A 288,358-nucleotide genomic window follows, 5' to 3' on the forward strand; every position below is an offset into this window, starting at 1 on the left:
CAACCCAAAGAGGACCACAGCAAGGCACACTAATTAAAATATCAAAAATTAAAGATGAAGAGAGAATATTGAAAGCAGCAAGGGATATACAAGTTATGTACAAGGGAACTTCCCATTAGGCAATCAGCTAACTTTTCAGCAGAAATTCTGCAGGCCAGAGGCAGAGGCACAATATATTTGGTGTGATGAAAAGGAAAATCCTACAACCAACAATACTCTACCCAGCAAGGCAATGATTCAAATTTGAAGGAAATATCAAAAGTTTTACAGACAAGTAAAAGCTAAAAAAGTTCAGCCCTACAAAAAGAGTTTTACAAGAAATGTTAAGGGGACTTCTCTAAGTGGAAAAAAAAAGACCATAATTAAAAATATAAAAATCACGAAAGGAAAAATATCATTGGTGAAAAGCAAATATACAATAAAGGTAGTAAGTTAACCACTTTTAAATCTAGAATGAAGGTTAAAGGAAAATAGTAAAATCATTTACATTTACAATAAGTTAATAAGAGATATACAAAGCAAAAGAATGTAAAACATGATGTCTGAAAGAGTAAATGTGTGTGTGGGGAGTAAAAAGGCAGGGTGGTTAAAATGCATTCAAACTCAAAGAGATCATCAACATAAAATTATCACATATATATGTACATTGTTTATATATATATATATATATATATATATATATATATACACCTGAGAGTAGCCATAAATCAAAAATCTATAACAGATACACACACACAAAACAGAAAGGAATCCAAACATAACACTAAAGATAATCATCAAATCACCAGGGAGGAGAGCAAAAGTTAAAAACAAAAACTACCAAAAGATATCTCAAAACAACTAACAAAATGGCAATAAGTAGATAATAATCAATAATTGCCTTAAATGTAAATGGAATCAATGCTCCAGTCAAAAGATATAAAATGGCTGGATGAATGCAAAAACCTATATATGCTGCCTACCAAAGCTAAAAACACACACAAACTAAAAGTCAGTGGATAGGACCATGTATTCCATGCTAACGGAAATCAAAAGAAAGCTGGGGTAGCAACACACATATCAGACGAAATAAACTTTAAACTTTAAAACAAAGACTCTTACAAGAGATGAGGAAGGACATTACTTAATGATCAAGGGATCAATCCAAGAAAAAGGTATAACAATTGTAAGTATACATGCACCCAATGTAGGAGCACCTAAATACATAAAGTAAATATTAACAGATATAAAGAGAGAATTTGACAGTTACACAATAATAGTAGAGGACGTTAACACCCCATTTACCTCAATGAACAGCTCATTCCAATAGAAAATCAATAAGGAAGCACTGGCCACAAACAACACATTAGACCGTACAGACTATGTATGTGTGTGTATATATACATATGTATTTAGACAAAGAGAAAGAGAGAGAGAGAAAGATCCAGATTTCTCATATCTCGTACTGAAGACTAGAAGATGGCATAATAATGCTTTCAAACATTTGAAAAAAAATAGAACTAGAATATAATAAACATCATCAGCTAAGGTGTTCAAATAGACAGAAGAAGGGCAGTTTAGACAATCTAGGATTCAGAAAGCATGGAACTCATATATCCTTTCTTTAAAAAAATTATTCATGAATGCACTCTGAAATCCATTTTCTTAACCTTTATTTTATACTAGTTCTCAGTTGAGTTCATATTATGTCCCTCTTGATGCTAAAGGAACAAAAATATTCTTTGTGGTTTCTGCTCCAAGAACACCTCGTTAGTTTAATGCCATTTTTTTATTTGTGCATCAGAGGATAAGCCTCCTAGAGATGGCTGGTTCTGAGGTGAACAGACTTCATTCTTACCTTGGAGGAAGAGATCAAAATGCAGTAGAAAGAAATAATACCACCTTACCCCACAGGCCCTTTTCACTGCTGCCATGCTGTGTGCTCATATACATGAATAAAAACTTACTAACTGAGAAAAACAAAAGGGTTTAAAAGGATTTCTTTCACTGCATGAGAATAAGGAAAAATGGAAAATGAGGAATGTGAGAAAACAGTGGGTGGCAGTTATCACCCTGCACAATTATGAATAATGTTCCTTGATAAAAGATTTTTCAAAAATGCACAGGGCTCTCAAAGAAAGATTATGACTTCATAACCACAAATGTTCTTTTATGTTAGATGCAACATGGTACATGCCCATAGAATTGACTTTGGTTTCATAGAGGATTCTACAGTAGCTTCCATTTAAAAGGATATGTAAAAACGAGGGTTCATAGAACAAGATGTTATATATTTGTAATGAGCAGTGCAAAGAGGACTAAAACTTCAAGAGAAAAGAGACTAAAATTATCAATAATCCTAAAGATGATAACAAATTATGTACAAAAGCAAAAACCAACAAACAAATAACAGCTCTTTTAGTGATTTGTTATTAAACAAATGACAAAATAAAAACATTGAACCAATATTTGAGGTAAATGGTGCAATGTTAAAGGTTAAGAACCCTTAATTTCCTCAACAAAAGTTTTGCTTTTGTCACATTCATGAAATAAAATACCCATTAGTTTGCCATGGGTCAAATAAGCCTCCATAAGAGGAATTTCTCAGTATATAAGGAAATGTCTTCTCAACTTTTAGAGGCATTTAAGCACATTCAAACTACTTGCCTGAGTTATAGGGCAGAGAAGTGAATAAACTACCTGGTTGAACTGAATTACCTCTAAATGTCTTTCAAACAATTAGATTAAAATATCTTCTAAAGATAAAAATCTCATCAACTTTTTTCTTCCCTTACACTAAAGGCTATTAAGAAATACAAATATTTATTGGTATTCATGTGGGACTCAATGAAGGAAACATTTAGTTCTTAAGTACTGTCAGTGAATAAAATAAAAATACTTCAAATTGCTGACACTTTCTTTTTCTAGCTCATAAGAACAAATATGACAGAAGATATCCTACTATTTTCCAGGGAAATTATAACTAAAGTATATCATTACTGTCATCTGATGCACTTATAGGAGACACATGTATCTCTGGAGAATTACACTTGGTGGAACCAGATTGAAATGAGTGTGACTAGTGTTTATAAATGGGCTTGATATGCTAGACATATGGAAGAAAATCATATTTGATTCATTCCAAAATGTATCAAATATAATGTGAATGACAACTAAACTTCCTTAAAGAAAAAGCCATCTGTGTAATTGCAGACCTATTTCCAGTGGAAAAAAATGATGGCAAACTATTTCTGTCATCATGCTTGCAACCACCCTGAGTTAGTATCCACATTTATTTATTGTGTTAGTTTTTAAAAGTCCCCCCCTCTTATTTTTACCAAGGTATTGTTTCTGCTCTCCCCTCTTGCAAATACAATGTAAACTTGTTATAATTCTGGACAAAAAGAGTGTAATCTTTTGTAATGGTTCTATTGTAAACAATATACTCCAGTGTATATGTTTGAATCTATGTCCTTTGTGCAACTTAATGTCATTTTCCTTAAATCATATTTAAATCATTACTATAAACCCAAAGCTGTAATTAAAAGAGATGTTTCATATTCAATAAGTCTGCTCATTTCCAAAATGAAAGGAATTTAGGTTTCTAGATGAAAATAGGAAACCAATATATGCACATTTTTATTTTTACATATTTAAAGTAAGGGCAGCATGTGCTATTTAAAAAGTTTCCATTTTTATATATATTTAAAGTTTATAGGCAATTCATTATTTTAGACTAGACCACACAGATGCCAAATTTTCCCTAAACATTTAGAATAACTACAAACAGCCATTAATGCAGCGTGATACTTCGAACTGATCATACCACTGAAAACAACTGAGGAAGCTGAACACAAATTTTTAAAAAATGGAAAACATGAGATCATGAAGACAGAGCAGCATTATGGAAAACGTAAAAAAAAAGAATATGCGATGAGCTGAGTCCAATATTTTGAGCCACTTTCTCCCAAAAGATGCTATGTCCACATAGGTGACTGAGAAAATAAGCAGAGATTTCAATAGTCTCTCCAGCCGAGAGAAATCAACATTTCAGTACAAAACCGTCTAAGGATATGGGGGAATGGAAACCCTCCAGAAAGCCCATACACAAGAAGTTAGAGTGAAACCTATATGAACCAGCCCTCATAAAAGTGAAAACCCATCTTTGAATCAGGTTGATCCCTGACTGGATTAATGTGAAATAGGGTTGCTAGTGCTCTCAGGTAAATACTTACCAAAAGCAAATAAATTCTTTCTGAGGAAAGTTATATCAGCCTTAGCCTTAGATTATCTCTATAATATTTAACATTTAATTTTGAGTAGTCAAAAAAAGTCAGATATATGATCAGACAAGCTGATATAACTACAAAGCAAAGAAAAAATAGAAGTGAAAACAGATATACACAAGATCTGGAAAAGAAGATTGTTGGGCAGTGGTAATATCCAGGTATAAATCCAACTGGCTACAGTATTTCTTTCATTTTTACCTGAACTTATTTATAAACCATTGCAATAATACACACAAAAATAGCTTTCCTATTTCCTCACTCTATTCAAAAGCATAAAGATGTGAATACAACAGCACTGTATTTTTTTCTGTTGCTGTTATAGCAAATTACCACAAGCTTAGTGGCCTAAAACAACACAAGCCTGACACAGAATCTTCCTGGACTAAGATCAAGGTGTCAGCATGGCTGTGTGACTTTCTGGAAGCAGTGGAAAAAAATCTCTTTCCTTGTATTTTTCAGCTTTATAAGCTGCCACATACCTTGGCTTGTGGCCAATCTTGATCTTCAAAGTCAGCAACAGAGAGTGAAATCTTTTTCAGATCACAACTCCCTGACACTTTTCTTCTGCTCTTCTTCATCCATTTTTAAGGAATGTAATTAGATTGGGTGCACCCAGATAACCTTGGATAATCTTCCCCATTTAAAAGAATGAGTTGATTAGCCAACTAATTGCCTCTGAAACCTTAATTTCTTGTTGCCATTAAGGTAACGTATTTATAGGTTATGGGGAATAAGACATGGACATTTCTTGGTGGGGAAGGGGCATTATTATTCTTCCTCCCATAGACACCAGTATAAATTTTCTTTTTGTATTATCCATTTTTTAATGCTAATTAAATTAGAATATTCTCTATATATTTTTGTATTTGGGAAACACTATATAGAAAAATCAAGACATCATGATGATTGTTGATATTGAAGCTGAATGTTGAGACAGTCAAAAATGATGGGCTATGATTTAATGATGCCATTTCTCTCAGTACATTTTCTTCAGCTTCTCACACAGGTAACTCATCCCTGTTCATTTATACCGCATCCCCATTCATGATGATTCATGGGTTAGTGACCTGAAGAATAATGTATCATGCTGTGCTGAGAGACAACCCTGAATGTTCTGACCTCTCTAACTCTTTGTCAGATATGCAAGACTTTGAGAGTGGTTTAAGGCAACCCATTTCCTCTATTTTTTTTTTTTTTTTTTTTTGCGGTACGCGGGTCTCTCACTGTTGTGACCTCTCCCGTTGCGGAACACAGGCTCCGGACGCACAGGCTCACGGGACCAGCCGCTCTGCTGCATGTGGGATCTTCCCGGACCGGGGCACGAACCCATTTCCCCTGCATTGGCAGGCGGACTCTCAACCACTGCACCACCAGGGAAGCCCTTCCTCTACTATTTTATTCTTTGACTGCTGTGAGAAAACATCTCTTAAACTCAACACATATATTAGGTAAGATACTTCAAGGCCTTGAAATTTAGATAACTTTGGTTAAAAGCCCTATTCCATGCTCCTGAGAAATCTAAAAACCTACCAAAATTTGGACCAGATGCAAGGTTGTTTGTGTCCTTAGTCATCTCTCCCTCTGGGTTCCTATAGGGTTGGCCAAAAAGTTCGTTTGGGTTTTTCCATAAGATGTTGCAGAAAACCCCAAATGACTTTTTGGCCAACCTAGTATTTCTTCATCTCTTGTCTCTGCCGTATTTGCAGTAAATATAAAAGAGAAATTTACCCAAACTGTTTTTATGAGATAAATAAACAAACAAATAAATAAGGCCCAGTCACAGGAAAAAATGACTGGGTTAGAGAAAAAAACCTATTATGTTCATGCAAGTGTGTGTGTGTGTGTGTGTGTGCATGTGTGTGAGGGTGGTAGAAAGAATGCAGGTTTTATATTTTTAATTAATTTTTATTAGTGTATAGTTGATTTATAATATTGTATTAATTTCTGCTGTACAGCAAAGTGAATCAATTATACATATACATGTATCCACTCCTTTTTTAGATTCCATTCCCATATAGGTCATTACAGAGTATTTAATAGAGTTCCCTGTGCTGTACAATAGGTTCTTATTAGTTATCTATTTTATATATAATAGTGTGTATATGTCAATCCCATTCTCCCAATTTATCCCTCCTCCTCTTTCTCCCTTGGTAATCATAAGTTTGTTTTCCACATTTGTGACTCTATTTCTATTTGTAAATAGGTTCATGATGGAGGTTTTAGCCAGTAAACTTGGGGAACTTGGAAAATACTAATTAGACTTGGGAATTCATTAACTGTTCTAAACTTTATTCTCTTCATCTATAAAATTTTAATAAAACCATTCATTTTTGAGGAGTTGTTTCAAGGAATAAATCGGAATCAGTATATACATTTTAACAATTAATAGGCATTCAAAAAATAATACCCATTATTAGGGAATAGTAATTTCCATGAGTTGATGAGAGAATCTGTTTCAACCTTACAGTTGTAGAGAGAATAATTTTCTATTAAGTTAAAATCAAATGGCTTCCAAAAATACTTTATGGTTGTGTCACCTATAACTATGGATTTTTTAGGTCACATAAAATTAGTGAAGGAAGTTGCTGTACATAATGGAAATTAAAAACTTATTTTTCTGTAAAATGTAGTTACTTTGTTTCATATATGAACAGACTTTCAACTATTTCCAACATTCACTCTCAAAGGATACCCTGAATATTGACAACGCGGTTCAATATTTTTTTCTTTGTGCTTCCCTAACACTGGCACCCAGTTGTACTCCACACACTTACGTATACCTGTGGCTGAAGCCAAAAATGCAGTCTTGACCTTGGCATGCAAATACTTTTTTTTCCCTACTGTAGGTAAGATAGATATATTTGAAAAGTTAATGAATGAAATAATTATGTCTATTAGCCACAGAACAAGTTCATTATCATGAGTGTGATAAATGATTTGAGTAATATGATATTATTTTTATGAAAACATGCCTGCTCCTCTATACAAAGTCAATGCTTTATTAGATCACCCACTCTGATCTTTTCTTATTTTTCTGTTAAATATTTCTTTAATCATCAAACAGCACATGCTGCTACAATATGTACATAATTCATCCTTATCAAGATTATTTACTTAAGTTACTATTTTACTTTACCATTTTAATATTATATATTCTTGAATCTCAATCTCACATGTACAAAACTGAGGTCACTATACATCTCAAAACAGAATTGGAAAATGTTTCGGTTTCATTAAAGATTTTTTTTTCATGTAATGCTGTTTGCCTTGTAATTTATGTTACAATAACTTTATACAGTCTCTCAAAATTCCCATTAAAGGCCCTAACAATGTAAGAATTAACTTAATATTTTCCAAAAATAGAGGAATTGATTGAATTATATGGGTGAAACATAGATATGGATAGAAAAACTTTCCATTTTTTGACTATTAAATACTTTTCATACATGTGAAAATTTTAGTGTTAAAGATTATTTTCCTTGTATATTTTAGTTCAGCACTGAAGGAGGAATATTTTAATGATTTTATATTTTATAAAGGAGCTCTAATAATGATGAGAGGAGAAAGCACTTTGATCTTCTAAAACTACTATAACATAAATGGTGCTAACTAGTAAAGAGTGAAGAGAAAAGGATGGAGATAAAATCCCAGGACCAGGTTTATTTAGACTTGCCAGAATCTTATGACAATTTAATTATAATATAAAATGGACGTTAAGTATTAACCATTGCAACCCATACATTTTATAGATTAGGAAACTGAAGGTATGAAAATGGCTTTCTTTGTAGACGATCACATATATAAATATCATATATAATTGTTGAGTTTGGACTACTACCAAATCGTCCCCAAACTGTAAATATCCTTTATCATATATTTTCAAAAGGATATTTATTAAAATACTAACCTCAAATTTATCTCAATTATGTGAATAAATGAGACAGACACATATTGGTATATTTCTTATAATTGTAAATTTTAAATTTGAATTTCTGGTATAAATAAAAGTTTTAAATATAAATTTTATAGTGTTGTTATTTTACAACCTAAATACTCTAAAAGGCATAATATCTAATATTGAAGGACTGGTCCAAGAAAGAGGGTATAATTTTGTTAGTGAAAAGTCAATAAGGAAGAGCAGAAAGTTTAGAAGGAAAGACTGAATTTAATTTCTAACATATTTTGATTATTTATATCATATGGGAAACCCATAAATTATGTGTTAAATTAAAATTTTGTTGAAAAATATAACATATGGAATTGCTGTGATCTTCTGCAGGACTTCTCTTCACTGGTATTTATCAATATATGTCAAGAAGCACATCATTTCAAAAACCTCTTGTTCCTAACAGTCCAAAATAGCATTTTTTTACAGGTTTATACCATCAGAATAGACTTACATAAATTGTAACACAAATAATGATTCCATGATTATAGAAAACATAAATAATATAATTTAAAAATTCAATGGCATAATCCATATTTCTATTTAGAAAAAGAAAATTCTTGCTCCAATGTCATTTGACAAAAACTTCAAAGTCTTGTAGGTGTCTATAACTTCAAAATAATTCATAAAACTGGTTGGTCTCTGGTGGCTATATTAGAATTAATCAGGTTGATAAAGACAAAAAACATCTTTCCTTGCCAGTGAAAAGATGAATTGAAGTCATAACTTACATACTCATCCTTGATTCAAAGTAGTGAAAAATATGTCAAAATGGATAATTATTTAAATTTCCCAGCATCTTTTGCTACTTGAAGATATACAACAATGGTGTCAGTATAAGGACTTGCGTGTACATGTTTCTCATCATTGGAATATTTAAAATCTTATTTAGATTTACTGCATTTTTCAAAGCACTATTTTAAACTGATTATTTTCACTGCCTATTTTATGCTGATTCATAGATCTTAATCTTGAGTAAAATATCTCTTTGATAACTTTATGTATATACTTTCCCTCAAATGCAAAGATTTTTTGTTCTTATGGTCCTTATTATATATCTCCTTTGATGAACTTAAGGCAATAGAACAAGCAGTGACAGAAATAATGAAGATATCATATCATGTGACCAAATTTTCTAATTTTCAGTAACAAAGTGGTGATAAAGTTTCCTGTGATTTGAGAAAATATACTTATTAAGATCTATGTATAAATTAATTTAAAAACTGCATTATCCAAAAGTTTTTGAGCCTCCAAAGTAGAGCAATACTTGCACAATTTTAAAATATATATCTCTTGTTTTTAAAAACCTTTAAGAGAACCACTATATGTGTGTGTGTGTGTGTATACACACACACACATACCTACTATTATACTATTTAATTCAATTTGGAAAATGTTTAAAAAGCATAGGGTGCTAATGGAGTATGTGGGTATATAAAGTAATTGGAGTTACATTTTAATTGAGGGATGCATCCTAAAATCAACACTTATTTTGGAGCAGTATAAAGTCAAAATCACTATTAAAATCTCTTAACTCACTCATAAAATACTTTATACATGGCTCTGTGTAAACTCTGGTGCATGCATGAGGGAATATGTGGAACACTTGAGATGGAATAAAGGAAGGAGCATAAGAAATACATTGCAGCAGATCTGGATATTTGATCCATTTTCACTTTCACCAGAGATAACTGTGAATGTAGGTGAAGATTCTAAATTTCTTGCTGGGATTTAGTGTTTACAACATTCAATTATAATATTAAGCTTTATTAAACTGAACATAACAATATTTTTTGTTTGTTTTTATAGGGTCTGCACAAGTTGGTGAAGTTGGCTTTTAAGATAAGTTCAAAAGTCTTGAGGAAATTTTAATGTGTATGTAGTACGATTGTAATCTATATCTATGTCTATGTCTATATCTATCTATGTATATCTGTATCTATCTTCTCTATGCTACAGTCAAGTGAGAAATATCCCTAGTCAATGTTTGAACTGAGTTTTGAGAGATTAGTAGGATTTAGCCAAGCAGGGAAATGAACAGAAGCACTCACTAGGCAGAACAAGCAACGGCACACAGGCATGAGAAAACACAGCATTGCCATGGCACAGGAAATGGTCCAGTGTGCCTGGAGCACAGGCATGAGGGGAGACTGCCAAATGGTGACGTTGGAGAAATAATCACAGGGCAGATTAAAAAGGGTCTGGTATGCCAAATGAAGGGGTTTGGTTTTGATCCTGAAGGTAGCAGAGAAGATGTGGGATCTTGAATATTTAGCACTAAGGAACTCAGAAATTCTAGGTATAGGTCCTTATCTTAGAAAACAACTAGTTAATTTCCTCATTTATAATGTGATCACTGTTTCATTAATTAATTAATTTAACTTCAAGGTAGTCATTCTTTCCTAAAATAAATCTTTATTTTGAGCCTACTATGTTACAAAAATTAGGCTAATTTTGAAGCACTCAGGGGCGAACAAGATATCTTAATTGCCCTAAAAATGCTTATAATCCATTAAAACAGTAGATCTTAAATTTTTAAATTATAAATTCCATATCTATATTTTATTTACAATCCATCCTCTTACCTGTATATAATGATTAATATTACAAACAGTAATATTATAGTAATTTCACTTAATTTTTCAAAAGTTTTAAACTTATAAACAGTTAAGATAATTATTAAATGAATAATATTTCAAACAGCTTATCATTGTTTTTTTCTAATATATATATATTTTTATTAGTTTCTGCTTTATAACAAAGTGAATCAGTCATACATATACATCTGTTCCCACATCCCTTCCCTCATGCATCTCCCTTCCTCCCACCCTCCCCATCCTACCCCTCCAGGCGGTCACAAAGCACCGAGCTGATCTACCTGTGATCTGCGGCTGCTTCCCACTATCTACCTTACGTTTGGTAGTGTATATATGTCCATGCCTCTCTTTTGCTTTGTCACAGCTTACCCTTCCCCCTCCCCATATCCTCAAATCCATTCTCAAGTAGGTCTGTGTCTTTATTCCCGTTTTACCCCTAGGTTCTTCATGACATTTTTTTTAATTCCATATATATATGTGTTAGCATACAGTATTTGTCTTTCTCTTTCTGACTTACTTCACTCTGTATGACAGACTCTAGGTCTATCCACCTCATTACAAATAGCTCAGTTTCGTTTCTTTTTATGGCTGAGTAATATTCCATTGTATATATGTGCCACATCTTCTTTATCCATTCATCCGATGATGGACACTTGCGTTGTTTCCAGCTCCAGGCTATTGTGAATAGAGCTGCAATGAACATTTTGGTACATGTCTCTTTTTGAATTATGGTTTTCTCAGGGTATATGCCTAGTAGTGGGATTGCTGGGTCATATGGTAGTTCTATTTTTAGTTTTTTAAGGACCCTCTATACTGTTCTCCATAGCGGCTGTACCAATTCACATTCCCACCAGCAGTGCAAGAGTGTTCCCTTTTCTCCACACCCTCTCCAGCATTTATTGTTTCTAGATTTCTTGATGATGGCCATTCTGACTGGTGTGAGATGATATCTCATTGTAGTTTTGATTTGCATTTCTCTAATGATTAATGATGTTGAGCATTCTTTCATGTGTTTGTTGGCAGTCTGTATATCTTCTTTGGAGAAATGCCTATTTAAGTCTTCTGCCTATTTTTGGATTGGGTTGTTTGTTTCTTTGCTATTGAGCTGCATGAGCTGTTTATAAATTTTGGAGATTAATCCTTTGTCAGTTGCTTCATTTGCAAATATTTTCTCCCATTCTGAGCAATCTACAGATTCAATGCAATCCCTATCAAACTACCACTGGCATTTTTCACAGAACTAGAACAAAAAATTTCAAAATTTGTTTGGAAAAACAAAAGACCCTGAATAGCCAAAGCAATCTTGAGAACGAAAAACGGAGCTGGAGGAATCAGGTTCCCTGACTTCAGACTATACTACAAAGCTACAGTAATCAAGACAGTGTGGTACTGGCACAAAAACAGAAAGATAGATCAATGGAACAGGACAGAAAGCCCAGAGATAAACCCACGCACATATGGTCAACTTATCTTTGATAAAGGAGGCAGGAATGTACAGTGGGGAAAGGACAGCCTCTTCAATAAGTGGTGCTGGGAAAACTGGACAGGGACATGTAAAAGTATGAGATTAGATCATTCCCTAACACCATACACAAAAATAAGCTCAAAATGGATTAAAGACCTAAATGTAAGGCCAGAAACTATCAAACTCTTAGAGGAAAACATAGGCAGAACACTCTATGACATAAATCACAGCAAGATCCTTTTGGACCCACCTCCTACAGAAATGGAAATAAAAACAAGCTTTCTTTTGAATAGTGTTAGTTGGTATATATTTTCCCATCCTTTTATTTTTTCATCTATTTTGTCTTTGTATTTAAAGTAGATTTTTTGTAGGCAGCATATATTAGTAAGAGGCTCCATTCAATTTGACAATCTCTGCCTTTTAATTGTTGTTTTTAGACTATTTATATTCAATGTGAATATAATTTGGTTTGAGTTTATAATATTGCTATTTGTTTTCTACTTGTCTCATCTCCTCTTCCCCCCATCCTTTCTCTATTTCTCTCTTATGGTTGATTGAATGGAATGTATTTTTATGTTTGTTTTGTATAGGATTTATTTGTTTCTTATCCATATCTCTTTGTTTTCTTTTTATAGAATTTACAATCATTGCTCTAGGGTTTACAGAATAAAACATTAATATAATCACAGTTTACCTTCTAACAATATTATACCACTTTACCTACAGTATAAGAACCTTAAAATAACATAATTCCAATTTTTGCTGCAGTTTTGTGCTATTGTATGTGCTATTTTATTGTACTGTATGAACTCCACAATCAATTTTTATTATTTTGCCTTACTCGTCTTTTACAGATATATAAACAATAAGAAAAAAGTGTTCAAATTTTTTGCCCAAATATTTTCATTGCTTTTTCTTTTTTAAGTTAATCCTAATACCATCCATATTATTTTTTAACCTGCCTGAAGAGCTTTCTTTATTCTTGTTTATAGTGTTGTCCAGCTGGTGATGCATTATTTCAGCTTTTTATGTATCAAATGCTTTTTATTTCAAACATTTTGAGTAAATTTTGTTGGAAACATAATTCAAATTTATTGCTTATTTTCCATTAAATTTTTTGAGATATTGTCTGACAGTCTTCTGTTTTGAATTGTTAGCTGTTACTCTAATTTTGTTTCTCCATATATGTGTATGTTTCCTCTGAATGCTTTCAAGATTTTCTCCACATACCTGGCTTTCAGAAACATATGATGTGCATTTATGTGGTTCTTCAATGTCTTCTGCTTGGAGTTCATAGAGATTCTTAACTCTGTGGATTGATACTTTTCACCAAATTTTGAAAACATTCTCAGCCATTATTTCTTCTTTCCTTTTGGGACCCCAATTACACTTATTTTAAACCACTTGATATTGTTCGAACATTCACTAATAATCTGTTTTATTTTGATCATTTGTTTTTTTCTTCTTTTTTTCTCTGTGTTTCATTTTGCATAGTTTCTATTTCCAGAGTTTTGGTTCCTTAATCTTTGATTCCACTGTGTCTAATTTGCTGGGTACATTCTGTCTCAAACATATATTCACTCTAAATTCAGTATGACTCTTAGTTATATCATGCATTTCTTTTATCATTTCACAATTTTCTCTATCTTTTTGAACAAATGAAGCAATGCATATTATATGTGCTTGCCTACTATTTCTAACATGTGTCTCATTTCTGGAATTGTTTCTACTGACTGATATTTTTGCCATAGTATGTGTTGTATTTCCCTGCTACTTTGTATTGCTGATTTTGTTTTGAATCAGATGACAGGTGTGGTGAATTTTGTCTTTATTTTTAAGATCGTCATTATTTTCAGAGGCACTTAAACAAGATGAATTTGAAAGGAGACGGAGGGCTTCCCTGGTGGTGCAGTGGTTGGGAGTCTGCCTGCCAATACAGGGGACACGGGTTCATGCCCCAGTCCAGGAAGATCCCACATGCCATGGAGCAGCTAGGCCCGTGAGCTATGGCCACTGAGCCTACGTGTCCAGAGCCTGTGCTCTGCAATGGGAGAGGCCACAACAGTGAGAGGCACGTGTACCACAAAAAAAAAAAAAAAAAAAAAAAAAAAAGAGACAGAGATGGAGCAGCTGGTGTAATGAAGTGAAATAAAGGGAGTACAGAGTTCCAGAATCCAAAGTAATTAAGCTATAATTTTTCTAGACCAGGAGTCATCAAATTACAGGCTACAAAAACTGATTTGTTTTTGTCTATAAATTTTTTCACAGTTGCCACAGAGAATGTATGTATGTCTAGGAAAGACTAAAATACTTACTATATGCAACTCTAAGGAAAAGTCTGCAACCCCTTTTCTAGAGACTGGAATATATTTGGAAACAAGACATAGTTTCTAATCACAAAGAGATATTGTCCTCTTTCATAATACCTATATAATTTTAATAAAGTAAACCAAAAGATTTTCTTGACTGATTGCTTAAATAGAATGTTAACTAGATGGATATAGGAAATATTACCAATCATCTGTGTATCCTTACATATCTAGCTTAAAGCTTGTTAAATACTTGTCTTTCTGTTTGTCAAAGAAAGGAAGGAAAGAAGGAAAGAAGAAAAGATGAAAAGTGGAAGAGAAGAACTAGGAGAGAGAAGGAGAAGGATGGAATAGGAAGATGGAAAGAAATATATATTTGATAATATAAAAAAACAATTTTTTCATATATATATTCATGAATTTGACATTGATCATGCAATTTTCTTAGTAGCATATATATTTGTTGACCAAAATATGAATTGTTACAGTTGTGAGTGCTTCTAAATCCCTTATGACCTTTGGAGCATTATTGCACTAATTTCTAAGTTATGTGAATTTGCCAATAAAAATTCTCTCATTTCTAATATTAATCAGTTACTTCATGCCTTTTTGAAAAAAGTTTTTGGCACTGTATATATTGTTTTCCTATAGATTGTTTGAAGGTAAATAATTTATTCTTTTTAAAATTATAGTTTATGGCATATTTATCCTTTGGGTTAATTTTGTTTCCAGCACAATATTCTTAAGAATTTTAATATAAATTATTTGAGGCCTTGCCAGAGATAAGTATCATGTAATATTAATTATATCATTAAAAAGCCAATAAATTAGTAAAAATAATCCAGTGAGTGGAAATAAAATCAGTAAAACTACATATTTTTAAAAATCCTTAATATGGAATATAAGACACCCATAAAGTTATAGGTTCTTATGCAAAATGTTGATGATAGTGTTTCAGGGTCAATTCTCTAATTATTGTTTAGTAAGATTAAATTAAAATTAGGTTACATTACAAGAGAATTTACCAACTAGTAGTGAAAAGAGTCCTTGAAGCAGAGAATTGCCTAAGGAATGTCAAACTGGGACAATAATTTGCTGAGTACAATTAATGAAAGATCAAGAGTTGAGGGAATCTTGCAAATTATTGGAAAAAGTTAAACTCACTACTGTAATTTCCAGGCAGTGTATGTATTGTTATTTAATTTACTTATATTCTTACACTTAACTATTTTTTTGAAAACATGAAATCATTCTTTAAATTTCATTAGTGTTACATTTTATTTTTGTTAAATTATGACATTCAAGTTTTTCAAACAGTTTTAAAGTCCTAAAAATATTATGACATCAATAACAATAACAAAAGTTCCTCTTTCATCATTTTTTCAACACTTCTTGCCCAGAGTAAACCACCACTCTCAATAGTTAGATATATTCATGTGTGTGTGTTTTTTGAAATGTATCAACATATGTTGAAACCAATAACATTATTACATCTCCTAATTCTTTGCTTTTAAACATTTTAATGGCTTCCTTTACTGGAGATAAGATTTTAGCTCACTTTCAAGCTCACACATTTTTTTTCATTCATCCTCCCCATAAATTTCTTCAATTCTGGTTAAATTAATATTTAGTATTTTGCTCACTGTAACTACATGAAAATAATTTAATACAGATTCAAATAGTTTTGTATGGTTATATTTTCCTTCTTGAACTTTTATTCTTACTGGAGTTAGCCACTGATACATTGAGAACTGTTTTCTTTTTTCACTTTTTTCAGTTCCTGTAATGTATCTTATTTTGTTACAAATTGTGTACTGTTCTAAACTGTGCAATATTCATTATGTGAAACATTCTAAAATCAGACAATTATGTGCATTGGTGCTATATTTTTTAATTCCCTGTGCAAAGTATATAGATGGCATTTTCATTCTGGGGATGCAGAAACATCTGATCTAGAAAACATTCCTGAAACTTTCAAGATGATCTTCTTTGCATCTTCTAAATTCATATTCTTGTTTTCTTAATATCCTCTTCTTATTAACTTTCATTTATTTTATTCTATTTTTAAGAGAATACCTCATCTTCATCTTACATTCTATGAACATCTACATTTGCACCAAACTATTTTAATTTCCAACATCTATTTTCTATTTTCTGATGGTTAATTTTTAATAGAATTTTGTATTTGTGCCATAAAATACAACACTTCATCTCTCCAAAAAAATAATTATTATTATTATAATGTATTTAACTTGTCCTTTTACCTCTTCATTAATTTTGTTCTTTCTGGGATCCCTTTCCCTATTCATTTGCATTCGTCTCTGGCTTTCATTTTGGAAGTTTTCCTTGATTATCTGGTAATCCTTGGCTGTCCATTCTTATTTAAGAGTGTTAACACTAGTTTATTTCTGGGCTCTCTATTCTGTTCCATTGATCGATGTGTTTGTACTTATTCTAATACCATAATGTTTTGATTACTATAGCTTTATAATGTAGTATGAAATCAGAAAGTGTGATGTTTTCAGTTTTGTTCTTCATTCTTAAGATAGTTTTGGTTATTTGTGGGGTTTTTTGGTTCCATAAGGATTTTAGGATTTTTTTTTCGATTTCTGTAAATAATTTCTTTGGAATTTTGATAGGGACTGCACTGAATACATATTGATAAATTGTCTTGGGTAATATGAACATTTTAACAATATTAACTATTCATATCCATGAGCGTAGAATATATTTCCATTTATTTGTGTTTTCTTCAATTTCTTTACTGAATATCTTATAAATTTCAGGGTACATATCACCCCCTTGATTAAAACATATTCTTGGTATTTTATCCTTTTTTAATGCAGTTGTAAATGGGTTTGTTTTCATAATTTCTCTGACAGTTCATCATTAATATATAGAAATACAACTGATTTTTGTATGTTGATTTTGTATCCTGCAACTTTCCTGTTAATCGAAATCTGCTGAGTGTAAAACATAAATATTATCACAAATAAATAAATAAATAATTTAATTAATTTCTTTATTTAATAAATTAACTAGAGGAGAGTAATTCTTTCAATGTATATATATATATATATATATATATATATATATGTATATATTAAATGACTACGATGGAGAGAGAGGGGGAAGATGGCAGAAGAGTAAGACACGGAGATCACCTTCCTCCCCACAAATACATCAGAAATACATCTACATGTGGAACAACTCCTACAGAACACCTACTGAATGCTGGAAGAAGACCTCAGACCTCCCAAAAGGCAAGAACCTCCCCACGTACCTGGGTAGGGCAAAAGAAAAAAGAAAAAACAGAGACAAAAGAACAGGGACGGGAGCTGCACCAGTTGGAGGGAGCCGTGAAGGAGGAAAGGTTTCCACACACTAGGAAGCCCTTTCACGGGCAGAAACTGCAGGTGTCAGAAGGGGGGGGATTAGGGGCCATGGAGGAGAGCACAGCAACAGAGGTGCAGAGAGCAAAGGGGAGAGATTTCTGCACAGAGGATCAGTGCCGACCAGCACTCACCAGCACATGAGTCTTGTCTGCTCACCTGCCGGGGCGGGTGGTGCTGGGAACTGAGGTTCTAGCTTTGGTCAGAGCGCAGGGAGAGGACTGGTGGCTAGGAACACAGAGGAACAGAGCCTGAAGGGGTTAGTGAACCACGGCTAGACAGGAGGGAGTCCGGGAAAAAGTCTGGAACTGAGGAAGAGGCAAGAGACTTTTTCTTCCCTCTTTGTTTCCTGGTGCACGAGGAGACGGGATTAAGAGTGCAGCTTAAAGGAGCTCCAGAGATGGTCATGAGCTGCAGCTAATAGGACAGACCCCAGAGAGGGGCATGAGATGCTAAGGCTGCTGCTGCTGCCACCAAAAAGCCTGTGTTCGAACACAGGTCACTCTCCACACCTCGCTTCTGGGAAGACTATGCAGCCCGCCACTGCCAGGGTCCTGGGATCTGGGTACAACTTCCCTGGAAGAACACACGGTGTGCCTCAGGCTGGTGCAATATCATGCCTGCCTCTGCCACTGCATGCTCGCCCTACACTCTGTACACCTCCCTCCCCATGGCCTGAGTGAGCCAGAGCTCCCAAATCAGCAGCTCCTTTAACCCTGTCCTGTCTGAGCGAAGAACATTCACCCTCCAGTGACCTACATGCAAAGGTGGGGCCAAATCCAAAGCTGAAACTGGAGAGTGTGAGAACAAAGAAGAGAAAGGGAAATCTCTCCCAGCAGCCTCAGGAGCAGCGGATTAAAGGTCCACAATCAACTTGATGTACCCTGCATCTGTGGGATGCCTGAAAAGACAAAGAATCATCCCAAATTGAGGAGGTGGACTTTGAGAGCAAGATTTATGATTTTTTCCCCTTTTCCTCTTTTTGTGAGTGTGTACGTGTATGCTTCTTTGTGAGATTTTGTCTGTATAGCTTTGCTTTCACCATTTGTCCTAGGGTTCTATCTGTCTTTTTTTTTTTTTTTTGCAGTACACAGGCCTCTCACTGTTCTGGCTTCTCCCAGTGCTGAGCACAGGCTCTGGACACACAGGCCCAGTGGCCATGGCTCACGGGCCTAGCAGCTCCATGGCATGTGGAACCTTCCCGGACCGGGGGATGAACCCGTGTCCCCTGCATCGACAGGTGGACTCTCAACCACTGCGCAACCAGGGAAGCCCCTTTATTTATTTATTTTGTTTTTTACTTAAAAAAGTTTTTTCTCTTAATAATTATTATTATTTTTTATTTGCATAACTTTATGTTATTTTACCTTACTTTGTTTTATTTTCTTTTATCCTCTTTCTTTCTTTCTTTCTTTCTTCCTTTCTACATTTTCTTCCTTTTATTCTGAGCCGTGTGAATGAAAGGCTCTTGATGCTCCAGTCAGGAGTCAGTGCTGTGCCTCTGAGATGGGAGAGACAAGTTCAGGACACTGGTCCACAAGAGACCTCCCAGCTCCATGTAGTATCAAATGGCGAAAATCTCCCAGAGATCTCCATCTCAATACCAACATCCAGCTTCACTCAATGACCAGCAAGCTACAGTGCTGGACACCATATGACAAACAACTAGCAAGACAGGAACACAACCCCACTAATTAGAAGACAGGCTGCCTAAAATCATAATAAGTCCACAGACACTCCAAAACAGACGACCAGATTTGGACGTGCCCACCAGAAAGACAAGATCCAGCCTCATCCACCAGAACATAGGCACTAGTCCCTTCCAGCAGGAAGCCTACACAACCCACTGAACCAATTTTAGCCACTGCGGACAGACACCTAAAAACAATGGGAATTATGAAACTGAAGCCTGCACAAAGGAGACCCCAAATACAGTAAGAGAAGCAAAATGAAAAGACAGAAAAACACACAGCAGATGAAGGAGCAAGATACAAACCCACCAGACCTAACAAATGAAGAGGAAATAGGCAGTCTACCTGAAAAAAAATTCAGAATAATGATAGTAAAGATGATCCAAAATCTTGGAAATAGAATAAAGAAAATATGAGAAACATTTAACAAGGACCTAAAAGAACTAAAGATGAAACAAGCAATGATGAACAACATAATAAATGAAATTAAAAATACTCTAGAAGGGATCAATAGCAGAATAACTGAGGCAGAAGAATGGATAAGTGACCAGGAAGATAAAATATTGGAAATAACTACTGCCAAGCAGAATAAAGAAAAAAAGAATGAACAGAACTACGGACAGTCTCAGAGATCTCTGGGACAACATTAAATGCACCAACATTTGAATTATAAGGGTTCCAGAAGAAGAAGAGAAAAAGAAAGGGACTTAGAAAATATTTGAAGAGATTATAGTTGAAAGCTTCCCTAATATGGGAAAGGAAATATTTAATCAAGTCCAGGAAGCATAGAGAGTCCCATACAAGATAAATCCAAGGAGAAACACACCAAGACACATACTAAGCAAACTGTCAAAAATTACGTACAAAGAATACATATTGGGCCTCCCTGGTGGCGCAGTGGTTGAGAGTCCGCCTGCCGATGCAGGGGATACGGGTTCGTGCCCCGGTCTGGGAGGATCCCATATGCCGCGGAGCGGCTGGGCCCGTGAGCCATGGCCGCTGGGCCTGTGCGTCCGGGGCCTGTGCTCTGCAACGGGAGAGGCCACAACAGTGAGAGGCCCGCGTACAGCAAAAAAAAAAAAAAAAAAAGAATACATATTAAAAGCAGCAAGGGAAAATAATGAATAACACACAAGGGAATCCCCATAAGGAAAACAGCTGATCTTTCAGCAGAAACTCTGCAAGCCAGAAAGGATTGGCAGGACATATTTAAAGTGATGAAGGAGAAAAACCTACAACCAAGATTACTCTACCCAGCAAGGATCTCATCCAGATTTGATGGAGAGGTTAAAACCTTTACAGAAAAGCAAAAGCTGAGAGAGTTCATCACCACCAAACCAGCTTTAAAACAAATGCTAAAGGAACTTCTCTAGGCAAGAAACACAAGAGAAGGAAAATACCTATAATAACAAACCAAAACAATTAAGAAAATGGGAATAGGAACATACATATTGATAATTACCTGAAATGGAAATGGATTAAATGCTCCCACAAAAATACACAGAATGGCTGAATGGATACAAAAACAAGACCCATATATATGCTGTCTACAAGAGACCCACTTCAGACCTAGGGACACATGCAGACTGAAAGTGAGGGGATGGAAAAAGATATTCCATGCAAATGGAAACAAAAAGTAAGCTGGAGTAGCAATTCTCATATCAGACAAAATAGACTTTAAAATAAAGACTATTAGAAGAGACAAGGAAGGACACTACATAATGATCAAGGGATCAATCCAAGAAGAAGATATAACAATTGTAAATATTTATGCACCCAACAGAGGAGCACCTTAGTACATAAGGCAAACACTAACAGGCATAAAAGGTGAAATTGACAGTAACACATTCATAGTAGGGGTCTTTAACACCCCACTTTCACCAATAGTCAGATCATCCACAATGAAAATAAATATGGAAACACAAGCTTTAAATGATACATTAAACAAGATGGACATAATGGATATTTAGAGAACATTCCATCCAAAAACAACAGAATACACATTTCTCTCAAGGTCTCATGGAACATTCTCCAGGGTAGATCATATCTGGGGTCACAAATCAAGCCCTGGTAAATTTATGAAAATTGAAATTGTATCAAGTATCTTTTCCAACCACAACTCTATGAGACTAGATATCAATTACATGAAAAGATCTGTAAAAAATACAAACACTTGGAGGCTAAGGAATACACTACTTAAAGCAAAGTGATCACTGAACAAATGAAACAGGAAGTCGAAAACGACCTACAAACAAATGACAATGATATCACGATGACCTAAACCCTATGGGATGCAACAAAAGCAGTTCTAAGAGGGAAGTTTATAGAAATGCAATCCTACCTTAACAAACAAGAAATATCTCAATAAATAACCTAACTTTTCACATAAAGCAATTAGAGAAAGAAGAAAACAAAAACAAAAAACAAAACAAAAAAACTAAAACAAAAATAAAGTTAGCCGAAGGAAAGAAATCATAGAGATGAGATCAGAAATAAATGAAAAAGAAATGAAGGAAACTAGAGCAAAGATCAGTAAAACTAAAAGCTGGTTATTTGAGAAGATAAACAAAATTGATAAACCATTAGCCAGACTTATGAAGAAAAAAGGGAGAATAATCAAATCAATAGAATTAGAAAAGAAATCGAGAAGTAACAACTGACATTGCAGAAATACAAAGGATCATGAGAGATTACTACAAGCAACTATACACCAATAAAATGGACAACCTGGAAGAAATGGACAAGTTCTTAGAAATGCCAAACCTTCTCAGACTGAACCAGGAAGAAATAGAAAATATGAGAAGAAAAAACATATGCACTGAAATTAAAACTATGATTTAAAAGCTCCCAACAAACAAAAGCCCAGGACCAGATGGCTTCACAGGCGAATTCTATCAAACATTGACACAAGAGCTAACAGCTATCCTTCTCAAACTCTTCCAAAATATAGCAGAGGGAAGAACACTCCCAAACTCATTCTTCAAGGTCACCATCACCCTGATACCAACACCAGATAATGATGTCACAAAGAAAGAAAACTACAGGCCCATATCACGGATGAACATAGACGTAAAAATCCTCAACAAAATACTAGCAAACAGAATCCAACAGCACATTAAAAGGATCATACACCATGTTCAGGTAGGGTTTATCCCAGGAATGCAAGGATTTTTCAATATATGCAAATCAATCAATGTGATACACCATATTAACAAGTTGAAGGAGAAAAACCATATCATCATCTCAATAGATGCCGAGAAAGCTTTTGACAAATTTCAACACCAGGTTATGATAAAAAACCCTACAGAAAGTAAGCACAGAGGGAACTTACCTTAACATAGTAAAGGTCATATATGACAAACCCAGAGCCAACATCATCCACAATGGTGAAAAACTGAAACTATTTCCACTAAGATCAGGAAGAAGACAAGGTTGACCACTCTCACCAATATTATTCAACATAGTTTTGGAAGTTTTAGCCATAGCCATCAGATAAGAAGAACAAATAAAAGGAATCCAAATCGGAAAAGAAGAAGTAAAGCTGTCACTGTTTGCAGATTACATGATACTATACATAGGGAATCCTAACGATGCTACCAGAAAACTACTATAGCTAATCAATGAATTTGATAAAGTAGAAGGATACAAAATTAACGCTCAGAAATCTCTTGCATTCATATACACTATGAAGATAAATCTGAAAATGAAATTAAGAGAGCACTCCCATTGACCACTGCAACAGAAAGAAAAAAATATCTAGGAATAAACCTACTTAAGGAGACAAAACACCTGTATAAAGAAAATTATGACACTGATGAAAGAAATTAAAAATGATACAAACAGGGCCTCCCTGGTGGCGCAGTGGTTGGGAGTCCGCCTGCCGATGCAGGGGATACGGGTTCGTGCCCCGGTCCGGGAGGATCCCATATGCCGCGGAGCGGCTGGGCCCGTGGGCCATGGCCCCTGAGCCTGCGCGTCCGGAGCCTGTGCTCCGCAGCGGGAGAGGCCACAACAGTGAGAGGCCCGCGTACCGCAAAAAAAAAAAAAAAAAAAAAAAAAAAAAAAAAAAAAAAAGATACAAACAGATTAGAGATATACCATATTATTGGATTGGAAGAATCAACATTGTGAAAATGCCTATACTACCCAAAGCAGTCTACAGATTCAGTGCAATCCGTATCAAACTACCAATGGCATTTTTCACAGAACTAAAACAAACAAACAAAAAAACGCACATTTTGTATGGAAACAACAAAGACCCAGAATAGCCAAAGCAATCTTGAGGAAAAAAACAAACAAACAAAAAAAAAAACGGAGCTGGAGGAATCAGGATCTCTGACTTCAGACTATACTACAAAGCTACAGTAATCAAGACAGTGTGGTACTTGTACAAAAACAGAAATATACATCAATGGAACAGGATAGAAAGCCCAGAGATAAACCCATGCACATATGGTCACCTTATCTTTGATAAAGGAGGCAAGAATATACAATGGAGAAAAGACAGCCTCTTCAATAAGTGGTGCTGGGAAAACTGGACAGCTACATGTAAAAGAATTAAATTAGAACACTCCCTAAAACCATAGACAAAAATAAACCCCAAATGGATTAAAGACCTAAATATAAGGCCAGACACTATAAACTCTTAGAGGAAAACATAGGCAGAACACTCTATGACATGAATCATAGCAAGATTCTTTTTGACCCACCTCTTAGAGAATTTGAATAAAAACAAAAATAAACAAATGGACATAATTAAAGTTAAAAGCTTTTGCACAGCCAAGGAAACTGTAAAGAAGAGGAAAAGACAACCCTCAGAATTGGAGAAAATATTTGCAAATGAAGCACCTGACAAAGGATTAATTTCCAAAATTTCAAGCAGCTCATGCAGCTCAATATCAAAAAACCAAAAAATCCAATACAAAAATGGGCAGAAGACCTAAATAGACATTTCTCTAAAGAAGATATACAGATTGCCAACAAACACATGAAATAATGCTCAACATCATTAATCATTGGAGAAATGCAAATCAAAGCTACAATGAGATATCATCTCACACCAGTCAGGATGGCCATCCACAAAAAATCTACAAACAATAAATACTGGAGAGGGTGTGGAGAAAAGGGAACCCTATTACACTGTTGGTGGGAATGTAAATTGATATAGCCACTATGGAGAACAGTATGGAGGTTCCTTAAAAAACTAAAAATAGAGCTACCATACGACCCAGCAATCCCTCTACTTGGCATATACCCTGAGAAAACCATAATTCAAAAAGGGTCATGTACCACAATGTTCATTGCAGCTCTATTTACAATAGCCAGGACATGGAATCAACCTAAGTGTCCATCAATAAATGAATGGATAAAGAAGATGTGGCACATATATACCATGGAATTTTACTCAACCATAAAAATAAACGAAATTGAGTTATTTGTAGCGAGGTAGATGGACCTAGAGACTGTCATACAGAGTGAAGTAAGTCAGAAGGAGAAAAACAAATACCATATGCTAACACATATATATATGGAATCCAGAAAAAAAAAAAAAGGTTCATGAAGATCCTAGTGGCAAGACGGGAATAAAGCTGCAGACCTACTAGAGAATTCACTTGAGGATATGGGAGGGGGAAGGGTAAACTGGGATAAAGTGAGAGAGTGGCATGGACGTATATACACTACCAGATGTAATATAGATAGCTAGTGGGAAACAGCTGCATAGCACAGGGAGATCAGCTCAGTGCTTTGTGACAACCTAGAGGGGTGGGATAAGGAGAGTGGGAGGGAGGGAGATGCAAGAGGGAAGAGATATGGGGATATATGTATATGTATAACTGATTCACTTTGTTATTAAGCAGAAACTAACACACCATTTTAAAGCAATTATACTCCAATAAAGATGTTAAAAAGAAATTTAAAATGTTTAAATAAAAAAAATTTAAAAAAACAATAAAAGGCTATTTGGAAGGAACATTCCTTTCCTTCAGATACACAAATAAGCCTTTCATTGTTCGTGAGGTATTATCTAGAATCTCTGACATGTTTTGTATTTGCAGATTGTTTAAATCCAGGACTTTTTAAAAGTACATGATTATAGATGATTCACAGTTTTTCATTAGTTTCTACTGTACTGCAAAGTGTATTAGTTATACATATACATTTAGCCACTCTGTTTTAGTTTCTTTCCCCTTATAGGTCATTACAGACTCTTGAGAAGAGTTCACTGTGCTATGCATTATATTGTTATTAGTTATCTATTTTATATATAGTAGTGTGTATTTGTCAATTCTAGTCTCCCAATTTATTCCTCCCCCCTCCCCACTTTCCTTCCATGGTAACCATAAGTTTGTTTTCTACATCTGTGAGTCTATTTCTGTTTTGTAAATAAATTCATTTGTACCATTTTTTTTAGATTCCACATATAAGTAATAACACATGATATTTGTCTTTCTCTGTCTTACTTCACTCAGTATAAGAATCTGTAGGTCCATCCATGTTGCTTCAAATGGTATTATTTTGTTCTTTTTATGGCTGAATAATATTCCATTGTATATAGATACTACAACTTCTTTAGCCATTCCTCTTTTGATGGACATTTAGGTTGCTTCCATGTCCTGGCTATTGTAAATAGTGCTGCAATGAACACTGAGGTGCATGTATCTTTTCGAATTATGGTTTTCTCTGGATATATGCCCAGGAGTGGGATTGCAGGGTCATAGGGTAGGTCTATTTTTAGTTTTTTAAAAGAAGCTCCATACTGTTCTCCATAGTGGCTGTACCAATTTACATTCCCATCAACAGTGTAGGAGGGCTACCTTTTCTACCCACCCTCTCTAGCATGTATTGTTTATAGATTTTTATGATGCCCATTCTGACTGGTGTGAGGTGATACCGCATTGTAGTTTTGATTTTCATTTCTCTAATAATTAGTGATGTTGAGCATCTTTTCATATGCTTTTTAGCCATATGTATGTCTTCTTCGGAGAAATGTCTATTTAGACCTTACACCCAGTTGTTGAATTGGGTTGTTTGTTTTTTTTCATTTTGAGCTGCATGAGCTGTTTGTATATTTTGGGGATTAATCTCTTGTTAGTTGCTTCATTTGCAAATATATCCTCCCATTCTGTGGGATGTCTTTTCAGTTTGTTTATGGTTTCCTTTGCTGTGTGAAAGCTTTTAAGTTTAATTAGGTCCCATTTGTTTATTTTTGTTTTTATTTTCATTACTATTGGAGGTGGATCAAAAAAGATCTTGCTGCGATTTATGTCATAGAGTGTTTTGCCTATGTTTTCCTGTAAGGATTTTATAGTATCTGGCCTTACATTTATGTTTTTAATCCATTTTGAGTTTATTTTTGTGTATAGTGTTAGGGAGTGTTCTCATTTCATTAAAATCCAGAACTTTTTAAACTGAATGTTTGAGATCACTGTCACCCCAGACATGTAAGCATGCTAGAGGATTTGGGATTTTTGTTTGTCCTCAGGATTTTCCTACCCTTGAACTTCAGATATCTTCTGATTTGATTTGCCCTCATTGATCACACTCTTTTCTTTTAGCATTCATCTTATCTGACAATACTTAGTGTGGTGTCTTTTAGTGTGTTTTTAAGGAATAATCTAGTATCCACTAGTTTATCTCTATTCCCTGCCTCTCTATGTGCAAACTTCTTCCCCAATACGTTTATTTCTGTGTCCTTTTTCACTGCTTTTTAAGCTATTTATCCAAGTTTGTTTGTTAATTATTTGTTTGGTATCCAGCACTGTCGGTTTTATTCTTTATTCCTTCAGTGTTTTTAAATTTAGCTATTTTGTTTAATTCTATATTTTTTGAAAATCTTATTTTATCCGTGTTCCTTCTTATTTTGGACATTTTCATTCCAGGTTATGTGTCTTCTAATGGTATTATGCTCCTTTTTATAAAAAGTATGTCTTCTTGTGGTACTGAGGTACCACAAGAGTACATAATATTTTCCTTTGCATCCTTAAGTATAGATTTTTTTTCAATATAATTTTTAGAGTTTTTGAGTCCTTAAGTTTCTGTTCTCCTTCCCTTGCCCTGCTGGGTATTTCATAGAATACAAGTTGTTGTATTTGTTAATATTTTTCATTTAATTATCTTTCACCAAAGCAAATCTCATATAATTTTTTTTTGACAGGACATATTTTTTGTGTGTAAACATATGTGTAACTCTGCATTGGGCTTGGGCCTTTGTGGTGTGAAATAAGTTTCTCAAATCTATAGATGCATTTTGTCGTGAACAGAAATAAGTTCCTTTCTAAGTTTCAGATGTGTTTACCCTTTTCAGTTTCTTTTTTTCCCCTCATTCCTCTGGTATCCAGGAAACATTGCTACTATAATTTATTTTTCCAACTTTGAATCCTGAAACCAAAATTTTATTTATTCTTTTTATGTTTCACTGTATATAGTGAAAACTTCTGTTCTTCCTCCTCTCAAACCTCTATCTTCTTTCTAGTAGTATTCCTGTATTAATATAGAAAGACTTTGGGAAAAATACTTTGGCAACATCTGAAGTAAGGTTCACATGGAAAATTTGTGCATATTAATGTTTCGAGTTTTTAGGAATGATTGTTCTCAAGTAGAGGTCAGAGAATTAGAAATGTACAGACAAATTTGCAACTAATTTTCATAATTTTTTTCTAGTGTAAAACACATCTATCTGTGCTTTTATATTTTAATATAGCACAAGTAATTTTACAGTTAATGGACAGTCTACGTTTGCTACCTCCTTTTCAATTCTAGAAGCTTTATCCATTATATTTATTATTTATTAATTTTATGGTTCCTTTATTTTTCTAGGTATTTTGGTGACAGTTTGAGAGCAGCTAGTGTTAAGATGTCATATTTATCCAGATGTTTACATTTGACATTTACTTCACTGAAAAGTTATTTGATAAGCCAATAAATTTGTTCTGTTTTGCCACTATCTCATTATTTGCAATAACTAGACATCTTTGAATGCTAAGTTTTAACCTTTACCACATAAAAGAGTCTTTAAAACTCAAAAATAACTCCTCTTGGTTTATTACACCGTGTAACATAGTAGCAAAAATAATTATTATAAATATATCAATTTATATTTTTAATCAACAACTGAATAGTGGGCTGCTGTGCTAATTATTTTGGGGACAAGAAGACTGATTGCATTTTCCAAATCAAACATTTTTTCTTAGCATTCTTTACATTTACATATTCACTGAATCATAACTATTATTATTAGAATTTGCTTTGATGTTTCTAAAACTTATATTTAAAAGTAAAATATGTGTATAGTTCCCTGTGCTATATAGTAAGTTCTCATTTGTTATCTATTTTATACATAGTATCAGTAGTGTACATATGTCAACCCCAATCTCCCAATTCATCCCACCACCCCCCTTTCCCTGGTATCCATACGTTTGTTCTCTATGTCTGTGTCTCTATTTCAGCTTTGTAAATAAGATCACCTATACCAATTTTTTTTCAGATTCCACATATATGGGTTAATATACAATATTTGTTTTTCTCTTTCTGACTTATTTCACTCTGTATGACAGTCTCTAGGTCCATCCACATCTCTACAAATGATCCAATTTTGTTCCTTTTTATGGCTGAGTAATATTCCACTGAATATATGTACCACATCATCTTTATTCATTCCTCTATTAATGGACATTTAGGTTGTTTCCATGTCCTGGCTATTGTAAATAGTGCTGCAATGAACATTGGGTACATGTGTCTTTTTGAATTATGGTTTTCTCTGGGTATATGCCCAGCAGTGGGATTGCTGGGCCACAAGATAGTTCTATTTTTAGTTTTTTAAGGAACCTCCAGACTGTTTTCCATAGTGGCTGCATCAATTTACATTCCCACCAATCAGTGCAAGAGGGTTATATTTTCTCCACAGTCTCTCCAGCATTTATTGTTTGTAGATTTTGTGATAATGGCCATTCTGGTTGGTGCTCTGTGGTGACCTAAATGGTAAGGAAATCCAAAAAAGTGGGGATATATGTATATGTATATCTAATACAATTTACTGTACAGTAGAAACTTACACAACATTGTAAAACAATTATACTCCAATAAAAAATGTTTAAAAAGGAAAGAAAATAAAGTAAAATATATAATTTTTCGTTCTACAAAAACCAGAAATAAATTATACCAGAAAATATAAGTACTGGATACCTCAGATGATATATAGATCTGGGTCAGATTAAGGTGATTATAAAGTCATGTTAAATTTTACATGGTTCCTAATTCTAAGAGGTGACAAAATAGCATACAATTCCAAGATATAATATATGAAAATATTTGTTTTTATTCTCAATTTAACAAATATTTTTGAAAATATAATTTGTGTAAGAGTTGAGCAATGTATTCAATCAACAAGGTATTCAACAATGAAATACTATCTCATGTAGCCCTACTACATAGAATGTAAGGTAAGAGGAGCCTAAATTTGCATGAGAGAGAAAGAAAAGAGTTTCAAAATATATACCTTAAGGATGGAGGCTTGATATAGACATAGGACTTCACTGTGATAAAAGATGGTGGATTGAGAAAGGTCATTTTACAATAGATCAGATTTTGAACTAACATGCAAAGAAATAAGTAATTACAGAATATTTTTGACAACTAGGGTATTTCAGTTTGACTGAAAAATTAATCAGGCTAAGAAATAGGAGTTGTGAGAGGCAGGGAGATATAGTAAGATTCAAGGTCAATATATTTTCATGTCAATTAAAGAATTTAAACCTTATTATCTAAAACATAATTTAAAAAAGGGGCACTATTGAAAAACTTTAATTTGGTGATTATCATTATAAGAAAATTTTCACTACTTGCAATGTGCAGGAAATATGGAAAGGAAAGGAAGAGCTTGTGGGAAAAAAACAGATAAGAGCAAAGAAACTAGCAGACATGTCTTTGTAAGATTATTGGAGGTACTATATTTTCCCCTTTGTGTGTTATTGCTACCATTGTTGAAAATTAAGAGACTGTATATGCTTTGGTTTATTTCTGGGCTTTCTATTCTGTTCCATTAGTCTATATGCCTGCTTTTATTTCAGTGTGATACTGTTTTGATTATTATAACTTTGTAATATAATTTGAAATTGAGACTTGAGACATGCTGCCTCAACCTCCATTCTTCTTTCTCAAGATCACTTTGGCTACTAGAGCTCTTTTGTGGTTCAATACAAACATTTGGATTGTTTGTTCTATTTCTGTAAAAATATCTTTGTAAGTTTGATAGAGAAATGTTCAATCTGTATATCACTTTGGGTAGTATGGATATTTTAACAGTATTACTTCTTCCAATCCATGAACATGGACAATCTTCTCATTTATTTGTACCTTCTATTGCTTTCATCAATGTTTTATAGTTTCCAGTGTAAGATCTTTTACCTCCTTTGTTAAATTTATTCCTAAGCATTTTCTTCATTTTGATACTTTCATAAGTTGAATTTTTTTTAAATTTCATTTTCAGATTGATTGTTTTTGATGTAAATAAATGCAACTGATTTTTTATGCTGATTTTGTATTTATTTATTAGTTATAACATTTTTTTTAAGTTCATGGTATCTTTCGGATTTTCTACATAGAAGATCATGTCATCTGAAGAGGTAAATTCACTTCTTCAAATTTGGGTGTCTTTTATTTCTTTTTCTTTTTTGATTGTTCTTGCTAGTAATTTCAGTACTGTGTTTGATGGAAATGGAGAGAGTGGATATCTTTGCCTTGGAATAGATCTTATAAAGAAAACTTTCAGTTTTCCCTATTGATTAAGATTTTAGCTGTGGGCTTTTCATAAGTTGGTCTTTATCATGTTGAGAAAATTTCCTTTTATATCTATTTTCTTCAGATTGCTTATCATGAATACATGTTGAACTTTGTCAAATGCTTTTTTTTTCTTTGTCTGCATCTATTGAGATAATCATGTGGTTTTTATATTTCATTCTGTTAGTGTGTTGTATCACATTGGTTCATGTGCATGTCTTAATCCAACCTTGCATCTCAGAGATATGTCCCACCTGGTCTTGGTGTATAATCTTTTTGATGTGCTGTTGAATTTAGTTTGCTAGTATTTTACTGAGGAATTTGCATATCTGTGCATCAGAGATATTGGCCTGTAGTTTTCCATTATTGTGATCTCTTTGTCTGGTTAGGGTACAAAGGAGTTGATATCCTCATAAAATGAGTTTGGAAGTATTCAGTCTACTTTAATTTTTTTGGAAGAGTTTAAGAAGGATTGTCATTAATTCTTCTTCCAACACTTGAGAGAATTCAATCATGAAGTCATCTGGCTTTTCTTTCTTGGGAAATTTTTAATTACTACTTCAATCTCCTTAATTGTTATTGCTCTGTTCAGGTGTTATTTTCCTATATAATTCAGTCTTGTTAGGTTGTATGTTACTAAGAATCTATCCATTTTTTCTACATTATCCTATTTGCATAAAATTATTCATAATAATTTCTTATATCCTTTTTATTTCTGAGGCATCATTGTAATGCCTTCTCTTTCACTTCTGATTTTGAGTCTTCTCTCTTTTTTCTTTAGTTAGTCTAACAAAGGGTTTGTCCATTATGTTTATTTTTTCATAACACCAACTCTTTGGGGAAAACTGGATATCCACATGCAAAAGAATTAAACAGGGCCCTTATATTATACTACACATAAAAATCAAATCAAAATGGATTAGAGACTTAAATGTAAGACCTGAAACCATAAAACTCCAAAAAGAAAACATAAAAAATGCTCCTTGATATTGGCCTTTCCATGATTTTTTGGATATGACACTCAGGCAATGAAAGCAGAAATAAACAACTGGGGATATATCAAATTAAAAAGCTTCTGCATACCAAAGAAAATAATCTACAAAATGAGAGGCAACCTGTGAAAATGAAAGAACGTATTTGCAAATTATCTACTTGATAAGGGGTTAATATCTGAAATATACAAAATTTATGCAACTCAATAACAAACAAAAAAAACATGATGGAAAAGGATCTGAATAAACATTTTTTTAAAAGAAGACATACAGATGGGCAAAAAAATACATGAAAAGGAGATCAATATCATTAGGTATATACAAATCAAACCACAATGAAGTATCACCCACACCTGTTAGGATATCTATTACCAAAAATAAAAAAAATATATATAAGTTGGTGTGCCAGGCTGTAGAGAAAAGGGAACCTTTGTATATGGTCAGGAGAGATATTTTACTCCAGTCTTCATTACAGCAGTATGGAAACAACTTTATTCATTTCCCCCACTTTACCACCCCTGTTAAACACTGTTTAACTCTCTGCTTCTATGAATCCAACTTTTTATGATTCCATATAGAAGTTAGATCATGCAGAGTTTTTATTTTACTTAGCACAATGACCTCAAAGTCCATCTATTATATCACAAGTGTCATGATTCCCTTCTTTTTATGGCTACATAATATTCCTGTGTATGTGTGTATATACAGTTTACCCTTAAAGAATGTGGGAGTTGGGGAGCTGATCCCCAACTCCAACATTCTAAAAACTACATATAACTTTATATTCAGCACTCCATACCTGCAGTTCTGCATCTGTGGATTCAACCAACCTCAGATCATGTAGTACTGGAGTATGTATTTACTGAAGAAAATCTTTGTGTAAATGGACCCACACAGTTCAAACCCGTGTTGTTCAAGGGTCAATTCTATATGCATGAGTTAATGTCTGGGCTATCTATTCTATTCCATTGATTAATATAGCTCTTTTTATGCCAATGCCATACTATTTTGATTACTATGGCTTTGTAGTATAGTTTGAAATCAGGAACTGTGATGCCTCTAGCTTTGTTCTTCTTTCTTAAGATTGCTTTGGGTACTTGAGGTATTTTGTAGTTTCATAAAATTTTTAGGATTGCTTTTTTATTTCTGTGTAAATTTCATTGGGATTTTGATAAAGATTGTTTTGAATCTACAGATTATTCAGGTAACATGGACATTTTAACAATATTAATTATTCCTATCTATATTCTTCCATTTGCTTGTGTCTTCAATTTTGTTTATCAGTGTCTTAGAGTTTGCAGTGTACAGATCCTTCACCTTCTTGTTTAAGTTTACTCCTAGGTATATTATTATTCTGATACAAATATAAATAATATTGTTTCCTTAATTTCTTTTTCTGACAGCTTGTAGTATATAAAAATGCAATTTATTTTTTTTAATGTGGACCTTGTATCTGCAACTTTACTAAATTTGTTGATTAGTTCTAACAGTTTTTGATGGAATCTTTAGAATTTTCTATATATACTATAAGGTTATCTGCAAATGAAGGCAAGTTTACTTTTCCCTTCTGACTTAGATGACTTTTATTTCTTTTTCATGCTTAATGGCCTGGCTAGGACTTTCAGTACTATGTTAAATAAAATTACTGAAAGGTGGCATCCTTTCCTTAGAGAAAAATCTTTCAGATTTTACTACTGAGTATATATTATCAGTGACCTTTTCACATATGAACTCTATTATGTTGAGGTACATTCCATCTACAAAGATTTTATATATATAATGTACATATATAATTTCATATATAAAGGTTAGGTTTTGTCTACAAGGTTATAGATGTCTATATATTTATATATAACATATATAATTGAATATATTTATATATAACATATGATATATAATATTAATATTATATTAATTAATTAATTAATATTGATGTTAATATGCAATATAGTATATATCAATATAGTAATTGTAATATAATATTAATATATTATGTATATTATTATGCATATATCATTATATACATAATTATATTAAATGCATATATATTTAATTTATTAATATGTATATTAATATATATAGTATATATTAATATAATAGATTATAATAATATAATATACAATAACATGATATAATTCATAATATATTGTTATATTGTATTATAGCAATATATATTATATAATATATAAATACCATATTTTATAATATATAAAATGTAAATATATTATAGTATTACATTTATTATATATTGTATTATACAGTATATAATTATAATTATTATAATATATAAATATATAAATATAAATATATATTATACATTCTATATAATATATATATACTTTTATGGATATTTTGTATACACTATATATATAATTTTATGTTGGAGTATAGTTGATTAACAATGTTGTGTTAGTTTCAGGTGTAAGGAAAGTGATTCAGTTATACACATACCTGTAGCTATGCTTTTTCAAATTATTTTCCCATTTAGGTTATTACAGAATTTGAGTAGAGGTCCCTGTGTTATAGAGGGTTTTCATCATGACTGAAAGTTGAAAAATTTTAAAGGCTTTTCTCTCATCTATCAAGATAACCATATTACTTTTATCCTCCATTTTATTAATGTTGTGCATCACATTTTCACAAATATTCAACCATCCTTGCATCCCTGGATATATCTCATTGGATCATGGTGTATGATCTTTTTAAGGTACTGCTGAATTTTGTTTGCTATTATTTTGCTGACAGTATTTGCATCTATGTTCATCAGAGATATTATGTTCGTTCCTGTAACGTTCTTTTCTTGTGGTGCCCTTGTCTGGTTTTTGTATCTCCGCAATGTTGACCTTGTAAAATGAGTTTGAAAGGATTTCCTCCTCATCTTTTTTGTAAGATTTTGAGAAGAATTGGTATCAATTCTTCTTTAAATGTCTGGTAAATGAATATTTTGTTAATTCTATCACTTTGGGAAGCTGTAGCCTCATGAATATTACCTTTACTTGACCCTATTCAATACACATCATTTTGGAAATAACATGGCTTCAAATTTTCTTCTCTAATTACAAAAATTTCCTCCTACTTAAAGGAAAAATATGCACACATAAACAATTAACATGGTTGTTCAGTGAGGTCTATTGCATTTTTTCCAATTTGTGTTCTGCCCATGATGATTTCTTCTAGAAATTTGATACCTTCAGATCGGCTTCCAGAGATGCCAAAAGTATTTATTTTTCCTTATTCATCAAAACTGTCTTACTGAATTGCATGTCACTTTGCTGTATAGTTCCAAACCTTTGAAGTCTACACTTTTCAAATTCAACTTGTTTATTTATCAAAATCTCTAGAAACAATGAAGAAATTAACTGTAACTTAGGATTTTATAGAGGCACAGAAAGTGTAAACATAAAGAAGGTATCACTTTTTGGATATATCTACATTATGGAGAGCATGTGTATTAGTAAGAGCACTGACTTTGGAGCATAGATCTTTGTTCTTTTTCTGTCCCTATTGACAAGTCCCTGTATATTCTGAACAAAATCACATAATAAAACTAAAGATCAATTTCCTTTCTTATAAAATGAGCACATCAGATATACTTGCCTTCAAGACAGTACGGGACATTATTCTTTTTCATAGGCTTTGAGTAGATAGAAACTATAAGAACAAAGATGTTATTTTAAGTGTAATGTACTAAGCTTTTCACAATTATTGAATAAATATAATAACATTATTTGTTTTAATATGTGATTCTCCTTTAATCCTAGAGTATTAATGTTTGACTTTTCAACAGAACATCTTCAAAAAATAACATGTCCAGGTGAATTTTGCAGTCTTTATTAGGTAAAAAAATAGTGTGTATTCATAAGAATGGACCAAAAAGAAAAGCAGATACTTTTTAGCTCAAAGTAAACAGTTAGGTAAACACATCACAAAAGAACATCAACTAACAACTTTAAAGGCTAAAGGCCCCGTCATATTTTCTTTCAATCATTCATCTCCTTGGCAAAAATACTCCTGATCTTAATTTGTATTGTTATTGTTTTTTTTTTCTTTCCTTATGATTTTATCATGTAAGGTGTATTCGATATATTTCTCTTTCTTTTAAAGACATTTGTACAGTGTGCATTGTTTTCATCTGTCTTTTGCCATTATATTTTCCCAAATTTTTAGTTATGTGTAGTATTCTATTTTAAGAGGACACTACACTTTTTTAAGCGTTTTGCTGGTTATGAAAACTTAGGTTGTTTCCAGTTTGTGTCTATTAGTATGTGTCTATTAGTACTACTGAAATATTTTCTTGGTTGCATTTTTATACAAATTTTTTAGTATATACCTAAGAATAGAATTGCTAAGTTTGGGGATTATATATTTCTATAGAAAATCGCTGTTGTACAAGTAATTAAACCAATATATATTATATATAGCTGTATATGAGTATTCCTTTTGTATTACATTCTGTCTAACACTTAGTAATCTCTATCTTTTTTCCTTCCTTCCTTTCTTCCTTAGCCATTAAGGATGGTAAATAGTTTGGTATCACATTGGGGCTTTTAATTTGCACTTGCTTAATGAATAATTATGATTAGCACATTTAGATATCTTCTTTTTCTACATGCCTGTTTAAGGCTTTCATTTGTTATTCTATTTTGGTATTTGTCTTTTTATTAGATTTGTAGAGATTTTCAAAGATATTATTTAGATTTGAGATATTTCTATTAATTTGGTTCAGATATTCTCCCATTATGTGACTTTGTAATTTTCATTATATACTCTTTTTTATTTAATTCATTTTTATTGGAGTATAGTTGATTTACAATGTTATGTTAGTTTCTGCTGTACAAAAACAAATATATGTATAACTCATTAGATACTTCTTTAATGATATTATTTGATGAACTGGAGTTCTTCCTTTAATTGTATTCAATTTGGCTAATTTTTTCTGTAATGATGTTTTTGTGACCTCTTTAAAAACTTTTCTGATCCAGATATTTTCCTCTATTTTTTCTAAAATTACATATATATATATATATATATATATATATATATATTCAGAACTACAAATATTCTTGGGAATGACATTTGTATACGGTGTGAGGTAGAGGACCTTTTATTTTTTTCCCATCCTCCCACTGGCAATGAGCTTGTAGTCAGTTACTGAAAAGACTGTATTTTTCCCACCATTCTTTTGATCCAAACTTGTTCCCATCATATCTCCATATATTCTAATGAATATTATTATTATTGACATTGTTATTTTTTTCATTTTGTGGAAGTACCATTGTTTATTCCATCACTCTCAACTTTATAAATGTCTGTATTAACTTATAGTCATTTTGATCTGTAGACACCATCAAAAATAACATTATTGTAAATATACAGCAACCTATTGAGGCAGGAGATAAATGGGCTCCAGCTTAGGCATTTACAACTAACCTTCTGTTTACATTTCACAGGGCAGGAAAAAATGTGGGCTTTGGGCTGGACACTTAGAACTAGCCTCCTGTTTGAGACAGGAGACAGGAGGGCTTCAGGAGAGACATTTAAAATGAGCTTCCTATTTGCTCTCCGAAATGGAAGCAATAACAGAGATGGGGTAAATAGCCAAGTTTTGTCTCTTGTGGATACCTTAAGATAGCAGTCATGGTGATAACCAAGGGGGAAAAAACTGTTTGAGTAAAGGATCAAAGGATCTCTGCTTCCCCCCTCCTTGGGGCAAGGGAGACACTACATAGGTGCAGAAAGGCTCCTTGGGTGTCAAAAGTCAGGGGACAACTCCAGGCCATGTTGACTCTTGCTTCTCCCAGACGCCTTCGTGTCAGGGTCCAACTTGGTTGAGAGGTGCGTATGCACATAAGAGGAGGGTCCTGAGACAGATTAGTCAGGGGTGACAAAGCAAGATGATTGGCCAGAAGGGAGACAAAGACCCAGAAAACTGCTCCTTTATAAAGTATTTAAACTTCCCAAAGGCAAGACTCTCTCTCTCTCTGAGTTCGCCTGTGCATCTTTCCACATGTACTCTGGTTTTCCAATAAACTTTTTACTTTTCTCTTTACCTCTTCCTCCTCACCTGAATTATTTCCCAACAAGGCAGGCAAGAACTGGGGATTTAAGCCTTTGCCTCTGGTCTCTGTGGTCTAGCAGTTAGGATTCCCAGGCAGGGATTTTTTTTCATGAAATTCACCTAACTGTCTAGAGCAGGAGTCAGACAATTTAGACCAGGATCTTGACAACCATAAACTTTAAAATCGAGTGCACATAGAGAAATGGATATGGAATAGGCCCTTGATGGAATGCTAGAAAAAGGAACTGTATTTGAAACAGAAATAAGTCATCCCTCCATTAACATGGTGATATATCGCCATCTGAGCCTGAGTAAAGGGAAAATATGATTGTGTTTTAAATTAATTCCACCTTAAATGGGAATAGGATGACCTGGCTAGATCAATGGACATGAGAGTTGATTCAGGATAGAATTCTTCACAGGTTGTGTTAGAGCATAGATTTTTGCTTGGGATATTACAAATCTTCCATAAGGGTAGCCAAACCAGATCCCATTAAGGAAATAAAAATGACTTAAAATATCAGTAGACCAAATACAAATACCTGAAACCAAAGGATGAGTTTCAGGTTTAAAATTCTAATTTATAAGTTTATTCAACATATATTTATTTTATTAAGTGCATAACATGTCAGGAATTATGAAAGCTGTCCTACATTCTGGTGAGAGTATACAGATGGTAAAACACTTACATACACACATAAACATTATATACATAAGAATTTCAAAGGCCAGGGCACAGAATATGCTTGGAATGTTAAAGAAACATAAGCAGACTAATGTACCTGGAGAAGAAAAAAGCAGACTGAGTTGATAGATAATGAGGTCAAAGTAGTAGATGAAATCAAATTCTGTAGGCTGTCTAATCCTTTATACTGATTTTGCCTTTCACTCTATTAGCAAGGGAATTCATTTAAATAGGCAGAGCACAGAAATTTTATAATCTAATTTAAATATTGAGAAGATCACCTTGGCTGGCAGAGGAGAATAGACTACAAGGATAAGAATGAGAGAAGAAAGAACAATCAAGAAACTATTAGAATAATTATATTATTAAATGATGATATTTCAGAATGGAAAGGTAGAAATGTATACTCTGAAAAGTGATAAGATTCTCAGTATACTTTGAAGATAAATTTGGCAGAATTTACCAACTTTTTTTTCGTGTTGGTATGCAAGACAGGAACTAGAGAATGACTCAAACTTTTGAAGCTGAATAAAGAGATTTTGTTGATTGAAGAGATGGGGGAAGAGCAAGTTTGTGTGGAGAGGAGAACTTGGTTTTAGAGATATTAAGTTTAAAAATTAGACATACAAGTGATGATACATAGGGAGTTGTACAGATGTGTCAGGATTTCAGGGTAAATATCTGGCTAGAGGTACATGTTTGGGAGTTGCTAGCACATCATTGGTGTATCAAGCCATAATCATGGATAATAAAGTATGTGAAGACGGGGATGGCTCTAATGATAGAGTCCTGTGGTAGTCCAATATGAGTACATCAGAGACAGGAAATAAAACTGAGAGAGATGAGTCATTGAATTACAGTAGAACCAATTGAAAATAGTGTTTTGGAAGCCAAGGAAGTAAAGTATTCCATGAAGGAGAATGTTATCAGTTGTCACATGCTTCTGATAGTTCAAGTAAAATGAGGACTGAGAAGTGACCAATGAACTTGGAAACTTGGAAGTCACCTGTAACTTTAATAAGAACACATTTTCTGAATACTTAACTGCAGTGGTTTCAAGAATGACTAAAGAAGGGATATGGTGAAAAGTAGGGAGAAGTATAAAAGAGTTATTGAGAATAGATGGAGAGTGAATGGAATAGGGAACTATACAGAATTCCTGAGAAATACTTAAGGTTAGTTAAAGTTTTCTTTTTTTTTTTTTTTTTTTTTTAGTGTTGTTAAGCTACTTATCTACAGGGGCAGAGTAGGCCAAGAGTTGAATTGAACAAGGGTTGGTATTTTTTGCCATTTAAAAGACAGAGGAAGTGAGGGACAAAGAGATGTAAGAGGTCTACCAGGGAACAATTATGATCATGGACAATGGACCATGTCCTGCATAAAGAGGGAAAGGAAGATGTGCACTGGAGAGTGAGTGTGGAGGATAAGCACCTAAAATGACATTTGCAACAATATGGATGGACCTAGAGATTATCATATTAAGTGAAGTAAGCCAGCAGAGACAAATACCATATGATATCATTTATATGTAGAATATAAAAAATATATATACAAATCAACTTATATACAAAACAGAGATAGACCCACAGATGTAGAAAACTTATGTTTATCAAAGGGGAAAGGGGGAAGAGGGATAAATTAGGAGTTTGGGATTTACGTATACACACTACTATATATAAAATAGGTAACCAACAAGGACCTACTGCATAGCACACAGAATTATACTCAATATTTTGTAATACCCTATAAAGGAAAAGAACCTGAAAAAGAAAAAATATATATATATATATATATATATACTGAATCTCTTTGCTGTACACCTGAAATTAACACTACATTGTATGTCAACTATATTTCAATAAAAAATTAATAAAAAAGAAAAGCCATCGTCTAGTTAACCTTAGGAAAAAAAAGGAAACAGTGGGCATTTGGTGCTGGTAGCAGATATGATAACTTTTAAAAAATTGCAGCAATTAGGTTAATAGAAGGGGCAAGAAGGTAAAGAGATGATGGAATGCCATAGGGTTCTTTGCAATTCCAAATTTATTGATGTGGGCTAAGATGATTGAAGTGGGTGGCTAAAATAGGTTCTGGGACAAGAGCTTTGGAGGAGAAGACTTTGAAGTCCAGGGTGTTGGAAAATCACATAATAGAGAGATGTATAGTGAACTGAATGCAAAATCTTTAAGAAATAATTGTAGATAATCTCCGACTTTGTAGATGATTAGAACGAGGAGGCATATTTCATAACAAACCCCAAATATTGAGATACACTACTGGTATACACATTGGGAAAAGAAATAAAATAACAAATTTTGAAAAATATCATCCATATTCAAGGGATCTTGAAATGACAATCAGTAACTATCCTAAAGAAATACACTTGTATTCTAGCAGATGAAAGGTAAGTAGACTTAGGAATATATACTATACATAGATTTTCAAGTCAAGAAAGAAATTATCTCAATAAGAAATTAAGAGTGTAGGAAAAATTTCAGTGTATGAAAGAGAATTTTTTTGATTAGAATGTGGAAACTGATTTGCTGTTTAGGACCACATTGCAGGTCTTCATGACTAAATATCTTTTGATTCTTAGCAAAATTCTAAGATTCTTCTGTTGTTTTTGGCTGACTCAAGAAAAATGAAAGGACATACATGACCACAAAGTTTCTTCAAAGTGTTCAAATGTATTTTCTGGGTTCTGTATAAAGTTTTGTTAAATACATACAATTATTTTAAGAACTCTAATCAATCTAACTATCTAATCAATGTAAATTGTTAATGAAATTTCTACAAAGCCTAATAATAGAAAAACAATAAATAGCTAGTTATATATGTCATTGTTGTAGTTGCTGCTTAATTTTTTTCTGCTAGTTGTTGACACTGTATAACTTCTTCAAAATTTATCTAATGGCTTCCATTCCTCACTTTAAGTTTATAAAAATTTCTGCTCTTAAAGTGTTTCTGAACAGCCATAGCATTCATAATATATTATGGATAGCTTTATAGAAAGAATAGCAACAGGAATTTGTTATGAAGAATTTATATACAGTGATTTCCAAAGCAAAGTCATAAAATATATACTAAAAATAAAATGGTTTTGTTCGGCCTGAGTTAAGACAAAAAAAAAAAGTTTAAACAGAAAACTTGTAAGCTACTTAAATTTATGTAAAACAGTAAAAATACACACTTCCTTTATGCTGTTTATATGTCTTTACCATAACAACATGAGTACAGATTTTCATCTTATTTTCTGATAATTCAATATTATTGAAATTTGTACCAGTTTTACATTAAGCATATTAAAAATAATGGAAAATAGATGAATTGATTGGGGGAAATTTCTTCTGCCCACAGTCTTTAAATCACCAGGGGACTCAAAATACCTGAAGTTCCATGCTGTTAGCAAAATGAAATCAGTATGTATGACTGTAAAAATAATCAGGAATAACTGAAGACTCTTACTCTAATAAACATACTCAAGGAAGCTACCCCTGAAAAATAAAGTTTTCTGCTTAAAGCAACTGCACTGTGGGAAATGGAACTCTTAATCTCCCACTGTTTCATACTTGAGCAGAGGCCCAGGGCTGCAATAGATAAATTGTAAAATTTCTCATTTTATATTTGCTCCTTCGTGTTGGGGAGACCCAGAGGCAGTGGGAGTTACATATATGATCATTCTACTGTAATCTTTTAAAATTTCTAAATGATAATAATTATAATAAACTACAAATAAGTGAGTTTATTTAACTCAAGTATGATACCATCCCTTAGCTATTGAACAGAAGACAAGATATTTGATATGATTTTATGATGATTCATTATAATAAAACCAATAACAACAATAATAGGAAAAAGATTTTTTCAGTATCGAGCATACACTAGGCACAGATTTTTATATATTTTAACATGGATAATTTTATGTCATCCTTCATCATAACCCCATGAGATAGGTACTGTTATTGGCTAAATTTTACTAATCTGGACACTGAGGTTTATATTTGGAGAAATTAAATAAATTGTTAACTATAATATAGTTAGTAATTTCTGGATATTACAACTAAAATATGCTAATTCAACAAACCAAACTATGATCTTAATCAGTACACCTACTTCACTCTACTTAATAAGCTTGTCAAATTATTTCTTCTTTTTTTAAATTTTATTTATTTAATTTATTTATTTTTGGCTGCATAGGGTCTTTGTTGCTGTGCAAGGGCTTTTTCTAGTTGTGGTGAGCGGGGCCTACTCCTCGTTGTGGTACATGGGCTTCTTATTGTGGTGGCTTCTCTTGTTGTGGAGCATGGGCTCTAGGTGTGTGGGCTTCAGTAGTTGTGGCATGCAGGCTCAGTAGTTGTGGCTCATGAGCTTAGTTGCTCCATGGCATGTGGGATCTTCCCAGACCAGGGCTCAAACCCGTGTCCCCTGCATTGGCAGTCAGATTCTTAACCACTGTGCCACCTGGGAGACCCTATCAGATTGTTTTTCAAAAACTTTTCCCATAAGATTTCTAACTGCATGATGATAACACTCATCTTTCCTTGATGTAGTTAGTATGAGTAAGCTATTCCATATTGATCCAGAAATAGAAAACTGTTTCTTACAATAAAAATTTTAATCGTTATCTTCAGTAACGAAGAAGATATAGCTTCCTAAGCTTCTCTGCTTAGCTTATGTAAATTTTTATCTCTAACTCAGAAGAACATTTAAGTACTTTATAAAATCTATTCCTGTTTTTGGCCTGTTTAACTGGTTTGGAAAATAGGACATGGATTCATTACTTACTGTATAAATGCTCTTTACCACTTCCTTAAATTTCTTTTAAGGAATACTTTCTTGAAATGTGATAGTTTAACTATAGGTCTTATATTCTAAAATTTGGTAAGAAGTTCATGTTTTTGCATTCTTTCATGAATATTCAGTATTTGCTGTTTTAAAGCTAGTTACTGTGGGTTTAGTACTAAGAATGCTACTACCATAATTATTTTTTACTACTGCCCTCAGATTCTCTAATAGTGGATTTATCACCTTAATGAGCAAACAATTTAATGGCTAAATCCACTGCATACTTTTCATCTTATACTCTTCCCCATAACCTATGACACTGTTAATAACTACTCATTCCTTACAAGAATTTTCGTCATAAGGATCCATGTCACTATACTCATTTTCCCTTTGCCTATTTGATGCTTCAAAATATCCTTTCTGAACTTCTCTTTCTCTGTCTAGGTAACATATTATCGAGACAATCCTATAAAGAAGATGTGGTATATATATATATACAATAGAATACAGCTCAGCCATAAAAAGGAGTGAAATAATGCCATTTGCAGCAGTACGGATGGACCTAGAGTTTATCATACTAAGTGAAGTAAGTCAGAAAGAGAAACACAAGCATCTTATGATATTACTTATACGTGGAACCTAAACTAAGACACACATGAACTTATCTACAAAAGAGAACAAGACTCACTGACATAGAGAACAGACTTATGGTTGCAAAGGGGGAGGGGGAGTGGGGGAAGGATGAACTGGGAGTTTGGGATTAGCAGATGTAAACTATTATGTATAGAATGGATAAACAACAAGGTAGGTCCTACTGTATAACACAGGGAACTATATTCAATATCCTGTGATAAACCATAATCAAAAAGAATATGACAAAGAATTTAGATAATTGAATCACTTTGCTGTACAGCAGAAAATAACAAAATATTGTAAATCAACTATATTTCAATAAAATCGACAGAAAAAGAAGACAATACTAGGCCCTCTTCCATTCTCACTAGACTCGCACTCAATGAGAGATGTGATTGACTACCTGGGAGATAAATTACTAATATATGGTGATGTGCTAAATCTATGTCTCCTTCCTAGAACTCTCTGTTGTGCTCCAGGTCCAGTTCCTCTTGGACATTTTCACTTGATATACAAAAAGCCAATCAAATTCAATGTGCTAAAAAGTGAGCTAATCAATGTCTTCTCTCCCCAAAATAATTCCCTCCTTTCAGAACATGACTTCAGCCCCTACCCAAACAAATCCTGCATCCGTTTTTCTTGTTCCATCACCATGTCCAGTTAGATCTAGCACCAAAAACATCACCAGTCCCTTTACTGATTTTTATTTCCCTAAAAATGAAAATAAACCCACTTATTATTTGTTTCCTACTTCTTTATCTATATGGCCACCCATATATCTTGCTTTTGGCATTTTTACCATGCTGTACTACTTGTGGTTCTTCCAATGATTCCCATTTGTCACTCTGTCTAAGCTTCTCACTTGGCAAAGAGCATTCATTCTTCTTCCTCATCAACACTTCCCACACCTGTCTTCCTTTATCTCTGTAACTTTTATTCATCATCTTTAATTTAGGCCACAGATTAGAAGGTCTTACCACAGAAAACATTCCTTGATATTTAAATACTTAATTAGGTGACTCTCTTGTTCTCTGATGAAAATTATTGCCTATCAGATACATTATAATTGCCTTTTTAGTTATTATTATTCCTTGGAAATCCCATGTCTTTTAAAGCAAATAGAATAGTTTGCCATTGCATTTTCAGGATCTAGCATAGTAAAATTTACAAAACAAGTTTATAAAACTGATAGATAAATTACAAGAATAAATGAATCTCTTTCTTCAAACAATTCACAGATGCATAGATTCTGATTAAAATAAACTTACAGATGTGAGGATTTAATTTTTCTCCACTGAATATTAACTGGGAAGTAGGTAAATAATTAACCCTACCTCAGAGGTCTTTCTTTATAAAAGTACCAGATTATAAAATCCTTGTTTCCTTATTGCTGAAGCCTTTATCTGAACTTTTAAAGATTCTATTATTATAGACTTTGTATTTCAGGAAAGCATGTCTATTTCCAGTACTACACAATTAACCAGTTTGCTTACTATCAACTTAATCCTTAAATATTCTTTTCAGGAATGAATATTTACTCCTATCTTGATTACTTATATTATTTTACACTTATTTTTATGACTTTTTGATGACTTGATAGTAGAAATTTTAGATAAGATTGTAGACAAAATAGATGTATTTGAAACTTTTAAGAAAAATACTCACAAAAGGAAGTTTTGTGTCAAATATTTTGAAAAAATATTTTTTTTTCTTTCTGAGTAAAATAAAGCCTCAGTCTTTTATTTTTTCATGTAAAACAAACACAAATATATGTGAATAACACATTAAACAAAAAGTTTCTTTTCACTGTGGATTCAAATATTTCCAGGTAATTAAAAATAAAAACATTGTTATAAATGTTCTTATAACATTTCACAAATACTTATGCTTATTTATAGTATTTGGATTTAATAGAACATGGCATAGAATAAATAGTAAAATTGATAGCAATAAAAATGAGTATATTATTTTCTGATATATGAAAACAGGGGTAATATAAATTCTCTCTTAAGGACACACTGTTTTTAATATCTCTTATCTAAAAACCAGCATGTAACAAACACTTATGTAGTCAAATGTTAGCAGTACCTGTGCAGTTGGAGATATTGTGGTTTTTTCTTGAACAAGCGTACAGAAAAGGAAGATTCATAATTGCTTGGACATAAAATTCCAACCTCACTTGGAAAATTATAAGTGGCTACTCCTATAATATATCAATATTTTTTCTTTTGATAATTTTTAATACTTTATAAACAATTTTTACTCAAGAAAGAAAAAGGTTTTCACAAGGGTCAATGAAAAGGAAGCAAATATAGTGCATTAAAAAGGGTGATTTTGTAAAGTCTGACAGATATGGATTTCTGTGTGTGCTTTTCCACAAACTAGTTGTGTGAACTAGGCCAAATTAGACAACTTTTCCAAGCCTCCATGTCCTCCAATATAAAATGAGAGCATATTGCCTACCTCCTTGTAATGTGAGAATTCAACTATATAATATATATATATATATATATATATATATATATATATATATATATATATATATATTAGGAGTCTTGTACAAAATGGGCACTTAATGAAACATTTTCTGTTTCTTCTTACCCTCTTAATTTCCTGGATTTTAAATTTTAAATGGGTGAATAGATTTATTTTGATCTTAACTTTTGGAGAAACAATTGTAATTTATCTTTTATTAAAGATAGAATTATACTAGTCATCAGATAAGATACCTGATAAAATAATGGGTAATTACTTAAGTGATCAGTGACTACTTTTTACTTATATCCATTTACATCTTAATTTTTATTGTTATCATTATTTTTGATACATACTTCTTAATTCATCACAAACTATTATCATCTTATTCGTAAGGGCACTGTATCATTTTATTCTTCCCCTTCCTCCTTAGTACTTAACAGCAAATTCTAAGGAATAATAAGTAACATCAGTAGATCAGCTCAGTGCTTTGTGACCGCCCAGAGGGGTGGGATAGGGAGGATGGGAGGGAGATGCAAGAGGGAGGAAATATGGGGATACATGTATATGTATAGCTGATTCACTTTTTTATAAAGCAGAAACTAACACACCATTTTAAAGAAATTATACTCCAATAAAGAAGTTAAAAAATAATAAAAAAGAAAAAGAAATAGTGGTGCACCTGCTGCACAGGGCTAGAAAAAGACTGGCAACACTTGGTCCTTGTGTGTCTGCTGCCAGGTGCAAAAAAAAAAAAAAATAGGCCTTCACTAAGGCCATATCTTTTGCTCCTGTGGCCGCCAGCTTCTCTGCACAATTGGCACTGCTGGGGCTCCAATTATACATACCACATCTGCACCCTGTCTTCACAGGGTCATACGCAAGTGCTCCAAGGCAGCCCCAGGAGAAGAATCCTGTGGATAGCCCACACTCAGAGGTGGGGATAAAACCAAAGCTGAACCCCAGGAGTGGGGAGATAAAGGAAGAGGATTGAAAATCTTTCCATCAGCGGCACAAGCTGCAGATTCAATCCCTGCAATCAGATAGGTAGACCCTGTGTCTATGGAATATTTGAGTAGACAGAGTTCCCAGAAATGAAAACGGTCTAGCTCTGGCAGCTGTGGACTTTGGGAGCAAGCACACATGGAAGTTGGGCCAGTTCAGAGACTGAGTGGTCCCCACAGAGCCAACAACAAGTTCAGAGACCAACCCAGAGGCAGTGGAGGGCCTCTTGGGGAGGTGGACGTGGGCTGTGGCTCACAGTGGGAGGAAGGACACTGACAGCTGACACACCAGGATAACATTATTATTACTACTATTCTACTATTTTTTGTATATTTTGATTCATCCTGTTGTTGGTTCTTTTTTTTTCAATTTTTATTTTTGTTGTTGTTCTTGTTGTAATTGTTTTGTTGTTATTATTCTTATTTAACCTTTTGGCTAACTAAGCCTTGTTTTTTAACATACTTTTTACCTTTCATTTTTCATTTTTATTTTTTAAATATATTTCTATTTTTACTTTGTTTTTTGGTTGTCCTGTGTTCTCCCCCCCTTTTTCTCTTACAACTTTTTCTTTAATGTATTTTTTAAAATATGTTTCTATTTCCACTTTGCTTTTCTGTTGTTCTATGTTTTTTCCCCTTTAAAAAAATCATTTATGTCAGTTTGTTTTGTTTCTTTGCTTTATTCTTCAGCTGGCAATCTGCTCTGGTTTTGCTTTTTGGCTTTGTGTTTTTGTTAGTTTTGTTTTTAACTGTTTGATTACATTTTTGGGTTCTTTTTCTTTTCTGGTTGTTCTCTTGCTTTTTGTTTTATTTGATTCTGTTTTTACTTCTTTTGTGTGTGCATGTGTTTCCTTCTTTCTGTTTTTGTTTGTGTGATTTTGCTTTTACCATTTGTCTAGAATTTGTTTATCTTTTTTTTTCAATCCCTTTATTGCTGTAATGAGCAACTGTAGGGTCTTCGTTCCCCTACCGGAAGTCAGGCATGAGCCTCTGGGGATAGAGTGCCAAATCCAGGACTCTAGACCACCAGAGAATTCCCATCCCCAAGGAATATTATTTGGTGAGAGCTATCAAGTGGGCCTCTATCTGAATACAAGACCCAGCTCTACCCAACTGCCTGCAGCTTCCAACTCTGGACACATCACACTAAACACAAAGCAAGACAAGAACACAACCCACCCATCAGCAGAGAGGCCACTGAAACTCATACAAAGCTTACAGACACCCCAAAACACACCACCTGACATGGCCCTGCCCATCAGAGAGAAAAGACTCAGCTCCACCCACCAGAAAACAAGCACCAGTCCCTCCAATCAGGAAACCTACAGAAGCTACTGGACCAACATCAACACTGGGGGCAGAGAACAGAAGCAAGAGGAGCTATGACCCTGCAGCATGGGGAACGGAGACCTAAAACACAGTAAACTAGACAAAATGAGACAACAGAGAAATATCCTGAAGACAAAGGAGCAAGATAAAAACCTCAAGACCGAATAAATAAAGAGAAAATAGGCAAACTACCAGAAAAATAATTTAAAGTAATGATAGTAAAGGTGATTCAAAATTTCAATAATAGAATGGAGGCACAGATAGAGAAGATACAAGAAATGTTTAATGGGGAATTAGAAGAACTAAAGAACAGACAATCAGTGGTGAACAACAAAAAACCCAAATTAAAAATACACTAGAGTGAATCAATAGAATAAATGAGGCAAAGAACAGATAAGTGAGCTGGAAGATAGAATGATGGAAATAACTGCAGCAGAGCAGAATAAAGAAAAAAGAATGAAAATAAATTAGGGCATTCTCAGAGACCTCTGGGACATTAAGCACACCAACATTTTAATTGTAGTAGTCACAGAAGAAAAAGAGAAAAAGAAAGGGTCTGAGAAAACATTTGAAGAGATTATAGTCAAAAACTTTGCTAACATGGGAAAGGAAATAGTCAATCAAGTCCAGGAAGTGCAAGAGAGTCTCATAACAGATAAACCCAAGGAGAAACATGCAAGACACATATTAATCAAACTAACAAAAACTAAGCACAAAGAAAAAATATTAAAGGGAAAAGCAACAAATAACATACAAGGGAGTCCCCATTAGGTTAACAGCTGCTCTTTCAGCAGAAATTCTTCAGGCCAGAAGGGAGTGGCAGGATATATTTAAAGTGATGAAAGGGAAAGACCTACAACCAAGATTAATATACCCAGCAAAGATCTTATTCAGATTCAACATAGAAAGCAAAAGCTTTCAAACAAGCAAAAGCTAAGAAAATTCAACACCACTAAATCATCTTTATAACAAATGCTAAAGGAACTTCTCTAGGCAGGAAACACAAGAGAAGGAAAAGACCTACAGTAACAAACCCAAAATAATTAAGAAAATGGTAATAGGAAAGTACCTATCAATAATCACCTTATGGATTAAATGCTTCAACCAAAAGACACCGATTGGCTGAATGGATACAAAAACAAGACCCATATATGTGCTGTCTACAGGAGACCCACTTCAGACTTAGGGATACATACAGACTGAAAGTGAGAGGATGGAAAAAGTTATTCCATGCAAATGGAAATCAAAAGAAAGCTGGAGTAGCAATTCTCATATAAGACAAAATAGACTTTAAAATAAAGATTGTTACTAGAGACAAGGAAGGACACTACATAATGATCAAGGGAACAATCCAAGAACTAGATAAAACAATTGTAAATATTTATGCAGCCAGGATAGGAGCACCTCAATACATAAGGCAAATGCTAACAGCCATAAAAGTGGAAATCGACAGTGACACAATAATAGTGGGGGAATTTAACACCCCACTTACACTAATGGACAGATCATCCAGATAGAAAAATAAAAAGGAAACACGTCTTAAATAACAGTTTAGAACAGATGGACTTAATTATATTTACAAGACATTCCATTCAAAAACAACAGAATATGCTTTCTTCTCCAGTGCACATGGGACATTCTTCAGGATAGATCACATCTTGGGTCACAATTCAAGCCTCCGTAAATTTAAGAAAATTGAAAATGTAACAAGCATCTTTTCTGACCACAACATTACAAGATTAGATATCAATTTCAGGTTAAAAAAACCTGTAAAAACCACAATCACATGGAGGCTAAACAATATGCTACTAAATAACCAAGAGGTAACTGAACAAATTAAACAGGAAATCAAAAAATACCTACAGACAATTGACAATGAAAACACGACAACCAGAAACCTATGGGATGCAGCTAAACCATTCTAAGAGGGAGCTTATAGCAATACAATACTACCTCAAGAAACAAGAAAAATCTCAAATAAACAATGTAACCTTATACCTAAAGCATTTAGAGAAAGAAGAAAAAAAATACTAAAGTTAGTAGAAGGGAGGAAATCATAAAATCAGAGCAGAAATAAATGAAAAAGAAATGAAGGAAACAATAGCAAAGATCAATAAAATAAAAAGCTCGTTCTTTGAAAGATAAACAAAATTGATGAACCATTAGCCAGACTATCAGGAAAAAAAGGGAGATGACTCAAATCAATACAATTAGGAATGAAAAAGGAGCAATAACAACTGATGCTGCAGAAATACAAAGGATCAGAAGAGACTACTACAAGCAACTATATGCCAATAAAATGGACAACCTGGAAGAAATGGAAAAATTCTTAGAAAAATACAACCTTCCAAGACTGAACCAGGAGAAAAAGAAATATGAACTGACCAATCACAAGCACTGAAAGTGAAACTGTGATTAAAAATCTTCCAACAGGGCTTCCCTGGTGGCGCAGTGGTTGAGAGTCTGCCTGCCGATGCAGGGGATGTGGGTTCGTGCCCCGGTCTGGGAAGATCCCACATGCCACGGAGTGGCTGGGCCATGAGTCATGGCCACTGAGCCTGCACGTCTAGAGCCTGTGCTCTGCAATGGGAGAGGCCACAACAGTGAGAGGCCCGCATACTGCAAAAAAAAAAAAAAAAAAATATATATATATATATATATATATATATATATATATATATATATATATATATATATATATATATATCTTCCAACAAACAAAAGCCCAGGGCCAGATGGCTTCACAGGCAAATTCTATCAAATATTTAGAGAAGAGCTAACACCTACCCTTCTCTAACTCTTCCAAAAAATTTCAGAGAGAGGAACACTCCAAAACTCATTCTACAAGGCCACCATCATCCTGATAACAAAGCCAGACAAAGATAACACAGAAAAAGAGTATTACAGGCCAATATCACTGATGAACATAGATGCAAAAATCCTCAACAAAGTACTAACACACAGAATCCAACAACATATTAAACAGATCATGCACCATGATCTTGTGGGTTTAATACCAGTAATGCAAGCATCCTTCAATATACACAAATTAATTGATGTGATATATCATATTAACAAATAGAAGGATAAAAACCATATGATAATCTCAATAGATGTAGAAAAAACTTTCAACCAAGTTCAAAACCCATTTATGATAAAAACTCTCCAGAAAGTGGGAATAGAAGGAATCAACCTCAACATAATAAAGGCCATATATGACAAACCCATAGCCAACATCATTCTCAATGGTGAAAAATTGGAAGCCTTTCCTCTAAGATCAGGAAGAAGGCAAGGGTGCTGATTCTCTCCACTATTTTTCAACATAGTTTTGGAAGTCTTATCCACTGCAATCAGAGAAGAAAAAGAAAGAAAAAGAATCGAAATTGGAAAAGAAGAAGTAGAACTTGCACTGTTTTCAGATGACATGATACTATGCATAGAAAATCCTAAAGATGCCACCAGAAAACTACTAGAGCTAATCAATGAATTTAGTAAAGTCGCAGGATACAAAATTAATAGACAGAAATCTCTTGCATTCCTATACACTAACAATGAAAAATCAGAAAGAGAAATTAAGGAAACAATCCCATTTACCATTGCAACAAAAAGAATAAAATACCTAGCAATAAATCTACCTAAGGAGACAAAAGATCTGTATACAGAAAACTATGAGACACTGATGAAAGAAATCAAAGATGATATAAAGAGATATGGAGAGATATACTATATTCTTGGATTGGAAGAGTCAATGTTGTGAAACTGACTACACTACCCAAAGCAATCTACAGATTGAATGCAAGCCCTATTAAATCACCAATGGCATTTTTCACAGAACTAGAACAAAATATTTTACAATTTGTTTGGAAACACAAAAGACCCTGAAAACCCAAAGCAGCCCTGAGAAAGAAATATGGAGCTGGAGGAATCAGCCTCCCTGACTCCCTGGATCAGACCATACTGCAAAACTACAGTAATCATGACAGTAGGGTAGTGGCACTAAAACAGAAATATAGATCAATGGAACAGGATAGAAAGCCAAGAGATAAACTCATGTGCCTATGGTCACCTTATCTTTGACAAAGGAGGCAGGAATATACAATGGAGAAAAGACAGCCTCTTCAATAAGAGGTGCTGGAAAAACTGGACAACTACATGTAAAAGAATGAAATTAGAACACTTCCTAACACCATACACAAAAATAAACTCAAAATGGATTAAAGATCTAAATGTAAGGCCAGACACTATAAAACTCTTGGAGAAAAACACAGGAAGAAATAACAGCAAGACCCCTTTTGACCCACCTCCTAGTGTAATGGAAATAAAAACAAAAATAAATAAATTGGACCTAATTAAACTTACAAGCTTTGGCACAGCAAAGGAAACCATAAATAAGATGAAAAGACAACCTTCAGAATGAGAGAAAATATTTGCAAACAAAGGAACTGACAAAGAATTAATCTCCAAAATATACAAATAGCTCATGGAGCTCAAGATCAAAAAAACAAACAACCCAATAAAAAAATGGGCAGAAGACCTAAACAGACGTTTCTCCAAAGACGATATACAGATGGCCAACAAAGACATGCTAAAAGCTCAGCATCACTAATAATTAGAGAAATGCAAATCAAAAGTACAATGAGGGCTTCCCTGTTGGCACAGTGGTTGAGAGTCCGCCTGCCGATGCAGGGGACACGGGTTCATGCCCCGGTCCAGGAAGATCCCATGTGCCACGGAGCGTCTGGGCCCGTGATCCATGGCCACTGAGCCTGCGTTCTGCAACGGGAGAGGCCACAACAGTGAGAGGCCCGCATACCGCAAAAAAAAAAAAAAAGTACAATGAGATATCACCTCACACTGGTCAGAATGGCCATCATCACAAAATCTACAAACAGTAAATAGAGGGTGTGGTTAAAAGTGAACCCTCTTGCAATGTTGGTGGGAATGTAAATGTATACAGCCACTATGGAGAACTGTCTGGAGGTTTCTTAAAAAACTAAAAATAGAACTACCATATGACCCAGAAATCCCACTACTGGACATATACACTGAGAAAACCATAATGCAGAAAGATACATGTGGGCTTCCCTGGTGGCGCAGTGGTTGAGAGTCTGCCTGCCGATGCAGGGGACATGGGTTCAAGCCCTGGTCTGGGAAGATCCCACATGCTGCAGAGTGGCTGAGTCCGTGAGCCATGGCCTCTGAGCCTGCATGTCTGGAGCCTGTGCTCTGCAATGGGAGATGCCTCAACAGTGAGAGGCCCACGTACCACACACACAAAAAAAATACATATACCCCAATGAATGTTCTTTGCAGCACTATTTCCAGTAGCCAGGACATGGAAGCAACCTAAATGTCTAAAGACAGATGAAGGGTTAAAGATGATGTGGTACTTATATACAATGGAATTTTACTCAGCCATAAAAAGAAATGAAATTGAGTCATTTATAGTGATGTTGATGGACCTAGAGTCTGTCATACAGAGTGGAGTAAGTCAGGAAAAAATAACAAATACCGTATATTAACACATATATGTGGAATCTGGAAAAATGGTACTGATGAACCTAGTGGCAGGGCAGGAGGAAAAAATAACAAATACCGTATATTAACACATATATGTGGAATCTGGAAAAATGGTACTGATGAACCTAGTGGCAGGGCAGGAATAGAGATGCAGATGTAGAGAAAGGACTTGTGCACAAGGGAGATGAAGGGGAGTGTGGGTCGAATTGAGAGAGTAGCATTGACATATATACACTATCATGTGTAAAAAATATAACTAGTGGAAGCTGACTTATAGCACAGGGAGATCAACTATGTGCTTTGTGACAACCTACAGGGGAGGGATGGAGAGGGTGGAAGGGAGGCCCCAGAGGGAGGGGATATAGGTACACATATAGCTGATTCACTTTGTTGTACAGCAGAAACTAACTCAAAATTGTAAAGCAATTATAATCTTATAAAATAATAAGGAATATTAAGAGCAATAGTAAACATCCATTTTACTGTGAATTTATATATATATATATATATAAATTATATATATAGTGTATATACATTGTGTATATGACTGCTTAAGATATATAATGCATAGGGCCTCCCTGGTGGCGCAGTGGTTGAGAGTCCGCCTGCCGATGCAGGGGATACGGGTCGTGCCCCGGTCTGGGAGGATCCCATATGCCGCGGAGCGGCTGGGCCCGTGAGCCATGGCCGCTGGGCCTGCGCGTCCGGAGCCTGTGCTCCGCAGCGGGAGAGGCCACAACAGTGAGAGGCCCGCATACCGCAAAAAGAAAAAAAAAAAAAAAGATATATAATGCATATGCATATATATAACAGATATATGCATATATATGTATGCATACATATACATATATATATACATATATATACACACATATATACACACACACACACACACACATATATCTAAAACACCCAAATATAAACATTCATGATTGTAGGGTGTATGTGTTTAATATACATAAATGCTTGGCTCTGTGTTGTGTAAGTCAAATTAATGGCTTCTTCTATGCCTCTTCACTGTTTATTCACCCATTAGATTATCACCTATTTTTATCAGTATATATTTATAGTATATATAGTATATATCAGTATATACTATATATTTTACCAGTATATCACCTATTTTTATCAGATACTTGCAGATATTCATTTTATTCCTTGGATTATAATCTAATACTATTGCCATTAATTTTGTTACAAATTTGGCCATTAGGAACTCACTATAGTTGGCTCCTATGTCCTTGTGACATGACCCGTGCCTTATTTTTATTTATTTATTTATTTTTCTCTTGCTTTCTGGTATTACAAGATGCTCTAGGCTCATTTTGTAATTTCTCTGCCTCAGCCCTTAAATTATACATTTCTCTAAGTGGACCCATTTCCTTTTATTAGAGAACTGACTGTATAAAAACCAAAGATCTAGGTGCTGGCATGTTTGCGACCATCAAGAGGCTGCTATCTCTAGGTTCTTTCAGCAGATGCACCTAGGGAATCTATATGTATATATACTAACCCACCTATACACACAACTCAATATTTATTTCTCTATCTATCCATATGCATGTATACTAAAGTCAATATGAATTTGTACAGATATGACTGACTCTAATTCATCATCACACAGTTCATTCAAGTCTTCTATCCTTTCTTATATTCTATTTATTTCTCTGACAGTGTAAAACCTTCTGTCTTCTGTCATTTAAATTTTATTAAGTTATTTGTTATTTTTATAATTTGAATATATGTGGATTGTAGGGTAGAACAAATAAAAGAATATATTTGCATTTTAAATGGTGGTTTTTAAAATTTTTAATATTAAATAATTTCATATATATATATATATATATATACACACACATACACACACACGCACACACAGTTTATTTTTTATCTATAGGTCTTATTCTGCAAACTTGCTATACTCAGTTAATATCTCAAGTAGATATTTTGTAGATTCCATAGTATTTTCTCCAACCATCAGATCACCTGAGAACAAAAACAGTGCAAACAAAGAGAGTTGAATTATTTCTTTTGAGCCTGAATGATTTTTTTTTTACCTTAATTGCCCTGGTTGTGTCTCCAGTGCAATGATGAATAGAAGTGGGGAGATCTAGCATCCTAGTCCTCTCCCTGAGTTTAGTGAGAAATATTAGCTCTTTCACTATTAAGAAGGGTGATAATTATGATTTTTTTGTAAATGCTCTTTTTCAGGTTGAGGGATAGTCCTATTTGCTGGGAAATTTCATTAGAAATAGATATTAGATTTTGTCAAATGTTTTTCCTGCATCTATATAAGTAAACATATTTTTCTTCTTTAGTCTGTTAATGTGATAAATCACACTGTTTTTCAAATGTCAGTATAACTCTGAATTCTATTATTTATTTTTTTAAAGTTTGGTAAAATTTATCAGTGAAGCCATCTGGATATGGAATTTTATTTGTAAGAATGTCTTTAAATAATCCAATTTCTTTATAAGCTACAGGACTATGAAGTTATCTATTTCTTTTTTAAATAGGTTTATTAATAAATGACATACAATCAACTGTACATGTTATTATCATTCACTTTTAAAATTTACACACGTTTGTATGTATATATGTATACACATAATTAAGACCACACAATAATGAAGATATTATCACCCCCCAAATTTTTTGTACTGACAATGTTTTTAAGCTTGCATCTTCTCTAGAAAGTAACCCAAATCTTTCCTGAAGTGTGATTCACAGCTCTTGTTCCTACCTGTATCAGTTTACTCAGACCTTTTATTACAGTTTACAATGAAACTATTGAAATAGTGGGAAACACCCTTAGAGAGTTCTCTAGATGGCATGTATTCTTTTCCCTCTTCCCATTGTGCAGCAGCAACCTTATTTTCTCTTGATAGTCTTTAATCACCCCAATCAACACTTAATCTTCAGTCTATTGGTCCAGAATCCAGTCAACAAAATATTATCAAATGTCAGACTCAAATTCCAGCTCAAGGTGCCTCTTTCTACTCTTTCTTGTTTCAAGTTCAGTAATCAAAAAGGTGAGAAATAGGTAATTAGACACAATGATCAGAGACATCTCTCCACCTATAGATTCCTCTGACTACAAAAGAAACAACATCATGTTCTGTTTACTGATTCAGAATATATATCTCCTGCTATAAAAGAGAAATCTAAGATAATACATTTTTGTCTCCTAGCTGTTACCATAACTGAGTCCTATATAAGTTATTATATCTTTCTTTGTGATCAACTCTTTATCAATAATGGGGTATATTTTCTGCTATTAAATGACTTACTTGCTCAAAAACAATGCTGTAAGAAATGACATAGCTTAGAAGGAGTTTTTTTGTTTGTTTCCTTTCTTTTTTTTTTAATAATTCTGTGGTTAGTATTGCATGTGAAGCATGGCAAGTAAAGAAAGGCAAGTCCATACCCCAAATAAATATCCACTCTAAGGTGAACAAATTATTGTTTCCTCCATGATAGAAGACATTAAATACAATCAAAATATAGTCAAGCGGCCAGCTGGCCCCTACCTTTTCCCTCCACCCTGAATATGATGTCATTTTGGTACTCATATTGGTTTCTGCTGCTGGCAGAGTGGCCAAGCAGTTTTGATGGTAACGGGAATAGTTGTGGCAAAGATGGTCCACATGTTTGATTGCATGCATTGCCTAAATGTCTGTGACCAACACATAATGGGTTCATGGAATCACCATGCCACTGTGGACAGAAACAGGCTAAATTCCATTTACCACCTAAACCCTGCAACTCCCCACTATGCGATCCAGGGAATAACATTTTCAAAAGTCAGCGTCCAATAGTCTCTGGAATTGTTGACAATTACTTGTTGACATGGAAAGAAACTTGGGTTAATGGTCGTATATCCTCTGAAGAAAAGCAGTAAGATTTTGGTGATATTTCAGGGTGTTTCTACAAGAAGATCAAAGGGCTTCATTCAAGGAGATCTGTGTTTATTAACTGATTCAAATGCGGGAATGTTGATAAGGTACTAAAGCAATCAAACTGCTCAAAGATTATTTTTCTTTAGCAAGAACTAAAGGTTTTTATTTGTGCTATTGTTTGTTTTTTGAACATTTGAAGGTTGTCCACAAAATTGGGGACATAATGAGCAATTTGTCATCTTCAAAGATTCCTCCACGCCAAGCATTCTCATTATTGCATTAGCCCTGCTGTCTATGACAATGCTCATTACTCCTGGTACTAAGGGACTAAAACTTTGCCTGTGCAGCCAGATCTTATTCTCACTAAAATTGGAGTCCCTTTTAATAACAGTATCTCCCATATTTACCTCAGGACTTCAGAGAAAATTAACTATAGTACCTCTTTTGTTAAATTTTTTAGTTTAGATAGTTTTAGATTTACAGGAAAATTGGGGACAAGAGTCCTCAAATACTCCACACAGTTTCTGCTGTTATTATTATTGTACTTTATAATTGTACATTTTCACAGTCAGTGAACAAATATTGATACATTATTATTAACCAAAGTCCACACTTTATTCAGATTTTCTTAGTTTTGTGTAATGTGTTTTCTCCTGTTCCAGGACCCCATCAAAGATATCCCATTATACTTAATCATCATGTGTCCTTAGGTTCCTATGGCTCTGAGAGTTAATAAAGTGTTTTTCAAGGTTACTGAAACTTCCAAAATATTAATCAACATCACTATTAAGGGAGATTCTTTTGACCTCTGTAATGGACATAGTTAATGAATAGTTTAATGAATTGGCTTTCAATCTACCTTAGTTCAATATAGACCAAGGCTGAGTTTATGATTTAATCAACCAACCAAGTAAACAATTTGAACCATTCCCCATTAATCAAGTTAGCACAATACATTGAAATTCATCTTTAAGAGCATCCATATTGATAAATCCAATCTGGTCTTAAATTCTGTTCCTCTCTGTTTTCTGCAATATGCATGGAGTCTACTCTTACACATATTCCCTAGATTTTTTTGCCAATATAAGTGGGAAATTTGAAGTTGTTTTGACATTCAAAAATTCCCATCTGACATTGACTTTATATGGTTCATGGGGTAATACTAGAATCTGGATTGGTAATGAGAGTTTGTTGTGATGAGACCTAAGGAAAGTTGACATTCGCTTTCAAGATACATCAGTGAAGGTTCAGTCAAGGAAGCAAAATCAGTATGAATATGATAGAGTAAGGAGTTTTTGTAGGAACAATATCTTGTACTAATGTGGAAGAAGCTGGGGAAGTAAAGGTCCACAAGGGAAGATAAAGGATGAAGGAGTATTTACTCACCAGTCCTCCTGTTGCCAGGTATGTCAGAGAGGGACTCTGGAGGAGAAATAATGGACTTGTGTGTGGAAGCCTAGTGCCCTGAGTCTTACAGTGGAGTTACTATTGATCAGCAGGGACAGCAGTAAAGGAGGATAATTAGACCTAGAGTGTTTTAGAGTGAGGACAAATGCCAATCTACTGGAATTTATGCATCTGTCTGTCTTCAAGGAGAGAACAAATACCAGCTGGAATCCGGTAGCCTCTCTACATCTGTCTCTCATTACCCCTATCTATGATGGCATTCAGGGAGTAATAGCTACTTTTACTCACTTCTGCTTTCAAAGTCTCTTCCAAATTTCTGTTTTGATCAACTCTAATCTAGAAGTAGGCAATAAAGGGTATTCTGGAAATTTTAGTTTCATCGTAGAAAAGTTGACACAGTATTAAACCACCACAAATTCCACTTCAACACATCACATGAACTCGAGCTGTATCTGAATTTCAGGTATGGAAGTTCTGTAACAACAAGAATAAGAGGATATTTTAGGACATAATTAGATGTCTATGGTTTTCCGACTTTGAATTGAGCCCAAAATTAACACTTTGAGTCTAACATCTTTACTTTAAATTCTCTATCATAGCTGTAAGCGAGCAGCCCACTCCACAGTTCTTATATTCCTCTGCTCCATTGCACTGACCACTTCACCTAGAAAAGCTTGTCTTCAATATAGTTTATGCAGGAAACCACAGGAGTTAATTTAACTGTTGTTTCGCTGAATGTCCTAGACTTCCAGGGTCCCTTTTTCTAGGGTTCATGGATTTTCACAGCCTTCAAACAACCCAGGAAAAATAACATATTTTAAAGTATGTTTCTTGAAGTCTGTTACAGGGAACCACTTCCAGGTTCTAGTTATGTTATAGGCATTCTTGATTTATAGGCAACAAAACTAAATGTAGCAGTTTTAAGCATGAGGAAATGTTCTGAGGCATATATGACTCAAAGCATTATTAGAAGCATTGAAAAAGGAGACTCTAAGTGGAGCTTCTATAGATGACTCACAAAATCACACCATAAAGATGAAGAGAGAAGAGAGCTTCTGCCTCTCACCACTTCAGGACACTGCTTAGTGAAGCGGCTACCTTCCAGAATCACACCACCACTACAAGATCTGTACCATCAATGAGGATGCTTCACATCCTCAAGCCACTCAGCTCTGAGTCAGAAGTCTTGCAGAATTGGATTAATTGTCGGAATTAAACCCTTTTTGCAGAAAGGGTAAATTAAATTACCCTTTCTGCAAAGGAGAGATCAGAAAGGCAGGATTTGTTTTTCAAGTCTCTACAGTTCAGAAGGTCATACCAGAAGGTAGTTTAGGGTTGATGTGAGCAATCCAAACCCAGTAGTTGCTAAACTAGGCTTAGCCAACCAAAGACACCAGCTGTCTGCTTAGAGTTGTGATCCAGTGATGCAAATAAGCAGAGCTATCAGTGATTCCATTTTGGATGTAGCAGTAGCAATATGCTTTCTTTCTTTTCTTTTCTTTTTTTTTTCTTTTTCTTTTTTTGGCCCAGCACTGCTGGCAAGCTGGCAATTCAGAGCCAAGAGTCCCAGTGCAAGCTATAGATTTCAGGACTTAGCTGCAGCTTCAGTCAGCAGTGTTCTCACTACCCTAATGTTCATCCTAATTTGGCTGTAACTCTGGATCCTAACCTCCTTGTTGAGATTCTTATTTTCCAAAATTTGTTCTTAAGGCTTTCTTAAAATTGTTTAAGCTATCCAGTACTCTTTCATTAAACAGCTTTTACTCTTTAAATCAGATAACGTTTCTATTGCTTGCAAGTAAGTGACCTGAATGTTACAAACTGAATGATTTTATCCTTTCTAAACTGCTATAGAAAACATTATCAATAGAAAAAAATGATAGTTAATATTTCTGCACACAGATTATTGTCAGGAGAACAGGTTAGTAAAGCCATCAAATGCAAACCCTTTAAACACATAACTGTTATTTGTAGATACTTCTTTGACACATGTTATATATATATCATGTAGATTTTAGATCATATTTATGATTCTCTTAAGTTGCAATTGCATGAACATTTTGGATGGAGATTGTTATAATCTCACATGTAAAGAATTTTGTATCTTTTACATAAAGTAGACACATATTTTCTCAGAACTTTTAAAAGGAAATAGCAGTGTCATAGACACAATGCATGACTTCAAGTAAAAGATGAGGATCTGGTAAGTCACTTACACTGTGCTGGTTTCAGATGTCTCATCCATTAAATGGGGAATTGGATGATATTTAAAACACTGTCTCTAAAATTCTATGATAATATATAATTTTAACAATTTAAATGATCATACATTAAAGCTTCAAAAACTATAAAATTGTATATATGAATCATATTGTGTATGTATTATTGATCAGGAAAGATACCTCTATATCATTATTTTATAGGCAATATTTTGTTTAAAATATGAATTAACTGATTTCCTGAAAGCAATTGGCTAAAAGCTGATTTGTCATTTGTTCCAAGCTTGGCCTGTTTACTCTAAAATCCATTTCTTGCCTTTGCTTGGTCTGCTTGGTATCACAAACTGACTGATTCCTACTGGCTGTCATTCCCAGGCTGTTCTGTCAGCAGGCTTGCATCTGAACTCAGCCAGTGACTTCCAAATTATAGAGGAGGAGAAAAATCAAAATGAGTATCTCTTCCTTTCTCTGTTTTCTACGTGTCTCTGTCTCTCTCTAATTGTGTGTCTCTGTCTCCATCTTTCTCTATCTCTTTCTCTTTCTCTCTCTCCTCTACTTTGAGCAGCCTCCCTGGCAGCTGCCAGATTTCCTCCCTGGCAGTTGCCAGATTTCCTCCCTGTCAGCTGCCAGATTTTCTCCTTTGATTCTGGGCTAATTTCATATTTTGTAAATCTCTCAATAACAATGTTATGACCACTTTTCACAAAAAATCAATTCATCCGGTAATGACTTTGGAGTCATTCTACAGTTTAAGTTTACTGTACTATCCTTATTTAATTTAAAATTCACTTCTCTATTATTTTATTATTATTAAAATTCACTTCACTATTATATAAACTATATTACATACAGTATGATTTCTATTTCTGTCCTAATAAATTACCACAAATGTAACAATTTAAAACAGCACCCATTTATTATTTCACAGTTACAACTGTTGGAAGTCTAGAAGGACTCAACTGGATACTCTGCTTAGGGTCTCACCAGGTTGGAATCAAAATGCAGGCCAGTCTGGATTCCTTATTTTTTTTTTTACATCTTTATTGGAGTATAATTCCTTTACAATGGTGTGTTAGTTTCTGCTTTATAACAAAGTGAATCCGTTATACATATACCAGGAGGCTTTAAGAGAGAATCCACATACAGTGTTTCCGGGTTTTTAGTAGCATTAATTCCACGTAATCGTAGGATTGAGGTCCTACTTTCTTTGGTCAGAGAACAATTGACCAAAGGTCACTCTCAGTTTCTTGAGACCCCCTGCATCCCTTCATTTGTAACTCTTTCCATTGTCATAACCAACTGGGGGTGCATTGCATCTCTCTGGCTTCTACTTTTCTCCATTATTTTAACTTCCTCTCTCCTCAGAGACAAGGGAAAGCTCTGTTTCTAAGAGCTCCCTTGAATACATTGGACCTATCAGAATAATCCAGCATAATTTCCCCATATTAAAGTCAACTAACTGGTAAATTTAATTATATTTACAAAGCAACTTTTGCCATGTAATGTAATGTATTCACAGGTATGACACTAGGGGACAAAAGTCATGGGGGCCAAAATTCTGCCTACCACAAAATATCTTAGAGAAAAGATGTGTTAAAATAATAAGCTAGATAAATATCAGGAAAATATTAAAAAACAAACAAAATAAGTGAATTATTTGATCGGGGATTTGATGGAAGAGTCTTGAAGGATTTAATATGTGAGTATACAGTAAATTCTGAGAGGTATTTGATAAAGAAAGATTTGCAATGTCTATTTAACTTCATAAACTTGTTTTTGACAAGTACCTTTAAGAACAATAATTCTATGGCATTCCATTTTAAAACACTGGTTTCTAAATCTCATATGTGAATGTATGTGCTAAATTCCTAAATAAAATGTAAGTGTGTAAAATAGAAAAATCCCTTAAAGAAAGCATTGAGCATATTTAAATATTATTTATTTAGCTCAAGAAGCAAAAGATAATTAGTTTTGGTATAAATATCAATATATTAGAAGATATCAATGAAGCATAATTTTGACAGATGCAAAAAAGACTTTCAATAAAATCCATTACCCTCACTTAATAAAGAAATTCACTTAAAATACTACAGCATAAACTTATGTAACTGAGTGAAGACTACATATCTCATACTAATAGCCAAAATGATATTTAAGGTTCAAAAGGTGGAGATGTATGATACTAATATTAAGAAAAAGAGATTAATGAGGTTGGCTATAACTATTATTAATTATTATTGTTTAGAATGTGTTCACAAATGCAAAAAAAAAGTGAAAGATAAGGAATAAAAAAACTTTCATCAAATTTTACAACCCCAGTGATTCAAAAAGGATAAACACACTTCTTTCATGTGCTCTCATTATTCCCCTACTCTCTTCAAATAGAATGTTTGTACAACCAACCTAGCTTCCTTAATTACGTTTCTACCATTTATTTCACTTTATTTTGAATTCGGACTTTTTGCTCTCTGAATATCTTCCTCTTTCAAGTAGGATTCCTCACAGAGTGAGATAAGAAGACAATAATTTCTGGGTCTGAAAAAAAATCTATTGTTGAAACAGACCCTGTCCGTCTTCACCTACCTGAGTACAATTATTACACATAGTTGGTTCCATTCTATGATACCAAAATCAAACACATGCTAGGATTATATTTGCTGTTGTCTTGCCTGTCTCCCCTTTTGTTTTTCTCTTCTTATCTATAACTATCCTTAGAGGCCTAACTCAATAAATTTCCCAGACATGTTCCCTTAGGGAATATGTCATGTTTTCCCTCCTTACTGCTGCAATAACTATGACATCTCAAATCTCATCTAACCCCGTTTAAAGTATTTTATGTGATATAACAGGCAATCTTTTCCCACTCTTGTCTATTGTGTGACCACCCAGTATAGATTTCTCAAACATCAGAGGGTGAGTTATCTTTTGTTTCCTATATATTGTATGAGGGTGTCTCAATAATTTATTGAATCCAAGGTTCCTCAGAGATCCATGAACAATCCTTTTCTTTGCTATAGGTTTAATTGGGACCCTAGTCAACTTGCATGTTTTTGTAATAGTGAAAATTGCCCTCTTTCCTACTCTAACCATTTAAAATATTTAGATATGTTATTATTTCAATTTTCCTTTGCTTTCTGTTTATCCTGGCCACCAAGATCTATATCTGTTCCTTTCTTTCTCCAGCTTCTGAGTTAAAAATCAAAACACATTTATATAAGTATCATTCTTGCTTTTTGGTTTGTGTTTATTTGATTTTATAGTTCTGTTTCCCCTTGAGTTTTATTTTTTGTATAATATCTAATTGCTAGGGTTAGAGTACATCAAATGGAAGACCTCTTTTAAAGTTTCAAAAAATGCATTAAATTTACATTGTCCAAAAATGTGACTTTCCCTCCTAAAACAGTACTTCTCCAATCAGCTTTGTGCTTTCATAAAATTTATCACACATCTACTGAGTTTTTGAAATCACAGTAATGGTATTAATTGGAATTTGACTGGGAGAGTGTGCTGTGCTCTATCTTAGTTCAAATTGTTCGAAATTCTTCATCATGTATATTAAAAAAACAAGGTAGTGAGGAGCTAATAAACCTAAAATGTCTATTTTTAACAATACACAACCAAAATTTCATAACATATTAGTGTGACCCAAAATCAAAACACAACAAATTTTATATTTCTGAATAACGAATACAATAAAGGGGGAATGCAGGTAAAAACTCTACCTAGTTTAAGCTCACCATTGTCCATTTAATCTCACATTTTATGTCAGCTACAGTGTGTTCACTTTTCTGGCTTTCCATGTAAAATTTTTTAAAACCCTGGAGATGTGAAAGGCAGCCCTTACTTCAAATACACAAGTAAGTTACAACTTATCCAAAGAAAGACCCTTTCATCTGCTTCCAAGAGCAAATCCTTACTTCTTTTGATATCTCCAGCAAATTGGTCATGATCTGTTTTCAAAGACATCAGACAAAGCCATATTTCATTTGTAAAAATCTTCTTCCCATCAAGCACACTGAGAGATACTGTCACTTCTCTAAAAGGTGTAGAGTCTACAGTATGTTGGGTACGATATGTTTTTGTGCCACCTGGCTTATGACATCAGCTCAGCTCTGATTTCACTTGTGGGTGTGGTATACAATTTCTTCAAAGCTCAAAATCTCTCTGATAGCTTACACCACATTACTTTGATAAGGGGCACCATTTTTCTCCGTCTCTTCAACTGTGAGAAACTGCTCTGCTCACAGGGAAGCTAAGTTGGAATTAGAGGGAGTAAGCCCTCCCCACAGCAAAAACTAGCAAAAAGGGGCATGCATTGATTGACAAATGTCCCAGTCTCATTTTTATACATGGCTCTATGGACTAAATTTTATCCCCTCAAAATTCATATGTTGAAGCCCTCAACATAATGTAATTGGAAAGGGGCTTCCAAGGTGCCAATTAAGAGTAAATGAGGTTGTAAGGACCCAATCAGATAGGATTGGTGGCCTTATAAGGAGAGGAAGAGAGAGAGAGATTTCTCTCATTTGGCACACATTCAAAGAAGAGATCTCAGAATGAATCCTATTTTACTGGTAACTTGGTCTTAGACTTCCCAGCCTCACGAATCATGAGAAAATAAATTTCTGTTGTCTAAGCCATCCTTTCTATAGTATCTTTATGGTAGTTATGGCAGCCTGATATAACTAATGCAGTTGGGGAACTTTGAGAGACTCCTAAGGAGGGTTTGGTAGCTACTATAATTTTGAGGTAGTGCTAAGTATAAATTATATTTTGACATGCCTGTGGTTTCTGTTGGTGAAAAACTCACAGATACTGTTAATACTACTATGGCTTGTCTACATCTATAATTAACAAATCCTAGTGTTCTTTGTTCTTGAAAAGTTGTGTGAAAATAAATGTGAGAATTTTTTCCATTCAATTTCATGGAACTCATATTCTAACCAAGGACCTTTTGTGAGTTTATGTACAACAGACTAAAAAATAGAGTAACTCTATTTGTTCATGGTTGAAAATGTATTCTGACTCCACATTTATTTATTTTTGGGTTTGAGAGAATAATAAATAATTATCTAAGTACACTCATCTTTAAAATGGGAGAGTAATAGCACCTACTCAATACAGTTATTGTATAAGATCAATATAAAGTGCTTAGGATGGAGCTGTGCAGAGTAAATTCTCAGTAAATGTTGGTTATTGTTATTATTCTTCTTAGTAGATGAGATGGATGAGAAATATGAGGCTTGGAGTGTTTGGATAATTCACCTGTTTTGTGTGTCAGTAATGGCAAAGTCAAAATCTGTACATGGGCAGTCTGCCTTGCTCTTAATCCTGATTCTCTTCGCATGCACAAAATGGGGATTTTTGAATCCCAGACTAAAAACTGAGCATAACACTTCAACTTAGATGATGCTTATTTGGTACCATAGGATCAATAACTCTGTCTTGTTTATACTTTAATCAAAAGGAAATCCCAACATCACCTTTACTTTTATTCTCCACATCCTTGAAAAGCAACACTGTGATATCTGGTGGGCAGCACAGCAGAGCAGAGCCCCATGGCCTCTGGGTTCTCTGATTGAAGAAGTGTCAGAGTACACATTGTCTTGCAGGGAAAATCAGCAGCAGCAGCAGCAACAGCAGCCTCAGGATACCAGGGTTAATAATCTACACAGATCACCACCATATTAAGTATATGTTATGAACTAATGGCTTAATCTACTTCTAGGGTAAAGGAGTTTGAATCATTTTTTCTCATTTTTAGAAATTCTTATAGAATAAAAATCACCTGTAAATTCCAATAAGAAAGGAAGAATAGACAATTCCTTGGAGTTCCAGTGGTTAGGACTCAGCACTTTCACTGCTGAGGGCATGGGTTCAATCACTCTTTGGGGAACTTAGATACCACAAGCCACATGGCATAGCTAAAAAAATAAAGTAATTAAAATAAAATAAAATCACACAAAAACGACAGGAAGAATAACCTAGAAAATAGGGCTAGAATCCTTAATCTCTCACCACCATGGCCTCCATGGAGCAACTATGGTAGAGTTACTGTCCTTTTGGACTTTTTTTTTGCCTCAATCAGAAACTGTTCAATGTAAGCTGACAACAGTTATGAAGGAATTATTCAAATTTGGTTTTCCTGAAGGGGCAGGCAATCTTAATTCTTGAACTTGGTTCCTTAAGTACAAAAGTTGGGAATTCTTTAATGAGAATTGAGCCACATTCTCTTCTGGAGTCACAGGCCAGTTTCACTTAAATCCAACAAAGACTCCTACATATTTGAATATAATTCCCTAAGAGATTTCTAGTATGTGTTACAATCAGACAAATCTCAGGAATGTCATTTGACAGTAGAACTGCCATGTTGCACAGCTCTGGGGAACCCCCTTTGGGTTGTAATCTCTGTGAATAAAATCACCTGCATTTGTGCAGTGGAAAACCTTCATGACCATAGGCGGAGTCCCTGCTTGGAAGCCCCTTTACAGTAAGGATATCATGGTTGCTATGAATTCTAGTTCAAAGGACAATAAATGGCAGAGCACACAGGGGCAATCTAATGCCACCACCTGATGAATTATTTAAGGAATAGATACTGTTAGTTGCAGCACTCACATTAATTAACTTTTCAAAATGATATGAAAAATGATCCAGTATCATAGGTTATTATTAATAATATAATTAATATTAGTATCTTTATTAACAGTAATTATAAGGGTGTTTATAAGCACATCAAATGTTTTTTAGGTACAATAATTTAATTTTCAATAAAATATCAGTGTGTGACTTATTTTTTAAAAAAGCATCTCTTTGCTATCACCATTTCTCAAAAGGAAACAACACAGAAAGATATAATGGAGAGAAATAATCAGAAAAAATACTTTCATCATTGTTATTTTTGGGTGAACATACTTTCAGATACTTATACATAAATAGATATTCAAACAAATGAATACATATGTATTTAATTGTATATAGGTACCTTCATAAATACCATCAGTTGGATAACCTATAGTTTTTACAATACTGAATGCATGACACCTATCCATTTTAATAAATATCATTATTTTGACTTGTTGCATAGTATTGCATTTTCTAGTATTTCATACTGTGGTCATCTACTCTTCTATTACTGAAAATATAACATGTTTCACATTTTCCTTCTAAATCAATTATATTGTAATGAGCATTTCTTATTTTTTAATGAATAGTCTTTATTTTTAAAAGCAGTTTTAAGTTTCCAGGAAAACTGAGCAAAAATTAATAGAGTTTCCATTACCTCATCTCTGTCCACCCACGTATTTTCCCCTAATTTGAACATCTTGCATTAGTGTGGTACATTTTTACAATACATGAACTAATATTGGTATATGATTATTAACTAAAGCCCATAGTTTACATCAGTTTTCACCCCTTGTGTTATCCTGTTCTGTGGATTTTGATGAACGCATGATGTCATGTATTCAACAATTACAGTAACATAGGGAACAGCTTTATTACTCTAAAAACTCTTGTGCTATATCTATTTACCCCTCCTTCCTTCCCTTAAACTGCTCAATGATTTAATTTTATGAAAAGTAGAATAATATTCTTCTAATAGAATAATGCCAAAAACTAAAGGGACATGTATAATATTTTGTTCTTGTTCTAGTATTATTCTTTTCATCTTCTTATTACTCCAAGCTCTGCTTTTGAACAATGCATTGACATGTATGGTTTTAATGAATTTCTCAGAAGGCTTGTCAATTAATTATTTTCATCTATTTTTGTCTCTAATGTTGCACACTCCCCCAACCGCCCCCCAAAAAGAAAAATGTCTGGAATAAGAATAGAAATATTCTTCCTTCCTTCTCTCTTTAAATGAAGGTGAGAGGCAATAAATTGTCAACCATGGTTCATTTACCTCTCATCCTCAAATTGCCAAAATTATCACAAATCCCCATCAGTAATACCATTTTCAGAATCAACAAAACATCATCAATAATTTTTTACTAAGCACCTACATGAGCATAAAGTTGTTAGTCTTGACCTATCAGAAGGAACATTTTTTTTTTTTTTTTTGTGGTACGTGGGCCTCTCACTGTTGTGGCCTCTCCCATTGCGGAGCACAGGCTCCGGACGCACAGGCTCAGTGGCCATGGCTTACGGGCCCAGCCACTCCGCGGCATGTGGGATCTTCCCGGACTGGGGCACGAACTCGTGTCACCTGCATCGGCAGGAGGACTCTCAACCACTTCGCCACCAGGGAAGCCCAGAAGGAACTTTTTAACAGTCTGTAATGAACACTCCTAATACATGCACATATTTTGGAATTTTTTTTATTTTATGTTTTTATACATATTGCCAAAGTGGACTTCAAAAAGTTTAAATCAATTTATAAGTAAACCAAAGGAAAATAAAGTGTCCATTTCTAATTTAACCAACACTTGATTATTACTAAACTTCTAAAATTTTATTTTGCTACCCAGATGTTTCAGCTGAGGCCCAAACATGAAATCAAGAAGTCCTAAAGAAAAGTAGTGTACTACCTTTGCTAGACATGTTAATAGCATGTTAACATGTTAATAGCATGTCAACATTAACATGCTAGCATGTTAATAGCAGCTCAAAACAGGTTTGGCAAACCCTTATAGCCCATCACCCAATTTTATCTTAAATATAAGAGTTTGCAAAATGATTAAATAGAAATGACCAATGGAATGTTAATTTTTTTGAGGACAGTACTTGGAAGACTTATCACACCAGGTAGGGCTGTCTGTCATGTCAGAATAAAAAAGTGAGGAAGGCTGAGTTGAATGCACCTTGCATTTTCAGATTCTGGTTTTGCAAAGATGCAAACTTTTTTCTCAAGGGCAAAATGGGCACCACAGAAGGCTGTCATGCATGAGGTATTTTGAGAAACAATCTAGAAGAGACATGCCTTCCAACAAGAGTCAGAAAGGCTGATTTCCTCTCCCATGAGAAAGACTGTTTATGGTGTCCAAGAGAAGCATGGGGAAAATTTAAGATGTTAGAGCTGGCAACGCTAACCCTAACCCTAACACTGGATGCACAAGTACAACAGGACCAGCCATGTAAAATTGTGCACTTTTCTACTCACCTCTGTTGCCCTCTGAGACAGATTCCACAGGAGAACTGAAATAGTACCTAGTGAGAAAGGGAGTATGTGGAATAGAAAAGAGGAGAAAACTATCCATGCTAACATTTTCTCCTACAAATACCTGAGCCTGGATCAGAGCTGAGCTTGGGGAGAGACTGAGGATCAGATAGGAATCTGAGAAGGTGGGGATCACTTTAAACTGAATGAGAGATTGAAATTTTGGTATTGGGTTATATTTGACTTCTTAGAATCTGAAAATGTTTGTTTATTAATGAATGAAATTGACCATAAACATTTATACCTCTGACAAAACTATCATATTACAGAAGGTTGAAATGTGATGATAAACAATATCTGATAATTTCCCTCATAATTTGAAGACCTTGTCCTTTGTCAATCAGCAGGCAGCACAGCTATTTGACTTCTGATATAATATTCTGTTTCTAATTTTCTTGTAAGGGGCTTATTATTTTCCTCCTCTCTCGAAACGTTTAAAACTTTTCTTCACTCATATTTGTTGCTTAAGTTTTAGCATCATTGATTCTGTGAGCAAATCTTTCTATTTTGTCTTTATTGTTCTAAATTTCTTTTCTTTTTTTTCAACAGTACAACCACATTTATTTTTCGATGTTAAATTTGTTTTTTTTTTCTTCCTTTTGTCATCAGCATAAAATGAGACCAGTTATAAACTACAAAGAAATTTAATTTTTGTGGAGAGTTTAATATAGGAGTGAAGTGAGTTACATATTTAAATTTCAAATTATACAAATAAAATATTAATGCTACATTAATTGAGGATAAATATTCAGTTCCAATCATTGTGAATGTACTAATTTAAAGCTTTCATTAGCTGTCCTACTGGGAGTCAAATGCATGCATTTAGCCATCCATCAATCTAAAATATGTCAGTGTCTAAAGACATACTTGGATGTATGTTGGCAAAATTAAATTAATCTGAGATGGTTGATCTGGCACTATCATGAACCAAGAAGAGAGAAGGATAGTTGTCCTCTTGTTTATAAACCCATTATTCAATTCTGTCTCATAAGTGCACAATTACATATCTGCTTTCTGCTACCATGTATCAATTTATTAACTGTTTCTGTCAATAATTTCAGAGGAGTTTCACAAGGCAATTACAATAAAAATTGTTTTCATGTTGTAGTTTTTTATGTATCAATATATATTACATCTTAATTAGGAACCATTTTAACCATTTTCAGTAAGATATAAGTATATATATAGAAAAGTGTCTAATCTGAAGTTTTAATATGATGAGTTTTGACATGTACACACCTGTGTAACCAACACTCTCCAGCAAATATAGAGCACTGCTATCACCAAAATTATCTTCTGTCCTTTTCCAGTCATTCCTCACTTTCCCAAGAAAATGCTATTCTAATTTCCATTATCAAAAATTACTTTTTTCTTTCTGTTAACTGCAAACATATGGATTCATACAGTATACACTTTTCTGTCTTTGATGAACTTACTGTAGTGGAGGCTCATCCTTGTGTATATCAGCAGTTTGGTCCTTCTTATTGCTGTAAATTGTTTACCCTAAATTTATTTTCTTAATTCTGTTCATTTATTAATTTTGATTACTTATTTTTATATAGACTAGCCCCCAAATTTTCTAACTTCTTAGAAAATGTGTACAGATATTTTAATTTTTCCTTCTTTTCTGATAGTAAGCATTCCATAATACTTATTTCTTGTTCTTGTGTGCTATATTACTTGCCTTGCTTTTTGCTATAGATTTTTAAAATAGATATCCAATGATATTTTCTGTTTTTCTTTTTGCCCCAAGGGAGAAACATTTTCTAAGGCTGGTCATTTTTCCAAAATGAGTGTGGATATAGCCTCATAATCTAACTACCTTTCCTATTTGTCTTGTATGTACTTAATTTGCATTTATTTTTTGAGCTGGACAGTGATTTTTACATCCAGTTGCCTGCAAGAGATACAAAGAGAACTAGAAAAAAAAAATGAAAATCAAGAAAGCTATCAGCTAGTGTTACACCTCCAGTATTTTCTCTAAAATGAGGCTACTGAACCTGAAACTCACCATATCGGAAGATTGTGCTCTTCAAATGGAGACAGACTTTGACTGGTTAGTGGAGAATTAGATGTAGCCATCAGGTAGGTTTATTAAAATCTCATCTTGCCCACACAGGAAATTAAGACAAAGAAAAAGAGTATGCATTGAGGTTGGGCTCTTTTTTTTTTTTCTTTTTTTTGCCCCCACCTTCTTTGCTGCTGCTGACTATTTCCACAGCTACCTCAGCTGCAACGGCTGATTAGATCTGAGTGACATCCCCCAAGGTGAGATCACATGGCCACATGTCTCCCTAATTCCAAGTTTAAGAGCATGATATTTGTGTATTCATCATGACATATTTTATTGAATCTGTGCAGATTGTAGTATATCTGGTCAATATTTGCCAGGTTGTGGTATGAGATCTGGTACTTTCCTAAATGTAAATGAAATTTTAATCAATGTTTTTAATCACTGATTTCATTCCACTGAATATAAGGAATTTACATTTTTGAAACATACATTAATTTACCTATATTTGTTAAACATGTAGTCATCTAGAAATTAAAACATATATTTTTCAGTCACTATCTAGGAAAATTTATCACATTTATGCTGCTTTTATATTATTTTATTTCCTTTTTTACATTTGAAGAAGTGCAGAATAAAAATTCAAAGACTATTAGATGGAACTGGTGGACTATTCTGAGAATTTACCCCCAAATTTGGGTAGTATCTAAATAAATAATTTTTCCCATCTAGGTTGTATATTTAGTTCTAAGGATGATTTTCATATTTAGTAGTGAAATACTTTAGATATATTTCCAGCTGGATTCTTCAAAAATTCTTGATATTTTTAAAATGATTCAAAATACGAGTATACGTGCATGGGTAATAAAGATTTTTACATTCTGTAATAAATTCTGAGATACCTTGAGGACAATTCTAAATGAAAAGGTAAAGGAAAATAAGAGTTCTTCAGTGATGTATAATTTCCTGGAGAAATTGAACTAAACAATTTCTCAAGGTCTCTTTCAGTTCTACGATCATTCAAAATTCCCAGTGTTAGAATGTTTATACTGCAGAAGTCACCACCAATGTCAGATATGGTCAAGTTACAAATACTGTTTTTACTTTGATTTGGGTTAAGTGAATTGAATTATTACATCACTTAGCATCTGGTCTTTTTTATCCAGGTAGAATTTCTCATGTGCTCTATTGTTCTTTAACACAAGTTAACATTTTGGAATTTAGGCCTATATAAAATATGTAGAACTTGTCTTTAAATATTAAGCATACTCAAAAAATCATTTTGAACAATTTTCACTAAATTATAATAATCCAAAACTGTCATTTAAAAAAATTATTTTCTTGTATGTATAATTAAATGAGACCAACATTACCTGGCATTATTTATAGTCTATATATTATAAATACTTACAAACATGAGACATATCACCCAAGTATGTATATATATAAATGTATATACACAGAGGTATACATATATGTATGTGTGTGTGTGTGTATATATACTCTCTCTCTCTCTCTCTCTCTCTCTCTATATATATATATATATATATATATATATATATATATATCCTAGCAATAAAGTTATTTGTTAACAATTTATATTTTTGTAGTCAAATAGTGCATGTTAGATCACGTTAGGCACAGTTTACTGCCAGTATGCATACAAATTAAATGTATCACTTTTGCCTTTGAAAGAATGATTCTTAAGAATATTCTGAGGACAATAAAATTTAGTATCAAGTTTAATGTTTTCCTAATTACTCAAATCAATTTAAAATAATCATACCTTTCCAACTATGTCTAATCAGTACCTATTTTCTGTCTATCAATGTATCTATCTATTCTGCTAGCTAGCTGTATGTACTCTACGATTTTCAGGTAAAACTTGATTCACGGACCTAAGTAGAAAATGGAGGATCTCAATCACACTCAAGCTGTGTTGCACTCACATATATTCACTCGACACAAACATTTTACCTGAATATGTATCCCTAATATTCTATTAATAATATTTATTGAAAATTTTCAACCAAGGTAAACAGAATTTATTCTTCCAAGTACATTTTGTTTGAAGGACATTAGCAATGCATAATTTGTAGAGACTCTGGTCTTCATGACTGTTTTATAAGCTAGTAGATACGCTGAGGTACTAATTTATAACCCCAAATCATGAACCTCATGCAACTGAGAGGAAAGATATTTATTCACTCACCCATAATATTATGGCAATTTCTGGGGAATCAAAGTGTGAATAAATTCAATAACTTAAGTTTTTGCACTTTCTATTATAGCATTGGAGAATTAAAAGGCAACGTGAGCTGCATTGTGTTCCTGGAAGGTTTAGTAAGGATCAAAGCAGAAGGGAAAATATATGTCTATACATATACTTAATACATATATATATATATATATATATATATATATACATTTATATTTACTATGGTAATATAAAATATTGCTCTACTAATTGTAATCAAGACGAGTTCTGTAAGAAGACTGGGGAATGCATGTGATTGGTTTTATATATGATGCTTTCTCTAGAACAGTTACTGCCTTGCTTCCATAACTGTTCAGCATTTCTGATTAATTTATGAGCTCCATATCTAGTGCTTTGATGTGTCATGCAAGAAATTATGTAACATGTATATTTAATGCACTGTCTTTTGGCACCAAACACTCCCCATATTATGCAATCATTATGTTGATTTAATACTATATGCATTGTGTATTATTTAGAAACATGTTGAAATTTCTACATATGTTGAATGTAAATTTAGCCATTGTAGAACAAATAGGTTCTCATTATTTGTAAGGATTAAACAAAAAAATCTAGTGTAAGAACACTTAGTATCTTATTGAGAGAAAATTATGTTTATGATAGTAAAAATCCTGACTTTAAACAGGTGCCAGTTTTGTGCTATCAAGAATTATAGTGAAATATGAAGTCTAATAGTGTATTTTAAAGCATAATCTACATACATTCACTAAAGTGTCATCTGTATATTTCAAAGAAGTTAGATGGATTTTTTTTCATGTCCCTAATTGCAAGTTCTTTAGGATAACTTTCTAGAAAATTAAAGATCAAATTAGAGAGAAAGGGATATTACAGCATTTACTACAGTACAAATGAGGAGGTGGAAATTTAAAGTAATGTGACTTTCTCTGAGTCACGAAACCAGGCAATCACAGAACTAGTGATGCCATACAGTTCTCTGGCAGCAGAGTAGTATTCATGGACCATAGACTTGGCAGTCTTTTCTAATCTAAACTCCATATCTTACAGGTTTTTGACCCTCAGCAAATCATTTAACCTCTGTCAGTCTTAGTTTTCCTATTCAAAAAGGGAAGAAAAAAAAACTAAAACAAAGAATAAAAGCAATGATAATGCATCATGAGAGTCTGTGAAAATGATACAAGATAAACAAGTTTGGGAGCTTAGTAGGTTAAGGACTTAATATAATGCTTTTCACATAGAAGTGTAACTGTTAGCTATTACTTTTTAATTATATTTGCTTCTATTATTATTATAACTCCCAGTACAGTACATTTTCCAGTAGACCTGATTGCCAATATCAGACATCACTGTAGAAGTTCTCGAATCACTGTATACATATCCATCATCAAATAACTCAAAGAGAGGGACACCTGTCTCTCAGTGTCATGGCTATGGGCCCTCATTGGGACCTTGAATATATTGACTCTGCACCATTATTATAATTAACCCACCACAAGCTCCCTTAAAATCTTGTTCCTTCTTATCCACCTCTATATCTAAAGTAGCAAAATTCCAAACTTGTTACCAAACAAATGTTAACTATTTGGTGCCTGTACCAGGTTGAAGAGTTGAATACTGCCTGAAAAAAAATCAAACAGTCACCCTGTTTTTCTCTCAATTTGCATAGGCCTTCAATACTACCTGAAAATTCTCCCATACTTTGTTGGCATGTTCTTTCTCTCCATCTCCAAAGTAACTATTTCATACATTCCTCCCATACCTCAAAATTCCAGTTCTACTATTTGTGACTCCTCACCTGAAAGAGCTGAAGACATTGACTCAAATTCCCTCATGAAAATCAAAGCAATCAGGCATGAGCTTCTTCATTTTTCTCACCAATAAATCTGTATGCTTACCTGACCTGGACCCACACTCTCTGCATTTCCTCCAGTCACAGTAGTCAAAGTGGCTTCTTTTCCTTTAAAAGCCAGCTCCTCTACCTACACTGAGTTCTATCACTTGCACTTCTCAAGAATCTGCTGCTGTAACATTCCCTTCTTGTAAATTATTACTTTATTCCTCTCAACTAAATATAACTATACTCTTTTGTTTGCCCATTACAAACAAATAAATACAACAAAACAAAGCAGGGTTACAACTTCCATTCACCCCACAATCCCCTCTATGCAACACTCTTTTTATAAAACTTTTCACAGAAAAACTCTTATTAGATTTATACATTATCTATAGTCACTAAATTCACTTCTTTAAGTTCCAATTTCCTCATCCTAATCAAATTTATTTTGTCTGAATGCATCTACTGATAGTAATCTCATCAGTGTTATCTATGGCCATTTGTCTGTTTTCATTTTAATTGATGTCTAGGCTGAATTTTTCACATTTATACACTCCCTCCCTTTTAAAAAATATTGTTTTTTTTGTTGTTGTTGATGATACCATATGCATTTGTTTTTTTCTTCTACTTAACAGTTGTTCCTCATTAATCTCCTTGTTTGTTCAAATATAAATTTTACAGTTGCCCAGATTAGATCAGATAACTTCTTTTTTTATCTTTATTTTGGCCCAAGATTATATAATTGGACCCATAGATTTAAAACAAATTCTTTGGTTGGTATATGGTATTGACTCCCAATTTTTCATTTCTAGTACTGACTTTTTCATTGACTCTGCCATCAGATTTATATAGAGAAACATTTATTTTATTTTAATATAAATTTGATTTAGTAAAATTTAGCTACCTGGTCATTATCTCAATACCATGTGACCAAAACAGAATTCTTATTTCTATTCTTAGAAAAGAAACAGATAAACAGATCACCTGACCCCACCCAAGCCATCTCAGAACAAGACTTAACTGATCTCTTTCTCCCATAATCTATCCTCTCCACACAAAGATCTTTCAAACATAAAATACACAAGTCATTTTTCTGCCTAAGATGCAAAAAATGATATAAAATAAAATCATGTAAATACTGAATCCAAAAGAAGATGGAAAAAAGGAAATGAGGAAGAAAGAACACAAGACAATAATTAGAAAAAACACATTTAAGCCTAAGAATATTAACAATTATATTAAATTTTGAATTATAAACATTCAAATTGAAAGGCAGAGATTATCACACTGCATTAGAAAATTAAAACAAATCCATACTTTCTACATGAAACTCACATTTTTAAGTAAAGACACAAAAGAGATTGAAAGTTAATGGATAGAGATAAAAAGTGAAATAATGCTTGCCAGAGGCTGGGTGAAGGGAGAAATGGGGAACTATTTTTTAATGGATACAGAATTTCAGTATGGGATGATGAAAAACTCTGAAGATGGATTTTGCTGATGATTATGTGACATTGTGAATGTACTTAGTGCTGCTGGATTTTACAATTAAAATTATTAAAATGATAAATTTTTATGTTATATATATTTTACCAAAATAAAAATTAATGTATAAGGAAAAAAGCATTCCATGTTAAGACTAAATAAAAGAATGTTGAAGTGATTATATGAATGCTAGAAAAAATAATATTTGAAACAAATATTATCATAGAAAAATATAGTAATTTTATCAAAATACACCAGAGAATAAATACATCAAACTGCATCATTAAGAGAACAAAACCATCTTAAAAATAACAACTGAGCACCAAAATACATGAAGCAGGCAGGATCTGTTGGACTACAAGAAGAAGCAGACAAATCTAAAATTATAATTGGGGATTTCAATATACCTCTCTCAATAATTGACTGAAAAAGTAGATAGAAAATCTGTATAGCTATATCAGATTTAAACAACACTATCAAACAACTTGACCTAACTTACTTTCTAGAACATTCTCCCTAACAACAACAGAATTAATATTATTTTGAATTGTATGTGGAAAAAAAAAGATAGACCATTTTCTGGGTCATAAAACATGTTTCATAATATTGAAAGGGTTCAAGTGAAACAAAGTGTGTTTTCTAACTAAAATGGGATTAAATTAGAAGTCAGTTATGGGGAAGATGCTTGAGAAATTTCCAAATAGTTGAAAACTAAACACTTTAATATAAAAATTAGGTGAAAGAAAGAAAGAAATGAAAGTTAGAAAGCCCTTTGAATTAAATGAATGTGTAACTTCAGTATATCAAAAGTATTGCCATGCAGATAAAAATAGTTCTTAGAAGAAAATTGATAGAATAGAAAAAATGAAAGATGTCACATCAGTGACCTCAGTTGGCATTTTAAGATATTAGAAAAAGAATAATATTAATTCACAAAAGTCAAATTCAGTGATGAAAATCAAAGAGGAAAACAAGAGAAGAAAAAAACAAAACAATAAAGAGAAAAAATTAAATTAAATGCTATTTTTGAGATCAATGAATTTTATAAAACTCTTCCCAAACTAAGGAGAAAAATGATGAGACTACACAAATTACCAATATAAAAGTAATATAGGGCATCTCTACTGATTATCATATATTACTTAGCTAATTAGGGCATATTACCAATAAGCTTAAGTCAAAAAAATTGACAACTTAGAAGATGTAGACAAATTTCTTGTGAGACAGAAACAACCAAAGATCATCTCTAAGAAATAGATAATCTAAATAGGTCTATATCTATTAAAGAAATTGAATTTGTGGCTAAAAGCCTTCATAGGAAGAAAAGGCCAGGCCTCACTGGTAAAATCTACCAAAATTTTAAGGAAGAAATAATATCAGTTTTACCTAAATTTTTCAACAAATTTAAGAGGAAGGAAAATTCACCGATTATTTTATGAAATCAGCATCACTCTGACACAAAAACCTGACAAAGATGTTACAAGAATAGAAACAAACAACATATCTCTCATAAATAGAAGCAAAATTTCTTAATAAAAATTTAGCAAATCAAATTCAACAGTACATAAAATTATAATATAGCATGACTAAATAGAGTTTATATCAGAATAATAAGGTTGTTTTAACATTAAAAAATCAACCAATGTAATACACCAAAGTAACAAATACATAAGAAAAACAAAATGCTGATCTGGGTACACACAAAAAAGCATTTGGCAAAATGTACTATACATTCCTGATAAGAACTTTCAGAAAACTAGGAATGAAAGTGTATTTCATCTTGATAAAGGACATCTATGAAAAACCTACAGCTAATATCATACATAATTGTGAAGATTGGATGTTCTCCTTCCATGATCAGGCATGATGATCGCTTTCATCACTTCTATTTGACACTGTATTGAGGAACTCATAGAAAGTACTTTTCAAAATTTAAGGTAAATGAAGATAATGTAAATTTATATGATTAATAGATTGTATTTATAGTAGTTCAACATAAGTTCTAAACCAAGCATGTCCATATGGTTTATTTACTTCTCAATTTCAGTTACTGCATTCAGTAGTCTAGTGAATAAAATAAAGGCATAATGTAAGAATTAAGTATGTTCACCTAACAATTTTAATCAAGAAACTTAGATGGAGATAGCAGAACACCTGTATAACTCCTAGGTTTAACCTGACTTTCTCTTAAGAAAATCTTTAAAAAGCAAACAAGCAAAAAAAAAAAAAAACCCACTTTCATTATTTTACAGGAAATCCTTGGTACAGTTTTCATTTGAGTAAGTAAACTTTATCTGACATATTACTGTAACCATATTCCAATTGAGTGAGTCCACCAAAGCAAATTCCAGATCATCTCAAATCTCTATTCTGCCTTCATTAAGGCTCCAGGCCCTTTTACAGTCTATATCTATACACAGCCTTTTTGAAATCAAAGGAAACTCCCTGTTCAAATCAACAATATAAGGGTATGAAACGGAATGGAGAAAGTGACCCTTGAGATAGTATTACTCTTGAAATTGAAAACTTATCTTTGTTATTACAGAACCCAGTGCAACATATTTCCTATTTCAAGGGCAGTAGAGTTATGTGTTAAAAAGTGTTTCTAAAACAGCTTTCATATTCAGCTACACACTGGTGTATTAAGACTGAATTTAGATCTTAGGAATAAAGATAATGGAAAAAAATAGAGTAGCTTTAAAATAGTTATATGACCTGGTTATTAAGAGCAGTAATGATTTTGAAACTACTGAAATGCAAAGAAAAGGGAAAAAGCTACCATTTTTATATAACTTGAGAAAACTAACAGTTAAAAGTTAAATGGAGTAACTATTTTACATATACTGATTAAATATCTATAACATTTAAATTTGACATTTTAATCATTTTTATGTAAAATACAGTGGCATTAATTGTACAGTCATCACCACTATCTACTTCCAAAATGTTTTCATCACCCATGCAGAAATCTGTACCCATTAAGCAATAACTCCAATTCCCTCTACCCCAGATGCTGATACCCTCTGATCTACTTTCTGTCTCTTTGAATTTGCCTATTCTATATATTTTAAATAAGTGTATCATGCAATATCTGCCCTTTTAACCTGGATTATTTCACTTAGCATAATATTTTTCAAAGTCCATCCATGTAGTAGCATGTATCATAATTTCATTCATTTTTATGACTAATAATCCACATATTATATACCACATTTTGTTTATCCATTCATTGTTGATAGACTCCTGGTTGTTTCTACCTTTTGGCTATTGTAAGCAATGCTACTATGATCATTTGTGTACAAGTATGAGTTTGAGTCACTATTTTCAATTATTTTGGGTATATACCTAAGAAGTGAAATTGTTGGGTCAAGTGGTAATTCTAGGTTTAATTATTTGAGGAACTGTCAAACTGTCTTCCACAGTGGCTACACCATTTTATTTTCCTACCAGTAATATATAATGGTTCCAGTTTCTCTACATTGTGGTTTGAATTTACATTTCCCTAATTATTAATGATGTTGAATATCTTTTCCTATGCTCACTGTTAACTTTTATATAATCTTTACATAAATGTCTATTTGGGTCCTTTGCCTATTTGTAATTGTGCTATTTTGTTGCTGAGTCATAGGAGTCCTTATATATCTTGGATATTAAATCCTTATCTCATATATTTTTTTCCAATTCTGTGTGTTGTCTTTTCACTCTGTTGATAATGCACTGACCTGTGCTTTTGAACTCATATTTAAGAAGCCATTGGCAAGTTCAAGGCAATAAAGACTTTCCCCTATGCTTTTTTTCTAGGGGTTTTACAGTTTTAGTATTCCCATTGTGGTCAGAAAGCTACTTTATATGATTTCAATCTTTGTAAATTTATTACGACTTAATGTGTGACCTAACATATGGTCTATCTTGGAGAATATTCCATGTGCACTTAAGAAGAATGTGCATTGTGCTGTTGTTTTCTCTCTCTATATGTCTCTTAGATTTAATTGATTTAGAGTGTTGTTCAATTCCTGTGTTTTCTTGCTGATGTTCTGTTGGGTTTTTCTATCTTTTATTGAAAGTAAGGTACTGGTGTCTCCAACTATTACTGTAAAACAGTCTATTTCCATTTTCAATTATGCCAATTTTTGCTTTATATATTTTGGGGCCATCCTGTTAGATGTGCATATGTTCATAACTATTAGATCTTATGGCTAGATTATTTTATTAATATATAATGCCCTTTGTTTTTGTACACATTTTTTTACTTAAAATTTCTTTTTTTTCTGATAATAATAAAGCCACTATTACTGTATTTATTTAATATTTGCATGGGATGTCTCTTTCCATCCTTTGCTTTCAATCTTTTTTTTTTTGTCTTTGTACCTAAAATAAATCTCTTGTATACAGCATATATATATATAATCTGTTCTATCTCTTTCTTTTTTTTTTTTTTTTTTTTTTTTTTTTGCTGTACGCGGGCCTCTCACTGCTGTGGCCTCTCCCGTTGCGGAGCACAGGCTCCGGACACACAGGCTCCGCGGCCATGGCTCGCGGGCCCAGCCGCTCCGCGGCATGTGGGATCTTCCAGGATCGGGGCACGAACCCGTGTCCCCTGCATCGGCAGGCGGACTCTCAACCACTGCGCCACCAGGGAAGCCCTATCTCTTTCTTTTAATTAGCTAGTTAATCCATTTACATTTGAAGTAATTAGTGATAATGAAAGGCTTATTTATGCCATTTAGTTATTTGTTTTCTGTGCATCTTATGATTTGTTTCTCAATTCTTTATTACTGAGTTTTTGTATTTAGTCAGTTATTTTTGTAGTATACCATTTTCTTTCCCTTTTTATTTCCTTTCTGTATATATTTTTAGCTGTTTTCTTAGTGGTTACCTTGGGTATTCTAATTATCTTAAATGTATAATAAGTTAGATTGAATAAGCCCAACTTTGTTTCAATACTATACAAACACTCTGCTCTTACAGCTCTCTCTTCTTCATGCTTTATGTTGGTTTTGTCAGAGTTTATGTCTTTATATATTGCACCAATTAACATAGATTTGTAATTATTGTTTTATACATTTGTCTTTTAAATTATAGAAAAATGAGGAGTTACAGATGAAAAGTACAATAATTAAAGCATTTATATTTGCCTATGTTATGATTTTCACAGTATTATTCATTTCTTCATATGCTTTTAGTTACCGTGTAGTGTCATTTCATTTCAGTTTGAAGGACTCCATTAAGCATTTCTTGTAGGGCAGGTCTATTACTAATAAACTCTGTTAGCTTTTGTTTATCTGAGAATATCTTAATTATTTCTTCATTCTTGAACACTAGTGTTGCCAGATATAGAATTCTTAGATGATAGATGTTTTTTTTTTCCTTTCAGCTTTTTAAATAGGTCATATCACTGCCTTATGTCTTCCATGTTTTCTGATGAGAAACAGCTGTCAATCTCTTTAAGGATTCTTGCACATGACATGTGGCTTCTTTCTTACTGCTTCAAGATTTTATTATTTTTTTCTGTCTTTGGCTTTTGAAAATTTGATTATAATGTGTCTCAATTTGGAGTTCTTTCAATTTATCTTCTTGGAGTTTGTTGAACTTCTTAGGTTTGTAGATTTATATATTTTATCAAATTTCAGAAGCTTTTGGTCATAACTTCTTCATTTTTTTTTTGTTCCTTTCTCTCTTTTCTCCTTGTTTTTCCCATGTTGGTGTGCTTGATGGTGCCCTGCAGGTCCCTCAGTTTTCTTCCATTTCTATTCATTTTTTTCTTTCTGTTTCTCAAACTGGATAATTTTAATTGCCTTATCTTCAAGTTGGTGATTCATGTGTCTACTCAAATCTTTTGTTGAACTATATATATATATATATATATATATATATATATATATATATATATATATATATATATATATATGTATGTATACACACACACACACACATATATACCTCCTTTATAAAATGTCTGTCTCTATTTTACATTGCCTATTTTTTGATACACTATTCTTCTGATGTCCTTTAGTTCTTTGTCTGTGGTTTCCCTTAGTTTGTTAAAACAGTTGATTTAATGTCTTTAGCTAGTAATTCTAATGTCTGGGCTTTCTCGTGATACCTGTTTAAATTATTTTTTCTTGTGAATGAGTCATACTTTTCTGTTTCACTGTCATTTTTTGTTTTTGTTTTTGTTGAGAATGAATCATTTTAAGTATTAAAATGTAACTATGGAAATCAGATTCTCTTACTTTGGAGGGATAGCATTTGTTTCTTATTTAGACTTGCATTCATCCATTTTTAGAGTAGATTTTATAAACCATTTTGGCCAAATTTGTATTCCTTTTTGTGTGTGGTCAGCCTGTTACCAGATACAGATTTCCTTAAATTTCGAGATCAAAAAACCAAAAAAGGTACTTCCAGTAGGTGCTGCTGGGAAAGTCATACCTATAAACTAGTCAAAGGCAACTATCTGTGTCAGTCCCTCAGGGACCCACCAGAGTAACCAAAACACACAAATACAAATTATTGGAAGACAAAATCCTTACTGTACACCCTAACGCCAGCCACATGCTCTAGGAATGCTGGTTTTCGTCCCCATAGACACAACAAGGGTGTAAAATGGGGAAGAGAAACATGCACTCTGGACTCACCCTGGTGGCACAGTGGTTGAGAATCCGTCTGCCAATGCAGGGGACACGGGTTTGATTCCTGGTCTGGGAAGATTCTACATTCTGCATAGCAACTAAACCCATGCACCACAACTACTGGGCCCGCATGCCACAACTACTGAAGCCCACACACCTAGAGCCTGTGCTCTGCAACAAGAGAAGCCATCACAGTGAGAACCTGTGCACCAAAAAGAAGAGTAGCCCCTGCTTTCCACAATTAGAGAAAGCCCACATGCAGCAACAAAGACCAAATGCAGCCCCCCAAAAATAATTAATTAATTAAAACAAACAAAAAATGCCCTCTGCTCTCTCACCAAAGTTCAGCAATCTCTCTCTTCATCAAGCACTTCTCTTGGTTGTTATAAGTGAGTGATCAGGTTCCAGATTTTCAAAACTGTTGATTTTTACAGGTTTTTTTATTTTTCCATCTTAGTGATTGTTACAATGGTGTAGGTGATACCAGGAATTTCCCACTCTGCCATTTTCCATGATGTTACTCCTAGACTATCTTTTAATCTATTAAAAGTTATATCATCAGTTGCACCATCTTGTTCTAAAAGATTTTTTTTCTTGAGTTTAGAATTTTGCCAATAAATACAGTATGAATTTTATGAAACATGTTTAAGGCATAATAAATAACCTAGTCCATTATAGTCTATACCCATTTTTTCACTAACAATATCTCATTTTATTCTCACAACACCTTGCACAGGAATTATTATTCACATTTCAGAGATGACAAAAGAAAGATTATTAAAATTAAATGATAAATTTATAACTTGTGAATGGGAGAAACAGAAGGTAAAGCCAGGTTTGTTGAATCTGAATCCCACACTCATTCAACAGTACAATTTATATATTATTGTCTGGTGATTTGAGTAAACTATGAATGTAAAACTGTGTCAACTGAAAATTAGTAGAATTTTCAAAACTATTGCATCCTGTTACCAAAGTTGTCATTGTTGCTTCAAATAAGAGAACGAATACTTTTACACTGTTTTACATAATAAAACTGAATATCTCAGGGGATACACTTTCACTTTTGCTAGACTGTACTATTTTAAAGATTGAGAGATATGTTAAAACATTCATCTCTATAAATAAGAATAAAATGGCAAAAAAATTACTTCCAAGCTTCGATTTGACTTGCAGAACTTCTCATTAGTTTAAAATCTAGTTATTGAAACGATTGTGTATTTTGTTTTTCTTTACTAGGTCAGCATTACATTATTATTAGTACCACCTATGTAAATAATAGCAAGCTGCATGCTCCCTAGCCTACCTGATCAGTTCTCTGAACCTCAGGGGAAAAATATGTCTTTATATCTTTTCATTAACTATCTTCTTGTTTGCAATCAGAATGCTGTTTACTTTGTAGAATATAGAATTTTTATTGTTTGGCTTCCTGGAATATGTAAAGTAGGAAATTTGAAGAAAGTACACAGAGAAGATAGCTTATTAGAGGTGGGCCCAATGATAAAAAGAAATGTGATAACTTAAAATGATCAAAGGAATGAACAGATTCCCAACTTGTTGTAAAAAATGAAGGCTACAAAAAGTGATCAGCCAGAGTCAATTTATTATAACAGGTTATTAAACTACTCCAGTATTACATAATAAAGAAAAGAATACACATTCTTCTTTGGAATTTTTCTATACATATTTTATTTTATTTTATTTTATTTATTTATTTATTTTGCGGTACGCGGGCCTCTCACTGTTGTGACCTCTCCCGTTGCGGAGCACAGGCTCCGGATGCACAAGCTCAGTGGCCATGGCTCATGGGCCTAACCGCTCTGCTGCATGTGGGATCTTCCCGGACCAGGGCACGAACCCATGTCCCCTGCATCGGCAGGCGGACTCTCAACCACTGCACCACCAGAGAAGCCCTATACATATTTTAAAAGTTAATTGTATTTCCTTTGGAAAAATTATAATGATATGGCAATCTAGTGCATAGTTTTAATATGTGCTAACTTATTTCAGTACACAGAGGAAGGTGGTTAAAAATAAGTAACTAATTATATAGTAGAGCTTACTTAATAAGTTCCCCATTTTAAATCTCGTTGTGTGAAATACATATTGCAGCAGAAAAGTAGTATGGCTCTATCCAATTAAATTAATGACATGTAAATTAATGCTTATTTTGAGTACGTTGTTAATTAAAAAGAACAAATAATCAGTGTCTATCAGCAGAAGAATGGGTGGATACTCATCTTCATACTAACCCTGTCAACTTTTAATTATATATCCAGGAATGGGTTACATTTCCCATACACCCTTACAGACAGGATTCTCATTTACATTTATGAAAGGTATCTGTGTAATATTTAAAGGCAAAGAGAAGGGAAAATCACTATTCTCTGCTGGAAGAGACAGACACCTCAGCTGATGTGATGCACAAAGCAGTTTCTATGTGACCTTTTGATAAGCATCTGCAGTTGAGATCACTGATAGGCAATTCCTGTGTTTTGGGGATTTACTAATATCTTGTAAGTCATAAGGGGTGATTATTCTTCCTTGCATTCCCTCCACCATAATACTACCAACTGTTTTTTGTTTTTGTTTTTGTATTGTTTTTGCGGTACGTGGGCCTCTCAGTGTTGTGGCCTCTCTCGTTGCGGATCACAGGCTCCAGACATGCAGGCTCAGTGGCCATGGCTCACGGGCCCAGCCGCTCCATGGCATGTGGTATCCTCCTGGACTGGGGCACGAACCCATGTCCCCTGCATCGGCAGGTGGACTCTCAACCACTGCACCACCAGGGAAGCCCCCAACTGTTTTTTAAACACCTGTTTTCCTTTATCATGTACTCCCTCTAAAATATGTACTTCCGGCCATTGAGGCAAAAATACAATTATATATCTTTTAAAATTAATGACAAATCTCTGTGCACTGACATGGAGAAAGGTTCACAAAATATCATTCCATGAGAACAAAAGAATACTACAGATTGATAAATATTTTATTTTGTGAAATTATGAAACTCTGTTTTAGTAAACTCTATTCTCACAAAATCTGTTTATATTATGAAACATATGTGTATATGAGAAGAGATATGAGCATAAGATGGTACAGGGGCAAAAGAATAACCTCTATGCATCTCAAAATTACTGAACTTGATAAAGCATACACATTTTTGATTTTTAATAAATAATAATTTTAGTAAAATATTAGCGTAACTCAAATTTTGAAAAGATTAGCTTAAATTTATCAAAATTATAATCGTTTATAAAAGATTAAATTGTTTTAATTACATCAGAGTACAATCTTTCTAGTTTGTGAAAATGTTTGCTATTTTTGTTTTCCACATCTATTTACCCTTCCTTTTTGTCATCTTACCCTGACTGTGAATTCTGTATTTACCACTCTTACAAAGCTCATATACTTTGATAAAAGTAGACATCAGTACTAACTTCAAGATTAGTCTCTAGTTGGCTTAGTTTAGGATGATGTAAGAAGCCCAATTCAAGCGAAATACATAATATATATTTTGGCATACCAAAACACTGTGTCTCACTCTTGAACTGTTTCCTGAAGATGCTTTCCCTTTCTGTGTGATGTGAAACAGGAAACTTGGAGATCTTGGAAATTTCTGGAAACCATTTTATGAGTTTGAGCACACAAAAAGCAAGAAAGAAAAAATACATGCCCTTTTTATGACCTCGTCTTGGGATTCATAAAACATCACTTACACCATATTCTATTAGTTATGGTAACTTCAAAGTTCTAACAGTTTGAAGGAGAGGGAACATATATCATACATTGGTGGGTAAGTTGTAATGTTTTCCAGGACCATGTATAGTGGGAGATATTGTTTCAAAAATGCATTTCAAATTACTTCAAAAAATCCAATCTGCCCTGTTATATTATAATATCTAAGGTCTGTGACTTAGCATTGTCAGAGGTAGACATATATTCCTTATTTTTTATTTCAAAAGGAAAGTGTGTAATATTTTAATTTTAAATATGATATTTTGCTCTAGGAATATTTGCTGTTATAAGCAGATTTAGAAATATTCTAATAAATTTTCAGTCATCAGATTTTTATCATTGAAAGGAGGAGGTTTTATCCTTTTAAGGTGCTGTATTCATTTTACTTATATATTATTTATAATATTTGATTATGTATCTGTGTTGGAGATTACACTTTCCCTTTCTTTTGATGTCCTTTTTATACCTAAGTATCAAGTTTTTGACAGTCTTATGAAATGTCAGGACATGAACCCTTCTTTTTCTATTCTCTATAAATTATTTTTATAAGAATGATATTATATTTTCACTAATAAAGATGTTGTGAAGTCATTTGAGCATGGATTTAGTAGTTTTATCATGGATTTGGATTCATTTAATAACAATAAGACATTTCAATTTTTCTCTTTCACATTGTGTCAGTTCTGGTTAGTTTTTTTTTTTTTTAGGAATTTTTCCATTTCCTCTACATTTTCATGAGTAGTAGTATAAAGATGTTAATAATATATTCTAGTTTTTCAATATCTCTAGATCCTGTATTGATATCTACTTTTTAATTTTTGGCATTGGTTATTTGTACTTACTCTTTTATTTCTATGTTTTCTTGAGTTTTTTTTAAATGTATTGTATTTTTCAAAGCACCAAATTGTTTGTTGATTATCTGTATTATATTTTTATTTTATTACTCCCTGATATTCCTGTTATTATGCCTTTCTTTCTATGCTTGGTACATATAATTTATTGTTCTTGCTTTCCTTGAAGATCTCTATGATTTCTTTGCAGATCTCTCTTTGTAATATATTGTCAGAAAACATAAATGTGTTCATTCAGATTGAGACCCATTATATTATCCTGGAGGATGGAACCATTTGTTATCATGAAATATTCCTCTTTAGTTATAACATTGCTTTTGGTTTTAGATTTACTCTTCTTAACATTAACATAGCTACACAAACCACATTTTGTTTAGTGATTGCAATGTTAATACAAAGAATTCCATATGACCAGATTAAAAAAAATGACATCTTTTATAACCATGGTGCAATTACCAAATTAAGAATTTAACAATGGTACAATCCTGTAAACTAACTTACAAATTTTACCTTATATTTCTTCATTTTTTTCCACTATGGCTTTTTTTTTTTCTGTTCTAGGATCAAATCCAAGAGACCACTGTGAAATTAGTTGCTATTTCTCATTATTTTCCTTCCAAGTAGACAAGCAACAGTTTACTTCCACTTTATCTTGATTTCTAGTTGCTGTATATTATGGTTCCAAACTAAAATGTGAATGCTTTACTAGGGCAACCCTTCCCTTCTTGCACCCCATCAAGCCCTGAACTCTAATTTTATACTCCCATTCCTGCAAAGCTCTCAACAGTATCTAGTCTGTTAAGCTTTCTGTTTTGGCTCATCTTTATACTTCCATCTTCTGGATATTGGCTAGGTGATATTTTACAACACTGGTACTTCTTCCATGTGTTCTAGGTATTCTGCGTGGGAGAGTTTGTGCAAAGCATCTTGTCCACCTTTAATCAAAGTTCAAATCTTTAATATTTTTGTAATTATTCAAGACTGAAATGGTGCAGTTATTCTACAGTCAACATCCCTTTCATCTGTAAAGCAGTTAGACCTATTAAACAACATATGTGCATTCTTTCATTTGCTAAATATTTATTGAAATTCTACAGTGTATGATTAAGTTGTAGCATGCTAAAATCAAGACAGTTTATTTTCCCTCTGTGTTACATCTCATACAGACATATTATATATATATATATATATATATATATATATATATATATATATATAGCACATATTTTTCTGTGCTAAAAGTATCCTTTTCATATACAATGAAAGAGTCAACAAATATTCATCATTCAACAGATTTTTTAGTGCCTACCTTTCTACCATGCATTGGACATAATTTTGGAATTGGGAATTTCAGAAAAAAATTTCATAGACAATTAGCAATAATAACACAGCTATGGGCAAGAGTAGAATTATACAATATATTCAAAATGAGTGGCTGTTAATAAAATTAATAGAATTCTGGCATTTTTCCTAGTTTCTATCCAGGATCAAAGTATGCCACTGATCCATCTGGAGTATTTAGCAACATATATTTGAGTACTTTGATAAAGATGGCATGTGAAAAAGAGAAACTAGGACAAAACCATAAAGCAAAAGAAGTAAATGTCAAACAGACAAGACTTTTATGTACCAAAATTTCCAGAGAGGAAAAATGTCTTGTCTTACTAAATCTTCTTCTTTCACTACACCATATATCTTTCTGGAACATGCATTGCCAAGTTAGACTAGCAAGAGAATTCAACTCTAACTGTACTATATAGTTGAAAAAACTCAGTGCAGATAAATATTACACAGATCATAAAGAATGATAGGTGTGATATCACATGATCGAATGTAACTTGATATTCTCCTCATTAGCATTGGCTTCCTCTGAAGTAAGTTAATAAAGGTGGGCTTAGACTTGACTCTCATTTTCAACTTAGAACTCAATTACTTATATTTATTGTTATAAATGTTGTGTTTTAAGATTCCCTGTCAGATTAGAGACAAACAAGTGTGATTACCAAAAATAAAATGTGATATAATAAAAGATCACTTGAAGCACAACCTAATAAGTAAACAATTCTAAAGGTTAAATAATGTATATTATTGAAAAATGTAGTATATATAACACAGCCCATCACTTTTGATCTATAAATTCAAATTAAACACTAAGCACATTTTTAAATTTCAATGACATCAAATTTTATCATTTCGTGGAGACTCACAATCTTTGAAAACCTGTCTTGCAATTAACTATTATCTACATCTATCAGAAAGGGTGTCTTTATTCTTACTGATATATTTAGTTACATTGTTTCATCATTAATGTTTTCAGTGTTATTAACTACAAAATAGTACTAACTTATGGAAATGAGCCAGTATCCCAGTAAACAACATAGTTGCAAAAGACATGGCACATTCATTTGTGCCACAAAAACTGTTCAAAGTGTCTTAATATTATTTCCTTTATCAAACCAGCACAAATCAGTGAGTTTGAAATTTTAGAAATGTCTTTGGTTTTTGAAATAATAATATTAGTAATAGTAGTAGTGAAAAAAATAATAATAGTTTCTTTAAAAATCAATCTTAGGGCCTCCCTGGTGGCGCAGTGGTTGAGAGTCCGCCTGCCGATGCAGGGGATACGGGTTCGTGCCCCGGTCTGGGAGGATCCCATATGCCGCGGAGCGGCTGGGCCCGTGAGCCATGGCCGCTGGGCCTGCGCGTCCGGAGCCTGTGCTCCGCAACGGGGGAGGCCACAACAGTGAGAGGCCCGCATACCGCAAAAAAAAAAAAAAAAAAAAAAAAAAAAAAAAAAAAAAAAAAAAAAAAAAAAAATCAATCTTAAGTGATATGAAATAGGAAGCATAGTTTTGTAGGTTCTCAGAGTCTTTTTATATTTAATAAACTGGTTTTACTAATTTTTCTAAGTAAAAACTAAAATAAAAAAGCTTATTGAGAGAAAAATAAAGCATACATGATTTTAGTGGAAAGACTTAATCTGTGTTCCAGTGCCATCCACAAAATGACTCAGCAGTACTCTTCAAGGGTCAAGTAAGACATCTGACTCTCAAGTACTTCTGGGACTGAAACGACTTTGAAAAAAAAAAAAAGAAAATGACATATTTTGAAAACACCATGTTTACTCAAATCACAATAACCCTAAGTCACCAAAAGAATGTTTTCTTGTACCCTCAACTCTTATGTAAGTTTTTTGCCCTCATCCTACTACTACTCTTCAGAAGAATTGGCAAGCTATATTTCCAAACATAGTCTTCAACCCCATCTCAATTAATTTCATTGAGCCCTGCATGTGTACCCCCACATTAACACTATCTCCTGGATACCTATACACACAGATAACACTCTATTCTCCTCAAGACTGCTCCCTCACTTGTCTCTTACACACTGAGCAGGTGATATTGACTTCTGTTGCACAGAGAAAAAAATAGGAGCTATGACACTTGAAACCATACTTTCCGTCACCTATTTACAAATAATAGCACGTGTTTGCTAAGTTGAAAGGAAAATAGCATCCAAGAGACACCCACCTTCTTATCCCCATAAGGTGTGAATATGTTACCTTACGTGGCAAGAAAGACTCTGCAGATGAGATTAAGGTATGAAATATGAGAAGGAGAGATTATCCAAGTGGGCCCAATCTAACACATGAGTCTTAAGAGTGGAGAATCTTCCATCTGGGGTTAGAGGCAGATGCGACTGCTGGAGAATGGTCAGAGAGATGTAATGTTGCTGGTTTTTAAGATGCAGGAAGGGGACCACGAGGCAAGAAATGTGGGCAGTCTCTAGAAGCTGAAGAAAGCAAGACCGTGGATTCTCCCTTAGAGTCTCTATGAAAGAAGGCAGTCCTGCAGACACATTGATTTTAGCCCAGTTAGACCCAGTCCAGATTTCTGACTTAAAAAGCTATAAAATAATAAAATTGTGCTCTCTGAAGCCATTAAGTTTGTGGTAATTTATTATGGCAGTGTTACAAAACTAATATAGTGGATATACACATTACCTATATATATATTCCAATACCTATATATATGTGTGTTAAATTCCAATACCTATATATACGTGTGTCAAATAAATATATGTAAGAAGTATAATAAGAAATTTTGAAATGATAGTCACTTCATGTTAGTGGTTATTTGTGACAGACAAGTTCACTGAGGTTGAAAGTAGAAATAAAGGGACACACATTTGTCAGCAACTATTTTCAATTCTTTCTAAATTGTTTATTTTTTTTTAAGAATAATATTTTTTTGGATAATGAGTGTAACAAATACATTAAATTTTTAAAGAGATATTTAAACTTTTAAAGAGAGCAAGAGAATGAAATCAATGTAATTCAGAAAATTTATTTGCAAAAATGTTGCACACATCTTCCTCTCTACTTATTTCTACTCTTCTGGATGTTCAGGAGTGGTTTTGGCCCCCGAGGTGAATATGGGTTCAAACTTACTAAATTAACTGTCTGTGTAGATGAGGCCATCACTCCCATCATAAAAGTACTTAAATTAAAAGATATTGTGGGGCTTCCCTGGTGGCGCAGTGGTTGAGAGTCCACCTGCCGATGCAGGGGATACGGGTTCGTGCCCCAGTCCGGGAGGATCCCGCGTGCCGTGGAGCAGCTGGGCCCGTGAGCCATGGCCGCTGAGCCTGCGCGTCCGGAGCCTGTGCTCCACAACGGGAGAGTCCACAACAGTGAGAGGCCCGCGTACCGCAAAAAAAAAAAAAAAAAAAAAAAATTGTGACAGTTAAATGAGTTAATGTCATGCCTGACATATAGTATATACTATAGAAGTTTATTAAATAGCTATTAATAATAATTATTAATATTATTTTTCTGCACTACACACAATCTTGCTTGGAATGTCCTCACTTGTTTGCACTCTGATCTCTTATTTGTATTAAAACTCTAACTCTTGTGTCTTTGATCATAAGAAACTTTATCTTAGTTTTAGCAAGTCTGTCCCACCACTACTTTTGCCACTAGTCTCAAATTGAACATTCTCCACTAGTGGTAGCATCTATCCATAATTATGTAAAACTGAATTCTATTTGCTTTTCATTTTGCTGCCAAATTTGTCTTTCTTTTTGGAAGACATTAAGATCTGCCAGGAATTGAACCTACTTCTGGAATTTAACCTTCCCTTTAGAAGGGGTTAGCAGGCTCTCAAGAGTCTTGCCTCTTAGTTCTTGAATAATTGGAGTCTGAATATTATGACTGAGCAGGTCTTATTCAATGCTGAGCAAAGGATAATTTGCTTCCCTCATTCCCTCATCCTAACTGAAATGGCTCTCTGTTCCAACTGTAAAAGTAGAATAAACGTACGTGGAAATATTGTTTTCCACCTTCCATTTAACTTGAAATCTGAAACTCAGAAGTCTTTATATCTATGTTTTATTTAAATATTCAAAGACTTTTCTTATAAGTCAGGTCAGGGAAAGACTTTCATAAAATGGGTGTGCTTAAAGTGCTCTGACCTAAAGAATTTCTCTGCTTGAGAGACAAGAAACCTGACTATCTGATTAAACATACAAATTCAATTGACTATAAGCACACCTAACCCAGTGTTTCTCTGTTTTAAAATGATAATTGTTATTTAAAACTCACTCAATATTCTTAGCAAATCTAGGAAGTAGGAGTTTTCTCTCCACCTCACTTCTTTACTTTTAAAGATGTCATGAACATACCAGACTTCATGTAAGAAGTAATTTTTTAAAAGACATATATATATATATATATATATATATGAAATTTACAAATGCTATAGTAATATGGTCAAATCTCAATGAAAGTAATAATGAAGCAACTTTGTCTAACTAGAGAAAATAAGGAAAGAACAAATGATTCTAATTGGAAGGAAGGAAGAAAGGAAAAATGTTGCTAAGCTTCAATAAAAGTGATTACTTATAAAGTGGACACTAAATATTACTGCCATTATGACTATGACTACAACTATGGCATTTAATGAGCATGTATTATGAACCAGGAATTTTTCTAAATGCATAGCAACTAAATGTATAGCATTACTTAACTCACCTAATCCGAATTGTAGTAATGCTTTCCCAAGGGAAGCAAGTTATAAATACATTCCAGAGTAATAAACATCACTGTCAAAGGACTAAAAGTTTTGGGTACACAAAAGTGAGTCAAAACATGGGGTATGACTGAAAAACAGTAGAAAAGAAAGTTGGATTGGAATAACATTGTACACAACTTGAATGTCACAGCAAGACATTTGATTTTGATGACTTTGTGATAAGATGCCATCAAAATAATGTAAGTAAATAAAGTTTTCAAGGATGACCTATCTTTTGAAAATATAACATTTTCAGCAATGTGGAGGTTAAATTCAGTAGTCTGGGCAAGACGATGAAGAAATAAAGATAGGGTGAGAATAGATAGTAAAATAGAATTAAAGAGATTTTCAGTGGTACAGAATTTGATCTTTAAATGCTGAGATTGAACTGCCAATGGCATACCTTGCAGAGAAGGCTAGAAATAGAAATTTATAATCATAAAGATGAGCAATGCCTGAAGCTGATAAGCATATAACATCAAAAAGAGACAAATAAATAATGTCAGATGCCAGAGATATAGTCATTCTAACAAATGAGGCTGGGAAGAGTAATAAGAGAAGTAGATGAGAAGAATATTATGTGGAAAACAAAATCAGGAGAGATTTTCCAATAAAAGAATTCATAGTGTCAAGGGGCAGATGTTAGCTGATATAATTACAGTTGGATTTTGAAAATAACAAGACTCTGATGAGGTTAGAAAGAGCAAGTTAAATGGAGCGGTGGGAATGAAAATTAGGTCATAGAGGATTAAGGAACTGAATGGTTAATTAAAAAAATTAATATACTTAAAATTTCCAAATAAAGAGAGGGCAAGAGATGATTGCAATTGTTTTGATGAGGGAGGTGGAGTTAAATTGGAAACATTGTAATGAAAGTAATTGAAGTAATTTCTAATAGGCTACAAACTACCTAGGATCAGAGAATAGCCAGTCCTCAATAAACACACGTCTGAATTATATTGAATTATCAATAGCTCTTAGGAGAAAACATATTTTTAATATTTTGGATTGCCTATATAGAAATTTTTATATTTTTCAAAGCTAGGAAGAGATAGAGACAAGAGAAATATGACTAAACAAGATTTTTTTAAATGTTTTTAAATGAAAAGAAGAACTATTTACCATGGAAATCTTGTAATTAGTCTCCAAACAGCAAAGCCCATGAAATGCTCATTGTGTTTGGACATTTAATGAAACTAATAATAAATGTAATGAAACTAATAATAAATGTAAGAATATCACTGGATTATTTGTTGTTCCTGGCAATATAGCTAAAAATATAGCCTAAGGGCTAAAATTCAATAAAATATAGCATTTCAAATACTTAAGCAATTTAGCTATAAATAGATATATTTCAAGTATTTATGTTGTATTTTGTTCAACAGTAATAAACAGCATTGTGTGAGGTATTAATGTATGCAATAATCTGTGTGAAAGACAATGCTTATTTAATGTTAATGCTTATTTTACTATGTATCTTATGTTAATATTTATGTATTTATCTTATTAACTATTCTCTATTAATGTATCTGTTTATCTATTAATGTTATTAGTTTATGTTACTACTTATTTAGTAAATATTTATTTACTTGTTTATGTTACCTTTAAGTCAGATTACTTATGAGGAAAAGAGATGTGCAGATATGGGAGGGGAGCACATCAGACAAAATGACAACCTATGATTTCTCATTTCATCTCATTTAAAATGAATCTACATAATGTTTTCTGAAAACTGTGTTTCTCCATGTTTTCTCCACAGTTTTTCAGGCTCATTGCTTTAGCAATAGTCTTGTGACTTAAATGGAGTCAGGAAAGCAAAAGAGAAGTAAGTTTTCTGGAAAAATGTACATACCCTCTTGCGATTTACAGGTAACTTTAAACAGCCATCGTGTTCACTGTCCCCAATTCATAAGCCCTCAGTAATACTCTGGAGGCAAGATAGGTATTGTAGCCCCCGAGTTTTGGGGGTAAGTGAGGAAGTTGTACTTTGGCAGATATTCTTTCAAATTTTCTATCTAACAGGCCTGAGAAATTACACACACACACACACACACACACACACACAGACTCTGATTTCTCTCAGAGTAAAGATTAAATTCCTTACAATGACCTGTAAAGTTCTAGGTGATCTGTCCCATCCTTTATTTCCCTAAATTTCTCTCTTACCTCTCCTCCTCTCCTTAGAGCTTTTAGTCAACTCTGACCATTCTTGCATCCTTAACATTCTTAGGACTCTAGGCTGACTTCCCCATTACGGCCTCTGCATTGGCCATTTCTTCTGCTTAGGCCACTGTGCAGATACGCACATGACTAATTCACTTGCCTACCTCACACATCTACTCAAATTCTTCTTCACAATATACTTACCTTGCTCTCTCTTTTCAACACTACAGACCACTTCCATGTGCAAGCCTGATCCTCTTCCTCTGTTCTTTATTTTAAAAAAATTCACTCGTCTTGTTTAATGTATAATACACTCATTTATTTTGTTTACTTTTACTATAAGGTAAACTCACAAAAGGTAGGAGTTTGTTTTCTAGTTTATCTCTGATAGACCTAAATTAAAGAAAGAAAGAAAGAAAATAATAAAATAAAAGAAGGAATAGGTTAGTGAATGCTGAAAGTAATGGAAGAAAAGGGAAGAGTAAGAAAGATGAGAGGAGAAAAGATTGAAAGGAACAGGTAAAGGTGAGTGGAGAGAGCTGGGGAAAGAGGTAGGAGCAGAGATGAAAAGAGTTTGCTCTCTTCATCAGCATCTTCAGTTTCCTTATCACAACTGCAGTCATGAAGCACCCATCCTGTGGATGGCTAAGCCAGAGAAGAGTGATCAAAGTCTTTCTCTCACCCCTTCATCCAAAAGACTCTAGCCCGGGATGTCAAAATTGCAGACATTATCAACTTTAGACTTGTGTATTAGCTCAGGCAGCTGTTGCTTCTCCTGTCATTTTTGTATTTCTGTCAAAAAAAAATCATGCTGACATGTCTATTTTAGAATTCCTTTGAATCTCAGAAAGATCTTTTTCTTCCATAAGTTTTACTTAATATAGGCTGGTTAGAAAAAGTATATATCCCTTAAAGGATGAAGCTGATGCTTCTAACGTTCCAGTTCTCTAGGTACCAACATTACCTCTTTTTACCATAAAGACAGACACAGAGCTAATGTCTAAAAGGAAACAGGAGTTAGATGATATCTGTACACATCATCTTTTAGGGGGTTTAGTCTCATAAGAAACTATAAGTATATCATGACTGATATTTCTAAAGTGAAATATTTAACAGCTATAATTTTTAAAGTATTAAAAATGTAGTTGAATTTGAAAAATAATCATTTGTATGATAAATACCTTTTTTTAAATACAGACTAACTTCATTATTTATTTAAATAATCAGTCTTCCAAAGTATTTAAATATAATATAGCTTATAAAAATTGATTTTGCATACTTATTATGATAGGTATTGTGAAATGTCACTTGATATCCTTAAAGAGCATAAACGGTTAATATAATTGATAAACTTTATTTTGAATGTAAACATAATATGAAAATAGACAAGTATTTGTTTTTTTAAAATAATTTTATTTGTTTATTTTATTTTTGTCTGCAATGGGTTTTCATTGCTGTGTGTGGGCTTTCTCTAGTTGCAGTGAGCAAGGGTTACTCTTTGTTGTAGTGCATGGGCTTCTCATTGAGGTGGCTTCTCTTGTTGCAGAGCACCAGCTATAGGGGTGTAGGCTTCAGTAGTTGTGGCATGTGGGCTCAGTAGTTGTGGCACACAGGCTTAGTTGCTCTGCGGCATATGGGATCTTCCTGGAGCAGGGATTGAACCAGTGTACCCTGCATTGTAGGGCGGATTCTTAACCACTGTGCCACCAGGGAAATCCCAAGCATTTATTGATTTATCTAAATAACTGTTATTGACATGCATGCCATATTCAATTCTAATGTGACCTTAACAAACTAATCTGAGATAAATAACATTTAAAATTATACTTTGTGTATTTTGTAAGCAAAATGAAAATCATTACCTTGGATTTTTACCCCTAAATGAGACAGATTTCGTTTTGTAGTTTCATCGATCATTTAAAAATGAAATGTTATCCAAAACTTTCTCACTCAACTTCTTTATGATATTCAAATTAAAGACTCAAGGTTAAAAAGAAAATAATAGTTGGATCAATGACTCAAAATAAAAATAAATTATAGACTAAAGAAAAATCTACCTTCTTATTCCTAACTGGAGCCTCCCAGATAAATTTTTTTTTTCTTTCTTTTAGAAAAATCTGTGACTGTAAGCCAATTACCATTGGCTTTCTAATTCATTATTTTTCTATAATTATGTCGCAGTTCTGGGTGTGTATGAGATGAAGAAAGAAAAGAATAACTAATTCCCTTTTAAGGAAGGGAAGTTTCTAACAAAGGTAGTGGTTGGGTAAAAACAAACAGATATGGATGTCCACTATAAAAAACCTTTTTTCCCCCTCTGTCTTCATCTCTCTCTCTCTCTCTCAACAGCCAGATATGTCCTGCAAGTGTTCTTTTTTTGACCAAGCATTTAATTTTTCTCCAAAATTAAGATGTGAGGTCAGGTTCAAGCATACACAGATTATATTTTAATCTCTTAAGTAAAAGAGGAAGATGTGAGGTAGAAATAAAAGGGAACACAATTTTTTAACTTTTACTCTTTAAAATATAATTATTCATAAACTGAGGAAAGAAAGATTTCCTGAAATTTTCCACAGGCTTCTTAGCATGACTTTTGTTGTTTTTGTTGTTATTGCTATACAGAAAGTGCCTGTGAATCATTTGACTAAAATGTTTAGAAAAAGAATAGCAAGGGGGACAAATTTTTCAGAAATAGTTTGAATTGAAATGTTAGTCATTTTTCAACCTAGAAAAGATAGGAAAGCAAATTTCATGGGTACCCTATTTTGCACATTGCCACAACACAAGAAAAGTATGTAGATGGTTAAGTAGATAGATATATATGTGTGTGTATATATATATATATATATATATATATATGTAATATATGTTTAACATGTATAATATATACATGTTAATACAAGCCATGCACTTAACTATTAAAAATTTAGAAGTATCAAAGTTTTTTTTCAATGTTTACATTTGATTCTATCTTTGTTAAACAAATGTAGCTTTATTTATGAAATCTCCCTACTGGAGAAATGTTTTTCATGGTACTAAACTGATGTATTGCAAGTCTGTTATACTTATTAGCTTTATAAGGCTTCAGTGCATATGTATATAGATCTTTTTAGTAGCATGTTACATAAAACAAATAACATTTGACCTCACAAAATTCTAATGACTTAAGTTGTCAAGTATCATTGTTTTTCTCATGTAGTTGAGGGAATTTACCTTGAGAAAGGCTAAGTAACAGGTCAGAGGTCAGACTGAAGCTCAATATCAGTGCTAAGTCCCAATTCCAGGTGTCTTTAATTTTTGCAACTCTTTAAAATTTTAATTCATTAACAAATTGTTAAATGCATATTTGATTAAAAACTAATGCATATGTTTATTCATTAGATGGTGGGTTTTAAGCAATTATTGTGTTGATGTAATAAAATTTTGAAAAATATTATGGTTTTATTTTAATTTATTATGATATAGTTTGGGGAATGTGAAAGCAATGAATTAAAGACCCTCTCACTGCTATTGATAGAGATGTTATAATGCCCAGTATTTGGAAAATGTAATGCACTTTCCCACTTGCTCAACTTGGTGCTAAGGAGCTACTTAATTCTTTAAGAAATTCTGATCCATTTATTAAATGCTATTGTTTCTTAGGGTTGACATGTATTAATATCCTTTTATTGCAAGATTTCTTGAGGAGTAGGAGAAGTTTGAAAGATAGTGAATTAAGTCATTTATTCCAAGATGCAAGATGCTCATACTAGGGTTACAACAGACGACCATTCTTACTTCTTAAACCAAATAACATTCTCATATTAGGATTGTGCTTGATCTAGTCCAATAAAAATATAATTTTTCTCAAGAAATAAATCAGTATACACCCGTGAAATAGCATGATGCTGGCCTTATTTGTATTATCTGTATAATTAATAGCTCTTGAAACATACAGCTTGTTGATTAAGTTTGCATTGCTTTCTCTTTAATCCAGTAAATAGAATAGAATTGCTATTTTCCAATGTTTTGTATTCTGCTAGCTTGATGATTTACTACATTTTTAGGCAGCATAAGCAAGCAACAAATTAACTTCTATCCACAAGAGAGAGGACTTAAAATTTAATTAGACCAGTTTCATAAAGCAAGAAGGTGATTCTAGTCTGTCTATCCATACACAGACTTTGATCATATAAAAATTAATCCCTTTCCATGTCTTTTAGAAAGAAATATGGAGCCAGATTTATTTGTCTTAGTCAATCGGTTCTCTTGAAGTTTGTGATGGATTGGCCAATTATATTTTACAATCTCAAGGGGGAAATTAGGCAAAACTTGTGCTTCATGTGATTTTAAGTCTGACGATTTCTATTGGAAATCTTGTAGTAGCCTCTGTGCAGCCTATAGGCTATATTCAATGTGCTTTTAATGGATTTTTGTATTGATGAGAAACAATAACGTAAACTGTTGTAAGACCTTTTGCAAACTATGTGTTTAAGTTGGTCATTTTCCAGTTCTCAATGGCTTTCTGATTCTTTTCCAAGTAAGTGCTGTTCTGAGCTTTAATATAAATAATTACACGCAAAAATATATGCCATCATTTGCTTTCTTATTGATATTGCCAAAGAAACATTCAGTTAATTCTTATTTTCATCTATCCCAAAACTTTATGGAAGAAATTTGTTTTAGCTGAGGTCAGCTTAGAATGCATTGTCATATCAGAGATCATAATCTTTAACTCAATTTAGAATTCCTGGTACTTTGTAGAAACATCTAGGTAATCCATTTAGCCTATTCGCTGATTCCTGTAGATACAGTGTAGATAAAAACAACAACACATTGTACTAACAATACTAAGATAATTATTTTATAAAGCTCTAACATTTAATATTTATATAATTCATAAAGTAGAAAATATTATCCTTATTTAATGGCATAGGTAACTGTGTATCTGATATGTGAAATTACTTCAATAAAGTCACCAAATTTCTAAGACATACATTTGAGTGTCCAGTCTGGGTATGCAAGACTAATGTTCTCCAATTGTTGTCCCTAGACTAGAATCACTATCATCTGCAAACTTGTCAGAATCATTAGGAACATCCAGAAACTGGAAATGAAAATTCTCAAACATCTCTCCAGAACAACGTATCAAAATCAGAAACGTTGGGAGTAGGGTGCAACAGTATGCATTTTAACAAGCCCTCCAGGTGGTTCTGATGCACACTAAAATTTTAGAACTGTTTCAAACTATCAAACCTGTACTTGTTAAATGACTCCCTCCAGGGAAGGTTTTGTGATTCAACAGACATTAGTTAACAAACATTAACAACAAGTTACATAAGGAATGAAAAATAGAAAATGAAACTGTAATTATTAGTAGTTAATATGATTATTTCCACAGAACATCAAATGAATTTATTGACAAATGAATAAAACTAATTTGAAACTTTAGTAAAGTGGTTGTAAAAAGGTCAGTATATATATGTTGTCTGTATTTCTACATATAATCAGGAAACAATTAGTTTCTTGATTATAAATATAAAATTATAAAATATATTACTTAAAAATTTAAACAAAGATTCAAATTAATGGAGAAAAAGCCAACAAAAAATTGCATGAAACTTAAAGAACTACAATGTAGGACACTAAAGAAGACATAAATAATCAATTTAGTATTTAAATTTTGTGCATAGAAAGATTTACTGCCATAAGGATATTGCCTTCTCAAAGTTGTTCTAGAAATTTAATGGCATTCTAATAAAATTCCAAATGGAGTTTTTATGGCTTTTCCTGGTTAATTTTAACTTGCACATAGGAGAACAAAGATCAAAGAATATCCAAGACTGTCTGAAGAAAAGAGGGAGGACATTACTCTAAAATACATGAAGACTTATTATAAAATCTGCAATAAACACAACAGTTTTGCTCAGGAGCAGAAAAGACAAATTGGCTGAAGGCAATAAAATAAAATTTTTGAAACAAACATTCATAGAGAGGAAATTTTGATATCCTACAAAGATAGCATAGCAGATAGTCAAGAATAAAATAGACTGAACAATTAGACAGATAGAAAAGACATGTTTATCTTTATAAAATAGAAAAGAGGAAATAAGACTGAGATGAGGGAGGGAAAGAAGAAAGGAAGGGAGGGAGGAAGAAAGAAAAGTGGTTTTCCAAACCTCTTAGAAAAAAATTCAGGTAAACCTGCATTTTACAAACCTGATGTAGGGAAGAATTTCTTTTCTCAATATAATATAATCAATATATACATGTATGTATACATGTATAAGAATTCATATACATTAAAGTTGAGAAACTGCTTATCAAAAGATATCTTAAGTGAAAGAAAAGCTATAAACTGGAAGAGGATAATAGTATATTCTAAGGTTAATATTCAAAAATTTTAGTAACCAATAAAGTTAGAAAAAATGCAAGTAAACATTTTACAATCCTAATGTAGGGAAGAATTTCTTAACTCCTCTCCCCCCACCAGTATCAATATAATATAATCAGCATATTCATGTATGTAATATGTATATCAAAAGACATCTTAAGTGAAAGAAAATCTATAAACTAGAAGAGGATAATCGTATATACTATGATGAAAATTAAAAAAAAAATTAGTAATCAATAAAGCCTGGATATGGATCTATAAGAATGGAAATCAGTTGTAAATAATATATACATACTTGTTCACATCAACTGCAATTAGTCAACAAAGGAGTAGTATCAAGAATATATAAATAACTTCAACCAATTAATAAATTAAAATGAACCATGTATAGAAAAATTACAAATGACAGGATCTGACAATTCATAGAAAATAATGCACCTATGTCTTTGAACACACACACACACACACACACACACACACACACACAGAAACAAAAACCCAAACAAACCATTAACAAGAAAAATACAAATTTAGATCAAAATGAGACTTTTTATCCCTACACCTCTACAGGATTAAAACCTATGATAATAATCAAATGACAGAAAGAATATGAATCGAGGTTTTTTCTAGTGGCCATGCAAATTGTTAAACCCACGTTGGACAAACATTGGTATTATTTTAAAAATTCAAAAGTCTATTAAATTTATAATGACTCTATTAGGAGTCAATCTACTTCTAGCCATACAAGCAAGAGAAAATGTTATGCATTCAAAACAAGAAACAGGTACAAAAAAATAGCACAGCATTTTTACTAGTAGTGAAAAATGGGAAACAACCCAAATATCATAAAGTAGTGAAAAAATGGGAAACAACCCAAATATCACTGAGAAATTAATTGTGATATATACATACAATAGAACATTAGAGAATAGTGAAGACTAAATATAGTTATATAAAATGACATAGATGAATTTTAAATGACAAGCTTCAAGTGATTTAAGCAATTGTCAGAAGAATATGATCATTTTTATACAGGTCAAAAGTAGACAAAAATAACTGTACACACACACACATATATGCATTATGTAGCAGTCAGAAGACATTAAGGGGATGATCCGCGGTATGCTGGCAAAATTTAATAATAGACTCCCCCCGGTAAAGCACAAAAAGCTTTCATAGCATTGGAGCATTTATGTGATGTAAATCCTACTGCCATGATGGTGATAACAAACCATTCATGTGAAGAAAGAATCAGGCATAGAAAAACAAGAACATCCTGACATTTTATTGTCTGCATTGGTTATCCTAACGAGAAACTGAAAGTAATTATTTTCCTGCTAACTAACTCCACTTCCTTACAGCCAACAACTGTCCCTGTCCTTCAAATTATTTGCTAAAACATAAACTCCAAAATTATGTGGGACCATATATTTACATAATCCAAGGAATTTATTTTCTCCTTTTGCTTCACCTCTATGTAATTGAAACTATCAACCAACCTCAGGAACTCCCTTTCTTTGACTTCGTGGATGTTTCAATTTATGGTGACTGCATTTCCTTTTAAATTCACATCAGGCCATTTGCCCTAAATTTCATGTAGGTTTTGGCCTTGTTAGCTACATTTGATGTAATACATAAATGTGACCCTTTCAAGGATTAAAATTCAGAAAAAGTGAGGTGCATATTCAAACGTACCTTTAAAATATGTATTATTTTATAATTTTAATTATAATAATTAATGTTAATTATAAAGCAGATTCTTGAGTCCCAGCACAGACCTGTAGAAATCAGCACAGTGCCTTTCCCAAAATAGATACTCATTTAAAGTTTATTGATCAAACATGAAAATCTGCATCTCCAAAGGACCTCATTTATCTGCTATGTTCAAAAAGTTTTATTGAGGTATAATTAACATACCAAGAACCGCAATATGCAAACACCTATGAAAACCTCACCACAATCAAGGTAATAGACATATCCAACGTCTTCCAAAGTTTCTTTTTGTCCATTTGTGGTTGCGGTGAGGTTCTTGTTGTGGTTTTGTTCTGTTTTGTCTGTAGTAAGAAGACTTAACATGAGATCTTCAGTGGAGATTATCTCAGTCCTAGACATTTTGAAGTTCTTTTGAATTCTCACTCAATCTTTGAAAATCTAATTGAATAATTTGCATTGCAAATTGGCACATCTATAGTAAACTATTCATATGCTAAAGCATCTCTTACATTTGTGGTGTTTATTCAAATATTAGAATGTTTTATTACTTGACTGTGTTTTCTGGGAGGAATACAATGAGGAATATTATTTCCTAGGGGTCAACAGAGCAAATGCATAACTTTGATATAGATTTATTTCTATTTGTGTTTAGTTTCTTTCTGCTTACCATGCTATCTCCATATCGTATTTTATCACTGACAATTTACTTTGGTAAGTTAAATGCCAAGTTGTGTGATTTTTGTCAACTAGACATCACCCTTAAATTTTATAAGCATAGATAGAAATATTGAGAGGAAGTATATCACCCAGATGCCTTAACCAGGTAATGTAGTTTTTAATTAGCTTCTTGAATGTCAGGTAGAGTTTCCTTTCCACAGAGATTTCCTGTTCTGTGCATTTTACCTGTTTTATTTTTCTTTTCTACCTATCATAGGTTTAGTTACAGTATGCAAATGCAGACCTAAAACACTGTAAAATTAATAATTATATAGAAAAAATTAAAAGTGAAACAGATACTGTATTTAAGCAGATGTGATCACATAAAATGAATTGCAATTTTTAACAACTCCTGTATATAATTCACAGGTAATTATAACAAAATTTAAAAAATTGGCTCCCCCATGAAAATAAATTTGTGAAATGTTGACATGAAAGTCATTGTCTCACATTGGAAATAATGTTTATTCTAACAGTAGCTACTACTTGAGATTTTAAGAAGATGCAATTCTGAAATGCCTTTTAGAATGATCTCTTTTAAAGATGATATAGCGATAGGATATATGAGCAGAATATAATTTAGAGGCCTTGAATTTTCTCATTCATTCACCTAGCTATGTATTTTACTGTACTCAAAATACTCAGTTGCTTAAGTATGTAAAGTGTTCTACACTGAAAAATTAGTGGGGGAATATAAGGAAGCCTGGAGATAGAATAAGATAAATTTCCTTAGTATTTAACATAAAATAACCTGAAAGATCTTCTGATTTTGTCACTTATCAGCTCTCTAATTTCTGTGTATTATGCAAACCCTCTAAACTCCTATTTATCTATAAAAATAACAAAATAAAGAATTTAATGTCAATGAGTTGTAATAGACAGAATATACATGATGTCAAATTATATGTAAACTTTCATGTAAGGATTTAATGATTTAAAATACTGGATGCAATGTACAAAATGGTAGCCAGTATTAGTGGATGAAACTACACCATATTGTTTACTAACAGGTATTAAGAATTTTTAATACTCTAGGGAAAGGAACAACATAGAATTCAGTCATTGAAAGAGTTAACATCATAAGAAAAAGGAAAAAACCTGAAAGATGAAAATATAACTACAATATAAGACATATATCATATATGAGATACTATATTTAAACTTTCCAAGGGAATCTGACTCATTTTTGGAGATACAACAAAACTGCTACCTAGAAAAGCTATTGATATACAAAGACGCAGTATTAATAAGATGAAAATATGAATCTTTCATGGAGAGAGAACAACAGGTACAAAGGTCCAAAGTCAAGAGTCTAGTTATTTGGACAACTGCAAAAAATTCATCACAGCTGGAAGGTGGAGTGTAAGAAGGGTTTGATAACAGATGAGTCTAGACATCTAGGAGGGAGCACGTGAATATTTGCTTATGTGTTTCCCTAGGGACTTCTGATTTTATCTTGATGTTGAATGTGGAGTCAAAGATTTTTATTTAGTATAGGAATATTCTCATGTTTGTGCTTTATAAAGATGACTTTGGCTAGATATTAAAATCAGACAAACTATTTAGTAGGCCATTTCAGCCACCTATGGGAGAAATGATGAGTCAATGGCCTGAACTAAACTGGATATAGTGTCTATGAAGAGAAGTGGGCAATGGACAAGTTAAAGGAACAATGAGATGATTTGAATGGGAAGACCATATATGGTAAGCTGAAGTAGTAGGCTTTTCTCACTTGGGGAAGTGAATGATGATTTCTGAGACAGAAGGAAGGCAGACAAAGTGGAAATATTTAATTGCAATGGGAGAAGCGTAATGGTGTATTCTTTTTTTTTTTTTTTGATGTATTGACTTTAAGAGGAAATGAAAATTTTGGAAAATCAGACAACTTCTTGGCTACGTTGAGCTTCCTTCCTCCTGTGAAACAGAATCATGGTGCAATCACATTCCTTACTCTTTGTGAAACCTACAATAATTTATATGAGACTTTTGAAATCACAACTAAGACTACATCTCTTCTCAGTTTGCTCTTATCAAGTATGACACACAGTCTGTCAACCTCAGGAAAGTGTAAAGTAATTAGACAAAGTTTTGAGAAACCAGACTTCAGTAGTTTCATTTCACTAAATATAAAGATAAATCATCTTTAAACAATTGAATGTGTCAGTATACTTTCTAATTAAATTCAAAGAATTTAAGAAAATTTCTTAACATTATGAAATGCTTTCCTCATTAAAATCAGTGTGATAAGTTTTATTGAAATTTTAAAGTCTAATTTTTTACTTACTAGCTCTCTCATAGTACAACACTATGCAAGGATCCTGATGTTGTCCTGTTTTGCACTTAATAATTGAACCACATAGAAATGCACACTATTAATTCTCTATTTGTTTTTTCACTTTCACACGGTAATATATTCAAGTCAGAAGTTTTAGAAAATATCAAAAATGCCAACCACATATTGGAGTGAATATTATTATTTTTTAATAGTACTTGGGAAATAAGTGAAAATTTTGCCCAAGTACCCACAGTGTTCCCTCACTGACCTCTCAAAGTTTTGAGTATATTTATTAAATTCTGAATCACATGGTTATTTATTGTTTGAAATGCATGGCATCCAAATTGTAGTTCTGGTAATACTGCATTAATGTATTTATATGGCAGTACCAAATCTTACATTATTTCCATTATAATATTTTTACATAAGCCTTTATTTTATTAGTAGACATTTTCAAATCTCTTCTCTTTAGATTATGTATTGAGAAATAACTTAGTGAAGAAGGGTCATGAAATTCTACTTCTGGTGGAGGGCTCAGATTTATCCTAATAGAAAGTACTAGAGCTATTATCTCTGAATGAATGAACAATGAACACAATGATCTTTTTTCTTATGTTAGTTTACCACTATCTTCCACTCATGTTTACCTACTCTTTGCTTCACAACTTTAGTATTTTTATGACAATCTTTCAAGCATTATTAGATATGCAATTCAGAACTGAAAACTGAATTTTGAGCAACATCAAAAGCAAAGCTCTTAGGTTGAAATTTTCTTGTTTATATTTCTAACTAATGGTTCTGAACTGTACTATGATCATTCAAACAGAAGTGATGGTTATGAATGTATTACCTTTTCTTGTTTGCCTCCATTGGGTATGTCTAAGAACCTTGTTTTGAAATATTAGCTAGAGTCAACATTAGACTGCATACTGACTGCATACTTAATGCTCTAGTTATTATGAGAATGTCTAACTGAAGATATAAATGGTAAAGCTTCCACTTTGTAGTGAGTTATTGAAACACCACATGATGGAACAGGCAGGAAAGATAAACCTATTGCAGCATATAATAATGTCCCATCTGCCAACACTGACAGTCTTTGTTATCTGGTCTTTTCCTCACACAAGTGTCTCTCAATAACTTTGATAACATTATTATTATTCTATCCTAGATACATTTTTCATAAGCAATTATTAACAGCTTTGTTTTTAACAAGAGTACCATGAGTATCACGGTCTTTTTGCACACATTTGCTGGTGCATTTACATATGTGTGGCTTAATGACATTGCAAGCCATACTGAACATAATTCTTGAAAGATGTGATTAGAATTTATGCCCTAATTTCCTAGACCTCTTACTTCTACCGAAATAAGTAAACATCTTATCACTTTAAGTCATTCATTATAAATTCATGTATGTTAAATTAATTTTCAAACTGAATTCAGGAATCACCCAACTGATGAGCATAGTAAATTACTGCACAATGAAGCAGGTTGTCAACCACAGTAGGAGTTGTTTACTGAGATTTTTCTGCACAGATCTTAGCACATATAAACAGAGTTAGTTTACCCACTTATCACTTTAACTGCTAAGGCACTATACTGTAAGTGCTATATGTCATGTCTACACTGTGCACATTGGAAGAAGGTGCTTGGTTAGGCAATTGTTATAGTTTCTCTGTTTTCTCCCTAAAGCAAATGTAATACACTACCTTAAAAGCCAGATGGAAGACTAATTATCTCCAAAACAAACACAGCTGTAGCTAAAATAGTACTTCACAACCAGTGTGTCTTAGTCTGGCCTGAAGGAGTATACCTAGAGACAAAAAAGCATAATATTTCCACATCTAGTTTGTCATCTGAGACTGCAAATAAGAAAGTTTATTGTAGGAAAGATAAAAGGAGTTTATTCCTGGTTAGTTTGTAGGGGAGGCTTGAGGTTCAAATGTCATGTCCATGACCAAGAATTATAGATCCCAGGGTAGCTTTTATTTTAGGCTATATTAGAATTAGAATGTAGATATTAAAGTTTCTTATCCTATTTCAGGAGAATCTAAAAGGTGAGGTTTTCTAAAGACTAAGTGAATTTTGGCTGATTTTTTATATTGACTACAGATATTTTAAATATACAAATTAATAAATTTACCTTTTAATTTAACATATATTTACTGAAAACCTCCTATATGCCAATCATCATATTAATTACTAAGAACTCGTTGGTAAACAAAAGGAAAAACAAATCTCTGCTTTCCTAGAGTTTGCACTCCAGTTAATGAAGATGGACAGTATAAAAACAAATAAAATATAGGCTATATAGGTGGCATTGACTGCTATGGGGAAAAATTAAGCAGAAAAAGGGATATTAAATATTACAGAGTAGAGGATGCAGTTTTAAGGAAGAATGCAAGCAAGGCCTCCTTGTAAGTAACATATATGTAAAGACCTGAAGGATGTAAGAAAGTGAACTAAGGGATTTATAGAAAGAGGAAAGAACATATTAAAAGCCCATGAGGTGAAAACATTCTTGGTATGTTTCAGGAGCACCAGAGAGGGTAATGATTCTGGAAAAAAATATGAGGAGAATATGAATAATAGGATAAGAGTTTTGAGCATTTACAAGGAAACAAATAATGTGAGACATTATCAGCCACTGTGATGATTCTGACTTTGAATGGGTTAGAAAAGCATTAAAGGATTTGGCCAAAAGTTTAAACATGGTCTGACTTACATTTTGAGAGAATCATTCTGGCTGCTGTTATGAGATTAGACTGATGAGGGTTACAGGAGGGGTACAAGTAAAGTGTGTGTTTTGATCTGTCAGATAAGAGATGATGGTGGCCTTCACCAGTGTGCAGGTCATGGTATTAGTGAGCAAAGGCTGAATTTTGGATGTAAGCTGAATGTATATTTGCATAGAATTTGCAAGTAAATGTGCCAATGAGAAAAAGAAATGATTCAAGAAGGATGCAGGGGAGATAGAGAAGGATTGTTGGAGTAGAATTTGTGAGTAGACGAGAGTAGACAAACTCTAACACACAAAAGGTTGGTCTTGGATAGGAGCCAAAGACATTTATGTAGCAGTGAGTGAAAGGGAGAGTATACATCACAAATGCTGCTCATGGAGTAACTTTTTTTCTTGCTTCTATTTTGACCAGAGAAAGAGAAAAGAAAATAAACAGATATGACTGACTAAATGGTTTCTGGGTATATTTAGAAGCTCACTCTCATTTAAGATTAGTGGGCATGAGTTTAAAAATCATGTAGTTAACACATTCTTTTCCAGCCACATTTAGCTGTGCACCTGTGGCATGAAATAGGTTTACAGCTGCCTTTAACCTGGGTTGTGTATTAGTCAAAATATTAGTGCCAGAGCTCACAAGCCTAAGGATCAGATCTAGATCTAATGGGCTCACCTTGCTTGGTGTAGCTTCCAACACCTCTTGGAAATGGAAAACTGTCTTCTATCAAGACTACATTTTCCAGTCATTTTTCAGGTTTTAGCATAGTTTGATTAAGGCTCAAGACATAAATTTAGAACTTTTTAAAGAAGAGTTAATTTATTATTTCACTTTCAGTATGTAATTAATGTTACATTATAAATATACAGTTTATTATTTCATTTCAGCACAATAATATTATTACTTAATAACTTTAAATGCAATATTTAAAGCATCAATTTTCTTTTCTTTTTTTTTTCTTTTTTTCTTTTTTCTTTTTTTTTTTTTTTTTGTGGTACACGGGCCTCTCACTGTTGTGGCCTCTCCAGTTGCAGAGCATAGGCTCCGGAAGCGCAGGCCCAATGGCCATGGCTCATGGGCCCAGCCGCTCCACAGCATGTGGGGTCTTCCTGGACTGGGGCACGAACCCGTGTCCCCTGCATCGGCAGGCGGACTCTCAACCACTGCGCCACCAGGGAAGCCCCAATTTTCTTTTTAAAATATTTTTTGTTTGTTTTTTTAACATCTATATTGGAGTATTATTGCTTTACATTGTTATGTTAGTTGCCGCTGTATAACAAAGTGAATCAGCTATACTTACACATACATCCCCATATCTCCTCCCTGTCACGTCTCCCTCCCAGCCTCCCTATCCCACCCCTCTAGGTGGTCACAAAGCACCAAACTGATTTCCCTGTGTCATGTGGCTTCTTCCCACTAGCTATCTCTTTTACATTTGGTAGTGTATATTTGTCCATGCCACTCTCTCACTTCATCTCAGCTTACCCCTTCCCCCAACATGTCTTCAAGTCCATTTTCTACATCTACATCTTTATTCCTATCTTGCCCCTAGGTTTTTCAAAAACATTTTTTTTAGATTCCATATATATGTGTTAGCATACAGTATTTGTTTTTCTTTTTCTGACTTACTTCACTCTGTATGACAGAATCTATGTTCATCCACATCACTACAAATATCTCAGTTTTGTTTCTTTTTACGGCTGAGTAATATTCCATTGCATATATGTGCCACATCTTCCTTATCCATTCTTCTGTCGATGGACACCTAGGCTGCTTCCATGTCCTGGCTATTGTAAATAGTGCTGCAATGAAAATTGTGGTACATGACTGTCTTTGAATTATGGTTTTCTCAGGGTATATGCCCAGTAGTGGGATTGATGGATCATATGATAGTTCTAATTTTAGTTTTTTAATGAAGCTCAATACTGTTCTCCACCATGGCTGTATCAATTTACATTCCCACCAACAGTACAAGAGGGTCCCTTTTCTCCAAACCCACTCTAGAATTTATTGTTTGTAGATTTTTTGATGATGACCATTCTGACTGGTGTGAGGTGATACCTCACTCTAGTTTTGACTTGCATTTCTCTAATGGTTAGTAAAGTTGAGCAACCTTTCATGTGTTTGTTGGCAATCTGTATATCTTCTTTGGAGAAATGCCTATTTAGGTCTTCTGCCCATTTTTGGATTGGGTTGTTTGTTTTTTGATATTGAGCTGCATGAGTTGCTTGTATATTTTGAAGATTAATCCTTTGTCAGTTCCTACATTTGCAAATATTTTCTCGCATTCTGAGGGTTGTCTTTTCATCTTGTTTATGGTTTCCTTGGCTGTACAAAATCTTTTAAGTTTCATTAGGTCCCATTTGTTTATTTTTGTTTTTATTATCATTTTGCTAGGAGGTGGATCCAAAAGGATCTTGCTGTGATCTATGTCACAGAGTGTTCTGCCTAAGTTTTCCTCTAAGAGTTTGATAGTTTCTGGCCTTACATTTAGGTCTTTAATCCACATTTCCTCTAGAACAAGATTCAAAATGGTTTATATACTTTGTTTAAAAGCTTGACAGTATAAAGTAACCCTAGCTAGGTAACTAACAGCCAAATTCTGCAACTTGTAGGTGATTTTAAATATTTGAGTCACTTATAGCCACTTGAAACCACTGAATGCTAAAAAACAGGTAACATAATCAGATTTACAATATCAAAGTTAGTCTGAATGCTTCTTGACAAAAGGTTGAAGGAAACATACCTTAACATAGGAAGACGGATAAGATGCTATTGAATCTACAGGGAAAAATAGTAATGTCATTTCCAAAAAAGGGCATGTCAGAGAAAATACAAAGAAAAATCAGAGGTAGAACTGTCAGAGATTGAAAATGGAGGGTAGTGAGGCTGGAGGTATCAACAGTGACTTTTTACTCTTTGGCTTGTGTGATTGGATGGATGGTACTGACATTCATAAAACTGGAAAACACAAACAAAAATTATGTTTGAGAAGAAATGTTAATTTTTCTGAGCCTGATAGATAACAGGGTGTAGTTCAGTCATCCATTTCAAAAATGTTACTTGAGAAGCTAATTGTAAAGGTCTATAACTCAGAAAGGATTTTAGGCTAAAAATGTAAGCATGGGGCTTCCCTGGTGGCACAGTGGTTGAGAGTCCGCCTGCCTATGCAGGGGACACGGGTTAGTGCCCCAGTCCAGGAAGATCCCACATGCCATGGAGTGGCTAGGCCCGTGAGCCATGGCCACTGAGCCTGCATGTCTGGAGCCTGTGCTCTGCAATGGGAAAGGCCACAACAGTGAGAGGCCCACGTACCACAAAAAACAAACAAACAAAAAAATAACATGAAAGTCATCCTCATATGGCAATATGTGACATAATTTACATGGGTCAAAGACGTTGTGGAGAAGATACGGATGGAGAACTGAGATGAAAAAAGGCCACAAGAATGTTACATGCCAGGTTACACAAATATTAGAGGAAAATGCTGCTAAAAGGAGATTGAGAGGAATAAAGTTTTAGGCTGAAAACCGAGGGGCTATGTCATGGACACGAAGGTAAAGGAATGTAAAATACAGTAAGCAAACAAGAATGTGGAATCATTTTCAGAGGCTAAGTACATTTGAGAATTAAAAAAAAAAAGTCAAATTAACTCTGATGGAGGACTTTTTGTTGCTAGCCATGATTGTCTAGATAGGGAAATGGAAGTGGAAGTGTATTTAGAATGGCTTGAAGACCAAGTGGGAGATGAGGATATGAAGGCTGTCTATTTTGAAATGAAGCTGTTGGTTTTGATATGGTTTACTTGACATAGTATCTAATAGATTTGGAAGCAGCTGAAGGAGAATATGTATGGGACAATAAGGAGAGATAAAGAAAAATAGATCCTTTAGGTTGCTCTAAAGGCTGGAGGAGATGAAATTCAAAATATTGTTAAAAGGAGGAAAGGCAGGGAAAATTACACCATTTTAAGATGGATATAAATAGGCTGGGTGCAGATATAATTAAGTTTGTGTATTTGCTGCAGGAAGTTGAAAAAGAATCTATTTATCAAATAGGAAGTCAATATAAGGATTGGATTGAGATTGCTAGAAAAAATTGTAAGAGTATTTATCCATACTTATGATGTGATCTGAGGTTCGTCCCTTCTATCCTGCTGTGGAGTGTGCTATGGTACTTAAGTATAGGCATATAGAAAGAAAATAGAAAGTTTTCCTAGGTTTATACTCTGCTTAAATGGTAGGGTCAAATGGCAGAGGAATAAGGGATTTTAGGTAATGGCAAGAGTGTTATTAAAATAATGGTACTTGCAGTCTTATAATGAGGTAAATGAAAGAGAATGCTGATGAATTGGAAGAAATATAGAAAAGTCAGTATACTGGAGAATCCTATGAGATCAAAGAGTAATTATCATAGAGGTAGTTGCACAATCTAACTGAAAAGATAACACACTGTGGGGTGCTAGAATTCACACTGTAGGAAGAAGTTCTAGGTGGTAACAAGATCAACATTGTAAGAGAGCACCAAGGGACTTCAAGAAAGTGACAGTGAAAGGAAGAGATCATAGGAATGAGAAAACAGGGAACGTAATCCTTAATCTCAGTGTCTTCCTGAATGAACACAGGGTTTGACATGAAGCCTGAGAACAAAAAACAAAGAAACAAAAAATGTTCTCAAAAAAGGCTATGCAATCTATCTTTTTTTTTCTATAACATAAGGAAAATAGATTAGCCTCATTCGTTGAAAGAAATGGGGGTACGTGACAAAAATTCCATTTTTTGATCCTGAAATTCATTGTGTGTAAAGTAAAAATAAACAATTGAGAGAAAGGAAGTGAGAGAAGATTGGGAGTTTGGGACTGACATGTGCACACTGCTATATTTAAAATAGATAACCAACAAGGGCCTACTGTATAGCACAGGAAATTCTGCTCAATATTCTGTGATAACCTAAATGGGAAAATAATTTGAAAAGAATAAACACATGCATATGTGTAATTGAGTCACTTTGTTGTTCACCTGAAACTAACACAGCATTGTTAATCAACTATACTCCAATAAAAAATAAAATTAAAAAAAATGTAGGAAAGTAGCTAGCCATGGAACTACAATTTTAGAAGGTACTTTGTAAAGCTTTGAAAGGAAAGGGTATATTTCTTGGTCAGAAACTAGAAGTCATCGGCTATTGTGGAGGCAACGGTTTGGTATATGTTTGGCCAAGTAGAGGGTCCTATATTTTAAGGGGAGATTGAAAAGAAGAGTGAATGAAAAACCCAGTTCATCCTTAATGGTCACTTTGAGGTTTTAAACATGCAATCAAGTTTCTGTAGGTCTTATGTGTCTCAGCTTGGCTGCTGATGAAGCAAAATTCCAGCACCCCACAAACTCTACTGCCTCAAATATGGCTATGCTAATCTCAAGATTGACATTTTAATTTTTAGTGGTATAAAAGGAAAAATAATTATAAACAGCAAATAATCTTCACCAATTCATGAAGATTATTATGGACACTACAGTTGCTTAGTAATATATTTTTACATAAAATTGTCTGCTATGTGTAGATTTCATATATACATATAAAAATATTTTAGCAGGAAAATAATCATTTCAACTTTTTCTTTGGTTATTAATAGAAATTCTTGCAACATTAGTGAATATTTAAAGGGCTGAAACTGTGTTTATCCAACAACTGTGGAGATTCCTAATCTTTCTGTTGGATGTATATGCGAACAGTAACAGCTGTTGTTTTTCCAGTATTATTAATGATTTCCCTCTCATTTCTAATTCATGCAGAAGTCGCTGCCAAAATGTCAACATAGATATTCTGAAAAACTGTGTCCTGGTGGTCATCAAATTAAGAGAAAAATCCTAATAGAGCAAAAATAAATGCAAAGCTCTATGCTAGTGTGCAGGAACAAAAATAAGTTCAGAAAACATCAATTTCCTAAAAAAAAATGAAGTTGGCTCAAAATGGATATATGCATGATTATTTAAATAATTATATCTTTATTTCATGTGTAACAAATAATTATATGAAATCTCTAATTTAGAAAAACTAAAAGTCAATACCTAATTAAATACCAAATTGTAGTATGCATAATCAAATATATGAATTCAGGCAAGTCAAATTTTAGGTTCTATGGAGTCAAAATGAATACAACCTCTATGACGAATTAATTTATATGTCAATTCCTCTCAATTCACATGGATATACAACTTTATAAATAGTTTTCTTGCAGCAATTTCCATTAATTACTTCAAGTGTATAGATACCAAAGATGAGCAGTCAGTACTTAATACAATCATTCAATATGTTTATTGAGCACCTACTATGTGCTAGACAAATATTGGGAGTTGGTGCTTGCTGAGATTTTTCTAGTAATGACTGGGAACTTCAAGTCAGATGCAAAGACTATGTTTTATTTATTTTTTTCTGCAAAACTATATAATGATATTTTAATAGAGTCTGAGTAAAAAATAAATATGGTTTCGTATTGAAGCTTGAAGTCAGTGGAGGCTGACATGGATTCAATGAATGTCATTATAATTTTCAGTTTTCCTTCATAATTATAAACTTACTATTTTCAATAAAATAAAAATTATTTTCAAATTAAATATTTTGACCAAGTAGGCACTGGTTACATAGGTGGGGGAGAGGGGCAAAACATGAAGGTTTTGGGACTTTTGACTGCAATTTTCTCATGTCAAAAATATATGTCCTCCAATTAATCATTTTTACTAAGAAATTTTGCAGTAAAAAGTGATCCTCAAATATACCACAACAGTAAGCTTATTTTCCATTTAACGTCCAATAACATCAACGTATTATCTCATACTTTGGGAAATACTTATTTAACAAACTCTACGAGGCTTGTCTACTGATATTTTAAAAGATAAAGAATAACACCAGATCTGCTGTTTAGATTGGTATCTCATGCAGACCTACATTGAGTGTGATAAGGGACAGGACCAACCAATCTGATAGGAAACTTCTGGGGATTCTTTGGTTCCCCAGTGCCTTGGTGTTTCCCATTGCAGCAGAAATGTGTCAGCTATATTGTGTACATTGTGTAGTTTACCTGTCATTTGTTTCTGAGATTAGATAGACAACTTACTTTCATAATGTGGCTATTTCCAATGAGTAAGAGATACCTTTAATCCAGCCAGCTTCCAGAGACATAGGCTCAATAAGTAAATCAAAGCAGCTTAAAGTCACTATTAATAAAATGCTAATGAGTTCCAGGATCTTTTATTTATTCTTCCAGAGTAATTTTTTCTCCAAGGGGGAAAAAAAAATGTCTTCCCTTTAGTAGCAATTCAGTCATATCTTTCTCCCAAAAGTCTGTCTAAGGGAAAATTGCCTTATCATGTCAAAACAAGTTTTCATCAAATCCAGTGAAATAAAGAATAATATTGAGAAAACAAAGTCCTGGGTGTGAATATTTGTGATCACTGTCTCAGGTGATGTTTTCAAATTTTAATTTATACAGGTCAACTGCAGTTAGCAGAATTAAACATAAGCAAACATTTCTTGTAATGAGTATTGCACTTTGGTCAATCAACAAAAGTGCTTAAATCTATTGCAAAAATCAAATTACAAATTTTCACTTCCTTTTAATCTCACTAGTTTGAAGAGTATTTTGGAGTTAAAAAGACACAACATATGTCTAATGTGTTAGTGATATTCCAGCTTTGGAAACACCTCCTATTTCTGCTTTGTATATAGGACTTCTGATTTACACAATTGTACTAGAACACAGGCATTATTTTGAACTTGGTTAAAAAAAAAAAAAAGAACTCTGCCTCAGTGTCCCGGTACCATGAGTAAAACAGGAAAAGCAGGAAATTTATTTGCTTAGATGCAGTTAGCTTAACGTTTCTAATTAAACAAGTATGCAGTTCAAGACAATTTTTTTCTGTCTTGTGTGAGCAGTGTCTTTTTTTCCCTCTTTTTATCTCCTTCCATTCAATGTGCAATCAGTCTGGGAACCAACTTATATTTTCTTTTTTCAAAATTGCTTCTATAATGTTCTTTCACGTATAATGTCCTTTTTCCTAATGATACTAAGGAGTTTGACAAGCTATTACTGTTTTGCTCTTAACTGTGCTAAAAATGTTAATTAATTTTGAATGATATATTAAAGATATTCACTCTCTATCTCTTCCATTTACTCTGATTTTATTTTATGTTCATCATTTTATCTAATTAAGGATAGAAGTAATTTAATTTTTGACAAAGGAGTAAGCAAGTGGAGGAAATTTTCTAGGTCTATTCTGAGCCAGCACACCTAAAGTAATTAATATTCACATAAGGTTGACCTTTATGAAAAGAAAGTTTGGGTTTTATACATAGTATTTAGAGGAAGAGAGCAGGTCAAATTTGATTCCTCACCGAAATTTAACCATATCTATTATTCTCTCTATTATTCTATTGTGGTGGATTGCAAAATTAGCACAAAACATTCTCCTCTATATATCCACACTAGCAATTACTTTCCTCTCATTAAAAGGTGGAATCTTTTTTCATTCTTTGAATTCAGGCTGACTTCACATCTTGCTTTGGTGAAAGGTATAGTAACAAACATGACAAAGCATAATCTTGGAAAGTGATTGCACACCAGGGCTTGTCTTCTCTTGCTGCTTTTGACATGTTGCCACTGTATAAACAAGCCTGGGTTACCTTTCTGGAGGATGAGGGACAACATGGTGAGAAGCCCTGATCTACAGCCACCCAAGACAAATCCTTCATAAACCAGAACCAGCTGATTGCAGATTCATGACCCAACTGGCCCAGATTAGAGACATGCATGTGACCCCAAGTGGCTCATCTACTTGTTGTAGACTAAATCCATGGTTTGGATGATAACTTATACTGTAAAATCTAACTGATACTTGAGTGAATTCTGGTTATGGCAGATAGATTCTGATTCTTTTAAAGCCACTGATTCTGTTGTAATATATCTTAATTAAGAATGGTGGAAATTCAGAGGAAATAAAACAAACAAAGCAAAAAATGTAGTGTGATTTTTTGTCTTAGTAAGCCCCAACTCTGTCCCTCTCTGTATTTCTGAATGTAATAATCTCCTGCTTATCCATTTGTCAGCAAAATCCAGATGCCTGATATTCAGAATATTTTCACCTGCTTTTGTCTCATTTGATCAGCCATTAGTGACCTGGATCTTCTCACTCCCATTCATTCTTTCTATGCAGAAATGTCTGATCCTTACAGTGACCAGGTCTCCATCTCGCCTCCAGCCCTCAGTATTGCCAAAACACACAGGGAAATTATACATAATTATATGCCCAGCATATTTCAACTGCCTCAAAAGACACATTGGGAACCTAGGAAAGTGAAGAGCAAACAGTAACTCTCAAAAAAATTTATATCTACACCTCCCCAAATAAGTAGCCATAGGAAGTGAGGGGATATCAGAAAGAGTAGATTTAAAAGAGGATTACACAGACAATGAACTATTACATAATGTCCAGGAATCCTTAAGCTATAAGGCAAGAAGAACCTGACTAGGTAAACATAGCCGTTAGAAATCTAAATTTACCGTTTGAAGTTTTTCAGAAAATACTCCTCTAAGGAGAGAAAACTTAGCATTCGAGCTGATTAAAGATACAGGGAGCTAACAAGTTAAAGCCAGAGAAATTAAGATAACGTTAAACTGTATGACAGTAATAATTATTGCTGTTATTTTATGATCCACTTACATATTGAGGGCTAATTGCCAAGCAATATAATAGCAATTGCATTTATCACTAGTTATGATTCAAAATTAGTATCTGCTTTATTTGTTGATAACACATTGCATATATATTCAAGTGTGACTGTAAGGTAATAGATTTGAATCTATGAGTCACGTATTCAAGTTATCCACATTATTGTGTAGTTAGTTCCTTCTGTCTCCTGTCTCCAGAGTTTTGTTCAAATAGCATGATAACACTTAGCATGTTAGTGAAATAATTTAAGTGAGTATTACTTTATGGGAGTGGAAGAAAAAAATCAGATCCTTGGTTAATTTTTAAAATCAGATTATTTTAAATTATTCCATCAAAGTTGCCCTTTGGCTTTACCAGTTTGTTGGGTTAAAATAATTTTGGTTACAAGTGACCACATTTTACTTCAAAATAATATGAGAAAAATAAGGGATTGTATTAGAGAGACACAGGGAGCTCAGGAATAAATTTTAGAACAAAACTTTCCTAGGACCTAAAATAACACCTGCATAAACTGCAGCTACATGCAGCTCAGTGTACCTTTAACTCTGTCTTTCTCCTCATTCTTTTGCTTTCTTCACTCATCTCTCCATTTTTGTCAGGTTCAGCTGTCTTTCAGCCTGATTTAACCATCTTATACTGGCAACCTGAGATTGTTTTAAATATTCTTTAGACTCTGGAATATTTTAACAGAAGTAAAACATGGGTTATGTGTATCTTGTTTTATGAAACATTCCCTAATAAGCACATATAAAATAGATTTCACTATTGCTATTTTAATGTACAAAATATGATTTCAAGGGGCTTGCCCTTGTTAGTGTCTGGGTCAATTATTAAATAGACATATTGTTTAAGAAAATATGTCTATTTAATAAAAATAAAAATAAACAAATGGGACCTAATTAAACTTAAAAGCATTTGCACAGCAAAGAAAACCATAAATAAGACAAAAAGACAACCTTCAGAATGGGAGAAAATATTTGCAAATGAAGGAATGGACAGAGGATTGAACTCCAAAATATACAAACAGCTCATGGAGCTCAATATCAATAAACAAACAAACGAATTAAAAGTGGGCTGAAAACCTAAATAGACATTTCACCAAAGAAGACATACAAATGGCCAAGAGGTACATGAAAAGATACTCAACATCACTAATCATTAGAGAAATGCAAATCAAAACCACAATGAGGTATCACCTGACACCGTCAGAATGACCATCATCAAAAATACTACAAATAATAAATCCTGGAGAGGGTTTGGTGAAAAGGGAACCTTCTTTCACTCTTGGTGGGAATGTAAACTGGTACAGCCACTATGGAGAACAGTATGGAGGTTCCTTAAAAAACTAAAAATAGAACTACCATACGACCTAGCAATCCCACTACTGGGTATATACCCTGAGAAAACCATAATTCAAAAGGAAACATGTACCCCAATGTTCATTGCAGCACTATTTACAATAGCCAGGACATGGAAACAACCTAAATGTCCAAAGATAGATGAATGGATAAAGAAGATGTTGTACATTTCTACAATGGAATATTATTCAACCATAAAAAGGACCCAAATTGGGTCAGTTGTAGAGATGTGGATAAGCCTAGGGTCTGTCATACAGAGTGAAGTAAGCCAGGAACAGAAAAACAAGTATCGTGTATTAGCACATATATGTGAAATCTAGAAAAATGGTATAAATGAACCTATTTAGACATAGAGAATGGACATATGGACACGGCGGGGGAAGGAGAGGGTAGGACAACTTGGAAGTTTCGGTTTGCCATAAATACACTACCATGTGTAAAATATATAGCTAGTGGGAACTTGCTATATAGCACAGGGAGCTCAGCTTGGTTCTCTGTGACTACCTAGATGGGTGGGATGTGGGTGGTGGGAGGGAGGTCCAAGAGGGAGGAGATATAGACATACATACAGCTGATTCACTTCATTGTACAGCAGAAACTAACACAACATTGTGTAACATTTTTTTCTCCAATAATAAAATAATAAAATAAAATAAGTAAATATTTCAAACAATATTCAGTCCATAGTTAAACAACGGCAGCCATAGCTTTACTTAAGTAAGGCTTTTTGTCAAGGATAAGGAAAAGTATGTTGGTTGAAAAGACTTAGTATATTTTTATCATTAGTGATACCTTGGGAAACTAATGTATATCTTGTTTTGAGTTAAACTCAGAGAGAGAAACTCTTACAAGAATTTTTTAATTGCTTGTCTGATACACTTTATCAGAAAAAGAAAACCTTGCTTTCTAATTCTCTTCAACTCTTACTCCCATTACAATTCCATAATAATTGATGGATTAGAGGTTTCTAAGTTTTCATTTCTATAGTCCAGTCCGTCCAAGGATGGGTAGAACTTAGAACATGGAAAGCCTAGAATTTAGAAAAGTACATTAATACAATAGAAAGATAAATATAATAAGATGTTATAAGTGGAAAGTACAATGATCAGATTTTGGTTTTGAAGTAGATTTCATCTTTGCTTTGTCATTAATGGCATTAATGGTAATAGATGATTATATAACACTCTTTAAAGAATAAATTTAGTGCCCTCTTAGGAGTGTTCAAGGACAAACCTGGTGTCATGAAAGAGTCATATAACATTCTAAATGAAATTTCACACATATTACATTCATATATAGTAAGTGAAGAAAACAGGGTAAAGCTCTTATTAAATGAGTATTTCAGAGACAGAAATAAATATTGGATGGGGAGTTCACAGTCCTAAAAATTAATTTTTCAAATGTATTATTATTGTTTGTATATTGCAACAGTAGTATTCCAAAAACATGTATTTTAGTTGAATATATATATGATACATATAACAATATTGTTGTGTGTATTTCTCCTGAGGTTTATTGTGTGTGTGTGATAATACTTTATATCTTTACATTCCCAATAGTTTTAATTTTTTTTACAACTTTATTGGAGTATAATTGCTTTACAATGCTGTGTTACTTTCTGCTTTATAACACAGTGAATCAGCTATCCATATACATATATCCCCACATATCTTCCCTCTTGCATCTTCCTCCAATCCTCCCTATTTCACCCCTCTAGTTGTTCACAAAGCACCAAGCTGATCTCCCTGTGCTATGAAACTGTTTGGCACTAGGTATCCATTTTACATTTGGTAGTGTATATATGTCCCTGTCACTCTCTCACTTCATCCCAGCTTATCCTTCCCACTTCCCATGTCCAAAAATCCATTTTCTACGTCTGTGTCTTTATACCTGTCCTACCCCTAGGTTCTTCAGAAGCATTCCTTTTTTTTTCTTTTTTTTTTAGATTCCATATATATATGTGTTAGAATACAGTATTTGTTTTTTTCTTTCTGACTTACTTCACTCTGTATGACAGTTCCTAGGTCCATCCACCTCACCACAAATAACACAATTTAGTTTCTTTTTATGGAAGAATAATATTCCATTGTATATATGTGCCACATCTTCTTTATCCATTGATCTCTCGATGTACACTTAGGTTGCTTTCCTGTCCTGACTATTGTAAATAGAGATGTAATGAACACTGTGGTACATGAGTCTTTTTGAATTATGGTTTTCTCAGGGTATATGCCCAGTAGTGGGATTGATGGGTCTTAAGGTAGTTCTATTTTTAGATTTTAATGAAGCTCAATACTGTTCTCCACAGTGACTGTATCAATATACATTCCCACCAACAGTGCAAGAGGGTCCCTTTTTCTCAACACCCTCTCCAGGATTTATTATTTGTAGATTTTTTAATGATGGCCATTCTGACTGGTATGAGGTGATACCTCAATGTAGTTTTGATTTGCATTACTCTAATGATTAGTGATGTCAAGCACCCTTTCATGTGTTTGTTGGCAATCTGTTTATCTTCTTTGGAGAAATGTCTATTTAGGTCTTCTGCCCATTTTTGGATTAGGTTTTTGGATTTTTGATATTGAGTTGCATGAACTGCTTGTAAATTTTGGAGATTAAACCTTTGTCAGTTGCTACATTTGCAAATTTTTTTCCCATTCTGATAGTTGTCTTTTTGTCTTCTTTATGGTTTCCTTGGCCATGCAAAGCTTTTAAGTTTCCTTAGGTCTCATTTGTTTATTTTTGTTTTTATTTCAATTTCTCTAGGAGGGAAGTCAAAAAGGATCTTGCTGTTATTTATGTCATAGAGTGGTCTGTCTATGTTTTCCTCTAAGAGTTTGATAGTGTCTGGCCTTACATTTAGGTCTTTAATCCATTTTGAGTTTATTTTTGTGTATGGTGTTAGGGAGTGTTCTAATTTCATTCTTCTACTTGTAGCTGTCCAGTTTTCCCAGCACCACTTATTGAAGTGGCTGTCTTTTCTCAATTGTATATTCTTGTCTCCTTTAACAATAATAAGGTGACCCTATGTGTGTGGGTTTATCTCTGGATGTATTAGTCTGTTCCATTGATCTATATTTCTGTTTTTGTGCCAGTACTATACAGTCTTGATTACTGTAGCTTTGTAGTATAGTCAAAGTCCAGGAGCCCGATTCCTTGGGCACCGTTTTTCTTTCTCAAGATTGCTTTGGCTATTTGAGGTCTTTTGTGATTCCATACAAATTGTGAAACTTTTTTATTGTCCTGTGAAAAATGCCATTGTTAATTTGATAGGGATTGCATTGAATATGTAGATTGCTTTGGGTAGTATAGTCATTTTCACAATGTTGAGTCTTCCAATCCAAGAACATGGTATGTCTCTCCATCTGTTTGTATCATCTCTAATTTCTTTCTTATAGTTTTCTGCATACAGGTCTTTTGTCTCCTTAGGTAGGTTTATTCCTAGATATTTTATTCTTTTTGTTGCAATGGTAAATGTGAGTGTTTCCTTAATTTCTCTTGCAGATTTTTCATCATTAGTGTATAGCACTGCAAGAGATTTCTATGCATTAATTTTGCATCCTGATACTTTACCAAATTCATTGATTAGCTCTAGCAGTTTGCTGGTAGCATCTTTAGGATTCTCTATGGATAGCATCATGTCATCTGCAAACAGTGACAGCTTTTCTTCTTCTTTTCCAATTTCGTTTCCTTTTCTTTTTCTTCTCCGATTGTTGCGGCTAAAACTTCCAAAATTATGTTGAATAATAGTGGTGAGACTGGATAACTTTGTCTTGTTCCTTGCCTTAGAGGAAATGCTTTCAATATTTTGCCATTGAGAATGATGTTGGCTGTGGGTTTTTTATATATGGTCTTTACTATGTTGAGGTAAGTTCCCTCTATGCCTACTTTCTGAAGGATTTTTATGATAAATGGGTGTTGAATTTTTTGAAAGCATTTTCTGCAACTATTCAGTTGATTGTATGTTTTTCTTCTTTAATTTGTTAATATGTTTTATCACATTGATTGATTTGCATATATTGGAGAACCCTTGCATTCCTAGGATAAACCCCACGGTTCATGGTGTATGATCCGTTTAATGTGTTGTTGGATTCTGTTTGCTAGTATTTAGCTGAGGATTTTTGCATCTATGTTCATCAGTGATATTGGCCTGTAGTTTTCTTTCTCTGTGACATCTTTCTCTGGTTTTGTTATCAGGGTGATGATGGCATCATAGAGTGAGTTTGGAAGTGATCCTCACTCTGCTCTATTTTGGAAGATTTCAAGAAGGGTAGATTTTAGCTCTTCTCTAAATGTTTGAGAGAATTCACCTGTGTAGCTATCTGCTCCTGGGCTTTTGTTTGTTGGAAGACTTTTAATCACAGTCTCAATTTCAGTGCTTGTGATTTAGTGCTCTGTTTATATATATATATATATATATATATATATATATATATATATATATATATATATATATATTTATATTTATATTTATATATTTATATTTCTTCCTGGTTCAGTCTCTGAAGGCTGTGCTTTTCTAATAATTTGTCCATTTTTTCGAGGTTGTCCATTTTCTTGGCATATAGTTGCTTGTAGTAATCTCTCATGGTCCTTTTTATTTCTGTAGTGTCAGCTGTTACTTCTCCATTTTCATTTCTAATTCTATTGATTTGAGTCTTCTGCTTTTTTTTCTTGATCAGTCTGGCTAATAATTTATTAATTTTGTTTATCTTCTCAAGGAACCAGATTTTAGTTCATTGATCTTTGCTATTGTTTCCTTCATTTTTTTTTCATTTATTTCTTATCTGATCTTTATGATTTCTATCCTTCTGCTAACTTTGGGGGTTTCTTGTTCTTACTCTAATTGCTTTAGGTGTAAAGTTATGTTGTTTAATTGAGATGTTTCCTGTTTCTTGAGGTAGGAGTGTATTGTTATAAACTTCCCTCTTAGAACTGCTTTTGGGACATCTGATAGGTTTGGGGTCACCGTGTTTTCATTGTCATTTTTTCTAGGTATTTTTTGATTTCTTATTTGATTTCTTCAGTGATCTCTTAGTTATTAAGTAATGTATTGTTTATCCTCCATGTTTTTGTATTTTTTACAGTTTTATTTTCCTGTAATTGATATCTAGTTTCCTAGCTTTGTGGTTGGAAAAGATACTTGATATGATTTCAATTTTCTTAAATTTAACAAGGCTTGATTTCTGAACCAAGATATTATGTATCCTGGAGAATGTTACATGATCACTTGAGAAGGAAGTGTATTCTGCTGTTTTTGGATGGAATGTCCTATAAATATCAATTAAGTCCATCTTGTTTAATGTATCATTTAAAGCTTGTGTTTTCTTATTTATTTTCATTTTGGATGATCTGTCCATTGGTGAGAGTGGGGTGTTAAAATCCTCTACTATTATTGTGTTACTGTTGATTTCCCCTTTTATGGCTGTTAGTATTTGCCTTATATATTGATGTGCTCCTATATTGGGTGCATAAATATTTACAATTGTTATATTTTCTTCTTGGAATCATCCCTTATCATTATGTAGTGTCCTTCTTTGTCTCTTGTAATAATCTCTATTTTAAAGTCTATATTGTCTGATATGAGAATTGCTACTCTAGTTTTCTTTTAATTTCCATTTGCATGAAATATCTTTTTCCATCCTCTCACTTTCAGTCTGTATGTGTCCCTAAGTTTGAAGTGGGTGTATTTTAGACAGCATATATACAGTCTTGTTTTTATATCCATTCAGCCAATCTATGTCTTTTGGTTGGAGCATTTAATCCATTTACATTTAGGGTAGTAATCGATATATATGTTCCTATTACCATTTTCTTAATTGATTTGGGTTTGTTATTGAAGGTCTTTTCTTTCTCTTGTGCTTCCTTCCTAGAGAAGTTCCTTTAATATTTGCTGTAAAGCTGGTACTCTGTTGCTGGATTCTGTTAGCTTTTGCTTGTCTGTAAAAGTCATATTTCTCTGTCAAATCTGAACGAGGTCTTTGCTGGGTAGGGTAATCTTGGTTTTAGGATTTTCCCTTTCATCACTCTTAAAAATGTTCTGCCACTCCCTTCTGGCTTGCCGAGTTTCTGCTGAAAGATCATCTGTTAACCTTATGGGGATTCCCTTGTATGTAATTTATTGTTTTTCCCTTACTGCTTTTAATATTTTCTTTTCTTTTCTCTTCTTTTCTTTTCTTTTCTTTTCTTTTATTTTTGATAGATTGGTTAATATGTGTATTGGCATGTTTCTCCTTGGATTTATCTTGTATGAGGCTCTGTGCTTCCTGGACTTTATTTACTATTTCCTTCCTCATATTAGGGAAGTTTTCAACTATAATCTCTTCAAATATTTTCTCAGTCCCTTTCTTTTTCTCTTCTTCTTCTGCGACACTTATAATGAGAATGTTGGTGCATTTATTGTTGTCCTAGAAGTCTCTGAGACTGTTCTCAATTCTTTTCATTCTTTTTTCTTTATTCTGCTTTATGATACTTATTTCCACTCTTTTACCTCTAGGTCACTTATCTGTTCTTCTGCCTCAGTTATTCTGCTATTGACTCCTTATAGAGAATGTTTAATTTCATTTTTGTATTGTTCATCGTTTCTTTGCTCTTTAGTTCTTGTAGGTCCTTGTTAACGTTTCTTGTATTTTCTCCATTCTATTTCCAAGATTTTAGATCATCTTTACTATCATTACTCTGAATTCTTTTTCAGGTAGACTGCCTATTTCTTCTTCATTTGTTTGGTCTGATGTGTTTTTATCTTGCTCCTTCATCTGTTGTGTGTTTCTCTGTCTTCTCGTTTTGCTTAACTTACTGTGTTTGGGGTCTCCTTTTTGCAGGCTACTGGTTTGTAGTTTCTGTTGTTTTTGATGTCTGCCCTCAGTGGCTGAGATTGCTTCAGTGGGTTGTGTAGGCTTCCTGGTGGAGGGGACTAGTGTCTGTTTTCTGGAGGATGAGGCTGTGTCTTTCATTTCTGGTGGTCAGAACCATGTTCCTGGGAGTGTTTGGGGGTGTTTTTGACCTTATTATGATTTTAGGCAGCCTTTCTGCTAGTGAGTGGAGTTGTGTCCCTGTCTTGTTTGTTGTTTGGCATGGGGTGTCCAGCACTGTAGCTGCTGGCCGTTGAGTGGAGCTGGGTCTTGGCATGCAAATGGAGATCTCTGGGAGATTTTCACCATTTGATATTATGTGGAACTGGCAGGTCTCTGGTAGACCAATGTCCTGAACTCACTGAGCTCTCCCACATCAGAGGCACATGCCTGACACCCGGCCAGAGCACCACCACCCTGTCAACCACATGGCTCAGAATAAAAGGGAGAAAAAAAAGGAAGAAAAGAAGAAAAGAAGAAAATAAAATAGTGTTGTTTAAGAAAAAATAAAAAAAATATTCAAAATAAAAAAATTAAAAAGTAATAAAAAAAGAAAAAAGAAAGAAAGAAAGAAGAGAGCAACCAAACAAAAAAACCAATCCACCAATGATAACAGGTCCTAAAAACTACACAAAAAACAAAAACAAACAAACAAGCAAACAACAACAACAAAAGAAAAACAGACAGAACCCTAGGACAACTGGTAAAAGCAAAGCCATACAGACAAAATCACAGAAAGAAGCATACACATATACACTCACAAAAAGAGAAAGAAAAAATCTATCTATCTATCTATCTATCTAACTAACTAACTAACTATATATATATATATATATATATATATATATATATATATACACAAAGGAAGAGAGCAACCAAATCAATAAACATATCTACCAATGATAATAAACTCTAAATACTAAAATAACATAAACATAAGACCAGAAACAAATTAAATGCAGAAAGCAAACCCCAAATCTACAGTTGCTTCCAAACTCCACCACCTCAATTTTGGGATGATTCATTGTCTATTCAGGTATTCCAGAGCTGCTGGGTACATCAAGTTGATTGTGGATATTTAATCCACTGATCCTTAGGCTGCTGAGAGAAATTTCCCTTTCTCCTCTTTCTTTGCACAGCTCTTGTGCTTCGGATTTGGATTTGGCCCTACCTCTGTGTGTAGGTCACCTGAGGGCATCTGTTTTTGACTCTGACATGACAGGGTTAAAGGAGCAGTTGAATAGGGGGTTCTGGCTCAGTCAGGCCAGGCAGAGGGAGGGGTATAGAATGCAGGGCTAACCTGTGATGGCAGAGGCCAGTGTGACGTTGCAACAACCTGAGGTGTGCTGTGTGTCCTCCGGGGGAGGTTGCCCCTGAATCATAAGACCCTGGCAGTAGTGGGAAGCACAGACTCCTAGGAGGGGAGGTATAGATAGTGACCTGTGCTTGCACACAGGCTTCTTGGTGGCTGCAGCAGCAGCCTTAACATTTCATGCCCATCTCTGGTGTCTGCACTGATAGCTGTGGCTTGCACTCATCTCTGAAGTTCATTTAGGTGGTGCTCTGAATCGCCTCTCCTTGTGCACTCCAAAACAATGCTTTCTTGCCTCTTAGGCAGTTCCAGACTTTTTGCCAGAGTTTCTCTCAGCTAACTGTAGCACACTAGCCTCCTTCAGGCTGTGTGCACGCAGCCAGCCCCAGTCCTCTCCCTAGGATCTGACCTATGAAGCCAGAGCCTCAGCTCCCAGCCCCCACCCTCCCTGGCAGGTGAGCAGACCAACCTCTCAGGCTGGTGAGTGCTTTTCAGCACTAATTCTCTGTGCAGGAATCTCTCTGCTTTGCCCTCTGCACTCCTGTTGCTGCACTCTCCTCTTTGGCTCTGAAGCTTCCCCTCTGCCAACCCCCATCTCCGCCACTGAAGGGGTTTCCTAGTGTATGGGAACGTTTCCTCCTTCACAGCTCCCTTCTGCTGGTGCAGGTCCTGTTCCTATTCTTTTGTTTCTGTTTATTCTTTTTTCTTTTTCCCTACCCAGGTAAATGGGGAGTTTCTTGCCTTTTGGGAACTCTGAGTTCTTCTGCCAGTGTTCAGTAGGTGTTCTGTAGGAGTTGTTCCACATGTACATGAATTTCTGATGTATTTGTGGGGAGGAAGGTGATCTCCACGTCCTACTCCTCTGCCAACCTGAAGGTCTCACTCCTGAGGTTTTTGATGGAGTAAAATAACATAATCAAAATATTCTGCAATTGGACTGACTAATGCTATAATGGTGTCTCTTTCTTTTAAATTGATACAAATGGCAGGACAAGATGCATGTATATATTACAAGGAAAGCAGTCACTGCCCATACCTTATTTCTAAATTAAATATAAAACATTTTTTGTTCTTCTCTTTCCATTTAATGAATTAGAGATTATAACTGGAAATGTTCCAAATGTACAATCTTATGTGAGAATCCATTAAAAAGCATTATCCAAGTCAAAATTTGGAAGGACTTCTTTTCTCCTGGGAGAACTTCAAAAGTACCTTTCCTTTAGAAATAATGTCAATTGCTATAACATTTTAATTCTAATAAATATCACTTTTGTCAGCAATCAGTTATTCACACGTGTGGAGCTATATCTGGGTTCTTTATTTTACTTCACTGATTTATAAGTCTATCACTTGGCTATAAACATTAATAAAAAATGATAAAAATTAAATAATTCTTAAAGTTTTCTTGGAAATTCCACAGAAATGTTATAGAAAACTACATAGATTTTTTTAAATAATTTGATTTATCTGTCATCTTCAAAATGTCAAATTGTCACATTCATCTAATGGTATGTTTATCCATTGATTTATGTTTTAAATAATTTAAAATGTTTCTACAGATTTTTTTGTACATATTTTCATGTCACTCCTTTGACACATATGATTCCTACTGAAACTGTGAAGGGTCTAATAAATTTAATGATTCTCCAGGTGTGTCCCCAACCCAGAAGCAATTCCCTTGTTTAATGGTATAGTGTCAAAGTAAATGAATACAACTTATTTCTCTAGAATGATCTTAAGCTGACACATTTTCTGAAGTCTGTTGTCAGTTCTAATATCTACCTGTTTATTGTGTTATGATTTCCATTAATGGCACTATTTTATTTGCAAATATAACTAATTTATCTTTTATATTTTTTACTCCTTAAATCACTTTTTTCACTTGTTTTTGTTATTGGCCAGGAGGCACAGTGAGCAGGTATCACTCTGATCTTATCTTCTATACATCTATATTTTCTTCATAAAGTTGAATTGTAATTCAGGAGACAACCCTAACCAATTTTTCATACTTCATTTTTTAAATTTTATTTTAGTTACAATGAACTATTAAGCTTTAACCAGCGGTCCCCAACCTTTTTGTCACCAGAGACCAGTTTCATGGAAAACAATTTTTCCATGGATCAGGGGCAAGGGGGAGTTGAGGCAGTAATATGAGCAATGCTTCAGGCAATAACATGAGCGATGGGGAGCGGCAGATGAGGCTTCACCGTCTCATCTGCTGCTCATCTCCTGTTGTGCAGCCTGGTTCCTAACAGCACAGACCAGTATCTGTCTGAGGCCCGGGAGTTGGGGACCCCTGCTTTATACAATGTTTTGTTTCTTTATCTAGTAAGTTAAAAAATAATATATCTCTTTTAGATTACTAATGTTGTGGTGTATTTTAGATTTGATATTGAGCCTTCTAACATTGTTGAGATAATTCATTCGATCATTATACTTTTTTTGTGGAGACGTCATTGAAATCAGTAGGCCAATATTTCATATTGATTTTTCACATTTAAATTTAATAACTAACTGCGTTAGGCCTATAATTTTATTATCGTGCATTTTTTTATTTTTATTTTTTTATTAGTTTCTGCTTTATAACAAAGTGAATCAGTCATACATATACATCTGTTCCCACATCCCTTCCCTCATGCATCACCCTCCCTCCCACCCTCCCCATCCCACCCGTCCAGGCAGTCACAAAGCACCGAGCTGATCTCCCGGGTGCTTCCCACTAGCTATCTACCTTACATTTGGTAGTGTATATATGTCCATGCCTCTCTTTTGTTTTGTCACAGCTTACACTTCCCCCTCCCCATATCCTCAGGTCCATTCTCAAGTAGGTCTGTGTCTTTATTCCCGTTTTACCCCTAGGTTCTTCATGACATTTTTTTTTTAATTCCATATATATGTGTTAGCATACAGTATTTGTCTTTCTCTTTCTGACTTACTTCACTCTGTATGACAGACTCTAGGTCTATCCACCTCATTACAAATAGCTCAGTTTCGTTTCTTTTTATGGCTGAGTAATATTCCATTGTATATATGTGCCACATCTTCTTTATCCATTCATCCGATGATGGACACTTAGGTTGTTTCCATCTCCGGGCTATTGTGAATAGAGCTGCAATGAACATTTTGGTACATGTCTCTTTTTGAATTATGGTTTTCTCAGGGTATATGCCTAGTAGTGGGATTGCTGTGTCATATGGTAGTTCTATTTTTAGTTTTTAAAGGAACCTCCATACTGTTCTCCATAGTGGCTGTACCAATTCACATTCCCACCAGCAGTGCAAGACTGTTCCCTTTTCTCCACACCCTCTCCAGCATTTATTGTTTCTAGATTTCTTGATGGCCATTCTGACTGGTGTGAGATGATATCTCATTGTAGTTTTGATTTGCATTTATCTAATGATTAATGATGTTGAGCATTCTTTCATGTGTTTGTTGGCAGTCTGTATATCTTCTTTGGAGAAATGCCTATTTAAGTCTTCTGCCCATTTTTGGATTGGGTTGTTTGTTTTTTTGCTATTGAGCTGCATGAGCTGTTTATAAATTTTGGAGATTAATCCTTTGTCCATTGCTTCATTTGCAAATATTTTCTCCCATTCTAAGGGTTGTCTTTTGGTCTTGTTTATGGTTTCCTTGGCTGTGCAAAAGCTTTGAAGTTTCATTAGGTCCCATTTGTTTATCTTTGTTTTTATTTCCATTTCTCTAGGAGGTGGGTCCAAAAGGATCTTGCTGTGATTTATGTCATAGAGTGTTCTGCCTATGTTTTCCTCTAAGAGTTTGATAGTGTCTGGCCTTACATTTAGGTCTTTAATCCATTTTGAGCTTATTTTTGTGTATGGTGTTAGGGAATGATCTAATCTCATACTTTTACATGTCCCTGTCCAGTTTTCCCAGCACCACTTATTGAGGAGGCTGTCCTTTCTCCACTGTACATTCCTGCCTCCTTTATCAAAGATAAGTTGACCATATGTGCGTGGGTTTATCTCTGGGCTTTCTATCCTGTTCCATTGATCTATCTTTCTGTTTTTGTGCCAGTACCACACTGTCTTGATTACTGTAGCTTTGTAGTATAGTGTGAAGTCAGGGAGCCTGATTCCTCCAGCTCCGTTTATCGTTCTCAAGATTGCTTTGGCTATTCGGGGTCTTTTTTTTCTCGAAACAAATCTTGAAATTTTTTGTTCTAGTTCTGTGAAAAATGCCAGTGGTAGTTTGATAGGGATTAAATTGAATCTGTAGATTGCTTTGGGTAGTAGAATCATTTTCACAATATTGATTCTTCCAATCCAGGAGCATGGTATATCTCTCCATCTATTTGTATCATCTTAATTTCTTTCATCAGTGTCTTATAATTTTCTGCATAAAGGTCTTTTGTCTCCTTAGGTAGGTTTATTCCTAGATATTTTATTCTTTTTGTTGCAATGGTAAATGGGAGTGTTTTCTTGATTTCATTTTCAGATTTTTCATCATTAGTGTACAGGAATGCAAGAGATTTCTGTGCATTAATTTTGAATCCTGCTACTTTACCAAATTCATTGATTAGCTCTAGTAGTTTTCTAGTAGCATCTTTAGGATTCTCTATGTATAGTATCATGTCATCTTCAAACAGTGACAGCTTTACTTCTTCTTTTCCAATTTGGATTCCTTTTATTTCCTTTTCTTCTCTGATTGCTGTGGCTAACACTTCCAAAATTTAGTTGAATAAGAGTGGTGAGAGTGGGCAGCCTTGTCTTGTTCCTGATCTTAGTGGAAATGGTTTCAGTTTTTCACCATTGAGGACAATGTTGGCTGTGGGTTTGTCATATATGGCCTTTATTATGTTGAGGAAAGTTCCCTCTACGCCTACTTTCTGCAGGGTTTTTATCATAAATGGGTGTTGAATTTTGTAGAAAGCTTTCTCTGTATCTATTGAAATGATCATATGGTTTTTCTACTTTAACTTGTTAACATGGTGTATCACATTGATTAATATGCATATATTGAAGAATCCTGGCATTCTTGGAATAAACCCCACTTGATCATGGTGTATGATCCTTTTAATGTGCTGTTGGATTCTGTTTGCTAGTATTTTGTTGAGCATTTTTGCATCTATGTTCATCAGTGATATTGGCCTGTAGTTTTCTTTCTTTGTGAAATCCTTGCCTGGTTTTGGTATCAAGGTGATGGTGGCCTCATAGAATGAGTTTGCGAGTGTTCCTTCCTCTGAAATTGTTTGCAAGAGTTTGAGAAGGATGGGTGTTAGCTTTTCTCTAAATGTTTGATAGAATTCGCCTGTGAAGCCATCTGGTCCTGGGCTTTTGTTTGTTGGAAGATTTTTAATCACAGTTTCAATTTCAGTGCTTGTGATTGGTCTATTCATATTTTCTATTTCTTCCTGATTCAGTCTTGGCAGGTTGTGCATTTCTAAGAATTTGTCCATTTCTTCCAGGTTGTCCAATTTATTGGCATAGAGTTGCTTATAGTAATCTCTCATGATCTTTTGTATTTCTGCAGTGTCAGTTGTTACTTCTCCTTTTTCATTTCTAATTCTATTGATTTGAGTCTTCTACCTTTTTTCCTTGATGAGTCTGGCTAATGGTTTGTCAATTTTGTTCATCTTCTCAAAGAACCAGCTTTTAGTTTTATTGATCTTTGCTATTGTTTCCTTCATTTCTTTTTCATTTATTTCTGATCTGATCTTTATGGTTTCTTTCCTTCTGCTAGCTTTAGGGGTTTTTTGTTCTTCTTTCTCTCATTGCTTTAGGTGCAGGGTCAGGTTGTTTGCTCGAGATGTTTCCTGTTTCTTAAAGTGGGATTGTATTGCTATAAACCTCCCCCTTAGAACTGCTTTTGCTGTGTCCCATAGGTTTTGGGTCGTCGTGTATCCATTGTCATTTGTTTCTAGGTATTTTTTAATTTCCTCTTTGAGTTCTTCAGTGATCACTTCGTTATTGAGTAGTGTATTGTTTAGCCTGCATGTGTTTGTATTTTTTACAGATCTTTTCCTGTAATTGATGTCTAGTCTCATAGCATTGTTGTCGGAAAAGATACTTGATACAATTTCAATTTTCTTAAATTTTCCAAGGCTTGATTTGTGACCCAAGATATGATCTATCCTGGAGAATGTTCCATGAGCACTTGAGAAAAATGTGTATTCTGTTGTTTTTGGTTGGAATGTCCTATAAATATCAACTAAGTCCATCTTGTTTAATGTATCATTTAAAGCTTGTGTTTCCTTATTTATTTTCATTTTGGATGATCTGTTCATTGGTGAAAGTGGGGTGTTAAAGTCCCCTACTATGATTGTGTTACTGTCGATTTCCCCTTTTATGGCTGTTAGTATTTGCCTTATGTATTGAGGTGCTCCTATGTTGGGTGCATAAATATTTACAATTGTTATATCTTCTTCTTGGATCGATCCCTTTATCATTATGTTGTGTCCTTCTTCGTCCCTTCTAATAGTCTTTATTTTAAAGTCTATTTTGTCTGATATAAGAATTGCTACTCCAGCTTTCTTTTGATTTCCATTTGCATGGAATATCTTTTTCCATCCCCTTACTTTCAATCTGTATGTGTCTCTAGGTCTGAAGTTGGTCTCTTGTAGACAGCATATATATGGGTCTTGTTTTTGTATCCATTCAGCCACTCTGTGTCTCTTGGTGGGAGCATTTAGTCCATTTACATTTAAGGTAATTATTGATATGTATGTTCCTATTCCCATTTCCTTAATTGCTTTGGGTTCGTTACTGTAGGTATATTCCTTCTGTTGTGTTTCTTGCCTAGAGAAGTTCCTTTAGCATTTGTTGTAAAGCCGGTTTGGTGGTGCTGAACTCTCTCAGCTTTTGCTTGTCTGTAAAGGTTTTTATTTCTCCATCAAATCTGAATGAGATCCTTGCTGGGTAGAGTAATCTTGGTTGCAGTTTTCTCTCCTTCATCACTTTAATTATGTCCTGCCACTCCCTTCTGGCTTGTAGAGTTTCTGCTGAGAGATCAGCTGTTAACCTGATGGGGATTCCCTTGTGTGTTATTTTTTTTTCCCCTTGCTGCTTTTAATATGATTTCTTTGTGTTTAATTTTTGACAGTTTGATTAATATGTGTCTTGGCATATTTCTCCTTGGATTTATTCTGTATGGGACTCTCTGTGCTTCCTGGACGTGATTAACTATTTCCTTTCCCATATTAGGGAAGTTTTCAACTATAATCTCTTCAAATATTTTCTCAGTCCCTTTCTTTTTCTCTTCTTCTTCTGGAACCCCTATAATTCGAATGTTGGTGCGTTTAATGTTGTCCCAGAGGTCTCTGAGACTGTCCTCTGTTCTTTTCATTCTTTTTTCTTTATTTTGCTCTGCATCACTTATTTCCACTATTTTATCTTCCACCTCACTTATCCGTTCTTCTGCCTCAGTTATTCTGCCATTGATCCCATCTAGAGTATTTTTCATTTCATTTATTGTGTTTTTAATCGATGCTTGATACATCTTTAGTTCTTCTAGGTCCTTGTTAACTGTTTCTTGCATTTTGTCTATTCTATTTCCAAGATTTTGGATCTTGGAAATAGAATCTTGGATCATCTTTACCATCATTATTCTGAATTCTTTTTCAGGCAGACTGCCTATTACCTCTTCATTTGTTAGGTCTGGTAGGTTTTTATCTTGCTCCTTCACCTGCTGTGTGATTTTCTGTCTTCTCATTTTGCTTATGTTACTGTGTTTGGGGTCTCCTTTTTGCAGGCTACAGATTTGTAGTTCCCATTGTTTTTGGTGTCTGTCCCCAGTGGCTAAGTTTGTTTCAGTAGATTGTGTAGGCTTCCTGGTTGGGGGGACTAGTGCCTGTGTTCTGGTGTTTGAGGCTCGATCTTGTCTTTCTGGTGGACAGGTCCACGTCTGGTGGTGTGTTTTGGGGTGCCTGTGGCCTTATTATGTTTTTAGGCAGCCTCTCTGTTAACGGGTGGGGTTGTGTTCCTGCCTTGCTAGTTGCTTGGCATAGGGTGACCAGCACTGTAGTTTGCTGGTCGTTGACTGAAGCTGGATGTTGGTGATGAGATTGAGATCTCTGGGAGATTTTCGCTGCTTGATATTATGTGGAGCTGGGAGGTCTCTTGTGGACCCGTGTCCTGAAGTTGGCTCTCCCACTTCAGAGGCACAGCACAGACTACTGGCTGCAGCACCAAGAGCCTTTCATCTACCCGGCTCAGAATAAAAGGGAGAAAAAGTAGAAAGAAAGAATTAGTAGAAGAAAGAATGAGAGAGAGAAAGAAGGGAAGAAGGAAAGAAAGGAAGGAAGGAAGGAAGGAAGGAAGGAAGAAAGAAAGGAGGGAGGGAGGGAGGAAGGAAAGAAAAAGAAAGTGCAAGGTAGAGGGGTGGGAGGGAGAGAGGAAGGAAAGAAAGACAGGAGGGAGGGAGGGAGGAAGGAAGGAAAGAAAGAGAGAAAGAAGGAAAGGAGGGGTGGGGGGAGGGAGGGAGGGAGGAAGGGAAGGTAGGAAAAAAAGAAAGAGCAGGTAAAGTAAAATAGAATAAAGTATGAAATATAGTAGCGTTATTAAAATGTTAAAGTAATTATTGAAAAAAAAAAACTGACCGATAGAACCCTGGGACATATGGTGGAAGCAAAGCTATACAGACAGAATCTTACACAGAAGAATACACATACACATTCACAAAAAGAGAGCAGGGGAAATAATCAAAAATCTTGCTCTCCAAGTCCACCTCCTCAATTTGGGTTACTTCGTTTTAAAAAGAGGAAAAGGGCGAGAAGTCTGAAATCTTGCTAAGTCCACCTCCTTAATTTGGGATAATTCGTTGTAAAAAGAGGAGGCGGGGGGAAGTCTTAAATCTTGTCCTCAAAGTCCACTTCCTCAATTTGGGATGGTTCGCTGCCCATTCATGCACTCCACAGACGCAGGGCCCATCAAGTGGACTGTGGAGCTTTAATCCGCTGCCTCTGAGGCTGCACAGAGAGATTTCCCTGTCTCTGCTCTCACAGCTCCCAGGTCTCAGCCTTGGACCTGGCCCCGCCTCTGCGCGTAGGTCGCCAGCGGGCGTCCGTTCTTCGCTCAGACAGGACGGGTTTAAAGGAGCCGCTGATGTGGGGGCTCTGGCTCACTCAGGCAGAGGGGAGGGAGGGGCGCGGAGAGTGGGGCGGGCCTTTGGCGGCAGAGGCTGGCGTGACGTTGCACCAGACCAAGGCGGTCTGTGTGCTTTCCCGGGAAAGCCGTCCCCGGGTTCCGGGACCCCAGCAGTGGCGGGGTGCACAGGCCCCCCACAAGGCGGGGCGGACAGTACCCCGCGCTCGCACGCATGTCTTGCAGTGGCGGCAGCAGCAGCAGCCCCAGCGTCCCACGCCCGTCTCCGGGGTCCACGCCTTTAGCCGCAGCTCGTGCCCGTCTCCGGCGCTTCCCAAAGCCTCTTGCCTCTTCGGCAGCTCCAGACCCTTTCCCCAGACTCCCTCTGGGCTAGCCGTGGTGCACTAACCCCCTCAGGCTCTCTTCCTGCCGCCAGCCCCAGTCCTCTCCCTGCGCTCCAACTGTAAGCCGATACCCGAGCCTCAGCTCCCAGCCCCGCCCCCCCGGCGGCCAAGCAGACAAGCCTCTCGGGCTGGTGTGTGCCTGAGGGCACCGATCCTCTGTGTCGGAATCTCTCCCCTTTGCCCTCCACACCCCTGTTGCTGTGCTCTCCTCCGCTACTCTAAAGTTTCCCCCTCCGCCACCTGCAGTCTTCGCCCGCGAAGGGGCTTGTAGTGTGTGGAAACCTTTCCTCCTTCACAGCTCCCTCCCACTGGTGCAGGTCCCGTCCCTATCCTTTTGTCTCTGTTTTTTCTTTTTTCTTTTGCCCTATCCAGGTATGTGGGGAGTTTCTTGCCTTTTGGGGGGTCTGAGGTCTTCTGTTAGCGTTCAGTAAGTGTTCTGTAGGAGTTGTTCCACGTGTAGATGAATTTCTGATGTATCTGTGGGGAGGAAGGTGATCTCCGCATCTTACTCTTCCGCCATCTTCCCAGGGTCCCCTGCCATCTTCCTATCGTGCATTTTTAAATGTTTGGTTAATTTAGCTTCAATTAGTCAGTTGGACAATGTTCAATTATTTTTCTTTTGTTTCTTTATTTTGTATTTTATGGAAATATTGTACCTTGAATTTTTGGTACAAGTAAGTTATTTTTTTTTTAACTTGGAGAGTTTTGAGAATGAGGAACATTGATAATAAAGGAGAATTGATAACTCATGTTTATACACATTGGGCTGTGATGTAACACTAAGATCTAGTAGGCTGCATGTGTGCAAGACATCTTGACTAGATGTTTAAAACATAGGATTTAAAGGAAAAGAAAATCAACAATAAATTTTGTATAGTTTTAAATTATATGTGCCGAATAGCATCAGTATTTAGATTTTCAAGTATTCAATAATACCTTGAGAATATATACCAAATATACTAGAAAGTTGTTTTAATGAAGGATGAAAAATGGGTGTGGAGATTGGATATGAAAAGGAAAAAAAATCTAAAATAAAGAATGAACAAGGTTATGCGTTAATACAGAATATGATTGTGCCATGTACTGGAAAGAATAATTTACTCCACTCTGCCCTGACATTAAAAGCAAAAAACAATAAATGCAACCAAAACTAGAAAAAAATAGAAAGATTTCCTTTGTTTTGTTTTTAAGAAAATAAATTTATTTGAAACTCTTTTAACTGACAAAGAAATTATCTTTTAAAATGTTTTCTCTTGTCAGCTAGTTAATCTAGGATTTTAGTGTAAAGAAAAAGAACAATTTTCAACAGCCAAAAGTGCTCTATTCACTAAATACCACATACATAAAAAGAAGTAACAAGTGGATTTTATCTAGTCAAAACATCATTAAATACAGAATTTTATTAAAACATTTGACTAAATTATTAGTTTTACCTTAACTACTGGTTTGCCCACATCATGCAAGTAAATTAGTATATGCATTAAATAAGCATCACATATTCAGAGGACTGGTAGACATTCTTTTCAGATGTTAATATCTATCCATAAAGTGTTTTTTTTTATTATGATAGAACAAATATAAGAAAACTTTGATCATTAGAAGTGTTAACCCTAAATATTTTAATAATTGTTTTACCTTCTTCTGGTATACCTTATTTGATGTCACAGTCTACTGAAAGAAAACTAACTATGCCACAAATACAGTTTCAGATAATCAATAATGGATATAAGACCTCATTGCCTATCTTATAATAGCTACAACAGAGCTTCTTTATCCTAACATTGTCCCTAACCTATTTTCTTAGTGAAGGATGATTTGTATGATGCTGGTAAAGTCCAACCCCAAGGAACAATAAATACAATATAAACAATACTTATTCTCTACACATCTATATTGTCAAAGTTCTTTCATTAAGTATGAGGTATTTCTAAGTCAGTGTACACTTTGCTCCCTTTGGTATAGTCACATCAGAAGTGACAACATAGTTTATCCAAATTATGAGATGTCTCTGTAAAAGATCCTGCCCTCTGAGACTTCTTCAGGGACCCAGAGAAGTAAAAGTTTTAGCCTTGTTTGTCCTATGTGACTTCACCTATCTTTGGCCAAAAATAATTGTACAGTTTTAATATAAAGAAAGACTCTACAGAGTATAAGTCAATCTATAGATTCAATGAAGCAATAAGATCATTCCATATAGAAGGTTAAGGCTTGTATTAATAGGTCAATTATCAGTGAGTGATATATGTTCACTTAGAAGGTCATATAAATTTGGGACTGGGGCAGCCATGATGGGGCCCTGTTCAATAAAACAAAGACAGTGAGTTTGCTAAGAAGAGAGTTAAATATAAAACCAAAATATTTTCTTTAATGAATCTGCTCTAGACTTCAACTTTAACAAGGCATACCTGGTTGTTGCAAACAAACCCCTTTGATATTAAAGTCACTTTGAAAAAAATTTTCATTAAATCCTTTTCTTTATTTTGAAATAATTTTAGACTATAGATGCATTGTGGAAATAGTGCAGAAGCTTCATGTACCCTTCAGCCCAATTTCTTTAAAGTTATCTTCTTACATAGCAAATGATATGTCTACCAAAAATAATTTTTTAAGAAGATGTTGGGAGTAGGAGTTTATTAATTAATTTATTTATTTTTGCTGTGTTGCATCTTCATTTCTGTGCGAAGGCTTTCTCTAGTTGTGGCAAGCAGGAGCCACTCTTCATCATGGTACGTGGCCTCTCACTATCGCGGCCTCTCTTGTTGTGGAACATAGGCTCCAGACGTGCAGGCTCAGTAGTTGTGGCTCATGGGCCTAGTTGCTCCACGACTTGTGGGATCCTCCCAGACCAGGGCTTGAACCCATGGTCCCTGAATTAGCAGTCAGATTCTCAACCACTGTGCCACCAGGGAAGCCCCTAAAATGAAAATTTAACATTGGTACAATATTGCAGACTTTATTTAAATTTCAATTTTAAAATACTAAGAGATTGAAAAACACATTAAAAAAAAGAAAATTTTATTTGGACAGCAGTATATTTTGAAAGTTTAGTAACCCAATGAACATTTAATGACTGTTGTTAGAAGTCTTGGAGTTTTGTTTTGTTTTATTTTCAGAGTTCTGTTAGGAACTTTATTACCTCCTAATTAATGTCTTTGGGACAGTATTAACAGAACCTAATTCAGCACCAGATACAGTACCTGGCACATAGTAAGTTCTCATTAAAGATTTCTTGAATTAATTGTTGTTATTATTCACTTCTGTTAAACCTGGATGATAAATGTCTTATTCTGAAGACACAGAAAAGGGACTTACAAAATGTGTTCCATTTTCCTAGTGACCTAAGAAGAGTATGACTCAGGTCCACTGAACAATGCACTAACCTCCTCACAATAAAACAGTGAAGACATGTCGAGGAAGTAGCAGAAAACATTTTTGTCTCACTTTCTAACACACTCATCATAAGCCTTAGTGACATAAGTTAGTTTTACATAAAACTACAGGTTTTATCTATACTCAAATGTGCCAATCTACATTATGGATTAACATCCAAACATTCAATTCTTCACAACAGATCTTACAAAATGTGCTTTAAAGCAGAATTTTTAAATTTTATTTCTGCTTCCTTACCTGGAAAATCATAAAGTATTCTGTTTTTTGTTTACACATAGTGAATATATGTTACTATATTACCTTTCAAACTAGGATGAACTATTAAAGACAAGTGAGAAGTTACTAGGGGAAAAAATGGGTGCTTGTTGGTGTGTGTCTGTGTACATGTGTGTGTGAAAAAGCTGATTCTGCGAGAAAAACATCATTCCAATTAAATGCTGAAAATATTTTCCTAAGCAAGACTGAATTTAAAGACATTGTTCTTCAGCTTCTAGTCTGTTATTTCTCTCTTATTAATTAGATATTAAGTTTAGAAAATTGAACAACCTCAACACACTTACTGAATATTTCTATTGCTTTATGTCTCATTTGATCTTTTAAGAAAATGTTCTAAAAATAATAAACATTTTCATAAATACTTTTTTTGAGATTATGAGGAGACTGAATAGAATAAAAATTACATGGATTCATTGAAAACAAAGTTTACTCTGAGAACTCCAACACTCTTTTAACTGCTTCTAAAGAAGCATAGAGAGCAAAGAAATAGACCTCTAGTGCACCACATAGTGACTGCATCAAGTAAATCTCCAGAGTCTCAGCTTTCTTAAAATAATAATAATAATAATAATAATAATAGTGTGTGATGTGCATGATAACTCTTAATTCACAGGTATACAGGCCTCTAGAGGTCAGATAAAATGTTTCAAAAGTCCCTATGCTGAAAATTACATCAAGAGAAATTAAAGAACATTTACATAAAGATGGATTGTATCAGGTATATGGACTAGAAAAATCAAAAATTAATATTTAAAAAATGTGTAACTGTATATGCTAACCAAATAAAAAATAGTTAAATGTATATTCCACTGATCTTTAAAAAAATACTATTAAGCAAATTGTATGGATCTTTTAGAGGTGGTGGGATCAAGATGGTGGTGTAAAAAGACACTGAGCTCACCTCTCCCTACAAACATGTCAAAACTACAACTATAAAGCAACTCTCATTGAGAATGACATTAAAACTAGCAGAATGGCTCTTGTACAGCCAAGGCTGCAAAGAAAAGAGACACAGAATTTAGTAGAAGGGGAAGAGAAAAGAGCTAGTCTGGACCCACACATCTAGTGGGTAACCCAGAAGAAGAGGGGGATATCACAGGCTTAGGGAATCTTCCCTGAGGAGTGAAGCATTCAAGTCCCATATTAGGCACACCAAGTCTGGGGTCTGACACTGGGAAGAAAGCCCCCTTAGCTGGTTTGAAAATCAATGGGGCTTATTGGAGGCCTGTAAGAAAGAGAGCTGTGCTCTTGAACAGCATGCACACAGACTTCCTTGCTCTCAATCACAGTGTGAAGGCAGCAGATTGAAAATTGCCTATTGTTCTGACAAGCCTGCCAGCACTGGTTCAGCATGCCCCGCAGCCTTAACTCTGTTCCTGCTTCAGCACCTCCTGGTCTAGCCCCACTCCCACTAAGGCAGAGACCACCACTTCTATCATGCATATGTGCACATGCACCTGGGAAAAAGCAGAGCCAGCTCAGAAGTACAGCTCCAAGCACTTGGGTCCTGGTCCAGCTAACCAGAAACTTGCCATCATTCTAGGGCCCAAATTCCTTAGGGCTTCTGCTTTAGCACCTTGGCTCCACTGCTACCCCACCCCCAGTGCTATCTCCCAGTAGGATGATGAGCTTGGGAGAAGCAACAGCTAACACCTGACTCCAGGTCTACCTCCCACCAAGGAGATGGATGCCAGCATAACCCAGGAAAAGATGCAGGCTCTGCTAAATTAAGATTCAGCCCTCCTACCAAAGCAACTGAGCAAATGTAGACCACATAGGGACTCCCCCACACAAAGACACAATTTTAAGACTGGGACGGGTAACTGTTTCACCTAATTTTATAGAGAAAAACAGAAAGTCAAACAAAATGAGATGACAGGAATAAGTTCCAAATGAAAGAATGGGATAAAATCCAAGGGGAAAAAATCTAAGAAAGCAGAAATAAATAGTTTGCCTGATAAGATGTTCAAAGCAATCATAATAGAAACGTTCACTGAACTTGGGGAAAAAAGAGGGACACAGTGAGAACTATAACAAAGAACTATAAAATATATATTAAAAAAATCAGAACTGAAGAATACAATAACTGAAATAAAAAATACACTAGAAGGAAATAGAGGCAGAATAGGAGATACAAAGGAATACACAAATAAGTTGAAAGAGAGAATAATGAAAATAACCCAAACAGAACAGTAAAAAAAAATAAATAAATTAAATTAAATGAGGATTGGTTAAAGGAAGTCTGGGATAAACTCAAGAATCCTAATATTCTCATTAAAGGGTTCCCAGAAGGAGAAAAGAGACAAAAGGGAGCAGAAAATGTATTTGATAAAATAATGGCTGAAAACTTGCCTAACATGAAGAGGAAAACAGATATTCAGATATAGGAAACACAGAGAAAGAAACCCAAAGAGACACACATCAACATATATCATAAACAAAATGACAAAAAAAATGTTAAAAAGATAATTTAAAAGGAAGCAAGAGGGCTTCCCTGGTGGCGGAGTGGTTGAGAGTCTGCCTGCTGGTGCAGGGGACACGGGTTCATGCCCCAGTCTGGGAAGGTCCCACATGCTGCAGAGCGGCTGGGCCCATGAGCCATGGCCGCTGGGCCTGTGTGTCCGGAGCCTGTGCTCCACAATGGGAGAGGCCACAACAGTGAGAGGCCTGCATACCGCAAAAAAAAAAAAAAAAAAAAAAAAAGAAGCCAGAGGGGAGAAAAGAAGAGTCATAAACAAGGGAAATCCCATAACACTATCAGCTGATTTTTCAGCAGAATTTTGTAGGTAAAAGAAAGATGCATGATATATTTAAAGGGCTGAAAGAAAAACAAAATCAAAACCAAAAACAAAAACCTAGGATGTTCTACTCAGCAAATTATCACTTACAATTTAAGGAGAGATAAAGAGTCTCCCAGAAAAGCAAAAACCAACAATACATCACCAAAAAATCAGCATACGAGAAATATTAAATGGTCTTCTTTAAGAGAAAAAGAGAAGTATGTAACAAAAAATAAGAAAATATACTAAGGGATAAATCTCACTTGAGAAAGCAAATACATACCAAAGGCAGTGGAACAACCACTTAAATAAGTTCATACAAAGGTTAAAAGACAAAAATTGTAAAATCAACTATAACTACATAGTTAAGTGATAAACATGAAGATGTAAAATATAACATCATAAACATAAAACATATGAGGCAGTAAAAAATGTAAATATTTTAGAGTGTGCTTGAATTTGAATGACTATCAACTTAAAACAAGTTATATTGCTATAAGTAAATGTATATGAACTTCATGGTAACCACAAATCAAAAACCTATGATAGACACACACACACACACAAAAGGGAAAGAAATCCAAATATAACATGAGAGAAAATCATCAAACCACAGAGGAAGAGACTAAAAGAAAAAGAAAAGAAAGAGAACTGCAAAAACAACCAGAAAATGAGTAACAAAATGTCAAAAGTATACCTATCAATAATCAGTAAAGTTGAAGGATAAAAATTAATATACAGAAATCTCTTGCATTTCTCTACCTTAACAACAAACTATCAGAAAGAGAAATTGAGGAAACAATTTCATTTGCCATTTTATCAAAAATAATAAAATACTTAGGAATAAACCTACTTCAGGAGGTGGAAGACCTAGACTCAGAAAAATATGACACTGTAAAAGAAGTTGAAGATGACACAAACAGATGGAAATATATACCATGTTCTTGGACTGGAAGAGTTAATATTGTTAAAATGACCGAACTATCTAAGGCAAGGCAATCTACAGATTCAATGCAATCCCTAACAAAATATCAATGGCATTTTTCACAGAACTAAAACAAATAATTTTAAAGTTTCTATGGAAATACAAATAGCCAAAACTGTCCTGAGAAGGAACAGAGCTCAAGAATCACAATCCCTGACTTCAGAATATACTACAAACTACAGTAATCAAAACTGTATGGTACTGGCACAAACTCAGACACATAGACCAATGGAACAGAATTGAGAGCTCAGAAATAAACCCACACACTTATGGTAAATTAATCTACAACAAAGGAGGCAAGAATATACAATGGAGAAAATATAGTCTGTACAATAAGTGGTGCTGGGAAAACTTGACAGCAACATGTAAACGAACAAAATTAGAACATTCTCTAATACCATACAAAATAAACTCAAAAGAGATTACAGACCTGAATGTCAGCCCAGAAACCATAAAACTCCTAGAGGAAAACATAAAACATTCTTTCCCATAAACCATAGAAATATTTTTTTTTTAGGATCAGTCTCCTAAAACAAAGGAAATAAAAGGAAAAATAAACAAATGGGACCTAATTAAACTTAAAAGCTTTTGCATAGCAAAGGAAATCATAAACAATATGAAAAGACCAACTACAGAATGGAAGAAAATATTTGCAAATTATATAACCAAGAGGGTGCTAATATACAAAATACATAAACAATTCATACAACTCGAAATAAAACCTAATTAAAAAATGTGCAGAAGACCTGAATAGACATTTTTCCAAAGATGACAAGCAGATGGCCAACAGGTATATGAAAAAAATGCTCAACATTGTTAATAATCAGGGAAATGCAAATTAAAACCACAATGAGATATCACCTCACACCTGTCAGAATCATTATCATCAAAAGACAACAAAAAACAAATGTTGGTGAGGATGCGGAGAAAAGGGAAATCTCATACACTGTTGGTTTGAATGTAAATTGGTACAGCCACCATGGAAAAGAGTATGGAGGTTTCTCAAAAAACTAAAAATAGAACGACCATGTGACTCAGCAATTCCACTCTTTTGTATATACCAGAAAGAAACAAAAACACTGATTTGAGAAGATACATGCACCTCAATATTCATAGCAGCTTTATTTACAATAGCCAAGTTATGGAAGCTGTCTAAAGTTCCTTAGACATATGAATGTGATTATATATATATTCAGTCTTTAAAAAGGAAATTCTGTCAGTTGTGACAACATGAATTTGGAGGAAATTATGATGAATGAAAAACGATACGCAGAAAGAGAAATACTGTGTGATCTCACTTAGATGTGGAATCTAAAATAGTCAAACTCATAGAAGCATAAAGTAGTATGGTGTTTGTCAAGGGTGAGGGGGAGGGAACAAGGAGGAGATATTGTTCAAAGGGAACAAAGTTTCAGTCCTACAAGATGAATTAATTCTAAGGCTCTCAAATACAGCATGGTGATTATAACAGACAATGCAATATTGTATACTTGAAGTTTGTTAAGAGGATAGATCTTAAATTAAAGCTTCTCAACACACACAAATAGGTAACTGTGGAGCTGATGGTTTACCGTAAGTATTTTGATTGTGTTGGTCATATATATGTATAATATCCATGTGCACAATTTTTTTCTGTTAAATATATCTCAATAAAGTTGTTTAAAAAAGAGAGAATAGGCAACTCAGAAATTGGAGAAGATATTTACAATACAAGAATATATTTGCTTATCAGAAAGTGAACTTTTCCAATGTATATTAAGAACTCTTATAGATTAATAAAAAGGAAATGATATTTTTAATGTGAAAAAACAAGAAAGACATTGAAAAAATGAAAAAAGCCAAACTGCCAATAACATATTCTGTTAGTTTATTGGGGATACCATAACAAAGTACCACAGACTGGTGGCTTAAACAACCAAAATGTATTTCCTCACAGTTGTAGAGGCTAGAAATTCAAGATCAAGGTGTTGGCAGTATTGGTTTCAAAATGAAAGGTCTCTCCTTGGCTGGGAGGTGGCCATCTTCTCCCTCTGTCTTCACATTGTCTTTTCTCTGTGTGTTTGTGTCTTAATCTCCTCTTTTTTATGAAGATACCAGTCATACTGAATTATATCCTATCCTAATGACCTCATTTTATCTTTTTAAGGACACTTTTCAAATACAGTCACTTTCTGAACTGCTGTGGGTTAGGACTTCAACATAAGAATAGGGAGAGGGGAATAACTCAGCCTATAACACATGAATATCAGATTTGAAGAAAATGCCAGTTAATACCACAAAGCAATATTACTTCACAGCTGCCTGAAGGGATCTGCTTAAATGTAGTTATAATACTGTATACTGGTTATTCTGTGGAGCAATTAGAACTATCATAAACATTGTTGATGATGTCTTAAACTGTAACCACCACTTTGAAAACTACCAGGCAGCATATAACAAAGCTAAATACCTGCGGTCCTATGACTTACAAATTTTACTAAGTATATACGCTACAAAATTTTTTTTAAGTATTTTGACAGCAGCACTACTAATTTAAACCTGAAATTGGAAAAGCCCGAATGTTCATATAACACAGAATTGACCTCCTTCAAAAAAAAAAAAAAAAGTCAAAACAAACAAAACAGTGTGGTGCATTCATATAATACCATACTATAAATAAATGATAATAGATGCAATATACAACTTGATTCAGTAACATAAATGGATCTCCTAAAAATTACGTTCAGAAAAAAAGCCAGACACTAAATAAGTACATCTTTTATGATTCAGTTTACAAGAAGTTCAAACTTTATCCTATTGGAAGACAGAAGTGTTACCACACTAGTGGGTGCAATGTGACAGGAAGGGGACACAGTTAGTTGTTGGTAAAGTTATATTTCTTGCTCTGAGTTCTAGGAAAACTTGTGTGATCACTTTGTGAAAGGACATTAAGATATATACTTAGAATCTATGCGGCTTCCCTGGTGGCACAGTGGTTAAGACTCCACCTGCCACTGTGAGGAACATGACTTCAAGCCCTGGTCCTGGATTATCCTACATGCCGTGGAACAACTAAGCCTGTGAGCCGCAACTACTGAGCCTATGTGCCACAAGTACTGAAACCCACACACCTGGAAACCATGCTCCGCAACAAGAGAAGCCACTGCAGTGAGAAGCCTGTGAACCACAACAAAGAGTAACTCCCGCGTAACTCAACTCCCACTCACCACAACTAGAGAAAGCCCGTGTGCAGCAACAAAGACCCAACACAGCCAAAGATAAGTAAAATAAATTAATTTAAGAAAAGAATCTATGTAGCGTTCTGGATTAATATTATGGCTGAATAATAATTTTTCCTCTAAATATTTTAAAATCTTCCATTGCTGAGCCCGGAGGAAGATGGCGGAAGAGTAAGATGCGGAGATCACCTTCCTCCCCACAGATACATCAGAAATTCATCTACACGAGGAACAACTCCTACAGAACACCTACTGAACGCTGACAGAAGAACTCAGACACCCCAAAAGGCAAGAAACTCCCCACATAACTGGGTAGGGCAAAAGAAAAAAGAATAAACAGAGACAAAAGGATAGGGACGGGACCTGTACCAGTGGGAGGGAGCCGTGAAGGAGGAAAGGTTTCCACACACTACAAGCCCCTTCGCGGGCGGAGACTGCAGGTGGCGGAGGGGGAAACTTTGGAGTAGCGGAGGAGAGCACAGCAACAGGGGTGTGGAGGGCAAAGCGGAGAGATTCCGGCACAGAGGATCGGTGCCCTCAGGCACACACCAGCCCCAGAGGTATGTCTGCTCGGCCGCCGGGGTGGGCGGGGCTGGGAGCTGAGGCTCGGGTATCAGGTTTCAGTCAGAGAGCAAGGAGAGGACTGGGGCTGGCGGCAGGAAGAGAGCCTGAAGGGGTTAGTGCACCACGGCTAGCCTGGAGGGAGTCCGGGGAAAGGGTGTGGAGCTGCCGAAGAGGCAAGAGGCTTTTTCTTCCCTTTTGTTTCCTGGTGCACAAGGAGAGGGCATTAAGAGGGCTGCTTGGGGAAGCGCCGGAGACAGGCGCGAGCCGCGGCTAAAGGCGCGGACCCCGGAGACGGGCGTGGGACGCTGGGGCTGCTGCTGCCGCCGCCGCAGTGCCTGTGTGCAAGCGCGGGTCACTGTCTGCCCCGCCTTCCGGGGGGCCTGTGCACCCCACCACTGCCGGGGTCCCGGGACCCGGGGACGGCTTTCCCGGGAAAGCGCACAGAGCGCCTCGGTCTGGTGCAATGTCACACCGGCCTCTGCCGCCGCAGGCCAGCCCCAGACTGCACACCGCTCCCTCCTCTCTGCCTGAGTGAGTCAGAGCCCCCGAAGCAGCGGCTCCTTTAAACCCATCCTGAGTGAAGAAAGGACGCCCTCCGGCGACCTATGCGCAGAGGCGGGGCCAGGTCCAAGGCTGAGACCCGGGAGCTGTGAGAGCAGAGAAGAGACAGGGAAATCTCTCTGTGCAGCCTCGGAGGCAGCGGATTAAAGCTCCACGGTACACTTGATGGGCCCTGCGTCTGTGGAGTGCATGAATGGACAGCGAATCATTCCAAATTGAGGAAGTGGACTTTGAGGACAAGATTTAAGACTTTCCCCCCTTTTCCTCTTTTTACAATGAATTATCCCAAATTAATTGGACCTAGAGAACAAGATTACAGACTTCTCGCCCTTTTCCTCTTTTTTACAACGAATTATCGCAAATTGAGGAGGTGGACTTGGAGAGCAAGATTTTTGATTTTTTCCCCTGCTCTCTTTTTGTGAATGTGTATGTGTATTCTTCTGTGTAAGATTCTCTCTGTATAGCTTTGCTTCCACCATATGTCCCAGGGTTCTATCGGTCCGTTTTTTTTTCAATAATTACTTTTTTAATTTTAATAACGATACTATATTTCATATTTTATTCTATTTTACTTTACCTGCTTTTTCTTTTTTTCCTACCTTCCCTTCTGCCCTCCCTCCCTCCACCCCTCCTTTCCTTCTTTCACTCTTTCTTTCCTTCCTCCCTTGCTCCCTCCCTTCTTCCTTTCACTTTCTTTTTCTTTCCTTCCTCCCTCCCTCCTGTCTTTCATTCCAAGCTCCCTCCCTCCCACCCTTCTTCCTTTCACTTTCTTTTTCTTTACTCCCTCCCGCCCTCCTGTCTTTCTTTCTTTCTTTTGTTCTTTCTTTCTTTCTTTCTTTCTTTCTTTCCTTCCTCCCTCCCACCCTTCTTCCATTCACTCTTCCTTTTTCTTTCATTCCTCCCTCCCTCCCTTCTTTCTTTCTTTCTTTCTTTCCATCCTTCCTCCCTCCCTCCCTCCTTTCTTTCTTCTTCCTTCCTTCCTTCCTTTCTTTCCTTCTTCCTTTCTTTCTCTCTCTCTCTCTTTCTTCTACTAATTCTTTCTTTCTACTTTTTCTCCCTTTTATTCTGAGCCGGGTAGATGAAAGGCTCTTGGTGTTACAGCCAGGAGTCTGTGCTGTGCCTCTGAGGTGGGAGAGCCAACTTCAGGACACGGGTCCACAAGAGGCCTCCCAGCTCCACATAATATCAAGCAGCGAAAATCTCCCAGAGATCTCCATCTCAACACCAGCACCCAGCTTCAGTCAATGACCAGCAAGCTACAGAGCTGGTCACCCTATGCCAAGCAACTAGCAAGGCAGGAACACAACCCCACCCGTTAACAGAGAGGCTGCCTAAAAACATAATAAGGCCACAGGCACCCCAAAACACACCACCAGACGTGGACCTGTCCACCAGAAAGACAAGATCGAGCCTCAAACACCAGAACACAGGCACTAGTCCCCCCAACCAGGAAGCCTACACAATCTACTGAAACAAACTTAGCCACTGGGGACAGACACCAAAAACAATGGGAACTACAAATCTGTAGCCTGCAAAAAGGAGACCCCAAACACAGTAACATAAGCAAAATGAGAAGACAGAAAATCACACAGCAGGTGAAGGAGCAAGATAAAAACCTACCAGACCTAACAAATGAAGAGGTAATAGGCAGTTTGCCTGAAAAAGAATTCAGAATAATGATGGTAAAGATGATCCAAGATTCTATTTCCAAGATCCAAAATCTTGGAAATAGAATAGACAAAATGCAAGAAACAGTTAACAAGGACCTAGAAGAACTAAAGATGTATCAAGCATCGATTAAAAACACAATAAATGAAATGAAAAATACTCTAGATGGGATCAATGGCAGAATAACTGAGGCAGAAGAACGGATAAGTGAGGTGGAAGATAAAATAGTGGAAATAAGTGATGCAGAGCAAAATAAAGAAAAAAGAATGAAAAGAACAGAGGACAGTCTCAGAGACCTCTGGGATAACATTAAACGCACCAACATTCGAATTATAGGGGTTCCAGAAGAAGAAGAGAAAAAGAAAGGGACTGAGAAAATATTTGAAGAGATTATAGTTGAAAACTTCCCTAATATGGGAAAGGAAATAGTTAATCAAGTCCAGGAAGCACAGAGAGTCCCATACAGAATAAATCCAAGGAGAAATATGCCAAGACACATATTAATCAAACTGTCAAAAATTAAACACAAAGAAATCATATTAAAAGCAGCAAGGGAAAAAAAACAAATAACACACAAGGGAATCCCCATCAGGTTAACAGCTGATCTCTCAGCAGAAACTCTACAAGCCAGAAGGGAGTGGCAGGACATAATTAAAGTGATGAAGGAGAGAAAACTGCAACCAAGATTACTCTACCCAGCAAGGATCTCATTCAGATTTGGTGGAGAAATTTAAACGTTTACAGACAAGCAAAAGCTGAGAGAGTTCAGCACCACGAAACCAGCTTTACAACAAATGCTAAAGGAACTTCTCTAGGCAAGAAACACAACAGAAGGAATATACCTACAGTAACGAACCCAAAGCAATTAAGGAAATGGGAATAGGAACATACATATCAATAATTACCTTAAATGTAAATGGACTAAATGCTCCCACCAAGAGACACAGAGTGGCTGAATGGATACAAAAACAAGACCCATATATATGCTGTCTACAAGAGACCCACTTCAGACCTAGAGACACATACAGATTGAAAGTAAGGGGATGGAAAAAGATATTCCATGCAAATGGAAATCAAAAGAAAGCTGGAGTAGCAATTCTTATATCAGACAAAATAGACTTTAAAATAAAGACTATTAGAAGGGACGAAGAAGGACACAACATAATGATAAAGGGATCGATCCAAGAAGAAGATATAACAATTGTAAATATTTATGCACCCAACATAGGAGCACCTCAATACATAAGGCAAATACTAACAGCCATAAAAGGGGAAATCGACAGTAACACAATCATAGTAGGGGACTTTAACACCCCACTTTCACCAATGAACAGATCATCCAAAATGAAAATAAATAAGGAAACACAAGCTTTAAATGATACATTAAACAAGATGGACTTAATTGATATTTATAGGACATTCCGTCCAAAAACAACAGAATACACATTTTTCTCAAGTGCTCATGGAACATTCTCCAGGATAGATCATATCTTGGGTCACAAATCAAGCCTTAGTAAATTTAAGAAAATTGAAATTGTATCAAGTATCTTTTCCGACCACAATGCTATGAGACTAGACATCAATTACAGGAAAAGGTCTGTAAAAAATACAAACACATGGAGGCTAAACAATACACTACTCAATAACGAAGTGATCACTGAAGAACTCAAAGAGGAAATTTAAAAAATACCTAGAAACAAATGACAATGGAGACACGACGACCCAAAACCTATGGGACGCAGCAAAAGCAGTTCTAAGGGGGAAGTTTATAGCAATACAATCCCACCTTAAGAAACAGGAAACATCTCGAGTAAACAACCTGACCCTGCACCTAAAGCAATTAGAGAAAGAAGAACAAAAAACCCCCAAAGCTAGCAGAAGGAAAGAAATCATAAATATCAGATCAGAAATAAATGGAAAAGAAATGAAGGAAACAATAGCAAAGATCAATAAAACTAAAAGCTGGTTCTTAGAGAAGATAAACAAAATTGACAAACCATTAGCCAGACTCATCAAGAAAAAAAGTGAGAACACTCAAATCAATGGAATTAGAAATGAAAAAGGAGAAGTAACTGACACTGCAGAAATACTAAAGATCATGAGAGATTACTACAAGCAACTCTATGCCAATAAAATGGACAACCTGGAAGAAATGGACAAATTCTTAGAAATGCACAACCTGCCAAGACTGAATCAGGAATAAATAAAAAATACGAATAGACCAATCACAAGCACTGAAATTGAAACTGTGATGAAAAATCTTCCAACAAACAAAAGCCCAGGACCAGATGGCTTCACAGGCGAATTCTATCACACATTTAGAGAAGAGCTAACACCCATCCTTCTCAAACTCTTGCAAACAATTTCAGAGGAAGGAACACTCGCAAACTCATTCTATGAGGCCACCATCACCTTGATACCAAAACCAGGCAAGGATTTCACAAAGAAAGAAAACTACAGGCCAATATCACTGATGAACATAGATGCAAAAATGCTCAACAAAATACTAGCAAACAGAATCCAACAGCACATTAAAAGGATCATACACCATGATCAAGTGGGGTTTATTCCAAGAATGCCAGGATTCTTCAATATATGCATATTAATCAATGTGATACACCATATTAACAAGTTGAAGGAGAAAAACCCATATGATCATCTCAATAGATACAGAGAAAGCTTTCGACAAAATTCAACACCCATTTATGATAAAACCCCTGCAGAAAGTAGGTATAGAGGGAACTTTCCTCAACATAATAAAGGCCATATATGACAAACCCACAGCCAACATTGTCCTCAATGGTGAAAAACTGAAACCATTTCCACTAAGATCAGGAACAAGACAAGGCTGCCCACTCTCACCACTCTTATTCAACCTAGTTTTGGAAGTTTTAGCCACAGCAATCAGAGACGAAAAGGAAATAAATGGAATCCAAATCGGAAAAGAAGAAGTAAAGCTGTCACTGTTTGCAGATGACATGATACTATACATAGGGAATCCTAACAATGCTACCAGAAAACTACTAGAGCTAATCAATGAATTTGCTAAAGTAGCAGGATTCAAAATTAATGCACATAAATCTCTGGCATTCCTGTACACTAATGATGAAAAATCTGAAAATGAAATCAAGAAAACACTCCCATTTACCATTGCAACAAAAAGAATAAAATATCTAGGAATAAACCTACCTAAGGAGACAAAAGACCTGTATGCAGAAAATTATAAGACACTGATGAATGAAATTAAAGATGATACATATAGATGGAGAGATATACCATGCTCCTGGATTGGAAGAATCAATATTGTGAAAATGACTCTACTACCCAAAGCAATCTACAGATTCAATGCAATCCCTATCAAACTACCACTGGCATTTTTCACAGAACTAGAACAAAAAAATTCAAAATTTGTTTGGAGAAACAAAAGACCCCGAATAGCCAAAGCAATCTTGAGAACGAAAAACGGAGCTGGAGGAATCAGGCTCCCTGACTTCAGACTATACTACAAAGCTACAATAATCAAGACAGTATGGTACTGGCACAAAAACAGAAAGATAGATCAGTGGAACAGGACAGAAAGCCCAGAGATAAACCCACGCACATATGGTCAATTTATCTTTGATAAAGGAGGCAGGAATGTACAATGGAGAAAGGACAGCCTCTTCAATAAGTGGTGCTGGGAAAACTGGACAGGGACATGTAAAAGTATGAGATTAGATCATTCCCTAATACCATACACAAAAATAAGCTCAAAATGGATTAAAGACCTAAATGTAAGGGCAGAAACTATCAAACTCTTATAGGAAAACATAGACAGAACACTCTATGACATAAATCACAGCAAGATCCTTTTGGACCCACCTCCTAGAGAAATGGAAATAAAAGCAAAGATAAACAAATGGGACCTAATGAAACTTAAAAGCTTTTGCACAGCAAAGGAAACCATAAACAAGACCAAAAGACAACCCTCAGAATGGGAGAAAATATTTGCAAATGAAGCAACTGACAAAGGATTAATCTCCAAAATTTATAAACAGTTCATTCAGCTCAATAGCAAAAAAAAAAAACAACCCAATCCAAAAATGGGCAGAAGACTTAAATAGGCATTTCTCCAAAGAAGATATACAGACTGCCAACACACACATGAAAGAATGCCCAACATCATTAATCATTAGATAAATGCAAATCAAAACTACAATGAGATATCATCTCACACCAGTCAGAATGGCCATCATCAAGAAATCTAGAAACAATAAATGCTGGAGAGGGTGTGGAGAAAAGGGAACAGTCTTGCACTGCTGGTGGGAATGTGAATTGGTACAGCCACTATGGAGAACAGTATGGAGGGTCCTTAAAAAACTAAAAATAGAACTACCATATGACCCATCAATCCCACTACTAGGCATATACCCTGAGAAAACCATAATTCAAAAAGAGACATGTACCAAAATGTTCATTGCAGCTCTATTCACAATAGCCTGGAGCTGGAAGCAACCTAAGTGTCCATCATCGGATGAATGGATAAAGAAGATGTGGCACATATATACAATGGCATATTACTCAGCCATAAAAAGAAACGAAACTGAGCTATTTGTAATGAGGTGGATAGACCTAGAATCTGTCATACAGAGTAAAGTAAGTCAGAAAGAGAAAGACAAATACTGTATGCTAACACATATATATGGAATTAAAAAAAAATGTCATGAAGAACCTAGGGGTAAAACGGGAGTAAAGACACAGACCTACTTGAGAATGGACTTGAGGATATGGGGAGGGGGAAGGGTAAGCTGTGACAAAGCGAAAGAGAGGCATGGACATATATACACTACCAAACGTAAGGTAGATAGATAGTGGGAAGCAGCCACAGAGCACAGGGAGATCAGCTCGGTGCTTTGTGACCGCCTGGAGGGGTGGGATGGGGAGGGTGGGAGGGAGGGAGATGCATGAGGCAAGGGATGTGGGAACAGATGTATATGTATGACTGATTCACTTTGTTATAAAGCAGAAACTAATAAAAAAAGGCAAAAAAAGAAAAAAAATCTTCCATTGCTTTCTTTAGTTTTTAAACTTATCAAATAATAATTTGATGACCATTTTCAAAAATTTTTAAGATCCCTTAAAACTTATTTGTTAAAATCCACTAATAATTAAGATTAGAAATCCTGATCTCATTAATAAAAATTCCATTTTATAACATTTATATTAATTTATAATTTATAATTATATTTATATTAATGATGCCTGGATTGTTAATCTTAAATTAATTTTCTCTTATTTGATTTTGTATTTGTATAATAGAATTATTTTCACATTAATATACACAATTGATACACATTTTTGTTCTTTGTAATGTTTCTAAGACATTTAAGATTAAGAAGTATATAGAGCATGATATGTTAAATTTAGCAGCAGAAGAAAAAAGCAGGTAGTTCATTGTATGTGGAAAAAGTAAAATTAATTAACTCCCAAATTAGATGCAATGAAAGAAGAATCAGTTGTTTTTCTTTGCTTACATAATCTTAACATCCCTGACTACATTCAGTAGTCAAGTGGAAAAATACTATGTGTGCTTCCTCTCTGAGGGTTTTAGATTCCAATATTATCCTTCTCCCATATAAGGAACCAAGTTCTTTGGAGAATAGGTGATTTCATGACTTGGGGGCAAAATAAACATTAACGGCTCTGAAGTGGCTTAATGTTTTAAGAATCTAAGAATGGTCTCTATTAATCACAATCATATCTCTGCCTCCGAGTATTTCAGTCCCTGAGGAGTCACTTAAATGTATTCTAACAACAATTCAGAATTTTTCTTCATTAGCATGGTACTGAAATGTTTAATATCTCTAGTTTATTGTGACATGTGGCCTCTTACACAAATACTAATTGTTAACATATTCACTCTCAAATACCAGGTAGGTGCTCAGGAACTCTTTCTTGAAAGGTTTAGCATGGTGAAAGCTTTAATCATTCCAACTATTTTCACACTAATTCTAGGTCCTCCCCATGCTTGCTTTTTCAGGAAATAAATTAATGTTTCATTCTGAAGCAGTCAAGTGCAAGAAATTTGTGTCCTCAAAGATTATGATACTATTTTAGCATAATTTACCTTTGGCTTTGAAGGAAAATTCTAAGGACCAGAGACAAACACTGCCCTGGAAGTATCGCCTCTATTCTCTTGCATCAGGCCTTCCTTGCTGATAAGCATGCAAGTGTTGTTCTTGGCAAATTAGCTTATAGTGAAATAATTTAATGTAAGTTGCAATTTTTCTGCTCATAAATTCAACATCTTGGAAGAAGACCCCCAAACATATATGTTGGTTCTCCTCTTGGGAAGTCACTAATTTTAGCTGATGTCAGCCTTGAAATAAAATTCATTACTCCTTCCAACTTACCTTAAAAGAAATAACTCACATCAAACTCAGTCATTCCCTGATTCTTCCCTTTCCAATCCTTTCCATTTCCTTAGCAAAAAAGATTCTACTGTTACTTTTGCCAAGTTTCTTTCAGGGCAGTAAGGAAATAAATAAAGTAACAAGAAAGAAAATGTTTCCTAAAAAAGAATTTATGTGAAAATTATATCTAAGAATTGATCAAGAGATGAATGACATGTTTATTTAATAATTATTACATAAGAAGATGAGTTATTCACTTCAGAAATAGAAGTTACTACTCACTTTGTATTACTTTGGATATATTAAAATTATTTCATATTTAGTCATTTTCCAAATGACTTTATGTGAAGTCTCGTCTCATGTTTTCTGTGAATCAAACTCAGCAAATTCTGAGCACACATTTTTCAAAACATCAGATAGCCCTCCCAAAATTCTGATGACAGATGTTCATAATTACCATCAGTATATCTTATAGGAACTAACCAAACCTAAAGTAGAAATAATCATCTGATTGATATATTTCACCGTTAAGATGGTTTAAGTATTTCCATATAGTATCTGCCAATTCAGTAGTAAAAATGAAGTGTTCAGGTTTAATAAAATAACTAGGCTCTGGTGTGGTGGGAGACTATGGGAGAAGTCATGAGTAGAGTGAATTTCAGAGAAAGGCTGATGTTTAGAGACGTCAGTTGCTTTCATTTATTGGTAAGGAGAGGCATCATTTATTCTAAAGGAAAAGAAGAAGAAAAGTGTGAGATTAGGGATGTGGTGAGAAAGTATATTTGTGTTAATGACTTAACAAGTATAAAGCAAACAATTCAAATTTTATTTTCTCAGTATATCAAAATGTCCCATTGCAATATAGCAATGCGAAGCTGGTGATGTCTAGAAGGCCATGTGGTTTGTAATATTATTTATAGTAGGCAAGGTATGGAAGCAACCTAAGTGTCCATTGATAGGTGAATAGAAAGTGAAGATGTGGTATGTATATATATATATATATATATATATATATATATATATATATATAACATTCCCTTGTGTATATATGTGTGTATATATGTGTATTTATATATATATATGAGTAGCATTCCCTTGTGTATATATGTGTGTATATATATATGTATGTATATATGTATATCCTTGTGTATATACACAAGGGAATGTTACTCATACAAGAAAGAAATGAAATCTTGCCATTCTTGACAACACGATTCCAGTAGGTATTACACGAAGTGAAATAAGTCAGACTAAGACAGATACCGTATGATTTCATTTATATGTAGAATCTAAAAATCAAAACTAATTAATAAAAATAACAAAACAGAAACAGAATCATAAATATAGAGAACAAACAGGTGGTCGCCAGAGGGGAGAGATGTGGGGAGATGAGGAAATAGGTCAGGGAGGTTAACAGGTACAACTTCCAGGTACAAAATTAATGAGTCATGGGGATGAAATGTATAGGAAGGAGAATATAGTCATTAATGTTGTAATAACTTTGTGTGGTCACAGATGGTAAGTAGACTTATTGTACTGATCATATTTTTAATGTGTAGAAAACTCAAACTAACATAATGTTGTAGGTGAGTCAATAAAATAGATAAATAAAAATAAATGTATTCAAATATTTTGTATTTCACAATAAAGTATTTGACATTTTGTTAACAACATTTTTTTAAAAAGCTCATGTGTATTGTATAGCACAGGGAACTCTACTCAATGCTCTTTGGTGACCTAAATGGGAAGAAAATCCAAAAAATGAGGAGATATATGTATGTGTATAGCTGATTCACTTGCTGTACAGAAGAAACTAACACAACGTTGTAAAGCAACTGTACTCCAATTTAAAAAAAAACAAAACTCATGAGGCCACCAGAGAGGATTAAGTGAAATCTCTCAGTGCACAACTCTGAAAAAGCCACTATATAATTAAAGGAACATAGTTCCTGAAACCCTATCCTTTCCCTTTCCCCCTCCTGCTTTTTCTCTGCAATACTTTGTAACCAGAAAACTATTTCTATTAACTGTGTCTAATTATACATCAGCATCCACCTATATACATATAGTAACTGATTACACTGGTTTACATGTCTATCTTTAGCTGTATTTGTTTCCAAAGAAGAAGTGTAGTGTATTGAAGAAGATCATGCCATGGGGAATCTAGTCTGCCTACTTAACTCATGTCTCCCCCATTTATAACATTGCAATCTTGAGATATTTATACAAATGTTGTGTGTCTTGCTTTCTTCATCTCCAAAATGGGACAATATAAGTAGCTATACTATAAATTTATTGTGACATTTCAATAAAATAGTACCTCTAAAGAATTTAGAATAATTTATGGTATACCAATGCTGACTGTTTTTCTTAAATTGCAGCTGTATATGTTACAAATGCAGGTTTAACTCTACAATGAAAAGAAGTGGAGGAAAAGGGGTAAACACAAGGGCAGACATTTTAACAGTGATAAAGTTTGGAATTAGAGCTGATCAGCATGCAGGTAAGTAAATAAAATTTCAATCTTCCTATGAAGGCAGATAATTTGAAAAGAGAAGTATGGGGGCAGTAGAGATTCCTCTTTCATCGAGATATGCTTCAGAGATTTTTTTCCTCCAAGACTTTTATTGGAAAGTCAAGGTAAATTAGCATACTTTTAATAATATGTATAACTATAGTTAAATGGAAAAAAACATGAACTACTATGAGGTGGATGATCCAACTGACAAATAAAATTTTCACTTGCCACAGAATCATAAGTCCAATAAGTTTAGTTTCAATTCAAAGTAAGTTTCCAGTCTTGAAAAACTATGGGTTCAGGCTATTTGATCCAAGTTTATCCAAGTGTAGTCTGAATCATATATGTTAGCAAGAATCCTACTCAAAGGAGATTAAATGTATCCAACTAAAATTCACCTAAATATTTCACACTTCGCATAAAGTTTTTCCTCTGCCTTGAATTCTGTTTTCTGCAGAAATTCCCTAATGAAAAATATTTTACTCCATATTTTTATGTTAGATTGGCTTTCAATAAGGAATAGCTTTATGCCTCATTTTCCAGTCAATGAGCAAACTCAGAATCATTCTACAATGCAAAATGCTCTTGAGTTTTATTTTACTTTCAGAGGTAACACGGATTAAAGGAGCTTTATTCTCTATTGTCATACAGATGTAAAACCTCTAAAAAGATTCCATGCTTCCCAGTGACATTTCAGTTGGGTGTAAGTTTATGATATTGAAAATTACATGTCATGTTAGTTGTATGGTGAAAACTTTAATTGACAACTCACCAAGAATCTTTTCAGCTTGGAATCAAACTATTCCAAACTTAGCTATTCTTAGTTGATACTGGCAGATGTTTAATAAGGTTATGAATTTCTGCTTACATTTAATAAGGGGCTTCATTGCTCAATTCTTTTATTCCAGTTGGTGTAATAATTAATGAGCAATTTCTTCTACTCAATGATTTGTTTCTAGAAAATTGATAGTTCATTTAAATGCGATGTTTTTTTTTTTTCCCCTTCAGGAGTTTCTGTGGGACAGTTTTACAAGTTCGTTTATTAGAGTTTAATAGAAAGGAAATGAAAAACATAAGTCATGTTCTGTAATGAGTCCTATGTAATATATATGAAGAAATTCAAAGTTTGTGCTAAGCTTCAGGATATGTTCTGCATTGCTTTATAATGTAAAATATGATAAATAATATGCAAATTTCTAAAGGTAATTAAATTCATAATTAATGAAAATATTAATGTTATTTTAAGAATCATATAAAAGCACAATATGTGTATCAGGGAGGAAAAAAGTACTCTTGGAAGGAATTATTTCTGAGATTCCACATTGGGGATGGACTAAGGAGCAGCTTCACCTCAGAAATAGATGGCTGCACTAGAAGCATGTTAAATGGCATTTTGTTTAAGAAAACTAAGCCATGATTTTTATGTATAAGTTGAGAAAAAGAAAGGGTTAAATTAAAATTTCTCTGGACATCCAAGAGCTTGGGAATTGGAACCCTGTAAAATGAATATTGTTATGGGAGGATATTGCTGAGAAACAAAAGAAGTGGCAAGGGGAGGACTCTCAATACACTGGTTGCAAAAAGAAAAATAGGTAAAAATAATTTTTCTATTGTAATGATAAGAATAAGCAAGTAATTCCAAATGTCCAAAATTTACTTATGAATTCACTTATATCTTCCTCTTATATGTTTATTCTAATCTTACTCTACTTTTCCTAAATTTTCAACAAAGACTTGGTACATACAAGGGCCTTGGGTTAATCGTGATTTTTTAATTAAAAATAATACAGTTTGTCAAAGATAAAGCACAGGTAAATAAGCACACATTAATGGGAAAAGTGAAGATAAACAGTAATTTAGAATTCAGTAAATTCAGGAACTTTTGGTAAGTGGTAACCATGCCAAAAAGGTCCTTTAAATACCCCATCTTTTTTTTTTTTCTAAAATATCCAGGGTACAATGAAATAAATATAAACTGGAGTTTTCTTTAAGGACTAGATAACTCCAGCAGGTGGAACTCCTTGAAATATTTATAAGTTACAGAGGCAGATTTAATTCCATAATTCTTTTCTGAACCTTAGCTGTTAGCTCTTAGTGCAATGTTACAAGGCAACATTGTATTGACAGTAAGGCAAAAGAAACCACTCTATAGAAAATGAATAAAAACACATTTTACCTATTTTACATGGGCAAAAGAGAAAACTCAGTTGACAGACCATATCTAACTGAAGAATAAGGTTGGTTCTTCCAATATAATCTCTAGTGTAAGTAGAACTTAAATTTGTTTTGCCAGTTAATTTGTATATATTTCTTATACTTAATAACTCTAAAATCAAACTTTCAAGTCCAACTCACTTTATAACCAAAGCCACAAAAAATGATAATTACATTACTCAAACTAATTTATCCCATCGAAGGAAAAGAAATATTATCTTTTTGGGAATATTTTATGTACATAAATCATATATGATATACATATACATCCCTTTTTATAAGCATAATATCTGCTGTTATTCATTTTGTTTTTTAATATAACATTTTAGCTTAGAAATTATTCCATATTAGTGCTGCAGTACAAAATATTTCTTCATACTTGTAAAAATATAATGACTGCATAGTATTCCATTCTAGAAATCAAATCTATGACAGTGTTGTAATTTTTATTTCTTTTTATAAAAGTATAACATTTTTATACATTTAGCAGCAATTATAATTATTTTCAGTGATCTCTATGCCTATATATATATATTTTTTATATTTGTGTTCAGTTCTTGGTAATTTTCTTATTGAGTTTTAGACACAATTTTAAAATGAATTAAATAGACTTGTGTTTGCAATATGAATTACAAAAAAATTCAATGATAAGTATTAGTCTTTAGAATTTGCTTATGATAATTTTTCCATTCACATTTTTTATGAAATCACATTCATAATTATTTTTCTGTTATGCCTTCTGAGCTTTGTGTCACAGTTAAACATAACTCAGAAAATTTAAAGAAATTCATGTAGATGTCTCCTAATTATTAATATTTTTATTATATCTATTTAAATTTCTTAAGTTTGCATAATTTATCCTGGTAAAAGCTGTGAGGTATGGATTTATTTTATGTTTGCTTCAAGGACACCCAGTTGTCCAAACTAGTTAATGAATAATTCATCTTTGTCCTACTGCATTTATCTATTAAATTACATAATATAGCTGTGTCAGTTTTAGAATTTGTAGCCTGTTCTGTTGATCTGTCTATTTATCCATGGGCGAGCTACACACTATAGCACTTACTAAGTAATTATAATATATTCTATTACTTGATGATATAGTAGCTCAATTAATTACTATTTTATACCCCCAAATTACTTTTAGATTCAAGTGTTTATAATTTCACATAAAATTTAACACCTATAATCCCTAAAACTAAACAAAAACAAATTATGAAACATACTAGACATTAAGAACATGTCAACATATATGAATAAACATAGAATTGTTGCTTTTCTGATGCTAAATTCTATTCAAAAATATGTGTGGCTTTCCATTGTTTTTAGATGACATTATTCTATTACCCCAAAGGTAATTCAGATTGTATTTTAAAATTATAATTTGATAGCAGTGTACAAGATGTCATAGAGAGAGGTAGTTTAAGGAAATAAACTAATTCTGTAAATAGTATATAGAAAAAATAGAGGACACAATTTATTATTGAGTTAGCATTGACAGATTTATATGAAGGTACATTAGCACCCAAGTGAATACATACTTAGAACAAAATCTTACATATTTTATGTAGCAAAGCAGAAGGAAGAACAATATTTTATCTCAAGAGAGATAATTTTCTAACCTAATACAACACTGGGATGGGTATATAATAAAATTAAATTTAAAATTGATGAGTTACAATAGTTGGAAAATTGGGTACACAGGTTCATCAAAATTACATTATAATTACTGTGTAATAGTGAAACAATGTTGCCACACATGAGTTGAGGAAAACTTTTAACCACTGTTAAAAATGAACAAGTAGACTTTAAAAATCTGAACCATAAGGTTTTTGAAAGAGGATTTTGTCTGACAAAGAAACATTTATTTGAGGAGTTTTTTTTTTTCAAGTCACAGACAAACACATTTCAGATGCTGTGCTAAATGCTTTACATAAGTTGTTCCCTTTATCTTTCACAAAATCTCTGTGAAAGAGTTCCTATTGTTATGCCCATTTGGAGTGAGGTTTAGAGAATGAAGAAACCTGACTAACGTCATACAGCTATCAATAGTTGCCTATCAGATGATGGCATTGATATTGAGGTTCAGATGTTCAAAACTGCAAACACCACCCTCACCTCTAAGCCATCTACTTCTCTTTTATTTTCTCCATGAATAGCAGAATACTTAGTTATCTAAGGTTTAGAATGTAAATCAACGTCTTGAGATTATCTCACCAATACTGTTCCATGTTATTTCTTCAGTAATCCTTCAAGTTTTAACTCATGTGTCATTTCCTTCACAGAGATTTCCCTGATCTTTCCAACATTCTCTGGGTGCCCCTTACAAAGCATCCTGTACTCCTCTCTATCTTAAAACTTATTATATTATCTTGTTTATTATAAGCATATGTGTGTCCTCCACACATGATGACAACAATATAACATTATAAGACCTGTTCAAATACCAGGTCTTCCTGTTCTTGTTTTCCACATCTAGCTCAGTGCAGAAAAAATTAAGCATTCCAAGAAATACTTAGCTATTAGAATATAAATGCCATGAGTGAAGAAATATAATCCTGGTCAAAGTTGATGCTTGGTAAATATTTGGAGAGTGAATGAATGAATGACTATTGAATGAATAAATAATTGGAGAGCAATGAGAAAACCAATGCTAGAAAATGTAAGTCACAGTACAACTCCATAAATATATGGGTTATCAGTCTAAGTGGAAGAGTTATGTTTGGAGTAAGTAAGATATTAGGTTGGCTAAAATGCATGAAAACTGATTATGGATATTTTTCAGCACTGGATGAAGGATTTTAGACATCAGAGAGTAAGACTAAGCATGCAGATTTGAAAAAAAATGTAAATAACTCCTACATAAAAAAAGAGAGATCTGTCTACCTATTCTGATTAGCCAAACCAATCTAGAACTTAATAAGATGACAAAAATTTTCATCTTTTACATCTGTTTTAGTAAAATGTATCACACTATTTTTGAATTTTGAAAACCTGTCTTACAAAAAATTAGTGCATGTATCAAATTTTTTTAAGTTGCATAAATGAATAGAGCTGTTTGCAGAAAGAAGACAACGCAGTAAGCAAAATCCACTTGTAAGTGAAATAATTGCTGTAGTGATATAACATCCTTTTTTTCACATTCAAAGGCTTTCAAGGGCAAAGTAATATTGAATATTAGACACTGAAGTTCTTGAAAGAAAGACACTGCCACAAACAATTTTTATCCTGTTTATAATCTATAATGAATACAAATTATTATGAGTGCATATAATTTGAAATTAGTTCTAAATTCATTTGAAAACTTTTGGGGTTTTTTTTTTTGGTTTATTTATTTATTTATTTTTTACTTTCTCTGATGAATAGCAATAACTGTAGTGATCAAAGCCCACATTTATTCCAGTAAAACAATTTGAAAGTCTGTGTTGAAACAATTTGTACACTATTTTTTTTTAATTTTTAATTTTTATTTAGCCTTATTATTTAAAAATTTAATATAATTAAAGGAACTCACAGAAAATCAAGTTCAGTTAAAGGAACTCACAGAAAATCAAGTTCAAATCTTATACTATGGTTCACTATGAACAGAATCTTTTTCTATTCTTACATTCTGGGTACTCAGTATTATTCCTGTTCCTTCTTCACGACAGAAATTAAATTCATGAGTTTTGATCTGGACTTGACACCCTAATTCTAAAGGAAATTAAAAACTTAGGAGTTAGTTACATGACTTACCTAAGTTAAAATATGTATGTAATCTAGTAAGTGACAAGAGTCAGAAAAAAATTTCAGGTCTCTTGATTTCCAGAATTTTATTCACTTTCTGTCCTGATGTTGGCTCAAAGACTGAAATATAAATTTTTGATAAGGTATTGCTGAAAATACTTATTTTTATTTTCCAAAGTCATTATAGCTTTGAGGATCAGAGAATAGTATCTTACTTTGTGACCTCGTGGAACCTTACTGTATTAGTTTCCTCATCCATAAAATGGGTATAACAACAACAGTGGCTATAAAGTTATGCTGTCTCTAAAACATATTAATATCTGTGAAGCAGTTAGTGCACTCCCTTAGTGTGATGTAAATGCTCAATTTGGTTAGCAGTTTTCTATTTGCTAGCTTACTGCCCTTTTGTCACATAATGTCTATTGTACACATACACATCTTTGTTCAAACCCTTTGGTTGAAGGGGCTAGGGAGTTCTTTATGTCATCTCTATGGTCACTAATCCCATTCAGGAGCTCTCATGACTAATCACTTCCCAAAGTCATCACCTCCTAATATCATCATTTTGGGCCTTAAGGTTAGACATACACATTTAGTGGCAGACAAAACTTTCAGACCATAGATTGACCTTAACAATATAACTGATAAGTGCAGAGATATTGAAGCTGTCATTGGAGTATTGCAATAATCCTCATGGCGTGTCTTGGACACATAAAACAATAGATGCCATTTGTATTAGTTTGCTAAAGATGTCATAACAAAATACCAACTGAGTGACTTAACAGAAAGTTATTCTCTCACAGTTCTGGAGGCTGGGATTCCAAGATCAAGGTGACAACAGGTTTGGTTTCTCCTGGGTCTTCTCTCCTTGGCTTGCAGATGGCAACCTTCTCATTTTTTCCTCTTATGGTCCTTTCTCAGTGCATACATTTCTGGTGTCTCTTCCTTTTCTTATAAGGACCTACTCGATTATAATCTCCCTGGATTAAAGACCCCCTCTTATGACCTCATTTAACTTTACTTACTTCTTTAAAGGCTCTGTATCCAAATACAATCACACTGAGAGTTAAGGTTTCAAGACAGGAATTTGGGATGATACAATTCTATCCATAACATCATTCAAATCACCACGTGGGAATTTGATAATCGGGAAAATGTACTAGGGAATTTTACAGACGTGTGGTTGTGTTAAAGAAGAGAATGATGATGATGCTATTGTGGTTTTACATATATTCTCTCAAAACAGTGAATAAGACCACCCAGGAAAGTGAAAAGAGAAGGTTATGTAATAAAAAAAACTCAGAAAAGACCAAGTTTTAGACAGTGAGGAGAAATGTCACAACATACACACATACACACAAAAGATTCTGAGAGGAGTGAGCATTAGAGCGGGGTCTGGGGGGTCCAGATCAAGGAAGTGTGGAAATTAAAAGTCAAGGATCAGGAAACAGTCTGAAGCAGAGGGTCTTAGAGCATGTCAGATGTCACAGAGAGATAAGGATAAAAATGGAAATTACTTATTTGGTAATTAGAGCAGCTTAATGAATGAACTCCACAGTTTTGTACATGACTTAAGGAGGGAATCAGAAGGAAGGAATTTATAATAAGAAGGAAGTAAAACCTTCTTTCAACTAGGAGGATTGGTGATATAACAATAAGAAACAAAATAAACACAAAAATAAATTTGAATTATTTAGAATATGATGTGAATATTATTTAAGGAATAATATAAATATTATTTAAGGAATATTATAAAGGACTAAATATAGGAATTTCAGCAAAATTGTAATTAAAATATTCATGTTAGGAAATTAAGAGTTAAATTGTTTCACTAAGTTAAATATTTAAATATGATTAAGGATAAAACAAACTACATTCATCTTTGATAAGTTATGCATATATTAATTATAGTAGTTTATAATATAATTATAATAGTACTGTATGATATCACTTTAAATGCTATATGTTTGATTCTATATTTAAATACATCAAGAATATCTGTGTGTTTGTTCATAGGCTATCAACATTGCTGTAAAAGATGTTTTAAATGTATGAGCAGAGCAGCAGTGAGAAATAATTGACAATAATACAGCAGCAAAATACTAAAAGAGAAAACCTGCATTTTACAAGGTTATAATAATTTTATGAGATCATTTATATAATTAGAGGGATTCAAGTTGCCTGGATTCTCATGGTTTTAAATTTGATTCTTTTTCTGAGTTTGCTCAGAAATATGTATTATATTGGCATCCTTCTATTCCTCTAGACGCTTGGCCTAAAGGAAATGTTAAACACATTTCAAATCTTCTACATAAAACACATACATTATTCTAGGATGTGGAAATTTTTACTCAGTGCTTTCTTTATTTGCTCTATGACTACAGATTTATAATGCAAAATCTATTCCTTCAAAGAGTTCTCATTTTATCCCTATCATATTATTGCAACAGATCAGTGACTAAATGATTCAACTGCAGAATTACTGAACATACAGCAGGATTATCCTCTCAGAAAATAAATTCAACCCTGGAGGTCTTGATAAAGGGAATGAAGTATGCTTCCTGTGAATAGCTCCAATCAAATGTCAAAAGGTAGTGGATAAATTGTGTTGCTATAGGATTAAACATATTGTTGCTTGCTAGATTCTGCTCAGTGGATTTTTGTTTTCTTGTTTGGTGTGTTCATATAAGTCAGATTTCATTATATTGGTGACAGGTGAAGTAGGTAAAACCAAATCACATTACAATAAAGATGTACACCCAACCCTAGGTCTGCTAAATTCATTGTTTGTAAATGCAGTTCCAAAATACCATGAAAGAAAACGTAGAGATCCTCCTGTATGAAACAACTTATTTTTCTGTGGTTGAAAATGACATCCCTTGTTAGATATCCCCTTTGTTTAAAAATTGGACGCTTCACAGCCAGGATTGTGACCACCCTGTAGGAAACATTCTTAGTCTGAAAGAAAATCCCCAATTCCCTAAGTGACTACTACAAATAAATCAGAGAGAGCTGTCAAAATTATCTACTGTGTGTCAGCATGTGAAGAGTTACTCAAAATCAGTTTTATATCTGGTATTATTATCTGCTGGGAACACTGAGTTGAAGGACAGGGAAACTACATTGGCAAATAAAAAAGATATTCAGTGTTTGGAAAATCTTAAGAATTATCAGAGTCAATTTGAAATCACTTCTGTGAAGACAGCAGTGACTTTCTGTCTTTTCTGCCACTCTGCTTTGTGTTACAGGGTGTCTAGCCTTTCAGAAACCTCAGACCCCATTTATTAAAAGTATTCATCACTAGGTCCATTGTTTAAAATTACTTGAGAACAGTTAGATATGAAGCTGATGCAATTTGAACGGGAAAATTAGATGAGGAAATGTAGTTCTGTAAATGAATTTGAAGAAAGGAACCACTCAACATAATAAACAAATTAATGTGTATGTATATTTCAGTAACTACAGCAGTAGAGGCAGAAGGAAATGGAGGAAAGCAAGCCTGGATGTGTATGGGAGACGATGGGACTTGCATTGGGTGACAATCAAATGGGGAAAATACATATTTATATTTCTCTGGAACTTACTACCTTATTACATCTATCATCCCATCAACTGTTTCATTTATAGAAACTTAAATCTCAGTCTTCTGCATATTTGGGCAGTCTTGTTATTGGAAAGGCCACTGTCAGTAGAAATCCTCAAACTCTTTGTGCATACTAGGATTACAGTACATATAAAATATATTGTTACCATTTGATAACATTTCTAGACTCCAATGTACTGAGATTGTTTTTAGGCCAGGAAATTAGCCTTCTACATTTTTGAACATTGAATACAAAACCCAGTACTTAGCTGTAAAAAAGAATAAATTTTAGTCCAACTTGTCCAATTTTCTCCAATTCTTCAAAATATGTTCAATAAATGAAAAAATCTTTGCCTAAGTTACTTTAAAAATTATAAGAATATGTTAGAACGTCGAACTAACAATGAATGTCAGCTGCCCATTCTCCCACATCAGGCATCAGAGTATAATACGTTTCTGAGTGAAGTATTATTTCGGGGTACTTGGGGCTGATGTCAGATGCTATATTAATGTTACTTCTGTACTTTTCACTACCATATATTATTTTTTGAAAAATTATTCATTTATAGGTAAAGTCAGTAATTCTTTCCCCTTTTTTTTATGTAAAATTTAAAAATAAGATTAGGGCCTCCCTGGTGGCGCAGTGGTTGAGAGTCCGCCTGCCGATGCAGGGGATACGGGTTCGTGCCCCGGTCTGGGAGGATCCCATATGCCGCGGAGCGGCTGGGCCCGTGAGCCATGGCCGCTGGGCCTGCGCATCCGGAGCCTGTGCTCTGCAACGGGAGAGGCCACAACAGTGAGAGGCCCGCATACCGCAAAAAGAAAAAAAAAAAAATAAGATTAAAATATTCGTGCATTTTAGTATTCAGTTCAATGAATTTACAGTCATGTAATGAACACCACTGTTAATATATAAAACAAATCCATCTCCCCCGTAAATTCCCTCACACACTTTTATTGCTAAATCTTCCAACATACTAAGTTCCTGGCAAAAACTGATGTGGTTTCTATCCCAATATGTTGCATTTTCAAGAATATTATATAAATAGAATCATGCAACATGAAAGAAAATAAGTCTTATTTCCATTAACATAATGCATTTTTTTGTACAACTTTATTGGAGCATAACTGCTTTAGGATGTTGTGTTAGTTTCTGCTGCACAACAAAGTGAATCAGCTGTATGCATACATATGTCCCCGTATCCACTTCTTCTTGAGCCTCGCTCCCACCCTCTCTATTCCACCCTTCTAGGTCATCACAAAGCACCGAGTTGATCTCCTTGTGCTATACAGCATCTCCCCACTAGCTATCTATTGTATATTTGGTAGTGTATATATGTCAATGCTATCTCACTACCTCCCAGCCTCCCCTTCCTCCCTGTGTCCTCAAGGTGGTTCTCTATGTCTGTATCTTTATTCTGGCCCTACAACTAAGTTCATCAGTACCATTTTACTAGATTCTCTCTATATATGTGTTAGCATAAGGTATTTGTTTTACTCTTTCTAACTTTCTTCACTATGTATGGCAGACTCTAGGTCCATACACCTCACTATAAATAACTTAATTTCATTCTTTTTTATGGATGAGTAGTATTCCATTGTATATATGTGCCATATCTTCTTTGTCCATTCATCTGTTGATGGACATTTATGTAGCTTCCATGTTCTGGATATTGTAAATAGTGCTGCAAAGAACAATGGGGTACATGTACCTTTTTTAATTCTGGTTTTCTCAGAGTATATGCTCAGTAATGGGATTGCTGGGTCATATGGTAGTTCTATTTTTAGTCTTTTAAGGGACCTCCGTACTGTCCTCCACAGTGGCTGTATCAATTTACATTCCCACCAAAAGTGCAAGAGGGTTCCCTTTTCCCCACACCCTCTATTTATTGTTTATAGATTTTGTGATGATGGCCATTCTGAATAGTGTGAGGTGATATCTTATTGTACTTTTGGTTTGCATTTCTCTAATAATTAGTGATTTTGAGCTTTTTTCATGTGTTTGTTAGCCATCTGTATATCTTCTTTGGAAAAATGTCTATTCTATTTTGCCAACTTTGGGGTTGGGTTGTTTGGGTTTTTTTTTTTAATATTGAGCTGCATAAGCTGTTTGTATATTTTGAACATTAATCCTTTGTCAGTTGCCTCATTTGCAAATATTTTCTCCCATTCTGAGGATTGTCTTTTCATTTTATGGTGCATGGTTTCCTTTGCTCTGAAAAAGCTTTTAAGTTTAACTTGGCCCATTTATTTATTTTTGTTTTTATTTCCATTACTCTCAGTGGTAGGTCAAAAAGTATCTTGCTGTGATATATGTCATAGAGTGTTCTGCTTATGTTTTATAGTGTCTGGCCTTATATTTAGGTATTTAATCCATTTTGTGTTCATTTTTGTGTATGGTGTTAGGAAATTTTCTAATTTGATTCTTTAAATGTAGCTCCCAGTTTTCCCAGAACCACTTACTGAAGAGGCTGTCTTTTCTCCATTGTATATTCTTGCCTCTTTTGCCAAAGATAAGGTGATCCTATGTGTGTGGGTTTATCTCTGGCTTTCTATCCTGTTCCACTGATCTATATTTCTGCTTTTCTGCCATTACCATACTGTCTTGATTACAGTAGCTTTGTAGTGTAGTCGGAAGTCAGGGAGCCTGATTTCTCTAGCTCTGTTTTTCTTTCTCAAGATTGATTTGGCTCTTCAGGATCCTTTGTGTTCCCATACAAATTGTTAAATTCTTTGTTCTAGTTCTGTGAAAAATACCATTGGTAATTTGATAGGGATTGCATTGAATATGTAGATTGCTTTGGGTAGTAGAGTCATTTTCACAATATTGATTCTTCCAATCTAAGAACATGGTATATCTTTTCATCTGTTTGTATCATCTTTAATTACTTTCATCAGTGTCTTATAGTTTTCTGCATACAGGTATTTTGCCTCCTTAGGTAGGTTTATTCCTAGGTATTTTATTCTTTTTGTTGCAATGGTAAATGGGAGTGTTTCCTTAATTTCTCTTTTTGATTTTTCATTTTTAGTGTATAGGAATGCAAGAGACTTCTGTGCATTGATTTTGTACGCTGCTACTTTACCAAATAAATTGATTAGCTCTAGTAGTTTTCCATTGGCATCTTGATGATATTCTATGCACAGTATCATGTCCTCTGTAAACAGTGCAGGTTTTACTTCTTATTTTCCAATTTGTATTTATTTTGTTTCTTTTTCTTCTCTGATTGCCATGGCTGAAACTTCCAAAATTATGTTAAATAATAGTGGTGAGTATGGGCAACCTTGTCTTGTTTATCCATTCTATATGTAATAGTTTGCATTCACTAACCCCAAACTCCCATACCATCCCTCCCCCATTCCTCCTCTCCCTTGGTAACCACAAGTCTGTTCTCTGTCTGTGAAGCATGGGTGTGTTTTTTTTTTTTTTTGTCCATCCACTATCAGCCTCTCTGGTAAATGTACTGAACTGATACAGAATTGAAATAACTAGACCATTAGGGCAAAGTGAGAGGTAAGGAGGCTGAAAGTGTGTGATGAATAAGGATTATAGTGATGTGACTTTGAATCAATAGCCTGCTTGTCTGAGTTTCTATTTATATATTTAAGGAAAATCTCATCTTTGTAACTTGGTAACTTTGTGATTGGGCACAGGTTATTTATCTAACATATTTTTTCTTATTTATAAAGTATGTGAACTTATATAGCCAATGAATAATACATAGCACTCAGTACATGTAAGATTCCATCCTTGTTGTCTTCATTGTCATCAATATTTTAGAAAATAGTATTAGCTAATTTCTGGGAACCAAAGATTTATTTTTATCACTACCCTCTGAAGTAACTAATGGGCACCAACCTAATTCAGGAATAACTGTCCATATCATCTTGTATTTCAACCTGGATTTTTAACTTGATAGATTTATATAGATTTATAGATATAGATATACATTTAACCAAAGTATTAGCATATTTCACTCTAGTACGCATGCCATAAATGATTTCTCAATGAAGAAAATTGGTATATGTGGAGATTTAAACAAATGCATGTTCATAGTGAAATGTCACACATAAAACTCAGGCTACTACTTGAAAACATTAAACCTGTTATGAAGATCTTGCTGCTTAAAACCAGAAGGGAATCACTGATTATCAGCAGCAAGTAGAACCCAACCAACAAAAAATTTGTGAAAACGAGTTGAAATATGAAGAGCACTTGAAAAAGCAAATTTTAGAGCTTTAAAAAATTTTTTATGAAATGTTCCACCAAAATTTGACAATCAAAATGTTATAAAACATGTACTTTTTAGAAGAAACACACACAAAAATATTATATATATATATATATATGTCATAACATCTAAGTGGTTTCCAGAGTCAAAAGTTTACATATTAAAACAAATATCAGTACTACTGTTTGAGCAAGAACACATAATATATTATTTGACTGATAATAAATTTATAATTCAACAGAAATGAACTTGGAAATTTATTTTTTTCTATTCTGAATATAGTTTAACAATAAGTGGTTAGCAGTTTAGTATATCTGAAAGTCATTAAAAAATTTGTTTTGCTCTTTCTTTTCATTACTAGTTTTAAACTATTTGATCTTAAATAACTAGATATACCATAATTTCAAATAATTATTTTAGCATTAATAATATTAACTAATATTTATAATTGCATACCTTGTGAGAGAAATTTAACTATATTATCTCATATAGCCCTCAGTACTACACAATGAGGTACATACTATTCTCACTCAAATTTTATAAATGAAGATACTTGAGGCTAAAGACTTTTTAAATTTCAAGGTCACACAGTTTTAACATAGTGAGATCTGAATCCAAAATTGTTTTTTCTGAATTTAGAGCCAAAGCATATCAAAATTGTATACGTCTTACATTTAATATTTTTTAGAAAGAGTTGACTGAAAATTCATTTCAGTTAGAATTTGACTCTAATGTATATTGATGCTTTGTTTTCTTTTTGTTATTTTTCTTATAATATTGTTTTGTTGTTTCATTGTGCTACAGTTACTCTGTAAGTTTTTCTTGAATTGAATATGTGAACACTATTACCCTTGTGGATTTAGGTACTTTTTTGAGGAATTAAGCTTGTGTGTTGTGTATTGTGCAGAACCAATTTATTGACAAAACTGATTTTTATGAGTTTAGACCTTAGTTCAACTACTCTTTAAGATTACTGAGTGAGTTCTGAAGCTTTTAAGTAATTAATCATAGTTTTTGTGTCAAAAGGGATTCGGTCTGATATTTCAAAGAAAGTATGAACCATTTTTCCTGTTCTCTGTTCCTATTTTCTTATTAGACTTTTTCTTAAATCTCTGATTTCTTTGAAGTATTTACTAGCAAAATAATAAATATGATCACCTTTCTGAGTGAGAAAACACAGAGAAAACAAACAAGCTAAAAAGCATGTCATTTCAGCTATACATAAAAGTTTCCTTCCAAAAAAATTAAATCACTTTGGGTTTAACATTTAAACAATTTTGTCATAATTAAAACTGCTTTTAAACAACATATAATACCATTTTGCCTTACACCTCTCTTATCATCTCCCTAAATCATATTCTAGCCCTAAGAAATTACAAACAAATTCAACTTATTGTCCAAGATTTTCATTTTCAGTTGAATTTGGTGTCTTTATGAACATATTTTAATAGACTCTCCATTAGTCAATTTCTGAGAATATTTAGTTAAATGCATACATGGTTTTAGATGATATTTGCTAGAATATTGTATCACTTGGTAATTTCAACATTGTGGTAAATATTTTAAGTGCCTGTGATATGTCAAACACTATTCTACTGGCTGGAATACACTAGTAAACACACCATATGGAATTTTACCTTTCACCAAATTTTTATTCTGTAGGAGAAAAGAGATGAATAACTAAAAGAAATATAAAGTTATACATTGATATATATTATACAGAAAATTAATCACTCTAAGTGGATGGTGAGTAATTGGGAAAGTGGTTGACATTTAGGTACAGATAGTGAAAGAATGCTTCTATTTAGTTATCTAGTTCTGTGTAACAGATTATTTCAAAATATGAAAGCTAAAGACATTCTATTACATCTTATACATTTATGTGTCAGATATTGGGCAAGGAGAATTATTTTGCTCCAGGTGGGAAATTCCCCAAATTGTGTCCATTGATGGTATTCAACTAGTGGATGGGCTAAATCTGGACTGTCTGAGAAGACTTCACTTACATATCTGACACTGTGTGGAGGTGACCATGAGGCCTGGATCCCAGAGCTTCTTCTGTGTGTAGTCTTTAAATAGGTACATTTGTTACAGTGTGGATTGGGGCTCCCAGATGTAGTGTTCCAAGAGACAGAAAGAGGAAACTACTAAGTTCTTAAGGCCTACTCCTAGACACTGGCACAGCATCATTCTCATCATATTCCATTGGTCATGCAGTCACTGAACCTTCGTAGAGGCAAAGGAAGAAGAAGAAAACCCACTTAACATTGGAAGGACTGTCAATAAATGTGCAGCCATTTATAACATGCTACGTCCATGTGCATACAGGAAGGTATACGCTGACATACATTAATCCACTTCAGCGGCAAGTGTTTGGTGTGTGACTATATGTATGTTTTAATTGTCATACACGTATATTCCTTTAGCCCTCATCATAGTCTTGTTAGTGGAACAAAACCTACAGGCTTAGTTCATTGTGAGGAAAGAAACAGTACTACTTGTATCTGATTCAGAGTACCTTGGAGTTCAAAGAATGGTACAAATATTTCTTTAGTTGACAGGCCCAGTTATTTTAAGCCTACAGAAAGTATTGACTTTTTGTCCTCTATGTCTTTTCTAAACTCTCATTGTCTTTGAATCATTGCATTACATGCAGCAGACTATATTCAAAGTGAAATTTTGGTTACTAATATTATCTCTCATAGTAAGACTTAGATCTTGGACTCATTATATTGAAAGCCCCATCTTAATCATAAGTGAGTATGAAGCTAGGCAAAGAGTATGAAAAATACAGAGAACCATATTCTATTACATTTTTCAGGGTCCTCATTTTTGTGCTCTTGCTTTCACCTTTCTCTTTCAATTTCTTCCAACGATTCTCCAAACAGGATATTCACTCATTATTTTGTCTCCCATTGTGTTTGTTAGTCAGTAGTGAGCTCTCTTCTGAGCTTCTGTAAATAAAGTCAAATAGTTCATGTCAAGGTTTAATCAAATAATTTTAACTTGACTAGAAAAATAGACATAATTAAAACTCTAGCTTTATATGTTTATACATATGAACATTTGCTTCCCTGATAATGGACTCTTCTATCACATGCTTTTGCCAGAAATCTATCCTTATTACTAACTGATGGCACTCTGCATAAGTGTAAGGTAATGTAATGTGACATATATACTTATTGTATATATCTACCATTCTCTCATTTGCATATTCATTTGAAAGTAATTTGGGGGCAACGTTTTATGTTAAACACAAGGTCACGTTTTGAAATATGTAAGGTGACACTGTTTGAATATATCTTGATATAAAGCCATATGATTCATTTTAACATGTTTTATTTATAGTTTTCAAGCCCTAGATCACAGTTATTCATTTAGAATTGAATTTTTGTATCACAGATGACCAGGTAAAAACTTAGAAATTGCTACTTAATATGCTACTAGAGTTGCTGATTCTAAAAGGATTCTATTCAATTTCCACAAATAGTGCTCCAAGTGAACTAACCACATCATAATCATGTGATGTTCTTATTAAAATAGAAATGCCTTGGCCCTTACTACACTTATATAAATCAAAACAACTCCCTAGTGTAGTGTTTGGACATTTACATTATTCCAAAGTATACCAGGTGATTCTTAATAACAGATATTTTGAGAATATATTGCATGTTCTCAAATATTTCCATCTGGGAACTGATTGGCTTAAATTATACAAATTCTATCATAATCATGAAATAGACAGAAATGTAAATCAGAACATTAGTTTTTGTTTTCCTAATGCAAACATTCATAGGAAGGGGCGGTGTTACTTTGATTTTCCTACCAAAGTATAAAGCAATTACCTATGTATATGCTCTGAGATATAGAGATGTTGAGTCCAATACAACTTTATTATGCCTATTTTGGAACTCTGCATCAAAAGTCAGCCACAATATACACCAGTATAAACCTAGACACAAACCCTTTGTTGTTTCATGTGGGTAGTACTTGTTTGTGAGAAGCTGTTTTGTGCACTGTAAGACAGTTAGCAGCATCCCTGGTCTAAACCCTCTAGACTCCAGTAGCATACTCCTCACATTTGTGACAATGAAAAATGTCTCAGTGTCAATGTATCTAAGGGTGGGAGCTGAGGAATAAGCCCCAGTAGAGAATCACTGATGTATTACTATATTTTAAAGTTAGAGCCAAAGTGCTCCACCTGTAGATACTTCCCAAACTTCTTTCAATTTTGGCAGGTAGCACTGTTGGAAGACTACCAAAACTAGAAACTCTACAAAGGATCCTCTAACCTTAAGGCAAGCAAAATTGTTCAGGATATTACCTTAAAAAATAAATGTGTTTTCTGTTCTCCTTATTAGGTAAAAATACTTATAGTTAAAAAAGCAACATATTACTATCTTTCTAAATTAGGAAAGTAAGCTATTCATATTTTGCTGGTGTGTGTGTGTGTGTATGAGTGTGTGTGTGACTTTAGCATTTATCCCTGAACTCTGTATTTAACCTACAAGGAATGAACATATGGCCAAAAGTAGTTTTACTGAACGATTATACAATGTATCATAGTTCATAGTAATATCAGGTTAAAGGGCAAAATAGAATATTTACCCTAATTTCCTTCTGGAACTGTCATTTTTATTACTACGCTATTTTAAAAGATTGTTTTATAGGACTAATTCTTCCCCTAAATCTCTTAAAGCTATTTTTCCATATCAGGAGACTAAGTTCAATTTTAAGCCATTTTGGAGGTTAGCTTACTTTTTCATCTTAAATTCGGAAATCCAATTTAGGGCTTAATCCTTCTATATAATAATAGATGATTCCATTTTCATTTAGTCTTTGAAATAATTATAGCAGGATTTGAATAAATCAAACTGCCTCCAATGGAATAACTCAGAACTATGCTCTATTGTGAATGTTTTTTTGTTTTTTTGTTTTTTTGTTTGTTTTTTTATTGCAGGATCCTGGTTTCACACAATGTTATTCTTTCATTTTTATCAACCAAAGTCATTTGTACTTTATGGTAATAGAAGAAAGGCTTTAAAATTGAGATGAAGCTTGTTGGTTTCTTTATTTTTGCAACCTGTTTTATGGAGTACTGTGATGTAAAAAGCAAAATAATACAGCTATAAGCAGCACAGGTTTTATAGACCAGGAAGATCTTCTTCTGAAGTTTGGCTTATGTCCAAACTTGACTACTTCTGTAAATCTAGGAAAGATACCAATCTTTCCTAAGTCTCAGTTTTCTGTTCTGTAATATGGAGTTAATAAACTTCTGTAAAAAAATCAATAAACAGAAACCTCACTTAAATAGAGTTGGGGAGCTTCCCTGGTGGCACAGTGGTTGAGAGTCTGCCTGCCAATACAGGGGACACGGGTTCAGGCCCTGGTCTGGGAGGATCCCACATGCCGCGGAGCAACTAGGCCCGTGAGCCACAACTACTGAGCCTGCGCGTCTGGAGCCTGTGCTCCTCAACAAGAGAGGCTGAAACAGTGAGAGGCCCGTGCACCGCGATGAAGAGTGGCCCCCGCTTGCCACAACTAGAGGAAGCCCTCGCACAGAAACAAAGACCAAACAGCCAAAAATAAATAAATAAATAAATTTAAATAGAGTTGGAAGACCAGGTTGGTGAGCTCCCATGCTTTGCAAGGATAGCAGTGCAGGACAGGAAGAAGAAAAGCCTCCACTTCTTTCCTGGCAAGCACTCAGCCAATGAAAAGTCAGGGATTCTATGCTTACTATAGCTTTCCACCTTTCTTTTTCCTTTCCTGTGCAAAAACTTGCACGTGTCTTGTCATGGTTGCCAACCATAAATTGCAATCCTCTGTTGATCTTGAATAAACCCATCTTTGCTGGAGAAATATCTGGAAGTGTATTTATTTCAGCTCAGTACTACATACATCTAATGGCTAATGGAGGATTAAATGAAGTATGACATTTAAGGCACATAGCACAATGAAGGACACAGAGTAATTACTCAAAAATACAAATTTATCTGTTCGCAAGTTCCAAAGTGGAATTACTTTCTTCAATACTCAAAAGTAAATATGTCCCAGTAGTAGGATATTGTTGCACAATTTAATTGGAGTGCTTCTGTAAAGAAAGCTAGTAAATAACATATCTGAGCATTCCCTAATCTCTCACCACCTACCCCCCTACTCAGAGCTAACTGTGGTCAAGGAAAATAATGGTTGTTCATCATAAGCATGCCTGAGTAGGAAATATTCACTCAAAATAAAAATAAATAAAATCCACTAAATGAAACATTCATCACTGTAAATAGGTTAGTTCAAATATATATACAAAGCATACTTAGAATGTTCCTGTGTTAAAATCATGTGCATTTCATATATATCCTCATATATAGTAATATATAAATATATTGTATGTATATATATATAAAAGGATGCAAGGGAGTGCTTCCTTCATATCAAAGCATTCATTTGGAAACCTGCAGTGAGGGACTTCCCTGGTGGTCCAGTGGTAAAGAATCCACTTTCCAATGCAGGGGATGCAGTTCGATCCCTGATCAGGGAACTAAGATCCCACATGCCGCAGGGCAACTAAGCCTGTGTGCCACAACTACTGAGATCTCACGCCTCAACTAGAGAGCCTGCGTGCCACGAACTGCAGAGGTCACACGCTCTGGAACCTGTGTCACAACTACAGAAGAGAAAACCCGCCTGCCACAACAAAAGAGAAGCCCGCGTGCTGCAATGAAATATCCCGTATGCCTCAACAACCCCACGTGCCACAACTAAGACCCAATGCAGCCAATAAATAAATTAATTAATTTAAAAAAGAAAGAAACCTGCAAGAAGGTGCATTTTTTTAATCGTTCTCAACTAAGTCTTATCTGATAACTGTCCTTCATGGAGGGAGCTGTCCTGCCTAAGGCTCTGGCACCTCCTTGGGTATAACTAGCCCTCAATGGTCTACGTGGGGGAACAAAGGTCCAACCTCTTTGTTTCAATTAGGAGCATCTCTTTAGGACAATCCTAGCTCCAGAATCCCCTGTAAGATGGCCAAAAACTGTTTTAGAACTGCATCACAGTTCAGCTCTTTTTCTTCCCAGTTTTCCTCCATATGCTCCTACTGGGGGTTTGGGTGATTGCGAGTTTGGGGGGTTGTTCTAAAGAGCACCCCCTCAAAATTTTCTTACACGCAAATTTCTGCATCGGAGTCTATTCCTCTGGGATCCCAACTTAAAATAGTTATCTCTTATTCTATTTTTAAATATGTTCAATTCTAATTATATGTCTCATGGATTCTGATAATCCTTCTTTCCAGAGTGACATTGTTATATCCATGGCAATTTTATCAGAAGATGTTCTTAATATTTTCTCTAATAACCACATCTTATTTTTATGAAGTACATAACATGCTCTAGGCACTATAAATATTATGTATGACTGGTTTATATCGCCTACAAACCATCCTATGAGATGGGTGGTATTATTACTCACATTTTACAGAAGAGGAAACCCAGAAGGTTAAACAACTTACCCAAGGTTATATAAAAAGTGTCAGACCTGAATATTAACTCAGATAAAATTTTAATCACTTTTTTCTCCTAAACTTGTCTATCTAAATGGCCCCAAATCACTAACATGTCATATTTACTCATATCAGTAGTTATATAACATTTCCTAAGAATAGGGGAGGAGATGGTAAAAACCAAGCTGATCAGTGACAACAAATAAAGAGAAAATAAAGCTTGGTAACAAAAGTATAAAGAATTATCAGAGATCATTAAGCTTCTGATTTTCTATGTTATCTTCAACAATTACAATTATTCAACTCACATTTTCTTATGCAATCTTTTTGGATTAATTGATGTCATTTTCCTAAAACATGAGAAAACATAGAATGAAGATGCACAGTTTAAATGAGAGAGAGGGTAAGAAGGAGAGGGAGGAATAGATACAAATGAGAGAAAAAAAGAAGGAAGAGGGGAAGGGGAAGGGAAGAGGAAAGAAAAGATGAAGGAGGAGAAAGAAGGGGAGAAGAAGAGGATGCAAAAGAGGAAAAGTGAGAGGAAGGAGAAGAAAGGGAGAGAAAGCTTCATATATAAGAGTGACAGACCATGGGGACTGTTGAACAGCAGTTCCTATTGCGTTGACTCAACAAAATAATATTAATAATTTGTACATTGGGTTAGCATTATTATGTACAATAAATATGTTTTGTTCAATAAACAATGTCAAGCTCCTAATAAGTGTCAGGAGCTGTTCATGCTGCTGTTTCCTATGATTATATCTGATCTACATAAGAGTCATATAAGGTCAGTGTTATTAGATCTATTTTAAAGATTAGTAATTTGAGATTCTAAGAGGTTAAATGACTTGCCCAACATTATACAGCTGGTAAATGAGATGAGATGTTAACCAGTCTCTGGATGTCAAATGTACAACGTTTTTCAAAATGTTGTAATTTATTCCTTATTTCCATAAATGCCCTTCTTTCATATTCTTAAAAACTTTTAAATTTAAAAGCTTCTCTATCTGGGGAAATCCCTACTCTTAATCCTGCTGCCTAAAAATACCATCAAATTTAAAAAGTTGATGTGTAAAATATTTTTTTCTAAACTCACAATTGACCTTTTCATTGGAAATTATATCTTGCTTTTAATTAAATTTCTTCACCACCTCTATTAGACAACATTTAAAATTATGAATATATGAAAAAAATACTCCCATGGTCTCTTCTTTGTGATAGTGATGTTACAATAATCGCTAAATTCCTGGGAATTTTTCAATACTTCAGATTAATTCTGAGGAGTCTTCAATATAACTGACTAATTAATATAAATGTAGACATTTTTTGAAATTAAATTATATATAATTAGTAAAATCTCATTACTCATACCCTGTGACAGACATAAAAATCAATCTCTTAATATTGATCTGTTTCTTATTTTGAATCTGGAGGAAGTGCCATTCCTAGAAACACAGTGAGCACACACGCACATACACGCAAAGAATCATTGTCTGTATTGCACATTTTCTCAAATTTGCCTGTAGCCCACCCAGCAGCCTCACCTGCACACGTTCTGAATAGCTAAAACACAAGAGCAAGGTCATTATGTTGTGTCTGTATGAATCAGGGAGTTATGAAGACATTGAAGACTTGTGGGGCAAGCTTCCAAAAGGTAGGGTGTCCAGAGATGTGACCTCAATATTGGACACTGCTTTTGCACTTGAGATATTTATTGTTTCCTAAAGAGTGCTGAGAGGTTGAGTAGATAGCATCCATTTTGGTAGCTTCACATGGTTAAGGAAGTCCAACCAACAAATAGGGCCCTTGTAATCATCCCATACTTTCCTATTGGACCACAGAGAGCTGCCAGCAAGAAAGAAGAGTGAACAGCAAATAGGCAAGGTCTTAAAAAAGCTGAAAAACAACAGTGATTCAACTCAATATGAGTGAATGAGATGATTATGCCCAACCCTGACTGCTGGCCAGGCATATATCCATAAAAATTACACTATTGATGCAGATAGCCTCAACCAGAGCTCAAAGAATCTCTAACATATTTCATATCTAATGGCCAACATTCCATGAAAAATAACGAGGCATAAAAACTGCCAGGTAAATATGTGAACATTTTATCTCAACAAATTGAACAATTTAGATTAAGTGGAAACAATTGTTGGACAGCACAACTTTCCAAAACTGAAATAAGGAGAAACAGAAAATTTGATTTTTTGACGTCTACTAAAAAAATTAAATCTCTAGTTAAAACCTTGCCAGAAAGAATATTCCAGAGCCACAGTGAAGGATCGGTATGGATAACAGTTGCATAATATTAACAGCAACAGTATCATCCAAATTGTTTTATAGAAACAAAAAAAAGGGAACATTTTTCAAGACACTTTATGGAGCTAGAGTAACCTTGTTACCAATACCAAGCACTACTATAAAAAGGAAAATGTAGAATAATCTCACTCACTCATGACCATTGATGCAATAATCTTAATCAACATATGAGGAAAGCAAATCTGGTAATATATAAATTGGAAAGTATATCATGACAAGTTTGGATTTTTTTTCAGCCATGCAGAGTTTGTTTAACAATTAAAAAGTCAATTCATAATTGCTACCACATTAACAGAATAAATGACAAAAATGGAATCATCTAAATAGACATATAAAAGCATTTGATAAAAAGCAATATTAAAGAATTAGAAAACTAGAAATAGAATGGATTCCTTTAAACTTATAAAATATATATTATTGAAAACCCTCAGGAAACATTCCTCTTAAAAATGAAATACTGAGAACTTTCTGCCTGAGAGTAGGAAAAATGAAAGAATGTCTATTATTACCATTTTCACTAAAACTTGTACTAGCTATTTTTAACAGTTTAGGGAAAATAAATAAAATATATAAAGATTGGAAAGGGGCAAATAAAATTGACTTTATTCATAATGAAATAATTATATAGGTGGAGATTTTTAATAACTAAAATTTCTAAATGTGTCACGGATAACAATATAAAAATCACCACATAACTAAAAATAAATCTGGTGGAAGTTGTACAATAATTATATACAGAAAAAAAAATATTGAGAGAAAATATGTTTTTAAATGGGAGATATACCATGCTTATTGATTGGAAGTCTCTCTAAAATACATACATAAACAAAAATCAATAATATCTCAGCAAGTTTATTATAGAAATTGACAAGCCAAATCTAAAATGTGTAGGGGCATGCCAAAGGCCAAGAATAGTTAAGGCAATCTTGAACAACACAAGTTGAAGTCACTACACTGGATTTCAAAATCTATTATTATAGAGTTACAGTAATTAAGATAGTGTGAGATGGGTAGAAAAAATAGACCAACAGTATGAACTGTTTTGAAATAGACTTGATTTAAAGCAAAAGGTACAAATAAGTAATACTGGACTATATTACATTTTAGGGCTTCTGTTCTTTAAAAAACGCCTTCATGAGAGAAAAATGACAAGCCACCAAGATAAAAATATTTGTTATATATATGCCAAAGATTATATTATGTATGGTTTGGTTTGGTTAAGTCTGATTTTTGCCTATTGCCTCAATGTAATTATAAATAGAACCACTTTCCATTTTCAAATGTCTCATTATATGGTCAATAAATTGTATGGTCATTTTACAAATATCTACCAACAGTTTTCTTTTCTTTTTTTTTTTCCAGAATGTGTAAGTAACTCCTATTGATCAGTTTGGGAAAATAATTTAAATCTGTTGAAAAATATTCAAGACTTGAATAAGAACCTTACAAAACGGATATGCCAATGGAAAATAAAAATATGAAAAATTGCTCAACATTATTTTTCATTAATCGAAAGCAAATCACAATTCAATACCACTGAACTAAAATCAGATTAACTAAAATTTTTTAAAAGTGACAATTTCAAATTAGATCTAGGGTTTCAAGCTATTACAACTCTCATATACTGTTCAACTAGTTTGTGGTATTTAAGTTATTATAACTACTTCAGAAAAAATTTTGACAGGTGAAGTTTAAAACCTAAAGATATATTTACTCTACAGCCTGTTATTTCCACTTCTATTTATATAACCAAAGGGAAGCATGTGCATATGAATATTAAGAAGTGTTTATAAAATTATTTGCAACAGTATTGTACAAAGAACAAGAACTAGAAACAATAATAATATACATAACCAGTTGAATGGATATATATAGTTTTCTTGTACTATATAGTTATTTATTTAATATATAGTATAGTGAGAATATATGCAGCAATGAAACAGGATATGCTATTGCATCACATGACGTAAGTGTATCACATAATACAATGTCAATTAAATAAATCAGACACAATGGAATTTACACTGTGTGATTCTGTGTATATGAAATACCAAGAAAAGGAAAATTATGTTCTAGAAATCTGCAAATTTCCCAGCTGGGAAGGACAATAAACATATTAAAAGGGAGTGTGCACAAGAGGACTTCCAAGGTGGTGGTAATGTTTTACCTTGGGTCATGGTTTCCATGTATGTGATCATTTTGTGGTGTGTAATAAAACTGCAGTCCGAATTTGCGTACTTTTCTTCATTATACTTCAATAAAATATATTTTGAACATATTTCAATAATTTTCAACAACTTTCCCTTTTCACAGGGCATCATAATGACTTCTAATAAAAGAAAATGAGTTCCTTACAATGGCAATGTGCCCTTCTGACCTCGCTTCTTTGAAGCATTTTAATGGTTGCTGAAAACGAAAGTGAACCTCAAACTGCATGTCTTTAAATTTTAGAAGTGTGGGATATAACAGATTAAGATCACCGCCCCCCCCCAAAAAAAATGGATATAACCAAAAAAGAATGTTTCACTTTAAGTGTGGTCAAAGTATTTTGAATTTTTCACATAAGGATGCTGTCCTCCAAAGTGTGTGTGTGTGTGGGTGTGTGTGGGTGTGTGTGGGTGTGTGCATATGTGTGTGTTTGGGGGCTAGGGTTATGTATACACATTTTTAAAATTACTGGCAAATACCTTTGAAGATAACTCTTCTCTCTCTTACTAGGAAACTTTTAAATTTCTTCTTCTTTTAGTCCTATTTCCACATTAATTTGAAACTTTTAGTCTAAATGGTTGCCACCGATTGGATGGTATTGGTCCAAGCAGGCCTCAGTCACTCATTTAAACATATCTATGTTGATACAGTTCATTTTTGGCTGCATTGAAGAATAAATCAAGACCAGAGTAACTATGTGATTGGTCAATGCCACAAATTTAATAGGGGAGGAAATGGACAAAGAAAATGAATGCATTCGAAAGGCCAATTGCACTTTGATATTGGCTAGTATAGATCAAAAGCAGGTAATGTGAATCTTAGCTGGAAAATCATTTTCCCTATATGAGATCAAATGACAGGCAAGAGGGTTTCAGTGGCAAACGATAACATTTGTTTAATTTAGACTAGAAAACTTAATTTCAATTTAATGTGTATAATACTAAAACTGGTTTCCTTGGGGGGAAAGGAACTCCTTACTCATTAGATGAGGAAAAGAAGTTGAATTTTGGTGAGTATATAGAAGAAAAAAAAGAAAAGGGCATTTTGTTCAATCAGTATCTCTCACCCCAAGTTGCAATGTAAAAAATAATCATGATCGTATGTAAAATTAGATTGTTCATGTTGAAAGGTAAAAATAAAATATTTGAGGTCAATCTTTATCCCATCCCACTTTATTTTCCATCTTAGTTTGGTTTGCCAACATTAGTAACATTTGCAAGTTGAAGCAAATCTCTGCAAAGTAATGAAATCCAGAATCTGTTAAAAAAAAGAGCATTGGATTTAATGAGTCTGGACACACCTCACTTTGAAGATAGAGATTAATTACCAATTATACACAGATATGGACTGTTTGAATGGCAACCTTTCATTTTAGTATGATTGTATCATTTTTTAAAACTTTATTTGCTTTATTGTCCATCCTTCTTCTTGCCTTCTGGGAAAAACAAACCCCACCCCACCCCATTATTAAACTATTTCACTCTCTTTCTAAACATGATATTTTTACTGACAGCCTCCAATCACAATTGTTTGCCTACCTGGAAATAATCATGGATATAACTGGACTCTTCATAACACCAATTGCCTTAATCTTAGGGCTTATTTCAGACTAGCTATGTGCCCAAGCTGAGCCACGTTGCAGGCATTTTCATGTCAAGCAGTATAATTGGAGATGTGATCCAAGAGCCATTGAATGCCATCCTTCTCAATGTATACACAGAGCTAGTGAGTCGGCTATAGAAAAGTGGGAAACCAGCATGTATAAAACAGCAAAGATTTAAATTTGAGACAACTCATATTAGTTATACCATATGCCTGCATCCATTTGCTCTTAGCAACACTGATTCCATGAGCTCCAAATCCTGTCTGTCACATAAACTGAGGTTGGATTGTTGTTGCTTGCAACAGAAAGAATTTGTAATATAGAAACTAGGATCTGGAAATAGGAAATTAACTTGGCCACGGAACAATGAGTATTTGTTCATCCCAGTAAGAAAGATGTTAATCCATGGTAGACATTAAACAGTTTCTTAAATTATTATCTGGAATATCTTGAAATTGTTACTTACAAAGCTGGAGATTTTGGAAACCGAGTATAGAAATGTCAGCATAAATTATTAGAGAAATGCAAATCAAGACTACAACGAGGTACCACGTCACACCATTCAGAATACCCATCACTAAAAATTCTACAAATTACTAAAATGTATACAAAAGACAAATGCTGGAGAGGGTGTGGAGAAAAGGGAACCCTCCGACACGGTTGGTAGGAATGTAAATTGGTGCAGCTGCTATGAAAAACAGTACAGAGATTCCTCAAAATACTAAAAATAGAGATACCATATTATCCAGCTATCCCACGCCTGGGCATATATCTGGACAAAACTATAATTTGAAAAGATACATGCATCCCTATGTTCATAGCAGCACTGTTTACAATAACCAAGACATGGAAACAACCTAAGTGACCATCAACAGATTAATGGATAAAGAAGATGTGGTATATACATGCAATAGGATATTACTCAACCATAAAAATGAATGAAATAATGCAATTTGCAGCATATGGATGGACCTAGAGATTATCATATTAAGTGAATTAAGTCAGAAAGAGAAAAACAAATACCATATGATATCACTTATATGTGGAATCTAAAATGATGGCCCACAGGTACATGAAAAGCTGCTCAACATCATTAATTATCAGGGAAATGCAAATCAAAACCATAATGAGATATCATCTCATACTTGTTAGAATGGCCATTATCAAAAAACAAGGAACAACAAGTGTTGGTGAGGATGTGGAAAACAGAAAACCCTTGTGCCTTGTTGGTGGGAATGTAAATCGGTGCAGCCACTATGGGGAGCAGTATGGAAGTTCCTCAATAAATTAAAAATATAACTATTATATGATCCAGCAATTTCACTTTAGGGTAGTTACTTGAAGGAAACAGAAACAGTAACCAGAAAAGATATATACACCCTAAATGTTCATTGCAGCATTATTCACTATAGACAAGATATGGAAACAAGCTAAGTGTCCACACATGGATGAATAAATAAAGAAACTGTGAGATATATACATATATAGATATAGATACAGATATAAATTTTTTAAAAATCGTTTTTTTATTTATGTATTTTTGGCTGTGTTGGTTCTTTGTTGCTGAGAACGGGCTTTCTCTAGTTGGGCTACTCTTTGTTGCGGTATGCAAGATTTTCATTGCAGTGTCTTCTCTTGTTGTGGAGCATGAGTTCTAGGTACGTGGGCTTCAGTTGTTGCAGCACGTGGGCTCCAGTTGTTGCAGCACGTGGGCTCAGTAGCTGTGGCTCACAGGCTCTGAACTCAGGCTCAGTAGTTGTGGTGCACAGACTTAGTTGCTCTGCAGCATGTGAGATCTTCCCAGACCAGGTATTGAACCCGTGTCTCCTGCATCAGTAGGCAGATTCTTAACCACTTTGCCACCAGGAGAGTCCCAGATATAGATATTTCAACCATAATAATCTATGAAAACTTGCCATTTGCAACATGAATAGAGCTTAAGGACATGATGCTAAGTGAAACAAGCCAGACTGGTGGTTGCCACAGGCAGGGGCATGGAAGAAATGGGTGAAGAAGGTCAAAAATTAAAAGAAAAAATGATGCAGTTGAAGTAAAACAGACTTTTTGAACTATATTCCAAATTAATATTATATATATGCATATATATGTTAATGTATATGACATAGGTATATTATACATAATATATATAAAACAAACAAACAAACAAACAGGTGTCACTTTCTGGTGGAAGCTTTTTAGATAAAATATGTAACTCATTGTGTTTACTTCCACTGCTGGAGGGCCCAGAGAGGCACTGGTGGAGTTGTAGACCTGCCAGAGAGGGTTCCCGAATGACATATATGGAGCACTTTCCCCTGCTGAGCTACCTGTATTGTGTGAGGAAAAAAAAAAAAAAGGAGGTTGGATTTAGCCACTGTTTTTTTTTTTTTTCAGCATAAATTAGATTATTGTGATTGATATATGTGACTGGGCTTACCTTGATATGAAGATCAAACAAGGGTACTATGGAGAACAAAAACAACAAACAAACAATACCAATTACAGGCCAGAGGAGAAAAATCTCTAAATAAAGTATTATCAAATTAGGTATAGCAGTGTTGAAAAGTAAATCTTGACCAGTTATTGTTTTTTAATGATCCAAAGGTAAATTAAAATTATAAAATTTATTAATATAATTCACTTCATTAGCATATCCAATTATATAAAATATAACAGATGCAAAAAGCTTTGATAAATTTAAAAGGAAACTAAATACTCTCAGTATAAAATGAAATGTGTCGGTGTTCAGGGTAAAAATGGTGTTCAATTTTATACAGAATTTATGGCATTTATTTATCAGAAAAAGGCAAACCTTAGCTTGGAACTGTACTTTTTAATAGAAAATGTGGAACACCCAGAAAAAATTTTCTCTGTCAGAAAAATCTATAAGTGATATAGTTGCTTCCTTAGTGAGCATTTTTTAATTCCATTCTTTCCCTAAGAAAATCTATACCTTACTGCAAGTCTTATATTTAGATAATAACAATCAAGGTCATTTACTCAATCAAAAAATCACATGGATTCTATTTTACAGCAAAACTGTTGCTGAGACAATTATTAAGAATGTTGACATTTAAAATCATATTCAAATGTTGACAGTGAGTATTAATGTAAGCTCACTCTCTTCCAATATAGCAAACTTATTCTTTATACATATGGAAGGTTTTAGGTAAGTGAAAAGCGAGGGATACAGTAAAGATGAATAAATCATGAAAAAAGTAGTGGAAGCAGGGGTATTTAACTCCTTTTTCATCATATATCAATAGGAAATAAGTTATTCTTTGTTATACTTTATGTTCATATATGTTTTGTTTCCTTGTGTTTCAAGTGTGTAAATGTGTATACAGGGTAATAAAGACAAAATACAATGTTTGAGAAATATTATTTGTGAACAAATAAAGAATTGATATAAACAAGTGAGATACTGGTTAATTTTCAACAATAAAACTCAAGTTTATAAACTGCTTCATTAGATGGAGACCACTAATCTGATTTTATTTCAAGAACATGAAATTTTCAATCAGAAAGTTTATATTACACAGTAGACATACGTACAAGGGATTTTTTAATATTATTATTATGTTTTTAACATCTTTATTGGAGTATAATTGCTTTACAATGTTGTGTTAGTTTTTGCTGTATAACAAAGTGAATCAGCTATATGTATACATATATCCCCATATCCCCTCCCTCTTGAGTCTCCCTCCCACCCTCCCTATCCCACCCCTCTAGGTGGTCACAAAGCACCAAGCTGATCTCCCTGTGCTATGCAGCTGCTTCCCACAAGTACCTGTTTTAGATTTGGTAGTGTATATATGTCAACACTTGCACAGTAATGAGGAAGACTATAATATCAGATTCATCTGAGTTACTTAAGAAGCTGAAACAAAATCATTCTCAAGAGTTTGTGCTGATTAGTAGGAATATTCAGTTGGAAGTTTTCTGTATCTAAATATATCTTACTTATAATAAATTTATGAAACTAGTACTTGGAAAAGTATTTACTGCAGTCAAATACTTCCAAAGGTCCCATGCAAAATTACCGAGAATTTTCATAGAACAAAAACTGGCTTTATTTTTAACACACACTTGTTACATAGAATTGCCAATGAAAGTTTGAATGTCATCACATTAGTTTTCTTTATATAGTGTGATAACTGAAGGTAGAATGGTCAGCATAGTGCAAATGAGTACTAAGGTTTGTGTGTGCATGTGTTTTCTTATGTCAGTGATGATTTTGATAAATCTCTACTTACAGGCAGAAAAATAAACTAAATAACTATTGGACAATTATCTATGACATATTCATGTATTCTTGTGTTTCTAAATTAAATGAGATTATATATAAGAACAACCTCTATAAAACACAAAACCTTATATGTGTAAGGTATAATGTTATTACTGTTGACTCAATAATTTAACCATATAAATTATTTTAGTGAGTTCTGGTTATGTGCCAGGCCTATGATAAGACTCTTCAAGAAATATATATTACCTATGTATTCCCATGCATCTCCATATTCATCATTTTTTAAGGGACATATTTGGTACTATTTCTGACATTTTTTTGGTGTAGAGATTTTTGTCTTAGAACACAAATCTTTTTATATAGGTACAAGGGCTCTTTATCCTTTATCATTTTAGTCCACACCCTCTTCTTTAACAGCTAGCACCTATATAAGTTTCCTTAAACATCCTCTGGCTGAAGGATTCTGCTCTGCCTGAGGGCATAGGAGAATAGAAGTAGCTGGGAATTAATGCCCTACCCTCCACCCCAATAAGAATTCGCTATCACCAACTGATAGAGTTGGTGGGATAACTCTAAGGCACATTTCGATACACTGTATCCCAGAGAGACCAGTAAGGTTAAGTTTTAGATGACCACTTTGGTAACTTGGCTGATAAAGCACTTTTTAAATTTCTTTTATTTATTTGGATTGCTGTTCTACTTATGTCTGTATATTAGTTTTAATTATTAGTGTTTGTGTTTATTCATATGTGTGTGTGCATATTTAATTAAGCCATTACTTTTTACATATAATAAATTAATATAATATACCCAATATATTGATGAGAATTGAATCCCTTAAGCCTTACCACACTGTCCTAAATGTGTACTTGCACCTCTCTTGAAGTTGCATAGCTATACTAATTTTGAGATATTCTTATCTAGTGCATTTGACCCTAAATCTAAAATAAATGTAAAGAGGACTTTCATTAAGAACACAGAAATTGATTACTAAAATTGCTGAATATGGATGATCATAAAACAAAATAAACATACAAGAGGTTTTTATTAAATTTTTCTTTATGACAAAATTAAATCAGATTTATTAGGTCCTGATACCAATATAATCTGAGTTAGTTTGGCTAAATCTCTATGACATTACCAAAATTGTTATTTTGCTTTGTGCTGAGTGGAACTGTGATTAACAGTAAAATAGTGTCTTTTGTGATTTATTTATTATTATTGACTATTTAAAAAATTACTCTGAGGACGGGTGAATACAGATCAAACGTGACTTCCATATTCTGATGGAACCAAGCAGATAACAGATAACATTTTAATTTCCAACAGTTTTTTTCTTGACTTTAATAATGGGTAAAGAATAAAGTTACCAATTACCCCGTTAAACTGGTCAATTGATCTTGTATTTTGTTTGTAGAATTCAATTTCAATACATTTGAATCTTTTTTTTTATGAAGGACTTTCCAGATTTTGATGTAATGTGTTTACAGTAAATCTCCAAAATTTCAATTATTGAGAAGATAAGGGGACAGACATCTCTAAATTTTAATAATCTAAGCTATCAGCAAACACCAAATTGGGTAAATAGGAAGAGAAAACATATCTGAGGAGTTTGTTGCTCTTTAAAAAAGTCATCTAACTAAATCAATAATTTTGCACTTAAGATACTGAACAAAGACTACTTTCCTTGGTAGCCTTTATATGAAAGTATTGAGGTCAGTTGAAAAGCCTCAAATCACTGTTTAGCATTCATACACAGTTCTTTTCTATATACATTGAAGACATTTCTCATAATGTTGATTTATAGATGCACTTAAAAACAGCAATTGAAAAGAGTGTTCTTTGGGGTGAGTATCTGCTGTGGGAGGAACAATCAAAGACAGAGGATCAACTAAACTTCCCAGTGTCAGAAAATGCAGTTATATCAATTTGAGTATTTTGATACATAGATTTCAATCTAAGAACTGCTGTTTAATGCTTTTTTTTTTGCTCCCAGTTCTATTCCTTTCATACTTTAAACAGTGTTTCTGAGATGAATAGCTTTTAATACACAAGCGTTTTAGTGTAAGTAGTGAATAGAACAATGAAAATAACTTGGAGTTGTCCTTGTTATTGCTAATCTCTTAAATAGAAAGGTAATGAACTTAAGATACATTAAGAAAATAAATTTTTGGTTAAATGCTAACATCAACAGATTAAACTTTCTGCAGTAAATTATGGTGTTTTTTTTTCCTAAGATCACTTTAAAAATAATAGCTTTCCAAAGAATAACTACTAAATTTAGAGGGAAAAAATCAGCAATTTCATACCCAAAATATCATATGCTCTTACATTAAACTTTTTTTACATAGTTATATATTATATGTGAAAGATTACATATGTGGATATTATTTCTGAAAGACTGAGTGAATAAAAAAGTAAACATTTCAATATAAATATATCTGTTTTCTTTGCAAATATATTACTCATATGATCTCCCTTTGTTCTGTGATAGCTAGGAAAGAGGTTTTCTGAGACTAAATAGTCTCTCAAGTGTAGGGACTATGATATATCTTCATTTGTTAGTTATAGCTCTCAAATATTCTTCATTTTACACAATTGATAGCTAGTTGCTAAAGGAACTGATTAATCAAAAGCTGAGGATATATGTATTTTTTCTTTCCCACAGTGAGGGAGAGTAGAGAGTCTATTATACAGTCTTTATGTTTATATTTTCTTCATGGTTCTCCTCAAACTATTTTGTTAATTTAGTATCTTGGTGGCCTATGTGTATTCAAGTTCTTTTCACATTAATATATTTATTAGCATAGAGACTTATTTTTGAAATATTAACATATATTGAATAAATATTTAAATAATTTAAGTAGATACTCTAAGAACTTCAAATAAGCCTGTTGTTCTAAAATTTACAAGTAATTTCTATTTTAGGGAAAAGAGCTTTTAGTTCTTTTAGTGATTTTAGTTTTCTTTTTTTGTAGTAATTTTGGTTTGGGGTGATGGTGGCCTCATAGAATGAGTTTGGGAGTGCTCCTTCCTCTGCAATATTTTGGAAGAGTTTGAGAAGGATAGGTGGTATTAGATTTTCTCTAAATGTTTGATAGAATTCACCTGTGAAGCCATCTGGTCCTTGACTTTTGTTTGTTAGAAGATTATTATTATTTTTTTAACTTCTTTAGTGGCGTATAATTGCTTTACAATGGTGTGTTCGTTTCTACTTTATAACAAAGTGAAACAGCTATACATGTACATATATCCCCATATCTCCTCCTACTTGTTGGAAGATCTTTAAACATAGTTTCATTTTGATTACTTGTGATTGGTCTGTTCATATCTTCTATTTCTTCCTGGTTCAGTCTTGGAAGTTTATACCTTTCTAAAAATTTGTCCATTTCTTCCAATGTCCATTTCATTGGCATAGAGTTGCTTGTAGTAGTCTCTTAGGGTGCTTTGTATTTCTGCGTTGTCCATTGTAACTTCTACTTTTTCATTTCTAATGTTGATTTTAGTCCTCTCCCTCTTTTTCTTGATGAGTCTGGCTAAAGGTTTATCAATTTTATTTATCTTCTCAAAGAACCAGCTTTTAGTTTTATTGATCCTTGCTGTTATTTTCTTTATTTCTGTTTCATTTATTTCTGCTCTGATTTTTATGATTTCTTTCCTGCTACTACCTTTAGGTTTTGTTTATTCTTCTTTCTCTAGTTCCTTTAGATGTAAGGTTAGATTGTTTATTTGAGATTTTTCTTGTTTCTTGAGGTAGAATTGTATTGCTATAAACTTCCAACTTAGAACTGCTTTTGCTGCATCCTATAGGTTTTGGATCATCGTGTTTTCATTGTCATTTGTCTCTAGGTATTTTTTGATTTCCACTTTGATTTCTTCAGTGATCTGTTGGTTATTTAGTAGCACACACTTTAGCCTCCATTATGTGTGTTTTTTACAGTTTTTTCCTGTAATTGCTTTCCAATCTCATAGCATTGTGGTCAGAAAAGATGCTTGATACAATTTCAATTTTCTTAAATCTTCTGAGTCTTGATTTGTGACCCAAGATTGATCTATCCTGGAGAATGTTCAGAGTGCACTTGAGAAGAAAGTGTATTCTGCCACTTTCATGTGGAATGTTCTATAAATATCAATTAAATCTATCTGGTCTATTGTGTCATTTAAAGCTTGTGTTTCCTTATTAATTTTCTGCCTAGATGATCTGTCCATTGGTGTAAGTGAGGTGTTAAGTCCCCCACTATTATTGTGTTACTGTTGATTTCCTCTTTTATAGCTGTTAGCATTTGCCTTACATATTAAGGTGCTCCTACGTTGGGTGCATATAGATTTATAACTGCTAAATCTTCTTCCTGGAATGATCCATTGATCATTCTGTAGTGTCCTTCCTTGTCTTCTGTAATAGTCTTTATTTTAAAGTCTATTTTATCTTATATGGGTATTGCTACAACAGCTTTCTTTTGATTTCCATTTGCATGGAATATCTTTTTCCATCCCCTCATTTTCAGTCTGTATATGTTCCGAGGTCTGAAGTGGGTCTCTTGTAGACAGCATATGTAAGGGTCTTGTTTTTTATATCCATTCAGCGAGCCTGTGTCTCTTGGTGGGAACATTTAATCCATGCATATTTAAGGTAATTGTTGATATGTATATTCCTATTACCATTTTCTTAATTGTTTGGGTTTGTTTTTGTAGGTCCATTTCTTCTCTTGTGTTTCCCACTTAGAAAAGTTCCTTTAGCACTTGTTTTAGGGCTTGTTTGGTGGTGCTAAATTCTCTTAGCCTTTGCTTGTCTGTAAAGCTTTTGATTTCTCCATAGAATCTGAATGAGATCCTTGCCTGGTAGAGTAACCTTGGTTGTAGGCTCTTGCCTTTCATCACTTTAAATATATCATGCCACTCCCTTCTGGCTTGTAGAGTTTCTGCTTAGAAATCAGCTGATAACCTTATGGGAGTTCCTTTGTATGTTATTTGTTGTTTTCCCCTTGTTGTCTTCAATAATTTTTCTTTAATTTTACTCAGTTTGATTACTGTGTGTTTCGGCATGTTTCTCCTTGGGTTTACCCTGCCTGGAGCTCTCTGCACTTCCTGGACTTGGGTGGCTATTTCCTTTCCCATGTTAGGGAAGTTTTTGACTATTATCCCTTCAAATATTTTCTCGGGTCGTTTCTCTCTCTCTTCTCCTTCTGGGACCCCTATAATGCAAATGTTGTGTGTTTAATGTTAGGGCTTAAGATGTCTCTTAGTCTGTCTTCATTGCTTTTCATTCTTTTATTCTGTTCCATGGCAGTTAATTCCACCATTTTGTCCTGCAGGTCAATTACTTGTTTTTCTGCCTCAGTTTTTCTGCTATTGATTACTTCTAGTGTATTTTTTTTTTTTTTTTGGTACGCGGGCCTCTCACTGTTGTGGCCTCTCCTGCTGTGGAGCACAGGCTCCAGACACGCAGGCTCAGCAGCCATGGCTCACAGGCCTAGCTGCTCTGCGGCATATGGGATCCTCCAGGACCGGGGCACGAACCCGTGTCCCCTGCATCGGCAGGCGGACCCTCAACCACTGTGTCACCAGGGAAGCCCCCCTTCTAGTGTATTTTTCATTTCAGTTATTCTATGGCTTATCTCTTGTTTGTTTGTTCTTTAATTCTTCTAGGTGTTTGTTCTTCCATTCTTCTAGAACTTTGTTAATCATTTCTTTCATCTTCTTGATCTTTGCCTCCATTCTTTTTCCAAGGTCCTAGATCATCTTCACTATCAGTATTCTGAATTCTTTTTCTGGAAGGTTGCCTATCTCCACTTCATTTAGTTGTTTTTCTGGAGTTTTATTTTATTCCTTCTTCTGGTACATAACTCTCTGCCTTTTCATCTTGTCTATATTTCTGTGAATGTGGTTTTTGTTCCACAGGCTTCAAGATTGTAGTTCTTCTTGCTTCTGCTGTCTGCCCTCTGGTGGATGAGGCTATCTAAGAGGTTTGTGCAGGTTTCCTGATGGGAGGGACCAGTGGTGGGTAGAGCTGACTGTTGCTCTGGTGGTCAGAGCTGGGTAAAACTTTAATCGGCTTGACTGCTGATGGTTGGGGCTGGGTACCCTCCCTGTTGGTTTTTTGGCCTGAGGCAAACCAACACTGGAGCCTACCTGGGTTCTTTGGTGGGGCTAATGACAAACTCTGGGAGGGCTGATGCCATGGAGTACTTTCCAGAACTTCTGCTGCCAGTGTCCTTGTCCCCAGAGTGAACCGCAGCCATCCCCTGCCTCTGCAGGAGACCTTCCAACACTAGCAGGTTGGTCTGGTTCAGTCTCCTATGGGCTCACTGCTCTTTCCCCCTGGGTCCTTATGCTCACACTACTTTGTGTGTGCCCTCCAAGAGTCGAGTCTCTGTTTCCCCCATTCTTGTCAATGTCCTGCAATCAAATCCCAAATCCCAATGTCCTGCAATCAAATCCCAAAAGTCTAATTCTCTGGGAATTCCTCCTCCCATTGCCAGACTCCCAGGTTGGGAAGACTGATGTGGGGCTCAGAGCCTTCACTCCAGTGGGTGGACTTCTGTGGTATAATTGTTCTCCATTTTGTGAATCACCTACCCAGCAGTTATGGAATTTGATTTTATTGTGATTGTACCCTTCCTACCATCTCATTGTGGCTTCTCCTTTGTCTTTGGATGTGGAATATCTTATTTGGTGATTTCCAGTGTCTTCCTATCGATGATTGTTCAGCAGTTAGTTGTGATGCCAGGGCTCTTGCAAGAAAGAGTGAACACATATCCTTCTACTCTGTCATCTTGAACCAATCTCTCAGTATCTTTTAGGGATATTATGTTACCTTTATAGTCTGTTTTTTTTTTCACCTAGCTGAAGCAAAATGATATGATTGACATTATTTCTGCTTCCTAAAGGAGATGAAGTGACAAGTTGAAATACCATCTACCTGTTTTTTCTAGAAACATAAAACAATAAAATGACTAGAAACAACAGAGTTCAAGGCACAGAAAAGTGGAATTGTTTACAAGTCTTGTACAAGGGCAAACGGGTACTAGAAACCCTAGATTGAGATGGTTAATTAGTGTATTATGGTTTTTACATACTAAGGTAGTATCTTTCATAGTAAGGGCATATGTTATTTTTTCATTTTATATTATCCATGGGAGTAGAGATCACATTGTCTAAATTCTACAAGGGCTGTTGCAATAAACATGACTGTGGTAACAATCAATGCTAACTTTAAAAAGGATTTGGAGTCCCAATCTACATAAGATTATACAATTTTGCAGAGATAAATGATTGTGTAAGAATATCAGTGGCCTGATAACAGACTCAAATAGCTTATAATAAAGCACAATAAGAATTAAGATTAATGTAATAAGACATATTTCGAAGAGGAAAATAATTCATCAGATGTATTGGTCTGTTAGTGCTGCCATTACAAATTTCTACAGATTGGGTGGATTAAACAAATGAAATTTATTTCCCCATAGTTCTGGAGGCTAGAAGTCCAACATCAAAGTTTAAACAACATTGGTTTCTTTCTCCTTGGCTTATAAATGGCCATTTTCTTCTGATGGTGTTGCATGATGTCCCTCACCATGTGTCTCTGTCCTAATCTTTCCTCCTTATATGGACACAAGTTATTGTATTAAGGCCCATCCTAATGATCTGATTTGACCTTAACTTTAAAAACTCCATCTCCAAATACAGTCACATTCTGAGTTACTAGGATTTAGGACTTCAAATTATGAATTTAAGAGGGATGAAATTCAGCCCATAACAGCAGAGAATGAGCACACAAGTTCAGGAGATGAAAGACCATGTTTATTTACCCAGTATCACAGACAAAACTGCAAATACATTAAATTAATTTATACCTAGACATTGTGTACTTTGTGAGACTAAGTCAGGCCCTTTGGATATTTGAGTAATTTGTTGACTTTGATTAATCTCTTCTGCTTTAATTTCTCTTCTAGTATAAAAGTGCTGTAAGTGTTCTTCTATGATACACAAATGATTGCATTTTGTGAGACAGCCTCATTTGGAGTCATTTTTCTAATGCCCTTATATAAGGCATTAGAAAATGCTTTGTATATTTACCTGAAAGAACAATGTGGCAAATTTGATAATATGCTCTAGGTTCCAAGCTAACCAGGACCTTTCCTACATGACTGCCTGTATCTTATTATTCACCATTATTATTTGGTTTAAGGAAAGCATGTCATGTTGGTAATTAAGAAGAATGTTAAAGAGACACTTGTCCCTTATTTAGTGTCTGATGAGTGTGAGATATTTTCATTTTATGTTCCTCAATCCATCCCAGAACTTTCTCTCAGTCATCACAAAAAGAAAATCTCATGCTGGTGCTTAGCAACCAATGCAGAAGCTATACAATTAGGTCATATAATCAAGAGAAAGTAAGCCTCTGATGGCACCTGTTCTGTATATACCTAAAGGCAAACTGAGTCTGACAATCGTTCATGGAAAATATAAATTCTCTAGGGGCTAAATCTTACTATATTTATGTGAAAGGAAAAAAAATAATGTGATTTTAAAGATGACCATGTTACTCTGAAATACTATGTGTAACAAGCAAATTAATTGTGTAAATCATGTTTATTTCTAGGGAGGAAGGTGGTATATTAACGCCTGGAAGAGATAGGATTATTTTGGAATGTTTCCAATTTTTGTTTACTTAGTCTTTAAAATTTTATATCAAAGAATATTCTATTTTCTTTTTTTTTTTTTCTTTTTTGCGGTATGTGGGCCTCTCACTGTTGGGGCCTCTCCTGTTGTGGAGCACAGGCTCCGGACGCGCAGGCTCAACGGCCATGGCTCACGGGCCCAGCTGCTCCGTGGCATGTGGGATCTTCCCAGACCGGGGCATGAACCCGTGTCCCCTGCATCGGCAGGTGGACTCTCAACCACTATGCCACCAGGGAAGCCCATATGTTATCTTCTTTTACATTTATATTATATTCACTTTGCAAGAATTTTAAATAATCATCTACATGAAAAATTTCTGTTTTGCATATTACAACAATAAAAATATATATAATACTGTTTCCTAAATGATGACAGTGAATGATGACTGGAAATGAAGTATATGTACAGATAAATTTAGAATGTAGGGAAATTGGGAATTGGGATCAGAAAGGAATTGAGTGCAGTTTGGAAGAGAGCCACCCAAATTCATAATTGGTATGTTACTGTGCTCTCACGGATCATTTATAATTGTCTTATGACATGGTTGATGGTGGAAATGGGCACCAGAGCCACGTGAAAGCAGTAGTAGCTTAATTTATTTTTTACCTTCAACAGCAGATCTATTTATTTAGGCATTTGGGGGAAATGGAATGCTATGTATATTTCTCACTTTATTGGGATCTGTGCTGTAGTTTACTATGTGAAAAATCTCATTATATATTGAAACTGTAAAAACCTATGCCAATGGGATTCAAGAATTGCATTGACTATATGATATCCACAGATAATCCCTGCATTTTATAGTAATGACATTGCAATCTTCCCTTTGGCCAATATTATATTATTTAGAACTAAGAAAATTCCGTAGACTGACTGACTTTAATTTTATTTTTGATATTTCATCTAATCTACTGTGGAAGAAACTGAATAAGTTTATGAAAAAAGAGAAGGAAAAATATTTAAATGGCATGTCCTTCCTTTTGTACAGCATCTAAAATTCTGAACTGATTGTATATGTTCTCTCTTTGAAAAGAACAGGTGGTACCACAACCTGTCATAAGAGAAGAAAACTTACAATGTAAACATAATGTATATGAGTATTACTAAAATAAAAACAACTGTGTGCAGACTTATTAATGTGGGTTAGATTTTTTAAATGTATGAAAATGAATGTGCTTCTTTCAATTCATGAGACAAGGGGACTTACTGAAAATGTTTGATGATTTTAATCTAAGTGAACAAAAAATATTTTGTTTTTTCAAACTGGTAGTGTATTTTCAATATGACAGGATACGATAAAATAATTATTATAATTGCATATATATGATTATATGCATATAATTGATGGTCTATGATATATTTACACTGTAGGAAAATAGAAATTTTCGTTGTGCTTTGAAAGCTAAATATGCATAATAGATAGTACTGATGCCCATTATGATATTAAGAAGATATGTTAAGAAACAGATGAGTAAATGAAAATGTTTTTAATTAATTATATGCAAACACATTCACATGAATATCAAGTGGATAGTGAAAGGAAATAATCTTCACTTTCCCTATTATTCTAAGAATATTTCCGAGTAGAGGTAAAATCACATGTATTGTTTAAATGATGAAATAAAAGAAATTGTATTAAGGGTTTATATGGCTAGCTTTTAAGAAGGGTTTCAGAGTTTTATTGTCAATAAAACCTATAGTTAGACATAATGAAAGGAAGGCAAAGGCTATGAAATATTATGCATTGACATTTTAAAAGTATTAGGTCAAGAAGGAATTTTATTTCCATATGCCATATTGTCATATTCAATTAAATAGCTCTCTTAGAAACAAATAGGTTCAGAAAACTGTTTTTGTTTTGCTTAGTTTTGTGTATTTTTATGAACAACTAGCATGATGAATTCTGAAATTATGGTGCTATAGTGTTTCTATCAAACCTATAAAATGAATAGAATTTTTTTCAGAACAACTTTAAAATGATGGAACCTGAATGATTTAGAATTTATAAAGATAAATATAAAAATGTTCAGTTTTTTTTAAGTTCAGATTTTTTAAAACTTAAAAAAAATAAAAACAAAGCAGTAAAGATAAACATCTGATGGATATCAACAAGAACAGTAGTTAATGCATATATAAAAACACCTAAAATTGAAATTTATTTAAATTCTTCATTGTGTTTCATAATCACACTCACATATGCACAGATACATCATCTTTTGCAAATCTGACTTCATTATATGTGAAATAGGTATTTCAATGACCTTTAGAGCTGAGATTATTTTCATCATGCTTAACAATTATTCAGTTTTGTATTTTATGAGCCCTATTTATCTTATGAAACATAAACAAAGAATCAGTATAATATTTCTCACAATTTAAAATTACACTTTGCATTCGGTGACATAATGAATGTGAAGTAAACAACTGTAGATTATCTCCATGGCACTGAGTGCCTTGTGAGAGACAAAGTTAATAAATATGATATTCTTTATGTAGCTTCTATACAATAGTAACATTGGTCTACAATCTTATAGTTGTCAGTGTTTCCTTTTTTTCAATTTTTGTTTTAGTTTTAAGAGGCAAATAAATAAAATGCTATGTACAGTGCCTTACAACCTATGTATACATGAATACATCCAAAGAGTCAATAAACATTTGTTGAATGTACTTTTTTATAAACTAGTTCTGAATAAAGATTCTAATGAATTAAAGGACTCAATCTCCTAAAATATAGTGAAAAACATAGGGGAAATATTCCAGGACTTAAGGAAGAATATGCATGGATATTCTTACATTTTTTTTTTCCACAGAGAAGGTGTGTAGACTGTAACTCAGAATTTTATCTAATTATTTTCTGCAAAGGTACAATTCAAGAAATAAGGCTTTCCTTTTTTTTTCCAAGTCAAAGTCAAAAGAAAAGGAGAAAAATATAAAGATAGAAGTGTTCCTAGAGAAGACAGACAGTTGGAAAAAAGCAATAGCCTAATATTGAAAATATACCAAATAATTAAAAAATGATCACAGCACTAATAAAACAAAGCAAACTTAGGTTATTCCAGCTAGTTTTCAATAATGTGTTTATAATAATTAATCTAAGAAATCACAGTAAAGCAAAATAACAAGAAACACATTGAAGATTTCCATAAATTAAAGTATTAATGATTTATCAGGAGAATTTCAGCTATCCAACATTCTTCTAATGTAGAATACCTCTTCTCCAGTTGCCACTAAAAAAGTATGACTGTATGTTGTGTGTGTGTGTGTGTGTGTGTGTATATATATATATATATATACACACACACACACACAAAGTACATTATGTACACATATATATTACCGTTTAATGCAGTTAAATACTTCCATAGAGTTGAAAAAGGCCTTAGAAACCCTCTGATCCAACACCCATATTATATATATATATATATATATATTTTTTTTAACATCTTTATTGGAGTATAATTGCTTTACAATGTTGTGTTAGTTTCTGATGTATAACAAAGTGAATCAGCTATATGTATACATATATCCTAATATATCCTCCCTCTTGCATCTCCCTCCCACCCTCCCTATCCCACCCCTCTATGTGGTCACAAAGCCTGAGCTGATCTCCCTGTGCTATGCAGCTGCTTCCCACTAGCTATCTATTTTACATTTGGTAGTGTATATATGTCCATGCTACTCTCTCACTTCGTTCCAGCTTACCCTTCTCGGTCCCGTGTCCTCAAGTCCATTCTCTATGACAGCTTCTTTATTCCTGTCCTGCCCATAGGTTCATCAGAACCACTTTTTTTCCTTTGTTTGTTTGTTTTTAGATTCCATATACATGTGTTGGCACACAGTGTTTGTTTTTCTCTTTCTAACTTACTTCACTCTGTATGACAGACTCTAGGTCCATCCACCTCACCACAAATAACTCAATTTTGTTTAGTTTTATTCCATTGTATATATGTCCCATATCTTCTTTATCCATTCATCTGTCAGTAGATGCTTAGGTTACTTCCATGCCCTGGCTATTGTAAATAGTGATGCAATGAACATTGTAACACCCATATTATAAAAATAGGCAAATTTGGTGACTTGGTGCAAGTCATGAAGGCCATAAAATCACTGGAAATTGAAGAGTGCTGTTATTTTCTCCTTTCTCTTGTCATGGCCCTTGAAGTCCAAGAAACTGCCAACCTTCTGAAGCTTTCAGGATTATTATTTCATAAATTGGCATTAAGTACCAGTAAACCTTTAATTTAAATTCATAAATAGCCCTCAAATAAAGTAATGCCTGGGGTGTAATAAATTTAACTATCAAAAAAGCATTAGATAGGATGTCTTTAATGCCTGGACGTCAATGATTCACATCCATCTTACTCTGTAACCTTGAGTGAGGTTTGGAACTTGCCTTTGTTTCAGTTTCCTCATCCATGGCATGTGTATTGATGGAAGGAATTTTCATATATTAAGGTATGGGGATGTCATTCTGGCTTATACATGATTTGAATTGGGCTTCATGCTAACTATAACAGCCTGACTTATGGCCTTTCAAACATATATTGCACATCTGTTCTAACCATTAAAAAAAAAAAGAATGTATTTACCAGATTGTTTAGAATGTCCACATTGAAGATAAATATAAATGTCTCCCCTTCTTATGACACCAATGCTAGTACTCTTTCAAATATGATGTTCCCTTCCAGACACCATAGTCATGCTGACTAGTTGTATATGGGCAAATCTGCCTCTTTGAAACCTTGAAGGAATGTACCCGTGTCATGTTGATGTTTCTTCTTTGTTATGAGAAGATGTAAAACGGTGGTTCAGGCACCCAAAATGGAGCCATGTGGTCATTGTGGATGCGATTTCAGACACGTTCCTGCATCCTGAGAACTTGAGTTTTCTGAACTGTATAAGACTCAAGGACACCAACAGTCATCCTCAAAACAAAGTTGAAAGCAGCTGCCAGCTGGAACCCTATGGTCTCAAGGTCTCCCCTTGTAAAAATACAACCACTTAAAACTATAGCCAATCCTTGCTTAACAAGCACCCTTACTTCTTGCTAGCTCCAAGCCTAATTCTTGACAAACAACTTATGTAACTTTGTGTGTTTTGCCTTTATAGGCCTCCCCATTTTGTAGTCTGGAGGAACACCATTCAGGCGCTTCTTGAATATGCATCTCACAAGCTATAGTCCTCAGTCTGGCTCAAATAAACTATCGTTTAATCCTTAATATAGATTTTTTTGGTTGAGTATTTGTGTCAACAGTATCATAATATCATCCTCACCTTGTTGGATTGCACAAAGAGAAATTATATTGGTTCATTCAAAAAAAAATACTTTTTTTTTTTACCTTCTAGAATATAATGGGGAAGAGAACGTGTCTTGTGCATTGCTTTAAACAATGTGCCTGGTGCTCCTAGGCACTCAAATATTTGCTGAATGAATAGATGAATAAAAGCTTGACACCCATGGGATGGAGATGCCAGAAGGTCTGAGAAAGATGTACTCCTTGCTTCCATGGAAATTTTAGCTCAGAATGCATTAATAAAATAAGAAAATAAATTTAAGAAAACTGAGACAAACTGGGAATAACATAATGTACCTGCCCTTACAGAGCTCATAACATAGCATGCTATTTCTGATAAATTATTTTCTTCTAAGATAAAACATACCTCCATCAACCTTTTCAGCAGCAGTTGAAACAAGGACTTTCTAACTCCATGTAAAAGAAACCATGCTGCTAGTGTCCTGTGAAATTCAAAAGAGAAAATATTATGAATAAAGGTCCAGGAGTAGATGATGCAGAAACAGTGTAGTGATTTATTTGATTCAATCGGAAAAATCAGCCAATTAGGGGTTGTGTGTGTGTGTGTGTGTGTGTGTGTGTGTGTATACACATATATATATATATATGGTATATACATATGTACATACATATGGTATGTGGGATATATGTATGTACTATTTTGCTTTTAAAGGTATAAAGAGATTATATGTAGATAATCTGAGCTCCCTTTTTAACTGTACTAACTCATTTCCTATGGGTATGAACAATAAAATTGAAATAATTTGCCTCCTGTAAATTATGAGTGTGCACGTGTGTCTGTAAAAGCATTGATTATTTTACTAGTATTTTCTCTTTCTTCTTTATTTTCTAGTGTTATGATAGAAAATGTCTTCTAATTTCCTTGGTTGAATTATATTACCAAGGTCTAAATATTCTTGATTCATGATATGGAAGGTAAAAAATAATACTTAGTGATCATAATACAATGAAACATAGCCTTCATAAAAGAATATATTTTCAAAGCACTGAAAATCAAAACATAAACTTCCCATTAACATTAGTGGAAATGTTATATTTATTGCCTAGCAGTCTAGACTATAATTAACGTTGATTTTTTATTGTAAAAGATGATTATCTAAACAATTATAGCTTTTATGATTTAAATATTTTTATCAGAAAATATTTTACACACTGTCATTTGAAGAATATTATTGTTTGACCTCCTAAAATATACATGTTGCCATTGGAAAGATTTATTAAAGTGGAAATAAAAGCTCTGCAATAGATCACATTAATACTGCATGGAAACAACTGATGTTCTGCAATGGTAAGAACACTGGACATGAATCAATAATTTTGCTCATTCTTTCCCTGGTAAGAAAAGCCTGGATGGGGCTTCCCTTGTGGCGCAGTGGTTGGGAGTTTGCCTGCTGATGCAGGGGATGCGGGTTCGTGCCCCGGTCTGGGAGGATCCCACATGCCGTGGAGTGGCTGGGTCCGTGAGCCATGGCCACTGGGCCTGCATGTCCGGAGCCTGTGTTCCACAACGGGAGAGACCACAACAGTGAGAGGCCAGCATACAGCCAAAAAAAAAGAAAGAAAGAAAGAAAGAAAGAAAGAAAGAAAGAAAAGCCTGGATAAATTTGCATTTTATTTTGTTTCTCAAGTGTTTGTGTGGGACTGTTTTTCCAAAGCTTGTGCAAGAAATAATGTAATTGTATATTTGAGACCCCAGTAAGTCCAAAATAGAGGGAAAAATATAGAGATCACGCATTCAAGGTTCAGATATTATTTTGTTTTGTTTAGCTATTCAAATGTCTAATAATATATACCAATCTGAAACGTTCCCACTCTTTTCATCAGTTTGAATGAAGTGAAAATGTCAGCTTATAAATATGTTTAGGATCTGAAGAATTACACTTTTATTTAAATCTTTATCTCGGAATTATAGAGTACTCACTGCACACTTTCATTTTTTAATAGATTTTTTTTCCTTTTTGGACAGAACTTACAATTTTAAAAATGTTTGAATTGTGGATTTTATAAATGGAATTAAAAATAAAGTGAGATTTCATTTTCTCAGGGTAAGAACAAAATGGACTGGGATCAAGTACTAGCTTGCAAGTTTTCAATAAGGTGAATAAGTAATTTATAGAAACAGCAAACTTAATTTACAATGGGGATAGAACTTTGCATTGGCATTTTGAGTTTTCTTTGTTACATAGTAACCTGATAGTTTTTCTTTTCGCAAATTGGTTTTGTAACAATTTATTTGTGGTTGTTTTCTCACAATAAGGTTATAGAGCTTCACACTGACTTCAGTGAATGTCTAGATTCTAACTGCAAGCACTACTGGTCTATTGTTTCAGGATTGAGAGAGAGAGAGAACAAAAAAGAACATATTACACCAACGGAGATAAAAGGTGAAGGTGACTGCAAAGCTCTGACTCTCCCAATTTATCTTATAATATTTAATAACTCAATAAGTATATTAAGGACATATTATAAGTCAGAATATTATGGGTTTTCCCCCTCACAGTGTAATTAAGGACAATTTAGTAAAACCCACTGACATTTATCCTACTCATTCCACTAAACTGGAAACTTTTTGAACTATGTATACCTCAGTAACTAATATAAGTCCATATGTAACCAAAAATATTGTAAATTTTCTATCCAACCAAAGGAGTACTTTCATTTTGAACATTTACATAGAGAATACTATATGCTTGAATTGTGATTATCTTTGAAGTCACATGGTTCAATTCTCTTAAGTCTGGTAGTAATTTCCTCTATTGTACATCTATTTTTCTTCTTACAGTGACACAGATTTTATTACAATACAAAGTCATCAGTTCAGTTACAATAATAATATTTAACAGTTCTTTCTACATGTCATAAATGCTTTATAAAAGTTTTACTACATTCTCTCATTTACCCAAATACTAACTCTTACATTTGTTATTTACTGCCATTGTCAATTTTATATACGGAAAGATGTGAAAATACTTGTCTGTTCCACAGTTAATAAATCAGGATTCATGGATTCAATCCCAGATAGTATATTTCCAGAGACCACATCTTTAGCCACTGAGCCAATCCATAACATCAATTATTAAAGAACTGCTCTTCATATTTACCTTTAATATGGAGCTTAATCTGACCTGCCATATCAGAGCTACTTGTAACAATTTATTCCTCTTTCCATAATACAGACCTTCAGTGATTAGAAGACATCAATTTTCCACTTTCTATGTTTTCTGTCACCAAGCTATATATATATATCTAGCATGCTTTAACTAATGTAGTTTTCAGATCCTTCTCTATATTGTTTATACCTCTCCCCCCATACACATATGTGCCATATTTTATTGCCTCATTTAAAATGTGATAACCTAAGGATCAAATCAACTCTCTGATTTGAGAAAATAAGGGCATTGTAACCAGTGGAGCTATAGTTTTTCATAAACTCACTAGACCTATGATAGTTTTATGAGTTACAAATTGGAAGAATGATTAAGTTGATAAAAATGTCATATATCAGGCAGATCATGAGATTTTCTAACCTGAAATTATTTATTTCATGTACTCCGTGGTGGGCTAGAAAGTTATCTCAAAAGCTGGATTAAATTGTATGTTCTAAGGGTTTACTATTCCTACCTTACTCTTTTCTGTCTTTACTACACCTCATGTTAAGAATAGTTCCCCCCCAAATAAATATTCATATTAAAACAACTTGAATAACCAAAATTTTATTCTATGAAATTTATGATTTTAAATTACATCTTATTAAATTACACACTTAAAAATATACTATCCTTGATCTGTCCTTAAGAGAGTTTTATCACTATACTCCATTTGCTTTTTGGTATAAGAAAGGAAAAATGAGGCTAAAGTTTTAAATCTATAAGTATTTTTTTCTTTTTCCTTTTTGTTTTTCTCTCTTTTCTTTTTTTTTTTTTTTTTGCGGTACGCAAAAAAAAAGCATTGATTTTTAAGTTATGGCCTCTCACTGTTGTGGCCTCTCCCGTTGCGGAGCACAGGCTCCAGACGCACAGGCTCAGCGGCCATGGCTCACGGGCCAAGCCACTCCACGGCATGCGGGATCCTCCCGGACCGGGGCACAAACCCGTGTCCCCTGAATCGGCAGGCGGACTCTCAACCACTGCATCACCAGGGAATCCCTATAGGTAATTTTTTAGCTTGTGTTTAAACCAACTTTTATAAAGTACTTACTGTTGTTCTATGATCCCTTAGAATTCTGTATTTACTAACATTAGTTTTGTAGTCACATACAATATCACCAACTCCCAACACTCCAAGAAATAGCTTTTCCATTTGGTTGAATTGTTGTTTTGTTTTGTTTTGTTTTGCTTTATTTTATCTATGGAAACACTCAGGGAATGTCCTAATATATTTGATAGCTAAATAAGATCTAAACTGTTGAAAAAATATTAATGTATTGAGCACCAAATACATAAGATAGCTAATAGGACAAACATTAAATCTGCAGAATCTATTGCCAAAAGTGTTATAAAGTTCCTACTATAAGAGAGTTTGTTTATGACCATAAATTCATGGAAGCTGGGAACAAAAGGTGAGGTAGCTGAATAAAGCAGGTTACTGTCTTCTCTGGAAGCCAGAGGTTCTGTGCAATATACTTCTGTCACATTCCAGATGGGAACTTTGTTATTAATTCATCAACATGTTTTCTTTCTGCAAAATTGAAAACTATCTTTTAGTGGAAATACCATACTGTCATAGTCCTTTTTCTATTAGTCTTGGTTTCAGAGACAAACATTCAAGAAGAAAGTCTCTTATTTTGTCAATATCTTGTGATGTTTTGCCCCATTCACGTTAATTTCCTCTGTCACCCTTTTAGTATTTCTAACATGGTGTGTAGTCAAACAACCGCTCAGGAGATCTACACTTTACTGCTTCCTATCTACTTAATCTTCACCATTTCATGTATATCCAAGTGCCTATAATAGTCCAGAACTTTACTGAATAATGGGGGGGAAATAATGGATAGAATGAAGATCCCTTCCACCATGAAAAGTGTCTAGTGGAGAAGATATAAAATAAATGGGTATATTTCACAATTGCTTCAATACACATAAAATATATTTCCATAGGAAGATATCTGAAGGTTATAACCAAGCTCTGGGGAAGGTCAGAGGAGAAAAAAAAAAAAAAAAGCCTATGAACATGCCAGGAAATAAGAAGAAGTTGGGCACTCACAGTGAATTACAAATAGCACTTTACTGATGAAAATGCAGTGTTCAAGGTCGAGTTCAATAAAAATAGGGACCAAAGAAGAAAGCTAAAGATCATACAACATGTATATTTTACCAATTTTAAGAATTCAAGATTTTACTTTGAAAGTTATGGGGAATCATTGTAAGTTGAGGTTTTATTCATTTGTTATTTTAGTTAATTATGAGTATATTCTTATACAGGCTGCTAGCATTAGCCTGACTCAGTATCTAATGTCAGGCTTTCCTCTGAGATAGGTGACATGGGGAGCAGCTAGAACAGTGCAGATTCATCCATAATCCCTTTCTGCTGTTCCCCACCATCAATGATCCATCTGTTTAGTTTCTGAACAATTAGTGATTCCAGGGTTTAAATAGTTCAGTTTCTACTCAGTTTATCATCAACTCCTGATTTTTTAATTAAAGTGTTTTAATTTATATATATATATATATATATATATATATATATATATATATATATACACACACACACATTTTTTTTTCTCTGCCACTGCTGCAATAACCTCTGCCCTCTGCCCTCATGTCTGATAGGGGTGACTATAAGATGGGTCACAATGTGATTGGACGACCCCACCAGGGGAGGTCCCTGTCTCCTTTGTTGACAGCTGTCACCATTGCCTGAGCAGAAGACATGGTATCAAGAAAGTGTCAAAGAAACGCATCCTGGATGAACGCCTGCTTACAAAGATAAATGAATGAATGGATCAATCAGACAGGAGAACTGGATTTAAATCTAGCCTGTGTGATTTTGGACCAGGAAAAGAGTCTTTCAGAAAACAGCCTCAACTTCTGAACCTCAGCTGCTGCTTCTACTAAAGAGAAACAATAATCCTAGTACCATCCTATCTCACTGGATTGTAAAGATCAAAATGAAAAACTGCAAGGAGACAAAATCTGCCCCCATATACTCCAGTACCTCCTCCCTAGAGCTGGGTTAAGTAAATAGGAATCTGGTTTCATGCCTGAACCACTCAGACACTTCAGAATGTTCCTCACCCATCTGGTCTGGGCTGCAGGGTCTGGCTCAACTCACAATGCCCTTTCTTTCCCCTGTATCCAGGTGCCCTCTCAGAGGAGCCACTGATTCTCTTCTGTGTCACTTGATTTCTCTCTTCTCTCCAACAAACTAAACTGTTTTTCTCTTTTTTTTCTTTTTCTTTTGCTGTAGCAGTTAATTTTTCCAACTACCTATAGAACATAGGTGGTTTTCTTTAAAAAAATAAAATAGTAGATGTCAACATCAGATGCTTTGGTAAGAAGAATCTTAGTGACCAGATGAAGAATGGGTGTCCCGGCAGGCAGTGAAGGGACAGCAGCTGTGTGTCCTGAGGGATCTTGAGTTTCAGAGCAGCAGGAAACAGAAGAATGCAAGGAGGAGGATCCTGGACGCCACAAAAGGCATATAGCTGGAGAAAAACTGGGCTTCGCCTGAGATACAGACATGGGCAAGGTAAACAGGCTCTGACCCCAGACGGCTAGAGCCCCAGGACCTCCACTCTCCCTGGGATGGCCAATCTCCATCCCAGCTTCAGTTTCCAGCCCTAGAGGCTCCAGAACCCTCTCACCCTCCATACCCCCACAAGGTGGTGTTTTTCTTGGCAAGAAGTGCAATCATATCTAATTATTCTTGAAGAGATGATGTTTAAATGTGGCAAAAATCCAGTGACTTATTTCAGAAATGAACAGAGGCAGACACTACAACTCTGTTTGAAGAAAGGAGAAAATATCTGCCATGGTTGAGCCCTATAAGCTCACCACCAGCAAGGGATACAGAGGTCAAAAATGTCACCTTAGCTAGTGCTTTTTGTGAGTGGAAATATCCAGGAGCTTTTAGGTACAGAGTCTATTTCCAAGCTCTAATACTGATCGTAAGAGAGATATTATGACTCGGTCCCATGTATATACATAACATGTATGATATATGGGATCATATACCTCTCCCAGCATGAGAGATATTATTTTTATTTCACAGAAATTAGTAGGGTCTAATAGCATTATTTTCTGATAGATCCACATATTTCTCCACTATACCTGGTAGCAAACACTGATGGGCATATGTCCACATTCTTGATGTTAATCAAATCATATGAAGATCTAGCATGAACTTAAATTACAGAAACAATTTCACTACCTCTGCATAATCTATTTTATAAAATATGTCCATGAATATATATTATTATCTGCCTCCTTTTAAGATTTTGGCTCTTCGGGCTTAGTTGTGCTTTTCATTTAATTATCATGCTTGGGTTTCCACACCCATTATGGACCCCACCATTCATAGTCTTTCATAGTTTTGGTAAATTCTTAGCTATTGTCTCTTCACATATTTTGGTGCCATGTTCTCTCTCTTTATTCTTTCTGGGACTCCACTCAGACATATGTTACACTTTTAATATTGCTCTAGCTCTTGGATCAATTTTTCCTATCTTTCCACTATTTATTCCCTTTTGTTTTCTTATTAACATTGTCAGGTTTATATTTCAGGTTTGAACTAGTTTTGACAAAAAAGGAACTTACAATATTTTTTCTTCTTTTCTCTAAAATAATAAAATTATGTCATAACCAAGGCTTTCTTTCTAATAGAAGTTACCCAACATATTATTTTCCAGTGTTTTATTTTCAGTCACTTAGATTGATTGCTTTTTCACCTTTCAGATCTATCTTTTCTGTAAAGAGAGTTGGACCTACTTTTGAATGTACTTGCAATATGTTTTATGTGGATTTTTCCCACTTAGGTTCATGACTATAATACCTATACTTAAAACAATGTGGTTAGGGAATTTTAAAAAGTAAAAATCAATGCTTAAATGTAAAAAGCTGAATAAAATTCATAAACCTGGTTAACAAGTCGAGAAATAATAAACAGTCCAAAACAAACAAGTTGTGCATTATGGTAATAATAGTGACTTCAAGATACAGCGCTTGAAAACAAGAAGTTGCTTTTTATGAGCTAAGATATTTTTCTTATTGGCCAGGACTAACACCGGATTCAGTATTGTGGATCTTCTACTGAAAATTGAAAGCAGGTAAGAAATTTAGCATGAAGAATTGAGAAATAATACCAAAAGGCAAAACCTCATTGATGCCACAATATTCTTTTTTCTAATTTATGCTACTTAGGAGTTGGATTGTCTAATTTTATTGGCTTCTAATACAATCCACTGCTGGAAGGTAATCATGAATCATAGGGACAAACAATAAGTCAAGGAAAATACATGCATAAGGTAAACAGAGAGGATAACAAGAAACAAAAGACAGAACAGATTATTTTAGCTCCTAAAAAAGAGTAAATACATATATCATGAAAAAGATACACTTGTACTTAAAGGTTTTAAAAATATTTTCAAGAACCTGATGCAAGAAATGTCATTGACTTAATAATTCTCAAAATGGGGCTTCCCTGGTGGCACAGTGGTTGAGAGTCCGCCTACCGATGCAGGGGACAAGGGTTCATGCCCTGGTCCAGGAAGAGTCGACATGCCATGGAGCGACTGGGCCCGTGCGCCATGGCTGCTGAGCCTGCGCGTCTGGAGCCTGTGCTCCGCAACGGGAGAGGCCCACGTACTGGAAGAAAATATAAAATAAAATAAAATAATAATAATAATAATTCTCAAAATGATTTTTATATGGTGTATTTGTTCTTATAGTGAGGTTGACTTTCCCAGTATGAGAAAGAAGCAGCAGATATAAACATTTAAAACAAACACACAAAAAGTATCAGTCTGGGCCACCAGCTTTTGTAATCTTGGGGATTAGATTAGAAAGGAGCAGAGTAAGTGAATATTAGGATCACAGAAGTATGGACAAACTATGGGCTCTGCCTCTTATTCAAAGTGTTTCTATGGATTTTGCTTTTCAACATATTTGGCTCTTACTGAAAGCAATTTTTCCATTACTGACAAATCCATCATTTTCTTCTATTTCTTCCTCTCCCCACATCTCCATTTTTTTGAGAAATCCATGAGATGAAACAATGCATGGGGCATAACACAAGTGTGCTATGAAAGGGAACAAATCAGAAAGAATATTGCTTGAGGTCAACATCTGATGTGTTCATTATTCCTAGATCTGTGAGGTAAGCTGACAGGCAGAATTGTCTGCTTCATGGAGTACCGAGCGAACATTTCTAAGATAGACAAGTGAGAGTATTTGCAATACAAACCTTAATAATATAACATCTGCTGTGTTTCATTTATACTAACATAGGGAAGTTATGGTAGTAGTTATAGTATATAGCTTTAGGGTAAATTTGTACTATTTCATGGCATTTGTTAAAAATAAGGATTGAAAAGAAACAAGAAAACTCTTATGGTCAGTAATATAATACACAGAATTCTCACCTCAAGTCACCAGTTTGAAGAAGACTATATTTTCAAAAATATATATTTGTCAGTTGCAATGTAATTACTTTACTTTTTATATATTAGCAAGCTGGTTCAGTTTTTGTGGAAGTAAAATGCCATCGTTAAAAAAAATAGACAATGAATTTAACAGATAGTTTTTCTTGGTGATAATGGTGATTTTGTTAAATGCTATATTTGTATGGGCTTTGAAACTGACTTCTTGTATTTTCTGTATATGATACAAGAGTATGTCTAAAACAACAAAACAATTTGAACATTATACTATGTAGATTTGAATATTTCTTTTTTTTATTGGAGTATAATTGCTTTACAATATTGTGTTAGTTTCTGCTGTACAATGAAGTGAACCAGCTGTATGTATACCTATATCCCCTCCCTCTTGGACCTCCCTCCTCACCCCCATCCCACCCATCCAGGTCATCACAGAGTACAGAGCTGAGCTTCCTGTGCTTTATAGCATGTTCCCACTAGCTATCTATTTTACGCATGGTAGTGTATATATGTCAATCATAATCTCCCAATTTGTCCCACCCTCCCCTTCCTCCACTGTGTCCACATGTCTCTTCTCTACGTCTACGTTTCTATTCCTGCCCTGCACACAGGTTCATCTGTACCATTTTTCTAGAATCCACATATATGCATTAATATATGATATTTGTTTTTCTCTTTCTGGCTTACTTGAATTATCTTCTGGAACGAATTTTGAAAAGTTAGCCTCACTTTGAAATTAGTGAATGTGTATTTGGAAAACTCAAAAGCAGACTTGTGTATCTGTCAGATGCTTCAATGAAATAGAGACTTTTGTACATGGGGTAACTTGGGCAAAGGAGATTAGGAACTATTCTTAGGGATGTGAAGGTATATTGTCTCTTTGCTTGATCTCCTATAAAAAGCCTGCAATGAATTTCTAGAATTGAGTCTATACAATGTAGTTTAAAATGTAAATTGCTGCACTCTCCTGCACAAATTGTATCCCCAGGTGCACACATGCATGCTTGCACCATTGCTTGGAATTTGTTTCGTGCATTTATGCATCTTGAGCTGCCCTCTACATTCCAGCCTTTATTGTCCTTCTGCCTGTTAGTCCTTCCCCTCATCTCCCCACTTATTTCATTCTTCAGATCCAGCTCTTGCACAATGACGGTGTACCAACCAGAAATGTTTTTACTCTTCTTCATTTTATTTGCTCCCATTGAGAAAACAGTTAGGATCCGGTAAAAACAAACAAACAAAAACCAAAACTCCCACATTGACCCATGCTGATGGTCCTTGATCACGCCCAGTTTTAATTTGGTTGAGCTTATCTGATTTTACTTAATTTAGTTATCCCTTGACTACTTGCTGCTTTTGCTACAAGTGGTTTATCAACTTCAATCCGCCATTTTGCTCTCTTGGCTTTCTTATTTCATGCACCTTACTTTCCTGATGAGGTTAATCTTCCCATTTCTAACCAAACCTGAAATTTGTGGGATAGTTGATGCATATTCTGTCTACATGGATGTTTTAATCAAATCTTATATTTATAAGTGAGCATTTAAAACTTTAAATAGATGATGTCCAATTAATAAACAACATATGTAGAATTTATGCTAAACTAGTTAGAATGTAGAATAATTTGTCTGATGAATTGAAAGAATATAGACACGTGTATTTTTAAAACCAACACATGGGCAAGGTCTCTTTTATTCCAAATAAAATTGCAAAAAATGATTTTTCTTGATCATTACCTGTTCTCGATCATGACCTGTCCCTAATTTAACATCACATTACTATTTCTTTCAAATAGTTACTTTGTTGCCTTTTGAATACACAGAGTTTATTTTTATAATTGTTTCATCATGAAGATACTAACAGTGATAATGACCACTTTCAACTATGGTACAGCATACAATATATGATATTCACTTACAATACAGGGAGGTGTTTCTCTATGTAAAATTAAAATACATGCATATTGGGATGTTTTTAGTAAATGATATAAATGATGATGTGTGGTTTGTCCTGTGATCAACAGAAAGATGAGTTTAAGTTTTGCAGTTAGTAGGTTGTAATAGAGTTTACTTTCAACTGAAGTCAGTGTGTTTATTTTTTAAATATTGTTTTAATCAGAATGATTTTACTTAGAGAATGATTTTAAATATAGGCATTCTTGGGTCTGCATATAAATCTTGGGTCTCCATATACATACTTTATTTTATTTTATTTTTTACTTTTTATTATTATTTATTTTTTTGTGGTACGCAGGCCTCTCACTGTTGTGGCCTCTCCCGTTGTGGAGCACAGCCTCTGGACGTGCAGTCTCAGTGACCGTGGGTCACGGGCCTAGCCGCTCCATGGCGTGTGGGATCCTTCTGGACCGGGGCACAAACCTGTGTCCCCTGCATCAGCATGCGGACTCTCAACCACCTGGGAAGCCCGTTCCCATTGTTTGTGATGTCTGCTCCCAGTGGCTAAGTTTAGTTCAGTGTGTTGTGTAGGCTTCCTGGTAGAGGGGCCTAGTGCCTGTGTTCTGGTGGATAAGGCTGGATGTTGTCTTTCTAGTGGGCAGTACCACATCCAGTGATTGTTTTGGGGTGTCTGTGACCTTATTATGATTTTAGGCATCCTCTCTGCTAATGGGTGGGTTTGTGTTCCTTTCTTGCTAGTCGTTTGGCATAGGGTGTCCAGGACTCTAGCTTGCTATCCATTGAGTGGAGCTTTGTCTTTGCATTGAGACAGAGATCTCTGGGAGATTTTCACTGTTCGATATTATGTGGAGCTGGGAGGTCTCTGTTGGACCAATGTGCTGAACTTAGCTTTCCCATCTCAGAGGCACAACCCTGACACCCAGCCAGAGCACCAAGACTCTGTCAGACACACGGCTGCCTCGGACCTCACAATCCCAACCAGCCTTCAGGTGGCTTTCTATTCTATAAGGGTTAAGCTTTAAGGTTCTTTCTTGTCTTGTTTTTATGCAGGTGAAGCATAAAATAACTGAAATAAAAAATAATAATAATCCTACTTAATATAAACTTTACTTATCAGATTTATTTAAGGAGCTATAATCTAGAAACATCTAGAAACTATCACCACACTTGTGGTGTTTGAAATCAACTTTTCTAAAATTAAACTAAGTAGTATAGTACACATTGAACAGAGAACTGGAACTTCCCAGTGGCACAGTGGTTAAGAATCCGCCTGCCAATGCAGGGAACAGGGGTTCAACCCTGGTCTGGGGAGATCCCGCATGCTGCGGAGCAACAAACCTGTGTGCCACAAGTACTGAGCGTGTGCTTTAGATCCCGTGAACCAGAACTACTGAGCCCGTGTGCCACAACTACTTAAGCCCACGTGCCTACAGCCCACAGTACGCAACAAGAGAAGCCACCACAATGAGAAGCCCTCACACCACAACCAAGAGTAGTATCCACTCATCACAACCAAGAGTAGTTTCCACTCACCACAACTAGAGAAAGCCCGCACACAGCAACAAAAACTCAAAGCGGTCAAAAATAAATAAATTACACAAATAAAATTTTAAAAAAGAGACAGAGAACAAATTCCTTAATTATGAATTTCATTTCAAATCACAAAGGAAATCACTCTTATAGGTCAGGACCATGCACTGCTAATTTTATACAACAAAATAAGAGTATGCAGTGGGCTTACTTTGACTATTTTACTTGTAATCCTTCCATGTCCACTGAATGTCATCCCATATAAAAATAGACAGTACCAATTAAAACCTCCATAGCACAGTTGAAAAGCTTTGCTCAATTTACCATGTCACTGTTGTGAATATTTTCACAGACCACTGCAGCCAAAGCTGCACACACCTCCAACATCTTAACAACATCATTCTGCATCTTAGCACATGATGCCAGAATTTAAACTTTTGTGGGAGCTGGGAATCTCTTTAGGAAGATAAGAGCTAAAAATCAATAGTTTGGGAAAAGAAAACATAAAACCCCAGTAGGGATTGAACATCTATTGAGAGCTTTTGTGTCATGTCAGGCAGTGTATAAATTGTTGACATTTATCATTGATACAGTTACAAACTATATTAATTCGTTTTGCAAATGAAGAAGACATATTTCAGTGTACTTAGTCTACTTGTCCAAAAGTATAGATTATGGACACCATGACCAGGACTTGAACTCCAGGTTTGTCTGATATGAATTCCATTCTCTCAAATGCTCACTCTACTTCCTCAAAAGGGTTCAAGTCTATGTGGAATGTGATTGGTTACTGGAACAGACAAAGGATATTAATGGAAATCTGAATAATGTCTGTAGTTCAGTTAACATACCAATGTTAATTTCTTAATTTTGGCAATGTACTATGATTATGTAAGATGTTAACATTAAAGGAAACTGAATGACAGATACATGAAATTTCCCCATACTATCTTTGCAACTTTTCAATAAATCTAAAATTATTCCAAAAATTATTTTTAAATTAACATGAAAAATTACCCAAGTATACCTAACATAATGGGGTGATGATTTGATAATTATTGAATTAAAAAGGCAAGTTGAATATTTTAGTCATTTACCTTCTCAATAGGTATATTTATACTGAGTAGCCATTCCCCCAAGGTGGCACTGTATTTCATAGATTTTTCTTTCACCATGTGATATGGTGGTTGCATTCCTAATAAGTAGCACTGTATCAAAATTGTGTTTAAAATGTTTCAATAAGTAAACCAAGAAAAGACCAAGAGCTAGAGACCTTCATACTCATAATAATGTTATTCCATATTTAGTAATTCCTTTAATATGAGCATAATTTTTATTTATAAAACTAAATAGTTTTCAACACACATTTGTTGGTTAATAATGGATTTTTGCACAAAGTAACAGCTTTTCCTTTCACAGCATTTTAATTTCTTTAGGTCCCGTAACAGAGACATATGTATCTATTTCTGTCAAGTTGGCATCCATTATTACAAAAATTAAAACAAAACCACATATATATAGTTGTTCCTACAAAGTTTATTTTATTTCTTCTGATATTAACTCCAATTGCTGTCACCTTTTTATTATTTTTTGTGTCTTTCTTGTTCACTGTCAGTTCCCCAATATCTGGAAACTACCTCAAAAATAATAAGTACTTAATATTTTTCAATATGTTATAAAAACCCATGTTACATGAAAAATGACTGCATCACAATTCTTAAGCATTTAAAATTTGTTAATTTTGCATTTATTTATAAAACTCTGCCTTCTTCTAGGAAAAATTAAGGCCACACACACACACACACACACACACATACACACATGAAAATAAATAAGAACTGAAAACATGAGGAAAGGCAAAGCATGAAAAAGGCAAAAAAAGAGTAAGAAATAGAAAATGAAGTCAAGAATGAAGTTAAAAGACAAAAATAATTTTGTAAGACTCTCCTATTATGTTTAGGATTGAAACAAAAAACATTGTCTGTAAAATTTCTAACAGTAAAAATGTAAGAAACGAGGCATATCAGCATTCACAGGACTTCTAGAATCAGCTTAATTACTCAGTATAAGCCAAATGACTCCTGGCAACAAGATGAGAAAGATATTTCTCCTTGGGCTTTTACTGAAGCTAAATATTGTATGAATGTCTGAACAATGTCCTCATAAAATTTCTTCCAATAAATATAGCAATGAGTCACCTAGAACTATTCTTGAAAATGCCTATTCCTTAGTGCCAAGTGCATCAGGTTTTAGGTAAATTCAGCAAAATTAATTCTTCTCTTTTCAAAATAAGAAAACTCAGGTGTGTAGTTCCAGTCTTTTCTTATTTAATACAAGCCTACAGTTTGGAGTACTTGGACATTAAACTGATGTATACAAACATGTTTTTCATCTATCCTATTTCCTATTAGTAAGTTACCATAGTGCAACACACTTTAACTTTGATCTATGTAGTGATTTTATATACTCTTCAAGTGACATCAACAAAGTATATGTCTAGTTGATTGAATGTCCTAATTCACTATATAGCATTATTTAAAAAAATAATTAGCTAAATTTATTTTGTTTGAAAAGATTTAATCTATAGACCTACTTTTTGGCAGCACTTACCTAATACAGCTAGTTGTCAACTAAGATAAGTTTTAGCTCCTAATTGTACTAATTCTTCACCTACTAAATAGTGTATATTTTCCTCAAGTAAAAATTAGACTAATGCTTAAGATGTTTTAATGTGTCACATTGCCACATAAAAGTATAATAACTGGGCTTCCCTGGTGGCGCAGTGGTTGAGAGTCCGCCTGCCAATGCAGGGGACATGGGTTCGTGCCCCGGTCCGGGAAGATCCCACATGCCATGGAGCGGCTAGGCCCGTGAGCCATGGCCGCTGAGCCTGTGCGTCCGGAGCCTGTGCTCCGCAACGGGAGAGGCCACAACAGTGAGAGGCCCGCGTAACGCAAAAAAAAAAAAAAAAAAAGAAAGAAAAAAAAGTATAATAACTAACTCAACCCATTCAGTCTCATCTCTCATTGTACCCCATTTTCTTATTCAGGGTTCAGCAAGACTAAACAAACTGTTTTCTGTTTCCTAAAGCACAATGCCTTACTTTCTATCATGTATTTGTATTTGCAACTCTCTCTTCCTGAAACACAACCCCTAACACCTTCAACTTGTTAATTAATTCAACAGTTAGCTTAGACAATACTTTTTTTAGGAAAACTACTCATGATCTCCTAAAGTCAGGTAAAGTGTTTCTTTTAGGTGTTATAATACAGATGACTCTTGCCCCTATTATAGTGCTTATCACATTTATATTAAATTGCCTTTTTACTTGCCAAACAATCACTTCCATTGAATATAGGAAAATGACCCTGTCTTCTTCATCACTGTATTTCCAGTTCCTGGTACACTAAATACAGTGATACTAATTAAATCAACTAAAGAATGAGTTAATCATTACTCCCAATTTTACTGTGTATTGAGATGCAAGATATTTGAAAGCACTTACTGGTGAGTGTCTGTTTATATCAGGTGACTTAGCTGATAAATTATTGCTATACAGAGAATCAAAGGCAAAGGAAATGTCAATATTTATTATTACTTACAGATTTCTCCATAGGGTTATAAAAATGTGTCAAAATAGTTAGTGCCAGTATAGTCTTGTCTATGGTCCAGTTTGTGAGATTGCAATTTGCAGATAATAAAATGGCATGTGAACATTCTGGACGGGATATGTAAGAATGTATTAAGTCTATGTTTGGAGAGGGTCATAAACATTATCATATTTTAAAGATTTGAAATTGCCCTGTCCCTGCCATATATCAGATGTATGCATGTCTGATTATTTGATGAAAGAAACGCATGGTGACGATCTGTGTTAACAATAAGAATGTTATCTCAAATAGTCGAGAAATGGGAAATCTTGACTAGTGCTTAATGCAGAGATTTTGCAAGCTGTTTGGAGTATTGGTTTGTGAGAAATAAACATCTCAGTTTAAAAGAAATATTTTATTTAGGTAAAGATAAATTCTAAGGCAAACCCTTGGAAAAAAATTTAGTGTGGGGCTTTACAAAGTAGGGATCAGTCACTCCCTGACTCACTGACCAGTCTTAGTAGCCCTGACAGTGGGATAACCAGACTTTTAAGGCTCCTGAGGTGTTGCAATAGGAAGCATCAGCTTGAAGGATTCCTGTAAAAAAAAAAAAAAGAAAAAAAAGAAAAGCTTGAACATGAATCTATTCTTGTTTTTAGAGATGATTTTAAATCGTCTATAATTACAGAGGTAGAGAAACAAATCAAGTGAAATGACATTTCAAGGACACCAGCAGACTAATCCCGGAGCTAGGCTTTTCTACCATAAGCCCAGTCTCTTTAAGAAGATAATGGGATAGAATAAAGAGCAGCTGGGGATGAAAAAGGATTTGAAAAATAATAGCAACTTGCAATATTGACATTGTTTTGGACCTGATTTATACAAAAAAATTGTAAGAAGACATTTTCCCAACGATGTAGTTTTTTGAATATGGGTTGGATATTAGATAATTCAAAATGTACTGTTAATTTTATTAATAATTATAGTGAAGAAGAAAACACCCATATGTTTCATTAATGTATATTTAAGTATCTAGGACTAAGATGACATGAAGGTTTAAAGTGTTTTAGCAAATATAAGGGAGGATGGGGTAAATAAAGCAAGTGTAACAAAAGGATGATTAATCTATTTTTTTGTGATAGAGAATATTATTTTAAAATGTCGTATTTTTTAAAATACTATGTGCATATATCATCTTTCTAAATGGTGACCACCCTTTCATCATGCTTTGGCAACTACAGATTTTCTTTTAATTTTTTCTTCCAGTTTTATTGAGATATAATTGTCATACAGCACTGTATAAGTTTAAGGTGTACAGCATAATGATTTGACTCACATACTTCATGAAATGATTATCACAATAAATTTAGTGAACATCCATCTCATATAGATACAAAATTAAAGAAATAGAAAAACTTTTTTTTTTTTTTTTTTTTTTTTTTTGTGGTACGCAGGCCTCTCACTGTTGTGGCTTCTCCCGTTGTGGAGCACAGGCGCCACATGCACAGGCTCAGTGGCCATGGCTCACGGGCCCAGCTGCTCTGCGGCATGTGGGATCTTCCTGGACCAGGGCATGAACCCGTGTCCCCTGCATCAGCAGGCGGACTCTCAACACATCTTCAAAATTATGCTAATTTGCTTATCTAAAATTTAAATTAAAATGACCCCAAATAACAATTATCCAAAGAAATACTATTGCTGTAGACAACAAAAATGAACTATGTCCTAGTTTTCAGATACAGCTCAAGGAGAAAATTCTCAAGGGTCAAATTTAAGCAAGTTAATATAAACGTGTAGTCTTTGGAAACTATATTCTAATAGACATCTTTATTTTAGAATTAGAAAGCAGTGACTAGAAATATCCAGTCTTAGCCTTGAATGAGATTTATTCAGTAAAATATCCTTCCATTTTCCACAATGTATTCAATATTTTTTATAGACAAATCGGTATGGATAAATCCAAAAGGTTTAATTATTTATCACGCAAATAAACAGCTGGATTAAAAAGAGAATAGCAATCTAAACAAGTCACTGTACAGCGTTAATACAAGGAAAGCTTATGTTCTGACATTCATCTTTGGAATCTGAAGCTGCATAGACATTGCATTTAATTTAATCAAATATGAAAAAGCATATTCCTCAGGCTCAGATGTTAAGATAGAATGGTGCAATTTGACGTAACTTGCTGTTTTCTCCACCCAAAAGAGTAAAACTTGTTTCAAAAGGTGTATTTCTTTAAAAGAAAGAGAGAATATTATTTTTATGATTAAATAGAAAAACATTCAGAACTTGCCAGGGACATTCAACTGAAAAGAAAGACACTAAAGAAACCTACCAACTTTCATATTTCATAATTGCAGAGGCAACCAATAAGCAATGAATCTGACTAAATTCCAGCACTGCATTTAGATACACATAATGGCTGACATTTTAATAAAATTGATTTAAGCTTCTCACAGACTATATGCCAGATATGTGAATTCCTTGAATAATTTCATTTATTTACCATACCGTTTTTAGGCTCCCAATTATTAAAATTCCACAGATAAGAGGAAAAGAGAAATAACAAGACACCACACCAGCTGTGCTGAGCTAGTTAGGCTTACACTGCTTGAATATTAAATTATCCAGAAGGTGAAACTGTGCAATAAACATGAAAAGTATGTTCTCTCAGAGACCCAAACTGTTCTCGGAACAAATAATGATATTTCTGCACATCTCTGTGGTTAATGGACAAATCATTTTCTAGTGTAAATAACACATAGGGAGATCCATCTTTCACTGAACATATAACACAAAAATGCTAGCTGAAGAACCAGATTCTCCCAGAGCTTTAACTAGACACTGCTGTAAATTAAGAAGCTTTTGGAAGTTGTTTTTGAATCATAATGATCATCAGGGTATCAGCTTATTTAATATAAGGAAGTAATAAATTGTATTATGCTCTGATTAAAGAATTGTTTTTGAAGATAGTGTGATGACCACCAGTGTGCTAAATAGGAATCTGGAGAATAGAATGAGTAAAACATCTTCCAAAAATGTCTAATTTACATCAAGGGAGTAGTTCAGGCACAGGAAGGATAACTGCAATTATAAAAAGGCGGTAGTGAAATTTCATTATGCAACTCCTTAATGGAGTGGCAAGGGTAGAATAAATAGCTCAATTAAGAACAAAATCTTTTTATAACCATGTTTGCTCGCTTTAGGATGAGTCTTATTTTACATGTCACTTTACCCTTCTATTCATATTTGTGTTCTTGTAGTCTGTAGTGCTTTGTATTCGTCCTCATACTCAGCGAGAGGAAAGACTGAGGCTGGTTTAGTAGGAGACCAGTGCAGGTCAAAATGCTTCTCTCTAATCCAATTGAAGGTGCTGACAAAAATAACAATCTGTGAAATTCTGGGTTTTCTTCAGGTGGGTCCTAAGAACAAAGAACATTAAGAAACAGAAGAATGAAGAAAAAAGGAGGAGGCTGGGGAGAAGAAGGAGAAGATGAGGAAGAATCTGAATAGAACAGGGAAGGAAAAAAAGAAAAGATGAGAAAGACAAGGAAGACAAATTCAGAAAGAGGAGGAGGGAAGAGACAAAGGTTGCTAGGTAAGCTCAGTTACTTTTAGATCCAGAAACAGAAAACTTCAATGAAATGGAAAGGGACAGTATGTAGAATGTTAATAAGTGTGTCATGTCCTTAGTTTGGACAGTCCTCTCACTGAGGTCCTTGGATCACAACTATTTCACCCTTTTACCTTGGTTAAATCTTGCATACTAGGTAAACATCAGCACAAAAGTTTGTTCCTCTGGAAATACTTCCTCACACTTCAAAGATAAGATAGACGATCTTATATTCTTATTTTTTTGTGCCCCGACTAGATTTTATTTCCCTAAGGAAAGGGATTATGTGATTTTTAATGTTACATCCCAAGAAATTTTATACATTTCCTGGATCATACTATTTATTCATAAATGCCATTAGAATAAACGATTAAATAGAGTCTCAGATAATCCAAGTATTCTTGTAGGTCATTTGTTTTCCTGTGGATTTTGTAGAAAAATAGTCTTCTCTAGATTTTTTTTCATTTGAAATTGCTTAATAAACTTTTAATTTTAGGCTTATTTTAGATGTACAGAAAAGTTGGTAAGATATTATGGAAAAATCCCTTATACTTCAATCTTAATTGTGCCAAATAATAGAATCTTACATTAGTATGGTACATTTGTCACAAATATTGAACCAATATTGAGACATTATTAACTAAACTACATACTTTATTCAGATTCCCTTAGATTTAATGTTGTCATTTATCTATTTCAATATTTCATTCAAGATACCACATTATAGTCATCATGTCTTCTTAGGCTCCTATAGACTGACAATTTCTGAGACTTTTCTTGTTTCTGATGACTTTGACAGTTTTAAAGAGAATTAGTCAGGTGCTTTCTACAATATAATGCCCATGGTTGGTTGTTTGTCTGATGTTTTTCTAAGATTAAACTAAGGTTATATGTTTAGGGGAGGAAGATCATAGAGATAAAATGTCATTTTCCTCATATATTATTAAAGGTGCATGCTATCAATATGACTTATCACTGTTGATGTTGACCTTGAGCTCCTGGCTAAGGTACAGTCTGTCATGTTTCTCCACTCTAAAGTTAGCCCTCCCATTTCAATATTGTACTATTTGGAAGGAATTCACTATGTACAGCCCACACTTAAGGAGATTCTTTTTGTTTTAGATGTTCAGGGTATTTCAATATAGTTAGTCCTGTGATAATGAATAAAGCCAATTCTATTTCTTTAATTTCCAATTTGTATAAATTTTATGTATTTTCCTTGTCTTTATGCACTAGCTAGGGTTTCCAGTGTGATGCTGAATAGAAGCTATGAGAGAGGACATACTTGCATTGTTGCTGATGTTGCAGAAAAAGAATTCAATCTCTCACCAGTAAGTACAATGTTAGGCACAGGTTTTCATAAGCTCACTTTATTAGATTAAGGGAATTCTCTTCTAATTCTAATTTTGTAAGGTTTTATCATGCAGGGGTACTGAATTTTGTCAACTGCTTTTCTGCAGCTATTGATATGATCATATTTTTCTGTATTTATTCTCCTGAAATGATGAATTACATTAACTACTGTTGAGCCAACATTGTTTCATTTTTTTAAAATTTTTATTGAAGTAAAACTGCTTTACAGTGGTGTGTTAGTTTCTTCTTTATAACAAAGTGAATCAGTTATACATATACTTATGTCCCCATATCTCTTCCCTCTTGCATCTCCCTCCTTCTTACCCTCCCTATCCCACCCCTCTAGGTGGTCAAAAAGCATTGAGCTGATCTCCCTGTGCTATGTGGCTGCTTCCCACTAGATATCTATTTTATGTTTGGTAGTTCATATATGTCCATGCCACTCTCACACTTTGTCCCAACTTACCCTTCCCCCTCTGCGCTTCCTCAAGCCCATTGTCTAGTAGGTCTGCATCTTTATTCCCGTCTTGCCCCTGGTTCTTCTGAACATTTTCTTTTTTTTTTCTTTTTTTTAAGATTCTATATATAAGTGTTAGCATACAGTTTTTGTTTTTCTCTTTCTGACTTACTTCACTCAGTATGACAATCTCTAGGTCCATCATGTTGCTGCAATGGCATTATTTTGCTCTTTTTTATGGCTGAATAATAATCCATTGTATTTATGGACCACATCTTCTTTATTCATTCCTCTGTTGATGGACATTTAGGTGGCTTCCATGTCCTGGCTATTGTAAATAGAGCTGCAATGAATATTTTGGTACATGACTCTATTTGAATTATGGTTTTCTCAGGCTATATGCCCAGTAGTGAGATTGCTGGGTTGTAGGGGAGTTCTATTTTTAGTTTTTAAAGGAACCTCCATACTGTTCTCCATAGGGACTGTATCAATTTACATTACCGCCAACAGTGTTGGAGTAATGTAAGGAGTGTAAGCAGGAGTGTTCCGTTTTCTCCACACCCTCTCCAGCATTTATTGTTTGTTGATATTTTAATGATGGCCATTCTGACCAGTGTGATATGGTATCTCATTGCAGTTTTGATTTGCATTTCTCTAATGATTAATGATGTTGAGCATTCTTTCATGCGTCTTTTGGCAATATGTATATCTTCTTTGGAGAAATGTCTATTTAAGCCTTTGGCCGATTTTTAGATTGGGTAGTTTTTTTTTTTTGATATTGAGCTGCATGAGTTGCTTGTATGTTTTGGAGATTAACCTTTTGTTAGTTCCTTCTTTGGAAGTATTTTCTCCCATTCTGAGGGTTGTCTTTTTGTCTTGTTTATGGCTTCCTTTGCTGTGCAAAAGCTTTTAAGTTTCATTAGGTCCTATTTGTTTATTTTTGTTTTTATTTCCATTTCTCTAGGACAAGGGTCTAAAAGGATCTGTCTGTGATTTATGTCATAGAGTGTTCTGCCTATGTTTTCCTCTGAAGGTTTGATGATCTCTGTCCTTAGATTTAGGTCTTTAATCCATTTTGAGTTTATTTTTTTTGTATGGTGTTAGTGAGTGTTCTAACTTCATTCTTTTACATGTAGCTGTCCAGTTTTCCTAGCACCATTATTGAAGAGGCTGTCTTTACTCCACTGTATATTCTTGCCTCCTTTATCAAAGATAAGGTGACCATATGTGCATTGGTTTATCTTTTGGCTTTCTACCCTGTTCCATTGAACTATATTTCTCTTTCTGGGTCAGCACCATACTGTCTGGATTACTGTAGCTTTGTAGTATAGTCTGTAGTCAGGGAGCATGATTCCAACAGCTCCATTTTATTTTCTCAAGAGCGCTGTGGCTATTCAGGGTCTTTTGTGTTTCCATACAAATTGTGAAATTTTTTGTTGTAGTTCTGTGAAAACTGTCATTGGTAGTTTGATAGGGATTGCATTGAATATGTAGATTGCTATGGGTAGTACAGTCATTTTCACAATGTTGATTCTTCCAATCCAAGAACATGGTATATCTCTCCATCTATTTGTATCATCTTTAATTTCTTTCATCAGTGTCTTATAACTTTCTGCATACAGGTCTTTTGTCTCTTTAGGTAGGTTTATTCCTAGATATTTTATTATTTTTGTTGCAATGGTAAATGGGAGTGTTTTCTTAATTTCACCTTCAGGTTTTTCATCATTAGTGATTAGGAAGGCAAGAGATTTCTGTGCATTAATTTTGTATCCTGCTACTTTACCAAATTCATTGATTAGCTCTAGTAGTTTTCTGGTAGCATCTTTAGGATTTTCTATGTAGAGTATCATGTCATCTGCAAACAATGACAGCTTTACTTCTTCTTTTCCTATATGGATTCATTTTATTTCTTTTTCTTCTCTGATTGCTGTGGCTAAAACTTCCAAAACTATGTGGAATAATAGTGGTGAGAGTGGGCAACCTTGTCTTATTCCTGATCTTAGTGGAAATGGTTTCAGTTTTTCACCATTGAGGGTGTCGTGGGCTGTCGTTTGTCATATATGGCCTTTATTATGTTGAGGAAAATTCCCTGTATGCCTACTTTCTTGAGAGTTTTATCGTAAAAGTGTGTTGACTTTTGTCAAAAGTTTTATCTGCATCTATTGAGATGATCATATTTTTTTTTCTTCCATTTGTTAATATGGTGTATCACATTGATTGATTTGTGTATATTGAAGAATCCTTACATTCCTGAGATAAACACCACTGGATCATAGTGTATGATCCTTTTAATGTGCTGTTGGATTCTGTTTGCTAGTATTTTGTTGAGGATTTTTGCATCTATGTTCATCGGTGATATTGGCCTGTTGTTTTCTTTCTTTGTGACATCTTTGTCTGGTTTTGGTATCAGAGTGCTGGAGGCCTCGTCAAATGAGTTTGGGAGTATTTCTCCCTCTGCTATATTTTGGAAGAGTTTGAGAAGGATAGGTGTTAGGTCTTCCCTAAATGTTTGATAGAATTGGCCTGTGAAGCCATCTAGCCCTGGGCTTTTGTTTGTTGGAAGATTTTAATCTCAGTCTCAATTTCAGTGCTTGGGATTGGTCTGTTCATATTTTCTATTTCTTCCTCATTCAGTCTCGGAAGGTTGTGCTTTTCTAAGAATTTGTCCATTTCTTCCAGGTTGTCCATTTTATTGGCATAGAGTTGCTTGTAGTAATCTCTCATGATCCTTTGTATTTATGCAGCAGCATTTGTTACTTCTCCTTTTTCATTTCTAATTCTATTTATTTGAGTCCTCTCTCTCTCTCTTTTTTTTTTATGTGTCTGGCTAATGGTTTATCAATTTTGTTTAGCTTCTCAATGGATCAGCTTTTAGTTTTAGCGATCTTTGTTATAATTTCCTTCATTTCTTTTTCCTTTATTTCTGATCTGATCTTTATGATTTCTTTCCTTCTGCTAACTTTGTTTTTTTTTTGTTCTTCTTTCTCTAATTACTTTAGGTGTAAGACTAGGTAGTCTATTTGAGATGATTCTTGTTTCTTGTTTCTTGAGGTAGAATTGCATTGCTATAAACTTCCCTCTTAGAACTTCTTTTGCTGCATCCCATAGGTTTTGGTTCATCGTGTTTTCATGGTCATTTGTTTCTAGGTATTTTTTGATTTCCTCTTTGATTTCTTTGGTGATCTCTTGGTTATTAAGAAGTGTATTGTTTAGCCTCCATGTGTTTGTATCTTTTACAGATTTTTTCCTGTAATTGATATGTAGTCTCATAGCGTTGGGGTTGGAAAAGATACTTGATATGATTTCAATTTTCTTAAATTTACCAAGGCTTGATTTGTGACCCAAGTTATGATCTATCCTGGAGAATGTTCCATGAGCATTTGGGAAGAATGTGTATTCTGTTGTTTTTGGATGGAATGTCCTATAAATATCAATTAAGTCCATCTTGTTTAATGCATCATTTAAAGCTTGTGTTTCCTTATTTATTTTCATTTTAGATGATGCGTCCATTGGAGACAGTGGGGTGTTAAAGTCCCCTACTATAATTGGGTTGGTGTTGATTTCCCCTTTTGTGGTTGTTAGTATTTGTCTTATGTGTTGAGGTGCTCCTACGTTGGGTGCATAAATATTTGCAATTGTTATATCTTCTTCTTGGATAGATCCCTTGATCATTATGTAGTGTCCTTCTTTGTCTCTTGTAATAGTCTTTGTGTTAAAGTCTATTTTTTTCTGATATGATAATTGTTACTACAGCTTTCTTTTGATTTCCATTTGTATGGAATATCTTTTTAAATCCCCTCACTTTCAGTCTGTATGTGTCCCTAGGTCTGAAGTGTGTCTCTTGTAGAGAGCATATATTTGAGTCTTGTTTTGTATCCATTCAGCCAGTCTGTGTCTTTTCATTGGAGCATTTAATCTGTTTACATTTAAGGTAATTATTGATATGTATGTTCCTATTATCATTTTTTTAATTGTTTTTTTTGGTTGTGTTTGTAGGTCTTTTCCTTCTTTTGTGTTTCCTGCCTAGAGAAGCTCCTTTAGCATTTGTTTAAAGCTGGTTTGGTGGTGCTGAATTCTCTTATCTTTTGCTTGTCTGTAAAGCTTTTAATTTGTCTGTCAAATCTGAATGAAATCTGTGCTGGTTGGAGAAATGTTGGTTGTAGGTTTTTCTCCTTCATCACTTTAAATATGTCCTGCCACTCCCTTCTGGCTTGCAGAGTTTCTGCTGAAAGATCAGCTCTTAACCATATGGGGAATGCCTTATGTGTTATATTTGTTTTTCCCTCAGCTCTTTTAATATTTGTTGTTTGTATTTAATTTTTGATAGTTTGATTAATATATGACTTGGTGTGTTTATCCTTAGATTTTACTGTATGGGACTCTTTGTGCTTCCTGGACTTGATTAACTATTTCCTTTCCCATATTAGGGATGTTTTCAACTTTAATCTTTTCAAATATTTTCTCAGTCCCTTTCTTTTTCTCTTCTTCTTTTGGGAACCCTATAATTCGACTGTTGTTGCATTTAATGTTGTCCCAGAGGTCTCTGAGACTATCCTGAATTCTTTTCATTCTTTTTTCTTTATTCTGCTCTGCAGTAATTTTTTTCCACCATTTTATCTTCCAGGTCACGTATCCATTCTTCTGCCTCAGTTATTCTGCTACTGATCCCTTCTAGGGAATTTTAAATTTCATTTATTCTGTTCTTCATCAGTGTTTGTTTACTCTTTAGTTCTTCTAGGTTCTTGTTAAACTTTTCTTGTATTTTCTACATTCTAGTTCCAAGATTTTGGGTCATCTTTACTATCATTATTCTGAATAGTTTTTCACATAGACTGTCTTTTTTCTCTTCATTTGTTAGGTCTCGTGGGTTTTTGTCTTGCTCCTTCATCTGCTGTGTGTTCCTCTGTCTTCTCATTTTGCTTAACTTACTGTGTTTGAGGTCTCCTTTTTGCAGCCTGCACGTTCGTAGATTCTGTTGTTTTTGGTATCTGTCCCCAGTGGCTAATGTTGGTTCAGTGTGTTGTGTAGGCTTCCTGGTGAAGGGGACTACTGTCTGTGTTCTAGTGGATGAGACTGGATCTTGTCTTTCTGGTGGGAAGGTCAACGTATGGTGGTGTGTTTTGGGCTGTCTGTGGCGTTATTATGATTTTAGGCATCCTCTGTACTAATGGATGGGGTTCTGTTCCTGTCTTGCTAGTTGTTTAGCACAGGGTGTCCTGCACTGTACCTTCCTGGCCATTGAGTGAAGCTGGGTCTTGGTGGTGAGATGGAGAGCTCTGGGAGATTTTCACCTTTTGATATTATGTGGAGCTGGGACTGCTCTTGTGGCCGACCAGTGTCCTGAACTTGGCTCTCCCACCTCAGTGGCACTGCCCTGATGCCTGGCTGGAGAACCAAGGGCCTCTCCTCCACACGGCTCAGATTTAAAGGGAGGAAAAAAAAAGAAGATAAAATAAAATAAAATAAAGTTATTAAATTAAAAATTAAGAAATAATTATTAAGAAAAAAAATTATGTAATAATAAAGAAAAAAAGACAGACCCAACCCTAGGACAAATGGTAAAAACAAACCTATACCTATAAAATCTATAAAAAAAACCTATAAAATCACACAGAAGCATACACATACACATTCACAAAAAGAGAAAAAGGGGAAAAAATATATATATATATCATTGCTCCAAATGTCCACCTCCTCAATTTGGGATGATTCATTGTCTATTCAGGTATTCCACATATGCAGGGTACATCAAGTTGATTGTGGAGATTTAATCCACTGCTCCTGAGGCTGACGGGAGAAATTTCCCTTTCTCTTCTTTGTTCGCACAGTTCCTGGGATTCAGGTTTAGATTTTGACCCCCCTCTGTGTGTAGGTCACCTGAGGGCATCTGTTCTTCACTCAGACAGGACGGGTTAAAAGATCAGCTGATTCAGGGGCTCTGGCTCAGTCAGACCAGATGGAGGGAGGGGTACAGATGTTGGGTAAGCCTGCAGTGGCAGAGACTGGCGTGATGTTGCACCAGCCTGAGGTGTGCTGTGCGTTCTCCCGGGGAAGTTGTCCCTGGATCATGAGACCCTGACAGTGGCGGGCTGCACAGGCTCCCTGGAGGGGAGGTGTGGATAGAGACCTGTGTTTGCTCACAGGCTTCTCAGTGGCTGCAGCAACAGCCTTAGCATTTCATGCCCGTCTCTAGGGTCCACTCTGATAGCCACAGCTCACACCTGTCTCTGGAGCTCCTTTAAGTGGCAGACTTTATCCCCTCTCCTTTGCACACCAGGAAACAAAGAGGCATGAAAATCTCTTGTCTCTTCAGCAGCTCCATATTTTTTCCCAGATTCCCTCCCGGCTAGCTGTGGAGCACTAGCGTCCTTCAAGCTGTGTTCATGCGGCCAACCCCATTCCTCTCCCTGGGATCTGACTGAAGCTGGAGCCTCAGCTCCCTGTCCCCTCCCACCCCAGCGGGTGAGTAGACAAGCCTCTCAGGCTGGTGAGTGCTGGTCGGCACCCATCCTCTGTGTGGGGATCTCTCCGTTTTGCCCTCGACACCACAGTGCTGTGCTCTCCTCCATGGCTCTGAAGCTTCCCCCACCCTACACCCTCAGTCCTCACCCGCGAACAGGCTTCCTAGTGTGTGGAAACCTTTCCTCCTTCACAGCTCCCTCCCTCCCGTCCCTATTCTTTGTTTCTGTTTTTCTTCTTTCTTTTACCTTACCCAGGTACGTGGGGACTTTCTTGCTTTTTGGGAGGTCTGAGGTCTTCTACCAGTGTTAAGTATGTGTTCTGTAAGCGTTGTTCCACATGTAGATGTATTTATGATGTATTTCTGGGGAGGAAGTTGATCTCCGTATCTTACACTTCTGCCATCTTGAAGCTCCTCCAACATTATTTCTTGAAATGAAATCCACTTAGCTGTAACATACTATTCTTTGTATATATTGCTGGATTCAATTTGGTATGGATTTTGGTTTCTATGTTAATGAAAAATTATGATGTGTAGTTTCCTTTCTTGTGATGTCCTTTTTGCCTTTATATTATTTAAGTATTAGTGCAATGCTGTTCTCATACTTTTTCACATTATATTATTAGGTGCATACACATTTAGGATTATTATGTCTTCTTGATAATTGATATTACCTGTCCTTATCTCTGATTATCTTTCCTGTTCTGAAGTGTGTTTTTCTTTTTTGAAATTAAAAAGCTGAAACTCCAGCTTTCTTCTGAATAGTGTTAGCAAGGTACATCACTCTCCATCTGTTTTCTTTTAATCTGTTTGAGCCCTTATAAAGTTCTTTTGTTATACACAATGTAAAATTGACTCTTTTCTTTTAATTTTAATTCATTCTGACAATCTCTGTTGTTATTTGGTGTATTTTGACCATTCACATTGAAAATGATTATTGTCATATCTGGATTAATATTGATCCCCTTTGTAACTGTTTTCTATTCATTGCATTTGTTGTTGGTTTCTTTTCCCCACTCTTTTATTTATTTTTTTTGAGGGGGGGCACCTCTACTTTTAACTGTACATTTTATATTTCCATTTTTCCCCACCTACAGTGTTGAAAATTAGCAGCTATTTATTCTTATGCTCAAAATATGTATGGTAAATTATGTAATTTTACCTTCAAATAGTATGACATAGCTTTACATGTAGTATAGATTCTTTATAGCAAAATATTCCCAGTCCTCTTTCTTGTGCCTGTGACATTGCTATCATTTGTTTCCCTTATTTTTATATTATCACACTATAAAGAGCTATTAATATGAAAGTAGACAATTATATTTCAGATTAAGAATAAGAGAAATAAAACATTTTATTTTACTTTAATTTATTCCTTCACTAACATTCTTTCCATATGTAGTCACACATTTTTTTATCTATTTCATTGTGCTTTTGCCTGAAGAAAAAAAATTAACATTTCTTGATTGTGTAAGAGAAATGTTTTACTTCAGTTTTTTTTTCTGTTAAAATATTTTTTACTTCTTAATTTATGAAGGGTGATATTACTGAATTTAGAATTTTATGTTGGTATTTTCTTTCTCTCTCTCTCTCTCTCTTATTTTTTTTTTTGTCTTTCAGTAGTTTAAGGTTTAACTTCACTCTCTTTTTCTTTGTAGAGCTCTTGATAACAATAAGTCTACTATAATTTTTGTTCTTGTTCCTGGATAGGCATGCTTTTTTTTTTCCCCTCTAAGGCAACTTTCTTTAAGATTTCATGTTTGTGCATTATTTTCTACAGTTTGAATATGATATGTCTTGATGTTTTGTTTTTGGGAATTTATGGTTCTTGGTTTTTTCTGGGCTTCTTGAATCTGTGGTTTGATGTCTGTTAATAATTGTGGGTAGTTCCCAGACATTATTATTAAAATATTTCTTCCTTGTGGTTTTCTCTTTCTTTTGTATCTGACATTCAAATTAGGTGTTTGCTACACCATTTGATACTGTCCCACTGTCCTTGGTTATTTTTCTCTTAAATTTAGGGAAAAAAAAGTAAAAAACCTTTGCATTAGAGTTTGAGGACTTTCTATTGAAATTTTGTGTGTGTGTGTCTGTGTGTGTTATGCAGGCTTCTCACTGTTGTGGCCTCTCCCGCTGCGGAGCACATACCCTGGATGCGCAGGCTCAGCAGCCACGGCTCACGGGCCCAGCCACTCTGTGGCATGTGGTGTCCTCCTGGACTAGGGCACACCATGTCCCCTGAATCAGCAGGTGGACTCTCAACCACTGCACCACCAAGGAAGCCTGAACTATTTTTTTATGGAACTATTTTTCATGAGCCTGTTGAAGACATTCTTCATTTATGATATTATGCTTTTGATTTCTAGAATTTCCTTTTGACACTTTCTTAGTTTCCATCTCTCAGTTTACTTTACCCATCTGTTATTGCATATTGTCTAATTTTCCCATTACAGCCTTTAATGTATATCATAGTTCATTTAAAATCCCTATCTATAATTACAACACTTCTGTCAAATCTCAGACTGAATCTGATGATTGTTTTCTCTCTTTGTATGCCTTGTAATTTTTTTTGAAAGCTTGACATGTTGAACTGAGTAATAAAAAGTGCAGGTAAATAGGGCTTTAGTGTGGAGATTTATGTTAATCTGGGTAAAAATTGTGCTGTGATTTTGCTTTAGCTACAGGTACCAGAGTCTTTCAGTTCCTGTCTCTCTCTGTTTTGTTTGTTTGTTTGTTTGTTTGTTTTTTGGTATCCTTCTAGAATCTGTGCCTTTCAGCCCCTTCAGTTGTAATCCATAGCTGTTATCCTGGAAGTCTTTTGATGTTGTGAGATGAGATGTGTGAGAGAGAGAGCATTCTCTAAACTTCCAATTAAATATCCCCATTTTAGAGGACCAGTCTCAGTGCTGTGACCTTCTCAAATGTTTCCCTTTGTTTATACTTCTCCCTAACCCTCATTACTTCCTTACCCGGCTACAGCATTGGCAGTCTTTTTTTTTTTTTTTTTTTGTGGTCCTGATTCCTCTTGAGTATGTTTTTTGCTTTGTGTTGTTTTGCTTTTCCCCTTAGGAGTCACAAGAAGACTGGAGGAAACTAGAATGGGAGTTATTCCCTTCTTCCAGTTGGATATGATTTTAGAATTGCACTCTGTCAAAGTCCTTTCCTCTGGATAATAGATCTTTTGGTTTTAAATGCTGAAGGCTCTAGTTTTATTTCACAAAGGTTATATTTCCCCTCTCTTCACCAGAGCAATGCAGGGATCTTTCTCAGATCCTTAAAGGGGGAACGTGTTGCTGCTACTGGAGGAAAATCCCATGAAAGTGAGAATACCTGCCTAAGACTTTAGTCCTTAGGAGTCTTCAATCTCATACTGCTCTATGCTCAGCAGTTACTCCCCCACATATGTAGATCTTTGATGTTGTATCTATCTGGATGTGCCTACATCTCCAGAATTCAGGGTGTCATCTGTCCTGTGAATTCAGTCTTTTGATGGGTGCAAGAAATCATTGCTTTTCAGTTTATCCAGTTTTTTTTTTGTTGTTGTTGTTGTCATATTGTTTGTTTTATTTTAAGAACAACTTCCAAGATTTTTACATATTGAAGCTGAAAATGGAAATATCCTAGATTTATTTTTAGAAGGAGAAAAACTCCCACTTTTCTTCATGTGTGATACCTCATTCATGTATGTTACTGTGGAATCAAACGCTGTGTTTATGAACAATAACTGATTTTCTACTAATAGACACAGGGCTGCTTACAGGTGATGCCATGTTATCCTTAGATAGAGAGTGGCTGAAGCTGGGGCAAAGATTTAACACCTTTTGTATTTCAAGTGAAGCACGGAGCCCATTATATTTTTCTTATGGTATTACTAGTGTTCACAGGGTGAGACATTTTCCCAACTCCATCAAAAGCTTCTCATTTGATCTTTCCTTTGATCTCCCTTTTGATGTCAGAATGAACTGTCTTGCTACTAATGCGAGAATTTCATAGGAGGGCTGAGGAATAAGAAATTAACTGCTTTTCATGCTTTCCAGAAATTTTTCTTCATTGACAACTAATATAAAAAGTATGTTTAAAAAATGTTAGAATTCATCCCCTTCCCACATCCTACCACACTTATTAAATATTGTTTATTTGGTTAAGCTCAATTCAGGTAGAACTGCTTTCAAAGACCAGCCATGAATGCACTAATGTGTTTTTAATGGATTGCAGTGATTTTCTTTTACTAATAAAGATATAATAGATAGCAAGTCTGCTAATATTATAAAATGTTCAGTTAAGGGAAATGAGTAAAATTTAACTATATGAGAGGGTAAAGGCTAAAATAATCTGTTTATAAATGAGTCAAAATTTGGCAAACATATATAATATGATCTTTATATCCTGAAAACCAGTATATTGTTGGTATATTTATTTTAAATGTTAGATTATTATGCTTTAGACGATAACATTTTAGAATACATGGATTGTTTTACACTGATTGTTATTATTTGTATATACATATACTAAACTAGATTAAATACATACACACCCATTATCAACTGTTGAGCACATAAAGGTATGGATTCTGATCATGCTTTTACACGTTGTCATCAATTATGTCTCCAAAGAACAATAATAACAAATATTGCACCTTTTAGTACTTTTAGCATGTGCTTTATTAATTGTTTATAAATATAGTTTCATTTTCATCCCATACTACCCCTGTGAGGGAAGTAATATGATTTTCACTGTTTTATGTATGGGAAAATGGAAACTTGGATTTTGAACATGTGTTAAAGTTTACCAATCTAATAAGTAATAAAGTATAATCAGATTTAATAATAGATGTGACTGAAATCTGGATCCTCATCTTCTCAGAACTCAGAAGTAAGACCAAATGTCAGTCATGTCAGTAAAGTAAATGACTTAAATTCACCTACATAAAGAAAAACACTGTTCCACATCATATGTTGACAGGAAAATGCAAATGAAAACAACAATGAGAAACCACTACACAAGAATTAGAATGACCAATATCTGGAATACTGACAACACCAAATGCTGCCACAGATATGGAGGAACAAGTTTTCTCATTAATTACCAGTGGTAATGCAAAATGGTACAGACACTTTGGAAGTCTCTTTGGTAGTTTCTTAAAAAAACTAAATATATTCTTACTATATGATCCAGCAATCACACATTTTGGTATTTACACCCCCCAAAATTGAAAACATATGTCCCCACAAAAACCTGCACAAGAAAATTTATAACAGCTCTATTCATAATTAGCAAAACTGGAAAGCAACCAAAACGTCCTTCAAAAAGTGAATGGATATCCATCTAGGTCTTCTGCCCACTTTTTTTGACTGGGTTTTTTGCTTTTTGATATGGAGCTGTATGAGCAGTTTGTATGCTTTGGAAATTAATCCCTTGTTGGTCCCATCACTTGCAAATATTTTCTCCCATTCTGTAGGTTTTCATTTCATTTTGTTTATGGTTTCTTTTGTTGTGCAAAAGCTTTTAAGTTTGATTAGGTCTGATTTGTTAATTTTTACTTTTATTTCAATTACTCTAGGACATGGATCCAAAAAGAAATATTGAGGTGATTTATGTCAGGGTGTTCTGCCTATATTTTCCTCTAGGAGTTTTATTCTATCCAGTGTTACAATTAGGTCTTTAATTCATTTTGAGTTTTATCTTTTCTTTTTTTTTATATGATGTTAGAGAATGTTCAAATTTCATTCGTTTACAGGTAGCTGTCCAGTTTTCCCTGCACCACTTATTGAAGTGACTGTCTTTTCTTCATTGTATATTCTTGCATCATTTGTCATAGATAAATTGACCGTAAATGTGTCCATTTGTTTCTGGGCTTTCTATCTTATTCCATTGAGCTATGTGTTTGTTTTTGTGCTAGTACCATACTGTCTGGATTACTGTAGCTTTGTAGTACAGTCTGAAGTCAGAGAGTGTGTTTCCTCCAGATCTGTTTTTCTTTCTCCAGATTGTTTTGGCTATTTGGGGTCTTTTGTGTTTGCATACAAATTAATTTTTTTGTTGTTCTAGTTCTGTTCAAAATACCATGGGTATTTTGATAGGGGTTTCATTGAATTTGTCACTTACATTGTGTAGTATGATAGTTTTAACAATATTGATTATTCCAGTCCAAGAACACATTATATCTTTCCATTTGTTTGTGTCATCTTCAATTTCTTTTGTCAGTGTCTTATAGTTTTCAAAGTACTGGTCTTTTACCCCCTTAAGTAGGTTTATTCTTAGGTACTTTATTCTTTTCAGAAATAGGCATAATGAAACAAATTAAAGTATCAGAAATAGAGCCCAGCATATAAGGAAACTTAATGTACAACAAAGGTAGAATTTCAACTTAGTAAAGAAAAGTAATTTATTTACAGAAGTGACACAATATGTTGGTCATCTGGAAGAAATGCATATCATATGCAAAATACATTCCAGAAGGATTCCAGATTTAAATGCCACCAAAATAATAAAACTTAGAAAAACTTAGGAGAATAATCAACCTTGGGAAGAGAGAGACATTCTTAAATAAGACAGAAAACTCAGACCCAATAAATGTAAAGGCAGACAAATTTAACAATATACAATTTACTATTTTGTATACCAAAAATAATAAGCATAAATAAAATAAAATGAAAAATTATAGTTTGGGGTAATATTTGCAAGACATTAATTCATTTAACAAATATTTGTTTGAACACCTTTTATGTTATAGGTGCTACTGGATGCCATGCTGAATAAAAAACATTTAGCAAATGGTACAAGCCAGGGTTTGATTTATTATTTTTTTATTTGTCTGAATGATATTCCTGTATTCATGCAGTTTACTTTCTTATGATAGATGATAGATATGACAGATAACATACAAAGAGTTCTTGCAAGTAAGAGAGAGAGAAAAATAGAAAAAAAATAGAGGGAAAGAAGAGAGAGAACTCAATGGTAAGAATGGTAAGAAAATATAAAAAGACAATTCAAAGAATGCCAAATACCCATAACACATGAAATTATATCTATCATATTTATGTGGTGGAAACCCTGCATATTTCTTCCCAACTCTGCGTTCAGTGACCTCATGCTGGTGGTTTGAACTTAGCCATGATGAGAATAGTTACATCATGGAAATCAGCAAGTGCTACAGGTCAGAGTTTGATTTATTATTTTGTTATTTGTCTAAACTTAAGAAAGTGGCAGAGAAAAATGTGAAAAAAACAGGTTAAACTTATAAGTTTAAAGTTAAACTCAGAAGTATAATGGCATGTATCTGGCCATTACATTATGAATAGCACAGAACATTAAGGAAATATTCTTCTAATGCTTGGAAACTATTATCCAATTCAGCACAAAAGTCACTCACCTCATTGAAAGATGAGTGAGGTTTTGACACATGTAATGCTAAAACTGAAAGAAATTTCAGTTTAATAAATATAATTGATATAAGGATAAAAAACAGTTTAATAGTAGATCACATTTCAGATTTAATGACAATAAATTTATTAGGGAAAGAGTGAATTTTAATGGAACTCCATTTGTCAAATCATGGTTGAACTGCAATCATAGTTTGCATACAGATATGAGAGTTCAGCAACAATTAACAAAAGTCCCTGTAATATTCAATTGTCTATAAAGAACTTATAATACAGCACTGAATATTATTATATATAAATTATGTCTTAATATAAGTAAAATTAATGATAAACTTATGTGCTTATATGTTAAAAAAAGTGCATGAATAAATAAAATGTACATCCAGACAGTGGAATATTATTCAATGTTAAAAAGAGATGAGCTCAAGTCATGAAGAGACATGTGGGAATAGTAAATGCATATTACTTAGTGAAAGAAGCTAATATGAAAAGAATACATACTGTATGATTCCAATTATATGACATTCTGGAAAAGGCAAAGCTATGGGGATAGTAAAAAGATCAGTGGCTAAGGGCTGGGGGGGGTGGGGGGATAAGAAGTCATAGCACAGAGGATTTTTAGGCCAGGGAAAATATGCTGTATGATACTATAATGAGGGATACATGTAATTATACATTTGTCCAAACCCATAGAACAGTAATGTAAATTAGGGACATTTACTGGTTATGATGTGTCAAGGTAGGTTTCTCAAGTTTATTGATATAAGGTATAATATGATAAACATCAATGAGCTCATTAGTCAGTTTAAAATAGAATGTATTATTATTTATGAAAATTCATATCAATTGAAAGCTTTATGCACCCAAAATGTTTAAAATGTGCATTAATATTTAAAAACCTGTTTGGGAATTTTAACTTTGTTAAAAAGAAGTGAAAATAGGTTTTCAGTCTCATGACTTGTATAGATCTCTTTATACAAGGGACATATGCTAAATGTCAAATTGACTCTTCTTGTCAATTTAGGAAATGAATATTTGAAAATTTACTATTGACCATCTGTTTCATTGAAAGAATGGCAGGTGTTCCTATTTTTGCTTTACCAAATCTTAATAATTTATTGGACAGTTTAATAACATTCATGGAGATATAAAGAATTTTTCTTGTTTTGGTTTGCTAGTTAGAGAACATAGCTATTTTCACTGGGAAAACCTACCTAATACAATTCTAATATGATTAGCTCACTTCAATCAGCCTGTTCACATGCAGAAAGGTAGATTTAATCATTTTAAATGAATGTCTAATATATTCTGGGTTGGGTATAAACTAAAAAAAAACACGATTTCTGGATGAATATATCTATAACTTCTTGTATCTATATTTACATCTCTCAATATTTCTTAATTTAGTGATTTTCTGAGAATTTTACCACATATTTTGCAATGTTTATAAATGTAGACTTTCATGTATGTAGCTCTCTGAAGAATAAGTAGACACAAAATGAGAATTTCTTTTCAAACAGAGTACACTGAAATTTTACTTAATCACCAATGTTATTTTCAGACGGTCATTAACATTAAAATTTACACCATCTTTTTTTTTTTTTTTTTTTTTTTTTTTGTGGTACACGGGCCTCTCACTCTTGTGGCCTCTCCCGTTGTGGAGCACAGGCTCCAGACGTGCAGGCTCAGCGGCCATGGCTCATGGGCTCAGCTGCTCCGTGGCATGTGGTATCTTCCCAGACCAAGGCACGAACACGCGTCCCCTGCATTGGCAGATGGACTCTCAACCACTGTGCCACAAGGGAAGCCCTGCACCATCTTTTTAAAATCCATAATCTAATTGAACCACCTACCTGCTGAAATTGTTATGCATAACAGGATTTTTCAGTTGCATTAATTAGGATTAGAGTAATATTTCCAACAATACAAAGTAATTTTACAATTAATATGCTACAAACATAGTGTCATCACAAAGGACTAACAAAAGGATATGCCATATATGTGTATATATATATATATATATATATATATATATATACACACACACACACACACACACTCGGTAGAAATATTACACATAAACCTCTTTTAAAAAGGTGTCCTTTCTAGATTGGGAAACATACTGGATCCTTGAGAGAAAATTTTCATGCAGTTCAATTGGTATGTCTTTTATTTGACTCACAATCGCAGCCTTGTTTAAAAAAAATAAAAAATCACCCATGAAGACAGGTTAGATTTTGCCCCCTTTCTGAACCTTTTGAATTGGATGTTACAATGACCATAATGACAGCATTAACTACATTACCTAAGAGAGGGGGGATGTAAATCACTTACAATATGAATACATTAAAGCTTTATTTCAGGGATTGCTGTAATGTAAAATAAAGGCAAAGATTACGTGACTCAAATTCACCTCTATTCATTTTCTCTTCTGTAAGCCTTCTAACAGAAAGAATGCTGCAATACTGTTACCTATGTATAAACTGACAAGATCGTATGGTAACAAAATACTTTAAGATGAAATAAAACTTTGCCATGACAGTGTCCAGAAAACTGGTCAACACAATATAGTTTGTCTTATCCCTGGAGTAGTTTTTTGTTTGCTTATTTGTTTGTTGTTAACATTCATCAATCTTAAAATACCTCGGGAATCAGACGGTGAGTTTTTAACTTATTTAGCATCCTCCACTGCTCTTGGTGCACATTGGTAAGTGACACTGGCTGAGAGACTGACAATTACATAAACTTTTATATACATGAATTTACACAAAACTGTAGTTGCCATGATAGGGAGATTAGAAGCAACATAGCATTGAATGCCCCCATTAGACATATTAAAATGAATATGTGTTTCATATGTGTGGAAAGAGAATGATTTGAAGAACTTAACAATGTAAGGCCCCCATTTCCTGCACATTCTTGTTTCCCAGAGTCCTTGACATCAGTTCAGGCAGCTGGGGTGCTCCAGCCTTATGCCTTCAGAGTTGAAATGCTACTGTAGAGATGCAGAAATTTACTGCTTAGGGTTCAATGATTTTTTTTTCTCTTCATGTTATCGCTATGATCAATTAAATATGGGAGATAAAGAAACGTTTTTCGGGATTCCCTTCTTCTCAACATATTCTTATCCTCACACTGAAAATGAATCCATCCAGTCAGTCCACTGGGGTATTAATTCAAGTGGTTGAAACATAGCATTTTAGAATGACATTATTTCATGAGCATGCATCCAAATGCAAGCTTAGACAAAGATAATCTGTGATTTAACTTTCTCCTTCAGTTCTGGACCATACAAGCAAAGCCTGCATCACTCAAAGGACAAGGCTCCGGGTTAGTCTAACTAACTACCCTTGTAGGGATTTTCTTTCCAACTTCTAAATTATTTATATACATGAGTCAGTTTTTGAAGTTTTAAAATTGTCTTATTGGTATTCCTTTTTGGGGAGAAGATGTTTTTATAAGTGAAAAACTGACTTTTCCGAGCAGAACTTCTATTTGCAGAGTCAAGTCATCTTTCCTGCCCACCCAACTGCTACTGACATCTTAACAGATTTGTTCGTCATTCTCTGGAAACACTTTTTTAAGGTATATGTTAACCACAACCTCTCTGCCTCCTCTCTTAATTTATTAATTTTCTGTGTACTTCCATAGGATTAATTAAATGTGACTTATTTCTCTCCTCTCTGTAACTACACATTCTGAAGTCAGTTAAGACTGTCTATTTTTCCATTTCACATGCATCTTTTGACTGAGAGTTGGTCAACATTCTCCTCAGTTTCTGTTGCCTATTCTAGAATATTATGCTTCCACCTTAAATATGGGAAAAAAATATTTTCAGATTCAGTGATGCTCAAGCAAGTAAGCCTCTGACTGCCATTTCTTCATCTCCACACTCTGAAAGCTGTTGGCTTTTTATTGATGTTGCAGACTAGAGTTCTGCCACCATTCTGAGTGATTTCAGACATCTATTTGGGTAATCTACCCAATACCATAGCATTATAGTTATATATACATCTTCACTTTGATTATCTGTCTTTACAACTTATCAGACATTTATTTGCATGAAAATATGATGGATCTTGTTATAATTTGGAATAACTGCCCCCACCCAATTTTAAACGAAAATACCAAACCCCAGGGGTGGATAAACATAACTGAGATACCCAGTCCTTTGTTTTTTCTCCTTTTTCATACTCTATCCTCTCTTATTGTCTCCATTTATTTTTCTCTACTTTGGCTCAACCCAAAATGAATTGTCTCTACCAAACTTTCCAAAGCATTTCCAATACACTATGCTTTTTCAACATGCAAGCAATAACCTCACATTCCTTCAGGACTACTATAATTTGCCTTCTCTGTTTCATCATACAGAAAACAACACACTTAAGCAAATTGGTATCACTTTAAAGTCACGGTCTGTAGTATTAGCTGGGTTGTAAGTCACTTTCCTTCCTTCCAGCTTGACCTAATGATACAAACTTTTACCATAATTTAGAAGAGTTGCTAGGTAAAAAGAGTTAAATATTTTAAAAGGCAGAAATGTCTTTTTATAAAGAAAACATCAAAAATTTCTCTATTCTTCTCTTTCATGTGACTCTATTCTCAAATTTCAATTTTCCAAAGACAGAAAACCAGACTAGTGGCGGAATTTTCTTTTACTATAACTTACTACTAAAACATAACCTTTTTTCTTTAATAATCTATATTAAACCTTTACATATACGAAATTATTTTTCCACTCCCACCTCCCATTTTCTTTAGCCCCTTCAATTTCTTTTCCTCTCTCAGTATGAATAAAGTCTAAAATTTGTCTGAGCATTTACTTTGTATATTAACATACATGGAAGGATCTTAATCAGCTCCCCACAGGAAATTTGGAATATGCTTCATATTATATTATTAAGAAATAAGAAGAGAATTTTAATTAATTCTAATTAATTGCATCTATTTAAAAAGATAACCATGGGTAGGCAAAGTTTCCCAAACTGTGTTTTCATTTTTTCTCTCTTCCTTTCTTTTTAATTTTAATGAACTCCTATTTGGTTTAATAATAATAAAAAAAATCAGTTTGCTTATTGAACTGTTTCTTCTTTTATTTTCTTTATAACATGTTCTGAACCCTGCTGTTGTCCCATATTTACATAAGTTGGACAAGTTTAATGGCAGTGATGTTGTAAAATTTATTTTAGTGTTTTTTCAGCATTTAAGAACCACTTTATTTTCTAAAACCTCATTCATAAGGGCACATATATCTATCTCTCAGTTAGCAGTCTTTATCTCCTTCAAATTTCTGTAATACTGTGTGGCCTGTCAACTATATCCTAAGAGTTCTAAGTGAAACTGATAACCTATCTACCTGATATGTCACTCAAGCAAGACCACATTTAACCACAAAATACGGTTATTTAGAGTTTTTGATTTTTAAGGTACTAGAGTAATAGGGTTTCCAACTTCCCTTGCAGTTTAATCTGTAGTGTACACTCACTTATTACATGAGCTGGTGAATTATTTCTAATAAGAACCCTTTACATATACATATATTAATTCTTTAGGTTAAATAATTTCACACTTTTTAATTTTCCCTACAAGTTTTATTTCACAATAAATTGTATTAACTTTTTTTCCCAAATCATCATCAGATTTTGCCAATTTTTTCCTCTTTTCATTCAGAATTTAACAAAAAATATATTGCATCCCAACTAATTTGTCACAAGTCCAGGTTTGGGAAATCTTTTCAGATTTTACATTCTAAATAACAGAATAAGAATAAACAAGATAACTTGGATATAATTTTAAGTGTATTTGATTGCTTATGTATATTATTTATTTTAGCATCTTTTCAAGAAGAAAATTGTTTGTTTTTTGTGAAAACACTGGGTATAATATAACATTTTAGACATTACTCAACTGACAATCAGAACACATAAAATAACTTATATAAAAATGTTGGAGTTGCCACTACATAAAACAGTAAACCTGGCATCCAAGTGGTTGCAAATTTCATGTTGCATCATTACCTATCCTCTTTCTTCCACAACTATTATCATGCCAGTTTATGAGATTAGATTTAGCTGTTTAACACACCAGACTAGTTGAAGGCCTGTTACCTTGCCCCAAATCCAAGCTTATTTCCTGAAGTGCTGTATTGAGTTGGAATTTTGAGAACCTAACCAGGACTCCTAAACTTTCTCTAACATAAAGGGCTTTAACTTAAAACTAGTTAACAATGAAGTAAGATCTAAGACTTAAAATGTCTCCAAACTATGTTTATCCATCATTTCTTATATCCTTTTTTGGCAATACAAGCTAGATTCTGTGAGAATGAGTAAGAAGAGAAGAAACAGGATATCCACCAACATTCTTTAACTTTGCTGACTTTGGAGGTGTTGCCAGATGCAGGAGCCTCAAGATATAGCAGAACAACTCTAAGTAGCTCTAATCTATGTGCAAATGAGTGGACAATAGGAAACTCTACATCAAATATAGTCTGGGAAGCTGTTCAGCTTAACCTGTCAAATCTCTGCAATCAAACCTGTACTCCTGCTGGGTTTTTCTACCTATTTAGCCCCATTAACTCTCATGAACAATGATCTCATAGTAGACAAGACCTATTAATTGCTGGCTGATGGATACTTCAGAAGAGGAGTAACACTTCCCACTTAGTTGATGGGAGGGTAGAGTGGAGTCAGACAATTAAGGAAAGGCCTCAGTCAAAGACATAGATGCTTACAGTCAGAAGCAATTATATGTAGGTACATAGGAATGTTAAGTATCAATAGGTATGTTCAACAATGAAAACTGTGCATGTTCAGCCTCTAGCATAATAATATAGGTATGAATTTAGAAAACAAGAGACTAAGTAGTTGCTTGGGAGTCCATTAATAAATGCCTACCACCTTGGTGCTAAATAAATAATCTTCTCCAATTTGTATGTATAAATGGTATTGATGTAGCTGCTTTCAAAAACTTCTCTTGTGTTTTTGTACTTATTTAAAGTGTACCAGTTTTAACTACTTGCTAAACTTTGATAAAAACAATTATTTTGCTTATATTGCATTATTCCTACTTCTTACTTTTTCTTAAAATATCTTTATTGGAGCATAATTGCTTTACAATGTTGTGTTAGTTTCTGCTGTACAACAAAGCGAACCAGCTATATGTATACATATATCCCCAAATCCCCTCCCTTTTGTTGATTTTTTTTTTTAATTGGAGTGTAATTGCTTTAAAATGTTGTGCTGGTTTCTGCTGTACAATGAAGTGAATCAATCTATTAAATATGTCAATTATCTATATGTCAATATAAATTCATCCTGTTTGTAGAGAGCTAAACAACACTTTGGATTTAGCATAGCTTCAGCATATCAACCTTTTTTTTTTTTTTTTTTTTTTTCTGTACGCGCGCCTCTCACTGTTGTGGCCTCTCCCATTGCAGAGCACAGGCTCTGGATGCACAGGCTCAGTGGCCATGGCTCACGGGCCCAGCCGCTCCACGGCATGTGGGATCTTCCCGGACAGGGGCATGAACCCATGTCCCCTGCATCGGCAGGTGGACTCTCAACCACTGCGCCACCAGGGAAGCCCAACCATTATTTCTTAATGCCAGAATCTGTAATGTTTTGGATGCAATGTTTTTATAAACCTAGCTTTTTTTAATTTAGGAAAACTAATAACATTATAATAGCTTTCATTCCAAATTGATTTAAAATGCACTATCCTCAAAATGGCTTATTTTCTAATATTTTAATAAAATGTCCCTCTGCTTGCTGTGTCTCCTCATAAATGTGACAATATAATTCTTTTGGCTACATTCAGCTATAATAAATAATCTGCATATGAAGCTGTTAATAAGAGTTTTAAAATATATTTTTGTTTATATAAAAATATATAATATTGCATTTGAACATAAAATGTATCTACTATTTAAAATATAAAATAGTTTATATTTTAATGGTTCATATTTATGCATTATTATTATTTTTTAATGTTATTTATTTATTTATTTATGGCTGTGTTGGGTCTTCATTTCTGTTTGAGGGCTTTCTCTAGTTGCGGCAAGTGGGGGCCACTCTTCATCGCGGTGCGTGGGCCTCTCACTATTGCGGCCTCTCTTGTTGCGGAGCACAGGTTCCAGATGCGCAGGCTCAGTTTTGTGGCTCACAGGCCTAGTTGCTCCGCAGCATGTGGGATCTTCCCAAACCAGGGCTTGAACCCGTGTCCCCTGCATTGACAGGCAGATTCTCAACCACTGCACCACCAGAGAAGCCCCTATGCATTATTTTAATGTATAGAATATGGAGCAATTTTCCTTATAATTGTCATTAAACAATCTATCAGTAAATATATTTTACATTTCAGCCTTCTATGACCAGCAGGTATTTTAATTTTCTACACTATCTGCTTAAAATCATTGTAGGCAATATATAAATAATTGGAACCATTTCCAATGCTGAACTAAAAAAAAACCATAGTGTATAATATTGTCTGAGCCACATCAAACATTAATAAACCTTATGATTGCCCACCTAACATTCATTCTCCTCCTTCCTAATAGAGCCTCTTTCCTGGTGTCATCCCTAGATCTCAGGGGAATTTGTTCCACCTTCCGTTTTAGGAATGGTCCCAACTTGTCTGTTTTCAGAGATTAACTAAAAAAGAGCAATGTGATTCAATTTAAGTCAATGAATTATAAGCTTTTTAATAAAGCAATGAAAGGGCTGTAGGGAAGTACATTTTCCCCAGATTCCAATAATAGGGATAATATTTCTTATAGAATCTATGCCTTTGATATCAGATTCTAATGTGAATCGAATTAATAGGCAAGCAATGTTTTCTCCATCTATGAGTCCACTTGAGACTTAGTAATTACTTGTCTTGAAATTTAAGAAAGACTTCGACAATCAGTTAATTATTGACAACTTATTGCCTTTATTTTGTGAGCTGTAGTTGATAAAAATTCAAAAAAAAAAAAATCCTTGGAATACAATGATGAAGGACTAATAAGCATAAGCCTTACTGTGACAGTGTTTTCTGAAGTATTCATCTACATTTGTGTAACACAAACATTAAAATGCCAACAAAAGGCAGTAAAGTTTTGCAAACTATAGCTAATTGGCTTGGGCCAAACTTTTACTTCATATCACAAGTGATGTCCCTAAGCCTTGATCCAGTTATGGCCTATAGATTGTGAAATCAATAATATATATTCAGATACAGGCCTAGTTCTTCTAAGAGTCTGAGAATTAGGGAAAACAAATTAAAGCAGATAATAAATTCCAAGTTAGGCTGAACATTACCATATTGGCAATATAGAGAAATTGAAAGGGTGATCATCATCAACATTTCTATAAGGCTAAGTGTATATGTATATGTGTGTGTGTATTATACATTTATATGTTAAATATTTCTATTTTAAAATACTTATATATATATATATATATATATATATATATATATATATATATAAGTTTTCATAAAGAAGTTAAATCTCACACTCTGTCCCATAACATAATTTGAGCTCACACCTACACCATCTTCAGTGTTCTGGTCAATCTCACATCAAAGCAATGATGCAATGAAAAACTGATCCATTCCCTATATCATCCTCTGCCTACTAAAATCATTTCTGGAATTAGAAACTATAATGAAGCACTGGCAATTCAGCTGTATTCTCAAGAGGGAGTTTTATCAGGTAGAAAGTGCCTTAGAGATTTGCTTTTTATTGGATTGACAAGTGACCTTGATGGTGATAAATGATATTGTTAAGTTCCTTTTGAGCTAGTATAACTGCCCTTATGCTACCAATAAATATTGTTTAATATTTTTATCTTGTAGCAGCATGCTTATATAGCATATTTAAAATACAAATATAACAAGTTTAGTATGTATGTTAACTAATATTTTCACCATTGCATTCTATAGGCAGGCTGTCTAGATAACATTAAAACAGGAAAAAGGAATAAAGACATGCCATAACGCTACATTAAGACAACAAAGGATGACTCAGGGATGAAATAGATAAGCTTAGGTACAGAATTCCAGCTGTGAAAGAGCAAATGGAAAACCCAGTGACTGACATGAGATAGTACCCAGAGAAAGATAGACAGCCAATGTGATACTACCTTGTTCCTTGTACTGTTAACAGAAGCTGACAATCATTTTAGTCTCAAAGTGACAGTAGAATAGGCTGAGTTGAAAAATAAGTCTGCAAAATAAGAATAGAGGAAAACTTTCCCAATAACTCGGCTTTGTGTTATGTACTTTTTTCCAATGGCTCTAAAGACAATATTGCCTATAGACCTAGCAGTATGTGGAAAAGGGGGAATAAAAAAATCTGATTATTGGGCTTCCCTGGTGGCGCAGTGGTTGAGAGTCTGCCTGCCGATGCAGGGGACACGGGTTCGTGCCCTGGTCTGGGAGGATCCTACATGCCGCCGAGCGGCTGGGCCCGTGAGCCATGGCTGCTGAGCCTGTGTGTCCGGAGCCTGTGCTCCGCAACGGGAGAGGCCACAACAGTGAGAGGCCCGTGTACTGCAAAAAAAAAAAAAAAAAAAAAAAAAATCTGATTATTATATTTAGTCTTCTGGAGGTACTAAAAGGGAAGTTGATCATATTTAGATAAATACAAAGTTTAAATATAAAGATAGTTCTTATTTCTCAACAGTATATCTACTTTCAAATGATATCTGACTTCAAATTATATTCAGCAAATTACTGAGTATTAAATAAATGCCTGGTAGATGGCAATACATAAAAAGATATCTCTGCCCATGGAACTTAGATCCTAGTGGAGAGCTGAGTGTCTGGTGGAAAGGTATTTTCATTTGGAATGTACCATACTCTCCTATGTTGCTGGTCTTTGAACCAGAGTTTCATTTGTTTTCATACAAATTACTTTGCTAACTCCTATTCATTTCCCCAAATCCCCAATATTACTTCTTCTAGAAAAGTTTTTCTAACCATTTAAAACTGAGTTTCGTGTGCACAATTATATATCCTGAGAATATCTGATGCTTACTGTATTGGAGTGCTAGTTACATTTTATTGAAGTTGAATTGACTATCTTAGTAACATTTATATTTATTTTGGTGTCTATCCCAGGGCCTAAAAAAGTGCTTGTCACTTTTTAAGTTTGAGGCTGGCGAAACATTGTTATTATTAGGTAAATATGTTCTTTTTATTCTACACTAGAATAAGAGTAAGGGTTAACTATTTCTGAATGAGGCAAAAACAGAGTATTTAGTTTAAAAATCCTATCAGACTTATTTCTAACATTAATTTAAAGAATTATCTATTCTTTCTATTTCTAACTTTATTTTAATATTATTGGGTCATGTTAAGCAAATAAGTCAAACATGCATTGAGGATATGGAGGCTTACATTGATAAAAATATTGTATTATTCTATTAGAACATAATTAGTAAAATTGTTTCTGTCGTGATTACATGTAATACATATAAATTCGCTTTAAAATAAGAAATTGAATGGACTGAGGTAAAAACATATCTTAAAGTTTCTAATTTTATAACTTATACCTATATGATCATGGCAAGTTTCTTTAGTTTCTCTTTAGCCTCTACTGAATTTTTAAAGATCCAATTTTCTTGTTGTTATGCTATCAAATAATATTATTTAAAAAATTATCCAACTTTATTCAGGGATAACTGACAAATAAAATTGTATTGATTTAGGTTGGTCAATGTGATGATGTGATATATATATATATATATATATATACTTGCCAAATGATTATGCCAGTCAAGTTAATTAACACATATATCACTTCACACAGTTACCTTGTGTGTGTGTGTGGTGAGAACATTTAAGATCTCTCTTAGCAGATTTCAAGTATACAATACAGTGTTATTAAGTATGCTGTACATTTGATTCTGTAACTTACTCATTTTACTAGAGGAAATTTGTGCCCTTTGACAAACATTTCTCCATTTACCCCACCTTCCAGCTCCTGGCAAGTATCATTCTACTCTGTTTCTTTGACTTCGACTTTTTGAAATTCCACATACACTATTTGTCTTTCTCTGTCTGGAGACTTAATTAAACTTAGCATAATGACATCTGTGTTCTTCCATGTTTCCATGTTGTCACAAGTGGCAGGGTTTCCTTCTTTTTATGACTGAATAATATTACATTATATATATTTATACAACATATATATATAATATTATACTATATATATAATATTTATACACCACATTTTCTTTATCCATTCATCCATTTAATGGATACTTAGCTGCTTTCCATATCTTGGCTGTTGTAAAATGAATGTTAAGATGAACATAGAAGTACAGTTATCTATTTGAGATACTTATTTTTTTTCCTTTGGTTGTATACCCAGATGTGGGACTGCTGGATCATACAGTAGTTCAATTTTTAATTTTTTGAGGAACCTTAGTACTGTTTTCCATAGCTGCTACACCAATTTACATTACCACAAACAGTGCACAAAGTTCCCTTTTCCCATCCTCACCAACACTTGTCATCTCTTGTCTTTTGATAATGGCCATCCTTACACATATGAGGTGATAGTTCATTGTGGTTTTGATTTACATTTCCCTGGTTGTTAGTGATGTTGAGCACCTTTTCACATACCTGTTGACCAGTTGTATGTCTTCTTTGAAAAGATGTTTATTTAGGTCCTTGGCCAATTTTTTAATTGATTTACTTGTATTTTTGTTATTGAGTTCCTTATATAATTTAGATATTAACTCCTTATCAGATATATGTTTTGTGATATATATATGATTTTATATATATATATATATATATATATGTACATATATATTGACTAAGGCATTTGAATGCTTTCATTTTATTTTTATTTCATGATAATTATTTATTTTCAATAATTCACCGACACCTTAACAAATTATTAATAAGATGGAGAATCAAAAGAAGACACATTGACTTTTCCACTTTTATATACACTATCTTTGATTGAATAACTATATTATGAATTGACCTTAAACAGTAATCTTAAAATAATCTAGTAGTTGTTGGTTTTCTGTTTTGTTAAAACATTTATAAATGTATCACTACATATGGCAAATTTAAATTTTCTTTGGTAAATAAAAATCTTATATATGCAACATATTATCAAAAAAGTCACTAATGAGTCTATATACGGTTTCTTCTTCTTGCACTATGTAATGAATAGATAAATTATCTTGAAAAGTGGTTATTCATAAAACTACTTTGTACATGAATTCAACACAGTTCATTGTCCTTATTTACTACAATAAAAGTTTCTGAGATAAAATGTCTAGTTTCTTTGCTTAATTTAAAACTCCATCTTCTTTTTCTGCAATAGTTTAGGGCAGATTACATATAAATAATATGAAAATATTCACTTAAAAATTATAATGTGTTCAACATATTAATATAACATATGGTAAAAACATTTGTTCATATTCCTCAATCTTTATAATAATTTTCATCATTGTATATTATTCTAAACATCACCTTACTAAACTAGTAACCACATTGCAACAAAATGAAAATTTGCTTGAAAAATGCCTTTTGACAAAAGCATGTTTATGTACTAACTGAATGGAAGATGGACAGAATAAAATGCTGATTGTTCAGACTATGCACAATAAATGTAATCCTCAGCATTAGGTAAGAAACACATTACGTCAGCATCTTATATCCCCAATATTTTACGTAGTTTAGATTAATATGAATAATATGGCTAGTTTAAATTTTATTGATTTTAAAATAGATAACCAGCTGTGGGTTCACAAAAGGGTTTAAAGTAAGTCTAGTATTAATTATGGATAAGGTTACTTTTCCACTGAACCTTTAAACGAAGGTACATCCAAACCAAATTTCTTTCTTCCTTAGTCTTCTTACCCAAGAGTCTCCTTAATTTTTCACTGGCTCTGGATTAAAGAAGTGGTTTGATTCTTTTTCACTTCCTAACAAAGCTGGTCCCTGATAAATGTTTGCAGAGAGTCTTATGCTCTGGGGAACTTAGATCTGTATATATTTATCACAATGTGGATAGTTTATTCCCTTTTTTTTGTTCTACTTCCCATTGTCATAACCTGAGCTGATATATGGATATAGGAAGAAGGAACAACATGAGTTCCATGCAATTCATATAACACGAGCTTGAATTTTTGTACTCAGGTTGTCCTCCTTGTCTTTGTATTTTGAAGAGGCTTTAAATCTTTCTCTTTTTCTTTTTTGTCATTGCCACCAGCTTTTGTAGTTTCTTTGGCAGCTTCCTTCCCATTCTGTTCAGGTTGTAAAAAAAGTCTTCCTATTATAAACGGCTTTTAACACATTCCCTCTCCATTTTGCTTTTCACAGCATTCTAACCTTGCTTTGATCCCTTGTCTCCCCATTTCTTCTCATTTCTCCTTCTTTTATTTTTTCACTTTAGGTTTTCATTCCAAATGTCTCCTTACACTGACACCAGATTACTCAGTAAGCAGTTCACATTGCGTTGATCTGGCTACTGTTTGGAAAGTAAATTTCATTTTAAGTAGAGAAATATGAATGTCTGAAGAAGGACACCTTTTATAGAACAAAAGGCTGCTGCTTCCAGATCCTTCTTCCTTTTTGGACTGCTGCTTCCAGATCTTTCTCCCTTTTTGGACTAGATGGGAAAGAGCTATTTCTTCATAACCTGACAGTTATAATTTTACCCATAAGATTTTTTGAGACCCATAAAAATTCATTCAATAACTCAAACGTTTCTAGATTTGTTTTTCAAATAATTTTCTTTGGGAAATCTATTTCTTAGTATGCTAGAAATTCTATAAATAGAAAACACAGAGAAATGGAGGGATCAATACAGGGAAATGTATTCCTTTGGAAGCATGTCCTTATTCTCTTTAATTGAGCCCCTACTTGTTTCTCAATGGTTCTCTGTTGTACTCTGATAGCTTTCACCCTGTTTTGTTTCTCCCCTATTCACATTTATAGTGTCAACTTACATTTAGGGTAGTGAGAGTTAACTTGCTCACTGTGACATTGCAATCAATTAACCACCTTTAGTGCTCTTTTCTGCCTTCCTATTGGCTGGTTTGTAATTGAGCCATGGACAAAAGCCATTTCCAGCCACAATCTGTCAGCTTGTTCAGCAGTTCATTTATTAGTTTGATAAGATAACCTTTTCACAGCAACATCTAATCAAAACCACCAAGATTAACTTATAGTGGAATTATTCAGAAATTCATGTCTAGGTTCTATATGGGTTAGATCATAATGGTCAGAGAATTGTTCTCTGGGAATTGGGAATACAGACGTAATATGTAACCTTCTGACCTTTAGGCTCTGGGTCAAGATGTTGATAAAGACCATAGTCTATAAGACAGCTGACAGCTAAGTGCCTAGAATACATAATATGATTTTTCCTAATTTTAAATTTTATTACATAAACCTAAACTTACTAAGCCATAGACATTTAAACTTTTTTTTTTTAATTAAAGAACTGTATTTTGGTCATGAAGAACATAGGGGTAAGACAGGAATAAAGACACAGACCTACTAGAGAATGGACTTGAGGATATGGGGAGGGGGAAGGGTAAGCTGTGACAAAGTGAAAGAGCGGCATGGACATATATACACTACCAAACGTAAGGTAGATAGCTAGTGGGAAGCAGCCGCATAGCACAGGGAGATCAGCTCGGTGCTTTGTGACCGCCTGGGGGCGTGGGATGGGGAGGGTGGGAGGGAGACGCGGAAGGGAGGGGATGTGGGAACATATGTATATGTATAGCTGGTTTAATTTGTTATAAAGCAAAAAATAAAAATAAATAAATAAATAAATAAAGAACTGTATTTTGGAAGAAATTTTATCTTTTTCTGTATTTTATACTGTTCAATATCTAGTGAAACATTGTCCTGATTTCCCTCTCTTCATGTAATCAAAATGTCACTTCTGAGAAATAGCTCATTTTCTTGAAATAGAAAGAGATAGTGTATATCTTTACTACAGTGTTTGATTTATTGGTCAGAATTCCATTTATGGTAGTGAAATGGAGCAGGACCCCATGGTCCTTCTTCCCCCATGTCCTCAGCCTGCCTTTTGTCTGTAGAAAAACTTTAGCCAAAGAATAAGTTTAATCAGAGAACTGAGAGGTCATGCCCTTCAGGGAGCTCATCAAACAACTGATGGAGGAAGGTGTGTAAATGTCAGATCATTTTGACACAGGGAGGACAATCATAACAGGTTGTTTTAGCTTGAACTTTCACATGAAGTTGGTTGAGGTTGTCATCAGGTCAATATCAGGATATAACTGCTCCTATTGTCAGATGCTACTTCCTGCCTCTCCCTTCCACAAGTGTTGATAAATCACAGAGTCTATCTCAGTATTTTTTCCAGCAAACCCAACTTGTGATACTTGGTAAGATTTTTTTGTTCCTTTTGTATTCTCAATCACTGAATTCTATTTTATTATTCAAGACCACTTATGACTCAAATACTATTAATATGATTAAGATCATAATCATATAAAATGAGCATTTCTTTATTTAGCCTATTAAATGCTCACAAGATAAGATGCTTAGAATGAGATTAAAATGTTATGTTACATTTATTTAGTCCTTATTATGGTCTAGGCTTTGTTCTAAGTATTCTATAAGTACTAATTATTTCATGTAATCATCAAAGAGTTAAGCAAAGAGACATATGACATTTAAAGTAACTTGAACAGGTTATATGATTACCAGAAAGTACCAGAACTAGATTCTGAATCTAGGTAATCTGGTCTCAGAGTTTCTATTCCTAAATTACCATTGACAGTGTTTAATCCAGTGGTTATCACATATGAGCATAAACATGTATTGGACTTGTATGGAAAGCTTAGTAAAACACAGATTGTTGGGCTCACTCCCAGAGATTTTCAATCTGTCTATTTGGCCAGAGAATTAGTATGTCTATCAAATTTTCAGGTGATGTTGAGTAGCTTATTTCTTTAGCTACTTATGATATCACAGCTGATTTTGCTTGCATGTACAATGGGGTTAAACCTGAACTAACAGTTAATGTACTTTGATTTTTATAATTTAATCCAGTTTTGTGATAACAGTCCAAAGGCCTGACTATGGGGTGAAAATGTTGTTGTGGTGAATTTCTTTCTTTCAAAATGTTTTTTCTTCTTTAACTTTACACATTTTTTTATTATTTAAAAATAATTTTAACAAGCATATTAATAATTGAGGAAGAAGATAAATGAAGAGAAAAAGTAGAAAGAAAAAAACAAAAGAGCAGCTGGGCCATCTTACCCTTGATTGAATATACAGTCAGTTCTGCCATAATTGATATATGCATTTTTAAAATTACCTCACTATGCAAAATTTCACAATAAAAACCACAGGGGTTATGAAAATATGGGGAAAGAACCCTCAAAAATTTCCACAGTGACACACTTCTAAAACAGATAGAAACTTAATAAAAATGGTAGAACACTTTACATATGGTAAATGGTTAAGAAATGCATAAATATTATAATAAATGTCAGCTTATCCTGAAAAAGACTTGACATTTACTTCTAGAATGGGTGTCAGCATCAGGCAGCTTGTCAAGTGTTAGAAGGAGCAATATCTGAAATTGGATGTAAAGCTATAATGCCAGATGTGAATAGGTGTGGCTCAGTGTCTTCCTCACCACGTTGGCACCAAACATAAGAGTTACAAATCAAACTCATACTTAATCCTGAGGTATTTTTTCATCCTTTGAAATGTAAATGCTTTGAGGGATACATTTCCAATAGATACCTCTTTCATCAAAATTGAAAAATCCATCTAATGTATAATATTCTATTTCAAATAGTTTCTATATCCTGGCTGAAAAAAAATTTCCCCACAAATTTCTAATATGCACTAGTGGCTTTGCCCAATAGCTGAAGACTAGAAATTACAACAATGTTTGAAGTCACTAGACTAGCCACTGAAGCACTAAAATGAGCCACTTATACAAGATATGGAAATAGCATCTTCACATAAAAAGAATGCTTTCTTTTTGATTATACAACAGGTTGTTTTTTGAATTTTTGCTGTTTATTCTTCAATCTAAATGATCAATAATTCTTCTCATTTTTTTCTTAAGACCATGTTTTATGACTTTGCAGAACTTGAAGTTTTTCTTTTATTTTTTGTCATTGTTTATGATGTTCTACAATATAGATTTCTTTATAGCTGGAGAGACATCAGATATTCTATAATTTCTTCCAAAACACTTCATTATTTCTATCTTCTCAATACCTAAAGATTTCATTTTTGGTGTTTTGGGGTGAGAAGGATTATTCATGTTTGGAATGTTGAATGGTGTGATATATATATATATATATATATATATATATATATATATATATATATATATATTCATTCTCAAAAATGTGAGAAAATAGCAAAATACAACCTTAGTTGAATAACACACAATGAAGCAGACCAAGGCTGCTGGTAGATGTTTGAGGTCTATGAATGTGTGTGCTTTGTGTATTCCTACAAAGCACAATTCAGCTTGCTGTGGTTATCTCTGTTCACCTCATGTTTCTCAGGAACAAAATTACGCATAAGCAGACATAAAATTTCCATTATATTCAAATTGCTCACTAACATATCAATTGCATGAAATGGAAAGTTTTATTTTTTTCCAAAACAAGCTTTATAGCAGAAGTGACTGTATATGCTGATGACTGTATATGATTATAAAATATAAAATCATAGAAATGATGCTTGTTGGTGTGATAAATATTGAAAACTTACCTTGGACAGTGACACTTATTTTAATGTGTTGGATGACAAAGAATTTATTTTCCAGAAAAACACTCCCAAATTAAAGACTTGGATTTATGTCTTCTTTTTTATTGTATTTTCTGAACACTTGACACCTTTGCTCCTTAGTAAGTATGAGTATCATTTGAAGGAATTTTGCTGACTTGATTTAATAAATATATTCATTAGCTTGTTTCTTATGTCTAATTTCATATTCAATATTTTCTTCTAAAAATAGTATGCTTACTTTCATCTGCTACCATGATTTTATAGATTATAGAGTTGATAGTTTTCTTAGAGACCAGCATTTCATTATCCCATGTTATGGATGAGAAAATGGAGGTTCAGGGAGGTTAAGTTCTCCTTTCATTCACAGGATTGCTCAGAGATACGGCAGGACTGTAATATAGACCTTGATTTCACATATGTTTGTTTATATTAAAAATAATTTTGTTCCTTTATTGCAAGTTTTACTCTTTAATCACCATATACACTCTCCAAGATAAAATAACAAGCTTTCTGGAACTCTGCAGCAAAGAAAATCCTTTCTCAAACTCACTGTCAATTTATCTGAGATGGCTTAATATAAAATCAATCCATTCTCAAGAACTTTTCCCTGACCCAGCCATGCTTGGCAGACAAGGAAAGGTATTTCTGTACACTGAAGTGTAATGTAAAAAAAAAGCCATTTCTGGATTAAAAAAATAAAGAGAATTGGAACAACTAGGCATAACTAAAAGCACTTTCTTGTTGATTTTCTCATATCTGTATTCTTACCTTCTTTAGACCACAAGTCCCAAAGAGATCTCCTTTACTGGTCAGGCACATACATATCCAGGGGTCTTCCATTCCTTACAAAAGGCATAAATAGGCTATTCTCTTTGGAGTGGAAAATAATGAGACTTAAATGGGAGTTCTGTCTGTTTGTAATGATGTGACTAGTTAAGCTCTCTGAGGATTTTATTTGTAGATGATATGTCCACTTTAAGGTAATTGTAAAGATTAAGTAAAATAATATAAATTATTGGCACACCGTAGACTCTGAAATACATATTTTCATTACTTCTACTGGAAATGTAGCACCACACTTGTTGGTTAAGTGTGTGAGTTCCAGACCTGACTACCTGAGTTTGTATCTAGATAGCTACTTACTAAATAAGCATATTTTGTCAAGTTCCTTAAACTGTTGAACATGACTTTTCTTATCTATAAAACAGGGGTAATAATACTAGTATTTATCCTACCAGGTTGTTGTAAGAATCAAGTGAACTAACATAAAGCACTTAACTGTGTTTGTTATTATTATACTCTCCACCAACCCACCCACCACAAAAAATTCTTAAGTGACTTTTTATGTTTTTCTCAATGGCACAAAGAATATACATAATCAGGCTTAAGGTTAGGTACTGCTATCGGAGATAAATAAGAGAACAGAATACAAAGATCCATAGTTTTCAACTAGTTTCAATGCTATTTCTTCTATTTTGTAGTTTCATCCGGATCTTATTTTATGACAAAGAGTGTGTTTTTTTGAAGTACTGTGAATAAAGCCTAGAGTTCTTCTATGCAAAATCTTGACTATGTAATTTATAAAAGCATTACATGCCTCACTGACCAAATATACCTCATACAATCACATTCAAGCACCTCTAGAAAAATGGAAAATTGAAGCATAAAGAAGTACTGAAGGCTGCAGGGTGAAACTGTGGACGCATAAAGCTACACTTTCAGATAGGGAGGCAGCTTTATGTCTGCAGTTAAAACTTTATCTATTATAACTCAAAGCCTAGTTCTAATAGGAGAGAGGAGGGTCTGTGTAGTGAGCGTGAGACTTTATTCATACACAAATAGGAGGCAGGAAATACAATGCAATTGTATAGAGAATTCCAGGCACAATAAGTAGATGCACTCTCTTTTTTAAATTTGCCCCAATGTGAAAGTAATATTTCCACATTCTGCTCTCCACTTTTCAAATTCAGTTTTTTTACTTGCCTTACATTTTTTTAAACAAACAACTGCATTAAAAAAAAAGTCATTTCAATTGTTGAGCAGTTAGTACTAATAGCTACCCTATATGAAACAATCAAAACAAGGTTAAAGCAGCTGTATTGACATCTTAATGGCTCCTGATACGGTAATAGCTCCTTAAGAAAAGTAAAGGAGAAAGGGATGGATAGTACAGGGAAATTTAATATAATAAGATAAAATTATTGTGAACAAATGCTTTTTTGTGATTTGAATTCAGGCATGATAGCATAAAAATTATTTGAAAACAAAGGTTTTTTTTTTAAGTTAATGAGAAGTTAGATATAATATTTTTATTTAAAATATCTTCAATAATAATATTAATACTACAGTGTACTAAAGATAGAATGTATCAGGCAATGTGCTATAAAGTTGTATATAATTTTTCTTTTAATACTCACAAGTCTTTGGTGATAGTTTTTTTTTAATCCCAATGTTTAATATTTTAGGAAATAATGCTACAAGAGGTTAATAACCAACATCACAGCAAGTTACAGGAAATTCAGGGACAAAAGATCCCAGCCTGTATGAATTACTCTTAATTACTGAGAGGGTCTGACTGTGTCCCCACAAAATTCCTATGTTGAAATTCTAACCCCCAAAGATGGTAGAAGGTAGGGCTTTTGGAAGTTACTTAAGCCATGAGGGCTGGGTTCTCATGAATGAGATTAGTGCCTTATAAAATAGGTTCCAGAGAGATCCCTAGCCACTTCTACCATGTGGAGACACAGCAAGAAGGTATCAGCAATGAACCAGGAAGAGGTTCCTCATCTAACCATGTTGGCACCATGATCCTGGACTTCCAGCCTCCAAAACTGTGAGAAGTAATTCCTACAGTTTACTAGCTACCCAGTCTGTGGTATTTTTTAATAGCAACTCACAGCTAAGGCAAACTCCAATCTAATGCATCCAAATCTTTCTTTAGTAGTGACTTTCAGTGCAGTTGTACCAGAGAATATTTCCAAAATCCATACCTATAAGGAAGCCAACTGATAAACCCATTTTAATATTATTTTCCTTTTCTTTTTATACAATCTTTAAAACCATTGTATATAAACTTCTATGCCCAACCACTTGTTACTAGAGTTAGCCTGACTTGGTCGAGGTACTTCTCAAGTGTATGCAGTATGTGAACTGGTTAAAGCAAGGTTTATGAATTTGTACTGATTCCTCCTCAATAATCAACCCAACCTAGCTATTGCTTAAACTTTTCAAAAGATTCTGGGACTTGAATTGTGAAATTTCCTTTCTGATCAAAATCATGTATACTTTCATTTTTCTCACTTCTAACTCCCATCTAGCAGATTATTTGCACTTTATCAACCTATCTTCTCTGTTGATAAGCAGTCTTCTGATTTATCTCCCTTCTTTGTAAGTCCAAATGACATAAACAAAATTTCAGTAGTGTTCTGCCTATATTGCAGCAGGTGTGAGACTGAAGGCTTTGTAGACAGAATGTCTGGGTTTTGAGTCTAGCTCTAAAATATGTAATGTTTGTAATCTTGGGCAGTTATATGATTTTGGAAACAATTTATTCAACTTTGAAAATGGATTAATTACAGTAGTTACTATATAAAGCTGATGAAAGTAATGTAATGAGATAATCCAAGTAAAGTATATGGGCTGGCAAATAATTGTGTTAATTAGCATTAGTATATAAAATATCTTTACCATGTTTAAACTCTTCTTTGTCTTCTTCCTCAGAAATTACTCCAGAATTTGACAATTGAAATTTTAACCCTTAATTTTTTCCCCTAAGATCTGCCTATCCTCTAGCTTTCTTCCACTTCATCAATATGTTCAGATCTTTATCACTCTTCCCTCCTATTCAGTGGAACTCTAGGGACCTAAATATGTTATAGTTTTGCCAAAAGTGTTGGATTGTCACGGCAGAATCACGCAAATCATAGATAATACTGCATATCAAACTATATCAATAATGTAAAAATCCAGATGCAGATTTTCCCTCTGTAGAGTTTCATAACTATTAGGCACAGCTTCCAGATTGGTTTCAGAACAACGGAAGATTTCTGAACAACGTGTACAAAAGTACAGTAGATGCCCCCTTTATCCAAGGTTTTACTTTTCATGATTTCAGTTATCAGTGGTCTGAAAGAAAAAATTCATTAGTTTTAAATTGCTAGCCATTCTAAGTAGTGTGATGAAATCTTGCACCATAAAGTGCCTTCCTCCCTGGGACATGAATCATCCCTTTGTCCAGTGTATCTATGCTGTATATGTGTTACCCATTCTTAGTCACTTAGTAGCTGTCTTGGTTATCAGGTCAATTTTTGTAGTATTGCAGTGTTTGCCTTCAAGCATTGCATTCAGGAGATTGTTGTTAACCCCTTACTGTGTCGAATTTATAAATTATATTTCATCATAGGTATGTATGTATAGGAAAAACCATAGTATATATAGGGTTTGCTATTATCTGCGGTTTCAGGCATCCACTGAGGCTCTTAGAATTTATTGATATACACTCTCCATCCAGAAGATATGGGGGACTACTGCATTATTTGCAAAGAAAATTGTTTCGGTTTTGAGCTCCCCAATTTAATACTCATAGAGAAAATCCCTTTTCCTCAGCCAGCCAAGCCCCATAAATTTGTAATTTTAATAACAAAAGGTATTCCAGGTGGATTAAATATATATTAATAAAAAGTATTTTTTAGAAAAGTATTCAGTTAAATTTCCATTAGTAATAAAGTTATCACATTTACAAGGAGGTCTGATCAAGGCTATTCATTCCCTTCTCTAATGTCCTGGTCAGTAGGGAAGGAGTGAGTCTGTTACATAAATTTATTCTATGTTTTTTTTTTCTTTTCAATCCAATTCTTGAATCTGGGATTCCCCCAAAAATCCATTTCCATATCTCTAAAAAATTGTTAGTTCAAATATTCCTGCAAATGCCCTGCACACATATCACACTCAAATATCTTAAAGATCAAAATCATCTTTTTTTTTTAAAATTTAAAATATATGTTCCCATGTTCTGAATTAGTTTTGAACACATCAGATGTACTCTCAGTCATTCAACATTGCCAAGCATTCAATCTTCAAATGAACTGGCCCTCCCTTACATTTTCTTTCTTCCTTCCGCCCTCCCTTCCTTCTTTCCTTCCTTCCTTCCTCTTTCTTTCTTTCTTTCTTTCTTTCTTTCTTTCCTGTTTACTGAGGTATTATTTGTCAAATAAAATTGTAAGATATTTAAAGTGTACAATGTGATGATTTGATATATGTATTCATTGTGACAGGATTCCCTCCATAAAGTTAATTAGCAAAGCCATCTCCCCATATATTTACCTTTTTTTTCTTTTTGGTGAGACTGTTTAAGTTCTACTCTTAGCAAATTTCTATTACATAATACAGTGGTATCATGTAGAGTCACTCTGTTATACATTAGATTCTCAGATTTTATTCATCTTATAATTGAAAGTTTATACCCTTTACCAACCTCTCCCTATTTCTCTCAACCACCAGCCCCAAGCAATCACTTTCCTATTCTCTGTTTCTATGAGTTCAACTTTTCTTTTGTTTTGTTTTGTCTTAGGGCCCACATATAAATGATACAGCATTTGCCTTTCTCTTCTGGCTGATTTCACTTAGTATAATGCCTTCCAGATTCATCCATGTATTATCATATGGCAGAGTTTGCTTTTTTTTTTCTTTTTTGTAAGGCTGAATAATATGCCATTGTATTTATATATCACAAGTTCTTGATCCATTCATCTGATGATAGAAATATAGGTTGTTTCCATATCTGTGCATTTGTGATTAATACATCAATGAACATGGGAACATGGATACCTCTTTGAAATAATTGTTTAATTTGCTTTGGATATATAGCCAAAATTGAGATTGCTGGATCATATAGTATTTCTATTCTTTTTTAAATTTCTTGAGGAACTTCCATACTGTTTCCCATAGTTTTACACCAATTTACATTCTCACAAAACAGTGCACAAGGGCTCCCTTTTCCACATCCCCATCAGGATTTGTTATCTCTTGTCTTTTTGAGAATAGCCATACTAACATGTCATAACTCATTGTGATTTTGATTTGCATTTCCCTGATAATTACTGATGTTGAGCAACTTTTCATATACCTATTGGTCATGTGTGTGTCTTCTCATGGAAAATGTCAATTCAGGGTATTTGTTCTTTAATTGTCTTATTTGTTTATTTGTTGTTTTTTTTTTTTGCTCTTATGTTGTATGAGTACCTTATATATTGTGGACACTAACCCCATAATAGATATGTGGTTTACAAATATTGTCTCACATTACAGAGCTTGTCCTTGCATTTTGTTGATGGTTTTATTTGATGAGAAGGACATTTTTAGTTTGATGTAGCTCCACTTGTTTATTTTTGCTTTTGTTGCCTTTGCTTTTAGTGTTGAATGAAAATCAATCAATCAATCAATCAATCAATCAATAAATCTTTGCCAAGACTAATGTCAAGGAGCTTCCCTTTTATATTTTCTTCTAGGACTTTTATGGTTTCAGATCTTATGTTCTTTCTAATGCATTTTGAGTTGACGTTTGTTATGGTGAAAGAGAGGGGTCCAGTTTTATTTTTTAAATATGACTATTCACTTTTCCTAACACCATGTACTGAAGAGACTAACCTTTCCCTGTTGTGTATTCTTGGCTGCTTTGTTGAAAATTAATTGACCCTATATATCTGGGCTTATTTCTGGGCTCCCTATTTTCTTTAATTGAAAAACATGTCTATTTTTATGCCAGTACCATATTGATTTGATTGCTTTAGCTTTGTAATACAGTTTGAAAACAGGAAGTGTGATGCCTCCAGATTTATTCTTCTTCCTCAAGATTACTTTGGCAATTCAGATTCTTTTGTGGATACATATAAATTTTAGAATTATTTTTCCATTTCTGTGAAAAATGTCACTAGAATTTTGATAGGGATTACATTTAACCTGTAGATCACTTTGGGTAGTATGGACATTTCAGCAGTATTAATTTTTCCAATCCGTGAACACAGAATATCTTTCCATTTTTTACAAGTTTTCAATTTTTCATCAGTGTCTTATAGTGTTCAATGTATAGATCTCTGACCACATCAGTTAAATTTATTCCTAAGTATTTTATTCTTATTGTTGCTATTGTAAATGGGAATGATTTCTAAATTTGTCTTTTTTTTAATTTTATTTATTTTTAAATTGAAATATATTTGACAATGTTTTAGGTGTACAGCAAAGTGATTCAGTTATATATAGATATAGATATAGATATAGATATTTATATCTATATCTATATCTATATCTATATCTATATCTATATTCTTTTCAGAGTCTTTTCCATTATAGGTTATTACTAGATATTAAATGTAGTTCCCTACTGCTATGCAGTAGGCCCTTGTTGCTTGTCCATTTTATATATAATAGTGTATATCTGTTACTCCCAAATTCTCAATTTATCCTTCTCCACCTCAGTTTCTTTTTCTGATAGTTATTAGTGTATAAAAACATGACTGATTTTGGGTATATTGATTTGTATCCTGAAACTTTACTGATCTTGTTTGTTAGTTCTAACCAGTATTTTTGTGAGATAATTAGATTTTATTTTTTATTTATGCCTTTGTGTTATCTACAAATAGAACTAATTTTACTTCTTCCTTTCTAGTTTGAATGAATTTTATTTATTTTTCTTGCCTAACTGCTCTGGCTAGGACTTTCAGCACTATTGAATAAAAGTGATGAGAGTGGGCACCCTTGTCTTGTTTCTGATCTTAGAGGAAAAGCTTTCACCTTTTTACCATTGAGTATGATGTTAGCTATGTGTTTGTCATATGTGGCTTTCATTTTCTTGAGGTACATCCCTCTACACTTACTTTGTTGAGAATTTTTATTGACTGGATATTGAATCCTGCAAATTATTTTCCTGTATCTATTGAGATGATCATATGATCTTTTCCCTTCATTTTGTTAATGTGGTATGTCCCATTTTAATTACTGGATCTTCAGTCATTCTTGCATAACTGGAATGAATACCACTTAATCATGGTGTATGATCCTTTTAATGTGCTATTGATTATTGTGTTGTAATGTGTGTAGTTTGCTAGTACTTTTTAGGGTATTTATATAACTCTTTTTCATGATACCAGCCCATAATTTTCTTTTCTTGTACTTACTTTGTCTGACTTTTTGATATCAGGGTACTGCTAGGCTTGTAAAATGAGTTTGGAAGTGTTTCCGCCTATTCTGTCTCTTGGAGGAGTCTGAGAAGGATATATATTAACTCTTCTTTAAATGTCTGATAGAATTCACCAGTGCATCCATCGAGCTCTGGGGTTTTCTTTATTGGAACACTGATTTAGTATCTTTATTAGACTAAAGTCTGTTTCTTTACCTCAGTCACTACCACAGCAGATCTCCTCTGGACAGGCCCACATGTTCCCTCAACATTACATGTTACAAAAACATATTTTATCTCTTACATTCTCCTTCCACTTCCCAACTCCATGGAGAATCCATATCACAGGGTCTTATATTTGCCTTCCTAAGTATCTTCCAAAATTTGGAGTTAAGGAACATTGTCCTATAGGAGACAGAAAATGGGAAAGAGCCAAAAAGGAAGTTACATTTTCTCCTTGAAGTGTTCCAAGGAAGAGATTCTCTATGGCATTTGTCCAGAGACTTGTAAAATTGCACTTGCTGAGCCATCTACTAAGTCCCCTTTCTGGGTCATTGTGAAGAAGTGACAAGCTCTCTAACTTGGTACCTTGCATTTTCCTCAAACTCTCTGACCTTGCTCCCCCTCTTCATCCTCACTGTCCAGGGTTTCACCTCTAGAATTAAGCTCTAGCGCTTATTTCTTGCTTCTATTTCTAGGGAGCTGGCAGAATACAGTGGTTAATAGTGGAGTCAGATCAACTAGGCTCTGCCACTTCCTAATGGCACTGTTTTTGAAAAGCACTTAATCTATGTAAACATCAATTTATTATTCTGTAAAATAAAGATAATATTAATGAACACTTTCTTGATTGTACCATGCAGTTAAGGAGACCTAGAAAGGAAATAACTAATGCAGGCTGATTGGTCATCCTCCAAATACTCCCTGCCTCTACTTTACATCCATTCCCCCAATCCTATGTATTCACAATCATAACAGATGATGACAAGCCCAAGGGGGTAGTTTGGGGAGAGGAGAATTCAGCCCAGATTGCAGCACTAGTGCTCTGAAACAACCAACTGTAAAGAGGGGAAAAGACATGCTACAGAGAAAGAAAATGAAGCAGACATGCAGAAAAATAATGTAGCTACAAGAGATCACGTGATGAAAATTATATCTGACATGATTATTAATGGCTTCTACTTTGTACTTTATGGTCCCCATAAGAATCAACTGTTATTGCTCTGGTGTTCTATTTATTAACCCAGTTTTTCTTTTTTCCAGAAGCAAATTTGCAACAGCTCACTATTATTTGCAACCAGAGTTTTAACTGACATAATTTCTTAATATTTTTCTAATATTTTCTTATTGTATGCCTGTTTAAAATCATCTTGCATTTTCACTCTCAGGACAATGCTTTTGTGAAGGATTTTAAGCATAAAAACACAAATATACAGATCTCTAGTAATGGATTATTATTAAGGTCTGTTAAGTCAAGGACTATGTGCATTTAGGTATGATTTCCTTATCATCTCTAAGCATAATGCCTGGTAAATATTTGTGCTCAATAAATTATTGGTTTGGTTCAATTGAATGACATTTACAGTATGAATATTTGAAGAACTCAGAGCTCATTTACTATAGAATTTGCTAAAAATGAGTACATCTTGCAAACATATGAGCAACAGAGACTTAGAGGAAATACATTTATGGGAACATAACATATCCACATTTTTGATGATTTTGCCTGATGCTTGTATACTGACTTTAAACTGTGAAAAAATGTCAGAAAAAATGTTATGATAATCCTACATTAACACTAAATAAGAACATGTTTCTCTCTTGCTTTCTTCAAATGATCAATAATCTGAAATGTTAACATGTACTTCTTTGCATAGTAATAAAAGCCAAAAGCACTGGCAAAGCTTCAGAATCAATACACATATTGGAGGACTGCTGAAACTCATAGCTATAACAAATAAAATTGAAAAAAATGACATAAAAACAATTGTTGCTATCAGGTTCAACAAGGTAATGTGAAAGAGAACAAAATTTATTATGATTTAGTGCTTCAAAACAGATCATACTTTTCTTATGACAACACATATTGCTACAAATTTTGGTTCTCATTGTATCTTTGTCAGTTCATAATTACCATAATATAAAGTTCATCAACCATATGGTTGTATTATTGATGTCAATATCTAATTCCCATACTACTATAAAGCAAAATGTTAACATTAGCTTGTCTATGTGTTTTATTTTATATTTGGTATTTTTATAAATATGTTCAAAATATCACTTGTAACTACTTCATATTCTATAAATAACCTTCTTGTCTATTAATGAACTATTAAGTTTCTTTTCTTCATGTGCTTTTAGTAATGAATGCTGCTCATTGCATATTCCCCAAGAACCCACTTCCTTTTTTTTTTTATCTTTTGACATGTATTTCTATATAACTCTGTGTTTATGGGGAATGTGTGTGTGTGTGTATATATATATATATATATATATATATATATATATATATATTAAAGAGAATCTTTAAGTTGTGAACTTTTACCATTGTACATACCATTCTTAGCCAGCAAATTTAATCTCATGATCCCATATTCTGCTAAACTATTCCCAGACTCTTGTTCTCTAAACATCATCAACTCTTTTAAAATTATAGTATTGGAAAAAATAACTGATGATTTATGAATGGAGAGACAAAATCAATTACAGAAAAATTTTAAAATAAAAAAATATTTGTAATTAAAAATTATAACACAAATAAGTTATAAATATGATAATTAATATGCAAATGAAATATTCTGCAAAAAAGTAAGTTAGAAAGAACATGATGAAATTTTTCACATAGCAAGACATTGATACTTCACATGTTGAAAATTTTTTGAGTTACTGAACTAGTGGATTAGTGAATTTAAAATGCATTCATTCATATATGCAGGAATGAATACATGGATGAACAAAACAAACAGTTAAAACCACAGAAGTTGAAGTTAAATTAGAGTTTCATTTCTTTTTTCCATTTGAGAGATTTGACTTTGGAAAAGATAGGCATATATATATATATGTCTGATTATATTGCTATGATCAATAGCATATTTTATATTTATTTATTAAATGCCAGGTGTGGATGGAATTCATCATGCAAAAAGAAGAAAGGACAATTTTTGTCGAGGACTTGCTGACTTGATCAAAGAGAATTGAAATTGGAAGAACCCATGTAAAACTGATTCCAAAGGAAAAGAGATCCATGTAAAAATGTACAAATTAATATTATAGAAGCAATTTCCTCTACTATAAAAATTAGATTAATACATGTTTTGTATTAATTCAAAAAAGAGAAAGATGATAAAGGTTATTTAATGATTCAGCAGCAAACATGAAAATGGAAAATAAAGTTACCTTGTTATTTTAACATGATAAGAATCCATAGATATGGCAATATAGTTCTCATGTCTCTGTTTACTATGTGGAAAAAGAAATCCTGTTCAAAATCACTAACAAGCTTTTAGGTAAAGTGGAGTTTCATTTTACATTAAAAAGATACAATAAACTTGTCTGGAATTCTATTATCCTAGGGATAAAATCTCTGTAAGAGATATAATGGTGAAGAAAGATGAGAGGGAAAGAAATAATATAGTTGTATGATAACATTACACATTGGCTGAAGAAAGGAGAATGCATATAATTCAGCCCAGAAACAGATAAAAAACCTAATACAGGAACACAAAATACTGAAATATGGAAACAACAAATATACAGATTCTTCTGGAATTCTTATCCTGCAATAGCATTATATCTAATAAATTGCTCATCTGAGAGAAAAATCAATCTATTTACATCAATTTAGAGTAATTGGAAGTGACAAGAATTCTGGAAAAAAAATCCTTAGACTTTTAAAAGTTAAAGAGTTCAATAGACGGAGCTTCAAGATGGTGGAGAGGGCAGAGAGTAAGATGCAGAGATCAACTTCCTCCCAACAAATACATCAGAAATACATCTACATGTGGAACAACTCCTACAGAACACCTACTGAATGCTGGCAGAACAACTCAGACCTCCCAAAAGGCAATAAACTCCCCACGCACCTGGGTAGGGCAAAATAAAAAAGAATAAACACAGACAAAAGAATAGGGACAGGACCTGCACCAGTGGGAGGGAGCTGTGAAGGAGGAAAGGTTTCCACACACTAGGAAGCCCCTTTGCAGGGGGAGACTGCAGGTGGCAGAGGGGGAAGCTTTGGAGCTGCAGAGGAGAGCACAGCAACAGGGGTGTGGAGGGCAAAGTGGAGAGATTCCCGCACAGAGGATCGGTTCCAACTGACACTCACCGGCCCGAGAGGCTTGTCTGCTCACCCGCTGGGGCAGGTGGGGGCTGGGAGCTGAGGCTCGGGTTTCAAAGGTCGGATCCCAGGGAGAGGACTGGAGTTGGCTTCGTGAACACAGCCTGAAGCAGTTAGTGCACCACGGCTAGCCGGGAAGGAGTCCAGGAAAATGTCTGGAGCTATCAAAGAGACAAGAGACTTTTTTTTGCCTCTTTGTTTCCTGGAAAGCAAGGAGAGGGGATGAAGAGCGTCACTTAAGGCTTCCCAGGTGGCGCAGTGGTTGAGAGTCCACCTGCCGATGCAGGGGACATGGGTACGTGCCCCGGTCCAGGAAGATCCCACATGCAGCAGAGTGGCTGGGCCCGTGGGTCACGGCCACTGAACCTGTGTGTCCAGAACCTGTTCTCTGCAACAGGAGAGGCCACAACAGTGAGAGAAATGTGTAACGTAAAAAAAAAGAAAGAAAGAAAGAAAGAAAAAAAAAAAAAAGAGTGCCACTTAAAGGAGCTCCAGAGACGGGCATGAGCCGTGGCTATCAGTGTGGACCCCAGAGATGAGCCTGTCCACACTTCCCCTCCCAGGAACCTGTGCAGCCCACCACTGCCAGGGTCCCATGATCCAGGGACAACTTCCAAGGGAGGATGCACAGCACGCCTCAGGCTCCTGCAACATCACGCCGGCCTCTGCCGCCACAGGCTCACCTCACACTCCGTACCCCTCCCTCCCCCTGGTCTGAGTGAGCCAGAGTCCCCGAAGCAGCTGCTCCTTTAACCCCGTCCTGTCTGAGTGAAGAACAGATGCCCTCAGGCTACCTACACACAGAGGAGGGTCCAAATCCAAAGCAAACCCTGGGAGCTGTGTGAACAAAGAAGAGAAAGGGAAATTTCTCCCAGCAGCCTCAGGAGCAGCGGATTAAATCTTCACAATCAACCTGATGAACCTTACCTCTGTGGAATAGCTGAATAGACAACGAATCATCCCAAACTGAGGAGGTGGACTTTGGGAGCAACGATATATATATTCTTTTACTTTTTTCTATTTTTTGTGAGTGTGCATGTGTATGCTTCTGTGTGTGATTTTGTCTGTATAGCTTTGCTTTTACCATTTGTCCTAGGGTTTTGTCTGTTCTTTATTACATATTTTTTTTCTTAATAATTATTTTTTATTTTAATAACTTTATTTTATTTTATCTTCTTTCTTTCTTTCTTTCTTTCTTATTTTTTTTCTCCCTTATATTCTGAGCTGTTTAGCGGACAGGATCTTGGTGGTCCAGACAGGCATCACGGCTATGTCACTGATGTTGGAGAGCAAAGTTCAGGACACTGGTCCACAAGGGACCTCCCAGCTCTATGTAATATCAAATGGTTAAAGTCTCCCAGAGATCTGCATCTCAACACCAAGACCCAGTTCCACTCAACGACCAGCAAGCTACCATGCAGGACACCCTACACCAAACAACTAGGAAGACAGGAACACAAACCCATCCATTTGCACAGAGGCTGCTCAAAATCACAATAAGGCCACAGACACCAAAAACACACCATCAGACGTGGACCTGCCCACCAGAAACACAAGATCCAGCCTCACCCACCAAAACTCAGGCAGTAGTCCCCTCCACCAGCAAGCCTACACAACCCACTGAACCAAACTTAACCATTGGGGACAGACACCAAAAACAATGGAAACTACGAACTTGCAGCCTACAAAAAGGAGACACCAAACACAGTAAGATAAGCAAAATGAGAAGACAGAGAAATACACAGCAGATGAAGGAGCAAGGCAAAAACCCACCAGACCTAACAAATGAGCTGGAAATAGGCAGTCTACTTGAAAAAGATTTCAGAATAATTATAGTAAAGATGATCCAAAATCTTGGAAATAGAATGGAGAAAATACAGGAAACGTTAAACAAGGACCTAGAAGAACTAAAGAGCAAACAAACAGAGATGAACACAATAAATGAAATTAAAGATTCTCTACTAAGGATCAATAGCAGAATAACAGAGGCAAAAGAACGGATAAGTGACCTGGAAGATAAAATAGTGGAAATAACTACTGCAGAGCAGAATAAAGAAAAAAGAATGAAAAGAATTGAGGACAGTCACAGAGACATCTGGGACAACATTAAGCGCACCAACATTCAAATTATAGGGGTCGCAGAAGGAGAAGAGAAAAAGAAAGAGACTGAGAAATATTTGAAGAGATTATAGTTGAAAACTTCCCTAATATGGGAAAGGAAATAATTAATGAGGTCCAGGAAGCATGGAGAGTCCCATACAGGATAAATCTAAGGAGAAACACACCAAGTCACATATTAATCAAACTATCAATAAATAAATACAAAGAACAAATATTAAAAGTGGCAAGGGAAAAACAACAAGTAACACATAAGGGAATCCCCATAAGGTTAACAACTGACCTTTCAGCAGAAACTCTGCAAGCCAGAAGGGAGTGGCAGGACATATTTAAAGTGATGAAAGAGAAAACACTACAGCCAAGATTACTATACCCAGCAGGGATCTCATTCAGATTCAACGGAGAAATTAAAAGCTTTAAAGAAAAGCAAAAGCTAAGAGAATTGAGCAGCACCAAACCAGCTTTAAAACAAATGCTCAAGGAACTTCTCTAGGCAGGAAACACAAGAGAAGGAAAAGACCTAAAAAAACAAACCAAAAACAATTAAGAAAATGATAATAGGAACATACATATCAATAATTACCTTAAATGTAAATGGATTAAATGCTCCAACCAAAAGACATAGACTGGCTGAATGGATACAAAAACAAGACCCATATATATGTTGTCTGCAAGAGACCCACTTCAGACCTATGGACACATACAGACTGAAAGTGAGGGGATGGAAAAAGATATCCCATGCAAATGGAAATCAAAAGAAAGCTGGAGTAGCAATTCTTGTATCAGACAAAATAGACTTTAAAACAGAAACTATTACAAGAGACAAAGAAGGACACTATATAATGGTCAAAGGATCAATCCAAGAAGCTGATATAACAATTGTAAATGTTTATGCACCCAACATAGGAGCACCTCAATACATAAAGCAAATACTAACAGCCATAAAAATGGAAATTGACAATAACACAATCATTGTAGGGGACTTTAACACCCCACCTTCATCAATGGACAGATCATCCAAAATTAAAATAATTAAGCAAACACAAGCTTTAAACGATACACTAAAGAAGATGGACTTAATTGATATTTATAAGACATTCCATCCAAAAACAACAGAATACACTTTCTTCTCAAGTGCTCATGAACATTCTCCAGGATAGATCATATCTTGGGTCAAGAATCAAGCCTTGGTCAATTTAAGAAAATTGAAATTGTATCAAGTATATTTTCCAACCACAACACCATGAGACTAGATATCAATTACAGGAAAAAATCTGTAAGAAATACAAACACATGGAGGCTAAAGAACATACTACTTAATAACCAAGAGATCACTGAAAGAAATCAAAGAGGAAATCAAAAAATACCAAAAACAAATGACAATTAAAACACAACGACCCAAAACCTATGGGATACAGCAAAGACAGTTCTAAGAGGGAAGTTTATAGCTATACAATAAGAAACAAGAAGCATCTCAAATAAAAAACCTAACCTTATACCTAAACAAATTAGAAAAAGAAGAACAAAAATCCTGCAAATTTAGCAGAAGGAAAGAAATCATAAGATCATGTCTGAAATAAAGAAAAAAAGAAATGAAAGAAATGATAACAAAGATCAATAAGACTAAAAGTTGGTTCATTGAGAGGATAAACAAAATTGATAAACCATTAGGCAGACTCATCAAGAAAAAAAGGGGAAGTCTCAAATCAATAGAATTAGAAATGAAAATGGAGAAGTAGCAACTGACACTGCATAAATACAAAGGTTCACGGGAGATTAATACAAGCAACTCTATGCCAATAAAATGGACAACCTGGAAAAAATGGACAAATTCTTAGAAATGCACAACCTTCTGAGACTGAACCAGGAAGAAATAGAAAATATGAACAGACCAATCACAAGTATGTAAATTGAAACTGTGATTAAAAATCTTCCAACAGGGTTTCCCTGGTGGTGCAGTGGTTGAGAGTCCGCCTGCCAATGAAGGGGACGTGGGTTGGTGCCCCTGTCTGGAAAGATCCCATGGAGTGGCTGGGCCTGTGAGCCATGGCTGCTGAGCATGCACATCTGGAGCCCGTGCTACACAACAGGAGAGGTCACAAGAGTGAGAGGCTCGCATACAGAAAAAAAAAAAATCTTCCAACAAACAAAATCCCAGAGGCTGATGGCTTCACAGGCGAATTCTATCAAACATTTAGAGAACAGCTAACACCTATTCTTCTCAAACTCTTCCAAACTATAGTAGAGTGAGGAACACTCCCAAACTCATTCTACAAGGCCTCCATCATGCTGATACCAAAACCAGACAAAGATGTCACAAAGAAAGAAAACTTCAGGTCAATATCACTGATTAAAATAGATGCAAAAATCCTCAACAGAATACTAGCAAACAGAATCCAACAGCACATTAAAAGGATCATACACTATGATCAAGTGGGGTTTATCCCAGGAATGCAAGGATTCTTCAATATATGCAAATCAATCAAAGTGATACACAATATTAACATACTGAACTACAAAAACCATATGATCATCTCAATAGATGAAGAAAAAGCTTTTGACAAAATTCAACACTGATTTATGATAAAAAACCCTCCACAAAGTAGGTATAGAGGGAACTTTCCTCAACATAATAGAGGCCATATATGACAAACCCACAGTCAACATCGTTCTCAATGGTGAAAAACTTAAACCATTTCCCCTAAGATCAGGAAAAAGACAAGGTTGTCCACTGTCATCACTATTACTCAACATAGTTTTGGAAGTTTTAGACACAGCAATCAGTGAAGAAAAATAATTAAAAGGAATCCAAGTCGGGAAAGAAGAAGTAAAGCTGTCACTGTTTGCAGATGATATGATACTATACATAGAGAATCCTAAAGATGCTCCCAGAAAACTACTAGAGCTACTCAGTGAATTTGGTAAAGTAGCAGGATACAAAATTAATGCACAGAAATCTCTGGCATTCCTATACACTAATGATGAAAAATCTGAAAGTGAAATTAAGAAAACACTCCCATTTACCATTGTAAGAAAAAGTATAAAATACCTAGGAATAAACCTACCTAAGGAGACAAAAGACCTGTATGCAAAAGATTATAAGACACTGATGAAAGACCTTAAAGATAATACAACTAGATGGAGCGATATACCATGTTCTTGGATTGGAAGAAGCACCATTGTGAAAATGACTTTACTACCCAAAGCAGTCTATAGGTTAAATTCAATCCTTATCAAACTACCACTGACCTTTTTCACAGAACTAGAACAAAAATTTTCACAATTTGCATGGAAACACAAAAGACCCCGAATAGCCAAACCAATCCTGAGAAAGAAAAATGGAGCTGGAGGAATCAGGCTCCCTGACTTCAGAGTATAGTACAAAGCTATAGTAATCAAGACAGTATGGTACTGGCACAAAAACAGAAATAAAGATCAATGGAACAGGATAGGAAGCCCAGAGATAAACCCACACACATATGGTCACCTTATCTTTGATAAAGGAAGCAAGAATATACAATGGAGAAAAGACAGTGTCTTCAATATGTGGTGCTGGGAAAACTGGACCCCTATAGGTAGAAGAATGAAATTAGAACACTCCCTAACACCATACACAAAAATAAACTCAAAATGGATTAAAGACCTAAATATAAGACCAGATACCATCAAACTCTTAGAGGAAAATATAGGCAGAACCCTCTATGACATAAAACACAGCAAGATCCTTTTTGACCCACCTCCTAGGGAAATGAAAGTAAAAATGAAAATAAACAATTGGGACCTAATGAAACTTAAAAGCTTTTGCAGAGCAAAGGAAACCCTAAACAAGACGAAAAGACAACCCTCAGAATGGGAGAAAATATTTGCAAATGAAGCTACTAGCAAAGGATTTATCTCCAAAACATTCAATAAAGTCATGCAGCTCAATAACAAAAAAACAAACAACCCAATCCAAAAATGGGCAGAAGACCTGAATAGACATTTCTCCATAGAAGATACACAGATTGCCAACAAACACATGAAAGAATGCTCAACATCATTAGTCATTAGAGAAATGCAAATCAAAACTACAATGAGATATCATCTTACACTTGTCAGAATGGCCATCATCAAAAAATCTACAAACAATAAATATTGGAGAGGGTGTGGAGAAAAGGGAACACTCTTGCACTGTTGTTGGGAATGTAAACTGATACAGCCACTATGGAGAACAGAATGGAAGTTCCTTAAAAAACTACAAATAGAACTACCATATGACCCATCAATCCCCATACTGAGCATATATACTGAGAAAAAACATAATTCAAAAGGAGTCATGTACCAAAATGTTCATTACATCTCTATTTACAATATCCAGGACATGGAAGCAAACTAAGTATCCCTCAACAGATGAATGGATAAAGAAGATGTGGCACATATATACAATGGAATATTACTCAGCCATAAAATGGAACAAAATTGAGTTAATTGTAGTGACATGGATGGACCTAGAATCTGTCATACAGAGTGAAGTAAGTCAGAAAGAGTAAAACACATACTGTATTCTAACACATATATATAGAACCTAAAAAAAAAAAAAGAAAGAAAATGGTCAGAAGAACCTTGGGGCAAGGTGGGAATAAAGACGCAGACCTACTGGAGAATGGACTTGAGGATACGGGGAGGGGGAACGGTAAGCTGCGACAAAGTGAGAGAGTGGCATGGACATGTATGCACTACCAAATATAAAATAGATAGCTAGTGGGAAGCAGCCACATAGCACAGGGAAATCAGCTCGGTGCTTTGTGACCACCTCAAGGTGTGGGTTAGGGAGTATGGGAGGGAGGGAGATGCAAGAGGGAAGAGATATGGGGACATATGTATACGTATAACTGATTCACTTTGTTATAAGGCAGAAACTGACACACCATTGTAAAAGAATTATACTCTAATAAAGATGTTAAAAAAATAAATCAATAAAGTACTACATGATCTGTGGTGAACCTAGGGAAAAAAATTAAAAGATTAATAAAATGCATATATTTCCATGATCTAAAGTTAATTATTCTGAAGTTAAAAAAAAGAGAGAGTTCAATAATATTGAATACACAATAGACCTAAAGAAATAGGAAATAAAAGTGTTGAACCAAAAAGCTATAGTATATTTGTTACTTTCTTCAATATATGGTAAATTCCCAGGACATTTGTGATTACTAAAAGTTTCATATAGTCCTAGGTCATTCTGGGAAGCCTAACATATTGGCTACTTTACATGTCCAGGCCATATTTTATTCAGAAATTTTAAAGTAAATTTTATAGTAAAAGTTTTGGATCCATGGGGGGGCAGAAATTTTATAGTAACTTCTCATAAATATTTAAATAATATTATCTCAGCCTTAATTTTTTATAGAAATCTGATCCAGAAATGTCATATCTGAGAATAAATATTAAATACTTTATTTAGAAATGTGTGCTCCAAGAAAGAAACAAGGATCACTTGAGTTTTAGCATAAAGGGACTTGGATGCTCCACAGAGATTTTATCTATTTTATGAGTAAGAATTATATTTCCTACTGCATAGTGTGTTATCAAGATTAATTGAAATAATGTATAGGAAACATTTATTATATAGGTTTGTCATACAGGAAGTAATCAATATGCAATAACAACTCTAAATTCAGGTTAAGGGCTTCCCTGGTGGTGCAGTGGTTAAGAATCTGCCTACCAATGCAGGGGACATGGGTTCGAGCCCTGGTCCAGGAGAACCCACATGCTGCAGATCAACTAAGCCTGTGTGACACAACTACTGAGCCTACGCTCTAGAGCCCACGAGCCCCAGCTACTGAAGCCCTAGTGCCTAGAGCCCATGCTCCGCAACAAAGAGAAGCCACTGCAATGAGAAGCCCACACACCGCAGGGAAGAGGAATCCCCCCTTGCTGCAACTAGAGAAAGCCCGCATGCAACAGTGAAAACCCAATGCAGCCAAAAATAAAATTAATTAATTAATTAATTTAAAAAATAAAAATAAAAGGAGTTGGTATACACATGAAAAATAAATGCAGATTAATATGGTAAAAATATATATATATAATAAAATGTAAAACCTTATGTTAGGTCAAAATCAAGGCAATGATGAATAGAAAGTAATTCACAGCATTCTTTTTTAAATAAGTATTTTAGTGATGTAATAAAAATACTATTAGTCAGGCTTAACTGGAAAAAACAACAACAGGGCACAAAACTTTACTCACTGTATGATCAAACTATGTGAGATAAATACACATACCTAGAGAAATTACTCTAAAGGAGCATATCAAAACATTAACCACAATTTTCTCTGCATGATGTGGGTATGAGCTTATTTTAGGGGGTTTATTTTCTGAAATTATTTTTATATGATAAAGAGAGCAATAAAATATAAGTAAAGTGTGAAGGGTGAAGGCAGGATGCTGGGAAAACAGGTAAAACAGCCAGAATTTAAAGCTGGGTCTGCCCATGGCCTATTGTGAAAATTTCCCCCCCAAATTAACATTTTTCAGTGAGTTTAAACTTCTGAATCACACTTTTCCAGTCATAAAAAGAAGATAATTGTGTCTAAATTATAGCATATTTGTAAGGATTATGATAAAAATGTCATGAATAACATAACTGACTACTTTAGTGCCTATTCTAAGACAGTAGACTGACAACTGTTCATCCAAAATTAATTTCTTTTCCTTCTTGGATCATACAGCTAGATTGTACTTCCCAACCTCTACTGAAGTTAAGTTCAGTGACGAGAACAGTTTTTGCTGCATAATAAACAACCTTAAAACTTTGTGGCTTAAGATAACAACCACCTTTAAAGTTCACTACAGTTTGCATTTGTGTTGGGTTTAGCTGGACAATTCTGGTCTCAGCTTAGCTCTATTACACTCATCCCTCAGTATCTAATGAGGGGATTAATTCCAGGGCTCCCACCACTCCAAAATCTTCTCATGCTCAAAAATCCACGCAAGTCCTTTATACAAAATGGCACGGTACAGTTGTCCCTCTGTATCTGAGTTGGGCATCTGCGGATTCAAGATGGTTGGGTGAAAACGCAGATGCCAAGGACCCATTGTATATGCCTGACTTTTGACTAATTACCATCAATAACTGAAATCCTCTTCTAGTTTTATATTTGGATTGGACTTGTGACCATCCTTTGCCAAATGTGGCAGCAGTACTTGCCAGTGCCATATCTAGCCTCCCTCTCTTGGAACCTGCCCATCTATCAAGTGAACAAAAAATTACTAGTTTGTGCAGTGATGAGAGAAAATCAGGGACAGAGTTAGCGTGGTAGTACAATACCAGTCCCAGATATGTGAGAGAGCCCAGGCAAAACTGTCATAGGAGTCTGCTAGTTAAAGAAGGTTGAATTCTTACAGCTTAATATATGTAAGTACTCAGTACAACATCAACTGGATCCTGTTTATGAATTATCACTGCTACTACTATTAATACTACCAGTACCATTATTTCTATTGCTACTACTACTACTACTATCATGATTACTCTTAATATTCCCACTATGACCACACTACTACTACCAATATCACTAATAATAATAAATATAATTATATGAAATACGAGCATCAAATAATATATATTTATAGTTTTATATATTTGAGTAAAATAGTAATATTTTTCTCCATTTTTCTAAGTTTCAGCTTAATTTTTTTTTGTATTTAGTATTTAGACATTTATATTGGAAATATTTTATCCAAGAGAAAGGATGTACAGGTGATGGTATCTAAGAATGCAGGCTCAGGAATCTGTAGGATCCTGGGGAATGTATATACTATCTCCATGCCTCAGTTTCCTCATATAGTAAAGAAGATAATACTAGCACTTTCTTCATAAGATTATTTTTACAATTAATTTTCATTTCTCTACATATGTAAAGTTCTTCAGAAAGTGACTAGTGCAGGTAATTAACCAAATTATTATCACTATAAGCTTTAGGAAATTTACATGTGGTCTCCACTAATGTATCTTTTATTTTATGGTGTCTTCAATAAATCTGATAAAATTACTCAGCATCCAAAATTTATTAAAAGATCATTTTGAAAACTCTATCAAGAAAGATTTTATTACTTACCTTTCATCTACTTTAACCCATTATAAAAGTTAGTATTAGCATTAGCTGTCAATATGATAAAAATCAAACACAGTAGTAATAAAAATATGACCTTTATAATTATGTGAAGTACTTTTTTTAAAAAAGTCAATTGTTATGTGTAGGGAAATTAACACAGAAAATGTAAGAATTTTCTTGTGAAATGATTATCACTCCAAAAAAGAGACATTTTCCTCTGGCATTAATATTTATTTTCCTGAAAACCTGTTATTTTTGCCCTCTCTTCAAAAACTGTCCCTTACCCATCCTTATAATTATGGTGAAATTACCACCCCTGGAAAAGCATAGTCTCTTTCCACCATAAGCAGGGTGGTGGTGAGCATGTAATCTCCACCAGAACTGTTTCCATGAGTTAAATCACTTTGGCATGGAGGTGGTTGGAGTTTGCATCAGCTCTATCAGGGGATTTTTTGATGCCAGTGTCCTTGAGAAAATGTCTTCAAGTTGCCACTTCTTAGATCTCTGGAGATTTCCTTATTCCTGTTCTTGTGGAGGCCCTATTTTTCATTCCCCACTGTGACTGGTGAGCTATTTAGGACCATTCCTGTAAATTCATTTACCTGCTCCAATTAATCAGTGTCAGTTACAAAAGATACCCAAAAAACTCATTTATAGAAAGTTTGCCCAACCTTTTATGATTTCTTGGCCAAAGACACAATTTTTAAGGAAATAATCTAATGTAGATAAGAGTATATATAAGTGTAAAACAATTTTCCCCTCCTAAAAGAAAATATTTTGCCTCAGAGACTCAAGCTACATTGCTGAAACATAGAGTTGATGTTTTCATAGTTAACACTGCTAGATTTTTCTTATTTCTCCTTAATTATTTCTAAAACTAGGAAGGTTATAAATCAGCAAATAAGGAGAGAGAATGAGGGAGAAGAGTGTGGCAGGATTAGAAAATAAGAGAGAAATATTTATCTCTTTTCTTTACAAAATCCTCTATTATCCTACCTATGAACTCCATTATGTGTATTTAATCATTTGGAAAAATTCATAAATTTAAGTTCACTTCAGACTATCAAATCTAAAGTGTGGTTATTATTACTAGCCACACATTATTGTTATTAATTCCTTCCATTCTTATTCTCTGTTGAGTAATTTGACAGGATGATGATTTGACTTTTCATGTAGATCATTATACACAGAGATAGTGTGAGCTGTATGGGGATCAATGATTTTGGTATTATAATTCTTAGTGCAATTAAACAGTTATAGTTTATTTTTGTACACTTTTGGTGGGAATGTAAATTGGTGCAACCACTGTGGAAAACAGTATGGAGATTCCTCAAAAAACTAAATATAAAACTACCATATGATACAGCAATTCCACTCCTAAGTATATATCCAAAGAAAACAAAAATACTAATTTGAAAAGATACATGCATCCCAATGTTCATAGCAGCATTATTTACAAAAGCCAAGATATAGAAGCAACTTAAGCTTCCATCAACAGATGAATGGATGAAGATATGGTGTATATGTACAATGAAATACTATTCAGCCATAAAAAATGAAATTTTGCCATTTGCAACAGCATGGATGGACTTGAAGTGTATTATACTTTGTGAAATAAGTCAGACAAAGAAAGACACATACTGTATTATATCACTTACATGTGGAATCTAAAAAATACAACAAGCTAGTAAATATAACAAAAAAAGAAACAGACTCAGAGTTATAGAGAAGAAACTAGTGGTTACCCGTGAGGAGAGAGAGGAGGGAGAGGCAAGATAGGGGAATGGGATTAAAAAGAACAAAAGCTACAAGGATATATTGTACGACACAAAGATTATAGCCAATATTTTATAATAGCTATAAATGAAGTGTAA

The sequence above is a fragment of the Mesoplodon mirus genome (assembly GCF_964341445.2).
Source record: "Mesoplodon mirus genome assembly, chromosome: 16".
Taxonomy (NCBI): domain Eukaryota; kingdom Metazoa; phylum Chordata; class Mammalia; order Artiodactyla; family Ziphiidae; genus Mesoplodon; species Mesoplodon mirus.